This window comes from Ctenopharyngodon idella, chromosome 9 (genome assembly GCF_019924925.1).
Source record: "Ctenopharyngodon idella isolate HZGC_01 chromosome 9, HZGC01, whole genome shotgun sequence".
Lineage (NCBI taxonomy): Eukaryota > Metazoa > Chordata > Actinopteri > Cypriniformes > Xenocyprididae > Ctenopharyngodon > Ctenopharyngodon idella.
The window spans coordinates 17931360-18203915 of record NC_067228.1 but is presented as its reverse complement, the minus strand read 5'-3'; the positions used below and the strand labels follow the sequence as shown (position 1 = coordinate 18203915).

At 37.4% G+C, this 272556-nt stretch overlaps 8 protein-coding genes across 45 annotated transcripts; 6 read left to right on the top strand and 2 right to left on the bottom strand.

The window, feature by feature from the left end:
* The first annotated feature begins 29975 nt into the window (after window positions 1-29975).
* On the top strand, window positions 29976-67745 carry usp9 (ubiquitin specific peptidase 9). Of its 11 annotated transcripts, none has more exons than XM_051905049.1 (48): window positions 29977-30292; window positions 33342-33595; window positions 38565-38710; window positions 38904-38983; window positions 39179-39291; window positions 39819-40037; window positions 40390-40505; window positions 40591-40842; window positions 40931-41069; window positions 41268-41420; window positions 41773-41877; window positions 42052-42258; window positions 42451-42587; window positions 42782-42820; window positions 43421-43554; window positions 43895-43982; window positions 44521-44863; window positions 45192-45287; window positions 45369-45580; window positions 45693-45933; window positions 46086-46235; window positions 47188-47308; window positions 47397-47527; window positions 48492-48770; window positions 50675-50800; window positions 51083-51220; window positions 51319-51485; window positions 51715-51823; window positions 51939-52085; window positions 52177-52323; window positions 52445-52652; window positions 52765-52985; window positions 55615-55805; window positions 55888-56061; window positions 56161-56302; window positions 56402-56605; window positions 56720-57275; window positions 59844-59967; window positions 60070-60295; window positions 60454-60583; window positions 60676-60861; window positions 61297-61526; window positions 61726-61814; window positions 62224-62380; window positions 62473-62685; window positions 63321-63428; window positions 64230-64325; window positions 65976-67745. In XM_051905049.1, the coding sequence occupies exons 2-48, from the start codon at window positions 33500-33502 to the stop codon at window positions 66108-66110; spliced, it is 7821 nt and encodes a 2606-aa protein (XP_051761009.1). In that variant the 5' UTR covers window positions 29977-30292; window positions 33342-33499; the 3' UTR covers window positions 66111-67745. The 11 variants fall into 11 exon arrangements, with proteins under 11 accessions (XP_051761016.1, XP_051761015.1, XP_051761009.1 ...); XM_051905051.1 differs by having other exon boundaries at window positions 29978-30292; window positions 61297-61517; XM_051905048.1 differs by having other exon boundaries at window positions 29978-30292; window positions 65973-67745.
* Window positions 67746-70131: 2386 nt separating this feature from the next.
* Window positions 70132-72748, bottom strand: rpl8 (ribosomal protein L8). Its single transcript, XM_051906463.1, has 6 exons — window positions 72603-72748; window positions 71735-71878; window positions 71489-71630; window positions 71180-71398; window positions 70423-70538; window positions 70132-70324 (listed from the first exon to the last, which is right to left on the bottom strand). The coding sequence occupies exons 2-6, from the start codon at window positions 71870-71872 to the stop codon at window positions 70166-70168; spliced, it is 774 nt and encodes a 257-aa protein (XP_051762423.1). The 5' UTR covers window positions 71873-71878; window positions 72603-72748; the 3' UTR covers window positions 70132-70165.
* A 3255-nt stretch (window positions 72749-76003) lies between these two features.
* ddx3xa (DEAD-box helicase 3 X-linked a) lies at window positions 76004-90517 on the top strand. Of its 9 annotated transcripts, XM_051906376.1 has the most exons (21): window positions 76004-76362; window positions 77720-77771; window positions 77957-78004; window positions 79295-79354; window positions 79732-79824; window positions 79914-79985; window positions 81373-81549; window positions 81799-81934; window positions 82440-82553; window positions 82656-82755; window positions 82864-82999; window positions 84207-84304; window positions 84425-84523; window positions 84617-84777; window positions 84886-85030; window positions 85126-85270; window positions 86534-86715; window positions 86796-86913; window positions 86996-87149; window positions 87230-87354; window positions 87652-90517. In XM_051906376.1, exons 1-21 carry the CDS (start codon window positions 76318-76320, stop codon window positions 87741-87743), a joined length of 2352 nt encoding a protein of 783 aa, XP_051762336.1. In that variant the 5' UTR covers window positions 76004-76317; the 3' UTR covers window positions 87744-90517. The 9 variants fall into 9 exon arrangements, with proteins under 9 accessions (XP_051762336.1, XP_051762330.1, XP_051762327.1 ...); XM_051906370.1 differs by lacking the exons at window positions 79732-79824; window positions 79914-79985 and having other exon boundaries at window positions 79298-79354; window positions 84422-84523; XM_051906367.1 differs by lacking the exons at window positions 79732-79824; window positions 79914-79985 and having other exon boundaries at window positions 84422-84523.
* Window positions 90518-94431: 3914 nt separating this feature from the next.
* On the top strand, window positions 94432-99390 carry nyx (nyctalopin; the record flags this gene model as incomplete). The annotated part of the gene is made up of 1 exon (XM_051906076.1): window positions 94432-99390. A coding segment is annotated over one exon (1401 nt), but the record flags the coding sequence as incomplete, so codon positions are not given.
* Window positions 98260-270564, bottom strand: caska (calcium/calmodulin-dependent serine protein kinase a). Of its 20 annotated transcripts, none has more exons than XM_051906348.1 (29): window positions 269877-270564; window positions 185074-185186; window positions 161792-161897; window positions 160682-160759; window positions 160383-160455; window positions 134179-134281; window positions 133502-133680; window positions 132520-132642; window positions 132123-132206; window positions 131775-131874; window positions 130232-130249; window positions 129980-130101; window positions 128180-128257; window positions 122599-122646; window positions 121952-122032; window positions 119420-119608; window positions 117755-117833; window positions 117227-117312; window positions 115993-116061; window positions 115174-115242; window positions 113028-113063; window positions 111509-111547; window positions 110821-111017; window positions 110479-110594; window positions 101652-101717; window positions 101482-101562; window positions 101194-101396; window positions 100631-100714; window positions 98260-99617 (listed from the first exon to the last, which is right to left on the bottom strand). In XM_051906348.1, the coding sequence occupies exons 1-29, from the start codon at window positions 269933-269935 to the stop codon at window positions 99441-99443; spliced, it is 2856 nt and encodes a 951-aa protein (XP_051762308.1). In that variant the 5' UTR covers window positions 269936-270564; the 3' UTR covers window positions 98260-99440. The 20 variants fall into 20 exon arrangements, with proteins under 20 accessions (XP_051762308.1, XP_051762306.1, XP_051762307.1 ...); XM_051906346.1 differs by having other exon boundaries at window positions 101652-101732; window positions 269877-270562; XM_051906347.1 differs by having other exon boundaries at window positions 101652-101732; window positions 133505-133680; window positions 269877-270562.
* LOC127519015 (probable G-protein coupled receptor 34) lies at window positions 134906-138626 on the top strand. Its single transcript, XM_051906380.1, has 2 exons — window positions 134906-135074; window positions 135162-138626. Exon 2 carries the CDS (start codon window positions 135182-135184, stop codon window positions 136184-136186), a length of 1005 nt encoding a protein of 334 aa, XP_051762340.1. The 5' UTR covers window positions 134906-135074; window positions 135162-135181; the 3' UTR covers window positions 136187-138626.
* Window positions 139033-147603, top strand: gpr82 (G protein-coupled receptor 82). The gene is made up of 2 exons (XM_051906379.1): window positions 139033-139476; window positions 146191-147603. The coding sequence occupies exons 1-2, from the start codon at window positions 139436-139438 to the stop codon at window positions 147239-147241; spliced, it is 1092 nt and encodes a 363-aa protein (XP_051762339.1). The 5' UTR covers window positions 139033-139435; the 3' UTR covers window positions 147242-147603.
* LOC127519013 (probable G-protein coupled receptor 82) lies at window positions 153148-159968 on the top strand. The gene is made up of 2 exons (XM_051906377.1): window positions 153148-153240; window positions 155619-159968. The coding sequence occupies exon 2, from the start codon at window positions 155651-155653 to the stop codon at window positions 156752-156754; it is 1104 nt and encodes a 367-aa protein (XP_051762337.1). The 5' UTR covers window positions 153148-153240; window positions 155619-155650; the 3' UTR covers window positions 156755-159968.
* Window positions 270565-272556: the final 1992 nt, after the last annotated feature.

Below are 272556 nucleotides of genomic sequence, written 5' to 3'. Positions count from 1 at the left end.
AAAAATCATTAAGTCCCCATAAAACATGGAAACTCAACATGTCTGTGTGTGTGTGGTCCTGGTAAACCCAATGTTATGTAGACAAAATGTTCCCACAAGCATTATCCTTGTCCTTGTGGCTACATTTTTGGTCCCCATGAAGAAAACAGCTTGTATTTCATACTGAAAGATGTTTTTTGAAAATGTAAAAGTGCAGAAAGTTTTCTGTGATGGGTTGGTTTATGGGTAGGTTAAGGGTTAGGGGATAGAATATACAGTTCCAGCTGCTGCAGCGGAAGTTTAATTTTGACAATTACACTATGGTACACAATTCATTGCAGATAGGGTGCATTTCACTCAAAAATACCTCAGAGCATGCTGCAAGACAAGTTATTGTGCAAATATTTTTCTAAAACACTAGAAATATAAATTCAGTCAAGTGTGACTGAATAGTGTAAAATATAATTTTATTTAAATTTGAAGTGATTATACTTATGAATATAAAATGTAAGAGATTTAATATGTTTATAATATCTTTGTTGATTGTAGATATATATGTCATGGTTTTAGGATTTTCAGGATCTTCCGGGATCTGCTAACTCTGTCAGGCTGCTCTCTTTTCAGCATTTTGCTTTTTAGTTTTGGAAATGATTTGGATGTTCTTCTGGATGTCTTGACCAAAATTATGGTTAAACATGGTTTTCCTTCTGTTTTTAACCCTCTGGTGGTCTTTGGTCATTTTAGACAGAAAAAGTTGACTTTTTTTTTTTTTACTTCATTGGAATGGTAGGGGGAGAGTGGGGATGGTTGCAACATTTTGCATTTGCATTTCATCAGTCAGTGTTGTTTAATTACGAGATTTCAATGGCGGTCGGTTTTGTTCCTTTAAAAGATTTCAATGAGGGTCGGTTTTGTTCCTTTACAAGATCTCAATGACGGTCGGTTTTGTTTCTTTAAGAGACTTCTGTGACACCCGGCTTTGTTTCGTTATGAGATTTCAATGAGAGTCGGTTTTTGTTCCTTTACTAGACCTCAATGATGGTGGCTCTTGTTCTTTTACAAGATTTCGGTGACAGTCGGTTTTATTTCGTTACAAAATTTCATTGATAATCAGTTTTGTTTCTCTAGGAGTTCTCGAAAGCAGTCAGCTTCGTTCCTTTACAAGATCAAGATCTCAATGACTATCAGTTTTGTTTCACTACGAGATATGAATGACAGTCGGTTTTGTTTCTTTACGAGATTTCAGTGACAGTCGGCTTTGTTTCGTTACGAGATTTCAATGAAGGTTGGTTTTGTTCCTCTACAAGACCTCAATGATGGTGGCTTTTGTTCCTTTACAAGATCTCAGTGACGGTCGGTTTTGTTCAGTTGTGAAATTTCAAAGAGAGTTTTTTTTCATTACGAGATCTCAACGACTCAGTTTTGTTTCATTACGAGAATTCAATGACGGTGGGTTTTGTTCTTTTTCGAGATCTCAGTGACTCAGTTTTGTTTCCTTACGAGAATTCAATGATGGTCGGTTTTGTTCCTTTACGAGATTTCAGTGACAGTCGGCTTTGTTTGGTTACTAGATTTCAATGAGGGTCAGTTTTGTTTCTTTACAAGATCTCAATGACAGTCAGTTTTATTCCTTAACGAGATTTCAGTGACTGCCGGCTTTGTTTCGTTACGAGATTTCAATGAGGGTCGGTTTTGTTCCTTACAAGACATCAATGATGGTGGCTTTTGTTCGTTACGAGATTTCAGCGATGGTCGGTTTTGTTCCTTTAGGAGATTTCAGTGACAGGCAGCTTTGTTTTGTTACAAGATTTCAATGAGGCTTGGTTTTGTTCCTCTACAAAGACCTCAATGATGGTGACTTCTGTTTCTTTACAAGAGCTCAGTGACGGTGGGTTTTGTTCCTTAACAAGATTTCAATGACAGTCGGTTTTGTTCCTTTACAAGATCTCAATGACGGTGGGTTTTGTTCCTTAACAAGATTTCAATGACAGTCGGTTTTGTTCCTTTACAAGATCTCAGTGACAGTCGGTTTTGCTCCTTTACAAGATCTCAATGACGGTCGGTTTTGTTCCTTTACGAGATTTCAGTGACAGGCGGCTTCGTTTCATTACGAGATTTCAATGAGCGTCGGTTTTGTTCCTGTACAAGTCCTCATTGATGGTGGCTTTTTTTCCTTTACGAGATTTCAGTGACAGTTGGTTTTGTTTCATTACAAGATTTCAATAATGGTCAGTTTTGTTTCTCTAGGAGTTCTCGATAGCAGTCAATTTCATTCCTTTACGAGATCTCAATGACTGTCAGTTTTGTTTTATTACGAGATTTCAACAACGGTTGGTTTTATTCCTTTGCAAGATTTCAGTAACAGTCGGTTTTGTTTCGTTACAAGATTTAAATGATGGTCGGTTTTGTTCCTTTAGAAGTTCTCAATAGCAATTCGTTTCGTTCCTTTACAAAATCTCAATGACGATGGGTTTTGTTCCTTTACAAGATCTCAGTGACGGTCGGTTTTGTTCGGTTATGAAATTTCAAAGACAGTTTTTTTCATTACAAGATTTCAATGATTCAGTTTTGTTTCATTACGAGAATTCAATGACGGTGTGTTTTGTTCTCTTACGAGATTTCAGTGACAGTCGGCTTTGTTTTGCTACGAGATTTCAGTGACAGTCAGCTTTGTTTCGTCATGAGATTTCAATGAAGGTTGGTTTTGTTCCTCTACAAGACCTCAATGATGGTGGCTTTTGTTCCTTTACAAGATCTCAATGACGGTCGGTTTTGTTCAGTTATGAAATTCCAAAGGGTTTTTTTCATTACGAGACCTCAATGACTCAGTTTTGTTTCATTATGAGAATTCAATGATGGTCGGTTTTGTTGCTTTACAAAATTTCAATGAAGATCGGTTTTGCTCCTTTACGAGATTTCAGTGACGGTCGGTTTTGTTTGATTACTAGATTTCAATGAGGGTCGGATTTGTTCCTTTACAAGACTTCAGGGATGGTGGCTTTTGTTCCTTTACAAGATCTCAGTGATGGTGGCTTTTGTTCCTTTACAAGATCTCAGTGATGGTGGGTTTTGTTCCTTTACAAGATCTCAGTGATGGTGGGTTTTGTTCCTTAACAAGATTTCAATGACAGTCGGTTTTGTTTCTTTACAAGATCTCAATGACGGTCGGTTTTGTTCCTTTACGAGATGTCAAAGACTGTCAGTTTTGTTTCAGTACAAAATTTCGGCATTGTTCCTTTATGAGATTCAGTGACAGTCGGCTTTGTTTCATTACGAGATTTCAGTGAGGGTCGGTTATGTTCCTGTTGAAGTCCTCAATGTTGGTGGCTTTTGTTCCTTTACAAGATTTTAGTGACAGTCGGTTTTGTTTCGTTACGAGATTTCAATGATGGCCGGTTTTGTTCCGTTAGAAGTTCTCAATAGCAATCAGTTTCGTTCCTTTACAAAATCTCAATGACGATAGGTTTTGTTCCTTTACAAAGCAGTCAACTCCGTTCCTTTATAAGATTGAGATCTCAATGACTATCAGTTTTGTTTCACTACGAGATATGAATGATGGTTCTGTTCCTTTAGAAGATTTCAGTGACAGGCGGTTTTGTCTCATTACAAGATTTCAATGAGGGTTGGTTTTGTTCCTCTACAAGACCTCAATGATGGTGGCTTTTGTTCCTTTAGAAATTCTCAATAGCAGTCAGTTTAGTTCCTTTATGAGATCGAGATCTCAATGACTGTCAGTTTAGTTTCACTACGAGATATGAATGACAGTCGGTTTTGTTCCTTTACGAGATTTCAGTGACAGTTGGCTTTGTTTTGTTATGAAATTTCAATGAAGGTTGGTTTTGTTCCTCTACAAGACCTCAATGATCGTGGCATTTGTTTCATTACGAGATTTCAATGACGGTCAATTTTGTTCCTTTACGTGATTTCAGTGACAGTCAGTTTTGTTTCATTACGACATTTCAATGAGGGTCAATTTTGTTCCTTTACAAGACCTCAATGATGGTGGCTTTTGTTCGTTACGAGATTTCAATGATGGTTGGTTTGTTCCTTTAAGAATTCTCAATAGCAGTTAGTTTCATTCTTTCATAAGATCTCAATAATGGTCGGTTTTGTTCCTTTACGAGACTTCAGTGACAGACGGCTTTGTTTCGTTACGAGATTTCAGTGAGGGTCGGTTTTGTTCATCTACAAGTCCTCAATGATGGTGGCTTTTGTTCCTTTACAAGATCTCAGTGACGGTGGGTTTTGTTCCTTAACAAGGTTTCAATGACAGTCGGTTTTGTTCCTATACAAGACCTCAATGATGGTGGCTTTTGTTCTTTTACGAGATCTCAACAACAGTCGGTTTTGTTCCTTTACAAGTTTTCATTAACAGGCGGATTTATTTCGTTATGAGATTTCAATGATGGTCGGTTTTGTTCCTATACAAGACCTCAATGATGGTGGCTTTTGTTGCTTTACAAGATCTCAGTGACAGTGGGTTTTGTTCGGTTATGAAATTTCAAAGAGTTTTTTTCATTACGAGACCTCAATGACTAAGTTTTGTTTCATTACGAGAATTCAATGACGGTGGGTTTTGTTCTTTTACAAGATTTCAGTGACAGTCGGCTTTGTTTTGTTATGAGATTTCAGTAAGGATTGGTTTTGTTCCTTTACGAGACCTTAATGATGGTGGCTTTTGTTCCTTTACGATATTTCAGTGACAGTCGGTTTTGTTTCATTACAAGATTTCAATGATGGTCAGTTTTGTTTCTCTAGGAGTTCTCGAAAGCAGTCAGCTGTATTCCTTTATGAGATCGAGATCTCAAAGACTGTCAGTTTAGTTTCACTACGAGATATGAATGACGATACGAATGGACGATATGGTGGCTTTTGTTCCTTTACGAGATTTCAGTGACAGTCGGCTTTGTTTCGTTACAAGATTTCAATGAAGGTTGGTTTTGTTCCTCTACAAGACCTCAATGATGGTGGCTTTTGTTCCTTTACAAGATCTCAGTGACGGTCGGTTTTGTTCAGTTGTGAAATTTCAAAGAGAGTTTTTTTCATTACGAGATCTCAACGACTCAGTTTTGTTTCATTACGAGAATTCAATGACGGGGGGTTTTGTTCTTTTTCGAGATCTCAATGACTCAGTTTTGTTTTATTACGAGAATTCAATGATGGTCGGTTTTGTTCCTTTACGAGATTTCAGTGACAGTCGGCTTTGTTTGGTTACTACATTTCAATGAGGGCCAGTTTTGTTTCTTTACAAGATCTCAATGACAGTCGGTTTGGTTCCTTAACGAGATTTCAGTGACTGCCGGCTTTGTTTCGTTACGAGATTTCAACGAGGGTTGGTTTTGTTCCTTACAAGACATCAATGATGATGGTTTTTGTTCATTACGAGACTTCAGTGAGGGTCGGTTTTGTTCCTTTAGGAGATTTCAGTTACAGGCGGCTTTGTTTTGTTACAAGATTTCAATGAGGCTTGGTTTTGTTCCTCTACAAGACCTCAATGATGGTGACTTCTGTTTCTTTACAAGATCTCAGTGACGGTGGGTTTTGTTCCTAACAAAATTTCAATGACAGTCGGTTTTGTTCCTTTACAAGATCTCAGTAATGGTAGATTTTGTTCATTAACAAGATTTCAATGATTAGCGGCTTTATTTTGTTACAAAATTTCAACGAGGGTCGGATTTGTTCCTCTACAAGACCTCAATGATGGTGGCTTCTGTTCTTTTACAAGATCTCAGTGATGGTGGAATTTGTTCCTTAACAAGATTTCAATGACAGTCGGTTTTGTTTCTTTACAAGATCTCAATGACGGTCAGTTTTGTTCCTTTACGAGATGTCAAAGACTGTCAGTTTTGTTTCAGTACAAGATTTCGGCATTGCTCCTTTATGAGATTTCAGTGACAGTCGGCTTTGTTTCATTACGAGATTTCAGTGAGGGTCGGTTATGTTCCTGTTGAAGTCCTCAATGTTGGTGGCTTTTGTTCCTTTACAAGATTTTAGTGACAGTCGGTTTTGTTTCGTTACGAGATTTCAATGATGGCCGGTTTTGTTCCGTTAGAAGTTCTCAATAGCCATCAGTTTCGTTCCTTTACAAAATCTCAATGACGATGGGTTTTGTTCCTTTACAAAGCAGACAACTTCATTCCTTTACGAGATCGAGATCTCAATGACTGTCAGTTTTGTTTTACTACGAGATATGAATGACGGTCGGTTCTGTTCCTTTACGAGATTTCAATGACAGTCGGTTTTGTTCCTTTACAAGATTTCAATGATGGTCGGTTTTGTTCCTTTAGAAGATTTCAGTGACTGTCAGTTTTATTTCATTACAAGATTTCAATAACGGTCGATTTTGTTCCTTTATGAGATTTCAGTGACAGTCAGCTCTGTTTCGTTACGACATTTCAATGAGGGTCAATTTTGTTCCTTTACAAGACCTCAATGATGGTGGCTTTTGTTTGCTACGAGATTTCAATGATGGTTGATTTTGCTCCTTTAGGAGTTCTCAATAACAGTCAGTTTTGATCCTTTACAAGATCTCAGTGACAGTGGGTTTTGTTCCTTTACAAGATCTCAGTGATGGTCGGTTTTGTTCCTTTATGAGATTTCAGTGATAGGCGGCTTTGTTTTGTCACAAGATTTCAATGAGGATTGGTTTTATTCCTCTACGAGACCTCAATGATGGTGGCTTTTGTTCCTGTACAAGACCTCAATGATGGTGGCTTTTGTTCCTTTACGAGATTTCAGTGATGGTCAGTTTTGCTCCTTTAGGAGTTCTCGATAGCAGGCAGCTTTGTTCCTTCACGAGATCGAGATCTCAATGACTATCAGTTTTGTTTCACTACGATATATGAATGACGGTCAGTTCTGTTACTTTGCAAGATTTCAATGACAGTCAGTTTTGTTCCTTTACAAGACCTCAGTGATGGTGGCTTTTGTTCCTTTACAAGATCTCAGTAACAGTGGGTTTTGTTCCTTTTCGAGATTTCATTAACAGACGGCTTTGTTTTGTTACGAGATTTCAGTGAGGGTCGGTTTTGTTCCTTTACAAGACCTCAATGATGGTGGCTTTTGTTCATTTACAAGATCTCAGTGACGGTCGGTTTTGTTCCTTTACGAGATTTCATTGACTGGCGGCTTTGTTTCGTTACGACATTTCAATGAGGGTCAATTTTGTTCCTTTACAAGACCTCAATGATGGTGGCTTTTGTTTGCTACGAGATTTCAATGATGGTCGATTTTGCTCCTTTAGAAGTTCTCAATAGCAGTCAGTTTCGATCCTTTACAAGATCTTAGTGACAGTGGGTTTTGTTCCTTTACAAGATCTCAGTGATGGTCGGTTTTGTTCCTTTATGAGATTTCAGTGCCAGTCGGTTTTGTTTTGATACAAGATTTCAATGATGGTCAGTTTTGTTTCTTTAGGAGTTCTCGATAGCAGTCCACTTCGTTCCTTTACGAGATCAAGATCTCAATGACTGTCAGCTTTGTTTCACTACGATATATGAATGACGGTCAGTTCTGCTACTTTGCAAGATTTCAGCAACAGTCGGCTTTGATTTGTTATAAGATTTCAATGAAGATTGGTTTTGTTCCTCTACAAGACCTCAATGATGGTGGCTTTTGTTCCTTTACAAGATCTCAGTGACGTTCAGTTTTGCACACTTGTGAAAATTCAAAGAGAGTTTTTTTCATTACAAGATCTCAATGACTCAGTTTTGTTTCATTACGAGAATTCAGTGATGGTCGTTTTTGTTTTTTGGCGAGACTTTATTTTGTTACAAGATCTCAATGAGGGTTGGTTTTGTTCCTCTACAAGACCTCAGTGATGGTGGCTTCTGTTCCTTTACAAGATCTCAGTGATGGTGGAATTTGTTCCTTAACAAGTTTTCAATGACGGTCGATTTTGTTCCTTTACGAGATTTCAGTGACAGTCAGCTTTGTTTCGTTACAACATTTCAATGAGGATCAATTTTGTTCCTTTACAAGACCTCAATGATGGTGGCTTTTGTTCATTACGAGATTTCAATGATGGTTGATTTTGTTCCTTCAGGAGTTTTCAATAGCAGTCAGTTTTGTTCCTTTATAAGATCTCAATGACAGTAGGTTTTGTTCCTTTATGAGACTTTGTTTCGTTTACGAGATTTCAATGAGGGTTGGTTTTGTTCCTCTACAAGACCTCAATGATGGTGGCTTTTGTTCCTTTATAAGATCTCAGTGACAGTGGGATTTGTTCCTTAACAAGATTTCAATGACAATCGCTTTTGTTCCTTTACAAGATCTCAGTAACAGTGGGATTTGTTTTTAACAAGATTTCAATGACAGTCAGTTTTGTTCCTGTACAAGACCTCAATGATGGTGGCTTTTGTTTCTTTATGCGATTTCAGTGATGGTCAGTTTTGTTCCTTTAGGAGTTCTCAATAACAGTCAGTTCTGATACTTTACAAGATCTCAATGACGGTGGGTTTTTTCCTTAACAAGATTTCAATGACAATCGCTTTTGTTCCTTTACAAGATCTCAGTAACAGTAGGATTTGTTTTTAACAAGAGTTCAATGACAGTCAGTTTTGTTCCTGTACAAGACCTCAATGATGGTGGCTTTTGTTTCTTTACGCGATTTCAGTGATGGTCAGTTTTGTTCCTTTAGGAGTTCTCAGTAGCAGTCAGTTTTGATACTTTACAAGATCTCAGTGACGGTGGGTTTTTTCCTTAACAAGATTTCAATGACAATCGGTTTTGTTCATTTACAAGATCTCAGTGATGGTAGGTTTTGTTCCTTTACGAGATTTCAGTAACAGACAGCTTTATTTTGTTATGAGATTTCAATGAGGGTCGGTTTTGTTCCTCTACAAGACCTCAATGATGGTGGCTTTTGTTCCTTTACAAGATCTCAGTGATGGTGGGTTTTGTTCCTTAACAAGATTTCAATGACAATCGGTTTTGTTCATTTACAAGATCTCAATGACGGTCGGTTTTGTTCCTTTACGAGATGTCAAAGACTGTCAGTTTTGTTTCAGTAGAAGATTTCAATGAAGTTCGGTATTGTTCCTTTATGAGATCTCAGTGACAGTCGGCTTTGTTTCGTTACGAGATTTCAATGAGGGTCGGTTATGTTCCTGTAGAAGTCCTCAATGTTGGCGGCTTTTGTTCTTTTACAAGATTTCAGTGACAGTCAGTTTTGTTTCGTTACGAGATTTCAATGATGGCCGGTTTTGTTCCTTTAGAAGTTCTCAATAGCAATCAGTTTCGTTCCTTTACAAAATCTCAATGACGTTGGGTTTTGTTCCTTTACAAAGCAGTCAACTTCGTTCCTTTACGAGATTGAGATCTCAATGACTGTCAGTTTTGTTTCACTACGAGATATGAATGAAGGTCGGTTCTGTTCCTTTGCGAGATTTCAATGACAGTCGGTTTTGTTCCTTTACAAGATTTCAATGATAGTCGATTTTGTTCCTTTAGGAGTTCTCAGTAGCAGTCAGTTTCGTTTCTTTACGAGATCTCAGTGACTGTCAGTTTTGTTTCATTACAAGATTTCAATGACAGTCGATTTTGCTCCTTTACGAGATTTCAGCGACAGTCAGCTTTGTTTCGTTACGACATTTCAATGAGGGTCAATTTTGTTCCTTTACAAGACCTCAATGATGGTGGCTTTTGTTCATTACAAGATTACAATGATGGTTGATTTTGTTCCTTTAGGAGTTTTCAATAGCAGTCAGTTTTGTTACTTTATAAAATCTCAATGATGGTACATTTTTAGACTTAAAAATGAATGAAGGTCGGTTCTGTTCCTTTGCGAGATTTCAATGATGGTCGGTTTTGTTCCTTTAGGAGTTCTCAATAGCAGTCAGCTTCGTTCCTTTACTAGATCGAGATCTCAATGACTGTCAGTTTTGTTTCACAGCGATATATGAATGACAGTCGGTTCTGTTACTTTGCAAGATCTCAGTGACAGTGGGTTTTGTTCGGTTATGAAATGTCAAAGAGAGTTTTTTTTCATTACGAGATCTCAATGACTGAGTTTTGTTTCATTACGAGAATTCAATGACGGTGGGTTTTGTTCTTTTACGAGATTTCAGTGACAGTCAGCTTTGTTTTGTTACGAGATTTCAATGAGGGTCGGTTTTGTTCCTTTACTAGACCTCAATGATGGTGGCTTTTGTTCCTTTACGAGATTTCAGTGATAGTCGGTTTTGTTTTGTTACAAGATTTCAATGATGGTCAGTTTTGTTTCTCTAGGAGTTTTCAAAAGCAGTCAGCTTCATTCCTTTATGAAATCAAGATCTCAATGACTGTCAGTTTTGTTTCACTATGAGATATGAATGACAGTTGGTTTTGTTTCTTTACAAGATTTCAGTGACAGTCGGCATTGCTTTGTTACGAGATTTCAATGAAGGTTGGTTTTGTTCCTCTATAAGACCTCAGTGATGGTGACTTTTGTTCCTTTACGAGATTTCAGTGATGGTCAGTTTTGTTCTTTTAGGAGTTCTCAATAGCAGTCAGTTTCGATACTTTATGAGAACTCAATGTCGGTCGGCTTTGTTCCTTTACAAGATTTCAGTGACAGGTGGATTTGTTTCGTTACGAGATTTCAATGAGGATCGGTTTTGTTCCTTTATAACACCTCAATGATGGTGTCTTTTGTTCCTTCACAAGATCTCAGTGACGGTGGGTTTCGTTCCTTAACAAGATTTCAATGACAGTTGGTTTTGTTCCTTTACAATATCTCAATGACGGTCGGTTCTGTTCCTTTACGAGATTCAGTGACAGGCAGCTTCGTTTTGTTACGAGATTTCAATGAGGGTCGGTTTTGTTCCTGTACAAGTCCTCAATGATGGGGACTTTTGTTCCTTTACGAGATTTCAGTGACAGTCAGTTTTGTTTCTCTAGGAGTTCTCGATAGCAGTCAATTTCATTCCTTCACGAGATCTCAATGATTGTGAGTTTTGTTTTTCAACGACAGTTGATTTTGTTCCTTTGCAAGATTTCAATGACAGTCGGTTTTGTTCCTTACAAGAGCTCAAAGACGGTCAGTTTTGTTCCTTTATGAGATTTCAGTGACAGGCAGCTTTGTTTTGTTACGAGACTTCAATGAGGGTCGGTTTTGTTCCTGTACAAGTCCTCATTGATGGTGGCTTTTGTTCCTTTACAAGATTTCAGTGACAGTCGGTTTTGTTTCGTTACAAGATTTCAAAGATGGTCAGTTTTGTTCCTTTAGGAGTTCTCAATGACTGTCAGTTTTGTTTCATTACAAGATTTCAATGACAGTCAGTTTTGTTCCTTTGCAAGATTTCAATGACGGTCGGTTTTGTTCGTTTATGAGATTTTAGTGACAGGCGGCTTTGTTTCGTTATGAGGTCTCTAGGAGGTCTCGATAGCAGTCAATTTCATTCCTTTTGTTTTATTATGAGATTTCAATGACAGTTGGTTTTGTTCCTTTGCAAGATTTCAATAACAGTCAGTTTTGTTTTGTTACGAGATTTCAATGATGGCCGATTTTGTTCCTTTAGAAGTTCTCAATAGCAATAAGTTTCATTCCTTTACAAGATCTCAATGATGGTGGCTTTTGTTCCTTTACAAGATCTCAGTGACAGTCGGTTTTGTTCCTTTACGAGATTTCAGTGACAGTCGGTTTTGTTCCTTTATGAGATTTCAGTGACAGTTGGCTTTGTTTCGTTACAAGATTTCAATGATGGTCAGTTTTGTTTCTCTAGGAGTTTTCGATAGCAGTCAGCTTCGCTCCTTTAAGAGATCGAGATTTCAATGACAGTCGGTTTTGTTTCGTTAAGAGATTTCAATGATGGTCAGTTTTGTTCTTTTAGAAGTTCTCAATAGCGATCAGTTTCGTTCCTTTACGAGATTTCAGAGACAGTCGTTTTTGTTTTGTTATGAGATTTCAATGACGGTCAGTTTTGTTCCTTTAGGAGTCAGTTTTATTTGTTTACGAGATTTCAGTGACAGTTTTGTTTTGTTACGAGATTTCAATCATGGTCGGTTTTGTTCCTTTATAAGATTTCAATGAGGGCTGGTTTTGTTCCTTTACAAGACCTCAATGACGGTGGCTTTTGTTCCTTTACAAGATCTCAGTGACGGTCGGTTTTGTTCGGTTACGAAATTTCAAAGACAGTCGGTTTGGTTTCGTTACGAGATTTCAATGTTGGTCGGTTTTGTTCCTTTAGGAGTTCTCAATAGCAGTCAGTTTTATTCCTTTACGAGATCTCAATGACTGTCAGTTTTGTTTCACTACGAGATTTCAATGACAGTCGATTTTGTTCCTTTGCAAGATTTCAGGGACGGTCGGTTTTGTTTCTTTACGAGATATCAGTGATAGTCAGCTTTGTTTCGTTATGAGATTTCAGTGAGGGTCGGTTTTGTTCCTCTACAAGACCTCAATGATGGTGGCTTTTGGTTGGTTTTGTTCGGTTGCGAAATTTCAAAGACAGTTTAAGCTCATTATGAGATCACAATGACTGTCAGTTTTGTTCTTTTACAAGATTTCAGTGACAGTCGGTTTTGTTTCATTACAAGATTTCAATGATGGTCGGTTTTGTTCCTTTAGGAGTTCTCAATAGCAGTCAGTTTCATTCCTTTACGAGATCTCAATGACTGTCAGTTTTGTTTCATAATGAATTTTGTTGCATTAACTGAAAATGGGCAGCGCTTGTTAGTCCCCAGCATGCATTGCATATGGCTGGATAAAGAGAGAAAATGTTTAAAGATTTGATGTTATTTTATGTGTTTTGCGGTAAGATGAAAACTGGGGATGCTTGATAGTGTTTAATAGTGTTCAGTGTTCACTTATATTGGAATTATTAGAATGTTTTAAATTTCACTGGGTTACCATTGTAGAGAAGAGTGGGGCATTTGCTTAGGCTGTGGACTGGTGCTTTGCATTAAATTTTAACTTTGCACTTGTTGGATTTTGTTGCATTTGCCGATGTATTAGATCTCTCTAATGCATAAAATAAATAAGCTTGATTAAAGTTCTTGTGGGGAAAAGATGATTTTATTGAAAGTAATAGTATAGCACAGTTTTCTAGTGTCAGTGTCTCAGCCTTTGAAATATCTTAACCCAAAGTTCTGTCTGTGGGACAGACCTTTATATATGAAGACAAAAGGGCTACAAATAATAGAAAACTGTTAAGACCTCCCACAGGAGATTGATCTACCCTGCAGTCTCCTCTGAGCAATGCTGTTTCTTTGTCATTCAAACCCATCAGTTTCTGTGGGCCATGCGTCTGTATGGGCCATTTGATTCACACCTTTACAGACACAGACAGTTGATTGCATCTGAGGCACAGTCACAATGTAAATGCATCTAACTAAAGATAATGAAAATACACATAATCTTTCACACTGAAAACTAACATTTAATGTGCTAGTGTGTACTCTATTGTTAGCTAATAACCTGTTGACTACCTAGTCCAGTCTAATGATTCAATCACGTAACACATACAGGTGCTGGTCATATAATTAGAATATCATCAAAAAGTTGATTTATTTCACTAATTACATTCAAAAAGTGAAACTTGTATATTATATTCATTCATTACACACAGACTGATATATTTCAAATGTTTATTTCTTTTAATTTTGATGATTATAACTGACAACTAAGGAAAATCCCAAATTCAGTATCTCAGAAAATTAGAATATTGTGAAAAGGTTCAATATTGAAGACACCTGGTGCCACACTCTAATCAGCTAATTAACTCAAAACACCTGCAAAGGCCTTTAAATGGTCTCTCAGTCTAGTTCTGTAGGCTACACAATCATGGGGAAGACTGCTGACTTGACAGTTGTCCAAAAGACGACCATTGACACCTTGCACAAGTAGGGCAAGACACAAAAGGTCATTGCAAAAGAGGCTGGCTGTTCACAGAGCTCTGTGTCCAAGCACATTAATAGAGAGGCGAAGGGAAGGAAAAGATGTGGTAGAAAAAAGTGTACAAGCAATAGGGATAACCGCACCCTGGAGAGGATTGTGAAACAAAACCCATTCAAAAATGTGGGGGAGATTCACAAAGAGTGGACTGCAGCTGGAGTCAGTGCTTCAAGAACCACTACGCACAGACGTATGCAAGACATGGGTTTCAGCCACTCTTGAACAACAGACAGTGTCAGAAGCGTCTCGCCTGGGCTAAAGACAAAAAGGACTGGACTGCTGCTGAGTGGTCCAAAGTTATGTTCTCTGATGAAAGTAAATTTTGCATTTCCTTCGGAAATCAGGGTCCCAGAGTCTGGAGGAAGAGAGGAGAGGCACACAATCCACGTTGCTTGAGTTCCAGTGTAAAGTTTCCACAGTCAGTGATGGTTTGGGATGCCATGTCATCTGCTGGTGTTGGTCCACTGTGTTTTCTGAGGTCCAAGGTCAACGCAGTCGTATACCAGGAAGTTTTAGAGCACTTCATGCTTTCTGCTGCTGACCAACTTTATGGAGATGCAGATTTCATTTTCCAACAGGACTTGGTACCTGCACACAGTGCCAAAGCTACCAGTACCTGGTATAAGGACCATGGTATCCCTGTTCTTAATTGGCCAGCAAACTCGCCTGACCTTAACCCCATAGAAAATCTATGGGGTATTGTGAAGAGGAAGATGCGATATGCCAGCCCCAACAATGCAGAAGAGCTGAAGGCCACTATCAGAGCAACCTGGGCTCTTATAACACCTGAGCAGTGCCACAGACTGATCGACTCCATGCCACGCCGCATTGCTGCAGTAATTCAGGCAAAAGGAGCCCCAACTAAGTATTGAGTGCTGTACATGCTCATACTTTTCATGTTCATACTTTTCAGTTGGCCAAGATTTCTAAAAATCCTTTCTTTGTATTGGTCTTAAGTAATATTCTAATTTTCTGAGATACTTAATTTGGGATTTTCCTTAGTTGTCAGTTATAATCATCAAAATTAAAAGAAATAAACATTTGAAATATATCAGTCTGTGTGTAATGAATGAATATAATATACAAGTTTCACTTTTTGAACGGAATTAGTGAAATAAATCAACTTTTTGATGATATTCTAATTATATGACCAGCACCTGTATATGAAGTTGAATTGAATGAAAAAACATATTGGATGGATGGATGAATGGATGTTTTGAAAGAATGAATCAATGAACCTCACAAAATGCACTTTAAGACTATTTAATTGGGTCACTTAAAAATTATTTAATTTCATCATCTTGAAGTTACATTAACAAATTATATTTGTATAACTTAATTGATTCATGTGGGACCGATGTACTCTATTAAATCATGTAAATTCAACACACTTTTCTTTCAATGTAGTGAGCATCAATGCTCCCTGGTTTTTATGGTGCATTGTGGGACTTTTTAGGGAGCCAGTGTTTCAGTGCACTGGAAGAATTTAACAATTAAGACAGACCTTAAAATAGCTAACTCCCTGATTAGTGTCCTGACTGAGATGCACACATGGCCTACATACACTGGCAGACTTGTGCTATCATCAAAAGGTATATTGCCGGGTTAAATCCAGTGACAAAATAGCCTAACAAGTGTGCTGTTGTTGTGCACGGTACATTGCGCATCTTGTCATGATCAACCATTCAGTGTTCAACCTATGCTTCTGATGCTGTCTTCTGTTGTGTTTGATTGAGTCAATATTTTTATAATGTAGGCCTACTTTTTATTTAATTTTGTCAGCACATCAGATGGGTTTAGAAGTAGCAAAGTGGAAATAAATCATATTGTCGTTATTCATTTTTAATGGGGGAAATGTCCCATATTACTAATAACTATAAATATTTAAAAAATTTACTTAACCTAACATTTGAATTTCAATAGGCTCATCTTACTCTGTTGTCCAATATTTGGATTTTATTTTATGTGTACAAAAGTCTACATATCAAACAATCACATTCTGTATCATCCTCACGGCTATCCTACAAACTTGACATTAAGTAAAAGCAGGGCTATTTCTGGAACTTCACAAAATCTTCCTCTGAGATTCTGAAGGCAAAAATTTGAAAACCAAGGTGAGTTTTTGGAACAGAGACCTACTGAATAAATTTTCTACATAAAGTATCCTTGTGCTTTGTCTTTAAATACATTGAGAATCCACAGTGTGCAGCAGTATACATATTTTCAACACATAATCACACAAACATAAAATGAGCTACATAAAATAATATTAAAACATTCTTTGCTGTGAATATGACAAGAACCTTAATGTTTATGTGCTGGATGCAGTTGATTTAGTCATAAAATGCCCCTATAGATGGTCAAATTTTGGACTCTGTTGCTACATGTACTTCTCTCAGTTTGTTAACTAGATCACAGCAAAGGTAATGTGTTAGCTACAACAAGGTGATTTGGTCACTCTACGTTAAGTGTCTTTACCCAGATAGCATCAATGATCGAAATAATGTTGAATCAATGTTAAAATTTCAACAAAAAATCAATGGTAATGGCATTAAATCAGGGTTACAATGTGATGTTGGTTCAACATCATGCTTACACTCTCAGAAAATGAAACACAACTACAACTGCCTTAAAGCTACACAGCCTGAAATCAACTGAAGATAAAAGAAGACAATAAATCTCTCAAGATCCCATAGTATACAACTCATGATTCCCAGCATGCATTGCGGCATGAAGGATGTCACCATTGTTGAGATTCATATGCTGATTCTTGATGTCTGTGTGTCTAAAGTTTTTTTTTTTTTTTAAATTGCACTTTAAAAGTCAAGATTCAAAATGTCTGATCTGTAGTAAGAAAGTATTTTTGGTGAATGTTACCTATTAAGAACAAATATGCACTTTCACTTAGGAGAACAATTAGTAAATGACTTTGCTTTATGATGATGAAAACTATGTCACTTTCATTTTGTTTCTGGTTTTCTTTGCTACAAATGATGTGTTTTGGTAAACACTATTACAAAGACCACAAACTCACATAAAAAGGCAAGAGTCAAACTGCCCAACTAAAGGAACCTCTGACCACCAAAATGGTGACCAAACATTTTCAATAAAACATCAACATCTAAACCTCTGTTAATTCTCAAAAAGAACTTCTGCTGAGATCTTGAGAGATTTATTGTCTTCTTTTATCTTCAGTTGATTTCAGGCTGTGTAGCTTTAAGTCAGTTGTAGATGTGTTTCATTTTCTGAGAGTGTAAGCATGATGTTGAACCAACATCACATTGTAACCCTGATTCAATGCCATTACCATTGATTTTTTGTTGAAATTTTAACATTGATTCAACATTAATTGCGGTTGCAAAAGTGACATTGATTCAATGCAGTTAACGTTGACACATTAACATTGATTCAACATTATTTCGATCATTGATGCTATCTGGGTTGCCACCTTCTTCCACACAATCTTGGGTTAGTGCTCACGATGGTGAACAAATAAGTTGAATTGTGCCTGTTTGAAATTTCTGCTGCTTTAAACAGTAAATGCAAGTTTCTAATGAAGATGGTTTAAAGCTGAATTTAATTATCTTCTTACTGAAGTCCGAATACAGTAGTGCGCTCTTATAATCACTGTCTTTGCTCTTTAGGAAGGACAGTGGGTGTGGAGTGATGGAACTGTGTATGACTATACCAGCTGGTGCTCTGGAGAACCTAACAATCTGGGTACTGAGAACTGTGGGGAGAACTTGCCCTGTGAGAGTGCAGTGTGTTTTTTAAATACTTTCAATAATAATTTACAATACTATAATTTTATATTATACAGATACATTATATTATTAGATTTCACAAAGTGCCTTTAGTTGAACATTCTATTTTAATTTGATTCTAACACCATAATGATCAGAATAACTTAAACTTTCATTATTTCACCCTACAGCTACCGTTGCTGGAACGATACGCCCTGTTCAAGCTCAAAGAGCTATGTTTGTGTTACAGACCCATGAGATCATGAAGTCATGCTGCTCCACAGTTACTTTGATTTTACTACATTTACTTTTTCTGATCTTATCTTTACAAAAATGTTATTCTGAAATCACATCTCTTCTAAACTTCAATCTATTCTCAATACCTTCTCTGAAACACTCCTCAAATTAATAAAAGCATTGATACAATAAATCATGTGCATTGTGGACAATCAAATTCATGTATATAAAAATATAAGTATATTGTGTAGCAAGGATTGAGGATTGATATCTATAGACATTGAAGGGGTCCCCAATAGCCATTTTTGATGCTCTGCTACCACTGAATTTTTTAGGCTGGTCAGCCTCAGTGGTCTAACAGATCTTCAGTGTCAAAATGACCGAGATGACCCAACAAATCAATGCTGTTCACAGAAGTGTGAATTTTAGTGTGATGCTTTAGTTTTAAGGGTGAAAGATTTAAAGGTAAGATAAAGTTATGGCCCCAATTATTCATTAAAATGGATTTGGCCCATTACTTTGTCTTGCCTTACCCACCCCCCACCCCCAACTGTTCATGCATGGCGCCCCGTAAAACAATAAAACACATTCTGAAGAACAATATCAAATACATTCTGATAAAAATCAAAACAATTTCTTTTTTGACAGACCATATTGTGATCCATGACAATCACTGATAATTGAGATAATATTGTTATGTAACTATTTAAAGACGGTTTAAAGATAGACATGTTTAAATATTTGCTAAATGTGTCGGCATGCAACGTTTCTAGCCTTCTATGACAGTGAATTGCTAGATCCAAATGTTTTTTTTTTTTTTCATTATCATCAGAAGACCTAGCAAAGATTTAATTTCAAAGAAGAATGTTTTTAACAAAATTCTGAACGGTGGGAAATATGCTCTTGTCTAGGCCATTTAATTTAAAAGTTCAAAAGCAAAATAAAAGTCAAACTTTGAGCACTTTGTGTCACAGGCCCTTCATCTAAACGTTGACAGCACAACTTGCAAAAGTTCGTAAAAGGAAAAAAAACAAATAAGTCACATGCTATATAAAGACAAAAATGTGAGATAAAATATATATTTTATTTCAAATTTATTTTAGTGACCTCAGACACACAGTACCAGCCAGTTCATGGAATTAACATGTAATATGTAGGAAGAATTTTTTTTTTTCTGCTCTTTATCCGACTGGCAGCTTTTCATTTTTGGGGTGAACTGCCCCTTTAAATTACATTTCATATATATATATATATATATATATATATATATAATGTATACACACACAAAACCTTATGCCTAAATAATCAGGGAAACAATACTATAAATAAAATGTAGTTTAATAACAAGTAATCCAAAAGGCAGGCACAGGCATTAACACAACACATCTATACATAACAGTGCCCAAATAATGAGTGAGAGCAAAGGCACAACTTAAGTAGCAAACACAAACAAGGTAATTGACTAAACACAGCTGAACTGAACTAAGTAATGATCGTAACCATAGAAACAGATGAGTGGCAGGAAACAAAGACAAAGAAACACATGTGGACTGAAGAAAACTAAAAAAGGGAAACAGGAAAAAAACCAACTAAAAGTCCATGAAAACAGAAACTAACAGAACATAACTGTGACATCTTGCTTGATCCAAAAGATTTTTCCCATCATCAGGGCCCAGTTGTTCAAAAAGTTTATTCTGGATCAGAATTATCTAGATTTGAAAATCTGGGGCCAGTTGTTCAGAAGTAATCTGATCGGATTTCGCTATTGGATTGGATCAAATCTTGAAAATGGGTTGTTTAAAAGGAAAATTCTAAAAATCAGATTAGATCACAAAATCCAATCTTGGTTTTGATCTGGATAAAATCATCAGTTTGTGTTGTTCAAAACATATCAGTAAGATTGGGATACTTTGATCCAAAAAATCAGGATTATACTGATCCCAGCAGAAGGGTGGGTTTCAGGAACAAAAATGTAATAAAACTTTAAAACTGGTCAAAAAATAGACAACATTTTTATCATGTAATATACATACACACACACATTTTTTTTTATTTTGCTCTTGATTAGTTTAACTGTTAAAGTAATAAATTAGTAGACATTAGGCTACATATTTAGCCTTTCGGTAACCTACTGTAAAGTAAAAAAGAGATTTTGCGAGCGAACACAGTTTCTAGGGTGAAATTCTGAACTTTTCTGAGAGAACACAAAAGCATTGAATTGTTTTTTCTCTATCTCATATTCTTTCAAACATCATGTCCCTTTAGGGGCTCTATAGAGCACTAGTAATCCAGATTTGGTAATCTGAAAAAGTGTGTATCTGGATCAAGGTGACCCAATCCAATTTTGCTTTGAAAAAACAGCACAAAAGCACATGGCCCCAGTTGTTAAAATCTGATCTGATCGGATTTCGGCTATCAGATTGGATCTGCAATTAGAATCCAATCTTGGTTTTGATCTGGATCAAATTGTCAGTTTGTGTTGTACAAAACTTTTTAGTAAGATCAGAATACCTTTGATCCAAATGGGGTTACATTTCACAATAGGCTGCTAGCTATGTAAAGAACAACAGTAGAAAAGTCAATGTGGGGTCACTTTAAGTGTTTTATTTGAAGAGAACGAAAACAAAACAAAACAAACATAAACAAACATCCCTTTCCATTTTCAATTTTTTTAACACCTATGGAGACACTGAAGACACATGGTGATGTAAAAAAGAATGAAATGGTAGAAAAAATATTACGTTCTCTCACAAAAATTCCTCCAAGAAACTTTGCATTCATTCACAAAAAAACTCAAGATGTGAGAGTGAATGCAAAGTTTCATATGGGAACGCAGCGTTTGCGAAAGAACGCAAAAGCGTTAAAATAATTTTTCCTTCCGTCTCATATTTTTCCTCCCATCACCATGTCTCTTTAGAGTTTCCGTGGCCCCTCATGTGATCCACAACAAAAACAAACAAATATACATTCAGTAAGGGATTAAATTGTTAGAAACTAGGTTCATCTATGATGATTGTGCCAGTGTAGTTCAGAGTGATTAAAAAACATTTTAAATTATATTATTTTTGTTTGATATTTACAGTTGTATGGGAGATTATTTAATGGCGCCAAAATGTCTACCTCTACTTTATTACTTTTAATGGTTAAACTAATCAAGAGCAAAATAAAAATATAAATGTGTATATTTGATACAAATTTATTTTTTGACCATTTTTGTTCCTGAAATCCACCCTGGATCAAAGGTATCCCAATATTACTGAAACCTTTTGAACAACAAAAACTATAATTTGATCCAGATCAAAAGCAAGATAGGATTTAGTGATCTAATCCAATTTCAGAATCCTTATTTTGTTTTGAACAACCCATTTTCAAGATTTGATCCAATCCTGTAGACGAAATCTGATCAGATTACTTTTGAACAACTAGGCCCAGGATTGGTCTAAATATGGTACAACAGAGACATCAAGTGTCCCAGTGAAATATTACAATATTATTATTTGTTCCAAAGTTTAGAGTGATCTATTTCAGTGCTTCTCAAACCCATCTGGGGACCACCCCACCAGTGCTTATTTTGTATCCTAGGGCCAGCTGTTCAAAAGTAATCTGATCGGATTTTGGCTATCGAATTGGATCAAATCTTGAAAATGGGTTGTTCAAAAGGAAAACAGGATTCTGAAATCAGATTAGATCACAAAATCCAATATTAGTTTTGATCTGGATAAAATCATCAGTTTGTGTTGTTCAAAACGTTTTAGAAAGATTGGGATACCTTTGATCCAAAAATCTGAATTATACTGATCCCATCAGAAGTATGGATTTCAGGAACAAAAATGTAATAAAACTTGGTCAAAAAATACAACTTTTTTATCATGTAATATACAAACACACGTTTTTTTATTATTTATTTTGCTCTTTATTAGTTTAACTGTTAAAGTAATAAATTAGAAGTAGACATTAGGCTACATATTTAGCCTTTCGGTAACCTACTGTAAAGTAAAAAGGAGATTTTGGTGCCATAAAATAATCCCAAAACAGCTGTAAATATCAAACAAAAATATTATATTTGATTCAAAGTGTTGTTTTTTTATTACTGTTTGTGAACTACATTGGCATAATCATGAACCAGTCAAAAGTTCTTTGCGAGCAAACGCAAAGTTTCTCGGATGAACACTACGCGTGACTTTTTTGATAGAATGCAAAAGCATTGAAATGTTTTTTTTTTGTTGTTTTGTTTTTTTCACATCTTATGTTATTTCTATCACTATGTCCCTTTAGGGGCTCCGTAGAGCACAAGTACAGATTTGATAATCTGAAAAAGTGTGTATCTGGATCAGGGTGATCCAATCTGATTTTGCTTTGAAAAACCAGCACAAAAGTAAGATGGATTACCTGATCCTGGATAGCAAAACATAGAATTTCCAAATCCAGATCATTCTGAACCAGATTAAACTTTTTGAACAACTGGCCCCTGGTGTCTTCCTCATTGAACTGTTCCCTCACTGAGCACACAAATTTTGCGTTCTAATAAGCTGATGATTTGAATCGAGTGTGTTAGGTATGGCAGACATCCAAAATGTGCAGTAGTGGGGGGTCCCCAGGACAGTCAGGTTTGAAGAGCACTGACCAAAGGTAGCGCTGTCTAATTTTTGACAAGAATGAAAACCAGGCTGAGAAGCCCTTACAACAAGAAGTATACTTCATGTTCAAGTATATTTTGTAAGTATACTTTATGTAGTAAGTATACTAGTATCAATGTACAAATAGTAAACTTTTAAGTGTACTGCTTGGGACTAAATTGGCCCAATTGAAGTATACGTTTACGTGTATAAGTGTAATAGTAGTAAACTTTAAGTACACAACTAGTTCACAACTACGTTTCTCATTTGTACTGCATCTGTACTACAAGTAAACTTATAAGTATACTAGTAGTTTACCATTTTAATACTAGTAGTAAATTTTTGGTATATGAAAGTACACTTTGAAATATACTCTCAGTAAACTACTAGTTTAGTGCAAGTATAGACTAATTTTAAGTTTTCTTTAAGTGAACATAACATCACACTTTAGTTTACTTTTTATATATTATTTTTGCACTTAAAGTATACTACTATGTTCCTATTTAGGTTTTATTTTTTATACTTGAAATACCTTTAACTGTAACTCTTTCCATTTTAAAAACATTTTATTCTAGCTTCATGAATCCTTTTTTATCAACACTTAAATGTGGGTACGTTTCATTTTTTAAAAAAAGGAAACATTTTAAACAAAAATCTGAGAAAATTGCATTTTGTCAAAGACTATGTCCGGATGGAATTCAGAACGATGATCAAACACAGGTGGCGTAGATCGAGTCCATAAACACCCCCAAAGTTTCATAGTCCTCATTCAGTAACGTTTGGCAGTTTTGATTTATATGCTGTTTAATGTTTGATGATCGCTTTATTTTACATTTGCGTGAGTAGCCTAATCTTCTATCCAGCTTCTTCTTCTCCTGCATTTTGATCCGGAGATTGTGTACTCTTTCAGAAGATGCGTAACAGCGCCCCCTACCGTATAGCCTAAAAATTCAGTCAATGGCGAGGAGAGAGTGAAGTAGATTTAAAGTAAATTCCTATGTACACTACAAGTGGACTAGCCTACACAAAAATTCAGATACTCAGAATTAGGAATATATGTGTTTTCTTTATAAAACACTATTTTCAAGCAATGTACTTTTATACAATACTTTTATAAATATACTTTTAAGTAGCCTATATCTCGATCAAAAGACTGAGTCGAAGTATACTTCTTTTTCGCAAGGGAGTAAAGGATTACATTGCGTTAAATGCATTACTGTTGTTGATTGTTCAGCTGACGAAACGTCTTTCCGAAGACTCAATGAAACAGTTAACTTGTGAGTTGTGAAAATCACGTAATCCAAGACATTTATACATTTGTAAAGTCAATTATCCTCACACCTGTGACTGCCCCAAATAATGAGTATATCTCAAAATTCTGTTTTTCCTTCTAAGAATTGTGAGATATAAACTCGGATTTACGAGACAAAAAAGTTAGAATTGTGAAATATAAGCTTTTATTCCGTGGCTTCAACAGACTGCTACTGCAGAACTGTCACTTTCTGCCACCAGGTAGGCTCCGCCAACAAAAAAAATTATTGCTGTTTGCGAACACTCAAATGTAAGTGCAATAAGTCAGTTTAATACTCACAGGACTGCTGTATGACAGGTAGATTGCTCCACCCTCTTCTTTAAAGCAGGGTGCGGAAGCAGCAGCTTATTTGCATTTAAGGATACAGGCACGAAAATTTAAAAGATACGATCCTTCCACTCAAAAATGGGCATTTAAAACATGGTATAATAAACGATAAGCCGCAAAACGTATCGAACCCATTTGAATTCTGCACAGAATGCTATATTTTAAAGCGATAGAGGAGATGAGGAGAAACTGTTAGACAGACTGGGCATTAGAAACAGCACTGACGAGTAGAAGAGATATCACCAACATGCACCAACATAAATTACACACTTTTCAAACTACACATTCTCAGCATGATTATATTCACTGTTTTGCTTTAGTAACAGTTTCATATTAAATCTAAAAGGGGAATCTGTTACACTGTGGCTGTCAGAAGCTGTCAAATGTGGCTTTGCTGAGTTCAACGGCTCTGGCCGAGCTGTGATAAAAATGAAACGCTATTGGTTATTTTAAACAAGGGTGTAACCGCTGGTTGAAAACCAAGGAGAGATGCAGGATCTAAGTGCTCTGAAGGCTGGCAAGGACGTGGCTTATCGGGAACGGGAAGCCTCCAGGGTCGATTGGGTCGCTCAGGGGGCCAAGGTGGCGCCGGCTGTTCAGGGGGCCAAGTCGGCGTAAGCAGCTCAGGGGGCCATGGCGGCGCAGACTGTTCAGGGGGACCAGGTAATTCGGGGGGCCAGGGCGGTGCTGCCTCCGTGGCCTTCACCCGGGGGCTTAGCTTGGCCACTACGGCAGAGGACGTACTGCACCCCATAGATATACATAATAAAGGCTAGATGTCTCGTCCACGCTGCTGGCCAATGGAGGTCAATGTCCGCACCTGGCGGCCATCTTGTAACAGTCAGCTCGCTCACTCGTAACATTGTGTTTTAATGGTGCACATACTTTTTAAATAACCATAACTTGCTCAATTTTCTACCGATTTTCAAACTGTTTGGTTTGTTATAAATGTCAGAGATGTACTTATGACACTGCATACTTATGAATAATTATAACCATGAACTTCCATATGGAAATAACATTGAACAGAACAGATAGGTGCAATGAATATACACACGCACAAGGTATTTATGTTAAATCAATATATAGGCTAATAAAACTCAGTGTACTGAATGGCAACATGAGATATATATACAGTATACACTTTTATAATATGAATATTACTATTATAATAAAATAATTTGAATTATTACGTTTATTTTAACTTCTTCAGGGTTGGGCCATTTATTAGGCTTTTCCCCTCAACATTGCACTGTGCCTACTTCAGAGATCACTGTTCCAAAAAAAAAAAAAAAAAAAGGTGTCCAAAAGAAACATTCTGCGATTGTGTAAACAAACTTGTAAAAAGCTTTGGGTCAACAACAATCTTGTAATACTATTATGTCATAGCCCCGCTGTTCCTGTGTAACAGGACCTGTATTGTACATACATTGTACATACCTCTGGACTCTGGTCAGGGGCTGAATTAGGTTCTGACCAAAAGTCTATCAGCCATAGGTCCTCCGTACTCTCTGGAGAGGACTTAGACATGGCGGCCATTTTGGCCGAGGGCTCAGGCGTGGTGACGCCCATCTTGACCGAGGGCTCAGGCGTGGCGGCGGCCATCTTGACTGAGAGCTCAGGTGTGGCGGTGGCCATCTTGACCGAGGGCTCCTGACTTTTTTTTTAGTTTATATCTCACACATATGACTTTATCTTGCAATTGCAAGATTATACAATCCCGCAATTCTGACTTTAACACACAACTGCGAGTTTATATCACACATTTCTGACTTAATAATATGCAATTTTGACTTTATAACTAATATACACATGCGATTTCTTTCCCTTTTGTTAACGTTCACAGACATAACCGACTGTGTTTGTGAACTGTGTGTTTTTGACATAACCAGGGGCCAGTTGCTCAAAGGTAATCTGATCGGATTTCAGCTATCAGATTGGATCAAATCTTGAAAAAAAGGTTGTTCAAAAGGAAAAAAGGATTCTGAAATCAGATTAGATCACAAAATCCAATCTTGGTTTTGATCTGGATAAAATCATCAGTTTGTGTTGTTCAAAACTTTTTAGTAAGATTGGGATACCTTTGATCCAAAAAATTTGGATTATACTGATCCCAACAGAACGGTGGATTTCAGGAACAAAAATGTAATAAAACTTTAAAACTGGTCAAAAAATACAACATTTTTATCATGTAATATACATACACAAATTTTTAATTTTGCTCTTGATTAGTTTAACTGTTAAAGTATAATTAGAAGTAGGCTACATATTTAGCCTTTCGGTAACTGTAAAGTAAAAAAGAGATTTTGTTGCCATAAAATAATCCCCAAACAGCTTTAAATATCAAACAAAAATATTATATTTGATTCAAAGGGGGGGGGGGGGGGGGGGGGGTTATCACTGTTTGTAAACTACATTGACACAATCATAAGAGATGAACCAGTTCTTTGCGAGTGAACGCAAAGTTTCTCGGGTGAATGCTGTGCAGAACTTTTCTGAGAGAACGCAAAAGCATTGAAATTTTTTTTTCCCCATCTCATATTCTTTCTATCACCATCACTTTAGGGGCTCCGTAGAGCACAAGTACAGATTTGGTAATCTGAAAAAGTGTGTATCTGGATCAGGGTGATCCAATCCAATTTTGCTTTGAAAAACCAGCACAAAAGTAAGATGGATTACCTGATCCTGGATAGCAAAACATGGTATTTCCAAATCCAGATCATTCTGATCCAGATTAAACTTTTTGAACAACTGGCCCCTGGTGTATTTGACTGTTTAAGTGCAATAAATCAGTTTAATACTCTGCCCTCTTCTGGACTCTCTCTCCCTCTTCTCAACTGCAAGTTTATATCATGCAATTCTGACTTCATAACCTGCAATTTTGACTTTATAACTCACAATTGTTAATATCACACAGTATATCTTGCAATTCTGCAACTCGCTATTGCAAAAAAGTCGAAATTGTGATATAAAAAGTCGCAATTAACCTTTTATTTTTTAATTTCATGGCGAAAAAATGCTTCCATATTCGTCCACGTTACATTCAATAAATAGCACTGCAAAAGTGGCACAGAAGTGCTTCTGAAATGGTATTTAGGTGTCTTTACAGACTGTTACATATGCTGCACAGAGGTGGCATAATGCATTTACACAGCAATTTCAACTGTATACTTTCATAGGGGCTAAAGTGGGTCAGAGCAGGCATAATTTGGTCAAGATTTTATGCGACTGTGTTATATACTGCTGGACATTGTGCATCCCGTCCCGATCAAAATGACCATTAAATGCGCTAAGACAGAGAGACCTAGGTGCCTCTGTCTCTCTGGTTATCCTGAATAAAAAATCAAATAGGTAAGAACTGAGTCTGATTATGTCTATTAGTACAAATTAAGTTTATAGCCTACTTTAACTTCTTGCTTATAGCCACCTTTTCAGCACAGCCCTTACAGGAAATCAGTGTGAATGTATCTGATTGCCACAACAATGTCACACGCTCGCTGCTGCTCTGTTGTCATAGAAGCGTTTGAAAATTAGGTATGGCAGCCATCAGACCCAGCAGTCTCTGAAATGTCTTGAGGGGAAGTAAGACCCTAACCTTGAATAATGGCATAAGCTGCTGAATTTTCAGAGAGCGTTCCAGCAAGAACCAGGCAGGCCCGGATCTAGGCCGAACCAAAAACTGCACCCAGGAACAAATTTTGTTGGCTGGGAGAGAGCAAGCCAGTCATTGAGAGAATTCAGGATGCACACTCCCTTCCGTCTCAGGGGAAAGAGGGCCACATCAATGCACTTTATAATGTGCGAGTTGTCAGAGACAGTCCGAACGGAAGGACAGTATATTGATAAGCTACCCCTTCAACCGTGTGGGCCTGAGCAGGAAGGCTTCTTCTTCTGAGCCAGCAAGGAGATGATCTTTGCTGTTGAAATGGCTTTCAGTGCTGACTTATATAAACTTATAAACTTAAATGCCATTTGTCTGTTCAAGTGCACAGACGTGATTAAATCAGTATTTCGGAGAAAAAGGTGTTTCCCCAAAGCGTCAGCAACTGACGCAATGCGAGTGAACCGTATCGAAAAGTAACTACAGCCTTTTCCATTCTTTGCACTACACAAGGACGAACATCAACACTTTGTCCAGCATGGGGTCTTCTCTGCAACGTACAAAAGGCTTTTTGGTGACCAGTCAATTGTATGCCTGTCACAGATGGATTGTAGGGGTCAAGCGCTATTCAAGCAGAGATTGTCCAGCTGAGTGACTCATGTTATTCAGGTGGTCTGTCCATGAAGCATTTCATTCATCCCGGTCATTGTAGTCGCGTAGAATTTAGTTGAAACAACTGCACTTCTTCTTCTAAAGCAAACAGTTGTTGTAAAGGATGTTTATCAATGCTTTGGTATACAAAATTGATCAGCTGTTTGAAATAGCATACTAACATAGTCTTCTACTCTTTGATAATATGTAGTATGTATACAGCATGTATACATTATACAATTGTTTGCATACAGCACATGAATGACCTACTACATTTGTTAAAATGTGCAGTACACAATCACAGCACATTGTACAAAATACTGTATCCCAAAATGCAATGCACTTAACTTCATTTCCGAGGAATGAGCCATAAGCAGCAGCCACTAATTTTAATGTATCTCTTTTTTTTTTTTTTTTTACTTTATCAGACTGACAGAGATGTTCTCACAAAATTGAAAAGAATTGCTTTTATTTCCAGCTTAATTGTTCTATGCCACTCATATGATGAGGTCATGTGACAACCATGTAGCATAACAATTGTTCAAAGCACTTATCATGGAATAATGCCTACTTTTTTTTATTTACAGTCCTGATTACATGTCATCTACTTAAAATATATTTTTTTGGCATGTGTCAAGACAGCCAGTTTCCAAATGTACAGATTTTAAAGTGTAATCGTATGTCACACTCCATAAGTTTATGTTGTTTCTGCTGCATTGACTTTCATGCAAGACATCACCCAGTCCCAGTCTTTCAAGCATGCATGAAAACGTCATATGCAACCGGTTTTTCTCCTAGAAAATGCTCATGTTGCATGCTTAGAACACTACTTTCCTTTAGCTCAGGGTGAGTGTGAAAAAGTATGTGCATGATGTCTGTCACGACTCAAAAAGCACAGAAAAGAGGTGTTTTACATAGTCACATTAACAACACTGACACAGAAAAACATTACTTTAAATTTTATAGATAAATTGCTATTCCATGATGATGTTTCAGTGCTTTTTTTTTAACCTAAAAGGCTTTTTAACCTAATTCAGCTTTAAATTCATATTATATTATTAATAATCATACATTGTATGATTATTATTTTTTTATTAAATGTATTAACATTCCAAAATGTACTCTTTAAAATACAGTATCACATTACACCAATTCTTACCTACATTATACTACTCACACTATATAAATTCTTCCAGAATGATTTTGCATAGAGATGGTTTTATCTCCAATTCACAGAATTCAGAAAGTTATAAAATTGTATTCACAAGTTTAAATATAATGTATTAAATTATTACATTTTTTAAACATAATTTTAAATTTAAATAAATAAATATGTGTTATTTCTATGCTTTGTCTAAGATACACCACAAAAGATGGAGGATCAAAAAAAAAAAAAAAAAACTAGATTGCAATCTATCTTGTTGCAGAAAATTAAATAGCAGAGTAATCCATATAACTTTATTACTACACAAACGTTTTGAAACAACATTTCCTGTATAAACATGTTCAGGAGCATCAACAACTCTAATTTCGTTACAAGAAGAATGATGCTACACTTTTTAATATCACAAATCTGGTGTCAGGAAGGCGACGAACTGTCCTCGAAACCACGCATGCCCAGCTGAGTCACACGTCCAAGCAGTTAGTGCACGGATATACTTCTCATTTACTTCCATCCATAGCACGGTGACGGGTCTCTAAGCAGCCTGACACAGGAGAGAGAGAGCGACTGGAGGCAGTTTAAGGGAGGGGGGCAGCAGCAGCAGCAGTAGTCGATGCTGGTGACGCAGGAAAAACACCCAACAGTAGACAATAAACCAATGGTCTGATCTCAACACAGGCGTGTTATTTATAATCGGGACAGCCAGGCACATGCACGCGGCTGAGTAATTATTAAACAGCACTTAAACGATCCGATCTGGGGTCGTATGGAGGAAAGATCCCGTTTGATTCTCGGTAAGTGGGTTTGTGTGTGAAGCTAAAGGAAACTAGCCGCTAATAGCAGATGATTTGCAAGTCAGTGCTCACTTAGCTTAGCTCGAACAGCTCAATGAGCGAATTAAATACGTCTGGATATTTGTCAACGCTTATATATTCAACAATCTCCGCGCACTTGAGCAGTTCATTCGCTTTGAAGATCTATTCAAGCTAAATAGCATTTGCATTTAACGGCAGCTCTGTTTGAGGAGGTTGATTTGTGGCTAAACAAGTGGTTTTGACGTGGGCAGGTCGGTTGTTTTTGGCACTAGTTGATCTTTTTTAGCTTTTGGCAGGTTATGAAGTATAATATGGGCTTGTTGGATAATTAAAATGGGTGTTTTGATGTTTTAATAGCTTTAAATTCACTGTCACGAGCTGATTGTGTTTTGGAGTCCAGCTGTTAGCCGTTAGCACGTTAGCCTGTTTCTGCTGCTGTATTTACATTCACTTTCGCTCTTACTTTTGAGTTATAAATTAAGATTGTATATACAAAAACAGCATCATGTAAAGTCTCAGAGCTTTAATAACATTTTATGCATGGCTGGTTACACAAATAAACCTGTTGTAACTCTGATTGTGTTTGGAAGAGGAAACGGGCCTAAACTGCCACAGTTTCAAACTAGGCCTAATACATAATGGCTGTGTTTCAAAACCAAGTGTGCTGCCCACCCAGACAATATATATATTTAGGCATCGTAGGCGCGTTTGCAGCGTTTAAACTGACCGAGGCTGAAAACCTTGTAAGCTCTCTTCCTTGACAGCATTTTTGGGCGTCAGAGGGTGTCTAGGTAGCAGCTCAATGTGTTTTGAGAAACGGATAATATCACCTCTTTTATGTTTAATTCAGTATTCTGGAATATGGTGATTATTTCTCATAGCGACAATATTTATATTGACGTTATGGGAAACGCCCATCTTTGACCATTAGTGACAGTAAGGTTAATTTCCTCCCATTATATGATCAGGTCAGTTTACGTTTTTATTCTGCTTGCCAGTTCTTGGGCATCTGGTGGGTTTATGATGACAAATGTGAATGATTTGTTTTAAATGATGCGTTATAATATTGTTTTGTCCATGTAGTGTAATGTCATATTGATTCAGGGAAATGTATCTGTGTTTAGTATGCCTACTAGCCTGTCCACAATTACTGCCAAACCCGCAGCTTAGTTTAAAAGTTTAAAACAATCTTACTCAGACTGCTTCTGTTTATTGTCTAGTGATTTGTGTGAATTTCAGTTTTTCTCTTGTATTAGGGAATCTAGACATGTTACTTTTCATTGACAAGACCTTATTGAACACATTTTCCAACATTGGTCAAATGTGTTTATAAATTGTTACACTGACAATTTGTGAATTTCTGTATAGTTTCATTTGATATCACATTTTATAAGTTAAACAGATGTTTAAAACATTTTAATACTTTTAAAATCAGAAATGCTGCAATATAGATTTTGTTTTATTTATTTATTTATTTATTTTTGTGCAAAATACTAGGATTGCTCTCATTGATCAACAGGTTTATTACGCAAGAGGTGTATTTTCCAAAAATCCACATAACTTTACAGAAATCAGTGCCTGAATGCCATGTCAGCATTTCTTTCTCATGTGTTGGTTTAGCTTTGTTTTTTTGTAACCAACAAAATGTTTTGCTCCTAATAAATCAAACATTAATTATATCATTGAGCAAAGATTGCAGCTATTCTGCCTTGTTAGTTTGAGAGCCATTTGGCAATTCGGTGAGTGCAGTGAAAAAAAGACTGTTGTTTAGGGTTTATTACATTACACAGACATGCTTCATTTTAAATATTTTTTTTAAAAATATCAAAATATTCTTTTGAATTCGGTAGCATGTCCAAGTTAGTTAGTATTATGTTGCCATGACACTTAAAACTTCTTAAACTTTTAAACTAGCCTTTAGATTAGACAGTTTTCAGACTAAACCAATGTCTTTTTTTGTCACTCGCATGTGGTTGTTAGTGAATTTATGTTATCTCATCAGTGCTGATGTTCTGTTTTTGCCGCCTTTTCTTTATAACCAGACCTGTTTTTTATGCTATGATTTAATACACTTTGCACCAGCCAGTAGCATCCTCCTGGGAAACATAACATGTACTATAAAATTATCTGGTACTTGTTTTGAACAACAAGTCTTGTCATTATTTAGTGATTGTTGCACAATATGATATGAGCAACTAGAAGAATCTTAATCAAAACTATCAGCTTTGTAATTTAACATAGTTTCTCACAAGCAGTTCAGTGCTACCATGTGTGTGCACTAAATATGAAATGTCAGATATTCAGTTTCATGAGCAAACAAATTTGAAATCTTGGATTATATGAAGTGTAAAGTATTTTGCATATAGATTTGTAACTATACAACATCTATACAAAAGAGCTTTGTAAATTTAGTGTAAGCTTTTTGCCTGAATTTAAAATAGAAATACTATTAAAAAAAACACACTTTACTTTATTAATGCACATACCTGATCTTGTACAAGATTCATCAGTACATGTTGTTTCAAAGAAAAAAATATTTTTGCGATTTAAAATTATATTTTAAGAACTTGCTTTTCCCTTTTGGCTGATGTCACATAGGCCTTACTGTGGTGTAACGTGAGTAATGAAGACATTGTTTTAGTTCTCTCACCTTTGGTCTAGCTCCGTTCTGATATGCAACACAACTACAATCCAGTTCACGATAGATAAAATGAAGTCCCTCCCTATTTTTTTTTTTTTTTAAATGGCCACTCAGAATTCACTTTGATTTTTACCATAAAAGCATATGAGGTCTAAGCTTGGACATAAAATCTTAATTAAAAAAAAAATAAATATATATATATATAAGTTATGCTCAGCTCTAAAATATTTCATAAACTTTTTGTAAGCACAATCTCTATAAAATGATTTTAAAAATTATGTATCCAGTAATCATGAATTTCTGGCAAGTCATGTGAATTTATATGTCAAAAGGTGTGGGAACTTCTTTTAAAGATTGATTGATGATAGTGTCTTTGTTATTTTTCAGGTTATGCAATGGTCTCTGCAACATATCCAGTCCCCCAGGTGGTGCTTTCACTTTCAGAAGTGTGCCGGTTCTCCATCGCTCCTGAGGAGAAACTGATTTCTTCTGGTGTGCCAGCGACATAAGCAGACAAGATTGCAAAGATCTGCCCCGTGTCGAGTATGACGGCCACGACCCGTGGCTCCCCTGTGGGAGGGAATGACGGTCAGGGCCAGGCTCCGGATGGCCAGTCCCAGCCACCCTTGCCCCAGAACCAGGTCAGTGCTCCATTTGGAATTCCCCCTTTTTATTCCAATCCCTGTTGGAGCACATCTGCCTTTTGCTGTTACTGAAGTAAAACTGTCACTGAGGAGAATTTATATTTCATCGATAAGGCTTGCAGTCCCTGCGTTGTGCTGCATTATATTCTTCAAACCACATTTGATCCGGTTTGACAGTTGACCGAGTTCCAAAGAAAAAAAACATTTGCTGACTCCCATGGATGCAAATGTGTTTCTGTAATTGTGCTCTGCCCTGGAAGGAACAGATGTCAACAGAGGAAAATGTTATTAGGTAACTGTAGGGCGATCCAAAAAAATAAAAAAAACACTACTCCTGTATCATGTCACCAGGGTGGCCGCGGGTCCTTAAAAAGTCTTAAATATATTTTTCCAAATAAAAGGCCTTAAAAAGTCTTAAATTCAGATTCGATAGGTCTTAAATATTTTTTGTCGCATTACAGTGAAAAATTTCTATAGTCTGACAGACCCAATGACTGATCATTGGACAGAAGATTTTTTTTCTCGTGCAGTGCCATCTGCAGGACAAAGCTCAGCCGAGATGTAGGAATATCTGATCAGAGCTGTACACGGATACACATTTTTAAATAAATCTGCTGTAGCAGAGCTACTGCAAGTGATTTTCGGTGCTGGAAATCCATATATCCTTTGCTGAAACAAACTACTGCGTCGTCATGGAGAGCGCAGCTCATGGTTGCTTAGTAACAACAGATGCCACCGAGCGCTTTGGAAAGGAGAAAGCGGCGCCGACGCGTTTTTCATGCGTTTTTAGACGCGACATATGAACGGTCCCTAAAAGAGTTCAAATGGTTCAACGCGCCAAATGCGAGTAGAATCAGCGCTTAAACATGTTAACGTGTTAACTTTTTTTATGAATGGTGGTGAGAATTTAATATAAAATTCGTAACGGCTGTGATGTAATTATATAAATAATAGTCTGACGCGATCCAGGCTTGCTGTAACGATTCACTGTAAATGCTCCTTTTTTGCTGCTCAAGAAACATTCACTATTTATATTATCAATGTTAAAATGCAGTTTTTGCTGCTTAACATTTTTGTGGAAACAATGATCCAATTCAAACATTTGTGATAAGATTTAAAAAAGAAAAATTTATACTTTAATTCATCATACATTAAAGTGATGAAAAGTGAGTGAAGAGTGAAGACATTTAAAATGTTACAAAATATTTCTATTTAATAAATGTAATATATTTGATAAATACATGTAATATTATATCAAATAAATGCTGTTAATTTTTCAAAGAAAACTAAAAAATAAAATGTATCACCATTTCCACAAAAATATGAAGCAGCACAACTGTTTTCAATATTGATAATAATCAGAAATGTTTCTTGAGCGGCAAATCATCATATTAGAATGATTTCTGAAGGATCATGTGACACTGAAGTAATGATGCTGAAAATTTAGCTTTGATCACAGGAATACATTATATTTTATAATATGTTAAAATAGAAAACCTTTTTTATTTGTAAGAATATTTCACAATGTTGCTGTTTTTACTGTTTACTTGATCAAATAAATGCAGCCCTGGTGAGCAGAAGAGATTTATTTTAAAAATTTAAAAATTAATGTTTCCAAACTTTTTTAATACATTTAATATATTATATAATATATTAATTATTATCATTTTTTTTAAATGCTGCTTTTTAATTTTACAGAACAATAGTATGTATTATTACAGTATAAGACATATCTTTTAATGTGATAAAATATATATTTAAAAAAAAAAAAAAAAAAAGAAGTCCCGGGGCCATGGCTTGGGTGCACGGTCAGATTTTCCTTTTTTTCTTTTTTTTTTTTTAATCTAGCTGATCACATGCCTTTATTTATTTATATATATATATATATATATATATATATATATATAATGTATATGTAGTATGTGTGTGTGTATTTCCATTGCAGGTTTGGTCTTAAATTTTTACGGCTGTAAAGTTGACCATACTTTATGCAGATAGTCAAAAGTCTTTCTCAGTAAGACATTAAAAAGGTCATAGTTTACCCCAAAATTTCAGATATTTTTAATATTCTCTTATCATTTTTCATCATCAGATATGGTAAACAGTAGCTTAACCTTGCATGCTTGATGCAAGAACAAACCTTATTGGTTCTTGTACTTCAGGCAAGCTGTTTCAGCTTCCATTTACCATTTTTGATGTGCTCTATGCATGTGCATTGATCAGTGTTTATATGTAAAATTTACAAAAAAAGGCTAAATTAAATATGTTTAACATGTAATGATAGTTACACATAAGACTTGGATTAAACTGCTCATAACATATCATAACATATTCATATTTATGATGTCTATATTAACCTTTTAAAGCTTGAAAATTTTGTTTGTGTAGACTTTCAATGGATGGAACAAAATGATGAGAGAATATTTTAATTTAGTTTCAAAAGATGAAAAAATGGAGTTTCTTCTGAGATGTTTATAGCTTTATGTCTTACGGAGCTTTTGGATTTCCCATAAGCAACTGCATCATTTTCTTTATTGTTTTTACGATTGAATAACACTTTAACAATGGCTTAATGCATTTGTGGTCAAAAAACTGAAACCCCAGCATTATGACCAAAGAAAAGGCGAGAGGCTCCCTTTGATTGTGTTGCAGAGGGCAATTGTTATGTTCTCCAGGGATAGACTGCAGCAGTGTTATCTATTACACCTGCGCTCAACGAGTGCATGTTAAAAGGCAGGAATCAATGAGGATGAGACGCCAGGCAGAGAAAAGCACACCAGTTGGTTAGAAATGTGTAGTGCCTAGACATGAGAAGCAAACTGGCTATGTAGGTCAGCCAAGCAGAAGGAGCCTTTTTCAGCACACCCCCACATTTCCCAAGTTCCGCAGGCTCCATTCAGCTCTACATGCAGAGCTCCAGCCCACATGCATCCATTGACATGGCACAGGAAACTGACACTGAGCATCTTAAAGCTGCTTTATCTTCCTTATGCTCTCTCTTTAATTTTTTTAATCCATCACATGGAAACATACTTTATGCTTGTTTATTTGAAGGATAATCCAGTCACTAAGACACCTGAATCATTAAGGTGGTTTACATATTTTGAGTGTGGCTTTCTTGTTTTTTACTTTTTTTATCATTAAATCACGAAGTGTTAACAGAAAAACTTCTATATATTTTTTAAATCTCAAGTATACCAAAAAAAAAAAAGTTTTACTTATGATGTTTGTCTTTCACTTATGTTTAATTTATTTACCTATTTTTTTAAAAACTGATTTTGCACTGTTCTTGCCATGAATAGTTTTTATGCTAACTAGAGCTGCACGACAATTTCTCATTGAATCATTCATTCAAGAGATTCATTCAAAAACGGTGCTTCATCCAGTAATGCAACAAGTGAAGTCTTTGGCTATGTCCTGACTGTCAGCCCAAATCTGATTTTTGTGCATATCCATTTGAAATCTGATCAGATTTACCAAGTGTGAACTGCCAAAAATCACATGAAATGCATTTTTTTTTTTTTTTTTTTTACAAATCTGTTTCAAGCTACATTCATATGTGGTTTGAAATCCTATTCGCATTTCTGGAAATCCGTTTCAATCTGACTGCTCTGATCGGATTTTGCGTGGTTTATGTGACTTTCTCACTCCACGTAAAACATAAACATCAGACATTATAGGAAACATGCTGAAAGTCACTGCAGAAACAGGTTGTGTTGTTGCAAAGGGCCGGACGAGCAGAATAACAATATAATGGAGACATGTTTTGAAACTGGCAGAGATGACAGCACGGAATAAAGCGGGTCATACCAGCCTCTTATGTTTCTGCCGCTGCCTCAGAAGATGCAGTAGTCCAGCGCACGGCGGCTACTCACTGTCATGTTGTAAATAAGACCACATCTGTATTGCAAACCCATGCATGCTGCAGTTGTTGTTGTTTTTGGCGTATGCCTACCAACACAACGTCATTGCAGATATTCCAATGCAGATATTCTGGAAAATGAAAGAGGGCATGGACACACAAGTTGGATCTAAACAGTTGTGATGTACAATGTGGACATCAATAATTTTAGTTCAGATTCCAATCGGATATACAGGTAGTCGGATTTGGAAAGACAGTGTGAATGTAGCCTTTGAGTGAGTCATTGAATCATTCATTCAAACCAATTTAAATAAAACTCTTAATTAGTTAAATATTTTTAAATAGACTGCAACGATTAAGATTTTGTCAGAACCTCTAGTAAATTGTCATTTTTAGGTGTCTAATTAGATTCATGACCTCTATTTTAAACAAAACAAAATAGTGATTCACAATTTATCCAGAATCGTGCAGCTCTGATGCCAACCATTTCAAAGTTTGGAGTCGGTAAGAATTTTTTTCAAATGGTTTTTAGGGAAGTCTTTTATGCTCACAAAAGCTGCATTTATTTGATCAAAAATACAGTGAAAATAGACATTTTGTGAAATATTTCAATTTTTTAAAAAAAACTTTTATTTTAAATGTTATTGCAATGCTGAACCCTTGATACTTTTTTCAGGATACTTTGAATATTAAGTTTTGAAATATGAAATGGGGTTTACTGTCACTTTTAATCAATAGTGTATATTTTTCTTTAATTCATAGTCTTTCATCAAAATGTTGTAACTCAATTTTTTTTACATTTTATCTGACTTGACCTAGGCCGTGCAGGATGGGGCAAAACCTATAATGTCATTGCATACAATTAATGGTCCAATCAAATCCAGAGGGATAAAATCAACAACACTACATGGTTTTTACTAGTAAATACAAAGCATTACAGAAATTAAATGTTACGAACATCATTTCACGTCATCTTTTACATCCTGTGTGGCAAACTTTGTTTAATGAGGCCACTTAATAATGCTCTCCAAGTTGATGACCCAGAATGTTATCTTTGTATTTGAGTCGTGCACTTCCTCAACCTCTGAACTGTTTGCATTGCAGACATCCTCTCCCAACTCATCCAACGAGAACTCTCCAGTGAGCCCACCAGATGAGCAGGGTCAGGGGGACTGTCCCACTCCCCTGGAGGAGGAGGAGCCAGCTTTCCCTCACACTGAACTGGCCAAGCTGGATGACATGATCAACAGGTTACGGCTCTTATTCTAGATTTGGTCAAATTGTGTTTATAATTGAATCAGGAGCACTGGAAATGAACGATAAGGATGTTGATATGGAGGATATTTATTTAGGCTATTATCCAATGATAGTGAGATTGCACATCTGTGTCTTATCAGTTATGTATTAAGTAGATTAATTATGCTCTTGCTTTTTTACGTACAGACCTCGTTGGGTCGTTCCAGTTTTGCCAAAGGGTGAATTAGAAGTTCTTCTTGAAGCTGCTATAGATCTTTGTAAAAAAGGTAATACTTTATTTTTAGCTCTTGTTTGTCATTTGATATTCTTGCTTTATTCACTAATTGTTTTGCTGATCATTAGCAGTAGCAGTATTATCTTTATCTGCATCATCTTAAGCTTTCACTTTTACTCTCAAAGGAATTCTTCAGCCTCATTAAATGTCAGCCTCTGATAGGTTTTTCTTTCATTTCTGTCTCCAGGACTTGATGTCAAGTGTGAAGCATGCCAGAGATTTTTCAGAGATGGCTTGACAATATCCTTTACGAAAATACTGACAGATGAGGCTGTTAGTGGATGGAAATTTGAGATCCATGTAAGTCCTGCTACCTGCTTAATGGTGGCATTTTCATCATGCCTCCCATTTCAGAAACATATTTCGTCTTTTTGTTTGCACATTAAAGGGTTTTACTAACTGTTTGGCTGTCAGGTTTGTCCTCTCAAGAATTGATTACTTCTTTGGGTATTTGTGAAGAAACGTAATGTTATTTTGGTTGCCTTCATCTTATTTTGTTGTTTGATTGAAATGCCAAAGCTTTGATCAAAGAGCTCCTTTCAGTAAAACAGAGGCAGTATTAGGACACAGCACTGAGTCATCGCTCTCGTATAAGGCTTGTTTTAGCTCTTCAACGGCTGCTCTAGGATCAGCCTCAATGGCACAGCAAATATAGATTTTTTTATTTTTTTATTTTTTTTTTTTTTACATTTAAAGACTTCCTACTCACTGTAAATCAAAGTGCTTCAACTACATTTGCATTTTAGTGTATTTTAAAGCCAAAACATACTCAACATTTCCAGGAGTACATCTCTGGCCTGACATGTTCTGTCTCATTCTCTCGACAGCGGTGCATCATTAATAACGCCCACCGATTGGTGGAGCTGTGTGTGACCAAGCTTTCTCAGGACTGGTTCCCTCTGCTAGAACTCTTGGCAATGGCCACCAACCCCCACTGTAAGTTCCACATCTACAATGGTACTCGGCCCTCTGAGACGGTGCCTGCTGGGGTTCAGCTAGCTGAGGATGAGCTGTTTGCCCGTCCACCTGACCCTCGCTCTCCCAAGGTGAGAGGGTGTTTGTGCCACTGGTGAAATTTAAGATGAATCTTTTGGACTTTCTTTAAACCTTCAGTTTATGAATTTAATTTCTGAATTATTGAATTAGTGTTTTGAAATGGTTAAACTTAAAAAGAAATGGTGACTAGTCACACAGCACCTGGAATGTACACTTTTTTCTTATGCATTCTTATACATTTTTAACCTGCATTTTACCTTGATGATAAAAATCCATGGGCATTTTATGCATCAACTAACTGTTTATGAATCTGACTTCAGCTTTAAGTTTAAATGTCTCACCTTGTTTTGGCCCTGTATTGGTCTATTCAATGACAACTTCTTGTTTATTTGTTTCCTGCAGGGCTGGTTGGTGGATTTAATAAACAAATTCGGCACCTTAAACGGGTTTCAAATTCTGCATGATCGATTCATGAGCGGCCAAGCTCTGAATGTTCAGATCATCGCTGCACTCATTAAGTAAGAACAATCAAACATATTGGACCAGTTTGCTTGAAAGCTGGAATTTATTTGAGTAAGGTTTGATTACTTGTTTGTTTTGCAGGCCTTTTGGACAGTGCTATGAGTTTCTCACTTTGCACACGGTGAAGAAGTACTTCCTTCCCATCATAGAAATGGTTCCCCAGTTTCTAGAAAACCTCACTGATGAGGAGTTGAAAAAGGAAGCAAAGAACGAAGCCAAAAACGATGCCCTGTCTATGATAATCAAATCTTTGAAGAATCTGGCTTCTCGAGTACCAGGACAAGAGGAAACCGTGAAGAATTTAGAAATATTTAGGTTAAAAATGATTCTTAGGTGAGCTGAACATTGGCTAAAACCAGTTTCAAGACATTAGGCAGTATGTTAAATGGTTGTTCTTGATCATTGACCTTTTGTGTTACAGGTTATTGCAGATTTCTTCTTTTAATGGCAAAATGAATGCACTAAATGAAGTAAACAAGGTGATTTCAAGTGTTTCCTACTACACGCATCGTCATGGTAATCCTGAAGAAGAGGAATGGCTGACAGCAGAGCGCATGGCAGTAAGTCACGCTACAGTACTTAACGATTGAACCAGAGAATGTTATGAGCCTTGTCAGGCAAATTATTTGGTTATCATCACTGAATAACCAAACAAAACTTGTTACTGAGATATGTAAAAGGCTTAAAGGCAGTCGAAATAAATTTGTGGTTCAAATCTGTATCTTCACATTAGATGAACATGCATTTATTTCCCACAGGAATGGATTCAGCAGAACAACATTTTGTCTATTGTGCTAAGAGACAGCCTTCATCAGCCACAGTATGTGGAGAAACTGGAGAAGATCCTGCGATTTGTCATCAAAGAAAAGGCCCTAACACTTCAGGACCTGGACAACATCTGGGCCGCTCAGGTGAGAGGCAGTCTCAAGTTCCTGTGTGATGAATGTATATTGTATGATAACGTAGATTGTTTAAAATGGTAAATCATAGTATTTTTGGCATTCTTACATTCTTCTTAAATTTGCTTTTAAATCCCTTTTAAAAAAAATCCCTTAATTATTATTTCCAATTTTAATGCATTAAGTACCTTAAAGTCATACAGTGTCTACAATATTACCAATCAAAATATTAACCCATGAACATAATGAAATTATAAATTTGTTAGCACGTTACATTTGGCAGCCCTTCTAAAATGTATGCTTTATTAGTAGACTTTGAGGCAAACTGGTTTTGTGATTGTAATAATGGTATTTATATCCTCAGGCTGGGAAACATGAGGCTATTGTCAAGAATGTTCATGATCTCCTTGCAAAGCTAGCATGGGATTTCTCACCTGAACAGCTGGACCATCTCTTCGACTGCTTCAAGGTTATTCATAATGAACTGGCTTTTGCAATTTTATACATACAAAAAATAGTATTAATGTAGAGACCACGCATTATAGACGTTTCAAATGCTGAGTGCATTTGTATGTGTGCCTTGCTAGCATTCCCACAGATTACAGAATCTCTGTCCTCAAAGGAATCATTTTTATTTTTATAGGAGAGCTGGACTAATGCAAGTAAAAAGCAGAGAGAGAAGTTACTGGAATTGATTCGTCGACTGGCAGAGGATGACAAGGATGGTGTGATGGCTCACAAAGTGCTTAATCTGCTGTGGAATTTGGCCCATAGTGATGATGTTCCTGTGGATATAATGGACCAGGCCCTTAGTGCTCACATCAAGATTTTGGACTATAGCTGCTCCCAGGTACCGTGATCAACCTTAGTTCAATTGTTCACTCTCAAATTAAAACTGGAAAATTGACTTTCTTAAAATTGGAAAATTTCTTTCTTCCATGTTAAACAAAAGTCATTATATAAGATGTTTTGGTCATTTGGAATAATGTGAGTAAATTGTTGAGGATGTTAAATTAAAAACAGTGTTTTTCTTCTGTTGTAGGACAGGGACACACAGAAGATGCAGTGGATAGACAGGTTCATAGAAGAATTAAGAACTAATGACAAATGGGTGATTCCTGCACTGAAGCAAATACGGGAGATCTGTAGCCTCTTTGGAGAAGCCCCCCAGAATTTAAGGTAATGGTCTCAACCAACTTTAACCATCAATAGCATTGTTACTTGTTTTAGTGCACAAAAATAAGTGGGCAAAAAGACATTTTTGGTCTTGTTTGCTCATATTTAATGAGTATTTACATGAAATTCACCCACACATTTTGGGAAGAGCATGAAAATGTAGCAAATGTATCGTACACATCCCTGTTGTTTTTCAGAAAGAAAATACCTATTAACTTACTAAAGAGCTTAGAGGGGTAAGTGGACAGTTAATTTTGGGAAATATTATCATTATTATTGTTAGTCTAACTAATTTTAAAGCTTAAGTTTGCTTTTGAATTTCAGTAAATCAGTAATCTGCTTGGTGTCTCCTGCACCATCTAATCAAATCACCAATCAGTGTCCATGGAAAAGATTCATGTGTATAAAGCTTCTTACAGTAAGAGTGCTGCTGTGCTTGGTATGTGGACAAGGCTTGGATCTAGTGCACTCTTACTTTGGGATGCTTTAAACATGTGAGTCCATTGGAGAAAATAAAATTGCAGAGGAAGGCTGAACTCACATTTTCCAATGCTTTCCAACACCTTATGCAATAAGTTTTATGTGACGACAAATTCTTTTTCTGCCTTTGCTTTGATGCCGTCTCGGGATATTGCTTCTCTAATGTAAATTTAAACTTTCAATTAGGATCAAGGAAATAGTCTGTTTCTATATACCTAAAAAGCCCATTGTCATACAGTTTAGGTGAAGAACTTCCAATATAATGGACATATTAAAAATAATTAATGGGAAGGAAAGTTAATTCAGTTATGTTTTTTTTTTTTTCTGTAGTAATGTGTTTTTATTTCTTACTTTAGTCAAACACAGCGGAGCCCCCATGTCTTCTATCGACATGACCTAATCAACCAACTGCAGCACAACCATGCACTAGTCACTCTTGTAGCAGAGAACCTGTCTGCATACATGGAGAATATGAGGCAGTTCTCAAAAGGTTTGTGACAATATGTTGTTGTTTTTTTTTTTTTTTTGCACATACCTATTAATAATCTACGGAGCCCCGAACATGACATGCAAGAAAAAAAAAAGTAGGCTACGTTTTAATGAGCACGTTTTAGTAAATCGAGGGCACTAAATAGTAAATCGTGTGCACGTTTTAGTAAATCAAGGGAATTAATTAGTAAATCGTGCGCACAATTACATTTTTTTTTTTCTTGCATGTCATGTGCGGGGCTCCATTAAAAGTCATTTAAAGCATTTGTTTTTATTCTGATTTATGCCCACAATGTTAAACATTTTGTTGACGCTAACTTCTTCTCTATATGTTTTATCAGAGCACACAGACTTTGATCCTCAGACAGTTAGGCCAGGAAGTCGGTATAGTCATGTTCAGGAGGTCCAGGAACGGCTTAATTTCTTGAGGTATTTATAATTCACAAGCATCCTTACTGTATGCTGCATACATTGCAGAACCCAACTTCAGTTCCACCCCTTTCTGTTTTCACATTGTTATTGGACTCCAAGCATTACTAATTTTCTCATGAACCTGAGTGTCACAGTGTGTACTAGATTAAACTGTTTATCACTGTAGCTAGGTAATGAAGGTGCCAGAAATGGAACGTGTGGGTTTTTTAAATTTTTTATATATATACTTCACATTTTTACTTGTTTTTCCATCCCTTTGATTTTATTACCAAAAGTAAATGCGCATAGAAATGTTCTTTGTGTACTACACTATTGTACTATAAAAAGCAAATTATGTCATAAATGGCAAGATTTTTGTACACCAAGGAACAGACAGTTTCTTGGTGTGCACCTGAGTTCAGAAAACCAATTTCACACCAATTAAACTTTGTCATCAAATGAATTTGGTCTGCACCAAAAGGTCTATTATGAAAACGGACAGTTCTTAGACTCTCTAAAGACTCTATACAAATCACAAAATACCCTCATCCTACAGGTTCTTACTAAAAGATGGGCAGCTCTGGCTGTGCGCACCTCAGGCTAAGCAGATCTGGAAGTGTCTGGCAGAGAATGCAGTGTTCTTGTGTGATCGGGAGGCCTGCTTCAAATGGTACTCCAAACTCATGGGGGACGAGCCCGACCTTGACCCTGACATCAACAAGGACTTCTTTGAGAACAATGTGCTGCAGCTCGACCCCTCACTGCTGACAGAGAACGGGATGAAATGCTTTGAACGATTCTTCAAGGCAGTCAACTGCAGGGAGGGCAAACTAGTGGCAAAACGCCGGGCGTACATGATGGATGATTTGGAGCTGATAGGGCTGGATTACCTGTGGAGGGTAAGCTGTTGGATCTTCATGGGTATGTTCAGAGCTGCTTGTTCTGGGATATTACCTGCCTGAAATGTCTTCATCTTTAGTCTGTTGGTTATTTTGAAATCACTGTACTGTAAATGGCAAGAAGAAAAGTTGGAAAAAAGCCCTTAAATGGAACTCTTGGGTTTGTAATCCGTTATCGGATTTTTATATAGTATTGTAATATCAACAGGTGAACAATACTAATTTTGCTAGTATTTCAAAGCTAAATGAGCCCAAAATAAATTTTAGCCAAATACTAAGTGTCTATCTGAGCTCAAACTTCAGCTCATCCTGTTTTTTTCATTGACAGGTTGTGATTCAAGGAAGTGATGACATTGCTAGCCGAGCAATTGATTTGCTTAAAGAGATTTATACAAACCTTGGACCAAAATTACAAGCCAATCAGGTAATAGTTTAGTGGAGATGCATATCACTTACTGTAATAAATGATGAGCTGCTCTTGAGCTTGTCACATGACTGTTTGCAGGTAGAGATCCATGAGGATTTTATTCAGTCTTGCTTTGACCGGCTCAAAGCCTCCTATGACACTCTGTGTGTACTGGATGGAGATAAAGACAGCATTAACTGTGCCAGACAGGAGGCCATCCGCATGGTGAGAGTGCTGACTGTGCTCAGGGAGTATATAACCGAGTGTGACAGTGACTACCATGAGGAGAGGACCATCCTGCCCATGTCTAGGTACACCCATTCAACCCTTGTCATGAATGAACTCAATTAAATTATTTTTGCTTAGCTGTGATGGCCAGATTCTAACATCTATCTCTCTCTGTGACTTTTCTTTTCCTTAAAGGGCTTTCAGAGGAAAGCATATCACGCTAATTGTGCGTTTCCCAAATCAAGGCCGACAAGTTGATGATCTGGATATTTGGTCACATACCAATGACACAATTGGTTCTGTGCGACGCTGCATTCTGAACCGAATAAAGGCCAACAGCACGCACACCAAAATAGAACTTTTCATCGGGGGAGAGATCATAGACCCAGCAGATGACAGGAAGCTAACTGGGCAGCTAAACCTCAAAGACAAAACTGTAGGCATTTGCTTGGCTGTTTTTCTCAATTTGCAAAATAGGGAATTTCGCGCCCATAACCTTTGCCTTAAATTTAACAGCATGTGTGGTCATGTGTGAACAGAATCTGATCTTATAGTTTACAAGAGTACTTTTCTTTCTCTCTCTCCCAGCTCATCACAGCCAAGCTCACCCAGGTCAGCGCCAATATGCCTTCCAGTCCAGACAGCTCCTCAGACTCCTCCACTGGCTCCCCTGGGAACCATGGCAATCACTATAGTGATGGGCCAAATCCTGAAGTAGAGGGCTGTCTTCCTGGAGTGGTGAGCATCATGCCATAATTGACACATAATTGAGCTGAATTGTCTATTGTGTTAGGGTAATGTTTACACATTGAAAAGTGAGTGCATCTATGGTCAGAAACTGTGTTGACAACTTGTGTATATCTGCCCCTGGTGCTTGGCTGAAGAATATGTAGACTTTACATTCACTTAAGACCGGACAGTGACTTAAATTACTAGGTTACTAACATGGTGCAAAATGGAACGTGTTTCCTCCTCACACATTTTATCATCTAAAGTATCAAGTTGACTTTGACAGTCAGAAGTTATTAAAATATAATATAAAAATAAAATTCACGCAATTCACATGATATTTCTTAACTAAATTTACAATAACAATATAAAAAAGGACAAAAAAACAAAAACAAAACATAAATGGTCAGGTGCTTTTTTTCATTTCTGAGCAAACAGATTGTTGTTAGACAAGGTGTACACTTTGTCCTGCAACTTTGGACCTTTAGAGGCACATATGCCAGAATCCACAATTCAGCTCAGTCACTTGGTAATTTTTATGTTCTTCTTCTTATTTTTAACATTTGAATCTACTTGGCAACAGTGGCTGTTTTATTAAAGTTATGGTTAATGTAATTGGGAAAAAAATACCCTTTTAAGCTATTTTGAAGCATTGAATGTTGATCAAGCCTAACCCAGCACCAATATCGCAGATCCCTTCTCCCCTGGTCATCATTTACTCTGGTATGCATTATATTAAAGTGTATATTGTAAGATGTAAACATCCCTTTGCTATGCCCTTGAGCAAGGAACCTAACACCATTGCTCCAGGGGATTGTACCTGTAATAGGTGTATTGGAAGTGTTGCACAAATGTTAATGGTTGCATTCAGTATTACATTTATCACTGCATTTATAATAACTGTCTTTAATGTTTTGTGTTGGGCAATTTTAAGTGTAACCTCTAATTCTTATTGTCTCAGATAATGTCGCTGCACCTGCGCTACATCTCTTTCCTCTGGCAAGTTGCAGACCTGGGCTGTAATCTCAACATGCCTCTCCTACGGGATGGAGCTCGTATTTTAATGAAGCTCATGCCTCCAGGTGCTCTATATGCTTCATTAGATGCTTGCTTGAGACGACTAGCTGTACCGATCTGCTGTCTCTATTCGTTATGCTTTCTGCTTTACAGATAACACCACGGTGGAAAGCCTGCGAGCCATTTGTCTGGATCATGCCAAACTTGGCGAAAACAGCCTTAGCCCCACATTGGACTCGCGTTTCTTTGGGCCGCCACCATCTCAAGTGCTTTACTTGATAGAGGTTTGTTTGGTTCTCAACATGACAATAGTTGCTTTTCCACCATCGGGCAGAACAGTTCTAAGAACGGTAAGGAATGCTTCCAGTTATATTTCCACTTGAGCTTGGTTTGGCAAGGCATGATTGCAAACTGTTCTCAGCCTGGAAGCCTCTGGTAGAATGCGTGTAGTGATGCCGCCACTCAGGATTGGTCACTTGTCTTGTCTGGATACCTCTGTAGCTGGCCAAGCGTGGTATTTTAGTGAAGTGAACCCAAGTTAATAATAAAATTAAAAGAAAAATATTTGATTATCCTCCATAACGCGGTCGCTATTTACATCTCATATGTCTGTAAACTCTTGCATCTGTAAACTATTGCAAAGAGCTCTGTCATCACCCCTTCAGTGGAAAATGAAACCATATTCGTACCGGCTAGGCCAGATCTTCACGGAATGGAACGATAAGGCAACGAGAACGGTTTGGCCCGACTGTGGAAAAGTGGCTAATATTTTATGAAATTAGTATAGACACTTTCTTTTTAGATTTTCTGATTTTATTTTAATTTGAGTATAAGTTTTAGTACTTCTGATGCATGCTTTTAATTTTTTTTTTTTTTTTTTTTTTTTTTTATTAAACTGACTGACAAAATTCCAAGGAGTCATTTCAGGGCAATCAAATAGCAATAATAAGTTACATAGACAAATGAAGTTGTTGTATGCATATAATACAAATAACACAATGTCAGGCAAACCCAGTTATACTATATATAATATATTATAGTTTATTATAGGCAAATTGCCTATTGTAGGCAATTTTCTTTCGTCTAATGTTAATATTTTATTTTAATTAACATTACTTAATAGTTTTAGTATTAATTGCAATAACAGCACTGCCCAAAAAGGCTTTTTTTTTTTTTTTTTTTTTTTTTTTTTTTTTGTGTGTGTGTGTGGTATCAGTCTTTGATATGCACAATGTCTCTGTACCTCAGGTGGTGTACGCCTTGCTCATGCCTGCCAGTGGGACGTTGGGCGAGGATGCTAGTGACTTCCAGTACAACTTCTTGAAGAGTGGTGGCCTGCCACTGGTTTTGAGCATGCTCACCAGAAATAACTTCCTGCCAAATGCTGACATGGAGACCCGGCGGGGAGCTTATCTCAACGCACTAAAAATAGCCAAACTGCTGCTCACAGCTGTAGGCTTTGGCCATGTAAAGTCTGTGGCGGAGGCCTGCCAGCCTGTGGTGGAGGGGACTATCCCTGTATCTCCTGTAAGTTGCCCTTGCTTGAGCTCCTAACTGTTCCTTTTAAGGAAGGTGTTGCAGCATAATTATAAGCACATTACCTTCAGTGACTATTACTTTACAGAAAAGAGAACAATATTTACACATTCAGTTTAATAAAAAAAACTTTATAATCTTGTTTTAATCTTGCAATTTTTATAAGGAACACATGTTAGTATTTGGACTTTAAAACTGTAGAAAACATGAGAGAAAGAGACTTGGCGTCACAGGGGGAGAGAGTGAACCTGCAGTCACTTGTGCGCTTCGTTTTACACTTTTTCTGTCCAGTACTGCATCTCATAAAAGTGCACTTGGCCACGGCCCTAGTATGTAGTTAGGATCAATTATGGGGGAATGGGGCGGTAAAGTTTTACTGCAAAAACAGAATTCTGTTGAAAACACTGCAAGTAAGTGAAGTGTTTCCTACTGAGTGGTGGTGATTCAGTGGATTTTATAGGTTCAGTACTGAGCGTTTAGGTTATATCTAGATTCCTGGAGGCCCCCCAACACTGCACATTTTCCACGTCTCCTTTGTCTGACACACCCATTTCTGATCTTGGAGTCTCTGCTAATGAGCTGATGACTTGATTCAGGTGTGCCTGATCAAGGAGACGTGCAAAATGTGCAGTGTTGGGGGGCCTCCAGGAATGTGGTTGGGAACCACTGATCTAGACTATAACCTTTCGGCCTCACTGACATTCATCAGTCATATTAGAAACAGGCTGGCTCGGCCTATGTACCTCCACAAATGTCAAGGGTGTACAGTGTCTTGTGAGGAACACTCACTCCGACTCCAGAAGTGTTTACATGAGGGATTATTATTAACCATGAGAAAGAAGGTAGTCAGGTGTGCTTGAATCATGCAATTTTCTCTTAAACTTCCATGAATTCTTTAGTTGAAGTGTAACCCGCTTTTGTTACAATGTCGGTAGATTATTTAAGTAAACAATGTTTACTTGTTCTCTGTCTTACCTGGACTGAGAAATTCACATTTATGTGTCGGCAAATGTCCGCCGGATGACGCGTTTTGCATCCCCATCCACGGACAGTCGAATTGACAGAGGGTTATTGTAAGGGTAGGTTTATCACTGAAAATTGTATTGTACAATGTCTACTCTTTAAACAGCATTATGGTAAAAATGGAACACTATGACGACTGCTTTCTTACCTGTACGCAATGGCGTTTTGCTTCGGGGGTCAAGTTTTAATGAAAGCCCATTTTTCCAGCGGTGAAGGACCCGTTTAAAAAAAAAAAAAAACATTATTTGAGATATGAAGTCATTGTTTTGGACATGAAAATATCTGATGTTCGATAGTTTATTGAATGTAAACAGTGCTTCACAGAATATAATTTTGCACAGAGAGGGTTGTTAAACAGTTATATCATTCCAGTCTCATGCTGCAACTTAAGCACTTAATGTTGTGTAATGGTTGTACCTCTGAAACAGCATGACGCTTGCAAGGACACATTATTCAGCAAGGATGCATTAAAATGATCAAAAGTGAGAGTAAAAGACATTATGTTACAGAAGTTTTTTTTTTTTTTTTTTTTTTTTCCCTTAAGATGAAATATTAAGCATATTATAAAAACATTGATAGTAATAAGAAATGTTACTTGAGAACCAAATCATCATATTAAAATGACTTCTGAAGGATCATATTACACGGAAGACTGGAGTAATGGCTGCTGAAAATTCAGCTTTGCCATCACAGAAATAAATTACATTTTAAAATATAATAAAATAGAACAGTTATTTTAACTTGTAATAGTACTTCACAGTATTACTGTTTTTTTAACTGTATTTTTGATCAAATAAATACAGCCGTCATGATTTATAAGCATTTTCTTTAAAAAACAAAACAAACAGCACTTTTTCTTTATTCATTCGTAGATCAACCAGACTACACATGACCAAGCTCTAGTGCTACAGAACGCCCTGCAGAATATCCCCAACCCGTCCGCCGAATGCATGCTGCGGAACGTGGCAATCCGCCTTGCCCAGCAGATCTCGGATGAGGTATGTTATACAACTCCACACAACCTTAGCCTGCAGAAACTGGTTTGTTTGCATTCAATTCAAATGTTCTCAACTGTCTTGACAAAAATGTCTGTAATGTATTTTATGATCAAAAGGAATCACTGAATAGGCAGATTTACTATTGATGTTTGTTGCATAGTGTTTTGTTAATACACAATATTATACATTATTTCTTTGAATGTGACAAAAGACATGTACAAGGCAAATGCCTTATGTTTAAGGCTCAGTTGTTTTAGTTTGTCCTTCTATTCTTGTACCTAGAACTTCTTCCAGGCCTCCAAGTATATCCCAGATATCTGTGTCATTCGAGCAGTTCAGAAGATAGTCTGGGCTTCTGGCTGTGGCTCTGTTCAGCATGTCTTCAGTTCTAACGAGGAGATCAGCAAGATCTACGAGAAGGTTCTAGTTCTTACCTATATTGGAAAAAAATCCTATGTGTGATTGATTGATAAGAATCAGACTCAATATTTACACCTGTTATGTGTAATCTCCCGCAGACCAATGCTGGCAATGAGCCGGATGCAGAAGACGAGCAGGTGTGCTGTGAAGCTCTGGAAGTCATGACCCTTTGTTTCGCCCTAATGCCCACTGCACTAGATGCACTTGGCAAAGAAAAGGCCTGGCAAACCTTCATTATAGATCTGCTGCTGCACTGCCAGAGCAAGTGAGTTATCGTAAACATCTTTTAAACTTTTTCTGGGTAGTGTACTTGGGCCATTCCTGTTACAGTATGCTGTTCCTTTTGAACTTTGTAACTTTTTTAAATGAAATAAATATGCTTGTTTTAGTATTTGTTTTTGTTTTGTTTTTTTTATATTAGACTTTCAGAAATGTTTTTAATTTTTATTTGAAAATTAAGTGCCTAATCAATGCATACTGATATTTGCTCCTAGGTCTGTTCGTCAAATGTCCCAAGAACAATTCTTCCTCATGGCAACCCGATGTTGTATGGGCCATAGGCCTCTTCTGTTCTTCATTACCCTCCTCTTCACAGTTTTAGGTGTAAGTGTCTTGCATATTTCTCTGGGACAAAGCTGGAAGAATAAAATGTTTCCTTGTTTTGCTAATTCAGAACATCTCATGATTTATATTTCTTTCTATCCATTTTTTGTTCCAGAGCACTGCAAAAGAGCGGGCAAAGCACGCTGCTGATTACTTCACTCTTCTAAGGCACTTACTCAACTATGCATATAACAGCAACATTAATCTTCCAAATGCAGAAGTTCTCTTAAATAATGAGATTGATTGGTTAAAGCGAATCCGGGTAAGTTCATTTACTTAAACTTCTTTTTGGAATGATAACAAAGTAAACATTAGTGTGTGCAATTTTGAGTGTTGTCTCTCTTTAATTTTAGGATGAAGTGAAGAGGACTGGGGATCCTGGGGTTGAGGAGACCATTTTAGAAGGTCATATTGGTGTCACAAAAGAGCTACTGGCTTTCCAGACCCCAGAAAAGAAGTTCTACATTGGCTGTGAAAAAGGAGGTGCTAGTCTCATCAAGGTAATCTCCTTGGCCATTTTTATTAAATGACCAAAAAAAAAAAAAAAAAATCTCCTATTTGTGACTGCATTGTCATGTCATACTAATTGATCTTCCTTTTCTTTATATGAACTCTTATTAGGAGTTAATGGATGACTTCCTGTTCCCAGCATCTAATGTGTACCTGCAATACATGAAGAGTGGAGAATTCCCTACTGAACAGGCCATACCTGTTTGTAGCACCCCAGCCACCATCAATGCTGGCTTTGAACTGCTGGTTGCACTTGCCGTCGGATGTGTGCGAAATCTCAAGCAGATTGTGGACACACTAACTGATATGTACTATTTAGGTGTGTGTGCAAATATTAGAAAGAAGTGTGGCAGATTCTGATTCCTAGAAACAATGCAGTCAACCACATTATATATGCAGTTATTTACTTTTTTTTTTTTATGTACGTTTAGGTTGTGAACCACTTACAGAATGGGAATATTTGCCACCAGTTGGCCCACGGCCCACCAAAGGGTTTGTGGGTCTGAAAAATGCAGGTGCGACTTGCTACATGAACTCAGTTATCCAGCAGCTCTACATGATTCCCCCCATCAGAAATGGCATCCTGGCCATCGAAGGCACAGGCAGTGACGTAGATGAAGATATGTCTGGAGACGAGAAGCAAGATAATGAGGTACTGCCTGACATGGTTCATTTCAGCAGTCTCAGACCAGTTAATGAGAATTTTAGCCTATATGTGTATGCTTCGAACAAACTTAGACTCCTAAAATGCAAAACAAATATCTCTAGAGATGGTCTGAGTATGGTTCATGTAATTTTTAGTTTTCAATTTAATTTCTGTTTTAGTAATTTTATGTGCTTTTTTTTGTCTTTGAGTTAGCCCATTGAGTTAACAGGCCCTCTAAAGTGTGCGGTGGGATTAGTGGGGGGTAATTGAGATTGAATAGGAGGAAAGTCACGTGAGAGAAGGCAATGCCTCTATCATGCTATGACTGGATATGATTGATCATGATTGGATATGATTGGTTCATGCAATAAATCCCACCTCTTGTTTTCGTGCGTGTTTGCAAATCATTCTGAATGAACAAATTGATGGTGTTAATGGGAAGACTAATTAAAAAGTAAGTAAACAGATATCACCGCTTTTGTCACTTCAAAATCAAACTTGAAATGGCCTGAAAAGATGATAACTGTGTGGTTTTCTTTAGTGAGCAATCAGCTTGGTGAAATTAAATCTAATTTTTTGTCTATAACCAGTGTTTAATGAGCTTGATGACTGATAATCGGAAAATAAGTTGACTTAAAAAAACAACTGAACTGAAATAAAATATTATTTAAATTGTTACTGCCTTTGGTTATTTTGTAAAAATCCCCTAACGTTATTCTAACATTATTCTAATGTTATTTTAACGTTCCCCTAATGTTATTTTAACACTCCCCTAACGTTATTATAACATTCCCGTTATTCTAACGTTCCTATAACGTAATTCTAACGTTCTCCTAATGTTATTCTAACATTCCCTTAACATTATTCTAACGTTCCCCTAACGTTATTCTAACAATCCTATAACGTTATACTAACGTTCCCCTAACAATATTCTAATGTTCCATCGTCAGTAATGCTGTACATCAGTAATCATCTAGCTCACCCGCCACCTAGTATAGTATAAGAGATTATACTTAAATAGTATACTTAATGAGATTTATACTTAAATAGAACATTAATTACACTCCTAATGTAAAAATAGAATGGTATTTGGTTTCTTTTTTTTTTCTTTTTCTTCTTCTTCTTCTTAAAGGTCCAGTGTGTAATATTTAGGGGAGGATCTATTGACAGAAATGCAATATAATATACATAACTATGTTTTCAGTGGTGTATAAAGACCTTACATAATCAATTGTTATGTTTTTATTACCTTAGAATTAGCCATTTCTATCTACATACACCACGGGTCCCCTTACATGGAAGTCGCCATTTTGCGCCGCCATGTTTGTACAGTAGCCCTAAACAGACAAACAGCTCTACAGAAACCTCATTGTTTGACTGGCTACTCTCTGCTGTCTCAGACGATGACATCGTCCTTTGTCAGCCACAGTAGCTTCTCTGTGCTTCGAAAGGGAGGGGTGAGCGGTGCTCTGAGCCATTGGTTGCAATTCGCAACCTCATTGCTAGATGCCGCTAAAATTTACACACTGAACCTTTAATGTAATGTTTATTTAACCAGGAAAATGTGACAACATTAAGTGTAACTGGGTCATGAATTTACATTAGATTTATGAAAAAATAAATAAAAACTGAGGACTTTGCCGCCTCATTTCAGAACATCGCACGGCACTTGTTTGTATCTGTCACTTTTAGTAATCTAAGGGTACGTTTAAATGACAATGCTGTACTAAAAACGGCAAAGTTTTTCCTTTGCATTTTTTTTTTGCGTACAGACAACATCATTGTCAAAACGTTCCCCATTCGCACGGATCCGCAAAAAGCGACTAAAAACGCTGTATCTGTAAAAATGTCGCTTTGTAAAGAAACACAATGCGCCTATAGACTGAACGCGTAATACGCATGCGCACAACATCACCGTTTTCACAAATTCACATTTTTGTAGTTGACATAGATATAACGCCAAAACGCCTAAAAAGTTGTACGTTTTAGTTGAAAACAATGTCGTGTAAACGGCCCCTTAGTACTTCAACATTTCAACATACTTCAGCATAAATCTAATACTTTTATTTTCAATAACACAATTAATGGTTTTAGTTAACAATAACAACACTGAACAACAAACATTGTAACAACACTTAAAAAAAAATTGCATTGCATTTTGAACCATAGAAATGTTTGTAATGAACCATTAACACCTGTCCAAATGATGGTGAATAAAATTGGAATTCATATTGCCTTGGGAACAGCTCAGGTGGAGGGGTGTGGCATCTCATTTCCCAGTATAATTAAGCTCAGGTGTGTGCTTTAATAATCCAGAGAGTGCTAACATCTCTTGCACTTGTTGTTCTGGAAGTACACTTAGTGGACTGCTTCATGAGAAATTGTCTTCAGTTCCTATTGTATATTCATGTCATTAAAATTAAATTACATTTGTACTTGTTTAATTGTTGAACTGCCCAATGATGATCATCATCCTTTCTCAGTACCAAGTGACTGACAAATGTAGCCATCTCTGGGGTGTATATGCCATGTGGACATTCCCTGGAGCTGAGGGCATTATTACAAAAGGTTTTGTAAAATCATTATGCAATGGAAGTTAGTTCAATTTACTGAAAATCTTGCTTTAATTTTGCAGAGTAATGTGGATCCCCGGGATGAGGTGTTTGGCTATCAGCATCAGTTTGAAGACAAACCTTCTCTCAGTAAGTCAGAGGACAGGAAGGAATACAACATTGGGGTTCTTCGGCAGTTGCAGGTCATCTTTGGACACTTGGCTGCCTCCAGGTTGCAATACTACGTCCCTAGGGGATTCTGGAAGCAGTTTCGGTAAGCCCTCCCTCTCTTTTATATAATCATCCTTTATTTTAGGAATACAGAGACTAAGACTCATCTCTTCCTCTCTCTGCAGGTTGTGGGGTGAGCCAGTCAATCTGAGGGAACAACATGATGCTCTGGAGTTTTTCAACTCGCTGGTGGACAGTTTAGATGAGGCTTTGAAAGCATTGGGTCACCCTGCCATGCTGAGCAAAGTACTGGGTGGCTCTTTTGCTGACCAGAAAATATGTCAGGGCTGTCCTCACAGGTACATCAGAAATCTAATACTGTGATTTGTTAGGACTTTTTTTTTTTTTTTCCTTCCCTTACTAGAGTCCCAATGAAACACTCCATACTGTCTTTTCAGATATGAATGTGAGGAATCGTTTACGACGTTGAATGTAGATATCAGAAACCATCAAAATCTCCTTGATTCTATGGAGCAGTATGTGAAAGGAGACTTGCTTGAGGGTGCAAATGCCTACCACTGTGAAAAATGCAACAAGAAGGTGTGTGTTCAGTTTTGAATCATCTTTATGATGTCCTTTATTGTTGATTTTAAGAAAACGCCATGTTAAGCTCAAGGTGGTGATGTGTCTTCATGGCAGGTGGACACAGTGAAGCGTTTACTAATTAAGAAGCTTCCTCCAGTCCTGGCCATCCAGTTGAAACGCTTTGATTATGACTGGGAACGAGAGTGTGCCATTAAGTTCAATGACTACTTTGAGTTCCCACGAGAGTTAGACATGGAGCCCTATACAGTAGCTGGAGTAGCTAAGCTGGAGGGGTCTGATGTGCACCCAGAAAACCAGGTATTACACCAACATTGTCTATTTTTGGTCTTCAAGCTATGTCTAATTCAGATAAATGTGATTTGTTAATATTTTTTACATAACTAGAGTTTAAGTTGTTCTTTATGGCACCAGGTGATCCAGCAGAATGAGCCTTCAGAGCCGGAACCCCCCTGCAGCTCTCGTTATCGTTTGGTGGGAGTGCTGGTCCACTCAGGCCAGGCTAGTGGAGGCCATTATTACTCCTACATCATTCAGAGGAATGGAATTGGTGGTGAGGGAGAAAGGAACCGTTGGTATAAGTTTGATGATGGTGATGTCACCGAGTGCAAGATGGACGATGACGAGGAGATGAAGAACCAGTGCTTTGGTGGAGAGTACATGGGTGAGGTCTTTGATCACATGATGAAGCGCATGTCCTACAGGCGACAGAAGCGCTGGTGGAATGCCTACATCCTCTTTTATGAGCGAATGGACACATTAGACAAGGACAGTGAGCTGGTTAAATACATCACTGAGCTCACAGTGACCAGCAAACCTCACCAGGTGAAGATGCCCTCTGTTATCGAACGCAGTGTGCGCAAACAGAATGTGCAGTTTATGCACAACCGTATGCAGTACAGCTTGGAGTACTTCCAGTTCATCAGGAAACTGCTGACCTGTAACAGCGTGTACTTGAACTCACCGCCAGGTAAATCCAGCCATCGACCTTGCTCTGTTCTCTGCTGTTGTAGATGGGATTAGGGGTGTCACTTGAGCAATTTAATTTAATAATAAATAAAAAAAAATCTTATTGTCCCCAGAATTGAGCGATAGTGTATGTGCTAGGGATGGGCATTTTTCAAAAATATTGTATTCAAATATTCGTGTTTTTTTTTTAAATTTTTTTTTTATTGCATTTACTGATAAAGACATTATTATTATTATTATTATTATTATTATTATTATTATTATTATTATTTTTTTTATTTTTTTTATTTTTTTTTTAATCAGGTTTTTGTCACCATTTCTGAACCAGCTTACTATTAGGCAATATACACAACAAGCTTAGGTTACATCTTAATGTTTACTTTTATTTGAAAACAACAAAAAATATAAAGAACAAAAGCATTTAAGCTCAAGCAAAGCGAACGAAAAAAAACCCTATGCCAATTATCGTACAGAAAGTACCTGTACATATACACTAGTGTCGGCATATGGTTATGTTTATCTTGTTTCATGTGTTTATCTTGTTTCACAATAATATCCAAATATTCGGGTGAGAAAACACGCTCACTGACAGACGTTGCAGAAACACAATGGTGTGCTAAGCAAAGTTTCTAACAGCAGCACTGTGTTTTCTGTTCTTAAACCCGTCTCCCTCGACGAAACTTGAAGGAAGAATATGTCTCGATCATTTTGCTATTAGATAAGGTATCATCTCTGCTCACTTGGGGTACAGCTGCGTGTACCTGCAGTCGTGAATGCAGTGATGGACAGATGTCTTTTGTCATTCGACTGGTGTTTGGATTTCATGTGATTTCTCGTTTTGGTGGTGATATTATGATAACTCGGTTTCATTATTCATTTGATCAAAAGTAATTCCATTTAGTAAGATCATTTTCATCTAAGTTATTACAAACTTTGCGAAGCAGACGACATTGTGATCAAATACAATCAACTTGAAACATGCTCCTCAGCGCCACAGAGTGCAGTTTAATTATGACTGAGTTTTAGTTTGCATGCCTGCAATTTATCATGCTTTTATGGCCAGCAAAGCAACGTAGTAAAATTTTAATAGTATTTTTATTTTTCCAGTAATAATTACAGATCAAATATTTGACTATTCATGCACACCCCTAGTATGTACTGGGCAAAAGTCCTCTGAAATGCATTCACACAATGCGTTTTTGCTTTGAAAAATGCAAGACACTGGTAGAGGAATGGGGAAAAAACGTCCTGAGACACGTTTTTTTTTAAAGAGACACTGCAAAAGACGCGAGCGCAACAGTCAAACACGTCTGTCTAGCGCTTTTACATAGAAAAACAATGGAAAAGTGGCACAGTGGAGTGGAAAAAAAGTGTGTGTGAACTAGGGCTGCACGATTTATTGCACGATACGAAAAATAACATTGAACTTGAACGCGATTATCGCTTAAACGCGATCCTTAGTGCGATTATGAAATCGCAAAGGTGATTGTATTTTTTTTTTTTTTTTTTTTTTATGCGCAGCTTGTCAATGAAGTATGGCTCCAAATGCTAATCCATCTGAAAGCACTGCGAGTTTGAGTCACTTATGTGCATTTGAAAAAGCAACACGTGTCAAACATCTTTCCAGACATGAGAAGCATTTAATAACATCTTGTCCAACAAAAGACAACATTTAATAACATGTTTTTACTCCAAACTCACTTCATAACGACAGTTGAGCATCCTTCTGTGAGATGATGTGGCTTCTTACACAGAATAAGGCAGTCGTGTGTTTATTAGTCATGTTTAATCAATCAAAGCGTTTCAATCTTTTGTTTATTCAGCTACAGCCATATTCTGTGTGTTCTACACATCATCTGCTGCAGGGCATATTTTGAGCTTATGCGCAGTAGCGCCCTCTGGCTTTCAGATGGAGAAGCATTTACTGCACAGAGCCGCACAGCTCTGACAAGCTGCGCATTAAATAATCGCAGCCATTGCCACATTGCGTGCGATTTAATCACGATAAATCGTGCAGCCCTAGTGTGAACCGGCACTTAAACTGCACACGCAATCTGTCATAACACCTGATGAATCAAAATGCCCACATGAAACTATATGCTGAATAGCCTCAATATGTGATTTTTGTCAATTTGAGTTTTGAAGTACAAGATAGCAGCAGCTTTTCAAATGTGTGTTTTTTTGGGGTTTTTTTTTTTTTTTTTTTTTTCATTAAAATGCAGTTTTCACTATTGTAAAGTGACGTTTCTCTGACATTTTACAACAGTCTCCCATTGTTGCTTGTGCAGAATAATTGAGAGTTAAGGTTACACTGCAAGATGTGATTTATTTGAGCAGACACAAAAAACAATGCTGCATAAAATTCAGACTAAATGATGCCTGCTCTGAAACTCCTTTATCGAAGTATACATTTGTAATTGCTGTGCAAATTCACTTATGCCACTCTGAGCACTTTCAGAAGCATGTTTGTGCCTCCACTTCTATGCAGTGTAAATTTGGCAATAGATTCAGTATTTTGTAGAGGTTTTTGTTCTCTTATCCATCAGTATTTGAATTTTGTGGCTTTTAGGTCAAGAACACCTTTTGCCTGAAGCAGAAGAAATGGCTATGATTAGTATACAGCTTGCTGCTAGATTTCTCTTCAGTACTGGATTCCACACCAAGAAAGTAGTTCGTGGCCCTGCTAGTGATTGGTAAGCTCGTGTGTGTGTGTGTGTGTGTGTGTGTGTGTGTATCAGGTACATGTTTGCATGTGTTCTTCAACAGTTTGTTGATCCTTGTTTTTCTGGTTTCAGGTATGATGCACTGTGCATCTTGCTGCGACACAATAAGAATGTGCGTTACTGGTTTGCACACAACGTCCTCTTCGCATATCCAAACCGCTTCTCGGAGTACCTGCTTGAGTGCCCCAGTGCAGAGGTTCGCGGGGCTTTTTCCAAACTCATCGTATTCATTGCACATTTCTCATTGCAAGATGGACCCTGCCCGTCACCCATTGCCTCACCTGGACCTTCAAGTCAGGTATGTCTTTTCAGTCTAGTTAGCATTCATTTCAGTCTATACAGGTATCCTGCACTCATGGAATATCTGGAAATATCAGTGAATATCTGACTTTCTGAATTTGGTGTGGCAACTCAGTCCATAGGTTCTTTACATTTGTTTTTTTCCTTTTGTCTCAGGCCTGTGATAATTTGAGTCTAAGTGAGCACTTATTCCGTGCTGTACTTAATCTGCTGAGAAGGGAAGTGTCTGAGCATGGCCGTCACCTGCAACAGTACTTTAACCTATTCGTCATGTATGCCAATCTTGGTAAGGACCAATAGCCAGCCTTAAGGTCTTCACCCATGCAGATTTGCATGCTACAGTGCTCTCCTGTCTCACTCCTCATTTCATTCACTTAGGCTTGGCAGAGAAGACTCAGCTGTTGAAGCTTGGGGTACCAGCCACCTTCATGCTTGTGGCCCTGGACGAGGGTCCGGGCCCTCCAATTAAGTACCAGTATGCTGAGCTAGGAAAGCTCTATACTGTTGTGTCACAGCTGGTTCGCTGCTGTGATGTGACGTCACGTATGCAGTCATCAATCAATGGTGAGAAGTTTTATACCTTGCTGCCAAATGTTTGTAATCTGATAACAAAATGATCTGTAGGCTTTCACATGTAGTTTTGTTACACATTGCCCAATGAAGATGCTCATCCTTGCTCAGAACTTCCTGTCTGACACAAAGCCATCTCCAGGCATGAGTGCCAGGTTGGCATTGCTTGGAGCTGAGGGCATTTACATAGAATCAAGCAGATCTGCACCATTATTTGTCCTTTTTTTTCTTTTCTTTTTTTTCTTTTTTTTTTTTCTTGTCATGCCAATATCAAATACATGGTTTTGTCAGCGTTCAATAGTGTTTAGAGTAGTTTAATCTGTTGACACTGATTTAAGTATTTGCATGCACAAAGAACATTTTTGCCCACTTCTGCCCAGACCGCCAGCCAGGATATGAGCTGACATTTCCACATCTTAATATTTTTAGGTAACCCTCCCTTGCCAAACCCATATGGAGACCCCAACATCACTGCTCCCATCATGCCTCTGCAGCAGCTGGTTGTAGACATTCTGTTTGTGCGCACCAGTTATGTAAAGAAGATTATAGAGGACTGCAGTAACTCAGAGGACACTATCAAATTGCTAAGATTCTGCTGTTGGGAGAACCCTCAGTTTTCTTCCACTGTGCTCAGTGAACTACTGTGGCAGGTGAGTGAGGTCAGCAACTTCTAAAAGACAAGCAAGGTTTTGTGAATTAGTTGATCAATTTAATACTCAAGTTTTGATAAGTGTTGAAAGCGTGCCTTAGTTATTTTAACTGGTTTTTTATGGTTTTACTTTTGTTAGCCATGTGAGTCAAGTAGATTCAAAATGTGTGTTTGAAGATGCTAATTAACGTCATTGTGTTTTTGCATAGGTGGCATATTCATACACGTATGAGTTAAGGCCTTACCTGGACTTGCTCCTCCAGATCTTGTTTATTGAGGACTCATGGCAGACTCACAGGTCAGTCTGCCCCCTTTCTGTTTTCTACAATATAAAATTATTTCTAAAAAAAAATAAATAAATAAATATCATGCAAGCTGAGTGTTTTTCTTACATGGTCAGAATAAAACATGCATGTTAACAGTTGGATTTAAGTTAAAGGAGAACAACTGCACACTCTCTTAAGCATAGGCTATTTATTTGCCAACGTTTCGGCTAGTAGCGTAAATCCAAGGTAACAGTTGGATTTAAACCATTTATCAGATGTCACATATGGTCCAAAATAAGTCTTACACTCATGGAGTGAACTTGTAACCTTTGAAGTCCTTCATTAGGCATCTTGACCTTACATCCATGGGTTAATGAAATTAATCACATCATATTCACATAATAATGTCTTTCCCTGCTCTTTTTCTTTATGGTTTGTTAGGATCCACAATGTGCTGAAGGGAATCCCTGATGACCGTGATGGGCTTTTTGACACCATTCAGCGCTCTAAAAACCACTACCAAAAGAGAGCTTATCAGTGCATCAAATGCATGGTGGCTCTTTTCAGCAACTGCTCAGTGGCCTATCAGATTCTCCAGGTGATCACAACAGCATAAGAATAAAGACTGTACTTGGATGGGTTTGTTTTATGGTTTTGAATATGCAAAAACTGGTTGTTTGCCTGTTCCAGAGTAATGGCGATCTAAAGAGGAAGTGGACATGGGCAGTGGAGTGGCTCGGTGACGAGCTGGAACGAAGGCCGTACACTGGCAATACCCAGTACACGTATAACAACTGGTCCCCTCCTGTCCAGAGCAATGAGACTTCCAACGGATACTTCCTGGAGCGCTCCCACAGTGCTCGTATGACTTTAGCCAAGGCCTGCGAATTGTGCCCAGAGGAGGTATGTGTTGGCTCATGCCACTCCTCGTCTGAAAAATTAGTGCCAGTATATTTAGTTTAAAAAGTGTAATCATGCATGTATGCTTTGCCCATTAGTCAGACTTTTTAATATTTACATTTGTATTAATTTTTTCATGGTTGCCTTTTACAGAACCCCTTTCAGTAAATACTGATTTTGTTGGTTTAGAAAGTTTAATTCAAACTTTTTTCTTCCAAAATCAGCACTGAAATAACACCATAACTGTACAATGATGGGCTGGCACACATCAAACATTTAACTTTTGGAAAGTAATTGTGAAAAGGATTTTGAAGAGTTTTGGCTAATCTAGAAATGTTTTGAGTGTTAAATAACCATGTTTAACTATAGATAGGGCTTTGAGTTTTCGACAATTTTATTTCCATTTTTTTTTTTCATGTTGATTTTTGCATAAATTTAAGTTTCATTATATACGCTTGATTTCATGACAGACATTTTATTTTTTTAAGAATTTCTATTAATTTGCAGAACTAAAGCTCTTGCTTTAACAAATCCAGTTTAATGATAAATAGCAAATTAACACACATGTTAAATGTATACAGCTAGAGATGCATAATTTGTTGAAACAGTATGCAATATTAACTGCCATTTCAAAATAGTGTCACTTAACGAAGCACGAGGTGGTATCTGAAGAGGACGCTGGCCGGAACCCGTCCTCGACACAGCAGCTTTTGCCAGGGGAAGTGACAGGCCAACAACAGCACACCGTAAGACTCGTATGGCCCGGCCACACTGGTGCCATCTGCGTAACTTTTTGATGTTCACAGGGCGTGATATAAACAGAACCATCCTCCACCTCCCTCAAAAACAACTCAAATCAACTGTTATTTCGTCCTCATCTCAGTGTGTCCAAACTGTTTCTTTCTACCCAACTACAAGTCTTAATGTGGTAACTAAGTGTTCGAAAACTCTAAGCCTTGGCTATAGTGTACAGATGAGTTGGAGATGATCTTTGTGTCTGGTGGTGTTTTTCTTTTTTTTTTCTTTTTTTTTTTTTTTCTTTCTTTTTTTGAGTCTTATCATTTCTTTTGGGGATGATATTGTTCTGGTTATCTATCTGAAAACATCCTGCACTTTTAAGAAGCTTTTGTATGACTGCAAATTTGGTTAGTTTTAAATCCCATTCTGACGATTAACTCTCATGGGGGAAGAACGCAATGTTCAAGAGAAGCTTTTGTCACACCGTCTAATCAGTTCATCCATGTGCAAATTACTGTGTCATCAGAAGCTTCCTTTTTAGTTTGGAAAACAATTTTAGTAAAATTGAAGTATAGGAGTGTTTAGTATATGTTGTCATCCATATATGGTGTTCTCTCATCTGTCATTGAATTTGTCGTAGTAGTACAGTCCCCAGAATAATTTGCCTTGTCTAAATCAAACCTATAAGCCCTGAGCCTTCATATTATATTGGCTTTGCATCCCTGGTTAGTATTAAAGAAACAAACCTTTTTATATTTAATTAAAACAGTATATCTAGTGCATAATTTCATTTTTGATGGTTGTTTTAGGAGCCTGATGAGCAGGAGGCCCTTGAAGAGCAGGACCCTTCTCCTCCAGAGGACACTGCTCTGTACCCTCACTCTCCAGGCTCAAAGTTTCAACAGGTACTGAGCTTTAGTCACAATAATCTCTTACTAGTCATCTTTTAAACTGTGTATATGTAATGTATGTGAATTGAAAAGACTATTTTGAAGACTTTCATAAGCTTTCTTCAATGTAAACCTATGTTGTGATTTTAATGGTACCTCACATAAAGGCACTCAACACCCCTCTTGATTTGAAAGATTGTTTTTGGATTTAATATTAGATGGCTAAAGATTTGAACTTTTTGAAGTTTATGGTCAGTAAGATGTTTAGTCTGTTCATCAAGGCTGCATTTATTTGATCAAATACAGTAGTTGTAAAATATTATTACTTAACTTTTTTTTTTTTTTTTTTTTAATATAACTCTTTCCCTGCCAGCATGTTTTTTTTTATAAAGTTGCCAAACAGCAACAACATTTTTGATGATTTTTAAAAAAAATTTACGGCCCCCAGAATGTTGTTTGAATATCTGAACATATAATATATTTCAAAAGGAAGAACAGAGCCTCTGCTTCAAAACGTTTTTTTGGAGCTTCATGCTTTTTTTTTTTTTAATCAACACTTAATTGTAGATAAGTTTTATTAAAAAAAAAAAGCAACGTTTTGAGCAAAAAGCTGAGAAAATTGTGTTTTTGTCAAGGACTATGTTCAGATCAGATTTAGAATGATGATCAAAACAGATTGATTGATTAGATCGAGTCCACCAACATCGCCAAAACTTGCACAGTCCTATAGCTCTTTGTGGGTTTGACATTTAGGCAGTTTTGATATAGTCAAACCAAAAATTATTCAGATACTAGATATCTTTTTCTTTTCTTTTTTTTTTAACTAATGGGTGCAGGACACTGTAGTTCATTTATGTAAGTGAGGATAGCAAAATAAAGTAAACTGTGACATATTATACCCAAAAATTCTTCATACAGTGGACTACCAGTAAAATTGATATAAATTTGGGACCAAAAATTATTCAAATTACACTTTGACCTGACCATGTTTTGCTTAAGTGTTATCTGACATAATTAAGATTTTTTTTCTGACACAGTTTAACTCTGAGATCGTCATATTTTATTACAATTTTTTTTAAACTATAGTGAATAAACTGGTATAATGAATGAAATGTTCAAGCTGTCTGAATAAATTTTGGTTTGACTATATATACCATTTAATGATTTTAAGCAATGCTTCTAGCACTTGTTTCTGCTTTTTGGATCCGGAGATTCTGTACTCTTTCAGAAGATGTGTAATTGCGCCCCCTACTGTATAACAGTGAAAACACGGATTGCTGGAAAAATTCTGTCAAAGGCGGGGAAAGAGTTCATATATATTTAAATGTAATTTATTCCTGTGATGGCAAAGCTGAATTGTAAGCAGCCATTACTCCAGTGTCACATGATCCTTCAGTAATCATTATAATATGCTGATTTGGTGCTCCCGAAACATTTAATGTTGAAAAACAAAAGTTCAAAAGAACAGCATTTAAGAAATCTTTTGTAACAAATGTATGTACTGTCACTTTTGATCAATTTAATTCATCCTTGCTGACAAGCACTGCTTATGTAGGAAAGAAATTAGAATTACCAATGTGTGGAAACTTGAGTAAAACATGAGTATAAATTTTAACTCTCTGATAGTCATGCACTCATTTGATTGTTCTGGTATCTCTTCAGCAGAATAACCTCCCGCATACGCAGCCGTACACTGGGCCCGCAGCACAGCACGTCAACAACCCTCAGCGTCCAGGCCCACGAGCACAAGAGAACTGGGAGCCCCCTGAGGAGGTGCCACCCAGCCAGACTAAAGACTAACAATATGTTGTCACACTGTCCTCCATCTGAATTCTCCAGCGAGATACTCAAATCCAGAGCAAGGCCAGGCCCCACCATGCTGCTCCACTCCAGAGCCCGTGTAACCAGAACATTCAGCTTCCCTCAATTTCTAACCCTGGAGTGGAGTCTCTTCACCGTCTGCTCTGCAGTATTAACTGTCAGAAGTGTAACTTGCAGTGGACTGTGCATATTGTTTGTAATAATAAAACGGGCCTGACGCACTTGTCTCATGACAGAGGTGTACATACTATGTTAATGTTTTGACTGTTCAAAAGCAACAGCGTGTGTGATGCTGTTGGGAGACTGCAGATTTATGAAAATGGAAAAACAAAAAAAAACAAAAAATGCAAATACAACGGTGAAAGACAAAAAAAAAAAAAAAAATCCCTGTTTTATCCCATGCTCAGTAGTAAGGTTTGGGCCGTTTGGGTCATTCTGCTTTTGATCATACATTATATTCATGTCAAAGCTTAACCGGCTATGGCACCTCGTGAGCAAGAGTTGGCCATAGTTTGTGAACGATGGGACGGTTGGGTGATGATTTTGACGTTTAGTTGATGTGAATGGGGTGATGATGCAATTTTAATCTGGAAATTCCTATTGCCTTTTTTCTTTCTTTTTTTTTTTCTCTCTGGTAATAATTCAGTGATTTGAAATCTCCAGCTGACACGCTGTAACATCTTAGCATGGCTTCACATCAAACTAGTATAGCCGAAGGGCAATTCTTTCTCCACAGTAATTTGGAAGATCCCTTTCGTTGGTCCCCTTGTCCATATGCTCTTCTAGATTTGATGTTTTCGAAGCAATGTAAGAAATAAGTGGCTTTACAATTGGACATGTTTCCTTGGATAAATACTTGGCTGTTGCTTTTTTTGGTGGGATGAACACTTAGGTTTTGATTATAGGAATTTTAGAAAGAGAAAATATACGCAACAGTTAATGCCAGGGTGCCTGGAACATTAGTGGACAGAACTCGTTTTGCTTATTTGTCTTGAACCTTGCGTCAGACAAATGACCTGGCAATTTAGTCAGTCGCCTAAATTCATGATCCCTGTTCACATTCGTGTAATCGAATAGAGGCTCTGTCTGGGGATTCTTCATTTAAGGAGAGTGAACGTAAAAGCAGGGTTGTACCATAAAATAACTGCTGGTTAGTCATGTTGCAACTTCAGTTAGTAAAGTCTCTTGGATTAAAGGAGTAAACATCAGTAGATACTGTATGTATTTAATTGGTAACTTGAATGCTTTTTTTTCCTTCTTGGTTTTTGTTGGAAAAATACCAAATACTCCTGCAAATGAAAATATTCTGCCCATCATATATTTAAATATTTTGCTGTTTTATTTTATAGAATTTATTTTGTTGTATTTCACTAAAAGGAAAAATAGAATTTGATTTAAGAGGAACATTTTTGTCCTTGTGTTATTTTTAAAGGTTATTGACTGTACAGAGTTCTTCGCCCTGTTTTTTGCCGACTTTTGTTTTGGCCATGATGTGACGTTGAATTCTGAAGCCACAGTCACAATGTTGACTTTCACTTTATGAGGTTTTTGTGCACAGAAATATTAGAAAAAAGCATTGCGCCCTTCAAGAATAAAGAAAAGAAATCGGGAAAATGTCTCTGTTATTGTGAAGACTCAGACCTGCATGATGTTTTATGTATGTATTGTATAAATTCACAAATTTGTCACTGTCGAGTATACAGCTCTATAGCCACACATTTAAATGTGTTGGTGGGTCAGCTATTACTTTCTTAAAATGCCTTTATAATCATAGATTAATTGAGACAACACTTATTTTAGTTTGCCTAGATGAACGGGAATACTTTTATCAAATGTGTATCAAATGCTATTAAACCATGTTAATCTGGTAGGTGCATGGAATTAGCTTAAGATTGCAGTTCCAAACTATCCTCATCTTTTTAGGCTTTTATTATTATTATTATTATTATTATTATTATTAATTTTCAGCCTCTGATCAGAAAAGGCATCCAGAATGATGCATTAAAACCCACAAACTTTCTTTAGAATGCAGCAATTCTGAGAATATTAGGTCGAATTATGGGAAAGGCAGTCCTGAGAACCCTCTTAAATTGCTGCCAACAGACACTCTTAACCAGCTTTAATAACCCACAAGGCCAATCTCAATTTGTGCATGATGAAGAGAACTTTTTCAGCATGAAGTGAGACTGGAAACTAATGAGCTCAAAACTTTGGCTTGGTTGGAGAAACAGCACTGGCAATCTTCGTGCCCAGGCATGGATGTGGCTCTCAGAAGGTAAAGTTAAACCGTATTCTTATAAATTAAAGTTACTGTGATTACTTTTTACTTGCCCTGTATTGAAGATGCTTAGTTTATGTTTTGTGCTCGATCTACAGCACACCAAGGTGTGATTTGGTCATTTCCCATGCCATTGTTTCAACTTTAAACATTGGTCAAAAAAAACAGTAGTATTTAACAATTATGATTGCAAATAGAAAAATATTTTTTTTAATTAATTGAACTAAAATGCTTCCTAGCTGATCGGACTCTGACTAAAATAACTATATATAAAAATACACATTTCCTATAGGGAATAAATAGGTAGTTAAATCTTTTCCAGGTCTGTATACAATTTTAAAACTAATATTTCCAGGTCTTTCATGACCCTTTATTTATAATAAAACCCTGGAGCTAATAAAAAAAAAAAAAAAATACACTTATTTGAATCTAGTGTATTATAACACAAGTTAAATCACATAAGTGCATCTATAAGTTTTACTTTACTGATTTTGTTTTTTATAGTTTAATTCAACTGATTTCTCAACCATACAGTAGACCTTACTTTGAGTGTAAAAAAAATCAGTCAAAAGAAGGAGATGAGACAAAAATCTTCCACAGCTCTATTTTCCCACCCCACTGTCTGCTTTTGTAATGGAGGGATGGGACTTTTCAGTTTTCAGGCGACAGCATCAGTTTGCACACTTCAGTCAGGCACATGAAAGAATGAAGCTGCTAATCGGTCATCTAATAATAGGGTCAAACATGGTATCAGACCGCAGTGTTGTAGTTAGTAGGGTAGAGTTTAAACAATAGAAATATGGCAAAATATAAGAGAAATACAGAAACACCTGTTTGCCATAAAGTTCCAAAACTATGCGTGACCATACGGTTGATTTGTCTGTAAAGGGTGAAAATAGTCGGATGGTAGGAACTGAGGTGTAAATTGCATGGAAGCAACAAAATTTACATTGCAATGCCAAAATGGCAGATATAGCATGTCTGGATTGCATTCATATAGAACAGGGGTGGGCAAACTCAGTCCTGGAGGGCCACTGCCCTGCAGAGTTTAGCTCCAACCCTAATCAAACACACCTGAACCAGCTAATCAGTGCCTTCAGGATTACTTGAAAACATGCAGTATTCCTGTTGCGAAAAATGTTCCTGTTGTGTAAAATGCTTTAAATTGCCATATTACCTGAATTTACTGAAATTTGCTTAATTTAACGGTTATGAATTAAAATCACTGAAAATGGCCTGGATATTATATTGACCACAATATGTAATGTATTATTTATTTCTAAACACCTTTTTTTTTTTTAAATAAACAATTTCACGTGGACCCTGATAATTATGGAAGGTATCTAAGACTGTTACAGGTATGTTTATTATTTAGAAAAGCCCATAAAATAGTACTGCAAATGTAAAGTAAGATTTACCATAAACTGACATCAACCGTACGTTAGAGTTTTATATCTTTTAGATAAAAACATAAATTGACAAAAAACTGCTTGAGGTCATTTTTTATATGTTCAATAATAAGAATTTTAGGAAAAATAATTTTTTCCATTAACTCCATCTAGGGGTGAAAGTTAAAGGGTTAACCTGTAAAATATTTCTTTAAAACTTGAGATCCTGCAGGTACTATGTAGCATTCTAATATGTATTTATTTGACAACACTAGTTGTGTTTGTGCAAAGATAGTAAGTGATAACTGACAAAGAAATCAACAGGCAAGTGGAATTTGTTGGGACACATTTTATTATGAAGATACACATTAGTTTTCTTTGTCCTGGACAGTCTTTGTTCCACGCAGTCTGCCAGTACGACGGGCAGCGATGAGACCGACCTTGCGTCCAGCGGGCGCGTCCCTCCTGATTGTTGAGGGCTTGCCAATATGCTGATGGTTACCACCACCGAAGGGATGCTCAACAGGCTGGAGAAAGAAACGGCACACGTCAGATTTAAAACCACTATTAAGGGAACGAATCAGACTCTGAAATTCTTAAATCACAAAAAAATAAATTTGCTTACATTCATGGCCACACCACGGACACGAGGCCAGCAGTTCCTCTTGGCCTTGTACTTGTGGTATGCACGTCCTGCCTTCAGGATGGGTTTGTCAATACGACCACCACCAGCAACAACACCTTTAACATATGACAGTAAACTTCAGTTTACATTGAATTCAGTCTCAAAGACTTTAAAACCAAAATGAACACACAAATACCCCTTACACATTTGCTATAGCAGGGATTCACAAACCTTTTTCTTTTTTTTTTTTTTTTTTAAGTTATGTAAAATACCCCCTGAGATCATGTTATGTAGTTCTCAGTTCTATGATGTTGGGTAAAGGACACATGAAATTATTTGTTTACCTGAAGGTCATCTTTTTAGACTAATTTAGGGTTGTTGTTTTTTTTTTTTTAATGATTTATTCCAACTTTACATTGTCATTCAAATGTTAGTTCACACTGTGAACCCCCAGAGGTTCCCTCAGAAACCCCAGTTTGGGAAACCTGTGCTATAGAATATAAAATTATCGATCCATACGATCACAAAACATTTCACCGGCAAGCCCCATTAAAAAAAGTTCTGTAATTTATACATTTGGCAGCAGCTTTTATCTTTTATAAAAGAATAATAGAAAAAAACAAGCCTAAGGATTTTAGAAAATGCAAATTAATCAGCAATCTTAATTATAATCATGCAAAGCAGGGAACAATACTACTCCAAAAGATATTCTTATCAGCCAATATTTTAATTAACTTAAATCATAACATTTGCTTACCAACAACAGCTCTGTTTGCAGAAGAGATGACCTTCTTGGATCCAGATGGAAGCTTGACTCTGGATTTCTTGGTCTCAGGGTTGTGGGAGATGACTGTGGCGTAGTTTCCAGATGCACGAGCGAGCTTGCCCCTGTCTCCGGGTTTCTCTTCCAGACAGCAGACAATGGTACCCTCAGGCATGGTGCCAACGGGCAGCACATTGCCAATGTTCAGCTGGGCTATAACAGTTCGAGCACAGAGACTTTGATCAACAGGTGAACATAAGACTGGATGTTTGCTTGCCCTATTCTCGGTTTAATTTGCATTACCTTTCTTGCCGCAGTAGATGAACTGCCCAGTGTGGATGCCTTCAGCTGCAATGAACAGTTCTGTCCTCTTCTTGAAGCGGTATGGGTCACGGAACACCACCTTAGCAAGAGGAGCTCCACGGCCGGGGTCATGAATAATGTCCTAGAGGAGAAAGCAATTTTTTTTTTTTTGTAAGTCCTCCCTTTAGATGATACATGAGTGGCCTTTTTGTTTAATCCACAATTTCCACAAAATTCACAATCTACCTTCACAATCCCCTTGATGTAGCCATGGCGTTCAGCAAAGTCAATATGACGGAGTTTAGCAGCACCTTTTCTGTGCTTGACATGGGCTTTAAAGACGGAGCCCGCACCTTTTCTCTGTCCCCTGATCACACGTCCCATTGCGGCCTGCATAAACAAGCAATTACACATTTAATGAGACATTTCAATGCCATATTTACATTGAGCGTGTCATTTGATTTGGACACCTTTCACATTATACAGAGAAAACTGCAATGAAAGTGAATGGCAACTGAGGCTGTCAGCACGTCACACAGGTTGGGAATAACATGAGAATGAGTAAACTATATAGTTTTACCCATAAAAGTATTTATATATTGTGTAAATATGCATTGGCTCAAATGGTTTTCTATTGTACAAAACTATGCTATTGTACCATGTTGTATTTTGAGGTTCACACTCTCATTAGTGTACTTAATTTGTCCTTATTTAACTATCCCTCTAACACAGTGACAGCCGCTATAGTGAATTCATGCGACTCTCGAGTAGTTAGCAGCGAACCGTATCCCACACTAACGAAACGTACGGTTAAAAACAAAACATAATAGAGCGTTTAAGCTGGTCAATAAATTAACTAGGCTCGTAAAATAAGCAGAAAGTCCTCCGAGTCGTTTCAGAAGAACCGGTGCTCTAGGCCACAACATGACCAGAGACATCATCATTTCAATGATAAATATCACATTCAATTTCAACATTCTAAGACACAAAAGCGCAAAGATGTGTCCTTAACTAATGTGTTGACAATATACAGCTTGTTATATACGTGGATGGTGAACTTTAAGCGGTGATTACAATCAGATTGAGCAGAGAGACAGAAGATTGTTTCTCATACCTAAACTCCGTTGACGGAAAGAGGAAGCAAAAGGGAGCGATGAGGATTTTCTTCCGGAGAAATGGGGGGGAGCTGGGGGTCAAGTGCCCGGATGTGTGTTCAGTACGCGGTCCGCCCTCTAGAGGCTGAACAGGGAACAATCTGCAAGAACGCATAATGAAAGCAGTAAGTGGTTTACAGCAGTGGTTCTCAGCTGGTTTGACCATGGGACCCACATTTTTTCCATGGTCATTAGGCCGCGACCTATTTTTTTTTAAGAGAACCAGAAAGAACTGTTGTATATTTAATAAATTTGCTTTTAAAAGACAAGCAAATTTATTTCACAGTAATAGTTGACACACACACACACACAAGTACCGTCACACTTAACACATAAATTGTAAGAATATGACTAATACTGATGAATAAACAGTATAAGGCAAGGCTATTAAATGGCAGTCCCAAACTAGTTTTTGTTAATACAATAAAGATAGTAAGTTAGTATGAACCACCACAGTCATTTAGAAATATAACAAAGTAAAAATTGAGTGGTATTTTGTGGTTACGGAAACAACAGTTACCATGGTAAATACACAATAGCCTACTAACATGAACTGTTAATGAAACATCTGAAAGCTGCTCCTGATGAATAGAATGAACATACAAGTTATGTAATTTATTGGTACTTTTTGGTAATTTCATGACTTACTAATTGACAACGTTCATAATTTACACAAAGTCAGAATTTAGCTGATCAACATTTTGTCCCTCAAGGCTTTTTGCAAGTATGGCAGAAAATGGTCAAAGATAAAACGTTAATTTTTAGCCAAAAGCCCCCCTAGAACTTTCTACTGTGGGATTACAAATTTAAGAATCTGTTTAAGATCTGCTGATCCTACATCCTGACATAACATCACATGAAATACTAATGTGAAGTACATTGTATTTAGCATTTTAAGGTAAAGATGATAACATCAGATGAATGATTCTGTTAAGCAAAGTTTCCAGCAAGAGTTTTCTGTCAGTTCCTGTTCTTTTTATTGTATGTCTAATGAGTCAGATTACTGAGATTCTCACCTTTTGACTTTACTGGCTCTTGGAGCCCCTGTCCCATTTATTGAATTTATGCTGATTGGATTAGGACTTGCGACACTCTAGAGTCTGGGACAGGTTCCTATACCTGGATACTTCATTTGCATGCTTTGTTTAAGGTCGTCTCCCAGGTGCTTTGTCTCTATCCCTAAGCACTGCCCCCTAAAATGTATATAAACTTCAATGTACACTGCCTTAGTTAGACTTGATGACTGCAGCGACCAACAGCAGAATCTGCTGAAGATACATCCAAGTCTCCTGGTCTTCTCTTCTGAGATTTCCAACAGTTTTGGTGCCGTGACCCGGATAGAGCTTCTCACCTGACTTTGCTCCAGACTGAATTTCACTCTATCCAAAGAACTGCTACAGACCAGTACATGTGGTTATCCTCTGCGCTGACAGAGAAGTGTTAACAAACAGCTGCAGGGTTTTGTTAACATGTTAGTCATCCTCTGTGTAGTCAGAGAAGATTTATCCTCTGTTCAACCAGGGAAGGTTAACAACAGTTACAGTGTGTTAACAGTAGTCCATCCTCTGCTTTGCCAGGGAAGTGGTTCATCCTCTGTAAAATCAGGGAAGTTGGTTTATACTCTGTCTAATCAGGGAAGGTTGTTTAACAGAATAGTTGTCCTCTACGTTGCTAGAGAAGGTTTATACTCTGTCTAATCAGGGAAGATTTATTTTCTTCTTTACCAGGGAAGGTGATTTATCCTGTGTTGTCAGAGAAGATACATCCTTTGTTCAACCAGGGAAGGTTAACAACAGTTACAGTGTGTTAACAGTAGTTTGTCCTCTGCTTTGCTAGGGAAGTGGTTATCCTCTACGTTGCTAGAGATGGTTTATTCTCTGTAGAATTAGGGAAGATTTATCCTCTGCTCTACCAGTGAAGGTTGAAAACATGTGTATTAGCCACTAGGTTACCCTCTGCTTTGTCAGATTGGTTGTCCTCTGCTCGCCAGGGAAGTGTTAAAAGTGTACTGTTGTGCCTGAAAGACATTACAAAATGTTGAGAAAGAATGCTAGACTAATTCCAACAACTGAAAAAGGTGGACTATAGCTACCCCTTCATGGACAGACAGTGAATTCAAATCATTGTTAGGAAAGCACATGGAATCCATAGTGACCGAGTCAGTCAGACTAGAATTGGCAAAGAAATTTGGTATTCATCCAGAAAAAGTTTGGTCCATTGAAGAATGCAAAAAAGTACTTGGTGCTTGTATTCAGAAGAAAAATATGAAGGGCATTATCTGCTGCCACAGAGAATTTACTCTATCCATTGCACAAGAACAAATCCAATGTATTGCTAAGTTAGAAGAGCAGAACAAACAGTTGCACACTCGAGTGTCTCATCTCACTCAGAAGTTGGGCCGTAACAAAGCATCAACCAAAAGTGACTCAAACGACCAACAGTCAGATGAAAGCTATCCTGATTTAGAGTCTTTATGTAGAGTAGAGGACAATATCAATACTGGATTCAGAGTAGGATTCAGAGAGGCTCAGAGTAGGGTAAAAGGTGTTGACGTTGTTCCATCTGCAACCGCCATAGTGCAGTTACAAGCAGTCAGTACAGCTCTTGGTCCTGAAGCCATAGAAAGACTTTCTGAGAGTTTGCCATCAGTGCATAGATATTTTTCTGAGTTTAGGAGAGAGTTGTCCAGAAAATGAATTTTATGTATCACAGAAGTAGCAGAAGTTGAAGAAATACCCATTAAAAGTATTTATATTCTGTATATGCATTGGACAAACTGTCTAAAATCATTGTATATTGTTTAAAACTATGCTATTGTATATTGTGTTCAATTTTGTTTCATTAAAAACATAGATTCAGTTACCTTAGTAATGTTAAAAAAAAATAGCATTTTATGTATCCTAAATACATAAATAATGTTCCTCACATTTTACATAATTTGAAAAAAAATCTTGATTGAAGATGACCTCTTGATGAGATATATTTACCTTGGTCTATACATAGAATGCACTTGAAAAGTAGCAGAAATTAATAATAAATGCATGATAAATAAGTTAATAAAAACTGGGATATAAAAGTGTCAGCCAGAAGTACAAAAGCTCATAAAGGATTTATATATTCTTGAATGAGAATATGAATTATTCATTTACATTTTTAATACAGAAGTACAAAGTTTAATACAGAAGTACAAAGTCGGAATACAGAAGTACAGAGATTATCAAAGCTCAGAACACTTTAAAAAATAAAAATAATAATACGTTTTTTTCTTTTTCTTTTCCACATTACGTGCCAAGAGACGGCTAACATCTCGCGATATTTCGGGCGCTGTGACGTCTTTCCTCCGTTCGCTGATCCAATGGCATTTAGCCTGAAGCCAACAGCTACAGCACACACTGGGCTGCCATCAGCACAGCGGGCAGAATACGGAGACGTCCTGAAAGAAACTTAAATTTCGTTTTTTTGCCAATACAAGGCCTGAGGGAGGATAACTTACACTTAAACATTTCCTTCTTTTTTCCCCACGGCGGTATTGGCACAAAAAGCCCTTGGAGAAGGACAGGACTACAAAAGATCAAGTGACGTCGTAATAAAAGGAGACTTGGCTGAAATCCTTTAGACAACAAAGAAACGGCTTCTCGGAAATAAAGGAGTAATCCTCACTTATTCTCTTTAGTTATGAGTCATGTGGTCGTCGACGGTTCACACGGTCTAGAGCAGCAGGTACGTTAGGTTATGAATATGTTTAAATATGTGAGCTTTGTAATCGCTTTGATCGGTTGGCATTGACACGCAGGCTACGTCTCAAAACCTACTGAGCTGCCTTCATAGGCAGCACTCCTAGCATTTCGTTGCCTCAAAAATGCTGTCAAAGAAGGCACCTCAGTAGATGTTGAGTCACAGCCGCAATTCCTCGTGTTATAATATTTTCTTTCATTAAAGTTATACAATTTACGATATATATAGACACAGTCATTTCTCATGTCCACATTTAGAGTTTAAAGTGTTGTTTTACACACAGCCGACGCCTTTTCCTGTTTATCTGTTTAGTTTTTTTCCGCGTTTCGGTAACCGGCATTCCAGAATCAACATCAGTATTCAACCTTTCCCGTCATCGTAACACCAAATAGAGTTTCTATCAGGTTATGTAAAAGCGTTAAAATAGTTCGTATTCTTACAAGTACAGTTAAAAAACGCAAGGTGTCGAAATCTGTCGGACATTGAGTCTGCGGCCTGTAGTACTATGCAACCGTTAAATTGGATACGATTGAATATATATATATATATTTTTTTTTTAACATGGAACAGGCTGATGATGGACTATACATGTTTTTCAATCTCTTGAGCAGAGCATCCACTATAACCAATTCGAAGTGTATCTCTCCTGGTATTATTATCATAGGCTTTAGGCTTGACTAGGGCCATGACGGCTTGCAAAACATTTGTAGCAGGCGCTTTTGAAATTTGATTAACGTTAAATAATTTAATCTCAGCGGGTACATTTGTGGCCGAAAATTGGTTTAAAACGTCTAAAAAGAGTTTTGAAGAGTTTTCATACAGTTGACAACTATAAATGACCCCGCATACTGTCTCGATTTCATGTTACATTTTTACATGGCTGATGTAAACAGTCACGTGACCAATTACGCTTTACCTCTCTGAAAGATGACTTTTGTGACACAGCTCTTAAACACGCATGTAGAACATAGACACAATTTGGTACAATATAATTTTCTTGCTCCATCTCAATTCATGCTGTTACAAGGCATGTCAGTGGTCACAACTGTCATCACTTACTCTACCCAATTTTTGTTCTAAACTTATTTGACTTTCTTGTGGAACACAAAAGGATGTTAGGCGGATGTTGTTTTACTTTTACTGTATGGGAAAAAAGATGCACTGAAAGGAAAGGTGATTGAGGCCTAACTTGTCTGTTTGTGTTCCATGGAGGAAAAAATCATACACGTTATCAACCTAGACAATTTCACGTTACCAGATTTTAATTGGATAAACTCTTATGCTCAGTACTGTTTTCTGTTTACACTGGTTGGCATGACCCTCTGCTCTTTCTGTCTTTCAGCTTGCTGTCTTAGACTTGAACTCAGCTGATGGACAGGGTGCTGGCACTGGTCGTAAGTTTTATTTCATTCAGTGCTTTTACGACATTTAGATTGAATGTCCATGGAAGGCACAAACAGCCTTCTCATAGTTGAAATTCCCCCTAGTGTTCCTGAACTTTCAATTTAAATGCACTCAATACAGTGATTTAAAAAAGAAAATTAAATTAATAAATAAGTGAATGTCTTTCGTCTTACAGGGCGTTACATTCCTCCTCATTTGAGAAACAAAGACGTATCACAAAATGGTATGTTATTCTGGTTTACTTTACAAACCATGGATTTTTATTAAATGAGAAGTTTGCAGATGCAAAGTTTTGAATTGAGATTTGGCCATTGAGTTGCTTTTTATTATAATTTTATTTGATGGGTGCTTTTGTTTTTCTTAAATGTATGATTCGCAATTGCTGTCATATGAGAATACTTGATAAACAAAAGCACTTTAGTGGCTTGTTAGCTAGGGATGCTCTGATCGATCGGCTGCAGATCGGTATCGGCCAATAATCACATTCTATGACTCGATAGGGAGTCACTAAATTTGGGCCGGTCTCACAAACTGATTGCATTTTGATGAGGTAAAACCGTAAAACGTTGCTGCCGACACGCATGTTAACAGTATACAGATGAGGCTTTTGTGCCACGTTCTGCTTTGTAACTTTGCGAAACATTAGTAAACCATAGTAAATCACACATCTTTATTTAGAGCAGTTTGTCTCGATTCATTCGAGCCAACACACAGCATAACATGATGCTCTGTGTGGCTAAAGCTATAGGACTTCCAGGATCTGAAAGTTCATCCAATGGAATCTCAATCTCGGGTATGGTGGATAGGGACGATGTGTCGAGACCAATCGGACATTGTTTTACAGCTGGAGCGTGCTTGTATTTGATCGATCGACAGGTCTTGATTTACAGTGCGTCATACAATAGGAGCTCACAGATTAAACCGCGCTGACAACTAAACCAAACTGTCATACCTGTCATATATATACTTTATAATTGTCATCAATGTCAAGCATAAATAATAACTAAATCAATTCCATCACTTTTTCTTTGGTTTTCTTAGCAGTGTTGTAACATCAGAACCTCCAAACATGATCAAAATCTATTTTCAAAATTTAAAAGATTTTCTATTAAATGAGATCATGTACTTGATGATACCTTGTTTTTTTTGTAGAGTTACTAAAAGTAAGCCACTTGAAATCACTTACAATTATTAAAAATGCTCTCAGGGTTAGTCTAAATGTTTAATCTTTTCTTCGTTAGTCTGTTTCGGCTGCAAAAATCCTGATCAGAGCATCCCTAGTGTTAGTTCACTATAATATCTTTTGGGACTCTATTCAAAAAGTTTTTTGAGCCTTCCTTTTACATCAATAAATCATTTTAGGTTATAATTTTCTCATTCCAATTTACATGAGCCACTCTCCATTTCATCACTTTACACCATGATCTGTAAATCCTCTTAGATGTTAAAATCAATGCTTGATAATCAGTTGAGTTTCTTTCTACACTTTGACTTCATTCTTGTTTTTTCACAGCAGGAAATGCTTATTCCTCTGGTAGACAGAGCGGTTATTCAGTGGCACCAGTACAGAGCTGTAAGTCTTGGTCAGGTTCTGCTGAAGGTGCTTTGCTTCCAAGATGCATGAAAATTTAATTCCATGCCTTCAGAGCCAGTACTTTGAGGCCAGACATTTAAAGCCAGTTCTGAGTGTTGAGTGAACCTCACACTTTATGAAACTGAAGGAGTCGTTTTTGAGTCTGAAAAGCTTTGATAGCTTTGTCTGACTGCTCCCTGTGATTATCCAGCAGCTGCGGTTGCTTGCATTCCTCTCCTTTCTTCTGTTCAGATTGACTCTCTAAATGTGAACGAATAGGAAAGAGGCTTGTATATGCGATAGCATGCGCACACACACTCCTTTGAATGCTTTTAAATATTTCGGCATCTTCTGACAATGTGAAACTGTTCCTCAAGTTTCTCCCAAACAGTATCCTCAGAGTTGGCACCCTGAGGGAAACCAAAGATACAGGCATAACTGTCCAACTGGATGGAATGACTTTAGGACCGGTAACTATTCAAAACAACCTGATTTGCTCTTGCGTTCCTCCCTGTGTGAAGGAATAGTTGTCTTTTAAGTGCCCTGTGCCTCTGCTCAGGTTCCCAGAGATATCCGTCCCAGGAGCTCTCATTTTATCACACCTACACTAGTGGCTGGCCGGACAGATGTGGTATATCTCTATGCATGTGACTTGTGCATCGTCCCTCTGTTCTGCTCTCTGCCCTCTGTGACATCACTGCACTTTAACGAGACCCTGAGACTGAAATTTGTGGACTTTTCTTGAGATGTGTTCTGATGCTACATGTCAATAGCATGCCTAATCGTGTGGCCATTCTTTTTAAATACTAAGTGATGCTCATGTTAACATCTCTTAACTAAACCACAACATAATTTGTTCACTCCAATTAGCTCAAAATCAACTGATCTGAGCTTTGACATGTTTCACTGCTGCCACGTCAATTGTTTGGTTTCATACTTGCCAAGAAACACCCAGCCCCCCTCCCCCCACCCCCAAGTTTATATTTATTGGAAGACTATGTAGGTGAATGTTTATTTTACTTGGGGTTTCTTTGCTGTTTCCTTTGCCTTTTATTGCATTTATTGCTTAACACAAAGGGTATTTTTGATGATTCCTCATCATATGTTTGACAATATTGCTTGGCTTTCTGATTAGCAAGTAGGTCAGCAGTGATTGTAATCGTGGAAAGCTTTGTAAAGTAAATTTTGAATGATGTTTGGTTGTGTGGTATAACCACATCTGAGGTTAGAAATGCAAATTATTTGTTTTGGCCTGTTTTTGTAGACTGGAGTAATGAAGAGTGTATATGCATGTGCGTAGTCCTGGCTAATTTCTGTGTGTCACTTGCAGCCTCTCCTGCGCGTACCGACAGCAGTGTAGCCACCGATGGAAATGAGGACGCAACCAGTGTTATCAGCTGGGCTGATCGCTGTGGTAAATTAGAGCAACGGACGGTGGCATGGCTTGGCCTGCTTTTGCCAGTTTTCAGACAGAAAATGATCACCCATTTATGTGGTGATTCATCTGTATAAGCTCTAGCACTTGTAAGACTTTTCTTTTTGCGTGTTTACACCCTCGTTTGATAAAGTACATTGCATTATAAAAGGTCACATTATGTGATTGTTTTTTTTTTTTTTGGGAGTGTGTGTGCTCTGTTCCTTAAACATTTTTTTTTTTTTTTTTTTTTTCTTCTCAGAATGCAATAGATGGGTGAGTCACTAGGATGACCAAACAGGTTGATTTGTATGGTTTTGTAAACACCAGGAGTGCCAGTTCTGCCCAAAGATACCTATTGTGCTCTGTGTTCTTGATCTGCTTTATTTTTATTTTGAGAAGTGCCATGATCCTGTTTGTCTGGTTCACTCAACTGACTTGAATTGTTCTATTTGCTGCCGTAGGAGCAAATCGCTTACTGGCTTTTTCACATCTGCCACTCACTCAACCATCACTGAAACCAGTCTTGGCTTTGAGCTAAGCTATAAATTAGAGTCATTTCCTCAATCTTTATCTCCTCTACCTGCCTCTCATTTTTTGGAAGATTCTCCAGGATGGGACGGCGGTCGTAGCAATGGTTTCGTCAATGGGTATCATGATGGTCGTATGAATGGGACTGCAAACTTTGGCCGTGGACCTCCTCGCAATGACAGAGGAGGACGTGGTAGCTTTCGTGGAAGCAGGAACGGTGGTTCCTTCAACCAGCCAATGCATAATGCAGGTGAGTTTTACAAGTCTTGTAAATGATCAAATATATATATTAAGGGTTACATGGCAACTATGTACTAAAATCTGAAAAGTTATTCCTTTGCATTTTTCGTGTACAACATTGTCAAAACGTTCACACGGATCCGTGAAAACGACTAACACTTATGCATGAACAATTTTCTTTTTTAGTTGAAAACTGTGTGTAAATGTCTCCTTGCGAGTTGTGTATATATTTTAATTGTCTAACATGATTGATTTGTAGGTTATGGCACTTATGAGAACAAAGATGGAGGCTGGAACTCAGTGGTAAACAGAGATGCCTACACTAGCTTTGGTGGGCGTTCTGACAGAGGGAAGTCTGCGTTCTTCAATGACAGGGGAGCTGGCTCAAGAGGAAGGTGAGGAAGGGTGCAGTGCTTGTATTGTAACAAGGTTGTTTTAGATATAATTCTTGACACCAATTTCAATATCTCAGCAAAAACTAATACTAGCCTAACTAATGTAAGTTCTCAAATTCCCAATGGTTTCTGTTTACTTAAAGGACTGTGTTTAAAGATACTTGCCAAGATTTTGCTATGTTTTTGTGTGCATTTGAACATTTAAGCTCAAAGGTGCTAAAAAAACAAAAACAAATTTAGCTTTGTGATAATCTAAAATCCTCTAATGGTTTTTGTCTGTCTGTATCGCCCATTGTTTCTACAAAGGTCGCCATAAATTGCCGTACCTGTGCTACAGATGTCTGTGTTTTGTGGCTTGAGTTGCACTACTATTAATTGGCTATTACTTTTCTAAACAATAGAATAATAAAATAAGCTTTTTAATGCAATGTGCTCAGAAGAAATTTAGTGTGTTTATGCTGTGCTGCAGTGTTTTTAATTACAAACATTTTTTTTTTCTTGGTAGATATGAGCGTGGAGGCTTTGGAGGAGGAACAGGAGGGAACAGTCGTTGGGTTGAAGAGTCCAGAGATGAAGAGGACTGGTCAAAGCCAATGCCCCCCAACGAGCGTCTAGAAAAGTAAGTGGCCCACTGCTAAATTCGCTGTGCCTTGTCTCCTGAGTCCATCTGTCGTTGTGATTAAGCCATTGTTTTCTCTTCTGTCTCTCTCTTGAATGACAGTGAGCTGTTCTCTGGGAGCAACACAGGGATTAACTTTGAGAAGTATGATGACATTCCTGTGGAGGCCACTGGAACAAACTCTCCTGGGCATATTGAGAGTGTAAGCCTAATGATTATAGTGTCTTGTAGAATCAAGTGTCAAAGCAAAACAAATGAGGTGCAAGACTGGCAAATGAAATGTTTGGATAATTTCTGTTTATCTTTTCAGTTCCATGATGTGGATATGGGCGAGATCATTATGGGCAACATCAACTTAAGCCGCTATACACGCCCTACTCCTGTTCAGAAGTATGCAATCCCCATCATCAAGGCCAAGAGGGACCTGATGGCCTGTGCACAAACAGGTGGGTCATTAGACAGTGGACCACCGTGTCAGTCTGCTGAAGGAAAATGGTTTAAAATTGCATTACTGTATCACATAATTGCAAATGTAGTCTGCGGTTACAGTAAAACTAAGCAAACAGGACATTACTTTACTTTACTTTTTTGCACTGTTGGACAATGCAGATAGCTTTAGCTGGACTTGCCAAAAATGGCAAAGACTGCCGATACTGCATTTTGTGTTGCGAGTCATTTACATAATGTAAACATTGACCCATTTAAGTGAATACTTTTCTGGTTGACTTAAGTAAAATGAGTAATTGTGAGAGCCCAAATTCATGCCATTGAATGAATAATTAAATGTTTTTCAAACGTTCAGTGACGCATCCATGAATGCAACTGTATGCAGTCCAAAAAGTGCCAAATGCAGTTACGCACCATTGGCCGGTGACTTCATTAGGAAATGCAACATAAAACATTTTATTTTTGAATAGTGAGAATGGTAATCTGTAAGTCACATCATTAGACATTTGTATTGCTTTGATTTGAGTCACTCGTATGTCAACTTTCTCATCTTCTAAAACTTTAACCTAACAGCACTTGCCTTCATGTGGTCCCTTTACGTGAGGGTTAAGGCAAGCTCATACTACATGACTTTTGGCTGAATTTTGTGGTCGCAAACAGATTTCCAAGGTCTGCGACAAAACCCCCGGATCGCTGCCAAATCGGCTGTTGCTTCTTGCGCCGATTAATGACATGATCTGAGACTGTACAGACTGCAGTATTTTCAAACCTGTTTGATATTATTGCCACATGATCTTGTAGTGTGTGCAAAGCAACAAAAAGGTGGAACTAATCCAGAACTACTACTACTTCTTTTTTTTTTTTTTTTCTCCCCGCTGTTGGTCGGAACTACCTCTTGACCAAATGTCTTGTTTGTGCACCTCGTAAGTGTTGTGTAGTATGCGTGCTGCTATGACAAGATGACAACAGATGACAAGAAACCTTGTGTAGTGTGAGCATTACATCAATTCAGGTAGTCTTACTGTCCTGTAGTGTGAGCTTGCCCTTAGATGAGCCACTTCCTGTCTCAGCAGGTTGGGCTTTGTCAGAATAGGCTGCAGTGTAGACCAGGTTGTGCAAAGTGTGGCATTAGCTGCCCTGTCAGGATGAAACTGCAGTGTGCAGCTGTTTGAGAGTATGCTTTGTGTGTATGCTCCGTTCACTTAGGCTCGGGGAAGACTGCAGCCTTCCTGCTTCCTGTTCTCAGTCAGATCTACACTGATGGACCTGGAGAGGCACTGCAGGCCACCAAAGCCAGTGCTCAGGTTATTATACAGATCAATTTAATGATTTATTATTGGTCTAAAGTAATGCAAAGAGTCTTGTGAGGGGGGGAAAGAAGTTCTGCTTCTAGGACTAATACATTTTGTTTTGGTCTTAAGCAGGAGAATGGAAAGTACGTCCGTCGTAAGCAGTTTCCCATCTCTCTAGTCCTGGCTCCAACCAGAGAACTTGCTCTTCAGATTTATGATGAGGCCAGAAAGGTATATCTTACTGAAGAACCAATTACAGGTTTGCAAAAGTTGGTTCAATTGAAATCTTATCTCACAACAAATTTTTGTTCTCATCTTCTGCAGTTTGCTTATCGCTCCAGAGTGCGCCCGTGTGTAGTATACGGAGGCGCAGATATAGGCCAGCAGATCCGTGATTTGGAAAGAGGCTGTCACCTGCTAGTGGCCACACCTGGTCGTCTGGTAGACATGATGGAGCGAGGCAAGATTGGCCTGGACTACTGCAAGTAAGTGTAGCACAGAAAAGATCTAAGCTGATAGCAGAATCATTGTAGGTTGTTTTTAACCTCCAATACATCTTGGTTCTGAAAAGTGTCTTGATATATTTTGTGTAGATATCTGGTGTTGGATGAGGCAGACAGAATGCTTGATATGGGTTTCGAACCCCAGATCAGACGTATTGTGGAGCAGGACACCATGCCTCCAAAAGGTGCTCGTCAGACCATGATGTTCAGTGCCACCTTCCCGAAAGAGATCCAGGTATGCATGCATTTAATTTGAGGCTTACTAGCAAGACTCCGCATGAACCTCTATTAATAAGGAACTCTTTGCATCTGTACCTTTTTTATTTATAGATTCTGGCCCGTGACTTTCTGGAGGAGTACATCTTCCTGGCTGTGGGCCGCGTGGGCTCCACCTCAGAGAACATCACCCAGAAAGTGGTTTGGGTGGAAGAGAATGACAAGCGCTCCTTCCTCCTCGACCTGCTCAATGCCACAGGTTAGATGCCTTTCCTTGTCCACTGTTTTACAGTAGCTGTGTTTCCATTACTCTTCAAATTGAAAATATGCCCAATGGAAACATGTCAATTTCGTAAAAACTCCCATATATCGCAAAAAATATTGCATGAGGTGGTTTTTCAGGCATTTCAAAAAAGAAATATTTCACAGAACTGCAATAGAAAGTTGTTTCACATTTACAGGTCACCTGGCGTATGTAAAAGTTGATCATTCTTTAAAGATGGCGCAGTATGTTTGGACAAAAGACAAAACAGAGTTCTTTATTAAATTCATAAAAGGCAAATGCCAAATGCCACAATTTATCAAGACCTCAAAGCAGATAGGAGGGAGAAACACCCAGAAACACCTCATATGTGGCCGCTCCTAAATAGAAGGGGCTTTCCTTGCTATTGCTTGGATAACATGCCTATGTCTCCTCCGATTTAAAAATAATGGCTAGTGCAGTGGCTGCGATATACTTAAACCTACTAACATCCGTTGCCATGATTTTTGGAATGACTTATCGCGTGAGGAAAAAATTTCACTTTAGTCGCATAACATCAGTTAATGGAAACGCCATCATTTCGCAATAGTACATTCAGAAAATATCGCAAAAGTTTTGCATAAATCTGTAATGGAAACCTGGCTAATGTCAACGGGTCATATGTTGTAAGAATAACAGACTTGGTCAAGCTCTGTGTGAACAGATGGTATACGTGGGTGTACATATTTTATTGTATATGTAGCAGAACATTTGTAGAACTAATATTAATAGAGTGGAATAGGAGAGTCAGGTAAGAAATTTTTCCCCCCATTGCTCATTTAGAAGTGACTTTAGTGCTGCAGAAGAGATAAAGATGGTACTTTAGGTTTTTCTGTTATGCTAGTAAATGTGTAGATACAGTGACTGGCTCTTGATGAAGCTCTCATGTATATCCATAGCAACACTGAGTCACAGGTGCTTTTAGATTTAGAAAGTCTTGTGGGTCATTGTTACCATGCCAACATTATCTAAGCAAGGACTGTAGCAGAAGGCTTCTGTTAGTATCTTAAAGGGAGGGAAGAGTCATGTAGTGAACTTTTTTTTTTTTTTTTTTTTTTTTTTAAATGGCAGTGTGCTTGACAATTTCATCCTCTTACATGCAAATGGCAGTCATGCCAAAACTTCAGTAGAGATGCAAACTGGCTGATATTGCATTGAATTCAGATAATTATGGTTACAAATGCACAAATACACTTCTGCATTAATACTGTCTCCTTGCAGGCAAGGATTCTCTCACACTGGTGTTTGTGGAGACTAAGAAGGGTGCCGACGCTCTTGAGGACTTCCTCTACCGCGAGGGCTATGCCTGCACCAGTATCCATGGCGACCGCTCTCAGCGTGATCGTGAGGAAGCGCTCCAGCAGTTCCGTTCTGGACGCTGCCCTATCATGGTTGCCACTGCTGTGAGTAGAGTCTGTGAGCTCACTGGAAGCATGTGGTTTGCCTTGTGCTTGTTTGACTGATTGTGTTTTTGTCTTGATAGGTGGCTGCACGTGGCCTGGACATCTCCAATGTGAAACACGTGATCAATTTTGACTTGCCCAGTGACATTGAGGAATACGTCCACCGCATTGGTCGTACAGGCCGTGTGGGAAACCTTGGTGAGTTTGCTGTTTATAGAAATAACTTGTAGGCACCTTATTTTTGCCAGAACATCTGTTTGAATTATTGATGTATCTTCAGGGCTGGCCACATCCTTCTACAATGATAAGAACAGCAACATCACTAAAGATCTGCTGGATATCTTGGTGGAGGCCAAACAGGAGGTGCCTTCCTGGCTTGAGAACCTAGCCTACGAGCACCAGCACAAGAGCACCAACCGTGGGCGACCCAAAAGGTAAGGAAACCTCCTACTCGCCAAATCTTCCCATTGGATTTATATATTTTCCAGGCTCATGACATGTTACTCTTCTCCAGATTCTCTGGTGGCTTTGGGGCCAGGGATTACCGCCAGATGGCTGGGGGTGGAAACACTTTTGGCAACCGTGGTGCTCGCAGTGCTGGTGGCCATGGAGGGAACAGAGGTTTTGGAGGCAATAAGGGTTAGTTTCATTTTTAAGCCCCATCTTATGATTTGTCAAGTTAACATTTTAAGGTTCAATTAGTTAACATTAATTCAAACATTAGGAATGGCCTAAAAATTAAATCTGTTTTACAGCATTTCATTCATTAACGCATGTCTTTGCATAATAGATTAACATTTTATTATTTATGAATAGATTAACAAACTAACGATGAAAAATATTTTTACAGTATTTATTAATGTAAAGTGTACATTTTAAAGTGGAATATTTTTTTTATATTATTGAAAGCAGTCCTGACATCAGTGTCTGTTTTAGGTGGCTTTGGGAGTTTCGGCGGTGACAGCTACGGGGGCAACTATGGAAACTATGGAGGAAACTATGCCCAGGTGGACTGGTGGGGCAACTAAAAAAAAAAATGTTTGCCAAACTAGAGCTGAACGGAAACCACGTTATCATAGCCAGACTCTAACCCCGTGTAGCTTTATGAACTCGGTACATTACACGCTGTGATTCTCTGCCCACATTCTAAAGGGAGCTGATCTGTGGCAAAACCGGAGCAGAATATCAAGGATGCCCACTTGTGTATTTGATCTATTACAGCACCTAGGTTTTTGACTTTTTTTTTTTTTTTTTTTTTTTTGTTGTTTAAAAAAAAAAAAAAAAGAGGATCATTTGTATGTGAATGTACTGTGCCTTTTTGAATATAGACAGGAATTTTGTTTTGTTCATTTCGAGTGAACTTGGCCAAGAGCTTAATTTGTTTTGTTTTTTTGCTGTAAAGGCGTTTGAAAGCTTGTACTTAATCAAACCTTGGCAAATACTGGGATAATGTGACTCGATGAGTTGCTGTTCCATTTGAACTTCAAATTATCACCGATATCATGAAGCCAACAATACAAGCCACAAAGCAAAGCACCATCACAGGCACTTTGCAGACGTCTGAAACGCTCTGTGAAGCAACTGTGTCACAAGGGACAAATCAGTCTGACTTTAGTTTTGTTTTGCTCACTCTATCCTGGAGAGACACCTATTTAGGAATATGGTTGTCTTGAAAAGGCCATTCCAGTTGTGATATTCATGATGAAATATTGGAAACACTCAGTGTTTGAAAATTCAAAATGCTGGAACTTCTTAATCCACTTGTTTTAATTGACTTGACAGTGTTATGGCAGCTAGTAAGAACCACATGCTAGCCACTGTAAGTGGGCAGCATTTTTTGTTAACTACAACTTTTTCCTTTTTTTTTTTTTTTTTTTTTTTTTTTTTTTTTTGAAACATTTTAGAGAAGCAGATGTGGTTTTATTGAAAAACTCTAAGGTTTTTTGGTAAAACGTTTCTTTACAAATGTCAGCAAAACAAAAAATGCCTGCCATCCTGAAAGTGAAGTTCAAATGGCTACAAAAGGACCACAGAACCAAAGCGGCCGTGCCTTTGGAACATGACCGCTTTGGTCATATACGCATGCTAGTGTTTTGTTTTTTGGTCAAGAAGAGAAGACTAATGAATTGTTGCAGGCTTTCTTTTAATACAAACGTCCTCTCTTTTCAAGCTGCGCAGCAGGCATGGCTCCCTTTTCTGTAGGTAGAGGCAGCGTGAGTTCATTTTGAGGCATTGGCGGATCCGAACCAGGAGTTTGTTTGCGTTGGGCCTGACGCGAGTGCAGTTAGGCAGGCCACCATTTTTAACTCGTATCTGGTCCCGCTGTTCTTTTGCGGGAGCTGGACACCAGGTATACGAATGCTGTCAGCTCCTGAAATTCATCTGGTTAGATGTGAACTAAACCACTGGCTGAGGAGCCAGTTTTCTGCTTCTTTTCTTGAAAAGGAAGGAAGCAGTCGAGCGGAGGAGAAATAAGGCATTTATCGCAAGTGCAATAGATATTCTTCTCAAGTGAGTTGTGCCTTGACTTATTTTTTATTTTTTATTTTTTTTAACTGATGAATTCAAGCAGATGCACTGACAGTATTGAGAACTTCAAGTTGAATGGTGCTACTTTAGTTAGGTCTAGGCCCGTGTACGTTGTGCCCATCAAGTTTTACAAAGTTCTTTTATTGCACATTTCGAGTTTTATACGCGTGTCTTGAGTGCATGTCCTCAAGCTTCCAAATATTGTGTCAGGAGACTGGAGAGACGCAGCTTGTTTACAAAAGGGGAAGGGTTCTCACTATTTACCAGGATTTATTTGGGACCAGGGCGATCAGCAGTGGGGAATTTAGCTATTTGCACACAGATTTCTAGATTCTACTTTTGCTGCTAGTTTTGTGTAATTTATTAAGCATTTTTTGAGAAATATTTATTTTTATAAGCCTCAAAGTGATTCTTTGAAAGTTTCAAGTAACTTGACCAAAAGACAATACCTAAACACTGGCACTTGAATGTTGAATGTCACCTGTATGCGTGAAAAATTTCTATATTTCGGGGTAGCGTGAGCTTTTTAATGTTTCAGACATAATGGACTCGGTCAGTTTCCACAGCTCTTAAAGGCCTAACGGCACACTGTCGCTATGGAATTACCAATTGGCTTTCAAAATTGGAAACAGGGAAAAAAAACATGCCAAGGTTTGGAATCAAAAGTCATTTAAAAAAAAGTAATTAAAAAAAAAAAAAAAAAAAAGTATCAGTGCACAAAGTGTCCAGATTCTCCAAATGTGTGCTTTTTTCTGTCCAACAGATTGACATTTGTTCTGTTGACGTTTTGTTTCTGTCAATGTCTGGCACATGGCAACTTTCAACACGTGGTTGATCTCTATTGTATTTACATATACGGTGACTCTGGTATTAGTCCACTCAGGAGAAGCTGCAAGTGTCCACGCTAGCAATAAGTCTTAATGTGTATTGGAAACACTGAAATCACACCCCTTGCCCTTCATTCAGATGGAAATAGGAGAATAGTTTGCTCCCTGAGAGGACACCAGAGCTCCTTAGATTTAGTATTTGCTTTGTCGTAGCTTCTAGGGTCTGCACTGCATGAGACAACTCGGCTGTGCGTTTATTGTATGATTTTACCAAAATAAAATTTTCTGATGCAAATTCCTTACAAATCAAGCATGGTTTCTTAGGTGTTTGATGTAGCTGAAATGTGGTCAAACATTGTAACGGCTGTTCTTAATTTGAATTCAGTGGAGTTATTTGACATTTTAGTTGATGCCAGTTTGTTTACAAATAGAAAATTCCTTCTTTACTTAGTGTCCCTTGTCTTATTTCCTCTACTTTCATTGGGTGATGCTCCATGTGGCTGGTACCTAATGGTTCAAGTGTTCAAGCTTTATGACCCTCTGCCTGAAATTCAGTTTTTAAGGGGCGGCTCTTCCAAGGCTTGTCAGTAAACAGCCATTGTTATGATTGGCTAACATTGTTGCATAGGAAAACGTATCAGTGGCCACTCGCTATTGTACATGAGTGTTTTGAAAACATGATCCATATAAAACCATGGTTTACAGACAAAGCATTATGAAATGATTAACTTGCTGTCAGATCCAATATTGGCTGCTTCATCTTTCAACAAGTTTATTTGCAAACTCTCCATTACATAGTGCCTCGTTTACAAAATAAATGCTTAGAATAAACACACAATCCTCCGGTGCAATCCGGGTTGCCATTAAAATAAACCATCTACTTGTTTCCGACACTAGGATCATTCTGAAGTCTGTACAGGGATGCAAACAACCTATTTAAAGGGTTAGTTCATGCTTGAACCGGACGAATTCACACAAAATTGTCAGTTATGTCAAAATTATACTCGTCTTGTCAAGTATCCTAGTAAACATAGTCGGTTTTGTCTTAAGTGAACATAAACAGTTGAGAAAGAAAACGCATGTGTACAGTATCAGTGTATTGGATCCATACATTAGGTCTGAAAATGACAGCATCCTAATACTGCTGATGTCTGCGTTTTTAATGTTAAGCAAACAACAAAGGACAAAGAAAAAAATCATTCACTGCTCTTCACTGAATAACTTTTGTAACTTCAATAAGGATTGTTTAATTTATACAGTGATTATTTTACATTTAATTACTTGAACTTATTTTTGTACCTGTATACTACTGACAGATCTACCTGGGAAAACCTACCTGAAAAGCACTTTTTCATTTGTATATTTGTTCCACTGTATTTATTTGTGCCATTACTTGTAATTTGATTATTTTCGCTCTTATTTCATTACTGTTCACTTGTCTTTAATGTTTTAAATGTATGTTAGGCTAGTAGTTTTAGCTGTGGTATCGAAATTGGAACAGAGAATTGTGAATTTTCAGTAGTATCTAAAATTTTGAGCCCAGTTTCACAGACAGGGCTTAGCCTAAGACAGGATTAGGCCTTAGTTCAAACAGGGCATTTAAGTAGCTTTTATAAATGTTCACTAGAAAGAAAAAAACATTACTGGTGTGGATCTTGAGACAAGACAATGGCACTGACATATTTTAAGATATGTCAGTGCAAGTTACTTTCAGTTAAAACAGCTCAAACATGCATTTTAGTCTGGGACTAGCTTAAGCCTTGTCTGTGAAACGGGGGATTGGTGTCATAACTTTAATGACTGGTAAAAAAGAAAATTTACCGTCCATAAATATTAAATCACCGGCTGCTGGCGGTTAGATGGGTCCTGATAATGCCAAATGTCTGATTTTACAAGTAAAAAAGGACCTATATTATTTTATGTATGTATGTAGAGACAGAGTGCAAGCATATGTCTAACATTGTGTATTTTCCACTTCAGAATCATGAATATTTTTATTCTGGTGTCACAATTTCCCTGGGCACTGGGCACAAGGACCATGTCCAAGCCTGTTCAAGTCCACCTTGTAATACCAAATTTAGCTTTTAATCGATACTGCATTTTGTTAACTTTTTACAATATGTCTTGCTATATATACACACACACACTCACTCACTCACTCACTCACTCACTCTCACTCTCACTCTCACTCTCACTCTCACTCTCTCACACACACACACACACACTCTCAAAGTATTTGAGTTAAAGTATTGTGATCATAATTGTCTTAAGTGTATCGTTACACCCCTATAAATTAACTAAATACAGTATGTATATTTTTATATGATTGATTACAGGACTAATAGGACTACACATCTTAAAATTACCAGGTCTAAATGCATATTGATGAATTGCCATTGTATAAAACAATGTAGGATCTCTCACAAATGATTAAATTATTAAATTCTGCCCTAAAATGGTAGGTGGTAGTCGGATAGTCTGATGCTTCAGGGAAAACGGTGCCATTGCCTTAACTAATGGTGTCTTAAACTTTTTTTTTTTTTTTTTTTTACGAAATTTTTGTAATGAAATGTTTTATTGTTAAATATTCTAAATATTACTCCTGGTGTGTTTATGAATATGTTTATGAAAATGAGATTATGTAACAAACTAGGACTGTTATTTGATTTTATTTTTTGAGCAGTATAAATTTTAAAATTATTTTTTTTTTTTGTTAAATCATTAGCATTCACCAGTAATTCAATTTGCACTTTAACATGGGACTGCTGAAGATTGATGGCTCCAGTATTATAGATACTTTCTTTAAAAAACAAATCTGTTTGTACATTTCATCCTGAATTGTAATTGTGTGTTATATTACTTCTGTTATTTGTCTTAGTGAAAAGTGACCACGCTGTCCCCTAATTGGAAATCGGGGTGGTAGAAGAGCCTCTAATGAAAGGTGTTAACATACAGTACTTGGCAATTGTTTCCTGAAAAGTTTACATTAGTTTGTTACAGTAACTTACGGCCACTGGTTTATATAAGGAGATTGCAGACTGTAATCTGCATGTACTATTGAGGCCCAGGGTCATTTCTGCTCGCTTTGATTTCAGAGTACTGCTTTAAACGCTTCTAATCCTAGGATTTTTCTGCCATTAAGTGATGGCTTTCTGAAGGGGAGTTCTGGTGTTAGTGGATGTGTACACACATACAAACACAAATGCTGAGCGATAGAGCCTTTAATCCATTCATATTTTCACTTGGAGTAAAGCGGTACAGACATATTCATGTTGGGCAAACTTGTGGATGCACTTTTGTCAGTGCAGATGGAACATTTTATTTGATGCCAAGATGTTCAGCAATTGTTTTTGAAATGTCTTCGTGGAAATTTAGAAGTTAATTTGCAAAATATTTCATGTTATCTTAAAAATCCACAGCTGAGAGAAACCAGTTATGTGTTCCGTCGCAATTGCTGGTAAGTCCCTGATTTCTGCTGTTATGTTTCTTGGTGTCATCGTTTTGGTGTGTTTCTTCAGCTATTCAATTCAACTGGTCTTAATGTTTCTTCTGAGGACATTACATTAAAGCATTTGCTCAAATTACAATGTGCTGCTGAAATACAGTATCTCTACTTATATGAATTTAAGGGAACAAACAAGACCTAGTGTATTTGTGTAATCTCTAATCTGTCCTTTCTTAATCACCATAATTTCAATGTGCAGAGCAGATGCAGGACAGAGGGAGGCCACACATTAAATTATTCCTCCAGTCTCTGATTGTGCTCTCTGTAATCTTCCCATAACTGCTGGGAGAACGAGACTCATTTGCAAAGTGATTGCTTATGCTGCATGACTAGCGTTTTGTTTCTGTATAATTATCGTAATAGAGTCCTGGAAGTTCTCTCTGAAAGTTCATTAAAGGCTTTTTTGTGTCAAGTAAATATCAGCATTTCTCTGCAGTTCAGACCATGTAGTTCAAGTACAAACCCGTAGCGTGGTATTCAATACCGATTAATCAATGTGGCTGTTTACACTTCAGTGTGATGTAAATTAAGGGTTCATTCTAAAAATAGGAAATTATATACTCTTTCATTATATAAAATAGACTTCACATAGTAAAGAAATTCCATATAACAGCTTGATTCTGTAACCTAACTGTTTATTCAATAATATGAAATGGTTTGACTTTGTTTTGCAGTTTATAAACCCATTTAAGTATATCCAAGGTCAAAGTTTAGAATAGGTTAAAATAGTTTAATCCATTATTAGTTTTACATTAATCAGTGTTTCTGTGCATTTTTTCCAAAACATTACCTTCATGAACATACTGAATAGACAGAAATTTGTGGTTAAATGGCACCCTCTAACACATCTCCTTTCCCTTCTCTCCAGTGTACGTCCTCCTCCTCCTCCCCTCTCAGACCCTGGCCCTGTGGGCCTGCACTCGCTCCTGCCCTCCCAGTTGCACGTGTACTCAGGAGAAGAGCTGCAGTGTCCTGTGTGACCACGTCAACATGATGGACCTGCCCAAAGAGTTCCCATGCGAGGCGTCCTCCATCAACCTGGACAAGAACAGCCTAAAGTTTCTGTCCGAGCGAGCCTTTGGCACCCTGCCTTCGCTCAAGACACTCTCTCTCGACCACAACAACATCTCCTTCATTACGCCAGGAGCATTTAAAGGGCTGCCCAACCTGGTAGAGCTGAGGCTGGCCCACAACGAGTATATCCGATACCTGCACACTCGCACCTTCACGGCACTCAAACGATTGGTGCGCTTGGACGTTTCCGACTGTAACCTGTTCAACATGCCAGACCGGATCTTCTTGGAGCAAATCTCCCTGAAGGAACTGCTGTGTTTCCAAAACAACTTTCGACGCATTCCCGGTGCCATACGGGGGATGGAAAACCTCACACACGTTTACTTGGAGCGCAACAAGATTGAAGCGGTGGCCTACAACTCTTTGTTGGGCCTAACCAACCTCAAGTACCTCAACTTACAGGAGAATCGCATAAACGTGATACATGACGAGGCTTTCAAAGATTTAGTGCATCTGGAGAACTTCTACCTGAATGATAATCTGTTGGTTGACTTGCCCCAGCAGGTTTTCAAGGGCCTAAGCAACTTGAAAATGTTGAATCTGGGTGGGAACCTGATGACCAATATCTCCAAATCATGGTTCAGTGACCTGGTGGAGCTGGAGGTGCTGTACCTGGATCGAAACCGCCTGTCCTATATCGAGGAGGGCGCCTTTGAGAACCTGACGAGCCTCATCACGCTGCACCTCAACAGCAACAATCTGACGTCTCTGCCCTTCTCCGTCTTCCAGCCCATCTATTTCATCGGCCGTCTGTATCTCTTTCGAAACCCCTGGGAGTGTACCTGCGACCTGGAGTGGTTGAAGGAGTGGATGGAGAGCTATAAGTTGGTGAGGGACATCCCATGCGCATCCCCGTCCTCAGTGGCCGGCTTGGACCTGAGCGAAGTTGTCTACGCCCATCTGAACGGCACCTGTCTGGATCCTCCAGAGCTCAACCTGACCACATCTCTTCCTGACTACCCTACCATGGAGAACAAGTTCAACAGCCTAATCTCCAAACTGCTACTGCAGGAACAGATGGACGAGATGGTTAACACCACGGACGGTCTGAGGAACGGCACCCAACAGGACCCCGCCGAGAGTCAGGTTTCTTCTGGACATGGACTGTTCGGTGCTGCTCAGACTGTGTTTCTTCTTGTGTTTCTTTTTCAAGCCCAGATTGACTGCATTAATGCGTCTTGAGAGTCTAGTGAATACTAAAAGGGGTTGAAGCACATTCAAGAGTGGAAATAATTTCCCAGTAGTTGGATGGGAAACGTTTGGATGAAATGTTTGATCCATCTTGCCATGAGCAGTGCGTTTTCTCATGTTGAAAATGAAATTCTGGCAGATATAATGGAGTTGGAGATGATCGTCTCTTTAAATGAGTGGAAACTGGTCTTGAAGGGAAAGGAGTATGTTTTAAGCCAATGAGACTCTAAAAGACTTTGTGTCAATATGAAAGGCTTTATTTAAGTATAACTGAGGGCCATTTTGTGAGACCTGCAACTAGTGGCACAAATGTTTTTACACCATTTTTTTTTTATTTAGATTTGATTTTAAAAAATCTTGATAACGCATCTTTAGTATTAATACGTTTGTACATGTTCTGTTGCGTAACTTTGAAACATTTGTTGTGTAGGAGATTTATCTGATAAAGCTTCTCACTATCATTTCAGCAGATGGCATAACACACTGTCTATTGTTTGGTTCATTGAACTGAAGTTTCCAGTTCTGGAAAATGCATTAGTCTTCCTATTCCATAAAGCTTAAGTGCACTCTGTAACATAAGCTGCTTCATATTGTAACCAAATGAATTGGCTTTATCACCATATACTTTGACCATATATTTTCTCTATACAGAAAGCAATGTGCATAGAAGGATGATGTCATGCTCCGAGCTATGAGCTTCTGAGCTATGCATTAGATTTGTGTAAGAACCCTTTTAATTGTTTTAATACAGATTTTTGTTCATTTGTGATTAATACTTTGAATAAACAAAGGTCATTGCATAAATAATCACTAAAATGACTCCCATCCAGGTGCAAGATATTTGAATGTCTAAATCACTGGTGCATGTCCAGCGTTAACTGCATGTAGTTGCATTTGTTAAATATTACAGTGCAAGTCTGGCCGCCTTAGGGCCTTTCACACTAAAATTAATATGTCAGGTAAAACTTGTCTCAGAAAATGCATTCATAAAATGAAAAGTATGAGAAATTATTCTCGTGGTACTACAGCAGTCAACAACCGTGCCCGGCTACTTTCACCTGTTTTAGAGATACATGGTCTTTTTCCGGTTTGAAAGTATAATTTTATCTGTTTGTGGTGAGACTATATTTGACTAACTTAGTAATTTTTTTTCTGCTAAAACTGACCAAATACACTTGAGAAATACATTGTTAGATATTTTTTAGTTCACCATTTCTGCCTTTTTTTTTTACTGAAAACAATTCATCCATTTAAAATCTGGCTCTGGTTTCTTAAATATTTTAAACCAAACTGGAGGAAAAAAAAAAACATATCAACATTTGTGTAAGGTTATGTATGACAGCTAAATTGAGACTCGTATCTCTTTCTCTATGGCACATATCAGTGCATCGTTCAGGGTTCAGCAGGTGAAAAGTGTGGCTCTATCATTCATTCATGTGTGTATATTTCATCATTTGGGAGTCCAGCATTTCAAACTTATGTTCTTGATTATGGCAGAAACTGATGTGAGGAAACTCGTTCTAGGAGGAAAGCAGTTTGTGAGTGAGCAGGAGAAAGTTCAAGATATTATACCCCAAACCCAGCTGGAGGAAGATGCCTTCAGTTGCGCATCCTGGGATTAGAATGTAAATAAATCCTGCTTCTTTATATAACAACAGTTTGTATGTAGGTTGTATTCACCTCTATAACGGTACCAAAATACACTACCGTTCAAAAGTGTGGAGTCAGAGAGATTTTAAAAAGAAATTAATGCTTTTATTCAGCAAGGATGCATTAAATTGATCAAGTAACAACATTTGTCACAAAATAATTTTTCTTTTAAATAAATGCTGTTCTTTTGAACTTTCTATTCATCAAAGAATACTGAAAAATCACTGTTTCCAATGTTTTTGATTACATTGATAATATGAATGATTTCTGAAGGGTTATGTGACACTGAAGACTGGAGTAATGAATGCTGAAAATCCAGCTTTGCATCACAGAAATAAATAAAACTGTATTTTTGATCAAATAAACCAGGCTTGATGAGCATAAGAGACTTCTTTGAGAACATTAAAAATCTTAACCCAAAACATTGGAACGGTAGTGTATATTAAGACTGAAAATTCATGCCTGAACTCAGTTTCTATTATATGGTTTCTATTATAGACAGAAATATGTTAGACATACAGTGCCATTCGTCAAGCAAACGCACACTCTGCGTCGCTCTCAGACATAACTGGGCATTGATCCTGACTGCAGTCACACAGAGTCAAGCGGGCAGGGCGTGACCTACCACAGCTGCTGGGGAAAATCTGGAAAAACAAAACGGTAAAAGAGGAACGAAAAGTTTCCGTTGGCCCCGTCTCTGCCAACTCACACAGAGAGGCTGAGCAAAAATCTGGATGAGACAACACAGAGCAGAGGACACAGAAGATCTTCACCACATTAAAGGAAATATATTTTTTAAAAAAAACAAACAAACAAAAAAAACACGCTCATACCGAAGAGCTGCTCCGTCATCGGCAGAGCCATGTACACAGGGCAGTTTGAGTAAACAGTTTGTCATGTACAGAACCATTCACATGAACAGACAGCGTCTTTGCTTTGCATGGACGCACCTCTTCCTCAGACAACTGCACAGAATAAAAATGGGATTTCTGAGTCAACATTAATATTATCAAACGACACATTTCTGAAATGCCGGAACAGTTTTGTGCGCTCAGTTTCATCCCAAACCCCTCAATCTTGCAGCAAAGAAAAATTAAGACAATTTACAAACACATTTTACTACATGATTGGTAAAAATAAACTTTACAAAGTTGCCAAAATGCAAGGGATGTGCATAGGTCTTTTTTTCCCTCCTCGTCACCGGCTCCACCTGTTTGAATGTGTTTGTTCAGACGAATGGAATGTTTTCTGCTGTGGGTGACGGTCTGAACACAGCTAACACTGACAGCATGGACGCTCGTGAATGTTCACATGCATGAGATCTCATTCAAATCTCTAAAACATTTATGCAGGTCTTTAGAGAGACAGTATCCACGTGTAGAGGAGGGTGGACTGGGGAAAAACAAACCAAAAAAAAAAAAAAAAAGGCAAAGGTTTGGTTTTAAATGAAAGCCAAATCGGTGGGTTGTGCGCTAAAGCAGCTAGGGTCTGCCGCATGGATAATGTGGGGATTATGTATGATGGCTGAGTTAATGGACGGGCTGGACAGATGAAAGCTATGAGGATTCTGTTGTAGTAATTCTGCATTTTTGCTCTGGTACTAACAGAAAAATGGGCAGGAAAACTATTCCTTTCAGGAAAATGCATCATGTAGGATACTGTCTCTTTAAATCAAACGTCTACAAAATGTTGCCTTCTAGCTATATAGACATGACAATATTTAGTAATTTATTTTTTTATTTTTTCATTAATACAACACTACGTCTAGGTAGTCTGTGAGGGGCCAAGACTGGGCTCACTGCAGGTACACTGATGTTTTTGAACATCAGAGGTGAGCTTCTGTTTGCATCATGGGAAAGTTCTGAAGTTTTTTTTTTTTCTTGCAGAGATTCACTGCAAAGTGTGAGGTTATGAAGGGCATAAGGTTACAGGTTGATGGGTTTGCTGATTTAGTAGACCCAAGACACTGGAACCCACTGGGCTGTGGTGCAAACCAGGTCTATGGCTTCCTCCAGGAGACGAATAGTCTCGTCAATCTCATTATTGATGATGGTTTGGTCAAAATAGTGTGCATATGTCTTCTGGAGGATCTCAGACTCCTTCTGCAGTCTCTGTAATGACTCGTCCTGCAGAATGAAAGAAAAAGAGTAAGTAAAGGAGCAGATGAGTGCCTTTTGAAAGATCAGTGGAGGACAATGGATGAATTCGGAAAATTTCATTGATGATCCCAAAGGTATGTGCAGGAATATGAACAGACAATTGGAGAGTTGGGAAGGATGGTACAATTGTATATATACAATTCTGTTCAAAAGTTTGGGGTCAGTAAGATTTATTAATGTTTTTGAAGATATCTCTTATGCTCACCAAGGCTGCATTTATTTGATCAAAATAAAGTAAAAACAGTAATATTGTTAAATATTATTACAATTTAAAAGAACTGTTTTTTATTTTAATATATTTTAAAATGTAATTTATTCCTGTGATGGCAAAGCTGAACTTTTATCAATCATTACTCATTAGGCTTCAGTGTCACATGATCCTTCAGAAATCACTCCAATATGCTGATGTTGTGCTCAAGTAACATTTATTATTATTATTATAATCATCAATTTTGTGCTGCTTAATATTTTTTTTGGAAACATTATAATGTATATATATTTTTTAAATGAAAATTAATGCATTCTTGCTGAATAAAAGTATTTTCTTTAAAAAAAAAACAACAAAAAAAAAACCTTACTGACTCCAAACTTTTGAACAGTTCTAAAGTGGAGTACTTAGATGTGGATAAGAGTTTTCTTAAAAATAGCCATCTGTCAAACTGACATTTGTTATAAAGGTCATGAATAGAGTGGAACTTATTTGGCTAGAGCTTAGCTCTAGGATCTAGCTGACTTCCTGTTATACTCACAGGCAGCTTCCTGCACCATCTGGGAAGCTGAGCGTGATGTAAGGAAAGGTAGAAGAAATGAAAAACATGCAAAAAAAGTGCATGCAAAAAACCAAAACAAATAATCAATAAACAGACCGAAGATTTAGCTGAATGAAAGAAGCAAGAGAAGTTAGATGGAGTTATTCTGCCAGTGAGGGTGACGCATGCCATGGCATATTGAGAACTCCATGTTTTGGATCCTGATCTCACCTCATTCATGCCGGGAGTGATTGTTGGTGCAGCAATGAAAACCACATAGGGAGCAAATTCAGCTGTCCGTAAAACCTTCAGTGCCTGAGAATAATCAAACACAACAAGAGTTACAATACGCAGTACATTTTTATGCTCCCATCGTATGTGTCGTGATGTATTTCAGATAAGTTATTAAACTCATTAAATTAAAGATGAAATCAAACCAAACCAGTTTTTAATCACAATATCACAGTTTTACATAATTTCAATACTTTGGTTTGAGCAGATGTTGTTAGTTTTAGCCATGCATGTAGGTTTGACACTGTCATGTAAGATAACTCAATTCTTCACTAAGCAATGGCTAACTATCCTTAGGTCTTTATTTCCATCATGTTAGTTCTCATTCTAATAATTTTCTTTGTTTGTGGTATAATAAAGTTTAAGTGCCTCTGCTTAACCAGAGCATATTTCCGAAACTCTGCGATTTCATCTAAAGCTGCTGCATCACAGGAATGACATACAAGGTTAATGTCCAACCGTCTTCTCTCATGAATAAATGCTGAGGGCAGTTAAACGTTTACCTGTGGCTCTACATCCAGTATGGCTATAAGTCCCTGCTCATGGATCTTGCGTATCGTCTCCAACCGCGTGCCATACATTGCATCCTCATGGCTGCCGTACTCCAGGTAATCGTTGTTGGAGATGTCCTGCATCATTTGGTCATGGGATACAAAGAAATAATTCTTGCCATTCTCTTCATCTTTCTTTGGAGGTCTGGTAGTGTCTTTTGGGGTAGAAATGAGTTTGTGGTTATTAGTTCAGCAGTGTGCACTCATGTGGACTGTTAGATATATGGGAATGTTACTTACGTGGAATGGGGTAAGCAAATCTGTCTGGGTGTTTGGTGATGAGTGTGTTCTTGATGTGTCTTCGGCCAACACCATGGGCACCTGCCAGTTGAGCAAACCACAAACGTAAGAGACATCATACCAACTAACAAAGGTAAGATGTGAAATTAAAGCCAAATCTACATACACACCTAGTAAAACTAATGTTTTCCTCTTGAACGCTGGCAACTTCACTACTTCCTCATATGTGACCAGATCTAGTTGATCAAACACTAAAAACAAACAGAAGACTGTTATTTAATAGGGGGGGAGGGATTGATCTTAAATTTCCAAAATTGTATGTCATCGTCATTAGACTCCAACAAACCAGCTGTTCTAAAGTAAAACAAAAAACAAATGTGGAATCTTACAAAGGAAAAGGAGGATGTTTTTGGGTAATGCTATTGGTGTTTGTTCTCTGTTTTCATTGAGACTATGAGGACTCTGCATGTGTTTTGGCAGCTTATGTAATGTTACAGGCATGATGGGGGATTTGATACTGTGCCTGACTGACATTCAATCTCCACTGCAGCAGAGTGGCCGAGCTGAGAGAAAACATCCCAGCCACTCACACTTAGCATTTCTGCATATTCAAATATTTACCAATGTCAAACCTGGAGACATTTTACATGTTAATTTCCTGAATTTTTGCTTTATTTAGATTACCTTTGCAGTTATCCAACACTCAATTAATGTTAATCTTTGAAAACACTAAGAATTTAACACAGATAAATGTAAATCTCAAAATTAATATTCATTTTTCATTGTTGCAATTAAAACTTAAACTTAAAATTTTAAACTTGATTTTACTTTTTTGTTTTCCTTTACATTGACACTGCCGTTAAAAAGTTTGGGGAAGGTAAGAGTAATGTTTTTGAAATGTCTCTTATTTTCAGTAAAACAGTAATTATGTGAAATACTATTACAAATTAAAATGAACGTTTTCTATTTGAATATATTTTAAAATTTATTCCTGTGATGGTAAAGCTGAATTTTCAGCATCATTACTCCAGTCTTCAGTGTCACATGATCCTTCAGAAATCATTCGAATATGCTAATTTGGCACTCAAAAAACATTTCTGAAAACAGCTGTGCTGCCTATTATTTTTTGTGGAAACCATGATACAATTTTTTGGGGATTCTTAGATGAATAGAAAGTTCAAATGAACTTCTGCAGCATTACGTCTTTACTGTAACTTTTGACCAATTTAATGTGTACACCTTACTGATCCCAAACTTTTAAGCAGTAGTGTATTTATCCAAAAATAGTTTATAATTTTAATATCGGCGCATTCTTATGTGCATGTGCAAATGAGATTTGAGTTATAACTGAGAGAATGATTATCAGCTTGATTTCAGTTATCACACAAAGCCATGACTTCAGTACAATTGTTGCATGGACTACTTCTATGGTGCTTTTCGTCCTTTTTGGTCACCGTATGCTCATTGAATGAGGAAAAAAAGCAGAGGAAAAAATACTGCTAATTATCTTCTTTTGTGTTTCAAGGCAAAAAAAAAAAAAAAGCCATGGTCAGAATTGTTTTACATTTGTGTCAACTATTCCTGCACATTAACAAAAATGCTACATAGACCTGTTAACAATTCTCACAGTTAGATGCCGTCACGAAAAAAGAGGAAAAAAATCTGAAGGGCTAAAATGATGATTCCTCTGAAATATGACTGCAATGAAGGACAACGTATCATTGCTATTGTGAACTTCCACAAACCCTTTACAGTTGCATAATGAGTAAAACTGGCTGCAGTGTGCATGCGGGGGTGTGTTGAGGAGATAGCATGCATGTGTGCAGGAGACACAGTTGACTTGGCTGTGAGAAACGTGAGCCATCTGTGTCATTTCCACGTGAAATGTGATTCCAGCACTCATCTCCCTCTCTGAATAGATGCCTTAAATGATTCATGCCCCTTTTTCACATGACCTTGAGTATGCAGCTCTATATATGTAGGATGCTTAATGGATTTACACACAGAGAAGCCTCATGTCGTGCGGTGGGTTAGATGCACAGGGTTGAGAGAATACAGAATTAACAGGAAACTAAAAACACAAAGCACAACAAAACAAAATAAACCATGAGTACCACCACAAACATTTAAGCACACAATGAAAAATATCTTTGTTCTGTTGATTGGGAGAAAATGGAAGTTGCTAATAGGCACAGATGGATTCGGGGTTAATGAGATCAACACAGTAAAGGCGTTGAGTGAGACAGAGAGACAGACAGAGAGAGAGAAAATTAAGCACAGAGGCTGTATGCCACAGCAACACAGTTACTTACATGCACAGAGGCCATTGGTAGATAGACAGCATGTAAAATGGACAGGGGAGGGGGTCATTGAGTTATGGTTCAGTTAACAGAACATCAGTAAACAAATACAACAACAAGCACACTTAAAGCTGTGATGCTCGAAGCACAGAGACATGATGGCCATCCGTGAGCTCAGGCTGCTCTGGATGGGGCGCTTTCAGAGCGTGTGAGACATCACGACTCTGAACAATGAAACATGCCTCTGACATTCACAGCAATGCACTTGCAAATCAAGGCTGGAATCTGAAAGCTGCAATTAAAGTGTGGCATTAAGAGGTTTTTGTGATCATCTGCTAAGTATTATAATATGCAGTAATAGTATGAGTACATTCTATTACAATAACGTTATACATCATGACATATGTGGACATACATATATTACATAATCATGCGGTAATGCTTGTTCTTGGATAATCCACTGAATTATAAACTGTTCTTTTCTATTTTTTATGAACAGATTATTCTTCATAAATGATACTGATAGTTACTGAAATATATACACAGATGAGCCAAAACATTATGACCACCTGCCTAATATGCTATCGGTCCTCTGTGTGCTGCCAAAACAGTGCTAACCCGCAGAGGCATGGATTCTACAAGACCCCTGGAGGTGTCCTGTGGTATCTGGCACCAAGACGTTAGCAGCAGCAGATTCTTCAAATCCTCATTGTTGCGAGGTAGATCCGCCGTGGATAGAACTTGTTGGTTCAGCACATCCCACAGATGCTCAACTGGATTGAGATTTGTGGAATATGAAGGGCCAGGGCAACACCTTGAACTCATCATCATGTTCCTCAAACTATTCCTGGACAATGTGTGCAGTGTGGCAGGGTGCATTATCCTGCTTGAAAGAGGCCACTTCCACCAGGGAACACCAATGTCATGAAGGGGTGCATCTGGTCTGCAAAATGTTTAGGTAGGTGGCACATGTCAAATTTATGTCCATGTGAATGGCCGAACCCAGAGTTTTCCAACAGAACATTGCCCAGAGCATCACAGTCCCTCCATCGGCTTGTCGTCATCCCACAGTGCATTCTGGTGGCCTCACTACCCCAGGCAAACGGCTCACATGTACACGGCCGCCTAAGTGTTGTAAAAGAAAACGGGACTCATCGGACTAAGCGACCTTCTTCCACTGCTCCAAGGTCCAGTTCCGATGCTCTCGTGCCCATCATAGGTGCTTTTGACGGTGGACAGGGGTCATCATAGGCACTCTGATTGGTCTGCGGCTACGCAGCCCCCTACACAGCAGAGTGCAATGCACTGTGTGTTGTGACACATTACTCCCATAACCATCATTAAAATTTTGTGTGACTTGTACCACAGTAGACCTTCTGTTGGACCATAGCCTTTGTTGCCCTTGTGCATCAATGGGCATTGGGTGCCCAACACCCTGACACCAGTTTGTGGTTGGTCCCTCCTCGGACCACTGTTGGTAAACTCTCACCACTGCTGATACAAAAGCAACCCACATGCCTTGCCATTTCAGAGATACTCCAACCCAGTCTCCATGCCATAATAATTTGGCCCTTGTCAAAGTCGATCAGATCTTAATTCCTGTCCATTTCTCCTGCATGCAACATGATGATTATGAGAACTGATTGTTTTCTTACCATCTAATCTACCCAGACTTTAATATGTGGCCTTGTTAGCAGATCAATATTTGCTTTACCTGTGACTAGTCATAATGTTTTGGCTCATCAGTGTATATTCCAGTAAAGCAAAATCCCTACTGACAGATTTCAACCACTGCTGTGTATCATTATACCCTTGCTATATGGTTGCTAGAATGTTGCTAGGTGGTTAAAGGTCCATATCAAAAAGGTACACCCCACCTCCTTCAGTGTTTCTGTATATACACTACCACTCAAAAGTTTTGGGTCTGTATGATTTTTTTTTAATGTTTTTGAAGACGTCTCTTATGCTCATCAAGAAATTATTTGATCATAAAGTAAAACCGTAAAACAGTAATATGTTTAAATATTATTACAATTTAAAATAACTATTCATATATTAATGTATATCAAGTATTAAACATTTTAAAATGTAATTAATTCTTGTGATGGGAAAGCTGAATTTTCTTCAGCCATTACTCCAGTCTTCAGTGTCACATGACCCTTCAGAAATCATTCTAATATGCTGATTTGGTGCTCAAGAAACATTTATTATTATTATCACTGCTGAAAACTATTGTGCTGCTTAACATTTTTGCGGAAACTGTGATTTTTTTTTTCAGGATTCTTTGATAAATAGAAAGTTCAAAGGAACAGCATTTATTTTAAATAGAAATCTTTTGTAACCTTATAAATGTCTTTACTGGCACTTTTGATTAATTTAATGCATCCTTGCTGAAAAAAATTAATAATAATAATAATAATAATCTTACTGACCCCAATCATTTGAACACACATAAAAGTAAAGGTAAAACAGAGTAAGAGTAACAGAAGATCTAAAAGTCTGCATGATTTTACATGTAATTCATGTATGTAACATTATGAAACATTATGAAAAACAAGCGGCTTGAACAAACCTGTGTCATATAAAACAAAAACAGGTTTTTAACCATACAATGAAAAGTGGATTTAGATCATGTTTGTCAATGCTGAAATAACTAGGATGGACCATAGTACAAGGAGGGGCTAATAGGACATCAAAATTGTACACACATTGAGCTAAGCCATCACTGGCCCCTTTCTGCTTTCATACACAACTGAGAGAAGCACTTCCTGGCCTGTCGACATGCCCATCTCTAAATAGAGGTCTATATTCTTTATAAGCCTGTTGCTGCAATGTTGATTTGTTTTTGTCTTGAGTCTCCGAAAGATGAAATTTTCCCTGTGAAGGACAAGCCTGCTTCCTACTGGAAAATACCCAACCATATGCTTCCCATTTCCCTTCCTAAACTGATCTGAACCTGCACATTAAAAGCCCAAAGAACAACTCTAACAAAGCCGCTATAATCAAAACAGTTTAAGACAATTAAACAATCCTAGAGGAGTTCGTGACAAGACCTGGAAAAAAGGCCATAATACCACGAAGAGTCACATTTCCTGCCTCTCTGGCTGAGTGAGCTCAAATCAGACTCACTAAAGTGGGGCACTGGGCTCAGGAGGGATTATGTCTGATCTGTGCTCCCCGTCGCTGCTGGCTGAGGGAGCTGTGCTGAACACAGCCTATTTGATCACCTAAGTGATTGGGTTCAGAGAACATTGCGATTCTAGCAGCCCAGATCTGATGAGATCTACCATTGGCCCTCCTTAGATCAGAAACACTTTATGCAAGTACGCAAATGCAGATTCAATGCTGATCATTAATTTTTCTAAGCATGCAGCACTGTTCAAAAGTTTGGGGTCTGTAAGACTTTTTAATGTTTTCGAAAGAAGTCTTTAAACAGTAATACTGTGAAATATTATAAAAAATTTAAATAGCTGTTTTTTTGTATTAAACAAATGACAAAGCAGCCATTATTCCAGTCTTCAGCACCACTCGATTCTTAAAGTCCCCCTGAAATCAAAATGTAAGTTTTTTAGCTTTTAGTATGAATGTGTTAGCCTTAAGGTTATGAATAGGCTGGTGTGTTCTAAAACAACGACAACATTTGAAAATTCATTTTCGCGTTAGTGTCACGTGAACTGCCGCAGCGTGAGCACAATCTGCTCTGGTCCAGAGACACGAGAGCACAGAGTGGATCATATCCGCGGACCGTGAGTCGGCTCAGATCACAAAAGCCATCTGACCCATTTGAATTCTGCACAGAATGCTGTATTTTCAAGTGATCTAGATGGCATTAGGAGGAGAAACAGTTAGAGATTAGAAAGAAACGTAGGTTTTACCGAGTTTAACGGCCCTGGCCGAGCTGTGGTATAAACAAAATGCTACTGGCTATTTTAAAAAACGGGCGGAGCTGTTTGATATGTCCCGCCCTGTCTTCCTGTTTCAGTTGAAATTACATCAACACATTAAATAATGCTGCGCTTTCCATCGCAATTTAGTGGGCCTTTAAGGAATAATTCTAATATGCTGATTTGGTGCTCTATAAAAATGTCAATGAATATAAATCAATGTTTAAAACTGTTGTGCTGCTTAATATGTTTGTGGAAAACAATACATTTTCTCAGGAATCTTTGATGAATAGAAAGAGAACAGAATTTATTTGAAATATAAATCTATTATGAATGTTTTACAGTCACTTTTTATTTATAATTAATAATTCATAATGCTGAATAAAAGCATTCATTTCTTTAAAAACAAAAACCCTTTTGAATGGTAGTGTACTTTTTTCCCAGAAACACTGCATAATGCAACAATGTTGTGTAGCCAGAAGGGTTTGCATTCACATACTTGTGTAGAACATGTTTTTGCCTTTGTGATGTATAGTGGAGTCGTCGTCACTTTGTCTGCAGTCTGAACTAACAAATCCACATTTTTAGGAAGCTCAACTTTAAACTATTCTACACCATCAGGGATATCTTGACAAAATGACGGCATCATTTAACATCTTGTGTGTTCAAAGGTGGTAACATGACCCTATGTTAGCTAGTATTACAGACTGAAGTAGGACCTAAATGACTTGCTTATATAAGATGTTAAAAGCAGCGGGGTTCACCGTGCCTCTAACGAGATCACATAATTGCCACCTTTCATAATGTCATTTTATATAGAGGTTGTAAAATTTGTGCATAGCCACAGTACATCTGAGAGCAGGTGTCCAGTACATCTGCAGTTTCAGTGGAGATCTGTGTGTTGGTTTAGACCTGAAGCCATGATGAAGACATGAACTTCTGATGAACACATATAGTGACATATGAGTTACTCACAGCAAAGACACGCTCTCTCTTTCTTTCCCCTGGCCCTTTACCATAATCTCTTACGGAAACATGGGCGTCTCACGCATGGTCTTTGCATAGAACACACACATACACACACTTGTTACATAGTGCTGTACATGCAGGTGTGCTCATCTTTAATAACAACCCAGGTTTCCACTGTGGCTGACTTTAATGAGCCCCTTTGGTGCTTAAAGCAAAATGAAAGACTCTCTGGTGCACTCTTAAGGGACTGTGTGGTCAGGGACAGCAGGCAGAATCAGACACACAGCTAGTTGGCTATGTATTGGCACAAGTCACCCTGCTATTTGTGGAAATGCTGCAGTCAGGACCTCAGGTTATTTGAGCCAGACAGCACAGGGCCCCGTTACCTGCCCATACCTACTACCACACACACACACACACACACACACACACACGAACAGACGCTCCCTACAGCTTCTGAACTACAGTCTGAATCATTCAATGGAGATGTTTCTAGCAACAGCTGCTGACAACCATCCCATGAGGGCAAAAGTCAGCTTTCGCTGAAAAGCAGGAACTAATATAAACATGAGACTAATTATAGACATATGCATTCTTTCTCATGGTGTTCCACCTAGAATGAGTTAGTGATGGGCCTCAACCACACAGTGTTTAACCACGCAGTGTTTGCTTCTGATCAAATAATGTTTCTGAGTATCTGACAACAGAATTGATGTATAAAATCACAATTTCAGTGCTACTATATGATTATCAATAAAGATTATAAATTACAAGGTCATTTACAAGGTCTCTCATATATTAGGGTCTCCTAGTTTTGATATGTTTGTCAGTAAGGGGCAATCTAAAAATGTCAACCCTGTATAGTAAACAACTGATAATTAAATAGTGGATATTTGTAGAAATATCAGCATTAAATTCTCTTTTTAAGAGAGTGTAATTTTCAAGTATTAATTTCTTTAAAAAATTCGTTCTGACTGCATACTTTAGAAAATACTTTTGTATATATAGTCAAGCTATATAAATGATTTTTAATATATAATTTTTTATATGAAATATAAAATGGTATAATTAATATAAAAAATGTATTAATTTAGCTTAAGATGGCACAATGGAATTATCATCACAACACTATACTGACATAATGCTTAAAATAAAAATGTACCTACTACAGTATCAAACTATAAGAGGCTCCATTTTATATAATGACCCAATGGTGTTTTACACACCACAAACATTTACAAAACAGGCTTTAAAGATAAAGTTCTTAAAAATGAATGTTTATCATTAATCATTAATTGTATACAGTACCCGGGAGCCGCCAAGTTCATGTGACGTCATACTCCCACATCTCAACAATGACACCCTATTTCCAAGTAGGAAGCATAACTTTCAAAATACACTTCCTACTCTGCAAGCTATTGGTAAACAGTAAACTTACTCATCTTAGAAGCCTATTCGATATCAAGGGCTTTTCACATCACAGACGATAACTATAATGATAACTATAACAATAAAGTTTTAAATATCATTCTAATTTTATACGGATAATGACACAGAGGAACGATATCATTGGAATCAGTATCAGAACAATTTTGTCCAGTTGATGAACAATAAAAACATTGACAGCCAATCAAGATCCACCCAACTTTAATGAGCTTTAGCATTTAAAGTATTAGACAACATGTTATTATGTACTGGTGTGGAAACTTATATGGTTATCTTTATAGTTATTATTCTTGGTGTTAACAAGGGCAGATGACTAATAAGGGAGAGTTGATTGACCAGTATCAGCTGTTGTCTGTATGAAGAGAGAAAAGAAGCAGAAAGCCAAGTGGAAACTCTACCTGCGTTGTGCTTTGCTAGGTATTTGTCTTTGTACTGCTTTTTTTTCTTGCCAAACCAGGTACAGCTCGCCTGCTGCTCTTGCTTGGTTTTCTCCATGGCTATACAAGCCACCCGCCTAGAACAAAACAAACAAAAGAAACACGTGGTGAGTGCGCAGCATATCTGCTAGCCTTAATGATAGTACATGATTGAGTGCTTTAAAATCATATTGAGAGCGGCTTGCATTGTACTGCATCTTCTTTCCCTCCTCCCTCAGCAGCTGCCCATCACAATCTTCTGATTTCCATTATACAAATAAAAGAAATGATTCTCATTCTGCTCTAGGAAAGAACCAAACTTACCACTCCTGGAGTTCAGGTGAGGGAATCAGTCCCGCTGTGCCATTCTTGGTGTTTTCCAGTTTGCCCTGCCACCAGTTATGGTCATCTTTGTTGATAATCTGGATTATGTCACCCACTCTGAAGCGAATCCCTGCCTCTTTACAGGGGATGAGGTCATCCTTCACCGGGTCATACTCGAATTGTGCCCGTACATAGATCTGAGAAGAAGAGGCATGGATCAGCTGATGTCAGAAAAGCCCTAGAGTGCAAAGGAAAGGACTGACTGATAGAGGAGGTCAGGGTACATATGGAGGTCAGGATACATATGGAGGTCAAGGTACAACTGGGCATCAGGGTACAAGTGGAGATCAGGTTTTGGTTGCAATGAGAGACATGCTTGGCTGAAGCTGTGTATGAAGGTGAGTTATGTTACAGAGCCCTCGCTGGACATTTAGCGCAGTTGGGTACCAAACCACGGTCTGAGAGTAGAGTGGTGTGTGACTCCCACATTAAAAAGAAATGACATTGGATTGACTAGAAGGGGCCTTTAAGAATAAATATTGTTTTGCAAAAATTGAGCTTAACGTTATATTTTCTAAGAATCGGAGTGATGATGTAATTGTTTTTGAGACCTTACTACATTTGGACTTAAATGGTTACGTAACAAATTTTCAGAGCAGTGGATTGGGCTCATTCTTTGAAATCTTACCTGGATGGAAAATTTATCCTTGATTGGAGGTCTGGAGATCTAGGGCATGAGAGTATTACAAACATCATGCAATATCATGGCACTGTGGCTGCATTAGTATGGCACTGTGAGCAGGGGTTGGTGAGATGAAGAATGCCGCTACGAAAACTAACATTCGGAAAAGTTATGGGTCGACATAAAGGAACAAAGCAGGGTGGAGATGTCATTCACATCACTGTGTTATCATCACTTGTAATATAGTAGATAATTTCCAGCACTCAGTGACGCACTTCAGCCAACACAGATGGACTTGTGCTGGCAGATGGCGCCCTCTGCTGATCGCCTCTCTTCCTTTCTACTTCTTATCCTATTAGGACACAATTACTCAAGGTGAGGACTCGAGATTAAGAGAACAAATTGTGATGAGCTCTTTCATCCCCCATTCTTGTCAGTCTTGTTTATTTACAGGGTAATCTAGTTGAGATGTGAAAGGATACACACACCACTCTGTAGCCCAGAGCCAGTAGAAAAGCACGAAACTGCTTTTAGCTTTAATAAAGCTAAAAGTCTAACAGGGACAGAATGATAGTTGGGCCAGTGTTTTATCTTTTATGTGAATATACTCATTTTAGAAAAACATAAAACTTAAGCAAGTTTTATTGTTGACATGCTGTCTAAAAAGTTGGATAAATTGGGTCTTTTTGAGAAAACTGTTATTTTCATATCTTGATCTCTTAGCTGTTACAGCCTTAAAGGATTAGTTCAGCCAAAAATGAAAATTCTGTCATTAATTACTCACCTTCATACTGTTCCACACCCGAAAGACCTTCGTTCATCTTCGGAACACAAATTAATATATTTTTTGATGAAATCCGAGAGGTATATGACTTGTCCATAGACAGCAACATAACCACCATATAACCAGTCATATAGCTCACGGATTTCAGCAAAAATATTTTAATTTGTGTTCTGAAGATGAACGAAGGTCTTTCAGGTGTGGAACAATATGAGGGTGAGTAATTAATGACAATTTTCATTTTTGGGTGAACTAACTCTTTAAGTGTAATCAACTGTCTGTGAGGTTATTCGTCACAAACCATGAATAATCACTTATTAATTTTTAAGAATACAGATAAAATGTATTCTAATTTATTACATTTATTTAAAATCACTGGTTTGTTGCTAACGCATAGAATAACCCATTTGTAAAATTAAAAATTTATGTTAAAATTATACATGTATTAAAAAAAAAAAAAATCAGTAGTCACTAAAAACAGAATTAATAAGACCTCTGCATTTACAAACTTTTTGTTGTGTAAATGCAATGCAATAACACTACAACCTGCTGATCAGACTGTCTGCAGAGCAGCTCAACAATTATACAGCGAATACAGTGTAGTGAATGGTGTTAGTGCAAAAACTGATTAAGAAAGCAGGCTGTTAATAGCCATGAATCACTAACTCGTTCATTCAATCTCAAGCACAAAAGCAGTATGAAAAGTCAATAGATGAGGTTAAGACTGAGGGATGATCTATTCACCTGGCGTCCTTTTGGCTGGATGGTTGATGGCAAGTCCTGTAAAGCAAAGCCCAGCAGTGAAAGAGAGACTGACCATTTACAGAGGAAAGGCAGACTTTGTTTCATGAAAGACAATAACAATAAAAAGACAAAACATAACATAACAAAATCTCTGGTTAAGAGTAGGCAATGCTAACTCCACAAGGGAGGATCACAAAAGTTTCTTCATTTTATGTGTATGCGTATGTTAAAAGATAAGAAGGGCTGTTGAGGGTAAATCTCGGAACAGCAACACACAAGAAAGCAAGGAGCAAGCAAGCAGCTTCAGCACCACACTCCATTCAAGCATGTTCATGAGGTGGAGACTAACTCTCCTCTATGAAGAACACCAAGAGGGTCCCACTGGGTCCATATCAGGGATGAGCGATATTAGCAAACATTTATATCATGTTATTCTTATACATTTTGAAAAAATATATTTACTGAATTTTAGGGATGCACCGATACCGATATCGGTATCGGGCCCGATATCAAGCTCATGTACTTGTAAAAATACCCCCGATACCAAACACCGATACCTCACGTGACGTAACTGACAGATTTTTCCGTGCACAGAGACACCGACGGCAGCAGCAGAAACAATGTCAGCCTCAGGGGTGTGGAAACATTAACACATTAATGATGACAACACACACATTGCGAACTGCATGCTTTCAATCACAATTCGTTATCAATTAGTCAAGGCGGGATAGGTGGAATCGCGCTGAATGACACAGATCAGAAGCACTCTCTCTCTCGTGCGCTCTCTCTTTCTTGTGCGCGATCCCAGTTCTCTCAGACAGTGCGCTATCAGTTCTCCTTGCAACTGAATGGTCAAATGCACACATATTTGTCAAAATGTCCATCATGTGGAGTATCTCACATAAATACAGTCGGTTATGGCTTAGGTGGATGTAAACATTGGGTGTCAGTATCCATGGATTCGGTCTTAAAGGGACCGTAGCCTAATTAAATATTTGTCATTAATGTTAATAAAACAACAAAAGATAAAAAAATAAATAGAGAGAAAGATTGAGAAATTAATAAATGTATAGTCATCAGTATCGGTATCGGCGAGTACCAGAAAAAAAATATCGGTACTCGTAGTTGGTCCTTAAAAAAAATGGTATTGGTGCATCCCTACTGAATTTATTCAAATATTACTGAAAAAAGCATTTAGTATAAAGACTTGAAACAATGTCCCAAAGTAAAGGCAGGTTTATTGCTCATTTTAAGATTAAAAATCAAATAATGCGTTAGTTATATATTTATTATTACAGTACGCATTTTATATTGATATTGAATTTTTTTTAAATACTTATATTTATATGAATAAATATAGATTCAAAATATTTTTTTTCTGCTTAGAATATTTTTTATAGAACCTTCTGCCACTTTCCAAAACTTTTCCAAACTTTATCCAACCTTTTCTCTGTCATTACCAGCAGTATAATATAAAAAATTTAATTTTAATTTATAAGGAAATTTATATTATTTGAAACATTTCTATAGATTAATTGTGTATCGCCCACCCCTAGTTCATATACAGTGCTAATGCAGATCTCATTGGATTTTGTTAGGATTATGCATGCTTTTATTAATGCTAGGAATCCTTTGCATGCGTCCACAGGGTTTGGCTTAATCATTGTGCTCACTGTCAGCCATTATAGATCGCTGATATTAACTACTAGGAATATTTAATTACAAACAGCAATAGTACATCCCACATCCACTGTACAGTGTGCCTGGGACCGTGTCTACAGAAACAGTATTAACAATGACAGTCAGAGTGAGTTACAGTAGCACAGAGCACACCAATTTGTGAACTGAGATAACGGAATCTAGCAAACTATGTTCGATGGATCAACGGTCTTCGTGTTCAGTCTTTGTGTTTATGTTTATTAAGATTGTCAAAACAAAAATTCCTTGTGAAACATATAAAGAAATACTGGGAAAACAAAATAATACCATAAAACTGGACATTAAACAGATTTAATAACATCTGGTGCAAATTAAGAGGGTATGATTGCAAGAACGGGGTGAAATAATCACAAACAACATTAGGAGATTGTTGGGGGGGGTGGGGTGGGAAAGGGGGTCTTTATTTGAGCTTGCCTGGGATCCTTACCAAGATAGAACTGTTAATGCTGGAATGGCCATTAGCAGGGGACTGTCTGGAGGTGGAGGGGGATTCTTTCTGTAATAAGATATAAAGGTCAGCGAAACAGCAGAGCAAACGGACACTAGCCAACACTGCGGAAACTGGGGACATCATATAAGGGAAACCAAAAGATTTGCTTGAGATGAAAGTTATTAAATGGACATTTTTAAAGCATTGTAATGTTACAGTTGCAAAGGTAAGGGAAGCATGTTGTGAACATCAGGCCGCATTGCAGCTTCCCACCAGAAGGGGGAGCCAACACAACTTTCTATGTGTAAACATGCTCTCTGAGAAATTTAATGTTTGAAGGAACTCCAAGTGAAATTTGACCTCTTTAATGCCAATATGTATTTAGAAATAAGGAATCGTGTGATATGGATGGGGAATGTTATGGGAAATATATTTCTGAAAGCAATACGGTAGAGATTCACTTTATAAATCGTGAATAATGCTGCAACACTGTCTATGAACAGACTGTGAAACATTCTCACATTGTACATCTAAACTGGTAATATGTAAGGGAGGGTTCCGGTATCTTGGTTGTGAAATTGGTGTGCGGTAGTGTCTGAACCGGGCCTTTTGGTCCGGCAAGATGGAGGCTTTTGGGGAGAAAAGCGTTAACACGCAGCCATCAGGCAGGCAGTTAGTCACACAAGAGTCCACGGCAATCAAACCCCACCACACAAGGCCATGACAGGCCACGGAGGCAAACCACAGCACTGCAGAGAGAGGAGACTGGCAGAGACACAGAGCAGAAGAGAGTGCAATGGCCACAGAGGCCGTTACCTCACAGGACGACTGCTGATTGCGGTAGCTTGGCACAATCTTAAAGGTGATGCTGCCTCTCATTTCTCGCTGTCAATAAAGAAACATAATTTTTACTGGATCATGTCTGGACAATGGTGGTAAAGTTAGGGTGACCATATGTGCCATTTTCCCAGGACGCATCCTGTCCAGGATTTCTAAGTTGCATAAAATGTCCCAGTTTTGGTTTTGTTTCATATTTGCGGAAGGTAATGACTGAAAAATAATTTGACCAATAGCGTGCATTATACATAATCGATCAATCGTGGCTTGCGAGAAGGCTGGATCTACAGAGAACGGTCAAAGCATTGCAAATACGAGAACATTTTAATGCATTGCATGAAGACTGTCAATAAGAACAGTGGCTTGCACAGACCTCCGTGTAGAAATCGCGTTCCGGGGTCATATCGATATGACCACTTTCACGATTAAAGAGGCAAGGGCTCAAGCCATTTTAGGCAATTTAGAAATCCTGGACAGGACGCGTCCTGGGAAAATGGCACATATGGTCACCCTAGGTAAAGTCAAATGCCTGTTTAAGAGACTTAAATGAAAATTTGTCATCTACTCATCTTCATGCTGTTCCAAATTTATATGATTTTCTTACTTCCAAGGAACACAAATGGAAAACAGAAGCTTTGTGTTAAGCAGTGTTCAGATCAACAGGGTTCCTACACAGTGTTCACTGCTCTCTACTCACTGAGAACGTAATATCTGTACAAGCTCATTTCACTTGACTATACGCGTTCATTTGGAACACCCTGTAATGCCATCAAACTGACAACGCATGTGAGATCCATGTGTACAGTATTTAAGTAAATACCCTTATCATTAATTTAATTAATATAATTTTTTTATGTTTCATATTTGAAAGTGCTAAACTGAGTGATAAATGTCTGTTGCAAAGTTTAATATGAAAATAAATTTGGTTATATTACATGTGTATTTTATCTTATTTAACATGTGAAGTCCACCTTTCAGGGCACTTACAGTTTAATGGAAAACCTTTAGAAAAAGAACAAAAACTTAAGTTGTCACTGGTTGTGGTTTGGCAATCTGGACATTTTGCTAGATAATTCCATTTGTGTTCCATGAAAAAACCCCATCATAGTTCAAACAACATGGGGGTGAGTAAATGGTAACAAAATTGAAATGTTTGGGTAAACTATTGCTTTAAAGAAACCACAGCTTAAAAACAAATGATGTTCCCACTCACAAGCATTTTCTGAAGCTGCTCCACCGTTTGATTTGCTACGCTTATGCCGTTGATCTCTCGGATCTCGTCTCCAATGTGTAAAGTCCCTGATTTGTGACAAAGTGGCAGATTACATGCGTTAATAAATGACTGTAGTGTTACAGGCTTCATAATTTAATTTCTATCTTGACTTCTTTTACTTCATGAGATTGTGCAGTCTGCAGGCTGCACGTATGAGACACTTGATGATAGCGTGTGTGTTTGGCATGTGGGTAAGGCCTTTACGTCAGGTGTTACACTGCTGCCAAGTTCTAAGAGATTGTGCAATCTGCCCTTCACGGGGTGATGGCACACACTCTCAAGCTCGCCATGTGGAAATGTGTGTTGAGGGGTCTGTTTTGAAGCAGCATGGGTTTCATCTCATTCCTATTAATTCATCAAGTGTTTATGGAGATATGAAAATATAGGAGAGACTGCAGTGTATGTAGCAGTGTGGGTGAAGTCTTAAAGACTACCAGGGTTTGAGAAAAAATGATCTGGTGCATGTACCTTGTCTGTGGATCATTCCTCCATGCATTATTCTTGCCACAATGCAATGGTTCAGGTCGTTCATTTTCAACGTGATGCCCTGAAACAGTGCCCACAAACTAATTTGAAGCCACATTGATGAGAATGTCAAGCTTTCAGGAAATCTGACTAATGTGGAAATAAATTGTAACCACTATGAGAGCTTTATCAACAACAACATCAGCTCAGGGTGTCAAAATGTGCGGCAAGTGTCTCAACACAGGATACAGTGGCAAGAAAAAGTATGTGAACCCCTTGAAGAATCTGTGAAAATGTGCAAAATTTTAACAAAATAAAGAGAGATCATACAAAATGCATGTTATTTTTTATTTAGTACTGTCCTGACTGAGATATTTTACATAAATGATGTTTACATATAATCCATAAGACAAAAAAATAGCTGAATTTATTAAAATGACCCAGTTCAAAAGTTTGTGAACCACTGATTCTTAATACTGTGTGTCATTATCTGTATGATCTATGACTGTTTTTTTGTTGTGTGATGGTTGTTCATGAGTCACTTATTCTTATTCTGAGCAGTTAAACTGAGCTCTGTTCTTCAGAAAAAAATGTCCAGGGCCCAAAAATTCTTCAGTTTTCCACCATCTTTTGCATATTTGAACCGTTTCCAGCAATGACTGACTGATTTTGAGATCCATCTTTTCACATGGAGGACAATTGAGGGACTCAAACACAACTATTAAAAAAGGTTCAAACATTCACTGATGCTTCAGAAGGAAACACGATGCATTAAGAGTCAGGGGTGAAAACTTTTGAACAGGATGAAGAGGTCCAAATTTTTCTTATTTCGCTTGAATATCATTTTTTTTCATTTAGTACTGCCCTTCTTAAGCAAAAGAAGATACTTGCATGTTTCCCGGAAGACAAATTCAATACAATTTACCTTGATCTTCAAATTCCAAATGTTTTCACCCCCCATCTATTAATGCATCATGTTTTTTTCTGGAGCATCAGTGAATGTTTGAACCTTTTTTAAAAGTTGTGTTTGAGTCCCTCAGTTGTCCTCACTGTGAAAAGATGGATCTCAAAATCATTCAGTCACTGTTGTAAATGGTTCAAATATGCAAAAAATGCTGGAAAATTGAAGAATCTGCAGAACCTGGAGAATTTTTCTGAAGAACAGAGCTCAGTTTAACTGTTCAGGACAAACAAGAGACTCATGAACAATCATCACAAAACAGAAAAACAGTCGTAGATCATCCAGGTAACCACACACAGTATTAAGAATCAATGGTTCACATACTTATGAACTGGGTCATTTTAATAAATTCAGCTATTTTTTTGTCTTATGGATTATATGTAAACATCTTTTATATAAAAAATATTATACTCAGGACAGTAATAAATAAAAAATAACATGCATTTTGTATTATCTCCCTTATTTTGTTAAAATTATTAACATTTTCACAGATTCTGTAAGTGGTTCACATACTTTTTCTTGCAACTGTATTTAATGTGCAGAGCTAGCATTTGCACACATCGAAAGTGAATGGATCAAAACAGCTAAAGTTTAAAGAGTTGCTATAATAGCTAACTATATGAGAAACTGTTCTCAAGTTCATGCTAGGCATATAATTCTTTAAGTTTATATAAGTGTGTGTACATGTACAAGTTGAGCATTCATACCATTGGTTCGTCTGTGTTCTTCTGGAACTGAACAAGGCGCACCCGTGTGACATTCTCTATGTCCATGTCTCCGTTCGTGCTTTCAGGTGAGTCTCCGTTGAGGTATGGTGATGTAGGTGGTGGAGTGACCCTCAGTGCCTCGTCACTGTACACCTCATGTGCCACAACATCATGAGTCTGAAGTAAGGCCTTGAAAGAAAGTGATAGAGAGAGAGAGAGATCACATACTCTAACAACAAAATCTCATAGACTTATACTGGAGGTACCTAAGCTAGTAAACAGCCAGCTAGTAAGCACTCAGAACAAACACACTAACAAGCAGATAGTGATACACTAAAATCCACTCAGATCACATTAGCAATCACAGAGCAATGTCTTGGTAATCAATCAAGGAGGCATGTTGTGCAAGCACCACTCATGTGTTCTTGAGAAATGAACACTGGTGAAATGAAATGAAAACTGTTGTTTGGGCTAGGTAACATTTTTTTCAAAGAAGTCTTTTATCAAATAAAAAATACAGTAAACACAGTAATCTTTTGAGATATCATTACAATTTAAAATAAAAGGTAACTTATTCCTGTGATGGCAAAGCTGAATTTTCAGCATTACTCCAGTCTTTAGTGTCACATGATCCTCCAGAAATCATTCCAATATGCTGATTTGGTGCTCAAGAAACATTTCTTACTATTATCAATATTGAAAACAGTTCTGCTGCTTAATATTTTTGTGTAAACCATACTAATAGATTAGATTATAATAGTATAGGTTTTTTTTTTTTTTGTATCAATGTAAAAGTCACACTACAGTCACATTTGATCAATGTATTGCATCCTTGCAAGTTTGAACAGTAGTGTACAAATTTAGTTTACTATAATAAGCACCACAAACTTTATCTCTTTTCTTGCTGGCTCATCTGACACTACCATCTTATGTGCAATTATGAGAAAAGCATCAAGGGCAAGGTCATGCTGGAATTGGACAGTTAGTACCTGATGGTGCCTCCCTCCTCTCTTTCATTTTATCTCTGTTCTGCCCCCCCGCGCACACACACACTCTTGACCTGGCTGTCGGAGTTAGTAAGGCTAACTTCACTCACGTCTTGTTTTTTCATGCATGAGCTCTATTTGACTCCTTTCCTCTGAAAAGCAACTGTTCCCTCTTTATTTCTCTCAGTTCTATAATAAATCCCTAAGTTCAAGTGGAAGTAAAAACATTTTAAAAAGCCCCCAAATAAGTCCCTTGCAGCCCGGATCATGCCAGATCATTTTAAATTAATCTTGCTCAGTGTTCCATGACACATCATTTGTCTCCAACTTATCTCACACTCTTTGAAGATTCAGATTTTCCTATTTCTTTCTACTTTTAATCTCACCAACAATTCTCACCCTCACTACCACCCCGATTGAAAGGTAAACCTTTAGAATTATGCGATATTAACGTTTCAAGAAATGGTCTTTTTCAACTGGGAAGAACATTTTCAATTCTAAGAGTTACACAATGTTTGGAGTGGAGGAATCTTTAATCAGCTAAACCCTCACAGTCAGTCAGTGTGGAGCAAAGGGCAAATTCTGTTTTATCTGTCATGAGGTTGTTTGTCCAGCTGATAATAATGCTCTGAACACAACTAACGAATATCTAATTGATTAGCGAAGGGGATTACAGAAAATGATCGCAAAGACTGATATGGTGAAATAAACATCCTGAATAAATAGATTTACTTCATAAAGACTAAGTACAAGTGCTCTAATTAATCTCTCAAAGATAGTTTTGCTGACTGAAATTTAAGCAAACTTGAAGACTCCACTTTTGCTGTTTAACTGTACTTCTTGATGTTAGCAGTGCTGTCTAACACTAAGATGATAATAAGGATCGCCTTGAGATCCATAAGTCAATATGAAACGACGTTCACAAACCATTTTACTTTTGTAATGCAACATTCACTGCCATTCAGACGTTTTGGGTCAGTAAGATTTGTTAATGTTTTTGAAAGAAGCCTCCTAAACTCTCTTCAGAAATCCTTCAGAAAATTAATAAAAAAATCTTATTATTAACAATGATAAAAACAGCTGTGTCGCTTAATATTTTTGTGAAATCGTGCTAATTTTTTTTTTTTTTTCTCAGGATTCTTTGATGAATAGAAAGTAAAAATAAAACAGCATTTATTTTTTTGTGACATTATAAATGTGTTTACTGTCATTTTTAGTCAATTTAATGTGCCCTTGCTGAATAAAAGTAATAGTTTCTTGTGATAGCAATGACTAAATAGATATTTGGCTATTGGCTACCATTATCCAACAGTCCGCACAGCCTGACCGACATCAGTGGAAAAGAAAAATTGTTTCAGAGGAAAAGCAAGGTTTTACACGTTGATTAAATATAACAAAGAATAACATGGACCAATTAATCATTTTCAACAAGACCAGAACATGCATTAAGGAAAGTAAATAGGGTTAATTTTGCTTTCATATTAACTTTAACGTGTTTTTGTAAAGAGATTAGTAAAAGAATTAGAGCTGTGCTGCTGTGACTCACCATGAAATGGGGCTGGGATAGGATCCGTCTCAGTTCTTTAGCGTCTGTATTCTCCGGGTAGCATGAAATCTCCTCCAGTACCTACAGACAGACAGAGTCATCAGGCTTTTCCTCAGGCTGTCATCTCCACGCTAAGTATATCTCTTGAGGTGAGTAAAGATGCTATATCTGACATAGGCTTTTTAATCTCATACACTCCAACACAACTTTGAGCTGGACTGCTGAGACCCCACACATCATATATCAGAACAGACACACACACATACACACAAAAATTTCTGGCATGACCCTTAGACCCCATGTGACCAATCAGCACTGCTGTCTGGACTCATTTTGCCCTTCTATTGGCGGGGTGGAACGGGTCAGGTGGGAAGGGGGTGATTTGGCACCGTACTGCAGATATGTCACAACTTCCCGCTGAATGCTTCTGAGCGCCGGAACCTGAACGTCTTTTGAACCACACTAATCATCTCTAATGAGCTCTAATCAATGTTTAAACCCATCTGGCAGCCCCTCACTGCCAGTCAACATCACTAAATGCAAAGCTCAGACATTTACAAGAATCCGTGATGCTAGAAATTTCCACATGTTCTACAAAAGTGGTAAAAAGAAGTGGACATAAGATTGGGAAAATGTCTGCAGCTTACATATTCCAGATGTTTCAAAGCCGTGCTTGACCCGTCTTCAGTGGAGGTCTTAGCATGAGAGACACACACAGGAGAGTTTTTTAACATTTGATACAGTATAGTCTCTGTAAGAAGCAGCAGAGTCGAAGGCTGAATTTTGGAGGTAGGCATTATGCCGTCTCCGCAAGTTTCAGTCGCTCAGGGAAAACAGTGAGAGGTGATGGGTTAGTTTCCGCCCCGCTGGCTCTAAGCAATACAAAGAGGATAATCCTTAAGCATTTCACCACTGCCAGTGATCACAAGCAAGAGGCCAAGGAGGGTTATATGAGAGCACAGCACTTAAATCACCAGCCGGCCTGAGTTCCTTTTTGATGCGCAATATTAAAGGAAGGTTGAGCTTTATAGGTTTTGTGACTGAGAAGGGACTGGTTTAGAGGGCTCAGGACCAAGAGAACCACTGAGGGAGGCCATCAAACTAGTTTATCGTCAGAAGCAACCATCAAGACTAGTGTGAAACTTACTATTTTTATCTTAGAGTATGCAGATGGTTTTATCCAAACTAAGATTACTTTAATCTCTTTACAGGAACTTAAAGCGATAGGTCAACTAAAAATGAAAATCTGTTTAACACATCTGATTGATCAATCTTATCTGATCATCATCAAGTTAGGGTTCATTGACATATATCCAAAATACTTAGAAAGCTCCTGTTGATGCAATTGCTACATTATAAGACATTATCAGTTTTGATTCACTATCTTCAAGCCAACATGAAACAGCATTCGTAACCCATTTTACTTTACAAAAGATTTTAATGTATGGGGGATTACTCTCCTCCTAAAACTGCAGTTTAAAGTCACTATGTATCAGAAGCGGCAACAGATCTTTTCTTCCATATTGTGAACATCTAAGTAAATGAATGTGAGCTTGCATTCGATTGTGGAGTGGCGGGTTTAAGCTGAAAAGAGTGTTTTCCAACACAATGTAAATATTAGCGTGTTTATAGCATAATTTTTCGTCAGGCACTAATTTGCAGACGCAATTGCGGGGTTCACTTGTTAAGCAGCAATGGAGGCAAAACAGATCCAAGAGAAATTTAAAAAAAAAAAAAGAGAATTAAAAACAAAGGGAAGGAAAGAAAAGTGTTGGAGCGTTTTAGTGAAGTAGTTATCCAGGACCAGTCAAGGGTTGTGTATGTGATATGTAACGGCTCGGTGTGTGTGTGTGTGTGTGTGCGGGAAGTTGCTGTGACGGAAACAATGACATTCCAATTAACGTTTGAAGGGAGTAACATTAAAGCCTCTTAAAACACGTAAATTTGCCAAAGAAGACCTTTTTACTTTAAATATCTGAATTCATTTAAAAGCAGCCTAGCTCAGCGTAATATGTTACCATATCACTGGCAATTAACACTGAGAATTTGAATAACTGTAATATGACAATCGGGTACGGATATCTCAATCAGAGAAAATCATAGGTGCAGGTGGATGGCGGGTGGATGACAAATTTTTAAAAGCGGATTTGGGTGATGTTTGAGCTGATCTGCGCATCACTAGCGCATATCCAAGTGTTCATGCGGAAATCACTTGCATTTTTTCTGATAACAGCAAAATGAACTTAAAATAGAGTAATGCATCATTTGAATCTGTAAAGGGTCTACTTTTATTTGTGAACACTCCTAATAACAAAACTCAAGCTTTTATAAAATAAAGAAAACAAACAGGATGTGCTTTCTGATGTCTCTGTCTCCGTGAATGTCTTTCTGGAGCGTGTCACAAAAACATACTCACACAAACATATACTTGCCTCACAGACATATTCTATATAACTATAGACCTTATGTAGCCCCGCCCCTTTTCAGCGCTGCGCTCGTTGTCTTTTGACTTCCGGCTTGTATTTCCACGGCGATCTTATGTATTTATGAAAGAACTGCTCATTTTAAAATCTTCCCGGTCTACTGACATTTGTTAAGACATCTGCTTTAAACATAATGCTCATGATAACTTTCATTAACTCTACAACAGGTAAATCCACTTCACCAGCTAATTATTCTTCAACAGCGATGCCATAGAAATATACAGAGCTACCACAAAAACGGAAGTTCAAAGACAATATTCTAAAGATGGCGGCGCGCTTGTTTCTCTGGTAAATAAGGTCTATAGCAAGTCTGGCTACTTTTAAATTAAACCAATTCAAATTTAAAAACAAACATTCTCTGATTATGTAATATGTTCATCTTTGCAGTCGACAGTGACTCAGAAAACACTACTTTACCAACAAATTATACAGTAAGTCTCCTTGCTGTTTTTTTACGACGCATTCATAATCATTACTTTTCCCGGTGCGCTGCGGAAAATGTTATGTGTGCGCTTGCGTGCTAATTTATATTTCAAAGTAATTAAATTAATATTATAAACATGCGACTAGTCGACTATTCGCTTAAATGACAAATCTTTAGTTGGGGGCAGCCCTAAAGATCAATAACATGCATTTACCAAATAGAGAGGGTGAATTTTGACGAGGATGTAAAGAAATCCATCATAATTTTCTATTATTCCCATCATATTTATTACATTTAACTGAATTAAATTGCTACATTAACTATTGGCAAGATTTAGGTTGGATTACCTTGACTTTTGGTTACCATAACCTTTCCTGCCCACCTGGCCTCACTGACATAAGATTGTATATAAGAAATACTAGACAAATGTCTTTTATGTCTTTAGAGCCAGCAAGGGATTTTGGGGGATTTTTTAGGAGCAATGCTCCTAAAAATAATGGACATTGTGATTAATGGATAATTAAACTTCACTTAGTGTGTTAAGGACAAAATAGAACCATTAGCAAAACTATTAACTGTCTATTTGTGTTAATTGTGAGGATTTTAGCTGTTTTCTGTGCAAATGAAGAGAGCAAAACACTTTCAGCCAACAGTGAGGAAAGCACACAGACAGTCACACATCAAACATACAGCCCGCTAAGATCACCAAGCTAAATGCATTTTCACTTTCTCAAATTTACTCTCAGGTAACATGAGAAGCATCATGTCAGTCTCTGTGATCTCAATGATAGTCCAGCTCCACACAGTCATTATTCTTTTTTTTTTTTAGTCTACTCTGTAGGTAAAAGCAAACAAATAGATTCACTTGTTAATGCAGATTTCTAACTGCAGCTGGTTTGAATATATTCAAATACACCAGGAGGAAAACAGGCATGTGTTCACACAAGCAATAGACCACTAGGGATCAGTAAATATCACAAAAATCATGCACTTCTAAGAGGCATTGACTACAAAACAGGCCTGTTTGAGGCATTCTGTTAAACTTTATAAAATCACATGAATGTCTGCCGCTGCAACGTGATCTCATTAGAAAACGTGTTTTTACGTAAATTGTGTTTCTACCACACGTACATTTACTTACGTTTTCATACACACAAAAACGTACAACATTGACGTATTTATAGCACTAAAACGTAAAAATACTTACGTATTAACAGCAATAAAAACGTAAATCATGTAACGTAAAGTGTGAATATGAATTCCCATGTATTAATAATTAAAATCGTGGCTTTAATGATTTATTGTTGTTTTTAGTCGAATTTATTGAAAGCAGTTTACTCATCTACATAATATGAAATAACATTTCTGTTCGTGACTTGTGCTGCTCGTTTCGGAGGATTACATAATGTTAAACAAGACTACAATTTAAAACCTTATAAATAAATTTTCTGTAATTGTTTAACCATTTTGTAATATTTAGTTTGTTTGCTGTGAGACACAGAAGGCGTTTTCTCCTATGCAGCGACTGACAATACAACCATAAGATACACCAAAGCACAACATAAATTCACAAATCACATCCATTTTATTTGTTCGTTGTACTCCAAATCTTTAGAATCCATATGTTTGTAAGGAACAGATCCAAATTCAGCCCTTTATCCATCAATCTTCATCTTCATTGTCAGCAAAAGCGACCGTCAAAGTCAAAGCTCGCGCTCGTTATGATTCAAATTTGAAAGTAGCGCCACCCTCGAGAAGCGTTACGACATGGTTTACGGCACTGATATCAAACGCTCATTGGTTCTCACCTGCTTCGTCAAAGATTGCGACATGCCGTGTTTCAGTGGATTGACATTTGAAATGAGTGCGCGCCTTCACGGAGAGAAGCTGAATTTATTATATTTTCATGGATTAATGAGTTAAATTCTGCTCTGTACCCTATAAAAAACTATTACCGCCAGAGAGGACTGTGACCGGAACTCATCATCATTTGAACTACTTTTGGTACCACTTTTGACATTTTCGCAAAAAATAAATTATTGTGATTACGCTTGTTTGTCTGTCATTCTTTTATTTATAACAGTAGGTAGTTTAAAGAAATGGTTATAGGTTTAGGGGTAGGTGTAGGATTAGTGGCTCAAAATGTCGTTTTAATGTTATATTTTTACTAAAATTGTCATTTTCCTACACACTTCTGTTCTTTATTTTATTCTTTTAACATTCTGTATAAAATGGGTAGGTTTAGGTTCGGGATGGGGTTTAGGGATCTTACATTTATCTACAAAACGATAAAATGGAAATTATACATATATCTTTATGACATGAAAGATACGTAAATATTTTACGTTTTTTTTCGCTGTAAAAGTATTTTTACGTTTTAGTGCCATAATTACGTCAATATTGTACGTTTTAGCACCTTTCTAAACGTACAAAAATGTACGTTTTGTGTCTTTGAAAGTTACGTATTAATACCTACGTATTAACAATGAGACCAGGCTGGCCACATGGTGCTTTTTTTAAATAACAGATATGAACACAGACGGTATAAAATTACTTAAACTGAATTTGCTATTTGAAAAGCTAAAATTTGTGAGATCATCATCTGTAAAATACATTTTATGTCAACAAATCGTACATACGAAGCAAACCATAACATGTTTTTGTTACATCAGCTTTCATCAGCTTTCAGTTATAATCTGACAATTCAGCTCACTTTCAGGTTTATAAATAAATCTTGAACAAATTCTTAGTCAATCAACCATTTAAAAAAGAGCAGATGTCAAAAAACCCACAGAGCAAAAGTGAATAAACCATGACAGAAATATGCAGTGAGAAAATTCAGTATCTAGGAAAGCCAAGGAGTGAGTAGGTCATGCAATGCGTCATTTCTGAACATCCAGATGAGCTGTATTAAAATGGAAATACAAACTAGACAGAATAGTGGTTAAAAAATGAGGACATACTGTAAATGCACCAAAATATTCTGATAAACAGAGTATTAAGTATTTAAAATGTCATTCTAATTTAACACATTCAAGACAAATCATGTGAATATTATTCTGTTAAGTCACATTAACATACGTTCTTGTTGAAGAAATTAAAAAAGAGACATTAAATTGCATCTTCTCAGAAATGGACAGGTTGTGAAGACCAGTAGAAAAAATTAGTCCTGGTAGAGTTTTTTTTTTTTTTTAAATCAACAAAAACAAGTCAACAACTACAATGAAGGTAATTAAACTTGTGCCAGGAACCTCTCTGGACCTCATAATTTTATATTTGCAACTACAAGAGAATGTTTCCATAACTATAGCCTGCACTCACCTCTTTGGCTCTCTGAACTGCGTCACTTGCAGGATTCCTGATTTGCGGTGACGACTTGGTGTTTATCTTGTCGTACAGCTGAAAAAGTGAAAAAGGACAGAACAATCATCACAAGACTCCTTGGCTCTATTAAAAAACAAAAACATCAGCATGCATGGAAGGAATCAAGATCTTTTAAAAAAGTTCTTGTTCAAGAACTATATGTTTAATAAAGCAAATTTTGATTTGGGTATTATGTGATATTTTGATTTTTGAGTAGAGGAGAAACAATAAGAGGTCAACCCTCACAAACAATAACATTTCACTGGCATTGCTGCATTTGTTTAGCGCTTGCAAACTGACATCACATCTGAACAACTCTATTGCATGTTACAGACTACAGTTTTTCCTGCAAAATGTTAAACATAAAAAAATCATGTATAATTAAATACTTTTTTAAAAATTATTCTAGTGATGAACAGCTGTAATTGCATTAACAGATGTTTTCCATGTCTACTGGTCATGTTTTACTGGTCCATTCTTCTGCGCATCTGAGTCACCTGCATTATGCTCTGAGTTATTTGCATTTAAATTTTCTTGTGCGTCAATGTGATTCTCCAGTGGCACACCTCGAGTGCTAACCCTCACGGGACAAGCCATCTCACAGGCAAGGTCACGCCTCTATTACATCCTGTTAGTGCACTGTTGTGCGCAGGATATAAGTTATTCATCTATATTTATCTACATTTCACAACTTCATACAAACAGTTTTAGCAGAGTTTGAAGGTAGCATTGAGCAAAACGTTGCAACACCTCCCGCAACAATAAATACGAAAATACCCCAGGTTACTCACCACAGCCAAAGAAAAAGCAACCAAAACCAAAGTTAAACTCCAGACAAAGTTGATCCTGATAGGATCTCAACCCCTCTGTCCTCTGTTTCACGAAGGTAGAGTTACACTCAGAGCTTGAATGGAGAGAATGGCAAAGTCTGGAGCAGCTCTTCTGATACATAGATACTGCTGGAGCCGCAACAGTAAAAAAGCATGGAGGCTGACAATAGGTGCTATTGTTTCCCTCCCTATTCAGGGTAGGAGTTGAGTTCTCAATGGGACGACATGCATTCAAAGCCTCCTGGTGATAATCTTACCCACAGAGCACTGGCATAAGGGGCGTGCCCTCCTCTCTGCTTTCCTCTGGCCTGTGGCTATGGAGACAGGCCCTATCATCCACACTGGGTTGTACCGAGCTGTGCGCCTCTCTATAGAGGCCTTGGTACACAGACGCACACACAAACATAGAGACTGTGAAGAGAGTCCACAGCTGCACTTATTCACACACACAAAAATGTGCATAATGCCATAATACTAAAAGACAAGTGTGCGTGTGTGTGCCGAGGCCATGCAGTGTGTATGCTTTCACAAGACGCAATGAATGAACAAAGAACAATGCATGAACAAAGTCCATTAAGTTCTCAAATAAACAAAAAAGTCAACACTAAACTGTGGAAAGCTGAATGGAAAATTCTGAAATTGGTGTACTAACAATCACTGTGGTAGCCAGAAAAGAAACAACAAGTTAGTTCTGAAGGTCTGTGAATGATCTGAGGCTGAGACTAGGTCAATGCTGACTAATCAAAAGCAAAAAAAGAAAGAAGAAGAAAAAAAAAAATCCTAATGTGACATTTACTTCAAAGTTCAAAGCAAGTTAATCACACCAAGATTTAACAGCATCTTGGCTCATCCGTTTCTGTTGTATAAAGAAGGAAGTGTTTTATGGGGTGTGTATATATGTGATTGCCTGTATAGTACAGTCTCTTACATCAAGCAATGTGTGGAGGTGATGGTCCTGGAAGACGCTGTGTAGAAAGTCCAGGTCTTTCTCACTGCAGTCCGTCAGTGCATGGATCTCCTCCAGACTATCCAGCACTTGTGACACAGCCCCTTTACATGTACACACAAACACAAGCGAGCAAACACCATGACTTTCAGATACCCAGGAAATGCATGAACTTGATTTGAAAGAAGCAGTCATTTACTTGTACTTCGTAAAGGTACAGACAGTAACACCTACTTTCTGCCGCTAGTAGTCCTGCAGGTTGGCCAGCATAGAAACAAGCAACAAGCATTACTTTAACAATACAGAGATGGATTGTTATGTGATTAGAGATAGGATTCACCCACACTCTCAAGCGCACACATAAAACAATCAATTTGTGAATAACTACTTAAATGCACTTTCAAATGAAATTCCTAGTATATCTTAGAGGATGTTTATGAAACTGACACATTAAATTCTTTGTTAAGTGAAAAAAGGATGTAACCACAACTGGTAAGAGAAATAAACAGGAAACTAGGCTGTAAAACAAATTATTTGTGGTCTGTGTTTGGAGAATGTGAAAGTAAAAAAAAAAAAAGAAAAAAAAAGATGTTTCTGAGACAACTGTTTAAAAATAGATTAAGAACATTTGAGAGGTGCTTGCCTATGCAAAACTCACTGACATGATAGGGTGTGGCTAAGCAGTTTCTAGGGCTATATGCTTGATGGCTCAAGTCAAAAGAGCCCATCCTAAATCTTTGTGACATTTTTATCCCTCAACGTAACTATGGGATTTGTTTTAAATCTATTTTATTGTCTGAAAGGCAAAAATTGTAAGTTTGTTCACTTACAAAAGAAGCACTTCTCAACAGGCAATGGGATTTGACAAATAATTCATGCCTGTAGCAGGATAGCTTACTGAGACATAGAGATTTGTTCAAATCCCTAAATTGTGCACAATAATGACTGTGATGCTTGTCTTAACAAGTTATTGAAGTCCCCCTGAAATCAAAATTGATGTTTTTTAGCTTTTATTATGAATATGTTAGCCTTAAGGTTATGAATAAGCTGGTGTGTTCCAAAACAATGACAAAATTCACATTTAAGAGATATAAGCATTCAAAACTTACAGTCTCTCACTTCCGTTAAAATGGATCACGGATTTTCATGACATCACATCACACTTCAGCTTCTCATCAAATCTTCTGTCCAATCAAATGCTCTCTAGAATCTGAAGTCCCACCTCCTCCTACACTCTTACAGATGCTAAAGCTGCGGCTGAAATCAGTCATTTGCTCACAAATTTACTAGTTTTTACATGGTGAATGGCATGTAGTGCACTGTATAGAGAATAGGGAACGATTCAGACAGTGTAAATATGCTTTCCTTTGACGCGAATGAAGTCCGTTTTCGCGTTAGCGTCACATGAACTGGCGCAACGCGAGCGGTCTGCTCTGGCCCAGAGACACGAGAGCATAGAGCGGATCATATGCGCGAGTCGGCACAGACCACAAAGGTATCGGACCCATTTGAATTCTGCAAAGAATGCTGTATATAAGCGATATAAAGGACATTATGAGGAGAAACGGTTAGAGATTAGAAGGAAACTGATGTTTTACAGAGTCTAACGGCTCTGGCCGAGCTGTGACATAAACAAAACTTTCTCTCTGTCGTGCAGAAAACATCAAAGTAACCAAAACGCTGTGATGAGAGACTACAAGACTGATAATGCAGCACAAAAAACATCACTTCAGGAAGACAGAGTTGGTGGGAGCTGATGTTGCATCTCTGCTGGTACCTGATGAAGTAGGGTCCTCAGAATAGTCAGGCAGTTCTTCAGGTGGGTCGCCATAGAAAGAGTTGAACTTGTGACTTGAGACTGCAGCGAGCACTGCACCCTGTTAAGCCGTACAAAAAATTTATCAGCTCTGCATATTTGGCAACAACCAAATTTAGCTGACATTTGCCTCTAAACATGTATTTCCATCCTTTGTACTTCCAAAGTGCAATGAACATAGTGCAGTGTGGCTGCCCTAATTACTATTTATTAGTGGTTTTACATTACACTGCAGAACATGCACATGAATCATGCACAAGAGCAGTTGCTAAAGCAATATGCAGAGACTCTAAAGTGCAGATATCTCACTTTTAGCTTCCTCCTGGCATTGAACTTCCTCAGCTGCTCGACTGTTTCAGGAAGGTGGATTTTGTAGGCATAGCGGTCTCTCTCCTAACAGGAAACACACATATTTCAAATGGTGCTTATTCATCTCTTTAAAGAATGACAACTTAAGCCCATAAATTATTGCAGAAACATATTTCAATCTACATAAAAAAAATAAAATAAAAAAACCTCAATACAATACAATAAAGCATATTAAGAAAACATAAAAGCTGAAAAATAATATATAATTAGTGTATATATAATGCGTACAGTTTGTATGGTTTTAATATTATTAATTATAACAACAACAACAATAATAATACTAATAATAAAACTCAGCAAGATCAGTAAGCAGATATTTCTTGAGTGATGTTGATACCTTGAGCCAGGGGTGGTTGAGAGCTTCATAAACTGTGATCCTTTCAGCAGGGTCCAGCATCAGCATTCGACGCACCAGGTCTTTGGCACTCTCTGAAATGTGGCCCCACTGCCGCGGGTTCATCTGCAAAGAAAGCGCATAGATAAATGGACAAACCCAGATCCTCCGATACCACTTTTCCTCCAAAATGGTGATGGTGCCAGAATCAATCTTCAGAATCTGCCAACATTTCCACTGACAATAATGACACTTGGTACTAATTACTTAAATTTCAGTCTGTTTTTCACACAAAGCTCATCAGAGGACTTGGAATATTGGTTCAGTAAATACTTAAATACTTAAACTGTAACCCTGCTTCTCTCACTGAATTAGAGAACCAGGACCAACTGTAGTTGTGGGTATCTTTATGTGGTTAGAATATAATCTGAATTTAGTGGTTTCTGGTTAGAGACCAGTAGGTGAGTGAAGTAGTCAGCAGTTTGGCGGTATGACAAGCGATCCGAATCATGATTCGACACGCTGATTCATAATGCTCCGAAGCTTCCTGAAGCAGTATTTTGAAATTGGCCATCACTATATAAGTCGTTATTTTGTTTTTTGGCGCACCAAAAATATTCTCGTCACTTTATAATATTAATATTGAACCACTATACTCACATTAACTGATTTAAATATGTTTTTAGTACATTAATGGATCTTGAGAGAGGAAATGTCATTGCTGGCTATGGAGGCCTCACTGAGCCATTGGATTTCAACAAAAATATCTTAATTTGTGTTCCAAAGATTAACGAAGGTCTTACGGGTGTGGAACGGCATGAGGTTGAGTAATTAATGACATTATTTTCATTTTTGGGTGAACTAACCCTTTAAACACCCTCAGCACCCTCTGCTTTTATTAGCTTGACTTCAGACCCTTTTGAAGGCCTTAAAGATATTTACAGCATGTCCTGTTTCATCTTGACGGACTAGGCTATTAAACTACTACCTTGTATTTTCCTTTAATGATTGCTTCAAACAGGCGTTCTTTAGTGCCATAGAAGGGCAGGCAGCCACTCAGCAGGATGAAGAGAATGACACCGCAGCCCCAAACATCCACAGGTTTCCCATAGGGTTCTCTTTTCACCACCTCAGGGGCCATGAAGTGCGGAGTGCCCACCCGGCCTGCAGCACAGACAACATGTCATGTGTGAGCATCCATTCAAATACATACAAAAGAGCTGTCGCTGATACAAGATTTAAACAATTAAGCACAATCATGCATACATAGTCACTCACAAACAGCATTAGTGACACAGAGCTCATGAATCAGGACAAAATCATTGCCTGAATGACTTTCAAGACCCAAATTATGAAGTGACACTGAGTGAGAGTTATTATGTCCTAAATGGTTTTGTATAATAAAATAAGGAACAAAATGCATAAATACTCTTTGTGATACAAGTGAAAGCTTCATATTCTGAGTTTCAGTTCTTCAAGCCAATATAATGAAAAGAGGATGTTATTTTCTTATGTAGTTTGTGCTTCATTTAATTTCAATTATATGCTTTTACTACATATGAATACTGCTGACCAGAAGGAAGCCCCTAGTTTGCAGTGCAGGTAAAGTACACAGGAAATGTCCATGTGTTGTACAAGTTTAAACAGGGTTTTTCCAAGTACCTCCAGCCACTAATCCGGACTCTCCCAGCTGTATAGCCACACCGAAGCCACCCAGTTTCACTGGAGCAGAGTTCTCCTTTGATGCCAGCAACACACAATGAGGCTGCAACGAAAAAGAAAGAAAAGACAAAAAAAGATAGTTACTCTGTTGTACAGACCACACTGGAATTGACATTAAAAGTCAAGGGAAGTGAAAAAAACAAACAAATAAAAGTAAACATTGTAATTAATTATACATATGTGATTCTGAGTGATTTCTAAAAGTTCAGTTCAACAAACAACGAAGAAAGACCACCTTGATTTATTTAAACAAAGTCCAGACAGAATATTTAACAAAAGTATTGTTGATTGAATTGTTTGTTGTTTGAATACAGGTTTGATAAAACACCTATATCTGTAAAATGGAATGTACTGTTTTGTCAATTTGAAGGGGAAAAAATTTTAAATAATAAAAAATGTAAATCATAAAAAAAATAAAATAAATAAAGTATTGTTGTTTGTAGTCTCACTAGAAATTTGTATGTGAAATTTTCAAAGCTCAACAAGTGGAATATCACCCAAAAATAAGATAATATAATCACGATTAAATATTTTAAAATGATTTAATATTGTTTCAACTGTTCAGCAGGTCTAATACATCTGATCTGGTGATCATGAGCTGAAGCGGAGTTGAAATGTGGTTTCGTGACACGCTCTTCCCCTTTAAAAGCACCCACACACTTTTTGTGTTAATACTGATTGGTGCACAGATGTGCTTTGCGGCAAGAGTTTACTGATAAGCTAAAAAAGAAAGAGCTCATAAAAAAGGAAGTTGGCAAAGACAGTTCTCAAGAGAGATTAGACAGAGACATTCAACAGGAAATGCAGCAATTTTTCTGATGGACAAAATTAACAAGGCAAGTTGCTCTCCAGACATTTAGTTCAATGCAAATTTAAAAATGTCTTTAGTTAGTATTATAATGACATCTGCTTCTCTTTCTAAGGTTTGACGTATGCACATGCAATGATGAGTAACTGCCAGATGGACAACAACAGCTTGCAGGTTCCGCTGGCTGTTTTGTACGCACTCTTCTTTCTGTTCGGGTTGGCTGGGAACCTGCTGGCTCTTTGGGTGTTTCTGCGAGTACATAAAAAGAAAAACTCTGTTCGCATTTTCCTCATTAACTTGGCTCTGGCTGACTTACTTCTTGTGATCTGCCTGCCTTTCCGAGTGCTGTACCACTCCAACCATGACCGGTGGGTAATGTCATCATTAATGTGCAGGATAGTGGGTAACATCTTTTACATGAACATGTACATTAGTATAGTCTTACTGGGTTTCATAAGTGTGGACCGTTACTTGAAGTTCCAGAGGGCATCCTGTAGGCGGTTGTTTCTGCAGAGCCGGTGGAGTGTGCTTCTCTGCTGTGTCATCTGGACTGCATCATTTGCTGCAGTTATGGCATTGATTGTTCAGAATCCAGAGAGTGGTGAATCCCAACAGTGCTTCCAGTACAAAAAACTGAATGAATTCAAATGGAAAGCCTATTTCAACTTTGCCATCGTGGGTATGTTTTGGGTGGTCTATGGTGCATTGGTAATCTCCTACGGAAGGATCGGAATGAAGCTCCTTACAGCCTCCAGAAAGAAACCAGATTTCCCAAATGCAGCCAAGTACAATAAAACAGCATGGAAATCCTTCTTTGTACTCTTCCTCTTCACAATATGTTTTGTGCCCTACCACTCTGTGAGGATTTTCTATATCATGTCACAGATGGCAAATGACACCTCCTGCGATTGGATAAATGTGTTGGATAAAACCAATGAAGCAGTTCTGCTACTATCTGCCCTTAATAACTGTCTGGATCCAGTCATGTACTTTTTGTTGTGTAGTTCTATTCGCAAAGTGATGCTGAAAATCATCTGTAATGGCTTCTGTCAGCAAACCACCAGAGGACTGACAAGTTCTAGTGAGACTCCACAAGAACAGCAAAAAATCAGTGCAGTTGTGCCTATGACAGACACTTAGGACGTCAAAACATCAAAAACAACAAAGACAGATAATGTGGTCCAATGAGAGTTCATTAAACATATAAACCATGTCCAAAGGCACAGCAAAGTTAAAGGAAATATAGCTCAATCAGGGTTCCCACACCTTGGTTAACTTGAAAAACAAGGACCTTTCAAGGACTTTCCAGGTCCAATACCCTCAAATTCAAGGACTTAATGTGGGGACACATTTCAATTGAGAGCAAAGTTACATCGTGTTACCTTGTAAGATACATTGTTACAGTTTTCATGTGTCTAACACAACTATGCAAAAAAGCTTTTTTTTTTTTTTTTGGCATTTACTTTTGGCAATATGACAAAGATCTGATATTCTATTCGTCGTATTTCTGTTTTGCATAAAACTGAAGAATATTCGGTACATCCTATACTGTATTATAAAATGATCTGATATTAACTTTTGCATGAATTTTATTGAAAAGAGCTTAGGCTCATGTAACCAGAAGTTTTAAAATATATGAATATGCTTTTAAGTTTTTCTTGCCTCATGGGTTTACATCTGTGAAACGTTGAGGTACCATCGTAGTAGTTTCGTGATTACATGAACGTCGTGGCAACGTACAACACAAAGTACCTCATGCGGGAAACACTTAACGTAACGCGTAAATGTGCGTGACTAACATAAATCAAGCAAGCTAGTATGCATAGGCCACAAAGTTTTGGCAAAATAACACATTAGCGGACCAGAGGGAATAATATGGATTTTTTTCCAGAAAACTTCTTGCACAAAATAAATTTAAGCACTTTTAAGGACCTGTATCTATGTATGTTTATTTTCAAAAACTGGGATTTTTAAAAACTGTGGTTTACCTTTTATTAATCTTCAAAACCATTACTGTTTTTTTTTTTTTTTTTTTTAAATAAAAAGTATTTAAATGTATTCTACAAAAACAGATCAAAAATAGCTACACTGAATAGTAACACTGAAATTATATAACACATAGAAATTACATTTTTAAGTAAACTATTGTTCATTGTTAATTTATTTTTGTTCATTATACATGAACTAATTTTAATTTATGCAGCTTGAAATGTTAAAAAAAATGTATTAGTATTAGGGCCATCGATTTAATGCGTTAATTTAATTAAATGTGGGAAAATAACGCAAATTAAAAGATTTAATGCATTTAACCCACCTACCACCGAGCGCAATATATAATATCACACGAGTGCTGTTTTTGTCCCGAATAGAATGAGTGCAAATGTGAAATTGATTTTATACAATGGTTTACTAAAAAAGAAGTTAAAATTGTGTTATATTTTAGACGAAACATTGTCTGTTTTTGCTCAATTTTGTCAAGGAAAATATTACCAATACAACTAGAGCAGAACTGTGCTTCTTCGAGTAACACACTGCGGTGTTTAGTTTCTGAATTAATCTACGTTTAAGCGAATCAGTCGGGCGAACCAATGATTCAATGGCTCATTCATAAAGAAAGCCATTTAGTTTAATCCTAAATGTTTGCCTGTAATGTTCTGTGGATATTTTGAATGCAAATTAAAAAAAAAAAAAAAAAAAAAAAAATGAATCAGCTGTTTGAATGAATCGAATGAATGAACCAATGACTCAATGACTTACTCATTTACACATTTACCACCACCTACTGGCAGTTTTAGTTTCTTATTTAGAGTATCACTTCATTAAAAAATATAATTTCATATTTTGGGGAAAGTTTGCCCAAAAATGAAAATTCTGTCTATTTACATTTACTCACCCTCACGTTGTTTCAAACCTGTATGACTTACTTTCTTTTGCAAATGTTGGTAACCAAACTGCCTTGGTCTGTAAATAGATCTTAAAGGTGCAGTGTATAAATTTTAGGAGGATCTATTGACTTTTTTTTTTTTTTTTTTTTTTTTACCTTAGAATGAACCATTTCTATCTACATACACAGCGGGTCCCCTTAACATGTCAAGTCGCCATTTTGCGCCGGCATGTTTCTACAGAAGCCCTAAACGGACAAACTGCTCTACAGAGTGCGTTCTGTCACTATGTTGATGTTCTTCTTCTTTGTTGGTGTTTTTAGAGGCAGTTTGCATCGGCAATACGTTGAATACGCACAAAGTAGTAGTAGTAGTCATCTAGTTTATTAGAAGCAGACACTGTTCTTTGATAGAAGTAAGAAAAAACCTCATTGCTTGACTGGGTACTCTCTGCTGTCTCAGTCAACGACATCTTTGTCTTGTGTTGGCCACCATAGCTTCTAAATATGTGCATCGAAAAGAAGGGGTGAGTGGTGGACTGATCAATTCTCAACCTTGCCGCTAAAATTTACACACTGCACCTTTAATACCAATTCAGATGCAGCTTCTGAAAAAAATAATGGCTGTTGTAGCATAAAAGTTTGTGCAATAAGTTGTGTAATAGATTGTATCAAATAAAATATTTCTTTCTAAAGCTACTTTTTGTAATGTCTATTTGATGCTTTTCTCATTTACATGTGTCTATAAGCAGTGGGCTCTAAAATTCTTACTGTAATAACAGCTGGGATCATTTGTTCTATGATAACTGCATCCACTGTGTATAGTGTGTTAAGACAGCCGACACCTAATAACCTTGTACAAGAATAGTATACATATATATATATATATATATATATATATATATATATATATATATATATATATATATACATATGTCCTATATAATATATATTTAACCATATAATGAGAAATTCAACAGGAGTTAACAAGTAGAAAGAGAAGCACAGAACTTTGGGTGCCCCCTAGTGGTAAAACACCTTTTCATTCTTGTGAGAAGAATAAGGTAACAAAATAAGGAAGGGAGGGGAGGACTTCACATAAAGGTGTCTTCATATGTGCTGAAAAAAAGGTGATCATTAAAAAGGGGTTATTCACTGTGAACAGAAAAAGACTGAAATGCTTGCACAAAAAGAAAAATCATTTATGTCACAGTCTTATTACATTTATATATTTATTAATATTAATGATTTGATTAAAATTATGCTACTATATCACAGATGAAAAAGGAAAAAGTTCTTGGTGCAAATGTGCTACACATAATCTGCTTCCAGGATGTGGTCAGAAGAGAACCTAAAGAGTTTCTATGTGAAGCAAATTTGAAGAGCACACCCCAACCACAAACAGCTTACACTCGCACAAGATTCTATGAGTAAAACTTTACGAACATGAGTATCGGACAACAACAAGCAAAGGAATAAGCACCATATTTGTGCAAGGTGGCATAGCAATGCATCCCTCAGGGGTCAATGATTCAGGCAACAATCAAAGGTACTGTACACTGATTTGCATCATTACTCAATGGAGTGTTAAAACTGCAGTCTCAACAATAATAATTTATCTTTATGTTTCTTCAACGTATGTTTTGCATATCTGTTGTGGGTTTGTAGGTTAGTTGGTGTATTCTCAACCAATCTTATTTTTTATTTATTTATTTTATTTATTTACAAACTCAAGAACAAAGCAGGTCAGTAGTTTCAGAATAATTCATTGTGGGACAACATTTTTAGATAGTGATCACTAAGAGTAAAAAAGTATTCTGTGGCTAAACGTGACCAAATTATTACAAGAATAAATCAATATCATTAATATAAAAAGAAGTCAAACATGATCAAAGTCAAACCTTGTTGTTCAACCATGTGCTACACAGGGAAAGAAAATGGCCTTTTGTTTTATAAGTACTTGTGCTACAGTACAGTTGTTAACTTAAGTTATTCAGGTAGATAGCAGGACATCATCATTCTGGGTACCAAAATGCATTAGAAAATGAGGTCAGATTTGAAATGCCTGAATTTCCTTGCATTGATAATGGAGTACCAAAGCAGTAACATCTGTAAACAAGGGTTTCTAGACCTTTTCTTAGAACTCTAACCTTTGTGGCAAAATTTCAACCAACTAGCCACAAGATTACTTTAGTGCAAGACTCCAGTATTAGGGAGCCAATGGCAAAACATATTTTTTTATTTTATATACATATACATGGTTATTATATATATACAGTGCCTTCCATAAGTATTGGAACAGTAAAGACAAAATTGCTCTGTTAGCTGTGGTGTCAAGACATCTATAAATATGATGAAAAGATTAATATGAGGCAGAAGTACAGAATGTCACATTTTATTATTGACGGTTTCAACACAAAATGTTTTACCAACTAAGTACAGCACTTTTAGAGTTTCATCCCTCTGCCTAATGTGAGCATAAGTATTGGGACGGTTTAACTTAAAGCAAATGTAAACGTGTAAAAGATTTCGTGTCACAAGATTTCTCGTCGAGGCGAAAAGCAGTGTCGTGATAGTATGAGGGTGAAATTAAGAAAGAATACGCCACCGCTTGTGATTTTTTAAACCTTTATTGTGTCCGCGACCATGGTGTGCTGTTGTCCGTTTATAGCCTACTGTTAGCTTTTTATATCTGACGACTTTATTTAGGCTTCAAAATGTATAAATGTTGTGTTAACTTGTAAAGATTATCTTGATAGACAAAGCGTGTAAGTGTCATAACCCTTTGTTAAACACAGAGCTTATTTTTTGCGATTTTCCTAAAGTGTATGGGAAAAATGCATAGGCTTTCGATCGAGGGAACCCGTGCGCCGCTAACTTCCGGGTTGGCCTACAAAAACATGTCATCCCTGAGGTACTCTATATGAAAGCTATCTTAGGCTGGGCTGTGTAGTTGTAAGCATCTCTCAGCTCTGCATCATGCTTAAAGAAAAATTTGGTCTCTATTTGCACTTTGAATATTGAGAGAATGCTTTGATTATGGTTGCACTTAAAGGGGTGGTTCATTGCGATTTCACTTTTTTAACTTTAGTTACTGTGTAATGTTGCTGCTTGAGCATAAACAGTATCTGCAAAGTTACAGCGCTGAAAGTTCAATGCAAACAGAGTTATTGTCTTTTAAAGTTATGGCAGTTTAATGCCTACAAAAACGACCGGTTTGGACTACAACGAGCTTCTTCCCAGGTTGGTGAAATCATAAACCCTGCAAAACACTGACGCCGGGAACACACAACAAAGTGGGCGAGGCCATGTTGCGCGGCATATGGAAGCGGAAGAGTTGTGTACACGGAACGCGTCAAAAGATAATAGAACCCATTATAATAATCAGTGATATTATCTACACCATAGACTGTAAAAAAACACTGTCTACACTGGATGCGGCGTGGAATACAGCTTCCAGAATCTACACGAGTTCAATGCTGGATTTGCACCAAGGCTATTACTGAAAGATGAAGCAGTTCCCACTTTAAGTTGCTATTTTTTGGTTGCATCAAGGACTTAAAGACCAACGTGTTTTTGCTTCGCTAGCCAGTTAGCTAAATTCTATTGCATACTTCTCCAACAAACTTCTATGTTCATAGACAAACAGTTGTTCACGCTATAAATTAAACGATACCTTTACAAAAATGCTACTACTCAGTCATGTATTTAGGGGCGTAGCGTTTCCGGACACTTCAGCGAATCACAATACACTAGGTCAGCTAACCAATCTGAGCACATTGCGTATTTCGGAGGGAGGGTCTTCATAGAAGCAGGAAGTCAATACGGCCGTTCAAATGACAGTGGAAACAGCAGTGTAGAATAAAGGTAAATGTATGAAAAATACAGCGTTTTTTAAAAAAACGAAGCATTAAGACATGTTAAACTGCACCCCATAAACACAATCAAGCCTAGAAAACGTAATAAGCCCTTTAATAAGACTAAAAGAAAACTGTTATTTATTTTTATGGTAACACTTTACAATGAGGTTTCATTAGTTAACGTTAGTTAAATTTACATGAACTAAGGAAGAACAATACTTCTACACCATTTATTAATCTTAGTTAATGTTAATTTCAACATTTACTAATACATTGTTAAAATCAAAAGTTGTATTTGTTAACATTAGTTAATGCACTGTGAACTATCATGAACTAACTATGAATGACTATTTCTGTTTAACTAACATTAACAAAGATTGATAAATACTGTAGCAAATATATTGTTAGTTGATGTTGGTTAATACATTAATGTTAATAAATGAGACTTTATTGGTAAATTGTTTTACCATTTTTATTTATACTGTTTTTATTTCTATGATCAATTTGTGGAAAGGAGTTCAGTTAGGAGGTCAAAAGTTGTAGAAGCTCATAAATCATGTACAGTAATGTCTTAAGAGATATGAAATCATACAGGAGAGAAGCCAGTCAGTTGAGTTTGTGGCAAAATGTTTTACAGTGCTTGAACATTGTTGTCTTTTACTGCATATGATAATTCATACTCAGAAAGTAGAACTGAAATGACATTAATTACAAGATAATTAGTTAAAACATTTCAAATACACCTGCAGATTATTTTTCTAATCATGTATTTCATCTTTGAGGATTTCTTAAAAATAGTGTGTAAAAATCTCGTCTCGTTCTTGTGAACTCAATCTCGTGTCTCGTCTCGTCACACCCCTAGTAAAAGCTAATATTTAATTGTAAATCCCTTGCAAGCAATCACAGGAGCGAGTCTCTGACCGATAGACATCACCAGACTCTTGGTTTCACACTTCAAAATGCTTTTCCAGGCCTTTAATACAACCATTTTCAACGGTTACTTGTTTTGGGGAGTTTCTGCCATAGTCTCCCCTTCAGCTGGTGAAAAGCTTGTTTAAATCTGTAGATTTGGCCAATCTAAGACCCAAAATTTCTTTACAATGATAATCTCCTTGATTGAGTTGGCAGTACTAGTGTTTTGGGTCACTGTCCTGTTGCCATATGAAGCACTTCCCAGTGAGTCTGGTGGCATTTTCTTGAACACTGGTAGGCAAGATTCTTTCGCACTCTTCTGAATTCATTCTTCTGCTGCCATCATTGAATAAGTCATCAATAAAGATGAGTGAGCCTGTTCCAGAGGCGGACATGCATGCCCATGACATGATACTACCTCCACCATGCTTTCCAGATGAGGATGTATGCCTTGGATCATTTGCAGTTTCTTTTTTTCTCCACTCTTTTTGCTTTCCCACTTTGATAAAAGTTAATCTTTGTCTCATCTGTCCATAAAACTCTGTTCTAAAAATCTACTGTCTCATCTCTGTGTGTTTTTGCAAATTCTAATTGGCTTTCCTATTTTTGGTACTGATCAGATGTTTGATCTTGCTGTGTGTCCTCTGTAATTCTGTTGGTGAAGTCTCCTGCGAACAGCAGATTGAGAGACCATCACCCCAGCTTTCTGGAGGTTGCTGGTGATTTTACTGACAGTTATTTTAGAGTTTTTTTTCATAGTCCTTGTCATTTGTCTATCATCAGCTGCTGTTGATCCTATCAGCTGACCTGGTCGTTGTCAGTTGCTGAAGCTTGTCAGTGGTATCTATCTTTTTCAGGATATTCCAAACTGGACATTCCAAGTCAATCTCCAGATTTAAATCCCATTGAACAAGCATTTCACCAGCTGAAGAGGAGAAGGCCGAAACAAGCAACTGTTGAACATGGCTGCATTAAAGACCTGGAAAAGCATTTCAAAGTGTGAAACCAAGAGTCTGGTGATGTCTATGGGTCACAGACTGCTTGTGATTGCTTGCAAGGGATTTACAATTAAATATTAGCTTTTACACATTTACATTTGCTTTAAGTTAAACCAGGGGTCTCAAACTCAAATTGGCTGGGGGCCGTTGCTGTGATTGACACCTCATAGGAGGGCCATTTTAACATTCAAGCACAAGAAAGCGCAACATTTCTGAAAATTTACTTTCCTTTGCATTATTTCTCATTTACTTCAAATTTCATTACTAAAATATTTTTGCCATACTTAACAAAACATGTAAGCAGTGTCTCTATCATTGTTACATACAGTATTAGTTTTGAACAGTTAGTGCAAATATTTTCCCTTACTTTATTTTAGATTAAATAACATCAAAATTTTGCACTGAACAACACCGTACTGAACAAATGCAATCCCTGAATACATTTGTACACTATTCTATTTCTTGCCAGACACCTGGCAGTGCTTCTGTTCACACAGCTGAGCCACATTTGTCCAAGATGGCATTTGAGCATCGGTAACATTTATTGGTAGCATCGGACGCGTTTCGGTGGTTTAAATCGACGCTCGAGACTTGACTTGGCAAGCGTGCTCATAATTGAAGCGACGTGGTCGCAACGCGCATGCGGCGCACTCGTTTTTCCAGGCGCGCCTATGTCGCGGCGAGATGAAAACATCTCAACTTTTCAGAATGCCGCAAGCGCACCACAGGTCATGTGACAAGGACCAACCGATGAGCTTCGTCCTTTCCTTAACAACATCGAAAGCTCAGCCAAACATCTGATCATAGCTGTACAGGGCGGGTTTTTATTTCTCATCTCTATAAATATATAGAGTAGAGCTAATGCAAGGACTAAAAATCTTTTTTTTTTTGCTGGAACTTCCTCGTCATCGTGGAGAGCGCAGCAACGACAGATGCTACGGGAGCGAAAGCACTTTGGAAAGGAGGAGAAAGCGGCGCGGCCGCTTATGTGACGCAATATGTGAATGGCCCCTTAGAACGGTGACTTTTTCTTTGCATATCGGACAGGTAGCGTTTCCATTAAACTCCACAAAAAAAATACTGCAATGCCCATCTTTCTTGAAACTGTCTGTGCTCCTCATCCACTTTCCTTTTCGGTTTGGAAAAAATGTAAATGGCCCGCGGGCTGGCAGTTTGAGACCACTGAGTTAAACCGTCCCAATACTTATGCTCACATTAGGCAGAAGGATGAAACTCTATAAGTGCTGTACTTCTTACTTGGTAAAACATTTTGTGTTGAAACAGCCAATAATAAAATGTGACATTCTGTACTTCTGCCTCATATTAATCTTTTAATCATATTTATAGATCATATTTATAGGTCTTGACACCACAGCTAACAGAGCAATTTTGTTCCAATACTTATGGAGGGCACTATATATATATATGTTGTATTATATACTGTATATATTTGGTTTAAATATGGTACTGTGTGTGTGTGTGTGTGTGTGTGTGTTATAGGTCAAAAGTATGGCATCATTAGGATTTTTTAATGTTTTTATTGAAACTGACTTTTTTTTTTTTTTCAGGATTTTTTAATTTCTTTATTGACACTTTGATCAGTGAGTCACTTTAATGCGTCCTTGCTGAATGAAAGTATTTTGTTTTGTTTTTTTTACTTACCCCACATTTTTAATGGTAGCGTATCACGGTTTGCACAAAAATATTAAGCAGCACAACTGTTTTCAACATTGATAATAATAAGAAATGTTTCTTGAGCACCAAATCAGCATATTAGAATGATCTGAAGTCATTCTAGACATCAGTAATGGTAGCTGAAAATTCTGCTTTGCCATCACAGGAATAAATTACATTTTAATATACAGTATATTAAAATAGAAAACAGTTTTTTAAACAGTTTTTTGGTTTTTGGTAGAAATAAAGCTTCACTGTTTGGTCCCTCTGCCATAGTTAATCTAGTGTGCAGAGTAGTAACCTCCATGTCTCTGATAAGCATGCCACTTTAAGCTGGTGCACTGCTAGTGTAACTTTGTTTTCATTTTGTGCAAGTTGCAACAGTTCCATGCAACAGAAACAATCGTGGTTAATTGTGAAATCGGTCAGTAAATAGAGAGACGCTGCACAAACGCAAGTAATTCACACACGCATCTCTCTCTCTCGATAATTAATTCAAATAAATGCTATAATTCATTCAAGTAAATGTAATCATACTCACTACTTTATCTGTCTGATTTAAATGGGCAGAATGCTAGAGCCATAACTAACGGAAATAACCGTCATTTTTACCCTTCTAGAGAAATATTGCACTGCAAACATCAAAAATAGCTTTAAGTTGTCAATGCTGGCAAATGGCCATCGTATAAGTGGGATAATCCACAGCTAGCTAGATTTTTAATGTATGTATACACACAGATTGAGTAAATGGAAAGCTGAGTTGGGTTGCTCATTTCCATCCAGAGATGTTTTCATTTCCTTCTCTCTTTATTTCTGTAGCATATGCATGATACTTCCTGAAGAAATCCATCAAACCATCTTGCCTTGGCTCTATCTCTGTCTGGCTGCCCTGGGCCTTCCAACCAATGGAATAGTCTTGGTGGATCTTTGGAGATCAGAGAGGACACCCACTGTCATCTTCACTTTGAACTTAATCGTGTCAGACCTGCTGATGTGCAGCAGTTTTTTCTTCAGAATAGCCTACTACAAAGAGAACATCAAATGGCTATCTGGAACTCCAGCCTGCAATGTAGTAGAGCTGATCAATTTTTCTTGCTTCTACATTAACCTCTATTGCAACATGAGCTTCCTTTTGTGGACCAGCATCAATCGCTACGTCACAGTGGTAAAACCAAGCTATGCTTTCTTTCAGATCTTTAAACATACTCGGTCTAGTTGGATCCTCTGCTTTTCTACCTGGTCAGTTGTCACCACAGTCGTCTGCACTAGCATGGGGCTTAAACTGGGCCGACAAATCAATGGGACCTGCTTTGACCAAGTTGTCAACAGTTACACTGTCTATCAAGATAGATTCAAAACTATACACTGTGTAGGTGTGTCAGCATTCTTCTTCATTTTGGGCTTGATGTTGGTCAGCTATAGCCTGCTGGTCTTCCATCTGCAGAAGGTGAGGGGAGGTAGATTTGGACCCGGAGGAAGTCTAAAGGTTCGCAGGAAGATCCTGGCCTCGGTCATAATGTTTGTACTCTGTTTCCTACCCTACCACGTGCAAAGGATCATCTTAATAAAATCAGGGAATAAAAACTGTCAGAAAGGGTTCAGGATAAAAACAGTCACCATCTTCATTGCAGCTCTCAGCTGTTGCCTGCATCCCATCCTCCAGCTGGTGTTTCGTTTGCGGTGCTGTCGGGCAAATCGCAACACCAGGGCCAAACCCAAACGTGAAACCTCTAAGAGCCTGGAAACACCTCAGATACATACTATACATGTGACTGAAAACATTGAAGAATCGGAGAAAAATAAAACTGAATTATGCCACGAACTGAAGAAAAATGAAACTGAATTATGCAAGCAACCAACACAGTTTTGAAGAATTTGGTTTGTAACTTTGCATTTCCTGTGTGATGCATTTGGCATAACTCTGAAACATGCTAACCTCAGGGAGCTGTGTTATCACTTTTCACAACCATTACTATTAGACAGAAAAAAAAAACAAAAAAAAAACAACTTATGATCAATTTAAATGGTACAACAATCCTTGTTGTCTACTGTGGAGCAACCTTCTCTGTATCAGTGACAACTCTTATTTAAGTAGGGCTGAAGCAATGTTAATATTCTGCTAAGTGCTTTTGCATGCATTAATTTATAGTAATAAATATTGTAGGCACACAACATATACTTTGCATAGTCAAAATGCATCCATAAAATAAATAAATATAAGTATTAATGGGATTTTATCACTTGTTTTGAATAGTCCTTCAACTGCAATGTGTCTATTCAACCTCAAGGGGTCGTGAGGAGACCATTAATCCTGTAAGGCTCACTGTTGTAATATTACAACATCAGTTTAAGCTCTACTAAAATATACCTGTACGTGTTTTTTTCTCTTTAAGACCACCATTTACACAACTAATAAGTCCTATTGTTCAACCCTGTGATGCTTTTGAATGGTAGATTTTGTAAATGGGTCTGTTTACCAGGCCATAAACTCACACAACCTGAGAACCTGCCTCGAAGCACAACAACTTTTTTACTGGACTAGAAATAATCAAGTAAGTAAAATGCCTAAAATATTTTTTTTCTGTGATTAGTAACATGTCTAGATATACTGATGATAATATGGTGATACTCTTCCAGTGGCAATGCTCTGTAGCGACCCGGATAACTGTGCTGCTGCATATTGTGTTTTTTTAATCGTGACTGAGCGATTAATACGTCTTTGTGTTTGTTTCTGTTTGCCGTTAATGTTACGTAAACACTGCGAGATGGTGAATTTTTGGAGATTTTTCTGTACGGGACTATTTTTGCTGCTTTTCACAGTAGGCTGCTGCCAAACAATAACAGCATTCCATGGGAACAACAAGGAAATAGACGTCTAATGCCAAGTTTACACTACAGGACTTTAAACGTTGGCAGATCGCTGTGCTGTTCAGACTACGTGACTTGCTGTGGAGTCTTGAAGTTGTTGTGGTGTTCACACTACGTGACACTACGTAAATGATCTGCAACAGGATGTTACACACTACACGAGCTGACGACAACTGTCACCCAACGACTTTATTTGAAAATGGACATTGGGAAGAAATTAGATTAAATTTTGAATTAAATTTAATTAAAATTAAAATAACATTATATTAAAAGTTTAAAACATTCTGGCTGACCTCCCAGAGTTAAGGCGACCATTATTTTAGAACGTTTCCCATTATTGTTTCTATGACGACGCGTCATGCTTGTCACGTGACACACCGCGGCCAGCCGGCCACACTATATGACAGATGTATTACTTTTCTCACCATGTCATCAACTATCTGATATCCCGATTCTCAAATATGTGCAAGTGAGTGTTTCGTCATTTAAAAACCTATATAATGACCTTGATCTTAATATACATAATGTGAATTCATCCATTTGTCCCGAAATACATGTGGCTGGTGAACTGGGAGAACAATAGAGTGAGTGAGCTTTATAGTTTTTTACACAATGTGTATCTGATATGAATAAACGTTGGCAAATTATATTTGAATGGACTGTTATTGCTGCTTCCATAGACATCAGTGTATATTTCATTGGCTGTTGCGTCGCGACACGTGACACCACAGGATAGAGTCGGCTGACAGCTCCAGATATTTAGCATGCTAGATATTTGTCAGGCGTCAGCGTGGTGTCGGCGATGCGTCAGCGAGCCTCTTTGATGCGTCGTTGAGTAGTTCACACATAAAGATTGGCGAGCGCCGATCACACCGATCACAGCCTGACCTGTCGGCAAGCTCGTTAACAGGCAAATCGGGCTTAAAATCCTGTAGTGTAAACTTGGCATAAGACAGCGAAACGCTCCTGTCACTTTGAGCTTCAAGTGGGGCAAGAATACAGCTTTTGGCCCATGTGCGCAAGGAACTACAAAGACCACGGAGGTCGATGGCGAGACAGCCAGTCCGAGAACGTGGAAAGGCCTCGGAAGAGGGAACAGGCCACCCCTGCCATCATTGATCCTGTGTAATGCGCGCTCCCTGAGGAATAAGATGGACGAATTCAAAGTTTACATCAGAACCTGCTATGAGTACCGTGAATCATGAGCCATGGTTTTTACTGAAACTTGGCTGCACCTCTATTGTAATGAAGTATTTGGAAAAGCTTATGGTGTGGAAGCTGAAGTCAAACATTAAGGGACAGCTAGACCCATATCAGTTTGCCTATAAAGACAATCGGGGTACTGATGATGCTATACTAACCATGTTACATTTTATTCAGCAACATCTTGAAAACCCCAGACTACCTACGCTAGACTGTTATTTGTAGACTTCAGCTCTGCTTTTAACACTCTGCAGCCACACATCCTTCTCAGTAAATTCAGACAGATGTCTCTTAATCAATACATTATTAGGTGGTATCACTCTTTTTTGACCAACAGGACTCAGCAGGTCAGAGTGAACCAGACATTATATGAGTCTAAAGTCATCAATACAGGTGTCCCTTAGGGAAGTGTGCGTTCTCCCATTTTGTTTACTTTATATACAAACGATTGTACAAGCAGTCATTCCAGCACTTTTCTGATGACACTGCTATTTTGGGACTTATGGACATGAATATTGACATTTCTGCTTATAGTTTGGAGGTTAAAAAGTTTGTACAATGGTGTGAGGACATCATCTCATTGTAAATACTAAGAAAATGGAAGAAATAATTTTCGATCCGGGACATGTGGGGGATCATTCTACATTACTGGTCCAGAACACTTGTATTACCCAGGTTCATTCTTACAAATACTTGGGTGTACATATTGACTGTAATCTGTCCAGGAATATCCATGTAAGTTCTGTATGCACTAGGATCCAACAGAGACTTTACTTCTTGCGAAGACTCAGGTTGTTTGGGGTTGGACAGAGGGTACTGATGTTATTTTATCATGCTGTGATAATTTGAGAGTGTTTTACGTTATGGAATTGTAGCTTGGTTTGGTAACATATCAGTTAAGTCAAAATCACAAATAAACAGATTGGTTTATACAGCAATGAAAGTGATAGGGTTAAAGGGTTAGTTCACCCAAAAATGAAAATTCTGTCATTTATTACTCACGCTCATGCCGTTCCAGACCCGTAAGACATTCGTTAATCTTTGGAACGCAAATTGAGATATTTTTGTTTAAATCCGATGGCTCCGTGTGGCCTACATAGGGAGCAATGACATTTCCTCACTCAAGATCCATTAATGTACTAAAAATATATTTAAATCAGTTCATGTGAGTACAGTGGTTTAATATTAATATTATAAAGTGACGAGAATATTTTTGGTGCGCCAAAAAAAAACAAAATAACGAATTATTTAGTGATGGCCGATTTCAAAACACTGTTTCAGGAAGCTTCGGAGCATAATGAATCAGCGTGTCGAATCCGCAGTTCGGAGTGCCAAAGTCACGTGATTTCAGCAGTTTGGTGGTTTGACACGCAATCCGAATCATGATTCGACACGCTGATTCATTATGCTCCGAATCTTCCTGAAGCAGTGTTTTGAAATCGGCCATCACTAAATAAGTCGTTATTTTGTTTTTTTTTTGGCGCACCAAAAATATTCTCGTCACTTTATAATATAAATATTGAACCACTATACTCACATTAACTGATTTAAATATGTTTTTAGTACATTAATGGATCTTAAGAGAGGAAATGTCATTGCTGGCTATGCAGGCCTCACTGAGCCATCGGATTTAAACAAAAATATCTTAATTTGTGTTCCGAAGATCAACGAAGGTCTTACGGGTGTAAAACGGCATGAGGGTGAGTAATTAATGACAGAATTTTCATTTTTAGGTGAACTAACCCTTTAAGGGAGTTTCTCTCCCTCCAAATTCTTTTTGAGAAGGCCATAGCTAAACATGCTAAGAAAATTCTAGCAGAATCCTCCCATGTCCTGTACTCCAAATACGAACTACTCCCTTCAGATAGACGATTTAGGGTGCCAGTTAAATACAGGAAAAAACACCTGAATAGGTATAAAAAAAAAATTCATTCCTCTATCAGTGAATCTTCTAAATTCAGGATATAAGGCAGTGTGAAGTGAGTAGTAGTGTCTGTATTTGTTATAGTGCTACAATTGACTACATGCACGGAGCGTTCTTTAGAACTTCCGCAATAATATAAGCCAGCCGGAAAACTTCCGGTGAAATGCCACTTGCTGGTGTGTTGAGCATCAATAGTGTCATACTTAGTTTATAATCATAAAAATGGTCACTTAAATAGTCAGGCATAGTATTAATTCAGTTATTCAAACGTAAGATTTCTTAAACGGTCCCAATAGCTTTGTCTTTATTGCAATCAATAAAACTGGTTTATTGGCAAACTAGGTAAATGTGATAGCTGCATTAAAATATGAATACAACATAAAAAAATTGCTTTTGTGTTGATGAACAGCGAGTACAGAATGACAGCTAACAGTTCACCGGACATGCCCAAGCTGGCTTGACAAACAGGAAGTAACCGTGCATATAGTCAACGGTATGTTTTTTTATGTGGCAGCCGCGGGACGTCAGACTTAACAACCGTATTTGTGTAGCAGTATTTGAAACTATCTGTATCTTATTATTTATAAAGTATACTTAACTGGTCCTGTTTTTTTTTCTGGGCTTTGCTTGTTTACCCAAATAACTACTTGCTGCATGAGGGCCAGTGACTTTGAGATGAGACTCTGATACAACTGATGAAGATGAATGTGGAGATACTTGTGAATTGGGGGGGGGGGGATTATTATATGGACATCGCGCCAACAAAACTAAGCTATTCAAGAACACAGACCATGCCCCGTGACAGGTATCACTGGCTGAGAAAGGATTTTATCAGTCTCGAAACTGATTTTCCTGGTAAGGATTTCACTAATAAATGCCATCTCCTTCCATACACCACTCTACTTCCGAAGGTTTGTGTCAGAAGACATGATCATGGCTCTGACAGATAATAGCAAAGAGTACAGTTTTCAAAAGAATGGAGCATCCATAAACAACAATATGGAACTACCATAACTAAAAACATATACCACAATGCCACAGTTTTCATTGAGTTTATCAAGCATTGTAAATACAATCTGAGCATATTTGTACAATAAATAATTTTTCATAAAAATATGATTTGTCTGGTTATCATTATTGTGTGATTATTAGTTTATAGATATATATGCTATTGGGCTACATAAGCAGTTCACCCTGCAAATGAACTCTTAGATGTTCTCTACAAGTGTTCAGACAGAGAATAAAATCACTGAAATTCTGCTACCACACAGACCCAACGTTGCAATATTACAACATTTCCATAAAAACACTAAAATGTCAAAAATGTAAAAACCCATTTATTTCTGCTTTAGAGGCCTCCTACAACAACATACAACAGGTAAAAAAAGAGTTTTTTTCTATATTTGTCTTTCAGGGTTAAAAATCCTTGACAGGTATTTCAGTAAGAAGGTCATTTTACAGTTGCACTTCCTCTTAGATTGAAAACGCTACCATAGCAGATACGGTATATGACAGTTAAAAACCTACATATCAACTAGAAGTTGTACAAAAAGTTCAGATGATACCAAAATTTCTTGTTCAAGTATTATCCTAAGTATTCCTACATGTTATGCAAATAGTTTTTAACAATTCTACAATAATTTAAGTTCATGAGCTACTTTTGTAAAGCATTCATTAAATAATAAAAATCACCTTTTATAGACTCAGAGCAGAAGTTCTATAATCAAAGGCAAGTGTCTCTGTGAGAGAAACCTCGCAAAAGAGAACTGAGTGTACCTCAGGCGTTACTTCCTTTAGACAGTCTAGGGAGGTGGTCAAAACAAAGCAGTTCACAGGCGCCTGTTACACACTTCAGTGACTGCATATATAGAGGGGTAAGTGTATTATATTTCTTACAGTATGCATCATATTCTTACCTTAATATTGCTACACAAATAAGTAATTTAGAATTAAACCTGTAAAATGTTTGACTTGGGCAACACTTTACAATAAGGTTCATTAGTTAACATTAGTTAACTACATTAGTCAACATGAACTAATAATGAACTGCACTTATATAGCATTTATTAATCTTTGTTAATGTTAATTTCAACATTTACTAATACATTATTAAAATCTTGTTAACATTAGTTAATGAACTGTGAACTAACATGAACAAACAATGAACAGCTGTATTTTCATTAACTAATGTTAACGAAGATTAGTAAATACAGTAACAAATGTATTGCTCATGGTTAGTTCACGTTAGTTAATACATTAATGTATAACTAATGAACCTTATTGTAAAGTGTTACCAATTATTTGTTTGAATTATTTTTCTGTTAATAATTTAAAAAGAAATGTTTCTAATAATCTATTTATTTAGCATAGCCAATTAACATGAATTATTTGAGCATCAGTTTTTCTATGTCCGTGCCTATAACTATGAACTTATGACTACAGAATGTCTGCCAACACACACAAACACACACACATATTTTCAGTTTCTGTCCTTCTGTTACCCTATGTTTGCTATGGTGTTGAGGTGACAAAAAAAATGCTGACATATTGTGAAAGTGGTTTAATAGCTTCTGCAATTGGGTAGAATATTTATAGGAATGCAAGTGACACCCAATGTTGCTTCTGTAAATACAAGAGATTAGGAAGCACAGGTTATAATAAGTATCACCATTTTAACTCTCTTTAGTAAATAGTAGGGATGTCCAGATCCGATCACGTGATCGGAAATCGGGCCCGATCACGTGGTTTCAGACTCGATCGGAATCGGACTTTACCTCCCGATCAGGACTCGGATATATATATATATTCTCATTATATTTAACACATCTATAGTTATGCGGTGGCACAGAGTTACGCCTGTTTCACACTGCAAGCGTGAGCGTAACTACACCGTCACTGCAGCTGCAGAGACGCGCGAGTATTCACACTGGAAGCGTTTGTACAGCGTCACAGCAGCGGCTCGAAGCTACATATGTGAGCATTTCTTTACAAAGACAGCTATACATTCGTTTTTATAAGTTGGTCATTTATAAACTTGATAGTCTTGAAAGTTTGTTAACATGGGGAGGTGTACAACATTCTCATATAAACGTAAATACATAAATAAATAAAATAAATAAACAAAAGCCTTGTGTCATCCATTGCTGCACACGAATGAGGTAAGCTTTGTGTGTATGACATCATCTGCCGCGTGCACGTGTTTACAAGACAGCAAACTCTGGTTTAATTTGGGTATGCTGCAGTCTGTGTAATAACTAAAATAATGCACGCCGAAAAAAGTACGCGCTGCTCACGCGTCGCTTACGCTTGCAGTGTGAAACAGGCTTTAAGCCTCGTTTACACTGCACGCGTCTGCGGCGCGTTACGGCTCCGGCGAGGTTTTGTTCCATCCTCTGCGCAGTGTCAACTCACACCAGAAGCATTTCAGAAGCGAAGCGGCTGAATTCGCGAGACCACGAGATTTGACTGTCTGATGTTTTTTCCTTGATTCTTTTCGTGTTTTTAATGGCTAAATGGTTATATTTTGTCCGGTTTAATTGTGTTTATTGCTACGCCATACTTTATTTTGCTGTAGCCTACAGACGAAGTTTATACACTTAAAAGTCCAATGGATGACAAGAACAAAAAAAATTCAAGTTTTTCAACTTCGAATCTCTTGTCTTCAGTTTCTGGCCTCCTAGTGATGTGAAATATGAGCGGGAGTTTACACAGGGTGATTATTTTGATTTTATTTTGTATTTGAGCTGTGCGTCTTGGACGCAGCGTCCGTCAAAAATAGGCTTGGCGCCTATCTTTAGCGAAGCAGCGCGGCGAGCCGCTTCTGGGACGCTTCGAAAACGCACAGCGGCGCGGCTGGTGTAAACACAAGCATTGACTAGAGTGGCCGCGTATCAGCTCCGGTAGCCGCAGCCGTAACGCGCCGCACACACGTGCAGTGTAAACGAGGCTTTAGACCCTTTTGACTCAACACAGAAACAGCAATGCGTGCGGCATGACATCACTTTGTTGCAGAGACGCTATTGGTTAAATGCCGGCAAAGTATTTATATAATATAAAAACAAAGTCTAATATAAAAACAAATATATTTTTATTTGTTTTTATCGGATCGGGACTCGGTATCGGTAGATTCTCAAAATCAAATGACTCGGACTCGGACTCCAGGGCAAAAAAACCTGATCGGGACATCCCTAGTAAATAGTACAACTATTTAATTTTTCGTAATGATATAACTAATTTTTTTTTTCTTCCTCAGCTATTGGGAATCTCTATTTTTCTGAGAGCTCAATGGCAAACCGTTCACATCCTGAACACAATATTTCTTTCCTGTGTCAAACGTCCACTACAAATGTAGTTCTGCCCATTATCTACACCATCATGTCTCTCACTGGCCTGCCTGGGAATGCTATTTCTCTATGGGTGTTCATGCGCAAGATCGCCATCAAAACGTCCACGCACATCTACCTGATAAATCTGGGGATCTCAAACTTTTTGCTCTGCCTCACCATGCCATTCCAGGCTGCATACTACTCGCTTGGGACCACATGGGACCAACACAGCACCATGTGCCAAATGGCAATAAATGGTCTAACTCCAGTGATCCACATCAACATCTGCATTGGCGTGATGATACTGAGCTGGGTGGCGCTCAGTCGCTTTGCCTCACTAATTCAACATTCCCATGCTGACCGCCCAAGTCGGTGGCTCAAAGTTCTACCCGGAGCCTTCCTTTGTCGAAAACGGCAAGCAAAACTGGCCTATGCACTGTGCCTAATCACCTGGGCTATTGTGGCCATAGCAGTCACATCCTTTGTGGTGCTGTACTCGATCAAGGAGGCTATAAGTGTGAAGGACAGTGATGGAGATGAAGTGTGCTACAGTCCAGCAGTGGAGGTTGGAGGGCAAGGATCTCACATCTTCGCACTAGTGGCCGTTTCATTGTTCTTCGTCTTCTTCCTGCTGGTCTTAAGCGCCTACATGGCAGTGATCAGGCACATCTGGAGGTCCAAGAGAAACGCGGTCATCTCTGACAGGCAGCGAGTCTATGCAAGAGTGTTTCGGAATATCGTTGTCATTAAGGTCGTGCTGGTGGTCTGTCTCCTGCCGCATCACATCTATAAAGCCATCTTTATTAATATTGTCAATGAGCAGTCTTTGTCTACATCACCCACAACAGGTGCTTGCCATCCAATGTCCATGTACGTGGAGATAAAGAGCATCCTCCTCTGTTTAGCATCTCTGCGATGTAGCACAGACCCCATCATGTACTTCTTGCTGGACAAGACGTTTCGTAAGCATGCGCTTAGCCTGTTGAGATTACACGCTAGCTCAAACGACAGTCAGACATCGAAGTCTAATGTGGGACAGTTATCAACAACTGGGCATCTTTAGACATTACTTGAGAGGATACTGTACGCTGACACAAAGGAGTCTCATTGTGAACGATGTTCCCTCACAGCTGAACAAATGGCCACACACACCAATAAGAAAGCGGAAGTGAATGGGCATCTCTTCAACTGGATTACTTCCGCATGTCCACTGTTCTTCAGTATGGACCTGAAGCTGTGAGAACTCTTGTATGGAATTACACAGTGCTGAGAAATGCTTTATAATAGAGGATATGTGGGCAGACACAGTGTAACCCAAGTTGAAGTTCCTATATAATCGCCAGATATTTTGAAAAGAGACTACAAATCAGACAAGAATTCATCTGATGCTTCTGTTCCAAGCTCCAGATTTACTTTTGAGGGCAGAATTATCATTCATAACGTCTAAATAAGAATTTAAAAGCAAAACGATTGGAAGTATATATTAGCGAATAGAAATGGCAGCCACTTACTGGTTACAATGGTAATTTGATGTCTTTTTTATTTTTAAATAAGTTTGAGTTTTACTACATATTGAAACTTTTAGTTTTATAAATGGGGGTAATCTTTGAAGGATGAACAAATAATGTTTTGGTCTTCACATTAAACATAACACGATAATATTAGAGTTTTGAAATGCTGGAAAAAGATGAGTGAAGTACTTGAAACCATTTTACTATTCCTGCCAAACTTCCATGGTTACAGTTAGCGTTACTACATTAAATCCATGGCAAATATTGTTAATTTGTGCACTGAAAGCCCTCTATAACTTGTTCATTCATTGGACAATGTTTCTCCTGGTTTCCACATCAGCACTGTTCGATCTAATATCTACGGCTTATAACGGAGAACTCTGCGCCGAATTTGAATGCTTCTCACGAGATCTCGCAGTGGTGTTATTAATTCTGTGGTGAATTCAAATGCTTTCTTTACTGGGAGCACGCATGTGGTGGCTGCCGGATAGATGATGTGGTCTGCATTATTTGATATGTACAACCCACTCCTGGTGCCACATGGTCAAGGCGGTGAGTAGCTCGTGGCTCGCACTGCACTGTCTGACACTGGTCCGAACTGATAAATGGTCCGTGAAGCACAAATGAGTAGCGCGGTTTCGTTTCGCTTTCATTCCATTTGCCTTTTGATTTTGGGGTAACGTTGTGCTGGTCGCACCTAACAAAATTTATTCACACTGGCTGGAAAAATGATCACAAAATGTGACCATTTAGTCACAGTCTGGAGCCCTGGTAGCTTTAAAGAGATAGCTCAGCCAAAATATTACAATTCTGTCATCATTTACTCACCTTAATGTCATTCTACACCTGAATGACTTTTTTTCTTCTGTTGTAGACAGAAGAAGATATTTTGAAAAATGTCTGTATTTTTGTCCATGATGTGAAAATCAATGTTAAAATCAGCTCTTCTGTTATATTTTCTTTTGTCTTACACTTAAAGTTAAATGCAAGTTACAGATCGCACTGTGAACGATTCATCCATGCATGTTTTACTTTTATAAAAATATTTACGTTGTCATTTTTATTCAAAATGTCGTAACTCGATATTCCGCTGAAACAACAGACCTGGTGACATATGCCTGACTTCTCCAATCATTTAGTCCGATTAAACAGCATCCCTTTCTTAAAAATCGACTACAAACTTCCATTCAATCAGCAACTAATGAATTGAACAAAGTGCCCGCCCCACATTTTTCTCACTGTTTCACTGTTTACATCACGATACAGAAGAAAAGATCTGTTGCAACTTCCGTTTCATCACAACTTAAAGAAAGTAAGTCATATAGGTTTGGAAAGATATTGGGGTGAGTAAATGACAACAGAATTTTCTGTTGTTTTCTGAGTGAGTGTGTGAGTGTGAACTACCCCTTTGAGATTTTTTGCACATTATCAGTATACCACATTAAGTTTTAATGACTGTATCCACATTCCAGGTTGTTTTTCAAACATGTTACGTTACAGATCTTGCCCATGCAGGACAACTTGTTTCTTTTTTTGGTTACATTACATATACCTATTTCCTGTTTCCATTTGCATGCTGGTAATTGTGGTGTGATAGGCTTCCCATCAGATGTGCAAACAGAATGTGTGCTTGCAAACAGTGCCTTTACTTTTTTGCAGCACATATGACTAAGTCGTATCTAATGATGCATGATGGACTAGGTATCCATCTATGTTTCTGATGGAAGCAGCATTAAAAGCCATTACCTTACAGACAGTAAATATTAAAGTCTCTCAGGAGCTTCAAAGTCTACATCATTACTCCTATATAAGAGCTAGATTATAGTTGCCTATTTTGCTTTTGTGCTGTCGATTTAATCTCAGCAAGATAGCTAGCACCATAAAGCATTCTGCCAAATTAAAGGTCAAATCTTAATCGAACTGTATTTAAAAAAAATCAGAAAGTTAAAAGAAAACCATTTGCTTGGTGTAGCACCATATCAATGGTGTATATGCTAAACATTCAAAGCAATTCATAAAGAGCAATGTTAATGTATGAGCAAGATTATTAAAAAAAACCTGAAAACTTTGCAGTCTTCACAGGTCAGCAAAAGCTCAGGAGAGACCGGTTTCTTTGGCACACTCTAAAAAACGCTGTCTTACTGCTGTTAACCGCTGCTAACCGCTGCTAACCGCTGCTAACCGCTGTTACGGTCTTATTCAAACTAAGCAGAAAGTGACCAAGAAGTGCACTGCGTGGAGAAGAAACATCCTGTTTCCAAATAATGTATGTAGAGTTACGTCATTGTAGATTAAGAGACATCAAGGATTTGCCGTAAATTATGATACACTGACCTCAGCCATCGAGATCATCTCTGTTCTAATAAGATCTGATTGCCCTGCAGCTGGTGATGGTAGATTTGTATTTCTCTGAGGCATCACACTCTGAAGGCCTGATGTTATCTTGCAAATCACATATATAAAGCCAATACTTATATATTCTGTCTAAAGTTTACTAAAGTTTGTCTTTGCATTTATTCTGAACACAGTAATTAAACCAGTGATTATTAAGTCTGATCAATACCCTATATTATTTATGTAAGAAAACATATTTTGAGCAGTAAAAATAAATGTAGCAGGGTATTTCATTTTCATGTTTAAGTTTTTAATGTTATATGTCACATTTCTTAGGTTTTAAAAGTATTGTTATATCTTTGAGGTTTGTATTCAATAGCCTGTTTCATATCTGCCAAATCCAAATACTGAGAATAAAGTTGTTAAAAAACATGCATATTTCTTCAATATAAACCAAATGTACTGACTTTATAACAGCTTTCATTAACACAGCAGCACTTTTGAAGCTTTTTTCCTAAGGATCAGTGAGCATGGTTGATCTTTGTATTTTCATCTACAGGCTGTGAGTTATGACTGCACTGCATTTGGATCTTAAGCAACTTATCGTCATCATCCTATATTCATTTCATGTTTAATTTCCTCCTATTGACAGCTGCAGGCTGTTTATGAGAAAAGAGAACAACCCTTTAGACAGTTTATGGCCATGTGTTATTTTGGGCTTTTTAAATGACACTTCTTTAAAATCAAGTGGGGGAAGTTGCAAAAGTGTGAAAACCTTAAAGACATGCCAGTTTGTAAAAAGGGGTTTGCTACTCATCTGAAGCACTAAGAAACCACTGAGCTTACCTTCACATCCCGGTGAATGATGTTGTTGTCATGGCAGTACCGCAACGCCTCTAGGATCTGTCTCATGTAGTGACTAAAGGAATAGAGAAGAGAGGGGATGGTGGGAAGGAGAGAAACCCATATTAAACTGAATGGAAAGAAAGTGGGAACTAGGTTTGGAACTATATGATTGTGAGTAAATGATGACACAATTTTCTTTTTTGGGAAACTATCCCTTTTAACATAGGAGATCTCAGTCTACAACTTTAAGAAGAGCACAAGAACAGGAAATGGATGAAACTGTCCTTAGAGCTGTTTACCTGGCTACTGCCTCACTGTAAACAAAACCAGCATCTGCTCTCTTCACAATCTCAAAGCAGAGATCTGCTCCATCCATACTGAAAGACAGAACAAGACAGGAAACTTATCAGCAAAGTAAAGTCAAATACTGGCACTATCAGTTAGGTCAATTTAGGATTTAACTTTACAGGAAATAAACACAAATCTATAAGATACTAGTGAAAAATCACTGAAACCTACACTGAAATCTTATGTATGTATATATATATATATAAAATTTAATCTTCTATATATTAAACATCAAGATTGATTTCAAAAACTGCTATTTCGTACTTTAAGGACTTGTCTCAAGTATGAATTTGCATCTAAAGGCAAAACTAGACCGGCACACTGGTATTTGCCCATTATCTGTGAGGATAAACTGAATTGTAAGTTGTGGACTGAGCCAATTATGACCATTTTCAGAAATGAACACTTTTCTGATTGAAAATTTTTCCCAATGCTTTAACACCAAGACTGTGATGGTGTTGTTTCCAGGGGGCAGCAGAGCTCAGGAAGCTCCTGCTTTTGTGTCGGCTCAGGTCTCTAAGGCCTTTAAAGAAAAATTCCTTGAGAGGCAGCTGCGCTTCTCCAGATAAGAACTCACACTGCACGAAAGTTCTTTGAGAAAAGCTCTGCAATTTAGATAAGCACACGAGCATTTAGCATTTGAGGAATTAAAAAGCTCACCCTAGTCCACAAAACTGCTGAGAGAGCAATAGACTCCTCTGGATAGAGAACAGCATGTTCATGCCTTGTTTCGAGATGATTTTTAGAGTTCATTGACCCAACCTCATAACAATACGTTTCTAAATAAACAAAACACTGCAACTTTCACACACTAAACCAGACGGATGTGTTGGACTCTAACTTTAACTCTGAAGTGTTCAAATAAACAAAAAGACAGCACTGCATTTGGGTTTCTTGTGTACAGTATATGATTACATATGTGTTAACCTTGTCAATGTTTCCCAATGCTATAAATCCAACATTTAAATTCAAAATGTTTCATTGCATTTGGGAGTTTATGTGAATAAAGAATGAATGGAATAATAACACAAGTGCAGTTTTGCTCAGAATGAAGGACTTACAACTCAAACACCATGTAGAGCATCCCATCAGAGCTGTAGGTCTCCAGAAGCTCCACTATGTGAGGATGTTTCAGCATGTGACAAATGCTCGCTTCCCTCTTCAGATCTACAGAAAGGCAAAGAGGCGAATTTCAGTTTCAAATCAAGTCATTTTCAGGAAATGTAATTTTGTACAAACCCATTTATTATTTTTAGCAACATTAAAATTTTTAAAACATTTTTATCCAAAGTTTTGGTAACAATGCTAAAAGTAACCACGATTAATGATCTTATTTCCATGTTTATTATCTGTAACATCCCAATTTAATACAAAAAGTCAAGCTCAGCACCATGTTCTAATCTCATCTGCATCTTTCACTAATAAAACTAGTTTACTTTATATGCTAATTCAGATGATCAGAAGAAATGTTTGCACAATTGGCAAAAGTGCGAGAGTGCACAATTAGACATCTGTGCTGAGAGAACTGTATACAGTCAACTCCACACACACCGCTGCGCTTCTTACCTGTAATTAAAACTGTTGGTATTCAAGAATAACACAGCTATAAGAAAACAGTGTTTTACAAACTACTTTTGTCGTGTGAATTCATTCAGGCCTGGCTGAGAAAAGCAATGCATGATAAAGGTATTTTGCATGTATGAACCTTTGCATGGATTTCCTCAGAGTATAATGCACTAGGGGTGCAACGGTCCTCGGTAAAAAAAAAATCGAACTGTACCGTTCTCCACTTACGGTTCGGCATGCACTTGCACCGCGGTCCATCTCGAATGACGACACATCTATATATATATCTATTCCCCAGTACCAGCAACACTCATGCAGCCCCAGACCATGATGCTACCACCACCATGCTTGACTGTAGTCAAGACACAGTTTTCTTGGTACTCCTCACCAGGGTGTCATCACACATGCTGGACACCATCTGAGCCAAACAAGTTTATCTTAGTCTCATCAGACCACAGGACATGGTTCCAGTAATTCATGCTCTTGGACAGGTTGTCTTCAGCAAATTGTTTGCAGGCTTTCTTGTGAGTCAGCTTCAGAAGAGGCTTCCTTCTGGGATGACGGCCATGCAAACCAACTTGTTGCAGTGTGCGGCGTATGGTCTGAGCCCTGACAGGCTGACCTCCTGCTTCTGCAACCTCTAAAGCAATGCTGATAGCACTCATTCATCTGTTTTTTGAAGCCAGCTTCTGCACCTGATGCACAGCACAAGGACTCAGCTTCTTTGATCGACCCTTGCGAGGCCTGTTCCGAGTGGAACCCGTCTTGGAAAACATCTGTATGACCCTGGCCACTGTGTTACTGATCTTCTTATAGCCTAGGCCAACTTTGTGGAGAGCAACATTTCTAATTCTCAAATCCTCAGAGAGTTCTTTGCCATGAGGTGCGATTTTGAACATCTAGTAGTCAGTATGAGAGAATTGTACTCAAAGCACCAAATTTTAACCGCTCTAATACAAGATACACACATTTGTACGGTCCTATCAAGCAGACAAAAACATGAACATGATGAATAGGACATGTGGCTTTGCATGGTTAAACGACATACAGCTGTTATCACTTAGGGTGTACTCACTTTTGTTGCCAGCTATTTTGACAATAATGACTTTATGCTGAGTTATTTTCAGAGGACAATAAATCTATACTGCTATACAAGCTGCACATTGACTACTCTAAAATATATCCAAGTTTCATTTCTATAGTATTGTCCCTTGAGAAGATAAACCAAAATGGTTGCTGAAATGTGAGGGGTGTACTCACTTTTGTGAGATACTGTATATATGTATATATATATATGTTTAAATACATATAAATATATATAAGTGTATTTATACTAAAAGATTTATTTAACAACTCTTTGAAGGATTTCACAGTAAATTCCACTATCAAACACTGGGAGAGGCTGTGGAGCTACAAAAGCAACAAATAATTGAGAGTAGCATGTGAGAGACCGCGTTATTTGCTATATTTCTTCATTCTTTAACAAGCATTTAAAGCTAAAGCATCAGTTAACTGTATTTTGTTTGACAGAGACAAAGCAGATAGAACAGGAAATGAGCATCTCAGCATATCGAATGTGTGCTGCTAACCACAAACCATGACTCAGAATAATAATATGCATCACAATACTGTAGGTGCATGCAAGTTCCTCTCTCTTTCCTGAAACTCCTCTGCTTTCTTTCAGACTTCCTCCCTAGAGGAAAGTCCTCCCCCCCCTTTCCTGATCTGTTTCATCAGCTGTGACCCAGTTGGCAAACCATAGCCTTCAGGAGTGGGGAAATACCTCTTACTGTACATCATTGCAGATTGCAGTGCAGCTACAGCACACAGACCGGAGAACATATCCGATGCTGTTATGATGTGTGAGGTTGGCGTGTTGCTGGTGTGCAACAAAATCTAGATCACTCTTATTATAATCACCCAAGTTCCCCATCACTGCAAACATTCAACTAATGGATGTTCGGTATCTATGTTTGATATGCTAACACTTAAAGTCTTCATAGAACTCAGTTGAGGAACCTCCCCACTATCAGCAAGAACAAAAAGTAATAGTAGTCTAACCTAGGGACCCAACATCGATCAGACCAGCCCAGATGCTTGTTACTGTGATAAGCCATAAAGCTCCCCTGAGTGATATATGTAGACTATGGCATGGATCTTCTTTATTTAAACCATCAACCAAACATTAAAGATGAGACTTTAAATTATGAAAGCCAATGGAGTAAAAGCATTTTTTACAAGGAAAAAGTAAGACCCATAATAAAAGCCATAAAATAAAGTGTTTTTATGACACTTGATGTTAACTGTGTTCCACTCGAATAGACTTTTTGTCTTCAACTTGAAAGGTTTTGCTTGCAAACTGTGCTTGTGAAAAAATTTTAACACTTTTAAGTTTCTTGAGCACCAAATCAGCATATAAGAACGATATTAGAATGATTTCTGAATGATCATGTGACACTGAAGACTGGAGTAATGGCTCCTGAAAATTCAGCTTTGCCATTACAGAAATAAATTACATTTTACAATATATTAAAACAGAAACATTTTTTTTGTCCATTATTTAACTGCTCCCAATCGAGAGGGAGCGTCGATGATCTCAAATCGTAAATATCAAACATGTTATTTACGACTCTTGATCGGACTGCCTCTGACATGAAACCCGTGATAGCCAATGAAAATGAGCAAGCGTCACCTACCGGATGTTGCGTGCTTCTTTAGCTGAAACTTGACAGCCACAAACATGCCACGAAAGTGGAGTATTAAGAAAGATCATCACCCATATTCTTTTTTTCTATTTTGTTTTTCACTGTAAAGCAGAATGCGTGGCAGGAGAGCCTGCTGACAACACGATTGTCCTCCATTTGTTTTTCTTCTCAAGTCACGTTTGATCTCGTGAGTCTCCGTGAGATCTTGTCTCACTCTGAAATCGTTCCTGCTATCGACAGGTGTGTGGTCTCGCAGTCTGCTCGAATCATCTAGTGTGCGCGTTAAGAGGATTATTATGCTAAAAATCAGTTGAAACTCTCATTATGTCTGTGGTCTCCAACAGTTTTAAAATTGGTTCAGATTTGAAAATCGTCTAGTGTGTCCCAGGCCTTATTTGGCACGCCCACTTCAGGTCTTGCTGTCTTTACTAATGAGCTGATGAGTGGAATCAGGTGTGTTAGATGAGGGAAACATACAAAATGTGCAGGGCTGGGGGTCCTCCAGGACAGGTTTGAAAATCCCTGGTGTTCATGTTTAAATACAGTTTTAATATAATAAGGTATAATAAATACCTTAAAGGCTACTATTTTCATGTTCATAATATTTAATTGTGAGTGGCTCGTCTCCAGACTGCAGAGTGTATTAAACTAGTGCTGTGGCAGTTCTGTCCTTTGGCATGGCTTCAGGCCTCTTAATGACCACTCCATCACTATGACACCACCTCAACTATATGCCTCATGTCTGGAGGTAAAAGAGAGGAAAGATTTACCACTTTTAGGGTCAGTGGTTGCGCAGTACAGCCAGCATTGTTTGCAAGCCTAGATGAACATGCAACGCTGATGTTCAATGTGACAATATAACCTAAGTATGATAGTTGAGCGAACATAAAACTATTGAACATTGACTCTTTTATCATACAGCTGATCTCACCACAAGGATGTGCAATAAAGTGATTTTCCCATAGTTAAACTCACTATAAAGTACAATCTCTTATAGCTTCTTATACTACTTTGTCTTACCAAAAAAAAAAAAAAAAAAATCATTAATTTACCTTCAACTTGTTTGGCCAATTGGTTCTAAAATTTCAATTGTACTGAAGTTAACCAATATGTTGCATTTAAGCAGTTGCAAATATCTAAATGGCTCAGGTCATCATCTCTTCTCCAAGTAACTTCTGCAGCACCTCTGCTCCAAGATTTTTGAAGCCTGTGTTTCAAGGGTGGGGTGCTTGGGGAATTATGTGAAAATCTGGGACACTCATGAGGAGTCGATGTGCAGCTTTAATATGATGGAATGGCAATCTGAGAATCATCTCGATTATCTGAGGAGGAAAATCGTTCAAATCAGAGGGTGAGGTTTACTCTCAAAGAAGAGGCAGCTTGGTTTAGATGTTTGGCACAACATTCCCACACAGTCTGGACACTCTCTGCTCTCTATCTCTATCCAGCATCCTCTTAGGGAGCTTCCCCTGGGACATTCCCACAAGTATCGGTGTCTACAAGCAGCCAAATTTCTGCGGCACATACATATAACACTCTCAGCGAAGCACGGAAGATTTTACGGGTTCTCTGGTGAGGGCTAACTGAGATGCAATAATTTTTCATGCAGTAATAAAACATGTCGGCTGGCTCCAGCAGTAAGGAGAGCAGGGGCTGAGCTGACGGCAGACGTCCAGCACCTGAACAACCCCTCTCATCTCATCTGACAGATAAACACAAACACACTCACACTGCTGACCTTATGCTGTCCCCCTGGACTCATGCGCGCTTTATCTTACGCTATGCACTGTGTATGTTTTGAAGTGATGGGCAGTGCATCGTGACAAACCTCTGGTCTAGTGGTTAGAAGAAGTGCCTTAACACATTGAACCATGGTGCTAATATGGATGACATGAATTCAGATCTGGCTCGCAACTTTCTCCTGTTCCTATTCCCTGCTCTTCTCCTTATAATTTTTACTCTATTCTCTATTACTTAGTATAAATTAGTGGTCAATCAGTATGGGTTTTTCTAAAATGCTGAAATCAAGCTGATATATCTTTAAAAACAAAACAATTTAAATTTAAAGATAGTATAAAACATACAAAACATTACTGCAATAAAAATAATATTTTTTATAATGTTTTCTGAAACAATTTGAAATAACTGATTTAAAAATAAATCAATTTGGAAAAAAAAAAAAAGTCAAAGGAAAAAAAGATTTATAATTTAGTTGGCAAATTCTCTTCTGTAACCCTATTATAGACTATAGTATTTTTACACATAAAAAATGTTCAAAGAAATTTAATAAAAAATAAACACAGCAACTATCCTGTAATCTGGTGATCACTAGGAATCTACAATACATTTTCTAAAATAAAGACCGGTTTATACTAATTAAGTGAATAAAATAAAATAAAATAAAAAAATAAATGTATATAATATAAATAAATAAATAAATAATTTCTGGAGCTCAACAGCATCTGTTCCCATTCACTGTCACGAAAACGAAAAGAGCAGCATTAATATTCTCATCTCATTATGGAAAAAACAAAGTCATACAAAATGATGAATAAATGATTACAACATTTTCTTTCTTGGGCGAAGTACTCCTTTAATTATTATGCATTACCACTGTACAGTTATGTTAAATGCACAAAGCCACTTGAAGCGGGGATGATGCAAAATCCTGACACAGTTATGCGGAAATAGCTTTAATGCTTTTTGTGATATCCAGTTAATGTAAAGTACCACAACAACACAATTAAAACATTTGTAGTTAAATAAATGTTTCACCTTCTTTTATTAGGCACAGATCCATTCAAGTCTGTTGCAAAGTATTTTACAACAGATTGTGTGTCAGAGATGGTCTCGTTCATCTATTCTGGGGGTATTCCTTACACCAGGGAAAGATATACTGCACATTAACTGTTTGAATGTTTTGGAGAATGTGCTTCTCTTTTAACTGTATTAACATTTAATGTCCTCCTGCTGCAATATAGCACATATGAGACACAGGCACAGAGGAGAATATGGAAACCATCAGTCACCCTGACGCGGTAAATAAAGAGGACTGAGACAAACGCAAGCAATCGGACCATTTATAGAGCAAAGAATGGGGAAAAAATTAACATATATATATCACTCTATGAAGATAAGCAGGCAAATCAACCTGTGCACACAAAATTACATTAGTCTGTGAAACACATAGGGCACCTGCTGAAGAATGAGCACCATCACTCACACAGCGCCATAACTAATAAAGGGGTGAAATATTCTCACAATCACTCGGGCAATTTACAACCGCAGGAAAGACCTTCAATTCAATGGCAACCAAGTAAGCCCTATCCTTCTCTCTTGCTCTATAAAGAATGAAATGTATGGCAATCTCTTTGAGAGCAGATGAGAGTTTTGAAGGTTGCAGAGAGTGCATGAGTGCAGATATTTTGCCCTACACCTCAAGATGAGGACTTCCATATAAACTGAAAAAAAAAAAAAAAAAAAAAAATCTGATCACTAATTAAAATCTGAGAGTGACATACTGAGACAAAAGTTTCAGATTTTAGTGCCTTTCAGTAATGGCGACTAAACACAGTTGCGAGACATGTGACTTTGCACTTATGATATGTATGAAATAAATTGCTGGCAATATAAAATGAAGCAACATCATGACTACTGTAATCATTTTAATGTGCTCTTATTCGGTCATTAAGTTTAAGACTTGTTAAACTTAATGTGATCTTTGTGATCTTATCTTGCAACTTGCGAGAATGAGACTGTTAAGACAGAGGTTTTTTTTTATTTAAATTACATTATCGAAATTGGCACTAGAATTAGTACATTTGATTCATTTCTGTGAATAGGTTTAGTGAAACTGTTTCACAACAATGATTCACTGATTAGTTTGCATGTTGGCTCATGAATCAGAAGTCTTTTAGTATGTGGATTAATATGACTGATTCAATGAAACAGACAGTTCCCAGAAATGAATCAATGAGTTTAATGTATTGTTATATTGGTGCCTACATTTGTATATAAAATATCTTATGTATGTACAGTATATACAGGTGCTGGTCATATAATTAGAATATCATCAAAAAGTTGATTTATTTCACTAATTCCATTCAAAAAGTGAAACTTGTATATTATATTCATTCATTACACACAGACTGATATATTTAAAATGTTTATTTCTTTTAATTTTGATGATTATAACTGACAACTAAGGAAAATCCCAAATTCAGTATCTCAGAAAATTAGAATATTGTGAAAAGGTTCAATATTGAAGACACCTGGTGCCACACTCTAATCAGCTAATTAACTCAAAACACCTGCAAAGGCCTTTAAATGGTCTCTCAGTCTAGTTCTGTAGGCTACACAATCATGGGGAAGACTGCTGACTTGACAGTTGTCCAAAAGACGACCATTGACACCTTGCACAAGGAGGGCAAGACACAAAAGGTCATTGCAAAAGAGGCTGGCTGTTCACAGAGCTCTGTGTCCAAGCACATTAATAGAGAGGCGAAGGGAAGGAAAAGATGTGGTAGAAAAAAGTGTACAAGCAATAGGGATAACCGCACTCTGGAGAGGATTGTGAAACAAAACCTATTAAAAAAATGTGGGGGAGATTCACAAAGAGTGGACTGCAGCTGGAGTCAGTGCTTCAAGAACCACTACGCACAGACGTATGCAAGACATGGGTTTCAGCTGTCGCATTCCTTGTGTCAAGCCACTCTTGAACAACAGACAGCGTCAGAAGTGTCTCGCCTGGGCTAAAGACAAAAAGGACTAGACTGCTGCTGAGTGGTCCAAAGTTATGTTCTCTGATGAAAGTAAATTTTGCATTTCCTTTGGAAATCAGGGTCCCAGAGTCTGGAGGAAGAGAGGAGAGGCACACAATCCAAGTTGCTTGAGGTCCAGTGTAAAGTTTCCACAGTCAGTGATGGTTTGGGGTGCCATGTCATCTGCTGGTGTTGGTCCACTGTGTCTTCTGAGGTCCAAGGTCAACGCAGCCGTATACCAGGAAGTTTTAGAGCACTTCATGCTTCCTTCTGCTGACCAACTTTATGGAGATGCAGATTTCATTTTCCAACATGACTTGGCACCTGCACACAGTGCCAAAGCTACCAGTACCTGGTTTAAGGACCATGGTATCCCTGTTCTTAATTGGCCAGCAAACTCGCCTGACCTTAACCCCATAGAAAATCTATGGGGTATTGTGAAGAGGAAGATGCGATATGCCAGACCCAACAATGCAGAAGAGCTGAAGGCCACTATCAGAGCAACCTGGGCTCTTATAACACCTGAGCAGTGCCACAGACTGATCGACTCCATGCCACGCCGCATTGCTGCAGTAATTCAGGCAAAAGGAGCCCCAACTAAGTATTGAGTGCTGTACATGCTCATACTTTTCATGTTCATACTTTTCAGTTGGCCAAGATTTCTAAAAATCCTTTCTTTGTATTGGTCTTAAGTAATATTCTAATTTTCTGAGATACTGAATTTAGGATTTTCCTTAGTTGTCAGTTATAATCATCAAAATTAAAAGAAATAAACATTTGAAATATATCAGTTTCACTTTTTGAATGGAATTAGTGAAATAAATTAACTTTTTGATGATAATCTAATTATATGACCAGCACCTGTATATCATCACTATGAGAGTATCAAGCGTAATTCAAGCCAAATCAAACAATGAATACACAACCAAAGTGTACCAGATGTAGCGAAAAAAGGAAGAGAGAGGGAGAGAAAGAGATACAGACAGATCATTTCTGTCAGAGAATATACAACTGTAAAGGCTATAAGTCCCAGCATGCTCTTTATAGCTTCACAATGTCTTCCTGGCAGCCATAAAAATGACATTAAAAAGCCCTTAAGGTGAACAGTGCTGCTGAACCCGAAGATTCAAAAAAGGAAAAAACACAGCAATGATAATTACACCCAATGTGATGAATGAAATGTCATTGTTTGCTCAGGCTGGCATACACCATCCTCCCACAGGTCACTGTAGTTTACTGTTGTAATGAAAGAGCTTTCCTTTCTGTGAGGACTCAAAGGCCATGTACATACTGCAGATAAACTCGGATGTCCATTCACCTTTTAGTGTTTAATCCTGTTCTGTACACACACCAAATTTTTAAACAAACGCATTTACAAAAATTCTATGCAGTGTGTACGGAATCTAACTAAACAACTACTCGTTGATGACATATTTTAATGTGCACCAGAAATGTTTCTCACACAACTGAGCTGTTAGTGATAGAGCCAGTGAGACGCTAGCACTAGTGTGATGTGAACTATAGGACTACAAATGACACTGAAAACGGACTAGTAAACAATATAGCTTATATTATAAGTTTTATGATATTTGACAAATATCTCAAAATGTATATATTTGCCATGTAGATTCAAACTGCTTAAAGCACAAAGTAAATTAGGCTAAACATCAAGTTAAAAATAATCAAGGTACAGTATGTTTTATACCTATAAATAAGTGAAATCAAAATGTTCTTTTATATGCAATAATAAAATACATAAAACATTCAATAAACAGCATTATTTACCTACATATATTTTACACAAATGTTTTAATAAATGAAAAATGACATGCAGAGACTCCAGTGCGCATTTTTCACATTTTGCCAAAAAAATCACTGAATCAGAGTTTTGAATTGATTCACTGAAACCGACAATTTAAACTGATTCACAGAAACGCATCAAAGCTCATAAAACAAGTCATAGTTTTTGAGGGACTTGGCCTATTAAAAAGCACATTAAAATCATTACTTACTATGTTGCTTAATTTTATTACTTTTTAATTTTACGCCATATATTTTTGCAAATATACCACTATATAAACTGTTTAATTAGCGTCACTTCATAACTTCATGTAAATTTTATTCCTTAATTTACAAACCAAAAACCCCTTCAAGCATATAGGCAACTCATTTGAATGCAAAGACATGGACCAATCAGCATGCAGGCACCTCAGCACAGATGAGAAGAAATGCAGGTGTGCAAAGAGAGGAGAGATGTGAACTCAGCAGTCTGTGCTGCACAAGCTGTGCAGTCAGGAGGACCACCTTCAGAGAGGTTATGCAGGAGGGCTCGGCTCTCACTGACTCTGTTAACAGAGTGGTAGTTGTGCTGTGTGTGCACTGGAAAACATGATTTTTGCAGCTTGATCAATTTAGAGCTAAAACAACACAATTTCTGAACATTTAACCACAACTTAATTTCATTGTGTTCAGTCCACTAAAATATGTAAAATGGAAGTTTGCTTAATTCATTTGTGTTCGGAATACATTAATCATTTTTGTTGCATTAACAAACTACATGGGTGACTTTTTAGTTCCCAGAATGTTTTGCATACATTAAAAAAAAAAAAGAAAGAAAGAAAGAAATTGCTAGAAAATTTCACAATAAATTACAAAGAAATGGCAAGTAACCACAAATCACGTGAACTTTTGAAGTAGGAAGACTGAAATGTAAAATGTACTTTTTTTTTTTTTTTACAGTGTAGGACTTAATTGAGAAAGTAAACGTTGAAATTAAGTGTTAAGTCTAGTTCGCTACACATCTTATTCGGGCTACAAACTTACCGCTTAAGCAGGCAGAATTTACTAGAGAAATGTGTGTAGATGAGAATTTCAATTTGTCCAAAAATAGTAAGTACTGGCTATTACAAAGAAAAATAAGAAAATAAAGCAGTGTATTTTAGTTTATTTGCTACTAAGTGCACCAAACCGGATCTGATGCCACGAACCTCTCACATTTTTTGCAACTCCACTGATGAGTTCTTCCTTAGAAGTGTTCATTGCATTAATCCAGGATGCTTTTTCCTGGGGGACTAATAAAGACCTCTGCAACCTGACTCTTTGAAGTTGTGTAAAATCAGCCGATTGGATTGAAACTGCAGCCATGTCATGCCTTTTCATTGTGTGAACAGACTGTAGGAGGACTGTGATTGTGCCGACTGAGGCTGAAACTAATTCCAAGCTAAAAATTATGCTGGGCCACGACTCAAGCATATGTGGCCTCTCTCCATCACAGCAGTGCTGTCACTAACCTGAGTAAACAGTGATCCATCAAACAGAGTATCAGAGAGCCATATGACACGGAGTTTCACTAACCAGCCAATTAACCCCCGAAGCATTTATAAAATGACATCCATCCCAGCCCCCCAAAAACCAAAGCGTGGGACCCATTCAAAGCTTAAGAATCACTCACCACACTTCTGTCAAATATCTCAAACAAACAAGAGTTAGTCAAGGACAAGAGAACAGATCAGTGATGGGATAGGATATAAATGGCTCTAGAGTGAAATGGAGCAAGATGTTAAAGTGATGCTTGTAGACGAAGGCAGAAGTAAAGCCCCTCTGCTTTACACCCAGCTATTTCTGTCCCCTCTTAAACAGAAGAGGAACATATGTCTTTATGAGAGAAGGGTTTGAAGGTCCAAGTTAATGTCTTTCTGAATAACAGCCTGTTATCAACTGTATGGCAATCATTTGAAGCGTATTTCTAAATGATAGCCTACACACTCAAACCCACACTGTGTGGAGGGCGCCGACACATTTTGACACATTCCAACACATCCAGTGAGTGTTTTTTCAACTAGGAGCATGTTTTGCCCTGTGGACTTTTAGAAAAGAAAAAAAAAAAAACTCACTTAAAATACACTTCTCACAATTCACTAGTTTATTTCTGAAATGTAAAGAACATTTCCACCAGTTTCATTTCCACCCTATTTGTGTTACTGTGTTATAATTGTTTTCTGTGGTGAACATGACATTTGAAACATTTTTTGAATTAAGTCTCATTGTAAATATGCATATTTAAATAATATATTTTTTTCTTTTACCAATATTACATCTTGGTTGAAAATGTCACAATTATTAAAATGCTCTTCACTGTCACTGTTTGTTTTTCTTAGTAAAAAAAAAAAAAAAAAAAAAGTACACATATATGAGATGGTATAAATTTGATATAATAAAATTGACATAAATTGCATAAAGCTTTAACAATATATACTGAATTGGCTATTGTTTCTCTATTCATTCAGATTATTAAAGCATTACATAAAATGTAATATTTATATGATTTTTTCATCATATGGGATAAAGGTAAAACAACATTTATTTATTTTTAAATGTGTATCTGCTAAAGGTTAACTTTTTGCTAGGAATACACTTACATATACAGTAGATGGCTTCAGTGTTAACAGATGTATAGTAATGTGACCTTAATAAAATTACATTTTTAAAAAGGGGGTATATAAGTGTCCGAGAATGAAGAAAAACCACATAAAGAGATACTCAGAGTTCAACACACAACATAAAGCACTGACAACATCTTACTCACAAGCTCATCCTGTGCACACTGACATGGATTTCATGTCATGTACAGAGACAAATCACAGGCTGTTAACACAATCACCTCTTTTTTTATTTTTTATTTTTTTAATAAAGAGAGAGAGAAAGTTGCAGTTGGCATGTGATCCAGAGGTGCTGACTGGGGACTCCGCCGAACAGCCTTCACACGCACAGTGTGGCATCAATGGCTCTCGTAGCACCAAATGCAGCTGCTGACACACATATACAGCAAACACACACCTCCCATGTTTGCTCAGCCCCTGGAGCACATCATGCTAGGGAGGTAGACAGCAGCAGGTTGGAGGTGCTGAGATTCAGGACAGCAATGGTAAAAAGAAACTATAATTTAATATTAACACTTGACTTCAATATTAAGCTCTACTTTGGCAAATAAATAAAAACAAAAAGCAATTATATTAAAAGCAAATAAATAAAACAGCTCCTCATTAGTTTTATCTGACTCTCACTGATTATAGTAAAAAAAAAAAAAAAAAAAAAAAAAAAAATATATATATATATAATTTTTTTTTTCTATAAATAAAAATAATTATTTTCATACACGTTTTATTTATATATTATAAAAAAAATTTAGTTTAAAAAAAAAAAACAGCATAAAAATAAATATATAAAATAAAATAATATAGAAATAGTACAGTTTTATTCAATTTTAAGACTTCTCTTTTATCTGCTGCCATCCTGTCGGCACTACAAAACACTGAGTACCAGAACAGCCAGGTACAAGAAAAGTTTCTACCCCCAGGCAATCTACCTCATGAACAGTTAACTGTTCTCCCCACTGTGCAATGATAACTATGTGCAATATGTGGGATTACAAATTTAAGAATCTGTTTAAGATCTGATCACATGAAATACTAAAGTGAAGTACATTGTACATAGCATTTTAAGGTAAAGATGATGACATCAGATGAATGATTCTGTTTCCAGCAACAGTTTTCTGCCAGTCCTGTTCTCTTTATTGTAAGTCAATAAAGACTCTCACCTTTTGTCTTTAATGGCTTTTGAAGCCTCTGTCCCATTCTTTGAATAGTTATGCTGATTGGATTATACACTCTAGAGTCTGGGACAGGTTCCTATACCTGAATACTTCATTTGCATGCTTTGTTTAAGGTCGTCAGCCAGGTGCTTTATCTCCATTTCTAAGCACTGCCTCCTAAAATCGAAATAAACTACAATATGCACTGCCTTAATGGACTTGATGACTGCAGCGACCAACAGCACGTGTTCTCAATAAAGAATCCTGCTGAAGATACATCCAAGTCTCCTGGTCTCCGATTCTGAGATTTCCAACAAATACCACTTATGTTTATTTAACAATACCCTACCTCTTCTCATTCCATTCCCTGTTAATTCTATTGTATTTGTATACAGCACACCTGTACATACAAATTTGTCTATTTGGTTTGTTATATATATAAATATATACATATTTGTATCTTATTTGCATATCTTTATTTTTTATTTTTTTATCTGCGTATTGTTGTTGTCTTGGTGTACTGGAAGCTTCTTCTGTCACCAAAAATTCTTTGTGTGTGCAAACATACTTGGCAAAAAGGTCTTTCTGATTCTGATAAAAAGCACAGCAGCACAGCTACAACATTAAAAGACAAGATATTACATTTGAACACAGCCATTTACCATCGGTTCTGTCTCGATTTATGATTTGAAAGGCACAGGAGACCTAAAAATCAATACAGCATCTTTTTTCATTTTGTAATTATTAAAGAATAACGAAAATCCATATTTCACAGTTCTTTGTCGGGGTGCCAAGCTTCAGAATTATTTCACACATACAGTAAAGAGAGGTGCTCAGTTGGAGATGTGTCATGGCTGAGTCAGCTCTGAGTAGACTTACAGGATTTATGGAGGGTTTCATTCATGAAAAAAAGCCTCAGTCCCTAAAAATAGGTCTGGGTGGTCCATTCGTTCTCAAGGCCCTTGGAGAATACATTTCACATTAAAGGAAAAAAAAAAGTTATAAACCGATATACTGGATAGATCAAAACAGGTTCCAAAACATACAGAGGGCTGAACATGTAATTACGGGCCAACGTTTTTTCCAAAACCCAACCATGAGCCAAGATGTTTATATCAGCAAACATCACTAATTACAACAAAATAAAGTCCTCAGGACAACAAGATGATGATCAAAATGTACTGTAATAAAAATCTAACATAAATGAGACAGCGGCTAAGATGAGAACATCCAATTAAAAGCTGTAAGGGATGTGGGTACATCTGGCCTAATCTTTAAGGCATAATAAATGGAATGATCACAAGCAGAGGCCTAGAAAATGCTCCATCTCTCATTCTTTAGTGGCAGGTTGGCTGATTACAGCAGGCTGCTAAACAGCCTAACTGTCTTCTAAGTGTTGTAATAATTACAGCGAAAGAGAAGTGGTGTCCACCCCACCACTGGCATGGGTTACAGATGCATGGCTTTAGCACCCTGCACGATAGATACATTCGCTTTAGTCCAGCACTTTTACAATATATATATATATATACATACAAACCCGATTCCAAAAAAGTTGGGACACTGTACAAATTGTGAATAAAAAAGGAATGCAATGATGTGGAAGTTTCAAATTTCAATATTTTATTCAGAATACAACATAGATGACATGTCAAATGTTTAAACTGAGAAAATGTATCATTTTAAGGGAAAAATAAGTTGATTTTAAATTTCATGGAATCAACACATCTCAAAAAAGTTGGGACAAGGCCATGTTTACCACTGTGTGGCATCCCCTCTTCTTTTTATAACAGTCTGCAAACATCTGGAGACTGAGGAGACAAGTTGCTCAAGTTTAGGAATAGGAATGTTGTCCCATTCTTGCCTAATACAGGCTTCTAGTTGCTCAACTGTCTTAGGTCTTCTTTGTCACATCTTCCTCTTTATGATGCGCCAAATGTTTTCTATGGGTGAAAGATCTGGACTGCAGGTTGGCCATTTCAGTACCCGGATCCTTCTTCTACGCAGCCATGATGTTGTAATTGATGCAGTATGTGGTCTGGCATTGTCATGTTGGAAAATGCAAGGTCTTCCCTGAAAGAGACGACGTCTGGATGGGAGCATATGTTGTTCTAGAACTTGGATATACCTTTCAGCATTGATGGTGCCTTTCCAGATGTGTAAGCTGCCCATGCCACACGCACTCATGCAACCCCATACCATCAGAGATGCAGGCTTCTGAACTGAGCTCTGATAACAACTTGGGTTGTCCTTGTCCTCTTTATTCCAGATGACATGGCGTCCCAGTTTTCCAAAAAGAAGTTCAAATTTTGATTCGTCTGACCACAGAACAGTTTTCCACTTTGCCACAGTCCATTTTAAATGAGCCTTGGCTGAGAGAAAACACCTGCGCTTCTGGATCATGTTTAGATATGGCTTCTTTTTTGACCTATAGAGTTTTAGCCGGCAACGCCGAATGGCACGGTGGATTGTGTTCACCGACAATGTTTTCTGGAAGTATTCCTGAGCCCATGTTGTGATTTCCATTACAGTAGCATTCCTGTATGTGATGCAGAGCCGTCTAAGGCCCCGAAGATCACGGCATCCAGTATGGTTTTCCGGCCTTGACCCTTACGCACAGAGATTGTTCCAGATTCTCTGAATCTTTGGATGATATTATGCACTGTAGATGATGATAACTTCAAACTCTTTGCAATTTTTCTCTGAGAAACTCCTTTCTGATATTGCTCCACTATTTTTCGCCGCAGCATTGGGGGAATTGGTGATCCTCTGCCCATCTTGACTTGAGAGACACTGCCACTCTGAGAGGCTCTTTTTATACCCAATCATGTTGCCAATTGACTTAATAAGTTGCAAATTGGTCCTCCAGCTGTTCCTTATATGTACATTTAACTTTTCCGGCCTCTTATTGCTACCTGTCCCAACTTTTTTGGAATGTGTAGCTCTCATGAAATCCAAAACGAGCCAATATTTGGCATGACATTTCAAAATGTCTCACTTTCAACATTTGATATGTCATCTATATTCTATTGTGAATAAAATATAAGTTTATGAGATTTGTAAATTATTGCATTCTTTTTTATTCACAATTTGTACAGTGTCCCAACTTTTTTGGAATCGGGTTTGTATATATATTAGCGATGTCAATGTTAATGCATTCAAAATACTTAACGAGTTAAAGTAATTTAATGCAAAACATGTAGCACCGATGCGCTTTGGGCGACCCGGGATCGAGTCCCGGCTCGCGGTCCTTTCCCGATCCCGACCCCGTCTCTCTCTCCCACTTCGGTTCCTGTCTGAATACTGTCCTATCGCAATAAAGGCAAAAACGACAAAAAAATAAATCTAAAGAAAAAATAAACATGCAAATAAATTGCGTCATTAGATGATCTTAGAAGTCGGGAGTTTATCACACTGAGCATCTACAATGGCGCAAGCACATGTAACCCTGGTAAGCGAAAATTTCTATTCTAACCCTTTAAACCAATTTCGCTTCTCTGTTTGCGATCAAATTATTTTAAGCCGCTAAACTAACTTATGCAGCATAATTTGAGAACAATCACATTTCAATGGAGGGAACATCTGACCTAGAAACTGATGTGACATTAACTATAAGTAAATGATATATACGTACAGTAGGTTTTAACTTGAACCATAAAGTACTTTGAAGAGATGTTTACATTTGCATGTCTGTGTATAGTTAAGAAGTCATCTGATATAAGGCTGCCCCATCAGTACTCTAGCAAAAAGAAGCAACCTTTGAAAAGTTGCTAAACGCTTCTGGAAAGAAAGAATAAGCTAGACATTTTGAGATCTTGGGGAGAAGAGGTTGAAACAAACCATACTGATCTGATCCATAGGGAAAAACAGTTCACCCAGGCTAACAACCTCTGCGTCTGCAGCTTTCTGAGCAAATCATTTCATGATTCAGTGACTTTATATAAACGTTGCGAAGGAGCAAACATGAAAAGCAAAGGAGGGTCTTTTAAATTATAATTGTGGATTTCCCACAGGCTGTTCGGAGGCTTTCCTCTCTGTAAATATCCTGAATGGAACCGCTTTGAAAAACATACACAAAACACTCTCTTTTCCAAAAATAGCAATAAATAAATTGGGTAGCTAAATAAAAAGGTAGCAGTAACCTCAAAACAACCGCTTGTTGCAGAAACACTGCTGGAGTTCTGCAGTGGTGATGATGATGATAATGGTTACAACATTTAACATTCGGCTCTTTGCATGTGCAACGGTGAAGACTTTGGGACCTCCCGTAGAGAAGACAATAAAAGGAGTCCATCTCTCTGCCTACTGGAGGCTATATTCCCTTTGAAATTTCTCAAAACATTGCAAGACATTTTTCACCCAAGATCAATAGGACCCTACTAACGTTTGATTGCAGCTCTCTGGATAACCACACACTTTTTCACAAACAGAATTTGCTGAAAAAAAAAAAAAAAAAAAAAAAAAAAAACAGCACAAGGAGAATGACAGGGGGTTACAGAATTAATACAGAGAGAGGAGCTGTGTTGTTCAGCAGTCACTCTTTCATGTGATGGCTTATCTATGACTCTGAGAGCTGGAGGAAGAAAGACCTTTTTGTTCCTGTAGTAGACGCAATGAGAATGAGTGACTCCAACAGTTCAGAGCACTCGGCAAAGATGTAACAAAGCAAACGTGGTGAGATTTAAGCGATGGATTGTCTTTTTCAAGGAATGAAGAACAAAAATCTTTTTTCTTTCTAAACTGTATATATTAAAGTATAACATAATATAATATGATATTATTAATATATCCATATATCATATTATTCATATATACATAATTATAAAATACTTAAAATATATAATAATATAATATAATAAAAAATATAATATAAGAATTTATAAAATATTTTAATAAAGAGAAAAATCCTTGAAGCCAAATGAAGTATATCTGTATTATATGGAAGCTTAAAAAACCCTTTAGCTATGCATTTAAGATAAGAGCATGAATTTGAAATTACAGACATGAATATTTGCACTTATATGAGAATTTAAAGTATTAATTTGAAGTATGAATGTACTGAATGAGACCAAAGTCAGCCACATTTATTTATTTATTTTTCATTTTTGTGATGCCATAAGTTGACTCCATCAAGTAACAATGTGTGCGACAAAAGACACTAGAGCCCATTATAGTCACTAATGTTGTTGTCAGGGAGTGGAGAGAGGACCCAAAACAAGGTACAGAAAACAAGGTTCTATTTAAGATGAACTCCAAGCACTTGTGATACTTCTCATAGGAAGGACAAATGGATTTGCAACGATCGCTTTGTCATGTCCAGTATAGACAGATTCTAGCTGTTGTGTTGTGGTGCGAAGCGACGTGTCAATGGTCGTGTCTGGCGTAAACATAGTGTAACACTTTTTCTTGAATAAACATCCTTATATCAACCTATAAAACCATCAGATTTTAAACTTCGTTTTGCTACAGTAACTTGAATGAGCCATAAATATCTACTGTGTATGTAAACTTCTTAACAGTCACTCACACACTTGAGCACTACCTTCATTTAAAGTAAACCTCAATCTGTCATTAGGAAACTTAAACCACACTGAATATAACCTTTATGGTCGTATATGTCCATCAGTAACAGAGAATCTGAGCTAAGTGGCCCTCATGGGCTTTCCTTAGTTTTACAGTAAGTGCTACAAAGGTACGTGAATGCATCAGTACTTCAGTGTGTTGATGTTCTAAGTGCAGCTATAACAAAACACTGGATTCAAGCAAATAATAAGAGTGTGCGTTTATAGGCCCTAAACACAGAATGGGTTTTATAGAGTTCGGAGAGGATTCATTACAGATGGCTGGCAGCTGGCACAGTGGCCTTAAGGTGCTACAAACACAAAATATGCCACAGATGACGGTTTAGTTTGCCCCAGCTGATGTCTAGACAACACAAAATGATCAGGTTTTGAGATGGGCCAGTAGCAGTACAGCATTTCATACAGATTCATGTATACAGGTGCACAGATACTACAAATGCTAGTGGCACTTTTTTTGCTCTTTCACCACCTGTTATTCATAATACAGTAGAGATAGGATTGGGGAGGGGGGACACAAACCCCTTAAATATATTTTTTTTATTATTAAGCAAAAAAGGCCTGATATATTTTATATTTGATATCACTGATGGCATATTTGAAAAATTTTTTTTGCTTTGAATAAGGATGCTAGGATATCTAGGTGTTTATTAGCAGAAGGCTAAGCCTTGCCCAGCCTTTAACATGCTGCGCCTATGATTATTTACCTTTGTTTATTGTTCTTATCGTTCATTGGTTATTTTATTTATAAATGGATTTTGTTGTTTTCATGAAAATGTTGGCTGAAAATAAAGCACATTTAACTAATCTTAATTTTCAAGTTATTTTTATCCCATGTATTGTAAAATAATGTAATTTGAGAGTAGGCACCACCGCATTTCACCAAGGTCCACTCACATTAACATTTCTGGCCTCGCCACTGCTTCAAAGTTGCATCAAGAGAAGCTCGAGTCCTAAAGCTGTTTTACTGACTAAGAGTATTTGTCACAGTGTTAGAGGCAAGGTGTTTGTGTGTGACTTGAAATAAACCAAAGGGAGGCAAAGTTCATTGAGTTGCTTTTTTTCCTGCATTCAGAGAGGAATAGACTTTTGAAAGGTAATATAGTGAAAAAAGTCAGAGTTAGCATTTTAATCACTGAGTCTCATGGGTTTTACAGTAGATTTTGGAATACCAGCTTGAGTGTGTTCTCTCCCACATAGGAGGAAGACAGATGGGAGGTGGGCAGAGTGTTTGCCGAGACTGTGAAACTCAGGAGAGATGAGACAGAGGTTTAGCAGTGGACTGAGATAACACAGAGCCCTGGGCAAAGAGCTTTCTCACATGCAAAGAAATTCTCTCTCTTCAGAGAATTCACACTGAAACTGTACAGCTATGTTTCTATGCTTACACACACCCTCACTGTGATAGAGGAAGTACTGTACAGTGAATCCATCTGTCTAATTTGCTCAAAGTCAAGGGAGACTCGCAGACTCTAATCTCAGTACTGAACAGATAGAATCTACAAGTCAGTGGTCCTGTTAGCTGACTAAGTTTGGATGGTCCACTAACTATTTTTCAGCATTTTGGCAATTATATCGCAGACCAGTCCACTGATAGACTGCTTTCAAACGCTCCCATGCGTTGATCACTGTAGCCAATCACAGACATTTCCGATGATCGTGTGAACACAATGGCCAATCAGAGATGTTTACGAATCTGCTCAACAGCGCTCAAAGCGCCACATTTTTAAATTTCAGTACCGACTTGGTACCGAAGTTGGTACTTTTGACAACTCTACCACTAACATTCAAAAAAGTGTGGTTACTTCATTAATTTACTAATTTACAGTCTATTTAGGTTTGTGTGGTACTCCTGTCCTTATTTAGACAAGCTTCACATTGATCTGCTGCCAAAATGGAAAATTGCAAAGTGGCAGGGAAACAGAGAACAGTGAGAGGCAGTTGTTTAGTCCAATCTTAATCAGTGAGTGTGATCTAAACAGGATGATGGTATGAAAAAAAAATAAAAAAAGGTGTGACAATCTTCTAAACAAAAAACAGACAACACCAAGGCTGCAGTTTTTGATAAAAATACACTAAAGGCAGTATTATTGTGAAATATTACAATTTAAAGTTTTAATATACAGTATATATAGATATGTGATAAAGTGATAAAGATATATGTGATAAAGATATTCAAATTCAGCTTTGGTATATATATATATATATATATATATATATATATATATCAAAACTGAATTTGAATATCTTTATCACAGAATATCTTTGCATACACTCATTGAGAAACATCTAGCCAAAGCAACACACACACAGAGCAAGACTCATATGAAATACACTAAACCCTGCTGCTTCTAGAGGCTCTCTAAGGTGCCGTTTAAGGTGAAATCTGTGATCACACACCGAGCACGCTACAAAGAGTCAGGTCTTCAATGTTACTCTATTCTTCTGTAATGTACGGTATGATCAGCAGGCCTATCCACTAGGGCTGCCTCCTAATAGTCGACTAACAGTTCGACCAAAATTGGTATTAGTCAGTTAGTCGCAGGAAAAAAAACCTCTACAGGAAGTGGTGAAATCATGCAGTCTGTGACTGACAGATCGTTAATGGCAGGAATTCCAAACATTCACCTATCATTCATCGACCTCAAATATGGCTTATCATTTGAAACATGTAAGTAGTAGCAACTTTACAAGTCCACTCACTCTAACATTAACCTAGATAAATGTTTGATATTATTTGGCGCATATCCAAGTGTGGAGAGCGCGGTTACTGCATGACATGGAGGCACCGGTGCGATCACTTGCATTTAACTTAAAATACTCATTTTTGGTCATACAGATAAAAAGAATCCAACATTCAAAACTGTTTCTCTAATATTCTAAATGGTTTGCTTTTATTTTCTTTTATTTAACTCACAATAACAACAAAATGTTGTGCTTTTGTAAAATAATGAAAACAAACAGGATGCGCTTTCTGCCGTCTCGGTCTCAAGTGAACTTGAGTGCGTCACAAAAATAAACTGAAACTTAAATTATAGGCGATTAAAGGCTTATTATATGGTTTATTAACATAAGCGCACGATTAGTCAACTAATCGCTTAAATGAACGACTACTAGTCGACAAGAAAAATCTTTAGTCGAGGGCAGCCCATTCATGAATGGGCTGAAATCATGCAGTCTGTGACTGACAGATCGTTAATGGCAGGAATTCCAAACATTCACCTATCATTCATCGACCTCAAATATGGCTTATCATTTGAAACATGTAAGTAGTAGCAACTTTACAAGTCCACTCACTCTAACATTAACCTAGATAAATGTTTGATATTATTTGGCGCATATCCAAGTGTGGAGAGCGCGGTTACTGCATGACATGGAGGCACCGGTGCGATCACTTGCATTTAACTTAAAATACTCATTTTTGGTCATACAGATAAAAAGAATCCAACATTCAAAACTGTTTCTCTAATATTCTAAATGGTTTGCTTTTATTTTCTTTTATTTAACTCACAATAACAACAAAATGTTGTGCTTTTGTAAAATAATGAAAACAAACAGGATGCGCTTTCTGCCGTCTCGGTCTCAAGTGAACTTGAGTGCGTCACAAAAATAAACTGAAACTTAAATTATAGGCGATTAAAGGCTTATTATATGGTTTATTAACATAAGCGCACGATTAGTCAACTAATCGCTTAAATGAACGACTACTAGTCGACAAGAAAAATCTTTAGTCGAGGGCAGCCCATTCATGGTATTATGTATATACGTTACAGCCAAGCAGCAAATCTACTTTCACATCAACAAAGCAAAGCTAACTCCACAGTGAATTTAGGACAGCTGTATTAGTTAGTGTAACCGCAGATGTTTAGGAGGTGAGCTGGTGGTCTAGACTATTTATTCGGCATGAGAAGTGGATTTCTTATCTAAAGGTCCTGATTAGAGAGTGGCTGATCAAATCAACACAAACACAGACATTCAGTTTGGTTCATTTCCAGCCGTAAGAATAAGAATTCAATGATTATTCATGAGAAAACACTGCGGATTTTGAGCTCTGGAAAGGTCACAGCTGATGAATTCTCCACACAATCATCACCTAAAGAGGAAAACAGCTAAAGAGGATAACAGAGATGACGCATTTTTTACCCTCTGTGCTGAGGCCAGGGCTGGAGGTGAATTTGGCCACATCCACAATCTTCACTGCAAACTGTTGACCCGTCTCCCTGTTGATACATCTTCTTACCACGCTAAACGGCCCCCTGGAAAGGAAACAAACAGGTAAATTAGAGTCTGCATATGTTGGGTTTTTCGATGAAATCAATATCAAGCAATGGCCAAAATAATCCTGATATATGATGCTATTTAATGATGGTAAATGAGATGTACACATCTTTTAAATTGCTGAAATAAACTCTTATTTGATTCATATACTCAAAATTACAAATAAATTAAAATAAAATAATAGAGTATATTATCCATTGCCAAGGCTGTCTGTGCATACTGGAAGTGACATAAGGGGGGAACTGCTATTTCTGTAAATTGGCCAAGCCGGTTGCCAATGATGATGATCCCAAAAAGTTCATTTAAATGTTGGTTGATTATTCAGTCTGATTTATAAGTCTAAGGCTGGTGATTGTATCATTTATACACAGATGCCAGCAGCAATAAACCTATTCTGTGAGTGAGTTAATGACAGTAATTGTCAGTAAAAATCTAGATCTTTTCCAACAGAACAAAAATCATAATTGGATATAATAATACACAAGCCTGAACCTCCAGTGTGAATAGTTTTTCATTTAGTTAGCCCCAGCCTTGCCTTTGTTTCCTCTACTCTCAAAATAATTGAGCTATTGTTGCTAACTTGCTGTTCTGACCCACAAACCTGTTAAATTTAATCTTTAAATGGTGAGATTACACAGCCATAATTCATTCAACAAAAAATATTCACACTGACAGTGATTCGTAGAAACAAGTCATTCGTTTTCAGTCAATTTGAGGTGGCATTAATTGTTGACAATGCAAAAAAATTCAACACTACGCAAAAAAGCAGAGAACTGCAATGAAGCTGACAGTAATTACAGCTGATATATTCCTCACATGGAAACTTTTTTGGGGAAGAGTGAGATTTTCAGCTTCAGCACTGTCATTATTGAGCCATATATGTAGCTCAATAGCTACAAGTTGAGTGGCTGAAGTGAGAAGCCTGCCCTCTTTTTAGGAATGAAGAAATGCTCACAGCAGCAATGAGAATGATCGGAACGCTCTGTGCGGGCAGAGCGTTTGAGGAACAACGGGGAGTAGAGGTTGGCTTTCCGTGAAGAGCTGTGATCAGATTTCCCAAAGCCTTTAACCCTCCTCAGCATGAGCTCAGAGTGTTTCTACAGGCCTGAGGAGAGATGGCAGCAGAGAGACCTCTGAAGCAAGTTTTACTTCTGTTTGTGTGCAGTGGGTTGATTGCCGACAGGCTTTAAAAAAACGATAAACAAAATCAGGAGAAAAAAAAAAAAAAAAAAAAAAAAAAAAAAAAACTTTGGTCAACACAGGAGTCACTTTATCCAAGTTTAAATATTCTTAGGACTTAGCTTCAAGCTTGTCAGATCAGATCATCTCCTCTCTTGTAGTAAAAAATAATAAAATTTTCCTCTACAGTGAGGGAAAATGTGCTGGTGTGATATTTACCTACAATACACTAAGCTCAGCATGGCCACATTTTCAAATTTGACATTTATTCTCTATATTACTGCCGGCAAGTCTGTAAGAATTTTCACACTCCTCCTCGGGTACGCGAGTTACATTTCATTACAGACGACCCAGTTTACTCTGACCCACAGATATCCAGACAGATGTAAAAATAGACAGACTTCATGAAATATGTGTTGTCAGAACCTCTCTGTACAGTTCCTAGGTCAGTGCTCCAGAGAGAACACTTTCTGGCTGACTGCTGTCTTCCTGTCATCTGAGTTCTCTGGCTGAACTGTTAACAAACTGCAGGTGCATTGAACGTGTGGAGGAGAACGTGTTTGGAGAGCAGCAGTGCTAGACTGTAGCTGCGTTCGAACGCTGAAAAATACTGCCTTTGGATGATGCATTCCAAGGTAGGAACGCATCAAAGCCCAATCTAATGTTAGCTTCACTTCCTGTCTCCTGAGATACCTTCATCTGATCGATTTTTGAAGGCAGCATAGATGTAACCTTCAGTGCATTTGATTTCCCACAATCCTGTGCGTTCCATTCCATGACAGTTGAGCTAAAAAAATAAATATGGCGTCTAAAAGTTCAGTTTCTGTAAAAATTTACATTTTTGACCAACATTGTCCACTTTTGATGTTATTTCTAACAAAAACTAGAAATTTCGGCCACTGAAAATTTTTGGCTGAAACACTTATTTTCAGATCAGTGACCGTGAGCTTCTCTGATGGCACGTTTTCACTGTGTTCAGTGTCTATTTAACGCACACAACATTGATAAGTCACATGAACTTTCATACACACATACACACAGGCTGTTTTGGGGAGTTTTGTCGTATGAGTCATGAGTAAATGAGTTTTTAAACAGAGATTTTGCTGAGGTTTACTAAAGCAATAAACTACAAGGTTAAAAGGTCTTGTTTGGCATGTCACAATGAATGGGAAAACCATCAATCTCACATTACATGTGAGATTTTAAAATGTACATAGACACAATGAATTAGCTGCCAAAAAGCCAGTAAAATCAGGGAGCTGGGCAAAAATCAGTGTGTGTTGTATGACGTTTACATGATAAAAGAACATGGTTGTAAGGTGTTAACATGACCTTACACATTGTCATATTATTATAAGCATAATTGGTTTAAGACTGTGCATGTAACACACGTAAAGAAAATTTAATCTAATCTCATGTCCCTACACCAGTCTGCTGACCTTCAAGACTCTGAAAAAACAAGCAGACGCTTCTTAATAAATAATGCGATCTGCATTTAAAGCACAAGTCTATTCTGATTCAGCTATAAAATTGCAATGCTGGCAAACTGGAGAAGAATGCAAATTGAAGAGGTGGTTGAGAGCTTATTATTATCACTATATCTTGCTAATACGGGTGCGAGAGGGGCTGTGTTTTCCCCAACACAAACTGCAGGAGCAGATGGCATAAAGCGCAAAGCCGCTTACTGGCAGATAGCCGAGGAGCGGCCACACGTGGCTCAGAGCTGGACTTGGCCAGGCTAAACTGCTGGAACTGTGGATACAGTACATGACACTCAGAAGCACCATAACATCTGAATGGGCTTTATCTACTCAATCTGTCACGGTCCTCCTGTTGTTCTTAGCGTAAATGTTGCCTAAATGATATGTAAATGACGTTATGTATAAATGCAAATAACATTTATGCTACGTCCAAAATCAAATATATAGTACCCTACTATATAGCATGCGAGAAACAGTACGCTAACAGATTAATATGCCCGAATACATAGTATTTTGAAAAACAGTAGGCGAAAAGTCCCCGGATGACCTACTACTTCCAGCGAGATTCTGAAGCGTGCATTCGATGGATGCTATCCCATGAGGCTACGGGAAAGAATTTATGAATGGAGGTGAAGCGATGCAACTGATGCTGGTAGGTCACATGATAATGACAACATGGCGGATGTAGTACATCCGGATTACATACTACACACATTCATACTATATAGAACATACTTTTTTTTTAACAGTTTTAAAAAAAAGTAACGCTGATTGAGAAACATCTTGGTGTAATATTCTGTAATATAACAGAAATTACAAGAGGTTCAGTCTCAAAATTTTCGCCGCTCTTATTGGATTAAATCACACTACAGGACTGTGTGTCAAATCTTTTGACACTGCTAGAATTTCAGAGGTAAAATTTGATCACAACGGTCATTAATCGGCTGGCAATCAAAGCAATCAAAGACTTCAGATTTTGGCCTAGGATCTGAGGAATCTTGATCCTAGGTGGAAAAATCATGGCCAAAATTGTACAGTGTGCACCCGGTTTTACTTAAAAACAAATACATAAAAAAAAAAAAATAACACTGGAAAAAGGAAAAAAGCCTTAGATGTAACCAGCGCAGAGAAAACCTGTGAGGTGCCCTGCTGTGCTGATTTATCATGGTATCATGAGAGTCTTTGCGAACCGAAGCGGTGCAGTAAGTGTGCATCGGCCGTTCGCTCCCAGCAGCTGCTAGAGATGACAGGCACAAGCAGCGACAAGCTGTAGCACGCAGCAGGGATGCCGTGTTTGGTGCCAGAAAGAACCAGGCAGATTAGATAAGAACAGTGCAGACATGAGAACAGTGGGTACAGGTCACATATGCAGGATAAACAAGCCTAGTAAACCACTTTACAGCAAGTTGAGCAGGTGAATATTTCATTCAAGTGTCTTTCTGTGCAAGAGTGCTGAACGCAGGGATCATAAATAATGATGGACAGAGAAGATGTCCTCTGCAGCAGTGCATGACGGGGGAAAATGTGCTGGCAGGCAGAAATATGAGGAAAGAAGGAAATGCAGAGTGAAAAACAGGAAAAGACGCACAAAGAGAGGTGACACAGGAAGATGAGAGAGAAGTGATATAGTGAAAATGATATAGTGGAGGATGAAAGAATCGGTCAGACAGACAGCGGGGAGGCTGGCAGAGGAAGAACGCTGGTGTTTGTGACAGCTGGTATCTGTTACAGTAAGCAAGAGATGATGGCGTAGGTGTAAGGTTTCTCCTGCAGACGATAACTTCTCAGACGGCATGTGTGCGCAGGTACCTGCAGGATACCTGACAGCTCAGGGCTGTATACTGGTGAAACTTGGCCACACTGCAGTCAGAAAATTTTGTTATATTACAGCAGTGAGCTGCTGCAGAAAGAGTGTCCAAAACATGATGTGATGATTTATATTAAGAATTTCAAACTAACTCATAACCACAGTTAAAGCAGCTTGTCACCTTGTCAGATGCGTGTGCTGTTTAATGCTTTTGATGCATTAAACATTATATCTTACAGTTGTATCTTTCTCTGTAAATGTTAGAGATTCAGATTCGGGAAGTATTCATTTTGCAAAAAGGCCTAAAAGTAAGTGAATCTCCGTTAAACTTCAGACTTCACTGAACCAGCGAAGATTTTGCTAAATATTTTGCATACAAAAGTGGAAGTACTTTAAATAATGTGAATTGAAAACCAAGGTACATACTGAATCATACATTTGTGTATATCATTTTAGTAATTTATTATTTTAATAATTCAGAATTCAAATATTCATTTAGATTTAAATATACATTTAAAAAACACATATACACATTAAAAGCTGATACCAAAACAAGATTATATGTCAATATAACGTCAAGCCGAGTCAACTCGTGTTTCAAAGAGAGAAGTAAATATGGGCACTAGAGTTAGTAAAACAGAGGAATAGAGACAGGAGGAACTAGCATTCAAGAAAAATATGTTCATCCAGGCATTAGAGTGTGTAGCTGCAGCTGCAGAACTTAAAAAAAGTAATGCTTTACACAATGAAGTTTAATTTTGTTAGCATTACTTTTTTTTGCAGAATTTATTAATCTAGGTTAAGTATACTATTCATTATTAATTCATGTTCAATAATATACATTAGCTAATACTTGAAAAAAAGTTTTCATTCCATTTCTTTGTCATTTTGAACGTATATAATTTGAACTTTATTAAATACCTGATTCAACAATTATGTTAAATCAAGAACAAGAACTCATTTAATTGAATCAAATGTGGTTTAGAGTTACAAAACCATTCTCGCATATGGCCTCAAGGAATTGGAACCGGATATGAAAAGGCTTTGTGTTCAAAGTCCAGTTTCTTGCACTTTTGTTAATAAACTGCACTGCGCTGTACTGCACATAATTAACACAAGGACTCACTCCTGCTCTTTATGGCAGATTTAGCTGATATTTAACCAAGCTGATAAAAGGGTTGACTAATTGTGTTCACTGACAGGGCAGTAGATATTTCATTAGAGTGAGATGTAAATCTAGATGATTAAGACGCTGACATCGCTCCAACACTTGAGTTTGAACTGCTGTAGAGTGTGAAAATCATCTCCAAAATTGCTTGCCATCTAGGAGACAAATCAAGTAACTAATTCAAAAAGGAAACGAAACTAAAAGGAAAGGAAATCAGCATCTCAGTGGCTAATTTTATAAAGATTAGAGCCACTGAAGCCACAAAGGAAACCGGATGATCTGTGGTAGCTGGATGCAGAAAGTAAAAAGGAGGCCTTTAGAGAGAATTATACTGCTCCGGCTCTCCACGGCACATTCAGGAAGTCTTGGAGGAGTGCAGCTGCACGATAGACTCATTTGCTCTGTGAACAATTGCATTGGACCAGGGTTTTTAAAAGTCAAACTTTTTTTTAACTGACTTGAAGGAGAAAAATAAAACAAATAATAATTTCTAATAATAAAATAAATAATAAATAAAAATATTTATATTTATATTTAAAATAACATTTCTAAGCAAAAAGTTCATTTAACAAAAATGGTTATTTACCTTTTTTAAAATATAGATTTGTTATAAAATAAGGCATTCTTTAATAAAGAATTCATAATTAACACAAAAATCATTATTTCTTCTAAAAATTTATAAAAAAAAAAAAAAAAAACTTGTGTACGCAAAAAAGTGAAAATGGGTTAAACCTTGAGTATTTGCTGTGCACAATGCATGTTATAAGTGACCCACACCACAGTTTAAGCATTGTGTATTTTGGTGTACACTCCCATAATGCACTACAATAGTCATGAAAAAAAAAAAATATTTCTTGGCATTGCTATATTCATTTGAAATTCCATTATTTCATGGCAATATGTGATTAGATTTTAAAGTGCACCAAATGATCACAAACAGTCTTATGTAATCATGACATGCCTAGAGGCAACTCGGCCTTACAGAAAAGAAAGGGGACTGATATTCCAGGACCTTAAAACTCCCTTTCAGCCCTAACAAATCAAAATCACAATGTCAGCCTGGATACAAACACCCGCACATGTTAGAAAGGTCTTTAGAGACATGACCATCAGTGCAGGTGAGTTATGTGAATCATAAACTCTGCCAGTTTAACCAAAAAAAAAAAAAAAAAAAAAAGACCCCCATTCTAGAATCCCCATCTGTCCCAGGAATGTGATTTAAAGAATGTCCCTCCGTGTCCTTACAAAGGAAATTAATCACAAAAAGAGGTCAGTACTGTAAATGTCATGTGTTTTACAGCATGCTCGTCCATGGCCCAGCGAGTGGATATAATAGCCTTCAGCGAAGTGGAGAAACAGGAGGGGTATGAGGGGACACGCTGCAGTATTTCAGTCCCCTGCATCTCTGACAGCACACAACAGTCAATACTCACATACCACCTGCCTGCAAAAAACACACACTGGAAAACTGGAGGGGCTGTGGTGACTGTTTTTACTGACTGCTCTATTTCAGCTGCTGGTACAAAGAGTCAGAGACGGAGTGGCTATGTTTCAAATATTTGAGAGCTGCCTTGCTGTCTATAGGCCACTAGCTTCTAAGACAGTCTCATAACCAAAAAGGAAACCTAATGAATGATTGGTTCTCAAATAAAGCAAATTAGAGAGGCATTTACAGTTGAGTTTAACAGTGCTCGTCCACTTTTTCAGCAGCTTTGATTATGGAAATATTTTTCCCATTCATTTTTCCCATAGGGATTTAAAAAAAAAAAAAAAAAAAAAAAAAAAAGATAAACGTAACTTTAATCACAAAAATAAACATAAACAACAAAATGAAAAGAGCGACAGCGGCTGACTGAGGCATATAAGCATAATAAAATCTCCGGAGCTTCTCCATGGGACTCTAGGCCGGTGTGTCATGCAGGTACGCTATCTCTCATTAGCAGGGCCTAAAATTAACACTCGCCTAGTGCCAAATGAGAGTAAAAATCACCGTTGGCGAGCCAATAAAATGGCGTCAGTTGCCAATTGGCCAGTAACAATTTTTTTAATTCTAACAATGCAATGTTATGACAACATGAATGTGAACAAACGTGAACTACAGTCCGTACAGTTGACGGCTCAGTGCTTCATCATCACGAAAGTTTCAGCCTTTCCAATGTAAATATCCAAAGGGTGGAACGCACAAAAGGGAATTTGTTACTCACGCGCTGTGTGGGAAGTTTAACATCCAAAGCGCACGACCTGAAAGCCGCGTCTTTCAGACAGCGCGTGAAACTGAGCTCTCTTTCATGCCTTCCTGTGCTGCAATGGACAGATTCACCCAAAATTATGTCAAAAACGCCTGTCTCGGTGAGTATCCTAGTAAACATAGTCAATTATGTCTTAATTGAATGCAAACACAAAACGCGTGATCCATGTGTGCATAGGAAGTGACAGCATCCTAATAATCCTGCTACTGTCTGCGTTTTTAATGTTAACCAAACAACAAAGGACAATCTAAAATTTTGGTGTCATAACTGCCTTTTTTTGTGTCATGGCTGGTAAAAAATATTTTTGGCCGGTAAATTTTCTTAAGTCTCCGGCCATTGGCAGATGTGGCAAAACATTAGTTTTAGGCCCTGCTCATTAGCATTCGCTCCACCGGCTCTTGGCCCCACCCTGCTTCATACCACAGTAACGTTAATAAAACTTTTAATTAACAGTAACGTTAATAAAAAGCTTTTGGTAGCTTTTGGTAAGGAGACCTCAGGCCTCTGAAACAGAAATGAAAAAATATTGGCATATCGGATATTGGCAAAGTTCCAATATAGTGCATCCTTGTTAAAAATTAATGGGATTTTTACTTCCAGAACCTGTCTGTTATGTTAACATATGTTGCTAAGCTACTTTGCACACACACAAAATGAGTGAAATTGATTCTTATATATTTTAATAAAACTGAACAATTACATTTTCTCTTTGAAACATATTTATGATGACTAAAAAACTGTTTAGCAAGATAGCGAGGGTGTGTAATACAGAATGAGTGTTTCAGGACCACTACTGCTGACAGCAGTAATCTTTAATGCTTGGCAGCTGATGTTGGGAATGCGGCAAATCACATGCACTAAATTCAAATTTGCATTCTCACACAAATTCAAAAAGTGGACAAAAAAATCACTTCATGTCAGTGGCAGTCAAAAGCCCTGCAGCAGAAGAACAATACAGAAAATTTCTCCCCAAAGGAAGGGGAAAAAAAACACATCAAATGTTACTTCTGAGGAGAGAGCAAACATTTGGCAAATGAAGCCTAAGTGAATTTTATTAGCATATTTTCGGCAGAATAAAGCAGGTCATTTCTCTTCTCCTCCCCTTAGCCTCTTATTGACAGTCTGCTGAGTGCAAGCACTCACAGCACACACAGCTCTACAGGAAAGAGTTATCACATGCATCATAGGACAGGTGCTCCATACAAATACGTGCATCAACGCTCTTTACTGTCATAATAGCATGAAAACAAACAGGAGGAGGCATTCAAAAACTGCACCACTCAAACAGTTGTTATAGCCAAAAGAAGACCACCTACCACAGTTTGGAGATGGATTATCTGGCATGTGATCAAACATCACAGGTACAAAAAAAAACATATTTTATTTCTTCTCCTTCTGGGCAAATGGAATACACTGAATACGCACCGGTGTACGACCACCATAGATTTTACAGTTCCCCACCTCGAAAAAAGTTTAACCCCTGAATGTATTTAGTGTAATTTATGTTTAAATGCTGTTTATCACTGTCACCAAAATCAAAATCATTGTTTTGAGACTGATAAGTACTTTTCTGAATACAAAAAAAATAATAATATAAAATAAAATAATAAATAGGTAACACTTACAAAAATGTTATATTTGTTAACATTATTTAACATAATAATACTTCTAAAGAAAATACTTCTAAGCATTTATTAATCTTAGTTAAGGGTAATCTCAACAAATGTTAACAAAATTCTATAATAAATACTGTAGGAAATATATTGCTCATTGTTAGTTATTGTTAGTTAAAGCTTTAACTACCAGCTAAATGGAACTTTTTGTAAAGTGTTACCAATCAAATATTATTAAAAAAGTTTTCTAATTTAATATATATTTTAAAATGTAACTTATTCCAGCAATGTAAAAACTTTGCAAACATTTATACATATGTTCAGATCGTATAAGGAACTGGTACGTCAGTCATGCCATTCTTTTTCTAAGAATCAACTCTGGCCTCTTGGTGTTGCATTCTGCAAGAGTAGCTAAACATTGTGGTTTTAACTCTCTAGAAAAAGAAAGAGACAAATAAGCGTTTTCACTATGTCTACACTGCATGTTAATACTCTCTACTTTAATTCCAAATAAGACAAAGAACTCATGCAACGTTTGATATTAGACAGGATACCAGACTTTGCAGATGGAAACAAGGCCTCGAAATGGCAACCATTAGGGAACTAATTGAATGAATAAATAGGATAAGTTAATATTACAAACGTTTTTTTTTTGTTTTTTTTATTTTTTTTTTATTGTCAGTAATGGGCTTTGTACTATGTGTGTGGATGACTGTGTTCTTAGTCCGCCACAACCGAAGAATATTTTGGACCCAGAAAAAACAATTTGAAATATAATATTATAATATTTTTTGCACTCAGAGCAGTACAATGAGTATCTCAATTAGGGTGAAAGACTGTCACATGACAAAATATTGTTATGAGTCACTTTAAAGGGACTTAGCTGAAGGGCCTTTTACTTGCTAAAAAGTATAAACTATTAATCAAAGGACTGAAGGCATGTAATAGATTACGCAGAGCAGGTTTTTAGCAAAGTTTTGATCATGGTGATAATTAAGAGGCCTGAGAAATTTGCATATCAAATATGGTTTTATAGAGTTAACGTGGTTTCATACAAACACACTCTCAAATTTGACACGGAAGAACACAAATCTTGCAGTTTATTCAAATTCTATATGCTGGTTTTAAATGGGAGAGATGTGTCTGCAGGAGCTTTGTCAAGCATCCTAACTGGCTAAGCCATAAGCTCAACACGGAAAGACTTTAATAACCAACAGCCTTATATAAAAATCAAACAATACACTGTTATGCCATTTCAAAGAGATATTTTTTAAAGATATGAATTTAATTTTCTGGAAAAAGCTACAAAATAAAAAAATAAAATAAAAGTTGTAAATATCAAAGATGTCTACAAGAATCTGTTATCAACATTTTCTGCGACTGAATGATTCCTCCAAGGTAATGTGCCGTTTTCCTTGTCTCTTTGTTTTGCTCTGTTCTGACAATCTCCTTTCACTGGTGTTTTAAGAAAACCAATACGTTGGCAGCATCACAGGAAGAGACAATTGTTCAAAGACATGTGCTCGCCCCCGCTAACACACACTGCTGCAGAGATTTAAGCAATAATAAACCGCCAAACCACAGAGGTACAGAGCAATAACCAAACACCTGTTTAGCTCACAGTAGGAGAAAGACCTGCCCTGTCTGACTGTGCAATCTCCAAATAGAGAGGAAGACCTGATCTCAGGTCAGAAGAAGCTTTGTAAAACCAAGATGGTTTTAAGCAGAAAATCAACAAATTTTTGAGGGTAGCCTCAAGGTGTGCAAAGCCAAACTGATGTGAGATCAGAGTGACAAGTTGCTAAACTAGAGAAAGCTGCAGCACAGGTGGAAGTCATGGTATCTGAGCTCCAGAGTAGATGTGCAAAAAAAGCCAGGGATAGACGAAGAGTGAAGGAGCAGGAGACAGGGAGACAGGCAGAGAGCAGGGGACAGCAGACAGACGGCGGATGGATGCTCCAGGCGCTCCCCAGGGGTCTGTGGCAGAGTAGGCAGCAACCTTAGCTTCCATTAGAGTCGCATCACTCTGCACCTTTCCTCCCAGACAGCGCTAATGATTTCCTGTCAGCGCTGGCCAACACACACAAACACACAGACGACTGCATGAGCTGTAGAAAGCACTTACCACAGCAAATAACTGAAGATGAGACATAAGCCTGAATGGTGAACATTTTCAAACTTAATTTCCAGAGACAACAGGCACTAGAAAGGCACTAGAAAAGAAGTCCAGTTTGTCATGACCTATCACAGGCATGAAGATACGTTTTTCTTCTCTTCATGCATTCAGTTGTATTAAACTGCTGCAAACAATATATTGGCAAATGAAGCTAGTTTCTCAATTTTGGCCACATCTGATTACAATCAGATACGAAGAAAATTCCCCTGTTGCAAATACATTTAATTTAACAAACACTGTTGCTTGTCAGTTAATTTTCTTGCTTATGAAATGTTTTCTCTCTAATGAACATTTAATGGAATAGTTTACACAAAAAAGAAAATTCTGTCATCATTTACTCACCTTCATGTTGTTCTAAACCTGTATGACTTTCTGTCTTCTATGAAACAAAAGGAGATGTTTTCCATAAAACAGAAGTGAATGGGGACAGACTTTAATCCATCACAAAAGAAGTCCATTGTCATTTGTGCTATATAGCAAACTTTCTTGCAAGCTCATTAACACTTTTCTAAATTTAAACAAAAAATCTGAAGCATTGTTTTAATGCACATTTTTATATATACATGAACAAGAATGAAATTTATGCTGTGGAGGGAAAGATTTTCAGTAAACAGCAACTTAAATTATGGTCTGTTCATCACACAAAGATGAAACAAATATATAATACATAATATATAAACAATTTTAAAATGGTTTAAAAGTATGATAATAGTGTGTTAACTACTATAAGATATGATCAGCCTTTTTAATGCATTTTGTTTTCTTATTTTATTAGTCTTAGTATTTTTATTAGACTTATTTAATTAGCTTTATATTTTTATTTAATAGCTTTTTATCTTAGATTGTTTTTACTGTTTGTATTATATGATATTTACATATTTTCTGTAAAGCATTTTGCAAATGTTTCAAATAAATCATTACTTGCTATCATTTTGCTTTAGGAGACTTGGAATATAAGACAGATCATATGGACTACTTTCATTAATTTTTTTTTAAAGATTTTATCGTATATTTTAATACCAGTTTGGAACAACATGAGGGTGAGTTAAAAAAAAAAAAAAAAAAAAAAAAAAATTTGTAATCAACTTTTAAAATACAAGTACTGTAACTGGTACATCTCAAAGATATATCAAGTCATACTGGTACATCTCAACAAGGGCATCAAAAACAGTACATAATGTCATCCATTAACGAACTCAAAACTACAATGTGAGTAAAGGCCAAAGTACACTTTGGTTTTTATGCGTACACGAGGGTCCGCATACAGTGCTTGTGACACAAAATTTGTCACCAGAAGAGTATGCGCAGGTCACACGTGCAGTGAATTTGTTTTCTAATAACCAGTTGTTCAACAAGGCGGCAACACTGGCCTGGGCTGTTATTTCAAAGTAGAAAACGAAACTAGAGAGATGGAACAACAACAAAATACAGTGACTGCAACAACAACAGATGCCCACAATGACAAGCACTTGTGTGAGGAAATTATGAGATAGCAGCAACTTTAGTTAAAAAGAATACAAAGACATTTTTATCGGTCATGACTTCTGGAGAAAAACAGCGCAGAGACTGAACAAAGATAAAGCTTTTTAGCTTTGTGTTATGTGTTAGCAGTCTGTGTTTGCATATGCTATCAAATGGAGTATGCTTTGAAAGGCTACGTGTTCAACTGTATGCATACACGTAAAAAATGAAGAATACCCCAGAACACATTTTTTGAGATGTGAACAGATATGTACAGGTTGCATGTCACTGAAAACACTAATAGCACTCATAAAGTTTAATCGACAAGTGGAAATTGGTTATTTTTTCAAACTTCCGGTTTGAAAAGCAAAGTCGAAGCTACGTCACAAAATCTGACATAGATTCGGGCCTCGGAATGTGTAGATAGGCTTGCGGGGGCTAAATCTACCTCACCAGGTTCTCTGCATTTATTCATGAGAAAGAGCTTGTTCAGTCCAAACCCTGAGCATAAGATTATAATTGCGGTATTATGCATGAGGAAGTATCACTTCTGTCTCATTGCATAATATTGTCATTCAGAGATTGTCGTAGGTTTCCTCAGTGCTACAATACAAAAATGCGTTTCCCTGCGATGCGACCAGAGCTGGCAGGGGAAATGGAAAATATGTTTGCACGAGATCGCATTACAGTGGAGATTCAAATGTCTCAAAAGTGCTGCTCAGTCACCTCCGCCTGCTCTGCGTTCGGACATGCGAGTCGTGTGTATGTTTCCCTCAGCAGGAGTTACACATGAATACGAACACATGAAAAATACGACTGTTACGATATACACGCTGAGCTCTGCGATGAGTTCAACAACTCTCGCCACGTGGATTATAGATCATATACAGAATAAAGTGTTAAAAGTTTTTATAGAAATATTTTACACACCCTCCTGCACCTAACATGAACCAGCACGGTGTATGCGCACATATTTCATCGTCTTCTTCAAAGGAAATAAATGTGCAAACTGGACACTGATACAGTGGTGTGAACGTGATGAAACGATTACTCTGATACACAAAAGACAATGATTTAGACCAACAATTCAAAGAAGAATGGACAAAAAAGTAACTATGCCTTTATTCTTCCTGTGTTAAACTATGTGTCATTTATCATGAGACTGTAGTGCTCGTAAACGTAATGAAAATATCATTAGCCCTTTTAAATATTTTTACGCATTTCTTCCTTGTGCTTGGGAGTTTGTTGTCATTTTTCTCTGTGCTCATATATTAATATTTATTATTCTGTATAATGAGTGTGTTGTAGGTCTGTGTTTCATTGGTTGTTCTCTCCCCTCTCCCCCCCTTCTACACTCTCCCTTTTCCAGAGCTTTACACGCCCATTTTCACAGACTTTGTCAGTTTTGAGGTGTGAACAACCAGGATAAAACAGGGGGGGTTTCATGACACTTTAAGGCTCTATATGTCATGATTAGTGGTTGACCGATATATCACCAAGACCAATATATAATATAGATATTTGGCATTTTTAAATATCAGCATCGGACAATAAGTTGTTTTGTTTGACCAAGTGGTAAAATTGTAAAATTAGTGTCTCCTTGTCTTTATTTAAAAAAATAATAATTCCCAATGTGTACAAACTTACCAGATTACTGAGTGCCCTGTTGGTTACAGTGTTTACTTCCTTTTTATTTATATTTTTTTAACAATTTCTTTATTTGTGAAAAAACTGTAATTTAAAAAATAAATTAAGTAAATTAAAAGGATTACATAATTAATAAGTTGTCATCTAAAGTATATTTTCAAGTTATTTATTTCTTATTTATTAAATATTAAGTAAAATAAATGTAAATTATAAATATATTGGCTTTATATCTGCCACCCTGCTCTCTAAGATCGGCAGTCAAAAACTCAATATCGGTCTCTCTCTCTCTCTCTCTCTCCTTTGCCTTTCACTTTCCTCTGTTTGCTGGTCCTCTAGTGGCCAACTGGTGTCAGCAGCTTTTTATTGAGAGCAGCTGCCAAATCAGGTACCTGTGCCAGCTGGGCACACCGCCCTGTTGGCCACAGCTGCCACAGCTAATCAGAAAGCACTTCTGCCAGGGCAAATCTTGATGGAGCAGACGTGGAGAGATCTGTTGTCCGTGTGGCTAAGAGCCCTGGGCTGCCCAATGCCTGCTGTGCCTCTCTCCGCAATGGGCAGAGCACACAAGATCGATGTAGCCTCCAGCTGGCATCAACAACCTCAGTGGCAGGGTGTAGATTAAACACTGACACCCAACTGGTACAGACTGGTTCAACAATACAAATCAGTAAAGCTAGTGGAGAAATTAGTGGATTGGGTTAAAAGTGTTATGAATTGAGATCCCCCCAAATATTTTATATATATATATATATATATATATATATATATATATATATAAAATCAGGGGCGTTTCCTCCAAGGAGGCAAGGGAGGCAGTGCCTCCTCAAAAAAAAAAAAAAAAAAAAAAAAAAAAAATAGGAGGAGAAAAAAAAAAATCCATATTACATATAAAACAACACAAATATTACAAATTATGACATTAAAAAGAGCGCAAGTCACTCGTATTTCTAAAGGAACACTCCCAACAGCGACACCCGCAGGTAATGTTACAGCAGGAGTCATGCCTCCCTTTCCACTCACAGAAAACCATTAGACCCCCTATAGCGTGCGGTGGGTTTTGTGGGGGGTAATTGAGAATGAATGGGGGAAAGTCACGGGAGAGGAGTAATTGGTTATGATTGGATATGATTGGTTTGTGCGATAAATCCCGCCTCTTGTTTACGTGCACGTTCCGTGCGTCAGTTTGAATGAATAAATGATGGCATCAATGGGAAGACTAATTGAAAAGTAAGTAAACAGATCACCCAGTTAGATATCACCGCTTTATGTCACGTCAAAATCAAACTTGAAATGGACTGAAAACATGATGACTGCGGGGGTTTTTAGTGCAATCAGCTTGGTGAAATTAAAAATACATCTTCGTGTCTGTGACAGACGGTGTTTACGGAGCATGACTGATGATCCAAAATAGCCTAAGTTGACAATTAAAAAGAAAAACATTAATACACAAATAAAATATACTGTTTAAATTGTTACAGCCTTTAGTTATTATTTTGGAATGAATGTAGAAATGCTTAAAACACTAACTTGATGAGATTGACTTGGTTTTGATAAATAGAACATTTATTACAATACATTGTTAATGTAAAATTACAAAATAGAATTGTATTTGGTTTCTTTTTTTCTTTTTTGATGTCATGTAAAGTAATGTTCATTTAACAAGGAAGATGTGTCAACGTTAAGAGTAATGCACATGAATTTACATTTGATTCATAAATATATTTATTATATATATATATATATATATATATATATATATATACAATTTTTATGGATAAGATAGAAAGAGTGAAATTAAAGGAATTTCCTCCATTTGCCTTTTTACAAAAAGGAAATGTCATGGCAGGCACTGTGGGTGATGAGCAGTAAGTCTGTCCAGGCCTCCGTGCCAGCTGGACACAGCGTAACAGATTTAACGGGAACAGGAAACAGGAGAAAGAGAGATAAAAAGAGACAGCCCACTCCACTGGCAATCAGAGACAGGTAATCTGTCTCAACCCTTCTCAATGTAATCAGACTCAAACTTTCAATTTTCGCTCGCCATGCTGCACTCAGCAAGAGAAACAGAGCAGTGGATTAGAAAAGACATCATGACACTGAGAAACAACCGGAATGATTACTCACTTCAGTGTTTAAAATAGTCACAAAGCTTGTCAAGAACATTACATTTCAAAAGAAAAAATATATATATTTTGCACTAGGGGGTGTCGCAATATACCAATATTGACAATCATGATATTTAAAATTAAATAAAAATAAATATAGATATTGTTTTAATAATACACATATATAGAATAATAATAATCCAGCAGCAGTATCTGGTTGACATCCCGATATAGTAGGTGGCAGTATTGCACCTTAAAGGGATAGTTCACCGAAAAATGAAAATTATGTCATCATTTACTCACCTTTATGTTTTTCCAAACCTGTATGAATTACTTTCTTCTGCTCAACACAAAAGAACATGGAAAACCAAACAGTTGATGGCGCCCCATTGACTTCCATAGTATTTTTTTTTTTCCATACTATATGGGCGTCAATGGGGTCCATCAACTGTTTGATTTCATTTTTTGGTTTTCGTGATTTTCATATTTGGGTGAACTATCCCTTTAATGTTGGTGCCATCAATCAGGCGAAAGCCTGAGACACCTTAGTCTGCAGGAAGTGCCGATTAACAGTCCTTTTTTTTTTCAACACTTTTGTAGTTATGGGTACAAAATCCGCCTCCCTACACTTGTATTTTGAGTATGATTCATTGGCCACAAAAGAGAAAATACAAAATAAACCAATATAAAAATTAATTTGTCTGATAGCAGTATTGTTATCATGACTTCTTTTGGCCACAATAATTGTGTCGTGAAAATCCAATATCGTGACAGCCCTATTTTGCTGTTCTTATTAAATTGACTTATGTAGGGCTATTAAGTTTTTTGAATTGACATTTTTTTCATATCAATTAAGCACATTTATTTCAATTAAAATGTATTAAAAGTATTTCTACAACATGGTAGTATTTGTAGGCTACAGCATTTAAAAAAGATCATTGTGTATTAGTTACTTAATATGAAAAAGATTTCAAACCAGCATCAACTAACCTGAAGGCAAAGCCGTTAAACTTTACAGCTTCATTATTACAGCACTTTTAGAGGTCACATCTGTGTCAGGACCAAAGGCTCAAAGTGCTTATCAGCTCACCAGGGGGCTGATTGACCACTCATTGACATCTAATCACACTTCAGACTCTCCTGCACTGTAACTGAGGAGTAAATGAGAACTAATAACTGTTAATACTGCACTGAGGCCACTCCACTTCATTATTCCTTGTACAATACTTCATCAGTTGTCCAGCCCCATAGCTGCCCCTCCTTTACATGAGGGCATGAGGTCAGGTGAGTTTGTGTGTGTCAGTATTGTTACAGTATAAATGTATAGGAACAGAATCATAAAAATACACCCACACAGAATCTAAAAAATAGCAATAATAAAGTATGTGTCCAAATTTAAAAAATACCATATATGCATGCGAACGTGTGACCTGCATTGCCATGACACAAACAAGCAGTCAGTATTACCCCATAAAGCCTCCACCAAGGAATATTTATGAGACATGCGACTCCATTTCAAGCATTACCATCCGTCTGCTCACCGCCCTGCTGACACTCTAATCACATTTCCAGCCCTAAACCACCTTACCTCTCTTCACTGCAAACCTGTTTCCTTTCTTCTTTGGAAGAAGGCCAGAGGAACAGCATTTCATCCTGTGCGGAGGCCTGTGCTTCAAACACGCTCAGTGTGTGTATTTGGCTCGGTTATCGGCCCGAGTGAGAGGTTTGACTCAGCACTTTTACCGCACACACATTCACTATTTTTACGCTATCCTGTTTTAATCTTACAAATCTCATTACATCTGGCTTCCTGTTATACACATGTATGTGTGTGTGTGTGAATGACACTGGCTGTGTCTCTAAATCTAGTAAGCTGTTGACCTAGATGGCTTTTTTGGTGCATCACAGGTGTGCTAATGTCCAAAAATGCTGTCTAGCTCAGAAGCTCACTAGGTTTTGAAACGCAGCCGACACTCTGATCTCCTAGAGAGATAAAATTAGGAAGGCACAGATTAAATCAGTGATGCAGTATGTGACGGCTGAGAGAGTCATAATGCCCTCGGGTCATTCTCTACTCCCAGTAGACTTCTGCACAAGGTTCCTCAAACTGTATTCAAGATAGACCTAGATTACATACCACCGCAACCTTTACTCCAGTCTTCAATGTCATATGAAATCGAAATCATTCTAATATGCTGATTTTGTGCCTAAGAAACATTTATTATTATTATCATCAAAGTTGTACTGCTTCATATTTTAGAAACTATGATAAAAGAACAGCATTTATTTGAAATAGAAAATGTTGTAATTTACTGTCAAATTTTGATCAGTTCAATGCAACCTTGCTGAATAAATGTATTAATTTCTTTCAAAAAGAAATTTTGTTGACCCGAAAGTTTGCACACACTGAGTGCAATGTCTGATACGATTCATACATATGATTGATGACAGACCATGTGACTCTATCAAAGTCTGAAGAGGCACTCGGCACGTATCAAACACTCGTCAGGCAGAGTGAATGCTTGGGTCGGACAAGACAGACTGCTATAAACTCCCCATTGACAGCAACGATCAACTGTGTGTGACCTATTGATTTAGTTTTTCCCTAACTTTTCCAAGAAGGGTGGCCAAAGGCACTTCAGCACTGTAAACCTACAGCTGCCAGCATGCTAAAATCCTCTGAACATTATGAATTGAAATGGAACAGTAGAAAAGGCCAATTGAGACATGAGGTCTCACAATTCAGATCACTAACAACTACTCAACTGCAACTGTGTAGTGTGTATCATCAGGTGGTCTCACTGTGGCGGTTCTGGTCTACTAGAGCTGACAATGACCCCTACTATCACAACCACCACCTGAGTGTCTACAAATTCAATTAAACGGCTGATGTTTTTCCTCTCCATTCCACTCATAGCTGTTTTAACACACAACAGGCGCTTGTCATGCGGTGGATAAACAAGTAGGATTGTTTGGAAAAGGCAGAGAGGAAAAAAAAACAGCAATATGAAGAGGACTACCCCAGCAATTTCACAATACATCCAGTGTGATATGCTTCCATCTGCCTAGCAGTGATGTTTTGTAGGAGTTTCACTGCTGCACCATGTTTTGCAAAAGCAACATTAGTCATTTCTCAAGCAGGATTTAGCTTCATTTAAACTAAAACCCACAGAAGGATGTCAGCTCTAACTTCATGCCAGTATATTGTAGGGGAGGAGACAAAGAGAGTCTGAAAAGAATGTTACAATGACTAAAAGATAATTTGGGGAGGACTGTATGGAGGCCGAGTAACACTTATAAGAAATGAAGGAATAAGTTTAGAGTTTTCAATTATTACATTTGTAACAAAAAATGGGGGGAAAATAATATACTGTATAATATACTTAATATACATATTTAAAAATGTGATAAAATGTAATAAAATAAATTTGCCGCTTTGATGAAGGTATGGTATTTCTTTAGTAGAGGTGTGAATCTTCACTTGCCTCACAATTCGATTACGATTCAGATTATAAAGTGGTTCTCAATGCATATTAGGGCTGGGTAAAAAAAAAAAAAAATGGATTTCTTGATTTTAATCGATTCTCATTTTTACGAACCGATATTGATTCTTAAATCCCAAGAATCGATTAGTCTAGTCTGTTTTCAGTTGATGAATGAACAGAACATTGTAGCGCTCTTCCCATCTAATAAATGGCAATAAGCTTTGTGCTTTGTTACTTTTGATATGAAACAAAGTCTCAGATTTCAAATTCTGTCCATTTTATTTCAAAATTCAAAAAATAACCGTTTTGGCGCTGTTTGATGTGGCGTGACAGATGGCTGTAACCTCAGATCAAGAGAGGCGGCAACGCGAAGCGCGCGTGAACTGATCATCTCCTCCACTTTAATACCAGTTACAGCGCGAAATAAACATAAATGAATACCCAGAGGTATGTTCAAAGATACAGTACAACTTACCGAAATCCGTATCCTGTCTCATGGAATAGCTCAATCAGTGTTTCAAACGCGAAAGACGTCAATAAACAGCTTGTAAGCAATGTCAGAAAAACCATACTCAGAAAAACCATATTCAGTGATCATAAACTCATTAGTCAGCTATAAAACGGAACTCTAGAGAATAGCATTTTGCTAAATATGCACCATATTACACATTCGTTATAATTTATAATGTTCTTCAACATTTAATGCATGTTTGAATAAATCTGTCAAGTTTTTATAACAGCCACCATTTAAATAATGTATTTCAAAAAACGAACTGGAGTAGAAATATAATTACATAATTGTAAAGTTAGTAGTTTAACTTTATTATTATAAAAACTTCCTTAACTTCTACTAATTTAAGTGTTTGTATACAAATCAGTTCATTTTAACCTTCAATATTATAGTAATGTACAACTGATTCCCATGTATTGTAAAAAATTTGAAAATGTAGAAATTGTAGAAAATTTGCCATGTACTGTTCCTTATATATATCCAAAATAATCGAAATCGAATCGAATCTTGAAATTTGTGTCAATACCCAGCCCTAATGCATATCGATGCATCTTTTCCTCCAGTTCTTTACTTTATACCAATTATAATTTTAATATTCACATTATAGTTCTTTTTGTTAATTTATCTTTGTTAAAATAACAACAAGATGTAAATAACAGAGTAGAACAAATACAATATAAGAAACAAATGAAATTATCAGTGCTTTATGTTTTTTTCATTTTACATCTACTTAAAAGAAGCATTCAAGTAAGAATACAGAAATTTAATCAAATGTAAAAACAGTCACTGCATTGTCTTTAAGTGTATTAATAAAAAAAAAAGCTACGAAAGTCATACAGTCAAGACCAGTGAGTGATTCCCCCTTTTCTTTTGTTGTTTGATTAACATTAATGACAGACAGCAGCAGGAAAATTATATTAAAACCTAATGCATAGATCTAATATAATGTTACACATCAGATTTTCTTTTTGTGAATTTTTTTTTAAAATCAATTCTTGTTTTTATGCATCGATGCAGAATCTTTACATCAGCATCACAATGCATCGTAAAAACGATTATATTCCACAGCTCTATTCTTAAGTCTGTCTTGCATCTTTCAGTGACATGTGGGAGAGGCACTGGCTCTTAAAACTGAGTTAAAAGTTGATTGGATGCACCCAATCAACTTTAATGCTGTTAAAATGCATTTAAAATTATTTATTACATTTTTTAATTATATATTTACTTGTACATTATATATAATCTATAAATAAATAAATAAATAAATATATTATAAATTATATATGCATTTATATATTATATCTACCTACATTTGACAACATGAATTAAAAGTTTAAAAAAGTTATACTAATTTACGCATTAACATATGCATTTTATTTAAATTATTAAATTGATAACTTATTCCTTAAAGTGTCACTCCAAGTCCTACATATGTCTCAGCTGTGAAAATGCAAAAAAAAAAGATGGGAAAAAAAAGTGCAAACAGGTGCAGTTCTATAGACATCAATAAATTTAAAATCATGAACGCATTCCAAGAGATACATTCAATGCCACAGAGGAACTTCTCTGAAGTCCTGTCCTCACGAAGGGCCCCTTAAAACTTCAGACGGTGCGCATTAGTGTGCCACACAGGGGCTGAGCGAGTTCGTGTACACACAAATCCTCCATGAGGGTCTCCTGAATTCCAGTCAGCCACTGAGACATGAAAAGCGGGCTGGCACATATTCTATAATTATTCAATTAGGCAAAAAGAATTAATCCCTATGTGTTTGAAACTCACTGTTTTCCAAACGGCTGTCGCAATGCATCGGATCAAGCAGTGCTGGCGGCAGAAGAGCCTCGTTATTTCCTGTGGTTCTGCTCTGTGCATGGCTGGGCATCAATGACCTGAGCAAACAGCATTAGCGTAGCAGAGAATACTGCACTCAGACACTGGAAACATCCCTCCAAGACACACATATTCCACTCCACTCATTAACTTAACAGTCAACACGAGCAGTTCGGCTGCCCTCTAAAAAGCACATGAAAATTAAGGCTTAATAAGGTCCTTGTGTTTTTGAATTGCTTAAATCCAAAGCTTAAATTACAGTACATGTTTCTACGAAGCCAATAGTATGCGATATCATAATGAATGTGGGAACTTTTTCTTTAGAAAAGCAGTATTTGAGCGAACAAAAGTCACCACCATAACGCTATGGTGTTGTGGGCGACTACCAGGGCATTTTCGATGTAGTTGCGAACGGCAAATGTGCCCATGCTAAATCTTAAAGACCCCCTGTGGTGAAAATCGTGTTTTTAAATGTTGTTTATATGTCTATGTGGTGTTTTTAATATGCTTCAAGACAAACCATGTGCAAATTCATGTCAACACCATTGCTGAGTATTTTCTCCTTAAAACTGCACTGAAAAAAAGACAATCTCAAACAAGAAATCGCTGGTGTCTGTGACGTCACAAACTACCTTGTAACCAATCACGTCAATGTGCCGACGGGCCTTAGCATATCATTAATATATAGCAGGGGAGTCTCGAGAGAAGCCAGATTATCCCGGTATATTTTTTTGTTGATATGAAAAATCGTGTAGATTTAGCAATATAACGGGTGTATGATGTATGTTTCAATGTTATGATGAACTATATGCCTTCCTCCATTGACGTTCTGAGTTGTTAAAGCGTTTGTAAGGACACTGATTGTTAGAAGGCACCTGTCTGACTGAGATGGAGAACAGGGACATGGTTTGTGTAACATTAGCAACATATTATTTACCTCAGTATGTTTACCTCAGTAAGTTGACCGAGTGGATCTCGGAGCTGGCGTCATCGAGTGGAGGCGAGACTAATTTGCATATTCATAGATCAGCGTATAAATGAGGTAAGGGTGTAGAGTTACATTCAAGCCATATTTTAAGGAATGAAGTTTTTTTCCCACAGGAATTTTTTTTTTTAAATATGTCATTTTGGTGATCAAAGATGAGTTTTAAGGGATACAATTATTGACTACAGGGGGACTTTAATAATATTCAGGTCTGTAGATTCCTCTGAGGATATTTTGAAGAATGATTTTGTCCATACATTGAAAGTCAAAGAGGTGTAAAATAGCACTGGAACCCACTTTTTTTTTTTTTTTTTTGTATAATACACAAGACATTCTTCTTTTGTGTTCTTGTATTTTGACAGTATTTTTAAGACAGTATTTTATCCTTTTAAGCAACACACAAATAAAAACAGTTTTAAGAGTTGTTTTAATAAGAATATGTAGTATATTTTATCTTTGTTAGGTATTCATCTGAAATATGAAATCCCCAAGCTGTGTAAGCCAGTCTAATTAACTAGAGCAGGGTGAGGAGGTCAAAGTCTGTTTACAGCACCGGCCCAGAGGCCTGTCTGTGAAAGCTGCCACACATACACACACACACACGACTTCTCATTAGAATTACAAAGTAATCTCTGCCAGGCGGGTGAGCAGAGCCTTTGGATCAAATGTCAATGAAATACTTATTTAGCTACATCAAGTCACCAAAGGCGGGTTAACAGCTAACTGAAAATATTCCAAAAAAGTGGTGCATTGCATGAGGTATCATTTGACATGATAGATTAAGTTATGAGTTAGAGAAGAAGAGAGAGTAAAGCAGAGATGATACATTTTTAATGACCAGACAGTGATGTCATTTGCATTCATGCTGACTCACTGCTAAATATCCATGCTAACCACCCAATAGCAATAAATTTATTCTGTTTTATTAGTGTGCTGTGGACATGCTGACTCAACGATGACCCTGTTGGAATTAATAATTATTAATATTATTATTAACTGATTGCTTACCATTTTAAAGCAGAAGTTAAAATGACTAAATAAAAACAAAAAACTAAATTTTTAACTTGTATGAGGAACACACATTCACTCGTCTGAAATACTGTAGTAATTATTTTACATTAATGGGCTATTCTGATACTGCTCCCATAAATATGATTACTTGAGTTACATGTAGAATTTTAAACCTACACTTAATATCTAACAAAAAAAAAATATTTTAGAATTATTGCACTCCTATTCTACTGTGCTCCGTCTGTTTGACGCACATGCGCATACTGGCGCTCAGTCATTGAAGTCTGAAGTTTAACGAGACTCGCTTGTTGTCAGAATATGCACAATGGAAATACTTGTGGGACTTCCTAAAATTTACAGGCAAGGATATAACCATTAAATGTAAGTGGGGCTGTCACGATTCCTCGGTTAAATTTGAGTACTTGATTTTAAAAAAAATCCTCTATTTCAATTTGCCTGTGTAGAGTAACTGTCAAAATACCTGAAGTGAAGTTTCCACGGAGGAGAATTCATGAAACTTATTATTTATCATTATCATTATCATTATCAGACCGTTTAAAAATCATAATAAAGCATAATGCTATTGTGAATTTACAAAGGCTGCGATTAAACTAAAATAATTTATTTGCTGCAGGTTTAATGTTTAAGTGCTGTAATTATTTACATGTGTATAGGTTACCTGTGTGTGTCTCAGAATGGCTCCGTTCACAGTAAATGCTGCTCCACGTGAACTGTTATCATTTACCAGTGCCGCGTCTCAAACTCCATCTCTGCGTATGCTGTGAGTTTGGATTGCTTTTAACGTTCATCTGGAAATGCAATATGCGGAATTTAATCAGATTCTATAAACCTACGCAAATGCAGGAGAATACATCAGTATGTTTCTACTAGATGAAATGTGCTAACTGTTCAAAATGAAAGTTTAAGCCCTCGTTTAAGTCCACATGTTCTTGTTTAAGAAATTACAGTGGTTGTAGCATTTCTGTCATAAAGAAATGGCCAAATATTAAAGATTAAGTGGACATTTTAAATAAATGTTGTAAGCCAATTTTAAACAAGGATTAGATCGCATTGTAAAGTGTAAAAACATCGTTCAGGCCGCTGGCGCCCTCTGCAGGAATTTGCTATAATAAATAAAGAACATTAGTTATATTGTGCAATACATTATGTACTTTGACAGTTTTGTTCAATAAAACCATATGATTACTTGCTTTAGATACTTTACTTGAATCAATTAGTATTGTGTTATTGCTATTACATATGTATTTTAAGCCATATGTGTAAGTGAATGTAATTTGTTGTGTACGCACTTTTAAAATCGCATTAGTAGTTGAGCTATATGCGCGATGGGTGCCGCCATGTTTGTTTACGCCGCGGTTTAGAGAATCAGATCTGTCAGATTTACAACACGTGAATTCATCCACTTCTTTCTAAATACACAGATGGATTATTGTTATATAATAATATATATTATTATTATATATACTTAAGGAATCGTCAGAATAATCGAACGATTACTCGATTACCAAAATAATCGTTAGTGACAGCCCTAAATGTAAGTTTTGCACTGAGGACATCTCAAAGTAGGGCTGGGAGATTTTTCCGATTTTTTCGATTAATTCGAATTTAATGTTTTGCCTCGATTTTATTATTTTTTAAATTGAGAAGTCGCAATTTGGAATAAAAATGTCAGCAAGCGTTACAATTAGACAATACAGCAATGATAACCGTATTAGGAGAAGAAAATGATTCGACCTCATGATGGCGCCGGCATGCCTGATTAACCGCTCTCATGTGACGTTCTGTGAAAATAGAACACATCACTATTCTTAAGCGGCTGTTCATTCAGAAATGCGTTATAAAAATGAGACGCAGGCAGTGGAATGAGAAAAAAAGGCAAAGATATTAAACGTGTTTTTAGAATTTCATGGGTGAGACGCTGCAAAAGACGCAAGACACAAGTGCAACACATAAACATGTCCACCAACACATAAACATGAAAAACCTGTAAACCTGTTTGATATTTCATGTTTGCATGATGGTGACAGGCTGAAAGCTGCTGTTGTTTTCTGTTTTTACAAAGCATTTGCTGTTAATAATAGCCTATTACTGGTGTTATTTATTGCTATTACTTTTTTGGCTAAGAAATATTTAGCATTTTCTTATTTTATATTATTTCTGAGTATATAGGATGTTTATAAGTTTGTACAACATTTGACTTCATATTTCAGGCATATTTTCTGCAAAGATATTTAACAAATGGTTTTACATTTACACCATGTTGATCACTTCATGTGTGATGCACTTGGAATGGAACTTTTTTTTAACCAGATTGTTAATAAAGAGAATGTTACTTAAATCATATTGTAGCTAAGTTTTTAAGTTAAACAGTAAAAAAAAAAAAAAAAATCGTGAATCGGTCAATCGTTCTGAAAAAGAAAAATTGAGATTTTATTTTTTTGCCATATCGCCCAGCCCTATCTCAAAGGCATTAAAAAGCACATGCGTCTGTCAAAGCACTCCAGTGCGAGCCACGGTAAACGCTTATGCTTAAGTGCTTATAGCATTCTCATATTTTGGACATCTTGGATCTTGTACCTCCTCTATTTTCCATATGAGTTTTGTCCACAGAAATGCGTTATTCGCTAGTGTAAAGCTACGTGACTGACGGATAGTTTCCCGTCCACAGATGTGACTAAACAATAATCAAATTCGTTGTCGATTATTTTCATCAACGATTATAATCCATTTTATTGATTAGATGTTGCAGCCCTAGTTGTATCTCAGAAGTGAGACCAGTCTAAATAATTACTTTTTCTCATGAGTAGGCCCAGACGGAATCTTTTTTTTTTTGCATTTTTTTTTACTGATTTGGAGAGAAAAATGGGCATAATTCTGTGGAATGGATTTAGAAATATGGCAAAATGTGCTAAACGGTGCTCAGAGTCTTATTGGTAGCTGAAAGCATAATGAAATCAGCCAAAATATTTAATAAACAAACATACACGGAACTGGGGGTCTGTACAGTTTTACGAATACTGTGAGTGGAACACAGTGCTGTGGGCACAGATTGTGTGTGGGTCTACTCATGAGATACAGAAGGTGAGACAACTGCAGGCACCTTTTTTTCTCTCTTTCCGCACACATGCATCCAGAGCCCCTCTCTCAGAGAAAGCCTTCAAGGTCTGCTCAAAGAGGCGTAACATAGCCTACTCCATTTAATGGACGTCAATGGAGGAGATGATTCAGTACACTGAATAAACCATTGTATTGCAGAAACAGCTCGTATCTTCATATACTGACTGCCCAGCTGCTAATCTTCAACATATTTACCAGGACAAATTCCTTTTGGATAGAGCTGTATTAGGACCTTACCTCGAATAGTAGTTTGCTTGTAAGGGAAATCACAGACAATGTGACACGTAGGCAACACATTTCCATAGTCTTTTCCAGCTGTGACTTGTAAAACTCCAAAAGAATTTTAATGACAGCAGAACAATTATATCACCAGGCTTACTTGGCTACACATGACTTCACTTTCACTTTCACAAGATGCATGTCAATCAATGTAACTTCTGACTGGGTTAGCAGTACGGGTTACATGGGTTGTTACCTCCTCATTAAGAGACACTCTCATTTAGTTGCAAACAGAGTTGCAAGTACAAATTACACACAAATAGAGCTTTCTATTCAATGAATTTATGTAGATGATTTAAACCATTTACAGTTGCACTTTGGGGTTTGGGTTCTGTTCCATGTAGATTCATTTACAATTTGAATGTACATGTGATCCCCCTCCTCATGAATTAGATTTCACAATAATCATGATTGTTTCCTGAACTTTGAAGTCTCAGTGTGAAAATTATGGTGTTGAGATTTACATAACCAGTTTATAGTGTTAAATATTTTATGAAAAGCCAGTGTATCACTTTGATGTCTTTGTTCTGTTTTTTGAGACTCCTTAGCTCTGCTTGTCACACTTCTCGAAACAGAGATACATTAAATAAAAAGCACTCTTATGATCAACTATCAAAGTACTTGATTACAATGGCACTTCTACACTGCTAAGCACTTTAATGGCACAGTTCTGATTACAGCGCTGATCCCGCTAACAGAGAAACATTGTTTGTCTCAGTGCTGCTTAACGTCTACATTTCTGAGCCAGTCAAGTCACCTTTGTGTCTTTTTACAGAGAGGCAGAAAGACACAGAGGACAAGTGTTGTGCTCTCTCACAATAAGCAAGTATGCATGTCATTCAGCAATAAAACAGCATGTGAAACTAATAAAGGACAATACACAACACAGCAACTGACGTAAGTAGCTCTCATTTCAAATTCTACTTCCGACAATACTATACAATATACCACTTTATTTTTCTCTCAAAGGCACAATCTAATCTCTTGAAAGATTGTGATGACCCACAGGGTGAAAAGAGAAAGAAAGAGAGAGAGAGAGAGAGAGAGAGAGAGAGAGAGAGAGAGAGAGAGAGAGAGAGAAAATAGTTGTTTTCAAGATCAGGTACAGCATGGCTTTAGGGATTTCTTTGAAATCCTGTCCTTTAGATATCACCCATCTGAGAGGTGATCCCACAGTTGGATCAGTAACAAAGACATACACATAATAAACACAACTGAACTGCACACAGTCTCTCGCTGATTCGAATTTGTACAATATGACTGAATATGATCAGGTACTTGTATTTGTTTCAAACAGAGATCAGCAACTCCCATTGAAAAAGACTGCTTTTTCACTAAAATCACTGCCAGATTGAATGCCGCCTGAAGCAAAAAATGCTATGTGATGCAACACAACCACAGCCAATCAAAACATATTTGATGTTCAATACACAGAAGGATGTTGGACCTATGAGATTTGATTGTGAGTGGAGCTACACAGTGCATCACCATAATAAAAGAAACTAAGTGACAGACAAAATGTCCTGTTGCAGCTGGTTTGGACAAAAAACACAACTCTAGTAACAACCTAGTAACCACACAGCAACATTACTAGGGGTGTAAGAAAATATCGATACACATGAATATCGCGATATTATGTTTGGCGATACTGTATCGATTCTCAAAAACACTGTATTGATATTTATTTATTTATTTATCTATTTATTTAGATCCAAGATTCGTGGCTTTGTGTTCGGTTTAAACCGACTGTATAACTGTATAAAACCCAACCGCTAGATGTCAGTGTTATCTCAGAACGTAAAGTGACGCGTAGCTGGAGAAGCGCAAGGTGCATCGTTAACGTTAGCATTAGCAAACCCAGCTCACAAGACGACAGAATTATTCCGCTCCCGCGGCATGCAGAGCTGAAGTGTGTGTGCTCATTTTGGCTGCAACTATAAAGAACCCACTAAGGAGATCGACAAGAGTCAGTTGTTTGCAAAATAGGCCATGTTAAAATCCAAAACTCGGGAAACGCATTGAATCTGAGAGCTCACTTAATATCCCGATGCCATCCGCGCTGCTGAGAGAGGCGTTCGATAGAATATGTATTATGTACTGCACGCTTTCCTCTCGGTAACAAAATAAACACACAACAAAAATGACAGCGGTGACAGAATTAAGAAAGCATCTGATCATAGCGATGTGAATATGTTTGCACCAGCTCCGTTCAGCACTTCAGTGAAGTCACGTTTATTTAAATAGCACTATATACATTAGACTGCTAAAGCAAGCAGCTTTACTGTATTAAATATAAAACAAACAGATATTCAGTCATGAAATGGACTATGCACTAGTTGTTAAATAGTTTAGAAATTAAGAAACCTAAAGAATCCTGCAGTAACTTTACTATTTTCCCTTAGATTGCATAAAATAGTGATTAGTGATATAAATGCAAATTATACTGCATTGATTAAATAAAATAAAGCTGTTTGTAAGGTTTTATGCATATGGTGGTGCGTTCTTTATGACCGTTTTTTCTAAAATTACATCCTTTTTTTCTAAAAAAAAACAAGGAATAATCGCAATATGTCGCCTTTCTTACAGTATCGCAATATATCACAATACATCGTATCGTAACTCCTGTATCGTGATACGTATCGTATCGCCAGATTCTTGGCAATACACAGCCCTAAACATTACATCTGTCAGTGCGGACGAGTGAATTGGTCTTAATAAATACATTTAAGTTGAAGTCTTAAAATTAGCAAAACTGAAGTCAAATTTAAAATTAATAGAAATTTATTATAGAAATAATAATAATAAAAATGACAAAAGGCACAAAAGCATTACTAAAACAACCTAAAATGAAAACGAAAAGTGAAAAGATACAAATAAAAGCTAATTCAAAATATTGATAAATACTAATGTAACACTCCCCTAGCATCATGGAAGTATTACAAAACTCAAAGATCTACTTAACTATACAACCCAAACAACATGGGTCATTAATCAGCGTCTTTATAATATGTCATCGATAGAGGCCATCTCACAACTATTTTATTTTTGTATTATCACCAATAAGACAAAAAGTCACTTTGACTTGCATACAAGGTAGACAGTCTATTCTTGATGGTTTTACAAGGGCTTTTGCTTCCTCTTTTTTTCCATAATCATATAGTCAGAGAAGAGGAAGCGCTTGTAGATTTATGGGCTGGTTGTCATGTCTTCCGCCAGGCATGAATAATGCAATCCTCCATCCTGTGATCCTGATGAGAGGAGAGAGAATGTGCAAGAGGGAAAAGAAAGAATGAGACATAAAGACTATGTGCTTTTAAAGGTGAAGTGTGTAATTTTCTCAATGTTAAAATACTATCGCAGTTTATTGTGACTTCCTTAAGAGTGTGAACACTGGCGCTTTCAACATTGCTCTTTTGTTTGAGTGATCTGATATCAGCTCAATAATGTGACTAAAAACAGCAGAAAATAAGCATTGAAAAGCATTATTTTCTAAAAAAAAAAAAAAAAAAAAAAAAAAAAAAGAAAAGATATCATTAATCAAGTCTCTCTACATTATTGTGAAGCTTTAATTAAACAGTGATTTTCTGGGATTTAGAACATTCCTGCACTTCTCTCATTTTATTTTAGAGAAATAATTCATAGTCATGTCTGAATTTGTTCCCATGGAAACCATAAAATGCACCAAGGACAGACGTTCTTGCGCAAACACAGAAACCCATAGAGCAGGGCATCAGAACTCCACTATGATCCATGCGCCTGAACAAACTTAATGAGCATACGTCCTACCTCAGCATACATCTTGTCTGTACATAGAAATGCTGAAACATTGTAGACTTTGCACCTGGGATGAGGTTAAAGATTAGGAAGTCATAAACTGCCCTACATAATATTTTCATTGTCTAAGGTTAAGGTACAATTAATCAATAAGCAATCATCATTATGATTACTACTGCCACCAATTGTGACTAATCGTGTCTTGCATTTTTAAGACACTGTGTCCAGTTAAACAGGTCCGTCTAGCTATTTATGATTTTGTGATGAAAAGGAAATAGCGACAGATGTGCATTGTGCTGTATATTTGAGTGTAACGGATTATTAGAATATGTAAAGGCAGGGATCTGGTTCTATCGATCAGTTGTCGACTGGATTTTGAGATGTGGTTTTGCACTAAGCAATTGATGAAGATCTAACTGTGAGCTTGTATTGTGGGCGGGGTTTAAGCAGACTAAATTATTAGAGAAGTCCGGCAAGTCATAAGAAAGAAGTCTAATGTTTCACTGGAAGATCAAGTTATGACATTAATAAAAGAGAAAAAGAATAACATAAAAATGAAACATGTAGGAATAAATCGTTCACAATAACATCGATAACATGCATTTAGATGCGAATTTTGTGCGCAAAAACAAAACAAAAATAACAACTTTATTCAACAATCTCTCCTCTTCCCTGTCATTATCCTTACACAGGTGACGAAGTAAGCACAGCGAAGGCTTCCAAGTGTATGTCCGAATGCCGGCTCAGTATTGGCCAACGCTGATCACATGAGCAGCACGACGAATGCGTGTGATGCTGACGCAGGAGCCGGCCAATGAGTCGGCATTCTGACATAGAACCTGGAAGCGCTGGACATAAACAACGTATGAGAATGACACAGAAGAGAAGAGATTGTTGAATAATGTCGTTATTTTTATTTTGTTTTTGCGCACAAAAAGTATTCTCGTCGCTTCATAAAATTAAAGTTGAACCACTGCAGTCACATGGACGGTTTTAACGATGTCTTTAATACCTTTCTGGACCTTGAAAGTATTGATTATATTGCTGTCTATGGACGAGTCATATACCTCTCGGATTTCATCAAAAATATCTTAATTTGTGTTCCGAAGATGAATGAAGGTCTTACGGGTGTGAAACGACATGTAACTGATGTAATTAATGACAGAATTTTCATTTTTGGATGAACAGCATTCTATGTGAATGTTCACAGATGTAAGGAGCTTGTTATGATTAAAGAATCCATCTGAAAAAAAAATATATAAATACGATAACCTTGCCAGAATGCCATTTACTGTAGGTTAGCAGCAGATGACTGTGTGTATTTTATTGGGTGACAATTAAACATATGTAAAGCTTAGCTTACATTAATGACTTAATTTCAAGCTGAATTTCAGGAGAATTAACAGGGTGTTTACTTTTAATGTTACCTTAGCGTTACAATATATACCCACATTTTAATACTATCAGCTACAAACTTTGACTGAAACTTCAGCTGATGTCCTCAGAGCCTTGTTAAGACTGTGGAAGCACACTGTCTTATATATTACTTTAAAACAAGTCTTATGCTTTCCTCTGACCTGTAAAATGCACAGAATATGATACCCTGGGGCCACTCAGTGGATTTGTGTGACCCTGCAGGAAAAACAAAACACCCATTTGGTCCAACCTAAAGCCCAAGGAATGTGACAGGAGCCACTGGCCATTAATTCGAGTGCATGCCTCCTGCGTGCTAACCTTTGGTTGGACGTCCTGTACTAATACGATGCTGCTCTGTAGACAGATGCTGCTCATTCCTGCAGAATTAATTCCCTCACATTAATTGGCGGGTAAACCATCCAAAACCTAACATTTTGTCATCAGTTCCAAACCTGTTTGATTTTCTTTCTGTATTCTGAAGAAAGGACTGTTTTTGTCAATACAATGAATATCAGTGGGGTCCAAAACAACATTAGGTTAGAGGTCTGCATTCCCGTGGCTGTCCCGCGGAACCCGATAAGATTTCTTGCTGCGCGGGATTAAATTTTGAACGAAAGGCGGATTGCGGTCGGTAACTTTAGTGTACTTTAGGCGGGAGCGGGCAGTCTGACAATAACCCGGTCGCTCCCGAGATGCTTTGACATCAGCGCATCTGTGCTTGAACTTGAAGTGAACAAAACTTTATGCAGTGGTGGCGTTCACACAGTCCCCAGTTCCCTGTCCTGAGAAACCTGGCAAGATATATTCTTTGCATTAGAGGTCTGCGCGAGTGCACCTTCAGAGAACATTCAACCTTTGTGATCGGATTTTGAAGGAGAGACGTTCTGAAATGGTCTTCAGTCAGCGTCATTCTGTTCTTGCGTGGATGTTAAAAAAGATTTAATTTTGCAGTATAGCTAGTAAGCCAACAGTTTTGGTTTATGTAATTTTGGCATAGCCTATAGTTTTGAGGGACATGTTGTAGGCTATTTAATTTAGCCTGTTTTTCTCTGTGATATTTAGCCTATTATTCTTTGTGACATTTTTTCTCTGACATTTTTTAGGGTGTTGACAGCATCATAGACAAATAACAAATACAAATCTTGTATATGGAACATTTTATATTTGTTATCCCCAATCACTCTCTTTCTTTAGGGAAAGTTTAAACGCGAGATTCTGGAAACGATCTTTAGCGGGACCCGTCGGGTCGGGAAGAAAATCACTATATGCGGATAGCGGGTGAACACAGAGTGAATTTTAGGCGGGAGCGGGTGCGTGCAGAATAGAACCATTGCGGGAGCGGGACGAAAAAAACAGTCCCGCGCAGACCTCTACACTAGGTCCCATTTGAGATATTTTTCAAAATATCTCTTGTTGTGTTCCACCTAAAAAAATAAAGTCATGCAAATCTGGAATGACATGAGGGTAAGAAAACGATAACTGAATTTTCATTTTTGGGTGAACTATCCCTTTAAATCACTGATTACTGGCCCTGCTGCCTTGGGTTTAAATCAGCATTCAGTATGGATTGTAGGTGCTTCCTCAGTTCCAGACTCTCCATAGCGGTGAAAATAGCAGCATTATGCATCGAATGTTATAGCACAGAGCCAGCTGTCAACACACAGAGGTTTCATCTCAGATGACTCCGTTGCTCCTATCATGTCACTGTGTATCAGAAGAAAACACAAACCTCCTACTGACATATTAAGGCCCTGGTATTAGCAACCATCTGAGGTGATCCGATCACATTCAAGTGCATAGGTCAAAAGAATTAAGGAACTGTTAATAATTTTTAAAACAAATGGACAAGCCTAATTTACTACTACTTAGGTCAGAGGAATTACAATGATGCAGGGCAGGCATCCAGAGCACTTAACTACTACTCCACTCATGATTATGTGGGTGGCATCCTATGACACGCAGCTGTGAATAAGCACACAGAAAGTCATGAAACTGATATCAGAGGTCGAGGAGCTCTGCCAGCCATGTGTTGCCTGTCCTCCCTGGGTGGAAAATGTGTAAAGGGCCATATGGCAAACTGAAGGCAATTCCCTTAGATAAATAGAAAACACCACACTCAACTCCTTACCTTTGACCTCCACTGCTAGGTGACATGCACAAAAAACTACTAAGCATGCCAAAGCTCCTCTAACATACAAACATTAAATAAAAACATTAATTTAAAGGGGACCTATTATGCTCCTTTTCACAAGATGTAATAAAAAAAAGTCTCTGGTGTCCCCAGAATGTGTCTGAAGTTTCAGCTCAAAATACCCCACAAAACATTTATTATAGCTTGTCAAATTTGCCCCTATTTGGGTAAGAGCAAAAACATGCCATTTTTGTGTGTAAATGCAAATGAGCTGCTGCTCCCGGCCCACTTTCCAGAAGAGGGTGGAGCTTTAACAGCTCGCGCTTCGTTTGCTCAACAACAACAAAGCTGGAGAATCTCACGCAGCAACCGGAGTCAAACACTGATGGAGAGACTCAGGAAGAAGTTACAACTTTTAGAACGCAACTGGATATTTCTGAGTGGTTAGTGGATAAATTTATGTAGTTGCTGTGGAGTTGATTGTGTGTGTGTGTGTGTGTGTGTGTGTGTGTGTGTGTGTGTGTGTGTGTGTGTGTCAAAGGGCTGAAATTAAAATCAAGCCAAACACAAGATATTCTATGCTGGTAAATACTGCAATAGAACAAGGAGTGACAGGCAGCATGAGCGATGCACAGGCTCCCAGAGGGCAGAAACAATAAGTGAGAGGTGACATACTGTTCAGCTTAGTAATGCAACAGTGTATTGCACTTTTGATGCCATAAAACATTATAAAACATGAATATGGCTCCTAGCGTACATTATACTTGAGGTGCATGTCAACAGCCATCTTCAGAAACTAAGTGGCCAAATCATTTTCTGCCAAAGCTGGATTACTGAGAATAAAGAATACCTTGTGATAAAAGACAAAGCTGTGGGTGAAAACAAATGTCAGAGAATGCAAACCTACAATACTCTCATACACACAGCCCTTTAGATCTGTTGCTTACGGCATGGTGAGGATTTGTTTTTCCAGCACATATTCATTCAGCAGCTCCCACAGCATGCAGGCCTCTAGAAGATCAGCATGGAGATTTGCTACAAATGTCTGCCAAATTGCAAATCAATAGAGAAAATACTTAACCCTGCCACTGAGACATTCAATGCTCTGCTATTATTAAATTAAAATAATTAAAGGCACTGCTATAACTGGCACAAAAGAATACAGCAGCACAAAAAAATGTTATTTTTTTTAGCAGTTAAAACAAAAGGCCTTTATCACAGTCCGCATGTCCCATTCTCCGATTAGTAGTGTAAATGAATTTCTGCTTGCATTATTGTCAATGGACGGATGCCAGCTGAGAAGAAAATTAAACTAATTTAGTTGAACTTAACAATAAAGTCAATATTTAGAACTGTTTATTTAGACTTAAATGACAACCTACTATGCATGTCATCATTTATTTTATTGTGTAACATTATCTGAGAGGCGTGATTGTCGGCACTGCCGACGTTGCCACACATGAGATTAACGAGATTAGCTCAAATTACTGCCAGAGGAATAATAGGGCTGATTTAATTTTATTTGTAATGTTATTTTGTTTTTTTTTATATTATCACCTATTTTTGTCAACAGTATAACGCCATCCAATCATTGCACTCAAACTTGGAGGATATGGTTCATTTACAATGATCAAACCAGTTATTTTTGTGTATCGTGTATGGGCTGGAAATTTTCCCCCAAACCTTTAATTTAATCCCCCCAAAATAGACTTTAGTCATAATTAATATTTCAAGCTTTGTCTAATTCAAATGCTCTTTAATGCGATTTGTTTGTATTGTATTTTTGCAGTTCTGCAATAAAATATGGTGATCAGACTTTGTTTTCTTTGTTTCACAGTACTCTACTGATTGTAAACTGAGGTTGGTGTCTTTAGAAGAAGTATCTGTGCTGAATTTTACATAAATAAATCATAATCCCGTGCTATGGGCACAGCCATTGATACAGGCTACAGCGGAAGTTTTTACATGCAACTATTTGAAGTTTCCGTTTTTCAAACATGGAAGTGTGATTAAAGGCCTATAAAAACAAATGGAATAGCAGGACAAAAATAAAATAAAATAAATTAAAGTAAATAAAGTAAATGTATTATGCAATATAGAAAATGCCTCAGCTAAAACTAACACAGTGTATGCATCAGCATACACTGTAATCTGTGGCAGACAGAACAATACAAATAACAATGGCAAAAATATTAATATAATTAAATAGGCTATATAATTAAAATTATATAAAAAAATAAAAAATAAAAAAAAAACATTAAAGGCAGGGTAGGCGATTTGTTCCAAAAACTTTTTGTTATGCTGGTTGAAAGTCTCTTTACATCCTGATCATTAAGTTAAGTGGTCTAAATGTATATTGTCTGTGTAGGACCATAAAATGTTGTTCCAATCATTGCATTTGGTCCGAATGCATTGATATGATGTCCTACCTGTCTGTCAACGTGTGTATTTCTATACCTTCACACACCCTGCTCATGCAGAGTTGTAGACTGACAGTCACAGAGAGCCACAAACAAACAGCAGCCGCCTTTTACAATTCCTCTTGAACCAAAACAACAAGCTTATGATGTGTTGACGCTATAACTACTCATTGGAGCAGTTTGCGACTTGAATTTATGCGTTTCAATGGCAACGCTATCAATGTCAAAATGGATCAGGTTGTACAGATCAGTGCTCTTTATGTTGTTTATATTCATTATTATTGTAATATTATGTGCTTTGAGACATGAGGTAGTTTCACGGCATCTCTCGTGACACTTTGTTTGCTCCCTAATGTACGAGTTCATGTGTTTTGAAGGAGGCGTGGCTTTGAAGAGTGCTCTGAAGGATGGGATCTTATGCTTTCAAAGCTAGCTCGCTATTGCTAGACTCTCCGAAAATTGCCTACCCTACCTTTAAGTGGTATGACTCAATTTGACAGAAATGGAAGTTGTTGAATACAGCTCTGATAAGCAGCTACGCTAATTGTTTTCCATTTGCTTTTCTGTTTTATCTTGGGATGCCCATCCCGGGGTTACTAGAGAGTACATCAGCTCCAGTTTGGATTGAGCCTCTTATGAAGACTTCAGATGCCTCAACACCTGTGAAGAGATGACCCCAACCCCTGCGAGGAATTCAGATGAGGTGATCTCTGGATCAACATGGACCATTCCAATTTTTCTATATATCGTAATGATTGTTAACATGTATTCATTACTTCCATGAGCTCATTGCTTCAACCTCAAATTAATGCATTGCTTAAATTAAAACACTGTAAGCTAACTGTATTACTTGTATATGTACATTTCTGAAATTACATAATTTGGACCGTCACCTCTGATAACAGATTACTCTAAATTGTAATGTTGAAATGCATTTTCTGTAAAGCAGCTTTGAAACGATATGTATTGTGAAAAGCGCTATACAAATAAATGTGAACTGAATTAAATCAAATTGATTCAACATCTACTCCTAAAGTGAGATTTCAGTGCAAACTGATTCATGATCAGCTGAGTGAGACTTAAGAGTAAAATGTAAAATGCTTAGCTAGTACTTTTTAGATATTTTGCATAATGTGACATCTTTGGGGCCAATGCTTTTAAAAAAGCGCTAGCATTCGTTGTTATGTAACATGGTTGCTAAACAACTGAGCAACATCTTTCAGTTTAATTCTTTTCAGACAATTGAATCTGAGGTCCACTGAGATGAATACATAAAGCAGTAGCTCGCTAATGGGATCCGATTAACACAGCACTGAAGAGCACATCATCCGTCTTGTAGCATCTCCAGCTCGTTCCCAGCGAGTTTGTCAGTTTGGGGGGGGGGGGGAGAGAAATTAGTTTACAGTGTCTCAGGGGAGGGACTCTACGGCTACACTCACACAGCAGCAGAATACAGCTGTCAGTCTTGTTTTAAAGGGATAAATACAGTTCTGTTCACACAAAGAGATGGTTCAGCTAAAAATTAAAATTGTCATTTACTCACTGTTCCAAACCTGTACGACTAGAATCTTAATTAGAGCTTTTTCTTTTTTGAGTGAACTCTGTAATTTTCAGACGCATTTGAAGCCACTGTCATTTAATTAAGATTGGGCGGAGCACTAACGGCAGCTTAGTCTTAAGCGTTTTGACATAACTGGTTTCTTTTTCTCATTACTGCTCTTTTGTTTACAAAGACATCCCATCCACCAGGTTTCTTGATATCTTTAAATGTACAAATGAGCACATTAGACATTAAAGGCCACTTGATTATAAAGCAAAAAAACATGCGTGTGCATCATTGCTGCAATTCTAACATGTATGACTCAAAATCACACAGGGATGCCTTTAGCAAACAGGACCGCTGCCAGATTCCCAGGCCTAATTGCTTCATTCTTCTGACATTATGAAGCAGCTGTCTTCTGGCAACACAGCAATACATGCTAACAACACAACTGAAGGCATTTCCCCCCTCTGGCGCTACACTTGTTATTTCTCTTTGGCCTTTACGAGAGATTTGTACAAAAGGTGAGGAGCGATCATAAACAAAGGCAGGCTTTCTGACACACCAGCTGGAAAAAGCGGGAAAGAAAATATAGAACAAGAACAGTTAATAAAATGCACACAGGGTTTAATGTGGCAATCATAAACAAACAAATTAGAAAATTAGCAGTGTTTCTTTTCAAGTGAATAAAGAAGGTCTAAACAATAATGCAATAATGGCAAACAAGCATTAGTCATATTCTGAATATAAACACATGCTAACGGGTTAAAGCTCCTAAATAGCAATGCAAACACTGCATTACATAAATCTCACAAGGGATAGCAAGTCAATAAAAGGGCTTTTCATACTGCGCTTAACCCTGGTTTATCGTTGTTCTAAACACCGCTTTTAACCCTGGTAAAGGAGCGTTTCACACCGTTAATACGTACGGACTAGACACCACAGTTCAACACACAGGTGATTCTCTGATTAATTGCAAAGTTTGAACGGACACATACATGCAAAAAAAAATGTCGATAACACTTTAAGGTCTTTTAACTAGTTGCTTATTAGCATGCATATTACTAGAATATTGGCTGTTTATTAGTACTTATTAAGCACATATTAATGCCTTATTCTGCATGACCTTATTCTGCATTCTTAACCCTACCCAATACCTAAACATAACAACTACCTTACTAACTATTAATAAGCAGTAAATTAGGAGTTTTTTGAGGGAAAAGTCATAGTTATTAGTTTATGTGTTTCCTATACTAAAGTGTTACCAAAATGTCAAAATGCAAGTAAAAGATCGACTATCCTCGTAAATGCAATTGACTATGGCTTAGGTGAATGAAACAATTGAGAAAGAAAACTGGATGCGTTACAGTATTTTGGATCCGCGCCGCGCATTCAGTCTTAAGTGACAGCCCCTGCTGCTTTCTGTGTCGTGAATGTTAATCAAAAAACAAAAAAGAGAAAAATCACTTTTGTAGTTTTAACACAGATTAATTATGTTTAATTTATACAGAGACTATCCAGTGTTATTTTACATTTGGTTATTCAATTTCTGTACCTGAATACTGTTAGACTTACCTGGAAAATATAAAGCACTATTTATTTCATTTGTATCTTTGTTCTATTATATTTATCTATGCTTGTAATTTGTTCATTATTTTCTGTGTATTCACTCACCTACAAAATCACCCCAATCATCCTAAAATGATTCATTCTTTCCAAATAGAGCTATTCAAGTCAGCTGGTGAATTTTTTTTTCATATCGCAAGAAATAAAAAGAAGCTAAAAAAGCTAAAGAATTCCATTGTAATATGGAAAAAAAAAAACCTTTTTTTTATAAAATTATGCAAAATACAATTATATGGCTGGTAAGAAATATTTATGGAAAGTGCATTTTTAACTAGCCATTTGCCAGGTGTGGCAAACAGATAATTTTAGACTGCAACCGCTGAAGACTGGAGTGCATAAACTGGGTTTGTTTTGATTTGAAGGGCATTGGGCTTTGGCTAAGCGGAGTAATTCCAACATATGTTGAGCAGAAATAGCACATCAGCAGTGGTTTAAATCTTTTTGGCAGGAGCGATGACGGCCAACAACAAGCCAAGCAGCTGTATGAACTCTAGCCAGTGTGCTTGTAGAGCTTTGAAGAGCATCTCAAGGCCCTTATCCTCCAGATTACAAAGGTTGAGCTGAATTCCATTCAGATTCAGAGCCAATTCAATTGACGATTTATTTTCATTTATTCATTGCTAGTCTGATTTTCCATGCACAGGGCTCCAGACAAAAAAAATTCATTAAGAAGCCATTGGCTCCTATAGGGGGGGGAAAAACAGGCGTCAAATAATTTTAAGAGCCACACAACAATGTCTGTTTAGTTTGTATAGATATTTATTTTAGTATTAACATTTATTTCAAGCAATAAAAAATGTTTTTAATGGTTTTAGTTAACTATAATAACCCTGATTTTTATATTGAATAATATGTGTCAAATAATGTTCTTAGTCTTTCCTTCCTGAAGCTAAAACAGTTTACTTTAAATCAAATGAAAATGAATATAAATATATGGAAATAAATATATAAATATATTAAATTTGGTTTGTGTAACCAAATAACAAACAAGGGCAATTGATATACATACTGCTAGACTTTGAAATGCAGCGGGACTCTTATTTTGAAATGTCTGTGCTTTACTTTTGCTGCTCATTCAAGTTCAGATGAGGATTAAAAAATTACGTTGCTACAACCGTTTACAACACAATATAATATAAATAATATAAAGTAAACTTTGTGATAATTGATCAGCATTAGTTCATAAGCAATCGATTGACAAATGGGCTCTAATCATTGAGCTGCTCTGAATAACACGCAACAGCGCCATCTTTTGACTTTAAAACATGCAGCGCTCACATTTATTTCATGAAATTAATAATAATCACATTAGGGAGTATCGCGATTTGTTTTTCCATCAAACAAAATATAAGACATCTTAAAATGATCGTTTATACTCTTGTTATACTGTTTAAGGCACTGAAGACTTTTAATGACCTTAAATTTATCTGATGAGCATGAGCGGAGTGGAATAATGAAAGTGATCAGCATGACTGATATTCAAAATTGTAAGCACGCGCTGCATTGTGTGTGTATCTGCAGTCTGTAGAGCCGGTATCCCCTTTTGAATGACAAATATAGACAAATTTATATGAAGAAATAGGCAGTTGTCTCCTTTATGCAGGAACAGAATGGTGTGTTCAAATGCAGCTGTTTTGCACCGACGCAGGCGACGCAAGGCCACAACACAGTCAGCTTTCATCAGCTCTAGTTCTTTGGCGTCTGTTTGGTGTGTGAAATTTTTCCCTACCTGTTCATATTTCGGTGCTCTAACTCAGTGAAACATTCACACGCAGCATCTCATTTAATTATGTCAACACAGCAAATGATGTGATAGGCTACTGGTCACGGAACATGCAAATAACATGCAAATTTAACAGTCATAACGTGTGAAAAATATCACTCACAAATTAATATTTTTAGTCGCAAATGGGACCGTTTTAGGCGCAGTCTGGAGCCCTGATGCAAATTAATCACTGTTACTAGGTTACAAAGTAACATATCAGTACATTGGACTAGGGCTGTCACGATTCCTTGATTTAATTTGATTAAAATCCTCTATTGCAATTTACCCATGTCGAGTAAAAAATAACCGTCAGTGACAGCCCTACACTGGACACTTCTTTTAAACAAGCAAAAACCACATAAAACTCTCTAACACTGCTGTAGCACTTTGCATACCAGTGACTATAAACTCTAAAGATTAAAGGCTTACCAAAAATCTCATACTGAAAGAATAGGGGGGGGAAATGAATCATTGAGCTAACATTTAATGTATGCCACCAGTGACTGTAGATGAAAAAAAGCAAATATAGCCACTGCGATAAAGAAAGGTGCCTGCCTCACACAGCCCCCATAATCTAAAATCAATTAGTCATTTAGTCATGTGATATCCTGTCCTCTGACACAGTCTAATTAATAGGAAACTAGTCTGGGTGTATGTTGGGTAATCAGTATATTGGCCTGGAGATATCTTGCCACCCTGTAGTCTATAAACCTTAATGAGGGCAAAAGACATTTAAAGAACGCCAGAAAAGCTCAATGGAACAACATTAATCACGCAACATCCTTAAATTTTCCCCTTCAAAAGGATCTAGTCTTTTTTTACTCCATCACTCTATCATGGCGACATTGTGAATCATCATGTCGTATCTAAAACCGACTACAGTCGGCTATTGCATAACATTCTCATTTATTTTACTCTGCAGACTCCAGCAAGCAGATGAGTATTTACTCTTTGCACAAAAAAAAATGGCTCATTGAACACTGATCATGAAGGCATCATGATTCAAAAATAAGCCCTGCCCAAGGGGGCAGTGAGACCATTGTGTTTTCTGAAGAAGCTATGGTGTCCATAATGTTCAAAACACTTCTGTGTTTTCTAACATAACCTATTAATATGCAAGACGCTAAAAAACAGGAAGATGACCAAAGACATCTGTCTTTGACGTATATGTACACAGACCAACAATTTATGTTGCTAGGAGGATGCTAGGCAACATACCTTGAGACCTACAAATGAAAAGTAAAGTACTAAATGCACATTAAATATTGTTAATGTGCTATTTAATGAGCTCTATTATTTAGGAGACCACTTGCACCAAAAAGGGGGAAAAGAAATAACTTATTAGCTCAATTTCATTATTATATCTAATGAAGCAGAAAAGCAATCAGACTCAAGTGTGCTTAAATGAGCAGTAAATGTACGTGCTTGTCACATCGTTGCCACACATGAATAATGTCTGCCTACACCCAAACATCACTATGCCACTGCATGCAGTCAGACAGTGGGGGGAAAACACACTAAGCCCATTGGTTCTGCTATCATGTTAGGCCAGTTACGTAACTCGCTTGTGAGCCACAGGCAGAAGATGCGTTGGCTGCAAGGGTTTATAAGGGACTTATTGGTATGCATAGAATTTTATTATTAATTGCAATACAACTGTACTTCAGTTGTATGTAAATAAAATATATTTATTCTTTCTATAAATGCACAGTGCCAAATGCACATTCAACTCATAGCAAATGCAGAAATGAAACGCCAAAAAACATTGAATCACAAGCTGCCCTTGTAAACACAGTGCCGTGCTTCGCTCTGAAACATGCAGTGCAAGAACTAGGCTTCATTAAATCATAGTCTTCTGCAATTTGATAAACTGCTTCCATCCCGCCAACAACTGGTGATGGGGACGGACCGACTATCTCCCCGCCCTGGCCTTCATCCTCCCGTCCCGCCGACAACCAGTGATGGGGCCGGAATGACTATCTACCGTCCCGGCCTTCATCCTCCCACCTCGCCGACAACTGGTGATGGGGCTGGTCCGACTATCTCCCGACCCGGCCTTCATCCTCCCGTACTGCCAACAACTGGAGATGGGGCTGGACCGACTATCTCCCGTCCCAGCCTTCATCCTCCCATCCCGCCGACATCTGGTTCCATCGTTGGCAGTACATGGCTACCAATGAGTGTAAGTTGCCTTGTGCGTTTCCCGCGAGTGGGCATGGTATATATTTTGTTTTTTTACATATATACATGTATATGTGTAAATCTATTTTTTTATTCAATGTATTGAAAACATACTCTCTACCTTTATTGCTACTCAATATATGATGCTTTTGAGAGAGGGATTAGGGAAGGTGGACAAAGTAATTGCTTATAGAGAATTTTAACTGCTTATTAAGAATGTAAGAGAACAAACTGAACATTCAAGCAAGTCGCTGCCTAACGGAGGTTATGCCATACATGTAAGGGTTAGATTTTGACTGATAAGCATGGAGATGTTGCAAGTTATCTGAGGCACTCAAACGCAAGGCCTCAGATATTCCCAATTAAAAATATTTATGTATGTAAGGTAAGCGTATTATGGGATGTTAAGGATGACCAATGTGGATGAAGATGGAGTGGAAAGTGTGATTACTTCTATTACTTTCTGAGTTGTCCGTCTCTTCCTCCTTGTACTGTTTCTGACCCAGGCAAGCTCCGCAGACAACAGAAATCGTGACATGTAGGGCTAAATAAGAACAGAAGCTTCAGGGCTTAGTTAATTAATTCCAAATCTGTTAATTAATGAATAAAGAAAGTGCTGACAGGACAAGGATGTTTGGTCCAACTAGGCTGAGCTCATTTTTGACAGGCGGTCCCGTTGGATGCAACTCAGCTGCTATGATCTTGCACACCAAACTACTTCTCTGATAGATCATAAAACATCAGACTAGACTAGGTTGCACTAGAAACTCCTCCTCTGTATAAATATTTTTTTGTACTGCTAACAGCCCTTTTCTCCACACTCTTCTCTCTCTTAACCTTTCAAACCTTATTTATAAGAGTAATTCTGTTTTTGCATTTCTATCTTCGTCAGACCTTTCTCGTTTGTCAGCTTTCTTCTCACTGGCACCTCTTCTGGGGGGGCACGGCAATAACACCACCATTACAAAGAGCACCACACTGCTCCTTTTGAGAGGGAGATTAAGAGTTTTAAGGAGGGTAGGAACGAGGCTGGAGGAAAAACGATTCAGAAATTAAACCTCACAACTCGCTGAATGCGTTATTCAGTTTTTTTTTCTTGCTCTCTTCTGCTGACAGGAATGGATGCCGTAATTGTCACAGATGCTAATGAGAGTGTGCGGCAAGAGGGATGGGGAAACATCAGGAAAGGGAGGGGATGCAGGGTCTGCCTAAGGAGAAAGAGATCACATTACATTCATATTACACCACAGTCACTTTGATTTCAAAGAGCCACATGCAATAGCACGTCAGCCAGAGCCTTAAGGTGAGTGTGCAAGGTGGAGACAAGCAGATGACAGTGACTCATACATCAAGACCTGTGTGACATATGAAATGTGACAGATAAATGTACAGATAATCAACACATTTGCAAAACAAACATGCTGATTACAATATATGTATAGATGTATAATATGATGAACACATCTTAAAGGGGATGTCTAATGCTATTTCATGCATTCTGACTGATTCTCATCCTAAACATGGCCAAAGTTTCAAAAAATGAGATGAACATATAATGGAGTATTTCTGTGCCAAATACTCTCCTTCAGGGTTTGTATGAGTTTCAGAAAGTTTTTTTTCGAGTATGGTACCTATATGACGTCATGAAATGTGGAATTCATTGTACAGGCACTTCTTCCCGAAAAAACGTGCGCACACATCAGCAAGAGCAAGCCCATCAACTTGCTTCGTAACCTGCTTCGTTGGGGTTTGACTGATTGAAAGATTTGTGGATGCAGTTTGTTTTTCCTGGTCAGCAATGGAGTTGTGCAAGAGTGTTTGTTCCTGCCATTTTGGTGATGAATGTTTTATAAACAAGGCCCAGTTCAATGCTGGATTTCCAGATCCTTTGAAACTGAAAGATGGAGTGGTCCCAGCGATAAAAGTTCCCGGTCATGAGTTGGAACCGCAGGCAGTAAGTAAAACTGCATCAAATGTCTGTGTTCGACGCGCAAGTGCATATGATGTAAACAACAGAAACATATAGTGAATCAAAAGTTATCCAGGGATAATGCGATGATGTATTGCATGTTTGTGACTCTCTAGCTCCGCCCACGACATGCCTCCAGGAGCTCGACTGTTTTCGGAAAGAAGCAGTACAGCTGTATCTGTCTTTTATAAAACTCATAAAACTAAAGACTCTTCAGAGATATGAAGGATGCACTACTACTCTATAGGCAATCAAGATTAGCATGAGATTGACTCATCTCTCATCTCTTTCGTGAGCACTTAACCTCATCATAAAATTTTTTTTTTTAAAAAAAACTATGCTTTCACTTTCTTTAATCCCTCCCTATTCTAGCTTATGCTACTCTAAGCCATGTCTCGAACTTATATTGTGAGCACTTCTTGTGTCTATCGCTTGTTGTATTCCTCACTTGTAAGTCGCTTTGGATAAAAACGTCTGCAAAATGAATAAATGTAAATGTGAGATTGGCAGAAACTGTGTGTTATGTTTCCTTTAAATTTCTTACTGGCAGAGTCAAAATAAACATTTGCCAATGGCAAGGGAAAATGTACTGTATATTGCAACACTGTTTATTAAAAAGGGTTTGTTGATATATTGATTTTTATCCCTATGGGACAATTTAAGCTTAGACACTTTGCGTTTTGAGTTCTTGAAGAACTTATGATAGTAACATTTTCCACTGTGGGAATTGTTAGAAGATATTAAAGTTTAGACTGATTTTCAGGAGAAGGTTTGTACATTTTAAATCGCTCGTGACTTTCATCGATGAGGGCCAACTGGCGAGAAAATCTCTAAATTTTACTTGCATTTGGCACTTGGCGTTGCCAGGCAAATAAAAAGTAAATAAGATGTCAGTGTAAGGTAACACTAAACTCAACAAGCAGCTTCTGCTTTAAGGAGTAAAGACAGAAAGAGAAAGAGGGGAGATGCAGTAGATTTGTATATCGACAATCATTTCATGTGAATCTTTCAAACTACTGACCTGATCGGCCCCACTTTATATTAGGTGGCCTTAAGTACTATGTACTTACATTTAAATTAATCATTTGATACACTGCACTTATTGTGTACATACTTGTTTTACATTGTAGTTATATTTTAAAAATTCCTGCATGTAATTACATCTGTAATTAATTTCTGTAATTACATTTATAATTGCACTGTTGATCCATCCCTTACACCTTAACCAACCCTTAAACCTACCCATACCACCAAACCAGTCCCTAACCCTAACCTTTGTGTGCAAACAATTACAATTGTGCACAATACCTGTGATTAAAATTAAGGTCCTGAAGACCAAAGCAAAAAACAAAAGTCGTAAACCAAATAAGCCAGCAATTATATTGCAAGGTTGAGAGATTTTTTGGCTCACTGATGGAATACAAAATGAAGTGAGCGAAAATGTTTAACTCCTTTTAACATCCAATTAAGCAAATAAACTTGAGTGACTGGTCTGAAGCTTTTAAAAAATACTGGTTCTGTCCTTTTGTTTTACTCCATATCTAGCTCATATCCTACAGGGACATGAGCGTTAATGGATGAGAGCACTAAAATTGGCAAGATGCACAGTAACAAACAAACAAACCATCCATGAGATCACAGCAAACATGTAATGTAATGGTCGCCCACTTTCAGTGAAGTCACACAATGAGTCATGCCTTATGCCGTATGTCTTCATACTGAATCACCCAGGGACAGGACCGACTTCTTGCCCAGGCTCCCTTTGAGAGAATACTAATTAAATGTTGCCTTAGAGGAACGGAAAAACACAAATAGAAATGGAAGGTGTTGTTTGTCAAGTGTTTGGACCGTCACAGTGAAACAGGAGCGCAAAACGCACTCAAGGTGCAAAAAAGACAATTTTCAGTAACACATTCTTGGCAGGGAAGAGAAAGGCTTGAAATCTTCTTAGGGTTTCAACAGAGTCAGGCTGCGAGAGGCTGACCGATTGTGTTTGGGTATAAAAGCATGTAGCGCTAGGCAGACTTCAAACGGAGAAATCCTAGAGTAGACCACGGCTATAAAGGTCGCGACAACTGGTGTGAGTAGAAGAAAGGAACCAGAAGGGACCAAAAACAATAAAGAATTGGTAAAGACATGCCCATAACTGAAAGAGGAGATATATATAAAAGTTAGGGGCTCAGTAAGAGTGGGGGTTTGTTCATAATAATAAATGATATTACTTGAGCACCAAATCAGCATATTAGAATGATATTTGAAGGATCATGTGACACTGAAGACTGGAGTAACTGAATACTCAGCTTTTCCATCAGGAATAAATTACTTCCTAAAATATATTAAAACAGAAAGCAGTTATTTAAAAATGTAATATTTCACAGCATTACTGTTTTTAATTTCAAATATTAATCAAATAAATGCAGGCTTGGTGAGTATGGAGAGACTTTTGAATGACCCCAAAATTTTGGACAGTAGTGTACAAAATCAACTTATTCAGTGACAATGTAAAGATGAGTATAGGGTTGACCATCAAGAATCAGACCTTATTTAGAACGGTTCCATTTAAAATAAATAAATACTCCTATGAGACGATTCTTTTTAATTAATTGGTCAAATAAAAAATAAAAAAATGGTTTCATTTGAATTGGTCTAGTGACACACTGAATTGGTCAAAACAGCTTCTACAAATGTACTAAAACAATCAGTCTAGATGGTGGACGGGAAAGGACATGTGGAATGCAGACAATCAATGAAAACTCAATAACTGGCTCTAACCTCTTTAGACATTCTTCTAGAACAGAGAACCTCTTCTGATCATCATTTGAAAACCTGCAAAACACTTCCCGAGCCAGACTGGCGTGATAGGTCAATATGATACAATCAAAAAACATTTGGACAGATTATGTCTTCCTAGCAAGTGGGAAATGCAAAGAATAAAATGTTTTGAGAGAATTTAATTTGTGTGCCATACAAAGAGCCTAGTAGAATCAAACTTTGAAAGTTTAGAAGCAGAATGTGCCGAGCCTTTGAGCTCATGCAGCAGTCTGTGGCCTTTAGCTAGACGGCAAAGCTGTTTGAAAGGTTGACCTTTGTTTCATGAACAGGAACAAGTTGACGACAGTGAGAAGACTTTGATAAGAGAGTGTATTTGCTCAAAAAGGCTGGGCATGCTGCTTAGCTCATCAACTACTCCTTCTCTGGCTGTTTTTTGTTTTGTTTTTTTGGTAAAGATCTGCAGCGACTCTCTGAGCTCTCTTTGGAAGACTGCTTCTGTATAGAATCCCATTAAGTGCATACTGCAGAAGAGCTTAATAGGGATTAGCACTTTGGAATTGTTTATAAAGGATGTCAGCAGTAAATGCACGCATTCTGTACAAGAATAAAAACACTAACTAGACAATATTGGGCTCATCACAGCACAAGACACAACATGTAGAGCCCAGACATATCATCCACAGTCAGACCAAACAGATGGTTGGCTATTGGAGATATTATCATGTGTCTGAATCAGGTTTAAACTAGCTAACTAATAGAAATTTCAAACATTATTATAGACAAGTAAACAGTGAGTAATAAATAAACAAATTATAATAAAGATATAAATGAAATAAACAGTGCATTAATTTATTCAGGTAGGTCTAACAGTAGTATTCAGGTATAGAAATTGAATAATCAAATGTAAAATAACACTGCATGGATAGTATTCACTGAATAAATTAAATAGTCAGTCAAGAGCAGTGAGTGATGTTCTCTTTGTCTTTTGTTGACTGATTAATATTAATGACAGACAGAGACAGAAGCAGGTATATTGGGCTGCTATCACTTCAAGACCTAATGCTAGGGGTTAAACAGATCGTTGTTGATCCATACGGACCAGGACCCACGATTCAGCACGCATGCGATTCGCGGATTCAAGTTTAACCGCCATAGCCTGAAAGTATAATTTGTACGCGTGTTGCCTTGCTGGTTTACACATTCAACAGATTTTAAACTACTCCAGCGCTAGAAGAGGCAAAAGAGAACTTAATTCGCTACTCGTCTCGTGTGCTGTTATCTGTGCGCGCGGCCTCACACACACACACATACCAGAGGCACGCGGACACAGAGAGAGGCGCGTTTCAGTTAGCGCGCAAACTCCGAATTGATTCCTCTTTCGTGCCTCCTTGCACTTGGATGGACATATACACACAAAATTCATTCAAAATATCAATGAAAAGAAGAGAAAAGAAAGAGAACAAGAGAAGGATGTATATCATTATTTTGAATCCATGCATTCGGTCTTAAAGTGACAGTGGCCTATAAATACCTGCTGTTGTCTATATGTCATTAATGTTAATCAAACTACAAAACACAGCTTTAACAAAGATTAGCCTAATCTATATTAAATTTATACAGTGAACAGTGGTATTTTACATTTAATTATTAATAAATACTACAGTTAGACCTCACTTTATTTGTAACTTTGTTACAGGCTATATTGTACTTATCTATGCTTGTAATTCATGTATTTGTTCTTATTTTTTACTGATTGTTCACTTGCCTTTAATGTTGAACTTTATTAGTTAGGCTAGTAGTTTTTGCTGTGGTATCAGAGTACTTAAAGTTGGCTTTAAGTATTAAATGGAAAGCAAAGTTACCCCCACCCCCATCTGTTGAACCACTACCAAATGCACGGATCCAATATAATGATGCACATCATATTTCTTTCTAAACTGTTTACATTCATTTTAATACATAACCGACTCCATTTACGAGGATACTTATAATGGGCATCTTCACATAATTAAATATTGTATTATCGCAAATGAAAACAAGGCTGTGGGGGATAGACTTACAATTGCATGCACTGAAAAATTTTCAAACTTTCAAAACGTTTTTTTATGGAGTTTTGTCTACTAAAAGTGTTTTTGGAAAAGATATTGCATCAGGTGAATAATTGTCATGTTGTTATACAATAGTACAATCCACTGAACACACTGTATTTCTATCCCTCAAAGCCTTGTTTTCATTCCTATCAAAAATTAAATATGGTGCTTTTTTGCCTGAGATTACAGCCGCCACTGCACTGCAAAAGGGGAAAGAATGGGTCTAAGCACAAAACAAACAAAAAAAAAAGACAAATGCTGAGTGTCAAGACAATGGCATTTAATTTATAGACAACCAAACTCCACAATGTAGGCTTACCTAAAATGATAGCACTGCATTCTTTTGCTGAAGGTATGTCTTTCAGGGGATCCAAACCCAGTTTTTCTTTTTATTTAGGTGTTATGTCACCCCTTTGGGTAATGCACACTTAATACAGGCTACCACAAAATTTCTCTAATTTTCCATGAATTTTTTTAGGACTTTGTTCATTTCCATGACTGTGAGGGACTTTCCCATGGACCACTGCAACCATGTAGGGTTGTGATGGTAGGCATGACAACCACGCTTCACCACCGTGGTCATGGAGTGTCACCGGCGGTAGTGTGACGTGTATATATATATATATATATATATATATATATATATATATATATACACACACATACATACACACACACACATATTATATATATATATATATAAAAATCTCAAAGGTCGCGTTAACCGAAAATTTTTCCGTCATTGACGGAATTTTTTTAGCAGTGACGGAAAAAATCTACAGCCCGTCCATCATTTTGACAGATTACTGAGGCTGATGTTGCTTGTAACTGTAATTCCCACCCCTGTCCAGTTGGTGGTGAGTGCGCTCCAGGCGAGCACCCAGTTTAAGTCCATTTTATAATAATAAAGATATAATTTATTATTATAAAATGGACTTAAACTTACTTACATAATTAAGTTTATGGTCAACGACTGGCTTTTCTGAGGTATAATGTTACGTGACATTGTTTGCAACACTGATTGAACTGACGTGATACAGATTTCGGTAAGCTACTGTATCTTTCAACATTTTTTGATTTTCATTCATGTTTATTTCGTTCTGTACAGTAGTAAAGAGGAAAGGATGATCGCATTCACTCACGATCCTCGACAAGTGTTCAAGATGAAAAGTGACGCAGTCTTTGATCAACTTTCTTTTCATAATATAAATAAATACATAGTCCTATTTGCTATGCCTATTTGCTTATCCTGTAAGTTCGCAAATAAAAATGAAAATGTGGACGAAATCAGAAGCTATTAAATGTCTTATCATTAAAATATAAAAAACGATCCTGTCCATCAAAATGACGGCGAAACGCAAGTCTAACACAACCTCAGATATATATATATATATATATATATATATATATATATATATATATATATATATATATATATATATAAATAAAACCAACCTGGACCCCACCACCACAACGCCGGGGGTTACTGGTGATTTCCCACCTCGGTAGTAAAAAATTGCCACCGTCACAGCCCTACAACCCTGTAAAAACTAATCCCTAAAGAACCTCAAAGTCAAGCACTTGTAATCCAATTCAGATTTTTGTAACACTTTGAATGTCACATCTGAATCAAAGACTCAAATCTACTGGTGATCTAGAATTCTGTATGAAGTGCAAGCTCAGATCCCACAGGAGTTGGTCAGATAAATCACACTCTTCAGGGGGTCAATGCAGTCCATTAACAAGTAGCACAGAAGCTGGTGCTGTGTCAATATGGGCCATTGAAGAAACGCCTTTCCTCTCACATAAAGGCCGTTTTGTTTAGGCACAGACTGGTCCCCTGGCTAATCTGACAAATGCAGCCTCAGAAAAAAGGAGGAGACAAAGAGCGAGTGAAAATGAGACAAATGAGAATACGAGAATAAGAGCACGACAAAAGAGGTTCCTGACTACAGTGAGGAGAGAAAATATATCACTGACTGCACTAACAAAAGAACTTTTTCCAAGACCGAGCTGTCTTTTCCATCTGAGGTCACCCAAGCTGTGCGGAAGGAAGGCCCACTTCCAGCAACCTTTATTAACTTCATAAATAATGAACTCTGTGAGGCCTGAAGAGGAACTCTGTAACTCTGCCCCACAGCAATAAAACAGCAGGACACTGCTCTCCAATGCCCGTCAGAAAGAAGAGCATAACGAAGCAGAGACAAGGTATTCTGGTGTGCAGCCACACACATACATCTCAGCTCACCTAAAACATTAGCCCTGAACCCTTGGATTACTGCTAATACCCAGAAGCAGCACTTCTTCACCTTGCCTTGAGCTGAATACTGAGGTGGAAATGTACTTAAAGTGAAGGTACAGCACATGAAATTCCATTTTCATGTTTTCACAAATTCTGTTGTTTAACTTTAATTTTTCTGGATTCTTTTTTTTTTTTTTTTTTCTTAAAATTTTAGTAATCAAACAGAATGCCTAATTAATTGGAAATCATGAAACGTATACAATTGAACAACAATTTATTAGAAGTTTAACAAAAATTACATTTTTAGAGCCCTATGATATCCATTCCCACCCCCCACCCCAATTTTGTGTCTTCTGTTTTAATGGTTTAATTATGTTTTAATAATCAAAAAGCATGTATAATCAATTTAATTCATAAAACTTTAACAAATTAATAATATATATTATTATTAGTATTAATTAAAAAAAATGAAATAATAATAAATAATAATAGGACAATTTAATTTTTCTGGATTTATGATTTAATATAAATGTATTATCAAAAAACAGTGGTAATCAAATTAAGTAAAATATATTACAAATTTTATTAATCTTTTTAAATGCAAAAGTAATGTAAGTGAGACGGACACTGAAAACACTGTCCTTGAGTATGTGCAGTAGACAAAACTGCCACTTATTCACAGACACACAGAACATGCGGACTTCATATTTACATAGCAGTCTTTTTGCGCTTTAATATTCACAGACACTAGTGCATATCACAAATTAAGTGTACAGCCCTACTTTTGCTGCTGCTGCATTCATCCAAATTTTGTCAAATTACGCAAAATTCTGTTATACTGTACAGTGCTTCACACACATAGTATATTAACAGCCGCCCAAATATATTTGGTGACACATTTTTGCTTTTATTGTTTTTATCCTATTATACTTTTTTATCCGCCCGAAATTTACATCAGGAACACGTCACGTCTAAAAACGCATGGAAAACACCAGCCGCGCCCCTTTCTCCTCTTTTCAAAAGCGCTCGTTGCTAAGCAATCATGAGCCGCGTCCTCCATGAAGACGAAGAAGTTTCAGCAAAGGATAAATGGATTTCCAGACCTTGCATTAGCTCTACTACTAGATTACACTACTACTCATGGAGATGAGAAAAAAAAAAAAAAAAAAACAGCCCTGTACAGGTATGATCAGCTGTTCGTCCATCTTAGCAAATCTTTCAATCTCTATTTGAGCGTGTTCGTCCTGCATCTACACTTAAAATAACGAACTTAACTATTGGAAAGTCTCCTCTCGCTCTACGCGTTTCGTACCTGCTGAGTGTGCGCGGGAACTGTTTACTCCCACTGACAATCCCACATGTGCTGCAAAGACCCTCAGAGACGCCGCAGATATTTCACATACAAAGACCTGGTACGCGGGCGTGTGTGTGTGTGTGTGTGTGTGTGTGTGTGTGTGTGATCATGTTCGTTCCACATTGCATTTATAAGTGCAGCTGGCCACATTCAGAAAAATTAATGGATCTCTATGAGTCCTCTGCTGGATGTATATTGTAATTACACTAAAAATGTGTTTCTATGGATTTCTCTAACCAGCAGATGACAGAATTCTGCCTCTAACACCTAGATCAATATCCAGAAACAACTGGATTTTGATCATCATTAAAGTGTTTTTTTTTTTTTTTTTTTTTTTCATAAAAATTTAATATTTCATATGCATGCAAATGGTGTAGTTGAGGAATTTTGTAGTAAATGGATAAAAAAGTACTTCATATTCTCCAAAACACAACATAATCTGTATCAAAATGAATACAAATATTTTTAAAAGTCACGCATTATTTGTTGTTTGCCACATGTAGTATTTCATTTTTGTGCTGTGGGTAATCGGAGGATTTTCCACCCGGCCACCCAGAATCACTGCTGTAAATTTAATTTTTATGACTAGATTCCATGATTTCGTCCACGTATTCCACATAGCAGAAATCACAGGGCTCTACAGAATCATGTCGCCATCTAAAGCTGGGGGCGGAGGTATATGCCAGCATGCACAGTGGACTAATCCAGCTTTATGCATGTTTACACCGATGTAGATCCATGGATTTAGTCCCTGAATGGATAAGGGTCAAGGGTCACTTGGGTGATCATAGTCATTACGCACGCCGGGACACACAAGCATGTTTCTGTTGAAAAAAAATCCTCAAGATCTCTTATTTACAGACTGGGCACATCTATAGAGAGTTCTCTGTGTGGCTTTTCTAAAAATGCACTGTGTGCAAACTGTGGCAGTGACTAACAGTTAAGTCACAGAAGTGCAAGTTAAGGCAAGCGTAGATGTAAAAAGTTCAAAATGTAGTCTGGAAAAGCAGGAAGTGGTGCGGCACAGCGCCTACAGTCCTAGAGCAGTGCCGAGGCAGAGGCTTACTTATTTCTCTTTAATCCCTGGTGGTTGGCTAAAGCTAAGATTAGCCCACATATACAACAGATGGGTCACACCACGCCGAATCAGGACGGTCCCAACCACAACCTCGACTTTTAATGAAACGCCAAGGGACCCCTGGCCCAGTACCCAGCTTCTTGCTACAGATCAAAGAAAACATCCCTTTGTTATGATGGGTGCAATGCCACACAGTTTGGCACAAAGGTTACGGAAAGGGATACACTTTCAGCGAGAACTCTCAAACAAATCAGAGCAGCAACTGCTTCAAGCAGAGACTTAAACTGAAGACTGAGATGGATTAATTTAGGGAGATGAGCTTTTATATTGTTCTTCTGAAGAAACATCTGACAGAGACTGCAGTCGACTGAGGTGTCGTCTTTCTACACTTACTATTCTCATTAATATACTGTATATCGATGCATTGCCACAGTGATACAATGAACAGAGAAAACAGATAATGCACTGCAGAAACACCCATCTGCTCCTAAAAGACCCATTTAGTCTTGTCTTCCCTCGTAATCATAATAGCTACTACTTACAGGACACGTCATTATATTCAGAGATGGGTGAGGAGAATGGAGTGTACATGTCCTGGTTTGGAAGGTGGAAGTAAAATATAGCAGGATAAAATTCTATAAAAAGGTATGGATTAGGTAGTTGGAGATGGGAAAAAAATGGGGTGGGCTCTTAAAAAATAAAAAATAAAAGAATGATGTCCAGTCGCATTGTCACAGTAAATCAGTGCCAGTATAAATGCCCCTTAGGCATTAGCACAACTCTCAGGAAGAAAATTCAGATGAGAACTAACCTGCTGTTGGCATGTGGAACTGTACACAAACTCACATGAGCTCAGCTGTGCGCTGGTTACCAACTTTATTCAGACTGATAACCACAGCATGCCTGTCAAACACATGGTGCCCTCTGACATGAATGAATGTGCCTGTGCACACATATATGCAAACACACAAATTATACATTTTCTGAAGGAAGATATAAAATAACAGTGTTTTATAGTGACTCTTAATTTGTCTTAGCCACTTCCCAACAATTTGCCACATGTATAGTTTTATTTAAGCATTTAGCAGACAAAGGTTTACAGCTAGTTAAAATTTTAAGCATTTGAGGCTAAGTCTTGAGAAAATAATAGTTCCATCATGAAAACATTCATATTTAGATCTTTAAATGCTTTTCTTGATTTGGAAAGATGCAGTTTAACTGTGCTTGTATTGTGGTAAATAGGCCTGCAACAACTAAATCGATAAAATCGTTAACAATCGATAATCAAAAATTGTTGACAACGAATGCCATTATCGATTAGTCACGTCTGCCCATCGTGCAAGAAAAACTGCTCAAATTACAACAGACAACTACTACTACTATTTCTTTGTGCGTATTCAACGTAGTGACGATGCAAGCTGCCTCTAAAAACACGAACGATTTAGAACAACAACATAGTGATGAAACATGCTCTGTAGAGTGTTTGTCCGTTTAGGGTACTGTAGAAACATGCCGACTAGGGATGTCAATTTACACAAATTCCCATGATTGATCGTCGTTTAAATTAACGATCAATTCATCAATTAGTCTTAATACCGCAATCTGCGTCTACTGCAGTGGCATAGTCAGCAGCATGACAGGGTGTGCAAATGCTGCTCAAAACGCCATGTTCCTCACCAAATGAATGAAAAGAGTTTTAATCTAAATAAAGGACTATTAAGATAGTAAAATTAGTTGATGTGATTGATCATTTATTAAATTACTTGCCGCCTCAGATGCGTGCTTGTCAGAATACGTACTCCTATTGTGGACGTGCTCTTCCTGGAACACCGCGCTTAAAAAAGGTATCTAAACCCAATGAATTCACAACGATTTGTTAAAATAGTGTTCTTATTAATGTTATGTAATACGATAGTCCCAATCATAGTTATTATTAGTCGTGCACTGATGTTTGAGCTGCGTGCGCTGACGCACTGAATGAACACTGGTAAACTGAAGCACTTTGCTAGCGCAATATTTAACTCAAAGAAACGCATCCTATATAAGATTAATCTGATATATGCAAAATAAACATAATATTACAGATTATATCTGCACAAAATAACACGAATGAACAATTAAACTTGTACTAAGTTACGTGCTATTCAGAATGTCTTGTTGTGAACACGCTCTTCCTGGAGCAACGCGATGAAACAACTAAACGGCAAGTTAAACCTGAATAATTCACAATGTTTTATTACAATATTGTTCTCTTTATTGTGTTATGTAATATGACAGTCCCAATAATAGTTATTAGTTGTGCATTGATGTTTGAGCTGCATGCGCTGAAGCTGAAGCTGATAACCGCAGGCGTTTTTAACCAAATGCATCCTATATGAGATAAATCAGATTTAGATAGGCCTACACAAAATAAACAATATTACAACTTAATTACAAAACAAAAGGCTTCGAACTTGCTGTAAAATGGTCCCAAATATAACTCCAGCGCACTCGCTTAATTTTTCCCCCGTGTCTGCTTTGCACGTTTCGCGGTTGAGAAGCACGCACGTGCATGAACATGTTTAATGGACAATCGATAAGTTTTATCGATTAAATGTATTATCGACAATTGATCGATCGTCGATTAATCGTCAACATCCCTAATGCCGACGCAAAATGACAACTTGACATGGAGGAGGGACCCATGGTGTATGTAGATATAAATGGCTCATTCTAAGGTAATAAAAACATAACGGTTGATTATGTAAGGTCTTTATACACCACTGAAAACATAGTTGTGTATATTATATTGCATTTCTGTCAATAGATCCTCACAAATGTTACACATTGCACCTTTAAGCTTCAAGCTAATGCATTAGCGTAATGTTTAACATGGCTAGCCTTGTCAGGTGCTTTGACAGATATGTGTGCTGTTTAATGTGTGATATGTTTCCTCAGTGCAAAACTTTCATTTTACGGTTATATCCTTATCTCTAAGTGTTACAAATTCACGCAAATATTTCCACTTTGCATGAAGGCTCGTCCTGACAGTCTGCGTTAAACTTCGAACTTTACCGAATGTGTGCCGGCGCACGCATGCGCATCAAACAGACGGGACGCATTAGAGAGGGAGACAATTAAAATTCAGCGCAAAAATATTCATTTTGCTGAAATATCTGTGTGTAAATTAATGTAAGGATTTAAACTGTCTTTTTGCTTTATAGCTCTTTTGCATATAGCAAATATATTCACTATATGTTTTCATAACATTCAGTTGGCACGTTTGTTTAAAGGACAGCATTGAGCAGAATGGAAGAGTGTGTTTTGTCAATAAAATAAAATAAAAAAAGAAAACTGGTCCTTTTTATCTGATTAATCGAAGAAATAAATCGGCCAACTAATCGATTATCAAAATAACCGTTAGTTGCAGCCCTAGTGGTAAATATACTTATGATTAGGTTACATTAGATTTTCATTTACCAATTTTTTTTTTTTTTTTTTTTTTTTTTTTTTACAGTTACAGTAACTTTATTTTTCATCCAATAATGAAAACTGGCAGTCAGACATCTGGGCACTGTGCTGAGAACTGTGGAAAACCATCAAATCTCAAAAAGTCATGTTCACAATCTTTCACAATGAAAAGGAACCCCTCAACAAAGGCCCAATTATCACTCTGACAAGATTCATAAAATATTTACAACACACATTAAAATATTCAACACACATTACACATACTGTACCAACCTGAGTGCTATAAAGGGGAGCTACAGACAGGCAGCACAGTGAGGTAAAGTTAGCTATGCTAATTACGGCTGCACCAGCACCTCAGTTGGTGACAGGCAGGTGTCAGTTACTTTACGTTTAGCTTTGTTCACGCCACTCTGATGTGTTCTGACAGCTGCCTGACAGCCAATCAGACTGTGCGAAGGCACCGTGACAACATCTGCTTGCAAGCTTGAGGAAAGGTCTTCGCATCACTGGACATGCACATCATACACAAACAACCAAACACCTCCTGCAAATCCTCATCTCTTTTTTTACATTCATAATAGACACAAATCTGCACTAGTCTCAGTGAATATCCAAAAAAAATGCCTAAACAAAATGCCTATAAGGAATATCTACATGCGTTTTATTATCCCTGTCTGCTGTCATTTATTTGTTCAAAAATACAGTAAAAACAGTAATATTGAATATTATTACAATTTTAAATTACTGTCTTCTATTTTAACATTTTAAAATGAAATTTATTCCAGTCATTACTCCAGTCTTCAGTGTCACATGATCCTCCAGAAGTCATTCTAATATGCTAATCTGGTGCACAGGAAACATTTATGACTATTATCCATATTGTACGTTGTACTGCTTACTATTTTTGTGGAAACGGTGATACTTTTTTTCAGGATTTTTTGGTGAATATAAATTTCTAAAGAACAGCATTTATTTTGAAATACAAATATTTTCTGGCACTTTTGATCAATTTAATGCGTTCCCAAACTTTTAACAGTAGTGTATGATTGATGTGACCTGAATCTCCACCGGCCACCCAGAGCGTCATATGTAACTCATCTGATCAAGGCAAGGTAGTATTTCACATTGTTTTCAGACAATCCCATTCAGAAGTCAAAGGGGACACAGCAAGCTGTAGGTAATAATGCAGCTCGCTCCACAAAGTCAGGTAAGGACGAGAGAGGTTAAATTACCACTGATAAGCAGAATCCACATCATGAATTTCAGGCAGTGGTGTGACACTGGCATCAGTGCAAACACACATACACACACAAAGAGCCCAGTGGGAGACGGGGGACATGTAGCCTGTTGTGTTTAGCAATGCAAATGAAATGGTGAAGAATCTAACGTTTGAGTAAACAAAACATCAGTCGTTCAACAGCAGCCCCAGTGTGCCTCAAACCTCCTTCACTCTAAACAACCAAAACACAGACATCGCCGCCTGTTTGACTCTCTGGAAGAACAGAGAAGTGTTTGTCTTCATAAATAAACAAGTCAAGGATGTATCCTTCACGTAAAGAGATTCCACATAACAGCAATGAAACGCTCCTTGACCCTGGTGTAATGCTCAGCAGTTTAGTGGTTTAAAATTCCTGCAGAATGTGAGACGTCAAACAATGCATATCAAATATTTATGTTTTTATTCTATTCATTTCATATGCTTATGCTGGAACCATATTGGAAAACAAAGACATATGGAAATTACAAGGCAAATAATACTTGGGTTCAGACTAAGGTTATGCTTGTTTGTCCATTTACAGAAGCCATTTTTTAAACGTCATATCAATATCAAAGCTATATTAAATAGCAAAATAAATAAATATCCAAAGTAATACGGAGGAGCTGGAGGAATTGGCCAGGGAAAAGGATGCGTGGGCTGCTTAGCTTAGTCTGCTGCCACAACGACCTGTCCATGGATAAGTGGTGAAAAATGGATTGGTGGATGGCAAAAAATATAATATACATCTAAACAACTATATAAAATCCTTTGTACAAATATTTAATAGAAAATCTAAAATTTTCCAATGTAATACCTTTCTAAAAACATCCTTAAAATTGATAAATGAAATATCTGAATAAAACCATTGGCTAGTAAAACCAGACAAAATTATTTTTCAAGTTGAAGCAAATCATTTTTTTTTTTTTTTTTTTTATATATAAAAAACCAGTGAGTTGAATATTCATTCAACATGTACATCGCCAGGTGCTTAAGCAGTATTTGTTTACACATAAATGTTTTCAATATCTACATTTCCCAGCAGTGTTATTATCTTTAACTAAAACTATTATGTTCATAAAAATAAGCCTAAAATAATATAGAATATAAATATTAGATAAAAACAAACTTAACAAATTAAAAAAAAAAAAAAAAATGAAATGTTAGTTTGCCTTGGCAAAACTAATATAAGTACTAAAATTATGAAAACTTTTTAGAAATAATAATAATGACAAAAAGCATAAATTTACTGAAAAGTGCAATAATAATAAAAAACTAAACTGAAAATAAAAGTCCATAAAAAGTTAAAATATTAATAAAAACTAGTGCTGCACGATTATTATTATGCACGCAATCTTATTCCTAAATGACAACAATTTGCCTGTGTCTATTAAACCTTTGACAAAATCATACCGGAACATTCAAATCTGCGTTAGGCTGTTCGCGCTGCTGCTGACCCAGAGAAAGCAATCATGTTTAGGTATATATGAAACAGCTTAACAAACTGTCCTTTCAACCACAGTGTATCGTTATTTTTTTAAAATATTCAAATGATCACAGTAGTACAGAGATAAAAGTTTATATTTTGTATATAAACACTGATGTCTACAATAGCGGCCACTTGGCACTTCAAATCATGATTGTATCATTATATTGTTACGCCACTAGGTGGCAACAAGTGAGTTAAATTTATTTGTCATTGAATCATTCAAGAGATTTTTTCAAAAATGCTGATCCAGTAATGAAACAAGTGAAGTCTTTATCTGTGGGAGTCACTGAATCATTCATTCAAACAAAAAAATAAAACATTTTTATATAGACTGCAGGAATTAACATTTTGTCAGAACCTCTTGTAAATTACATATTGATTTGTTTAGTTGTCTGTTCAGGATCGTGGGAGAATCGTGATCTCTATAAGATAAAAAAAAAAATGTGATTCTCAATTTATCCAGAATCGTGCAGCTCTGATAAAAAAATAATTAGATAATAATATATAAATAATATTAAAATAAAATTGCTACCAAGAACGCTAATCTGAGACCCAAACTGCCTGCTTGCAAAAAGCTCTCTCTCACGTTTATATATATATATATATATATATATATATATATATATATATATATATATATATATATATATATATATATATATATATATATATATACATACATATAAATAAAACACCAAACCAGGTCAGTGGTGTGTCCAAGAAAAGCAGTTTCTGCATTACTGAAACATGTGGAAAAAAAATGCAGCAAAGAAAAATGATTAGCCAAAGATGGAGCACACATTGTGGAACAGTCATCACTTTGCCACCGGGAGAGGAGCTTCTTGTCTGATCTGAACTGCTGAGCAGGCCTGTTATCGCGGTGTTAATGTCGCTGAAAGTATTAAATACTGACCCAAGCACATTTCACACTGCCCTCATGCCAAAACTAGTCTATTAAAATGAAGTTAGCCTCATTTTAAATATGCACTATTGCATAATACTGAGCCAAAGCCAAGATGAGTAAGTACTACTGTAAAATAAATTTCTACAATGTGAGTATGCTTGCCTGTGCAAAACGTGCCATCACAATGCTAAATTGTTCTGGGAGTGATCAAAATGAGATTAATCTGATATGTATGCAACAGAATGTAATATTACAACTTGAATCTATCTACACAAAAAACAGGTAACTAAACACATAACTCACAACATTGTATTAATTTATGTATAAGACAGCTTGAAGCTACACATCTTGCACTTAACTGTATTTAAGAAGTCTAAGGTATTTTTTTTTGCCTATTAAGAAGGTAGACATACAATAGTGGCATCCACACATAATGGGGCAGGCCAAAAACCACAGTAATTAAAGTGACTACCAAAACTTCACACCATAGTTCACATCTTGCAAACTTTCTATATTAAAGTGGCAGTGTTGACATCCCTCACCCTGTTTTTCTGTGACTAGTGAACCCAAAGACAGCCCTATGCCTGTTCATCCGCTGGTTAATAAAGCCTGAAGCCACTGACTGCAGGAGATACATCTCGACCGATATGTCTAAACGCCATGTTTTTTCTAGGTCTCAATGAAAGAGAAAAAGAAAGAGAGGGAGTAAGTGGTTTGGAAATGAGGAGCACACTGGCTCTTCCCTGCTCTCAATCCCATTTGTAAACAGATTGTCTCTCTATCTGCAGAGGGAGAAGAGACTGCAAATATTTGACAGAGACATGTAAATACTGTAATGCTGACGAGGACGTCTGTATTCGCCCATGTGGTGCGCCGGTAAAAGGAAAATGAGGTGGTAGTGACCTCATCTCCCATCCCATTCGAAAAAAAAAAAAAATTAAATTGAGTCTGCGTTTGCATATCGTCTCTGAGGCCCTGTTTACATCTGGTATTAAGAAGCATTATCATCAATCCAATCACAATTGGACAACAGGGTCTAAAACATTTTGAGCTTGTCCACTTTTGGCTACTTCCAGAGGTAGTGGACCACCTACTTTCCGACTACTTTCCGCCTACTGACCTAATGCGTAAACATTATGGGAAGCGTGCTAGCCAGACGGGATTAAACTTTGTCGGCTGAAGAGCCAAGTTTGGATTGAAGACCAAAAACGCATCACGCACAATGTTCTCTCACCATTCCTGTTTTCTAACACGCACTCACAGGGTTCGTCGTGGTCTAGCAGCTATCAGAGCAGAAACAAAAGCTGCTGCTCTCCGTATGTTTTTCCATCGTCTTCAGTCACGTTCATATGTAAATTGCGCAAGCTTATTTTGTCCATTAGATCAAAAGATCAGAAAAAAAGCCCATACATTTACCCAACCATAGACCCTCCCCTCGAAGAAATCAAGATAGAAATGGTCGAAAGTGGACAAAAGAAATGGATTAAAACACCAGGTGTAAACAGGTACGTGTCTCCCTTAGTGTTGTCAAAAGTACTGACTTCGATATGAAATGTGACGCTTTGAGCGCTGTTGAGCAGATCTGTAAACACCTCTGATTGGCCATTGTGTTCACACGCTCATCAGATATGTCTGATTGGCTACAATGATCAATGCTTCATAAACATGTTGTAAGTAGTCATCAATGACGCTTTTCACCCAGCGCTTACACAGATACACACAGGAGCGTCTGAAAGCAGGCATCTATCAGCGGACCATTACCTTCAGTTTAGCCTTCTTCTGCATTTAGTAAGCAATGCTTTGTGGTAAGTGTGAACAGCTTTTTATTGCACATCTACAAAGGACGCTCATTGTACTGAGGTCATGGCACTTCCTGTCTTGTCCAGGAATTAAGCCCTGGTGTCTGACCTTTTACATCCTACATGCTATTGTGTTAAACAGATGGAGGACGGAGGCGTCTCATTACACCCTCTACTCCATATGGAGAACAGACACAGAGCTAAAGTGCTGTATAATCATAAGCACATCTTTTAAGTTTACATCAAAAGCCTGTTATAGTAGGCCTGTACAATATGGGGACAATTTACTGCAATTTAAAATGTAATTAAAAAAAAAAAAAAAAAAAATTCCAAAAGATCCACAAGGTACACAAAGCTTTGTTGGTTTGTTGGTTATAATGAAGAATTCACAAACATGAAGAACACTTGATAAACAAAAACTCTGCCGTTTTAAGAGGTATTGAGCGGATTCTGACTAACTTAAACATCTGATTGGCCATTGCATTCACACACTCAACAGATGTGTCTGTGATTGGCTACATTGCTCAACGCTGCAAAAACACACTGCAAATAGAAACCTTTGATGCTCTTCAGAGCGCTTACGCAAACACTCACAGGAGCGTTTTAAAGCAGTCAGCTATTAGCGGGTGCCGGTACAGTCATGATCTGCTCTAGCTAGCTATATTGTAATTTCGGCTTTATTTCAATTAATCATGAAGCCCTAGCAGCACGTAAAAACAAAAAAAGATTCCCACACAAGTATTGCAAAAATACACACATATGCCATGAATAGATGAGAAACTAGTAAAGAGGAGGGGGAAGCTGCTTTGGACCTGTCGAGACATGCTGAGCTCCAGATGAGAAACACTTAATTACTACATTCACAAGCCTGCCAGCACTGATTTAAACACAACTCGATTGCCTCCAGATAAGTGTGCATTTGGGCCGAGGCGATAAACCCTGCAGGCTTTGATTGGGTTTAACTCAGCACACTGCCATTTTTACTAAAGGTGGTCAAGAAGCCTTAGGGGCCGTTCACAGTGTATGCATTTATACATTTAAAAACAGCAAAATGCAGTACAAGGGAATCAAGCAGAACGAAGTTGTCTCCAGGCGTGTTAAACTTTTGAAAAGCCCAGCACTCATGGCACAAGACATATCACAATGGTCAAAGAAGCTTGTCTAGAGCATGTTCAAACACAAAAACAATTAAAAAACAGCTTGGGAAGACAAAAGAACAAATTCTGTGTGAAAAACACACCTGGAGAGTACAACTCAGCAAAAGCTTTCACTTAAAGACTTAAGGAAAGCTCTTCTCTGTCCAAGTAATCCTCACCTTTGCCTTCCTGGGTTTGGGTAAATGTGATTACTAGTCTATTTTCAACATCCCTGAAAAGATAAATATAGGTTAGAGTTGTCTATTTCTTGCGAAGCTCTCTGTTAAAGTCTCTGAGGGATAATAGAGAGATCTTGATAACAGGAGGAGCACTGAAATTTCAAATCCAGGTTGGACTGGGGAGACAGACTGGGATCTTTGCTCTTATACTTATGACATTCATTAGCTTTCTTTATAACAAAAGCCCTTTAGCACAAGCTGCTCTGACAATGAAGAACTTAAGTCACAAAGGAAGTGCTTGTTTTTAGAGCGAAAGAGTGCAAAAGACTAAAAAAGGTGTAGAGGAGGAGTAAGGCTCCCAGTGAAAGTGATTTAGAGAAAAACTGAAGCACTGACAAAAGAATATCCCAAAGCAGAGCACATTGCTCGAGGATAGGAAGTGACATTGTGTGGGTAATGAGCACAACTGAGCGGTTAGCCATATTTTTGCTGCTGTGAGATGCTGACGGTAGAGAGCAGGCCAAAAGACCTCCCTGTTACTGACTAATCTGTGTAAAGATATATCTGCAGTTGTACCTTTTGTGTCCATCTCCTGAAAGAGAAGTAACAATAAACAAGGTAAAAAAAAAATAAAATAAAAAAATCATCAACAGGACTGAATGATGGAGTATGGCAACATCTGCAGCAGGGACTGAGATCGACCGTAAAACTATACAATAAGCAGTTTTGCTCAGAAGAAAGAAAGATGAGAGGAGGAGAGGAAGAGGAGAAAAATTATGATTTGTGAAAGATGAATGAGAAAAAGAGGAATATACTTATAGAGGAATGATAATAGGAAGATGTTAGCCAAGCGTGAGCGTGATTTGTGGGCAGATGGGAGTGTCGCAGAGCTATTTGTCTCTGAATTTCTTACATCCAGGCAGATTGCAAGCAGCACTCCATCCCCTCAGTCTAATTATGCACCATGAAAATATGGTTCACAAAAGTAGCAACAGACTTCAAAGCTGAAGAGATTTTACTGTCAGTATGAATTAAGAATACGTATTACTGCAATAATATTTACATGTAAAAACATTGTAGTAAGAAAATGTGACTTTTTTTAATTACTGAAGCACCCAAGCAGCCACCAGCAGTCAAGATCCACATGATTTGTTTCCTCTGCCATTTATTACAGAGGTGCACAAACTACAGATTTTTGTAATCCACTAGTTGGTGGGTTGTCTGAACATATCGATGATGAAGATGAAGTGCCTTTTATTTTTTATGAAGTATGTAGTTAGGGATGCAGTTATATTAAAATTCCAGTTAAGATTGGCGCAGACAATTATTTAAATGTTATGTTCAATAACCAATAAATAGTCGATTTGAAAATTCTATGCTGTCTTGTATAATTTTAAAATAAATCACTAAAAAAATAAAATGAAATAGATTATCACACATACAAAAAATAACATTGAACTTAAACGCGATTCTTAGTGTGACTATGAAATCGCAAAGGCTGGGATTATTTTTTTTATGCGCAGTTTGTCAATGAATTATGGCTTCAAATGCTAATCCATCTGAAAGCACTGCGAGTTTGAGTCACTTATAATGTACATTTGAAAAAGCAACATTTGTCAAACATCGTTCCAGACATGAGAAGCATTTATTAACATCTTGTCCAACAAAAGACAACATTTAATAACATGTTTTTACTCCAAACTCACTTCATAACGACAGTTGAGCATCCTTCTGTGAGATGATGTGGCTTTTTACACAGAATAAGGCAGTCGAGTGTTTATTAGTCATGTTTAATCAATCAAAGCATTTCAGTCTTCTGTTTATTCAGCTACAGCGACATGACCCATGTTATCTACTTCTACTGCAGGGCATATTTAGTTTCTGCGCAAAAGCGCCCTCTGGCTTTCAGATGTAGAAGCATTTACTATGATCACAGAGCCGTACAGCTCTGACAAGCTGCACATAAAATAGTCGCAGCCTTTGCCAAATCGCGTGCGGTTAAATCGCGATAAATCGTGCAGCCCTATTAAATGCTATTGGGGAATTTATGGAAGCATAAAAAATATGTACAGTATAAAAAATGGATATTGATTTTGAGGCTTTCTAAAGATTATCATTTAACAGTATTACTGAATTATTTTAAAGATGAACTTTAAGTGAGCATTAGATGATGGCAAAGGTAATGTAATACTATACAGTTATGTAACATAAAACATTTCAGATCAAAAATAACTATAATCACAAATTTGTGAAACACCGTTACCATAAGCAATAATTTACAATACACTGGTCATACTATCCACCTCTATCAATTATCAGCTTGGATAATTTACAAGGAAAAAAGGGCACAATCTCAAATCATTCAAGAACAGAGCTAAATTTAAGTTGAGAGAATAATGGGGCGTTTACACCAGATGCGACTTGCGCGAATAAATCGCGCTATTCGCGTGTAGTTGGACGCTTGAACATTTGAGTTTACTCGCTTCATTCGCGCATGAAATTCACTTCACAACAGATGTGAATTCGCATCATGAGAGGGGCTTCTGCCAGGCGGCTCCAGTCTCGTTTCTGCACACTTCCTCTGAATAAACACATCAACCCGTCAGCGGGAAAGTAGTTGTAAAATACGGCGAATAAGCTCAATTTGCCGGCTTTAGCTATCTTGTAGTCTCTCTCTCTCTCTCTATACATATATATATATATATATATATATATAGCTCAAATTGAGTAAAGAGCGTTTTTTTACAATTTACCAGATTGTCCGACCTCCTCACTCACCTTTCTTCCAAGCAAGATCCTTTTTATTCCTGTTTCTATAAAAGTACAAAAATGTATCGTACAGCGACGATGATTTTGTCCTCCATTGTTGTTTCGGATTTCTGCCTCCGCTCACTACGTTGTAATCACATCACTACTATAGCAAGCTCCTGATTGGCGAATATCCGCGCCGCGTTAACCAAAGTTCCGATTTTTCAAATCGCATGAATCGCCCGAAACGCTCAATTCGCGCCGCCTCATTCGCGCGAATCGCGCCGCAGGATTTCTATTCGCGTCTTTGCATTGACTTAACATGTAAATCACTCACGCTTAACGCTTCATTCGCGTCTGGTGTTAACGCACCATAAGCCTTCCTGCCCACAGCCTATTTCCATGTGGCATGTAAAATCCACTCAATTTTTTTTTTATTAACATTCATCAGTCAGTTGATAGAGAGTCATAGAGTATCTGCTCTCAGACTGAGCTCTGATTGTGGCGATAGTAAAAGAGACAGGAGATTACAGCCCATTTTTCCTGAAGAATCATTATTCCAGACAGGAAGCAAGTGCCCAGGGGATCAGCGCTAAATAATTTCAGTCCGCTCTCCCCATAAGAGGATCTAAAGTTATTTCTGCGGGCACTTTCACAATAAATAGATAAATACAAATCTAAATAAGCCATATTAATAACAGAGTGGAAAGGATAGAAGCAGACTGCAAAACAGTTCCGTTAGGGCTCTTAGGAAAGCCTGGAGTTTCTGTACTTATTTAAAGAACTGTTTTAGGAAGTGTTAGCAAAGGTGCTGATTGAGTGAGATAGACAATGTCTGCTACAGTCTTTCTTTTAGTGTGAAAACTGCCTGCCAAGTTTCACATTAAACAGCTCAATTTGCTGTCGCTATCTGGGGTCTTGCGAGGATCCTCCGTTATCAGCACTGCTGGAGTCAGTCTGGTCACTGAATGGGATTGGCTGAACACTACACATGATCAACCATAACTCTTTTGATCTAACCATCACAATCTGCTCAGACTAGATGTGTCTGTTAAAAACATAAGTCTAAAATGTACTGAAATTTCAATAGCTGCAACACAGCAAAACGCAAAAAAGATAAAACCTAAGTAACCCTTGACACGGACTCTCAAGGTTATCAGAATGAAGATTATGGTATGATTACAGATTTCTGAGCTTCCATTTACAAATCTTCATTGCCATCTCCAAACCTGGCAACTTTTGCCCATGGAGACTGATTTATGTACAATGGGCAGTAGGGGTATAGGGCAATTCCAGCGTTATGGACGTGACATTTAGAGTCAAAACTTGAAATATAAATCCTCAGAGAATGCATTTAATACCAACATATTGAACCATCTGTTTATTTATTCATATTCCCTTATTAAAGGAGTCCAGACATTAGAAAAATGTCAGTCTATACAATCGTTTTATATTTTAGATGAGAGAAATATACATGCGTTGCAGACGTGACAAAAAAAGTCACTAAGTTTTGGGTGACAAAATATTTTTTAGGAATTCTGTGAACCAAAAGTAATACTACCCACCGAATGAAGAAGGGCTGGCTCTCCACAGAGCATAAAATAATAATTTTATTTCATTTTTCGTGTTCGCATTTATGAGGAAAAAACAATGTTACGGATGTGACCGGTCTGAAAGCGGCACAGAAGACTGCTTTAATACTTTCACAGAGACCTCAAGCAGGCATTTTAACCATAAAATATTGAAATCTGGGATACCAGTATGGTAAGACTGCATAATTAATCAACTTTTTTACTAAACTTTATACAACTTCATACTCTGTATTGCAAAAGGTTATGGATTAGACTTATTTCTCATGTTGACAAGCATGTGCGTTGTTCAATAATCAATTGAGAGACCATGATTTTCCTTCTAACAGAACTGCTTGCTAAAATACATTAACAAATATTAAAGTTTATCATATAGCAGTTTAAAATCGCAGATTTCTCCCCCAGTCAGGTGAACCGATTTGTCAATTTGTCACTCACAATCATGTCAGTTTTATGTTTTGTGTATGAATAATCGCAAGGTTTTCGGTTAGTTTGCGCAGTTTAAAGCAAAGTCTTGAGTCAAAATGATCAAATTTTATTTCAAGTCAAAATTATTGCAATCGTATTATTTTTATTTTGTCAGCTTGATTGCGGAATTATGATCAATAGGCTATTCATTTTTTAACCAACAGGTAAAAACGCCACATCCCGAGGGAAGTGTGCTTTGAGACACAATGCTCTTCTGGAAGTTGTACTGTATCATATAGGCCTACCTTCTGATGTTCATATTTCGTTCTGTAACTGGTTATGAGGAAGAGAAGGTCGGTTCATGTGCGCTTGATCCGCCTGATCTGCTGCTTACACCAAGGCGCTGCAGTAATCTGTCACGTGACGTATTATAGAGCGAAATCTATTGTTTAAATTTTGTTATAAAATTGACCGAATTTAAAGGTGGAGACCTTTTTTCATATTAGAACTAACGAAGCACAAAGAGTATTGCGATTATTGGATATGTTCGGATATATACGGTAAGCCTGAAACAGAGCACAGCAATAAAGAAGCAAAGTCATATGCATAGGATTTAATATGATGCGTCCCTAACGGTCACGTCCGTAATGCTTATTATGGCTGTTCAGAGCAAAGTAGTGAGATGATTTGTTGATCCTAATAAGCATAAACATAATTTAGCTATATAAAGTTTCAAGTTATTTGTATTTATAATTATTATATGACATAAACTTAATCTTTAAAACGTTATGGACGTGACAGAGCACTGAAGCGTTGTGACCTCTTTATTCTAGCCCTTATAAATTCAACAGGCAGTGCTGTTATGACAAAATGAGTGTATTTATTTCTCATGCATGCCTCTGGCACAATGCTTACTGTTAAAATAAAGTTAAAGGGGGTCTTTGATCCCTTTTTTTAAAGGAAGCATGAAATATGGTTGGTTGAAAATTTCTATGTTCATCATGGCAAGCAAAGGAGACGCGCCGCTAATAAAGCCGCTGCGTGCATCATATAAATCTCACATCTGGGAATATTCTGGCTTCCCAATACATTACAACAGCGATGGTCAAAAAAAAAGAAAAAAAAAAAGTGGACAAACAGTCGTTATTTATAAACTTTGTTGGATGCGAGCGCTGAATGCTCTACAGAAGCCCGGGTGTTGATAGCGTATGAGCGCAGGTGAGAACAAAACACACATTGCCTATACATTTGAGAAAAACAACGCATGTGTACAGTAGGGGTGGGAATCGCAGGGTACCTCACAATACGATCATGATACATGGCTCACAATAATGATAATATCACAATACAGCGATTCTACGATAATCGATATATTGCTAGACAATCCTATAGTGTACAGTATTAGTATTGGATCCGTGCATTATGTCTTAAAGTGACAGGAGCCTAATATTCCTGCTGCCGTCAATGTTTTTAATGTTAGTCAAAAAACAAAATGCAAAGACATCACTCACTGCTCTTGACTGAATAACTGATAACTGAATAAGGATTAATCTTGATTTTAATTTGACAGTGAAGATTATATTCAGTGTTATTTTTCATTTGATTACTTTATTCAATTTCTGTACCTGAAAACTAATCCTACCTGAAAAACCTGAAAAGCACTGTTTATTTTATTTGTATCTTTGCTCTACTGTATTTATTTGTGATATTCCTTAATAGTTTAATTATTTGTTCTTATTTTCTTTATTTTTATTTGACAAGTAGTCCTTTTTTTCATGAACATAGCACATACCGTACTGAAGCCGTGACCGTAAACCGTGATACAAACCGAACCATGAGTAATTTCAACCTTTGCACCCCTAGCAGGCAGTCAGTGATGTGATTTTATTGAAGCTATAAAAATGTTATTTAAACACAAGAGAACACCTCTGACATCTAGTGTGAATTGTAAATTTTGTGGGAGCTATGGAAATCTACAATCTGAAGATTTACACCTTAATTACACAAGAGTGGGAGGTACAAGAGTGGTACAACAGTTCCCACAATGCACTATTCAACAAGAGAATGTATGAAACATCACAGAAATTAATTCACAAAAACCTTCATCCTTCATCCTACATCTGACAGGAAATAACATGCAATTTGTTTTAATCTGGACTATACAGCTCATTTGTGGTTCAACATTTATAATATACTGCATTTAAATACATTTATTTTTCCATAATGCACTGCTCAAGTTTGCTTGGGTTAACAGCTTGCGAATCAGTCAAAACAAACCAAAAATAACATGATTGTGTAACAAAAAAAAAAACCCCAGAGTGATCAAAGCAGTCAGACGGATGCGCTGACAGAGAGATATAAAAATGTAAATAGTCATTCAAAACAAACAAAAAAAAGCTATGGGATTTTCCCTAAAGAGTACAACTGTTGCCGATAAGGGTATTCACAATTACTGTACAAATTTTTACAGAATTTTTTTGTAAGGTTATTTTTATTCAAATAATCAAGGGAAAATACGAAAGTAACACGTAGAATACATACAGACTCAGACAAAATACACAATAGTTCAATCAGTTCAAACATCCTTTATCTGACTTTCAGAGTTCAGAGAAGCATTCCCTACCCAACTGAATATTTTATTCAGCTCTTTACCAAACTGAAGTCACATTCTTCATTGTCAGATGGAGCTGTTTATCATCACATGGCATCAGTACTTCACAATTATCACGAAGTCTGAGCAAGCTCTCCTTGAAAAAGAGGACACAGAGGAGGGAAAAAAAAATTCACTGCAATATAAACCTACAAACTTTAAAGTACAGTCATCTGTTTGGGAGCAATTTCAGGAATTTCAAGCCTCCACAATATTTGAAAGATGAGCATTTAATACTTTCAGGCAGCCAATCAAAGCAAAGAAACTTGCTGTAAACACAGAACACCGTACATTAACAGATACAGTGTGCTGGCAAACTGCACAGCCTGTTTTTATGGTGCAAGAAAGTAATTCAAATGTGCATCTTCTGTATCATCTGGTGTTTAACAGCCTATGAAATAACTACGATCAGTTTAAGCGCTAGCAAAGTGTGCTTACACCACGCAAACTTGATAAAGATAGATGGGGCTGGGGTACAGACCAAACGCACATCACATGATCAAGAAACACTTACAGGCATGACGAAAATGGAATATAGGGTGGGAGAAAGGGGACTGTGAGACAGGTGGCCTGAAGGGAGGAAAAGAGGATGAGAAGAGAGAGAGATAAAAGAGAGACAGACAGAAGGACAGATGGGAGAGAGAAAGGACTAATGGGGAATGATGGGATCTCCTCCATATGGGATTGGTGGTGGCTAACGTACAAAAGACAATGGCAATTTGAGCTTATGCCAGTGCCCAAAAGCTTTTATTCAAGCTACATGAATGCCTCTATAATTATAAGTAAACCATGATCTCTTAAAGCAATAAGCTACGAGAGGTTGTGCATTACAATTATTTTACCATGCTCAAGGGGCTTCAAAAACGCTCTTTAAAAGTGCCCGTCAACAGGAGCAGCAGCATCCAACTGCAGCATATGAGCATAATAAAAGCCCCGGAGCTCCTCCATGGCACTCGAGGCTGGTGTGTCGCGCAGGAGTCTCTCATTAGCATTCGCTTCCGTTCGTTCTGCTCTCGGCCCAGCCCTGCTTCATACCACAGTAACATTAATAAAACTTTAATACAATGGCACGTCCACGAACATGATTTCTACCAGAGTCCCATTGGATTGCTTTCCATCCGCTGTGGAGGTGAAGACGACAACTCCCATGATTCCACGCTCATTCACGGCATTGTCAAGCTAAGCCTTTGTTATTGTGTTAAATAAGCGGCCTCTAGCAGCAAAACTTACGTACTGTGCCTTTAAAGAAAACTAATAATCACAATAAACAATTCTACCAAAAAGTATGCAAACCTTGCAATATCTTCGGTCCTTTTTGATTGAAAAGATATGTTTCTTGAGCACCAAATCAGCATAATTAGAATAATTTCTAAAGGATCATGTGACACTGAAGACTGGAGTAATGAATGCTGAAAAATCTTCTTTGCCATCAGAGGAATCAATATATAATTTTTTGTAATAATATTACTATTTTATTGTATTTTTTTTTATTGTAATCTTTGTTAGAATATGCTAATTTCAAAAACATTTTATAAATCTTGCCAACCCAAACTTTTGAGCAGTAGTATAAATTTGATTCATATCATATTGGGTTAATATTAAACACTACATTGTAACATTGGTAACTTCCTCTGGCCTGTGGCTGGCCAAAGGGCACAGAATTATTGTGCTTCCTCTTATCATAGTCCACAAAGCAGTTGTAACTGTTACAATATGATTCACACACACAGGGCAAAGACCACAGCGCTTTCACTTTCCTTATGACATCAAGTATTACCCTCTTAAAGAACCTTTCGCATTATAGAAGCCCTGCAGTTGACACGTTTCACATTGGTTTGTCATTGTGAGATATCTGATCAAAGCAAGCACCACTTCAGGTCAGGGACTACTAGATGCACTTTCCCTCTGACTCACCGCTGGACTAAAATAGTGCTGAGTGGTTACCTAGGAAATATAGTTACATTTAAGCCAGCCGTTTTTGAGCTGTAGGCCCGGACTGCTGTGTATCTTGGCAAAGCAGCAGGAAATGACTTCTGTTCAAAAGGCCCACCATGAAAGAGGGAAAGGGGAAAAAAGGAAAAGACGTTTATAAAAGCTGAAAATGGTAGTGTCTGCCTCAGCAACTCCAGTGGGTCAGTTTGGCCCATCTGTGTAGAGTCAAAAAGGCAAATGTTGTGTGTAGCATCCAAAGTGAGATAAGGGCTGGGATCTATCAGAGAGCAGTTTCAGGGGCAATAGACACAGCAGTGATTGACAGGGTGAAAGAATGAGCCTATGAGAGAGGAGATGAGCCTAAAACCAAGACCCAGAGAGAGACCACAGGCCTCGCAAGTGAGCCAGAAATGTCCTCTTTAGAAATATAATAGCAATGGCTTTGTCTAACCAGCTGGAGATTATTACAATCAAATAGAGGGATGTGAAGGCCAAGTTCACAGACATAATGTCTTTCTAAGGCAAATTAAAACAACAGCAACAGCAAAAAATAAATACAATAAAATAGGGCTGGATGATATGACCGAAAATCAAAATCTCGATTAATTGAACATTTTACCTCGATTACGATTAATAAACGATTATAATAAATGGCTTTGTTTTGTTTGTTTGTTTGTTTTTTTGGCCCTCATAGTTCACTGACAAGGTTTATACTGTAAATATGCTTGATTATTAAAGATGGTATATTTTTTCCTAATGAAAGAGTGGTCCGATATACCAGCTCACTTTCAGCAGTTATTTTATTTATGGTTCCTAACATTTCTGACAGATTTCTGCTCGTTGTAAATCAGATACAGATAAATTAGCACAGTACCAGTACATTTATTAAATGCGTTAACGAGAGCGATTGCGAGCGTAAATTAATCATACAGTCTCTCTATTAATTGTGAAGCTGTGGGTTGTAATTACTTCAAAAGTAGAAAAATATGTGCTGTATCTTTTGAGTTTCTAAACTACTTTAGTGATAAATCACAGGACAGCGTTGACAACGAGTTTCTGCACTCCTCTCTATGCGCGATATTCACGTGATGTGCAGCTACAGTCTGGATGAGTGTTCGTGTGCCACAATGCATCAGTGCAGTGGCTCAATATAATGATACACATCTGGGGCCATATTCACAAAACATCTTAAGGCTAAAAGTAGCTCCTAACTTGATGATCTAGGAGAAACTCTTAAAAATAATGGGTGTGTCAGTCCTAATTTTAGGACTCCTAAACTTTTGCTCTAAGAATATTTCACAAAGCATTTTAGCGCTAAAACAAGCTCCTAAATCTGTGAAACATTAGGAGTAGTCAAGAGGACCCCTAAGTCACTAAGACCAAATCACAAAGAATCCTAATGGCCGCTGCTGCCAATCCCTCTCAACAATCTGCTTAAAGACACTGTACACTAGAGGCAATAGCGATAGAGCCTTGGGTGCTGAAACTTTTCTTCATAAATGCAATACATATTTTGATTTATAGATTTGAATCTACAATAAAATGGCAAAAATAAATAAATAATGTCCGATTACCTGCGGTTGTTTTCACGAGTTCACTCTTACAAATGATCGAATAGAGCAAAAAAAAAAAAAAGAGTAAGTGTATTTGGTGTGATGTCCAAGGGGATTGAGGACTCCAAGCTCGGAATTTAGCTGAAACCCAGAGCTCTCCCCTGTATCCCTAGCTGAGAGTGAGAAGCGGGGTGGCGGAGGGATGCAGAAAACTGCTGAGAAAACTATAGGTGAGTCGGCTCTCATCTGTATACCTCCTCTCAAGCTGATTAGATAAACCGTTTGAATGCGCTGCTCTCAAACTTTGTTTATAAAACATCATTTGTCGAATTGAATTGTGCAATCTCTCAAGACGCAGACTTGTAAGAGGCTGACAACTAGCTGAACATATACTAGTTTAATTAGTGACACTTAGCCTACATTTTAAAACTGTGAATATGGCAACATTTTTATTTTAAAACCTTTATTTTAATATGGAAACATGATACCTCATTCTACAATATTTCTATAATTAAATCGCTGACAAAGACTCCTCCCCCATCAGCCAATCACTGTGGGCATAGCAATGAAGTCAACCCTGCCCTTTCTCTTAGCTTAAGAGAAACCTCTTACCTTTCTCTCTATTCCTTAGTAAAAGTTTGTCTCAGCAGCTTAGTGAATAGGTTTTAAGAGTATACTCTTAGCTAAGAACTTTTACTGCTATTTAGGAGAACTCTTAGTGGTAAGACAAAATGTTTTGTGAATACGGCCCCTGATGGTCTAAAATCGCTTGAAATATCCAAACTGGCAAGCCTTACACATAGAATTGACAAAGTTTAGTGAAAATTAAAGTGAAACTAATTACACTTCTGTGCGTGTTGACTCGCCGTTTGGGTTCGCCTCATGATGCTTCCATGCTACTGACTGGACTTTTAAGGGAAAAATATTAACAGAATTAAAAACCGAAATAACCGACATGGGAAAATTACGTTAATTAGAGGTTCTGAATTTCGGTTTCGATTACTTTTCGATTAATTGTCCAGCCCTACAATAAAATGTTATAAGCGCAGGCATACAATTATAAACAGATGTATAAATAATTGGTTACTGTGCAAACTATATCTGAAGACATTTCTAACATCAGTGGCTACACGTACATGCTCACGAACAATTACGTTAAGAGTTCTGTAAACAATTCTATAATTATGTTAATGTGTTTACTGTTTATGCTCATAATAAACCCTAATAAAATATGCAGAGTACTGTAGTTTTAACTACACTATACTATACTATGCACACTATAATTTAATTTAGGGGTGTGTTATATCATGATTTACATTACAAACGATTCAAATGTCTCCATGATCTGCTTTTGAAGAGAGACTGTATTACTACAGAGCACAGTTGCAATTCTGGTGTGGCACCCCTATCTCAAAATACTGTAAAATGGCACATATATTCACATCACATTTAACAATGCAGCGGTAGAGTTCCGCTCACGTGACATTGCAGTTCTTCACCATCACTAAAGTTTATTATTTGCATGCATTTTGCCAGTTAAACTTTTTATTTGCAAACTGTTCTGACATTTATTTTCTGAAAGCGTACACCAAAGCGCACGCACACTAAACACCTGTCACACAGCAAGTGATTACTGAACTAAGTTCTCTTTCGTGTCCTATTGCGCTTAAACTGTCAAATATACACAAGGTAGGGTTGGGCGATATACTGGTAGACATTATTAACAGGTAGAAATTTGGGCTATTGTCTCTATCACGGTTACGCTCACATGACAATGCTGTGCTACATGGTCATGAAAGCTTAATATTTGAAAGTGTTTTTAAGCATTGCAGTTAAACAAGTGATTTGTGAAATGGTGTCATACCATGCAATATTTTAATCAGCTTATTTTGATTATTGACAATATTCAGCCTATTGTTGAACATACACGTAAACGTAGCCAATGTGTTAAAACTGTTACAATTTGGGAACTCTAAGAAATTTTCTAAGAAGAGTTTTCATGCTTTGACCATCCACATAAACCCTGACTGTGACTTGGCTGATGAATGTGTTTTTCCACATGGGTCAACACTGTATTTTGTGAGAATGAGTAATAGGCAGCACCTGCAGTCAGCAGAAGAGAAAGAAGAGCACTGTCTGCCTACCTCATGGTCTCAATACCTCACTGTGCAGCATCAGTTGAGCAGAGGAAGTTAAAGATGGGAAGCACATTGTGTCCTCTGCCCACTGCCAAAGCATTAGCCTTCACAGGAAGGGAGAAATTATTAGCACTTCTGTTGCCCATCTATCAACTGAAATGGCACATGTTTTTTTACACAAGGGGCATCTTTAAAGTCCATGAACATTGAGAAGGCAATCAAACAGCATCTGCTTCTGGCTTTAATAAGGTAGCAGAGTTGGTGACCTGAAAAGGACTGTCAGTGTCATTTGGCTCTATGAAGCATCTCTTTAACAGAAAAGAGGGACAGTTGTCTTCTCAGTGAGGCAGAGAACATTAAGGCTTAGAACGTGACGTTCTAGATAAGGGCTCAACCCTGCTGGCATCAGAACAGTTTAGAGACAGGAGAATTTATTACAAACAACTTACAACCTAAAGTAGAATTCATAAACTATGCAAACAAGATCTGCAAATGAAAAAGCCACTGCTGATCGAAAAAATAAATAAATAAATAAATGTCTAGTGGTTTCATTCTTCAATTTGATTCTTTAATCCCAAAAATCGATCTATGATCTATTTAATCAGTCTATGCTTATGTCTATACATTATGTTTAGTGAAGTTTTGTTCGCACATCAACTAAAAACAGCATAGAAACACAATGTATAAATAGGTAAGTGATGATAATTGAGATTGTTAGCAGATGAGATAGACTTGTATTGTTAACATTATTTGTAGCGTGCCTCACTGCCTGCCATCCAATAACTGCAATAAGCTTTCTGCTTCGTTACTCTTAATATGATTTAAAAAAAATTAAAAAAAAAAAAAAAGGTCTCTTCTCTCCAATTCTGTCAATTTAATTACGAATTTCAAAAACTAAATGAACTGGAGTAGAAACATAACTGTCATTTAAAAATAATTATTTACATAAATATACATAATTATTATGCACTACTTAATAACTGCCACTTCTGTTAATCAGACGAGGTGGCGATCCTAAAAATTGATGATGGCAGAAAGTAGCAACTGAGCCTGAGTGATACACAAAAAAAAAAAAAAATCAAAAGAAACAAAATCAAATACATGATACAAAACAAGTACTGTAAGAAGGAATATGATGAAATGCAGAGAAGAAACTTTCTCAGTTCATGTTCAATTTTACACAGGATTCTAATGACATCAAAAGAAAGTAATATTTGCTACAAACTGACTGACACTGCCTTCAAAATAACAACCTGCTGTCCACATCCACCTCAGCATAGATTGCCAAAATTCAACTCATAGCAGCACAAAGCTGAGGGAAGTCACAACACTGTCAAACTTAATAACACTCCCCACCTTTTGCTCAAAGCTAGATGCTCAAACAAGGCGATCTTGTCCTCTCATCTGGGTCAGTGTGTCAGTCAGCCTCGAATCAAAGTCAGTGACACACACTATTACTGACCTCATTACCACCCCCTCCTACGCTCATCAAAAAAACACTATTAAACACAACATGGTAAGCATGCTGTTAATGAACATGTTAACACATGTTTTGATGGGTTGAAGTGAATTGCAGGGGGTGCTTTCCTTTATTAACAACATTTTTTTTCTGCAGGTGGGGACAAATGAAGGTCAGCTAGTTCATGATCTTTCACAACAGGACCCAGAATCCTGGGGGCTTTATAAGGCTGGAGGAAGGTTTGATTTGTGCACGGTGGGGACTAACCTGCAGGAGGCCATGTCAGAGTTATATACAGCTCTCTGTGGACAAAAGAGGGCCGTATGAATGAACAGGTTTCTGGAGCACACATATGTTGAAAACTTTCCCAGTCTCTATCACACTTGAGTCTTTGGATTTAAGACTTTAAACACTTTAATTGTGTTTTGCTAGACTGCACTGCCAGGTCTAACAGAGCTAAATCTGCTGTGCAGCAAATTGTGGACTGAAGCTCTTGTTTGGGCTGCTGGCTGACGGTTTCATGCATCAGCAATGCCCAAACAGACTGCTAGGTCACTCTGGCACCATTCTGAGACTACTAAAGCATTAGTTCCTAAACAACACAATCACTCTGGACTTAAAAGAAGTAGTATAATACTGTACATGAGAATAACAACATTTACAGAGCCAAATTCAGCCACTATTCCAGCTCAATCATTCACTAATCAGCCAAAATCCAGCTCTGGGCTTTGGCATACTACTAGTGCCCGTGCCTAATAGTTTGCAAAGCCATCTGCCGTGGCTATGTGAGACTCAAACAATGAATAGATTTCCAGTTTTTATTCCTCGAAACATCTGTCCTGAACATGAGAGTGCAAAAAAAACAAACATAAATATGTCCGTTCTGCTTTGAATAACACAATGTAAATGGCAACTTGGAGGATAGTGGCTTTAAGTGTTTTACAAACAGACCGAGAGGCCAGACACAAAATAACAGTGAAATATGGCACTGCAGACTGGCTTGGTCAGCTATCCTGACCCTTTGTCCTGTGCTATATTAGCATTCTGTGCCGTTTATAATAACAGACATACACACAGCACACGCACACCCACACACCCACGTGTCTTATTGAGCTCACAGAACTTGGCCTAGGGAGAAAAGCGGTGTCGGTGGGAGTGTATCTGCTTAATGGACAGCATCCTCTTTCCTCTTTACCTCCAAACACAAGCGTAAGGCCTCAGGGTGGGCATGGAACAGCGACAAGTCAAACAGACAGACAAAAAGGATTTCATCTTGTGAGTGTGTGTGTGCATAATTCTGAAATAAAATTAATTTGTCTGTGTCGGAACAAAATAAAGGCCCTGTAAACAAAACTTACAATACCATAGGTCAAAAATATATTTTTATATAAAAAATATATTTTTTTATATATATATTTTTATATAAACAAGGCAGATGTAAATATATTCTTGCATCTATTCTATACATATGTAATGGAAACAGAGTTTCCATCTTTGCTTTGCCATATTTTGGTTGTCTGAATATTTCTACCCCCACATTTATATCATAGTTTGTTAGGAAAAATCCACCACTATGCGTATGCAAACTATATGTTGTTTTGTTATTATGAGACAGCTACATGTAACGAACTACTAATTACATACTCAGAGTACCATGTTGGGAGCTCTAATTACATGGTATTAGAAATGTACATCCACTATTGTCTTTACATTGAAACCCAAGTAAACACTTGCACAACAGTGACAGCTGGAGAAAAACCTGGTTATATAACATAAAAACATGAGAATGTCTCATAACAACAGTCAAAACTATAGATACATGTTCCATCCAGTACAACTACAGTATGTGGTATCTCTCAGGAGTCCGTAAGCAAATAAAAACACAAGACAGGAGTAATGAACTTCATCCATCTTGTTTACTCATTTACTTCTGTTCTCACACATTACGACAGAAAATAGTAGTCAGCAATACAATTCCTCTCATGGACACAACAGTCTGAAAATGTTAAGGTAACTGGGTTTCAGTTTAATATGAAAGGCTCCAGGCCTGCTGATACATGTGAGAGCTGCCCTTCACCACAGCAAAAAGTCACCAAACTCGTAATGTGGCTTAACAAAGCATTAAATCAGAAACAACTTTAGCCTCTATGGTGTTAGATCCCTATAGCTTTATTCCCTAAAAGGTTCAACAATTCTTATTACTTTAAGCCTGTATTGCTATGACGTGACATGTAGGCCTACCTCAAATGTGGTTCAACAGAGTGCCACTAAAAATATATTATTATTATATATCAAAATGTGTTTCTAAATGTTAAAGATAACTGGTTTGACTGATATTTTAATCAACTTGTTCTTTGATACCAAGCCTACCAATAAATGGAACCAAGTGTGCTTATCATCAGTGAAAAAAGAACATAAACTTAATAATCGGAATAGCTTAAAACGAAGATTAAAATAATTCTGACCAATGGTTGAACATTCTCCGCATCTCTGGCTTTTTTAAATAAGAAGAGTTATATAAAAGTATCTCTTGTTTGCAGAGCTTTGCCTGTAAATAAACATTAAAGAATATTTTAAAAAAAAAATATATATATATGACCATTTAGATGGCAAAAAACTAAACCACAATAACTAAATATTTAATAAATTACAATATTAAAATATTTCAAATTTATATTAATATTTTAAATAATTGACATGACATAATAGACAATAGGCTTACCCATAATGCATATTTTTGTAGTATAATACCATTTACTAATTGCGTTAAATAGTAGAAATAAAAAATAAAATGTATCGGAAACATAAAAAAATAAATGTGATCATCTGCCATACAAAAAGCAGTATCTTTCCATCTCTACTGAATGTAGGAGCAAATAACAGGACATTCAGGGGAAACATTCATGTCCATTTTGGGCCTTTATGACCTTATATTGAAATCAAACAACTGAACTAATTATAGTACCCAGAACTCAAATGACATCAAACACTGACCACTCAATGTAAAAGACAATGACCCATAACATAACCACAAACATGACTGCAAGCAAGCACACACCTGATAATATTTTTAGATAACACCTTAACCCAGGTGACACCTTGATCTCCCTAACAAAATGAATGTGGTTTATTTATCATGGTCCCTCGCAGATATCATCACTGTTGATAGCAATTAAGGAAGCAATGCAAAAACGCACGTCTTGTGCGCTAGTTGTGAATGGCATCTACCTGCATGAATGTTTAAAGTGCAGACTTCTCTCATCTTTCACACATGCCACTCCCATTCCTCTTGCTTCAGACAACATGCAGTTTTTGAAGAGTTACGACTCAATCTAACTGTCATGTGTTCAACAGCAGCACTGCACCACAAGTCTAAAATGCAGTGACATCTATGACACTCATCTGACACTAGACACTAAATGCAAAAGACGCAGCTCGAGTTACAGATGGACATTTGCCCGTATGTCATTATCAAAGTGATCAAACCGTGACACTTACTTGCCAATGACCTCGCACAGCTCGTAAACATCTTCAAAGAGCACGTCGTCGTCGGCCATGGTCCAACAAGACCGGGGAATTTACACTCCCCTCCAAAAAAATCCTTCCAAACGGTAAATATCAGAGGATTACAGCGTAGATACTTCAGAGTACCTGGAATGAGCGGCGAAAAGAAACGTTGCCAGCCGACGTTGTCGCTCTCCAAATTCCGATAAACAAAAAAAATGATTGATTCCTGTCGGTTTTAGAGAAAAAAAAAATATCCGTTGGTGGTTCGGTTGAAGCGGGCAGACAGTAGTGAGCGCTCGGTCCGATTGACTCACTCTGCCCCACCTTCTCCTCCCTCTCTCCCGGCCCCCTTAATCCCGCCACTCGAGGCTGAGGTAATTCAAATGTTAAAAACAACTCCACAATAATCGTTGTTGAAGTCACGGAACCAAGTGGGTTAAGTCCTCTAAACGCTAAACTAACTAATTAGACTCTGTCGAGACCAAAAAAAGAAGTGCACACCGTTTCTGGGATACAAATGTAGGTTGTTATTAAAGTACGCAGTTCAGCTGATTCTACTCATTCTACCCACGCGCAGGGCTTCTGTGAAACGCGCGAGGCTTTTCCCTAGCTCGCTCACGCTGGCTGCCGTTGCTCTAGTTCCCCCTCATAACTCCAGCTCTGCTGCTCCCAGCTTCCAGAAAACCCAAACTCCTCCCACTCGAGGTTATGAAACTGGATTGCCTCACGCCATAATGGCTCCGGCAGGACTTTTGTATTCCGGAATTCCTGCATAACCCAGCATGATGGTTTGAGCCAAAATGACGACCAGGCGTCTCAGAGTTTGTCTGTCAAACTGACAGTTTCTTAATATGTTAGTAAGGTGATGTAAGGTTAGTAAGGTGCTAGATGCGAAGCGTTAAACAAATTAAGCAGCTTTGGGGACCCTTTTATTCTGACTAGCCTGGAAATACGTAAATATAGGAAATGTACATTATGTTAAGCAGACACAGGAAAAATAAAGACTAATAATAAAAAAAATGTAATAGGCCAATAAAAACATTCATAATAAAAACTGTATAAATAAATACATAGTATAAACAGTTTACAAAAAATAAAATGCCAAACATTTGCTTGCCTAATTAAAAGGTTGATCATTAGTTTGTAAACTAATTAGTAATGTGGAGACTAATTAGTATTATGGAAAAACATACAGGATACTTAACATGAATGTTAGAATACATTTAAATTCAGTTTAGTTCTCATCTGCCTCTTGTACCAACAAGGTCCCAATTAAATGTTTGCACATTTTATGACTATAAATTCAGCCAATGTGATGGCTTTTCAGTTAGAGGTCACTGTAGAATGTCTATAAGTGGTTAAAGCCACTGCACATCTTCACACATTCAAGCAGCTTCAGCAGTAATTGAAGGATCTAAATTAGAAATCTTATTGCAACCATATAAGCCAATTCTAATTTTGTATTTGGTTTCCTATTATATCCTACCTTTGGAGTTAAGATAGGCTGCAGTCAGAATACCTTTGCTCTGTCTGTCTGGGACGTTAATTGGACCTGGTTCACTCTTGACCACGCAATCTTTTCTTTTCTCTTGCAGTCTAACTTCTGTAATTTGTTTTGTTTGTTTTTTCTAATGGATTTCTTGTGAAATCTCAATGTTTGCTGTTGCTTTCAACAACAGTCACTTGTATCACATGGCCGCTGTACCACCTGAAACTGCAGATTTAAGGTGTGTTCGACTTGAAGCTTCGCTGTGCATGACATCAAAGTATACAGAGCAATTGGAAAGCATACGGAGCTTTATTTATGGTACGACATGTTGTAATTACCGTAAATAAATGAATAAATCTCTGTATGCTTTCGAATCACTCTCATGGTCACTGGTGATTAGTTTGTGTATAAATGTACGTTTTCAACTTTTGATGCAATTTTTAGCGAGAAATTAGTCTATTAAATATTCACTTAGTTTTCACCAAAGCTCTCTCTGTTTTGCTGTATATCATTAAAACGTCATGCTGCCTTAGAAGTCTGTCCGAAATCAGTTTCATGAGGTGCATTCGTGCGCAAACGCTGCCTGCAAAAAAAATGTTAGGGCAGCGAGGAAACAAGTCAGCTGCCTAAGTTTTCAGACAGAGCCCACAAATCTGCAGTGGTCAAGTGGTACAGTGGCCATGTGGCACAAGTCGTAGCTCTCAAAAAGTTTTACGAGTTTACACATTGTAATTACAAATTCTACAAACACGTGAAGGCTTTTTATAGTTAAGAATCGTTACCGTATAATTACGACGTGGCGAGAATGCACCTTTTTAACTACATTACTTCATGTTCCTCAATGGAGGCAACAACATATTAATATTATGTAATGTCAAATACCCAATAATGATACCCTCACCTATTACCAATTCACCTGCTTATTGTTGTCTGTTTCAAAACAGTTTAACTTGGATATTCAATCATCTTTTCACTTTTATTTTGCCTCTGTCCCAACTTTTTTGGAGTGTGTTGCAGCCATCAAGATCAAAATTTGTTTATATTTACAAAATACAATTAAGTTGGTCAGTGAAAACATTAGAAATCTTTTCTTTGTACCTTTGTCAGTTAAATAGAGGTTCATGAGAATTAATGTAATGAGGTTTAAAGTTCAGGGAAGAAGGAGTTGGGAACTGGCGAACG

Coding starts and splice junctions, on each gene's coding strand:
- caska (XM_051906346.1), bottom strand. CDS start 269,935: ATGGCCGACGACGACGTGCTCTTTGAAGATGTTTACGAGCTGTGCGAG. Junction 113,064..115,173: donor GCATTAACAGTTCTATCTTG/GTAAGGATCCCA, acceptor TTTGCTTTACAG/GACTTGCCATCAACCATCCA. Junction 100,715..101,193: donor TACTGGATGTAGAGCCACAG/GTAAACGTTTAA, acceptor GATTATTCTCAG/GCACTGAAGGTTTTACGGAC.
- usp9 (XM_051905048.1), top strand. CDS start 33,500: ATGACGGCCACGACCCGTGGCTCCCCTGTGGGAGGGAATGACGGTCAG. Junction 33,596..38,564: donor CACCCTTGCCCCAGAACCAG/GTCAGTGCTCCA, acceptor TTTGCATTGCAG/ACATCCTCTCCCAACTCATC. Junction 62,686..63,320: donor GCGAATTGTGCCCAGAGGAG/GTATGTGTTGGC, acceptor ATTTCAAAATAG/TGTCACTTAACGAAGCACGA.
- ddx3xa (XM_051906376.1), top strand. CDS start 76,318: ATGAGTCATGTGGTCGTCGACGGTTCACACGGTCTAGAGCAGCAG. Junction 82,756..82,863: donor CTCCTGGGCATATTGAGAGT/GTAAGCCTAATG, acceptor TTATCTTTTCAG/TTCCATGATGTGGATATGGG. Junction 83,000..84,206: donor GATGGCCTGTGCACAAACAG/GTGGGTCATTAG, acceptor CCGTTCACTTAG/GCTCGGGGAAGACTGCAGCC.
- rpl8 (XM_051906463.1), bottom strand. CDS start 71,872: ATGGGACGTGTGATCAGGGGACAGAGAAAAGGTGCGGGCTCCGTCTTT. Junction 71,399..71,488: donor CATCTACTGCGGCAAGAAAG/GTAATGCAAATT, acceptor GAACTGTTATAG/CCCAGCTGAACATTGGCAAT. Junction 70,325..70,422: donor TCCGTGGTGTGGCCATGAAT/GTAAGCAAATTT, acceptor TTCTTTCTCCAG/CCTGTTGAGCATCCCTTCGG.
- gpr82 (XM_051906379.1), top strand. CDS start 139,436: ATGCATCCCTCAGGGGTCAATGATTCAGGCAACAATCAAAG. Junction 139,477..146,190: donor GATTCAGGCAACAATCAAAG/GTACTGTACACT, acceptor TTATTTCTGTAG/CATATGCATGATACTTCCTG.
- LOC127519015 (XM_051906380.1), top strand. CDS start 135,182: ATGATGAGTAACTGCCAGATGGACAACAACAGCTTGCAGGTTCCGCTG.
- LOC127519013 (XM_051906377.1), top strand. CDS start 155,651: ATGGCAAACCGTTCACATCCTGAACACAATATTTCTTTCCTGTGTCAA.